The sequence below is a fragment of the Tauraco erythrolophus genome, chromosome 2 (genome assembly GCF_009769465.1).
Source record: "Tauraco erythrolophus isolate bTauEry1 chromosome 2, bTauEry1.pri, whole genome shotgun sequence".
NCBI classification, from domain to species: domain Eukaryota; kingdom Metazoa; phylum Chordata; class Aves; order Musophagiformes; family Musophagidae; genus Tauraco; species Tauraco erythrolophus.
In genome coordinates, this window is record NC_141466.1 from 5074110 (window position 1) to 5317906 (window position 243797).

At 43.6% G+C, this 243797-nt stretch overlaps 2 protein-coding genes across 2 annotated transcripts; one reads left to right on the forward strand and one right to left on the reverse strand.

Annotated features, from left to right (window-relative positions):
• Window positions 1-3022: 3022 nt before the first annotated feature.
• On the forward strand, window positions 3023-193287 carry NHSL1 (NHS like 1). Its single transcript, XM_086632038.1, has 8 exons — window positions 3023-3380; window positions 143295-143447; window positions 160587-160714; window positions 169798-169990; window positions 174917-175048; window positions 184885-188304; window positions 188840-188969; window positions 192564-193287. The coding sequence occupies exons 1-8, from the start codon at window positions 3023-3025 to the stop codon at window positions 193285-193287; spliced, it is 5238 nt and encodes a 1745-aa protein (XP_086488164.1).
• A 24471-nt stretch (window positions 193288-217758) lies between these two features.
• SMIM28 (small integral membrane protein 28) lies at window positions 217759-225612 on the reverse strand. Its single transcript, XM_086632039.1, has 2 exons — window positions 225502-225612; window positions 217759-218157 (listed from the first exon to the last, which is right to left on the reverse strand). The coding sequence occupies exons 1-2, from the start codon at window positions 225610-225612 to the stop codon at window positions 217759-217761; spliced, it is 510 nt and encodes a 169-aa protein (XP_086488165.1).
• Window positions 225613-243797: the final 18185 nt, after the last annotated feature.

The window sequence follows — 243797 nt, forward strand, 5'->3', positions numbered from 1 at the left end:
ACAGCCCATCCCAGAAAAATAGACTCAAGTAAATTAACGAGACAAAAGTATTGTTCTGGAATAAATATACAGGCTTTGATTGTTTCAAGAACATCAGTGCATTTAAAATTCAGATTTATTTCTTAACTTGGTTTAACTGTCAGTCCTAAAAAGACCTTATTTTTTATGAGATATTATTTCCACTAGAAATATTCAGGCTGTCACAGTAGTTCATTTTACAGTCTGAAAATACAGGAACCAGTGAAATAGGTAAAGTAGGTTTAACTGGCAGGGAAATTCCACTCACTAACAGTGGCTGAGGCTCTTCACTGTGTTTAGGAGTTGCCTGAAGTTTTGATTTCTTTTTATTATAATCCCTGCACTCAAATCTGTTTTAAATACTTTTTCCTGCTTAGGGATAAGAATATGTAAAAATATTTGCAGTATCAGGATTCGATTTCATTTTCCTCTTGCAAGAAAGGGTAGTAGACTGGTACATTTATAGTTTCAAACTACCTATTATTTAAACTTCAACATAAAAATCAGTAATTCCCAATCAAAGCTTATGGTAAGCCCTGGCAGATAGGTTGCTGTGGGGTGTTTTTGGCTGACATGACACCTGAACTGAGCTCTTTGCTGCTTTTCTTCCTACTGTGTTTTATATTTGAGCCCACCTCATAGTTGGTTTCCCCATGATACTCCTATAGTTTAAACAAAACATATAAAGGTACACTCCCCAGTTCAAACACGCCAGTGAGCAGGCTACAGTTTTTACCAAACGACTATCCCAAACAAACACGTCGAAGAACTAATGAAGACATTATGTCCCAAAATCAAACCAGAAGAATTCAATATTCCAGCACGACTGCTTTCCGTCCTCTGTTAATCAATCCTGACAGCTTCCCCGTCGCAAGACTATTGCTTAGGATTCCCTATGTGCTTAGAACTCTGATCAAACACCATTTGGCCTGTTTGCACCATGTTCTTCTCAGTTTCTACAAATACCGCACACACGCACTCAGAGGTACTGTCTGTAACAGAGTATCAGAGGAAGCATCCCAAGCGGCAAAATTATCCATCGGTAACCTGTTTGGACTGAGGTCTGAAGAAAGGTGGGGTTTGTTGGGTTTTTTTTAACATCAGATTGTCTCTCTTCCCCCTCCTCCAAGGAAAAACCTAAAGATGAAAGCCTTTTTTTAGGTTAATGCTTGAGGAGAATTAGCGACTTGCAATTTTTGTACATGAGTATCATCACCCTAAATGTGTTTCCTGTAGATTTTAACTCTTGTGTGCACCACTGATTCTCTAGTTTGTATTTCACTATCTGTGGCCTTGCCCCCAAACTCCTCCATGCGCCAAGGAGCTTCTGATACACTACAGGTGGAATCGTTTTCTTCAGGTTGCCCTTAAGCAACCAAGGCTAAACCTACACATGACAATTACTACGATGCAGAATATTTTGTTATAAATTATGTGGCCCCAAGATGCTAATGGAAGGGCACAGTGGGTCTGTCCTTGGATCCTTCCTAATCCAGCTGGTTCCCTTTCTTTCATCACATGGATTCATCAGCTGCAGCTGGTTGTGGGGCAGGAAGGGACCATACAACCACTTTTCCCCAAGGCCCTTTTCCACAAGAAGAGGGGGATTGAGTTCCCCTCTTTATTGTACAGCAGGAGCCCAGAGCCAGTAGGCCACTGTCCAATTAAAATTAAATAGCAGCTGTTGACAGTTGCTAGTAGACTAAATTGGTTCTGCGGGGAATAGCCCATCAGAGCCATCATCTTGGTGCAAAGCTGATTGTGTCTTACAGGGGCAAAGCTCCAGGGGCTTCTGAGGCTTGAGCCTGCCTTCCTTCTGCACCAGCATCCTGCGCTGGGGCAACGTTTGTTGCTGCGATGCCTGATGTCATGCTGCCTGGTTCAGATTTTGCTTTTCCCACCTTGGTGTCGATCTAACTAAAAATTAACCACAAACTGCAATCACAGCTCCACTCGCTCCGCGACTCGCGCTTCCCAGGCGGGCTGTTCTTCTTCCCCTGCCTTCGAGCAGCATCTCCGGCCCGACCTGCGGCAAGGCAGGGGAAGAGACGCCAACAGTGACCTTCCCCGTCTCTTTCGTGGCCCCTTTCGCTGGGCCGGAGGAGGCTGTTGCGGCGGGGCTGGAGGGGGCTGGTGTCCCCCCGGGGGTAGCGGCTACCTCGGCTGTGGGCTGGCCGGGAAGGGCGAGGCTTTGGCAGAGGCTCCAGTTCAGGGAGCCACAGGTAGGCGGCGGTCTCTTTTTCTTCTCCCAGGTTGTGGAGGTGGTTTGTTTGGTTTTTTTTTTTTTTTCCTTCTACCCTCCCCTCCCTCCTCCTCTCTTTCCAGCTCTCGCTTTCCGGGTTGGGAGTTTGGTGCGTTCAGAAAAGTGCCTGCAACGGCGCGGGGCTCCCCAGGTGGGGCTGCTCCGGGCTTTTCTCCCCCTCCTCTTCCTCCCTCTCTCTCTCTCCGGCTGTCTTTCCTCCTTTGTGGCCCCATCCAGGGCGCCTCAGCCCCCCCCTTCCACGCTTCCTCCCCCCGCCATCTCCACTTCGGGGAGAGAAAGCCGGGCTTTTTCCTGTCTCCCGGCCGCAGGGAAGCGCCGTGCCGCTGCGGGCTCTCCCCGCGCCCGCCGTGCGGCGGTGCTGCGGCGGCGGCCGCCCCGCTCCGCTCCCCTCCCGTCCCCTCCTCTCCCTTCCCCTCCCCTCCCCTCCCTCCTCCCGGGGCCGCTCCCGCCTCCGGGGGCCGCTCCTGCACATGGGCGCCGCGCGGGGCTCCCCCTCCGCCGAAGCGGCGGTAGCGGCGGCTTCTGCTCCGCGGCCCCGGAGCGCGTAGCCCGAGCGCCCTCCCGCCCCGGTTCATTTGTTGTTGTTGTTGTTCTCCCTCCCTCCTTCCTTCCCTCTCTCTCCTGTTTCTGAACTTTTGTCACCGCGGCCGCTGCGCGGATGAAGACTTTTTGCGCCGGGGACGCCTAGTTTCTTGCCCCGCCGCCACCGTGCCCTGCGCTGCCCTCCTTCCCCCGGCCGCGATGCCGTTCCCGCTGCGGACCCTGGAGCCGCTGAAGCTGTGCAGGTTGGAGGAGGCCGGCGGGGACGGCGCGGAACGGGGCGGCCCGGCGCCGGGCGACCACGCCGGGGCGGCGGAGGGGGGCGGCGGGCGCCGCCGCGGCGCGGTGCCGCTCTTCGGGGCGCTGGAGCAGGTCAGCTCGTACGCGCTGGTGTCGCTGCTGATGCAGCTCTCCGACCTCTCCCGCTGCGCCGGCGACATCTTCGGCGGGATCCTCAGCGAGGCGGATTCCCTCTGCCACCGCAACGCCCGGCTCCAGCGCCGCCTCGGCGCCCTGGAAGCGCTCCTCGCCCGCCTCGACCACCGCAAAGTCAAGATCCGTGAGTGCGACCTTTTCCCCGCCGCTGCGAGCCCGGGACGGTGGCGGGGCGGTTCGGCTCGGTGCGGGGGGGACCGGCCGGCGGGCGTCCGCCCGGTGGCGGGGCGGTTTGCGCGGCAGGGTTCGCGTTATTTATTTATTTGTTTAAAAAAGAAAAGAAAGAGGGAAACTTAAGCATCCCCCCCGCCCCCCCGCCCCCGCTTTTCCCGAGTTCAGGTGGCGGGGGCGCTCCCGGTGTCCCGCCGGTGCCCGCCGGCTGCTGCTCGTCCCTCTCCCGGTGACTCCCGGCGGCTCCGGCGCTGGCTGCCGCCCGGGCAGGGAGGTGGCAGCGTGCGGGGCCGGTGGCTGCTGGTGTTTTCTGTCCGACAGAAACCTAATTCGGGGGGCAGAGGGTGTCTGCGGTGGGGCGGAGGGGAGCGGGCTGGCTGTCAGCGCTGCCGGCGCGGGGAGGTTTTTAGCTGGGAGATGGCGCGGTGATCCCGAGGGAGGGCTGGGTAGGTTGGTTTGTGTGTTTATACTGGGTTTGCGCTAGACTTGGGATCAGCCGGGCTTCTGACAGTTCAGCCCACACGCCTGATTAATTCTTTTGTATGTGCCTGGGAAGACCTCAGTAAATAGAAACCTGGAGGTGCTTTGCAGCTGGTTTTGTATCTCTCGGTTCTCTTGAGCTTCTGTTCTGTGTTCCCAAGTTTGTATTTCCAGCTTCATAAGCGGCAAGATCGAGATTCGGCCTCGGGTTCCTAAGTAGTGGCAGTAGAGGGAGGTTCTTGTTAAGTTTTTTTCTGAGCCCGTGAAGTGGCCCTGGGAAGCGACTAACTGTACAGATACACAGGGCTATAGAAAAAGTTTTTTTCTGAGCTTGGTCCAACTTTGAAGAAAGGATCCCGTAAAAATTCTGCCTCCTACATGAAGTTTCATTTGTGGGTGTCCTAGCTCCCCACAGAGTAAGCGAAAAAACGGCTTGCAACATCAGCTTAGTTTTGTCAGTGCATCGGGAACGTTCAGGAATCCAAAGAACTGCGTTGCAACTTCGGTGGCTATGGAAGGTGTAAGCCCAGCCTAAACGAGATTGCTGCTCCGAGACCACTGATAGTTTTCTTTTAAATGGCATGTTTATGATCAAAAGTGGTGAGAAAGGCCTTTTGCAGATAAGATTCAAAGAGTATGAACCGGGTGTGGGGAACTTGCCTATTTCTTTGCAGAGTTAGTCCTTACGGTGTACCTCAGTGTATGGTTCCTCCAAAGGAGGAAGCCATCATCACCCTTACCAAAGGGCTATTTCTGTGGTTTGTAAGTGTTAGGCTAAAGTGTTGTGTTAACCAGTTGGACTTTTTTGGTGCTTTGTAACTGCCTGACAGACTTAAGGAGATTTTTCTTCCTCACCAAGACAGGTATATCCTTTTCTGCCAGTATAGTTACGTTAGTTTGGCATGGCGTGGTGCAGTCAGGCTTGAAATGAGAATGGTTTATTACTGAGGATACCTGCAGCACAGTGGTATATTAATTGATGCCTTGACAGGAAGCAGTATTTATTTATCTCTGTTTTAATTAGGGACCAGGTTATTACCGTGCACTGATGCAACACATCTAAAGGGAAGGGTGAAATGAGGCTAGTGCTGCACTGTGCAAACCCTGAAATTTTACATGTGTCAGACGTTTAGTTATTTTATTCTCTCTTGGTCATTGCTTTGTATATTTACTGCTTTATTTTTTTAATTTTATTATTACAACTCAGTTCTTTGAGCTAAGCCTGTTATTGTTTTTAATTTGATGACCTTTGCCCTTGTCACTGCAATTCCCCAAACTGGACACAGTTCTTATGTTTGACTTTCTCCATTTGGTTTTAAATTCTTTTGTAAGTGGCGTCTCTGCTGTCAAATTTAATTTTGCTACTTAACTGCATTGCTGCTGCTAATACTTGCTTTTCAAAGATCTTATTTATTATAAGTCAGTGAGACTGAATGATGTTTTCTTTCTAATGCATTTTTTTTTTCATTGTATTAAATACAGCCTTCTTGTAGAGAAAGATTATTTGCCTGTTGGTCGCAAGGAATTGATGTGTAGGCTAAGCATGTTGATGTGAAGTTGCACATAAAAGAATTGACATGTCTTTATGTGCTTTCTACGTGTTGTCATCTGGCTGAGGAGGTCGGGTGGGATGATCAGTTGTAGTTAACATCATGACCATCTCTATAATGCAAGCTGTCAAGGCTTGTCTAAAGTTTAACCCTGTTGCTGGCGTTAAAGGGAAATATCTGCAAAACAAAGAGAATGGTTTAATAATGCTGGCTTTGTTTGGGAACAATGTCAAGGGGGATTTTTCCTTCCCATTTTTGAAGATACAGAAGCTTCATGGAGAAAACTGTTTGCTGGTGTGGGAGTGTAAAAACAACAAGAATTGTAAACAAATTTAATTGCTTTCCCATTTGCTAGATTCTTATTGCTTGTAAACCTTTTCTTGTGGGGAAGAATTTTGTAAAGTACTGTATCTCTTGCGGCGCACAGGCAGATGCAGTATGATGTTGTATCAGCTGACTTAAGTATTCTGCTCTGGCTTTCGGGATGAGGGGACTGGACATTGTACACCTGCTTTTCAAATCATGGGTAATTTCTGCTTGAATAAATGGCTGTTGTTCTCTTTGTGGGCCCCAGACAATAATTTCCTCTTGGGACTGAAGGTCCCAGGGTGACTTTTGTGATGCCAGCATGATCTTATATGGGAAGGATCAGAAGAGGACTAGCAAACTTCAAATCTGGGTCACAACCACTTCTTGGGAAGTAGCTACAGACTGGCAGCTGGTATCAGATACTCTAGATATGTGCCTGGTGCTTGGGAAAGCACGTACTTTGACATTGTGAGAGGTTTTTCTTCTGTGTGCTATCATCGTTTTGTTTCAAAGTAAAGTTTCCATGTAGTATCCTTCAGAGAACAGGGATCCATTAGTCTTTGTTCCTCACTGAGCATGGGTGGGGGTGTGAGGGAGGGAAAGCAGGCAGAACAAAGCTCTTTGTCTTCAGTTAGTCATTCTTTACAGCCATGGACTGTGCTTACTTGTCTGGCTGTACGGTGTGTCCATGTGTCTGTAGGTTCCGTATGCTCCTAGATGTACGTATTGGAGTATTAGTAGGTAAATGTGTCTGGAATGATCTTTGCTGTTTCTCTTCTGTCATACACTCTGGTATTCCGTAGCGAACGTGTCAGCTCAGGTACATCCATTCATTGCACCACAAGTGAAAGCACTTTCTGATGTGGCAAACCGGTCAGTGATGTGCTGCGTTGCAGTAGGTGCTACATCTTTGCAACCCTTACAAGGGGGACACTTCCTCATAGAATCATAGAATGGTTAGGGTTGGAAGGGACCTCAAAGATCATCTAGTTCCAACCCCCCTGCCATGGGCAGGGACACCCTCCACTACACCAGGTTGCCCAAAGCCTCATCCAACCTGGCCTTGAACACTTTCAGGGATGGGGCAGCCACAACTTCTCTGGGCAACCTGTTCCAGTGCCTGGTCATCTACCAAGAGTAGCTTGACTTCTGCCGTGCTCTTCAACTGGGAGGCCTGCTTTCCAAGGATTTTGTATTGGTGTGCCACACGCTCGGGGAGTTTAGTTTCACGTACTTCAGGGATACTGAAGGTACCTTTCAGTTGTACGCGATCTCAGTGATGGTTGCTTTTTCCAGGGTTCACCACTGACAGTGGGGTTCAGTGGAATGTTTCTGCTCTCTCTGGTTTGGTTTGGCTAGCCTAAGCTTTCCATTTAGGGTGGTAGAGAGGCTTCAGGTTGCCCAGAGAAGTTGTGGCTGCCCCATCCCTGGAAGTGTTCAAGGCCAGGTTGGATGAGGCTTTGGGCAACCTGGTGTAGTGGAGGGCGTGCCTGCCCATGGCAGGGGGGTTGGAACTAGATGATCTTTGAGGTCCCTTCCAACCCAAACCATTCTATGATTCTTTTAGTGTCTCGCAACTGAGAAACTTGTGCCTGACTGTATTTCAATACAAGGATATTGTTAAGGCAGTTTAGTAAAATGCTTTCCTGACACATATTTGAGCTTTGCATGATGAGCAGAGTGTTTAGCCATAAGAAGGGACATCAAAATACGATGAGACATGTACCTCTGGGGCCAATGACTGGTTTATAACTCGTGGTGGTGGGAGGTGGTTTATGGCTCAAGGTGGTTTATAAAATTCAAGTGCCATATGCAATACCCGTGACCTTAGTTTAACTGCACTAGCTAGGTCTAGAGAATTAATTAGATTCAGTACTTTTTTTTTTACAGTCTTTCATCAGGTTTTCATTAAGCTGATGCGCATTGCTGTTCTGCGTGGTGTTTCGTTGCATGTTTCCAGCATCCAGCTGCCATAATGTGGTTTACACCATCGAACTTGCCTAACAGCTTTTCATCTTCCAGGAGTGTGCATCTGTAGCTATGACCTGGCATTAGGTGATGTACTTTTCATCACTTTCGGTTCTTAACCATCAGGGTGGGTGAGGACAAGTGCCTCTTTGAAGTGATCAGAGCTCATCAAAAGGCATATGATGGCAGCAGAGAAATCTTGTGTGAATTACAAGGCCAGCTCTTGGGAAACGCTGCGAGGCCTTCGACAGTCATTGTTTTTACAGGGCGTGAAGAAGGACATTTTCTCCATTAATGTTTGTCTTCTACTCTCTGCAGATACTTCTGCAAAAAATCATACTGCTGTTCTTTCTGTGAATCCTGATGATTCAACAAAGGCTGTCCCTTCCATCTTCTGTGCTATTTATTTTTAGTCTTTCTGAAGTGAGAGAAAGGCTGGGGAGGTTAACCTAATGACAACTTCTGGTTCGGTTTCTCCAGTAGTAGAATGGGGTTTGGCCAGTCATACCTCCTATTCTAACAAGAAGAAGCTGATCCTGTGGGAGGGAGGAAATGCTACCTCCTAATTAGCCTTGTTGTTGTTGTTTAAAATCCTTCAGTGTTTGGTTTTAAAGGCACGGCATCATCATTTGATGTTTATGCAGAACGCGTATACATATGTATGTGTTTTTTTTTTTTTCCAGTTTAAGCGCTTTAATGAAAGAGAGCTGGGGGGGTGGGGAGTATGGCTTTCTGTTCGCCTGCATGATGTAAGGACAATCCAGTTTACACTTCATCTCCTGCTATTTTGTTTAGTAAGTATTTTCCACTCTTTGTGTGTAAGGCAGTACTGGAGCACGTTTCCTGCTTTAGCCGAACAGGAAGCTTTATTCAGCTTATTCCTAGGGAAACCCCTCCTCCATCCCTAGCCACCAAAAGTGAGCATTATTTGAGACGGTGTCAGCAGCAGGCAGGAGATGAACGGGCTGGCTGACTTTCTGGGCTTTCTCTAGCTTCTGGTGTAAGGAAAGAGGGTACAAGGTATCCGTCATCTTGTAATAACAAGAAGAAACCTTCATTAGAAAAAGGTTTAGAAAAAAACCCCAAACCAATGAAAACACAACCCCCGACAAAAAAAATAACCCAACCAACCACCAAACCCATGGTATGCTGTTGAGGAAGCTTTGGTGAGAAAGGACTGACTTTCAGGGGAAAAATTCTGTTCTAACAGTATTTGGGAGCTATGGTGCTCTACAGATGCCTCAATGGTACTTGTCTTCTCTCTGTTGATGTATAATGTGAAGATTCAGCAGCAAAGTTCAAACCATGTTAAGCAGTTAATTGCTAAGCTCCCCTAGGTAAAAAAAAAAAAAAACAAACTGTTTTCTTTTTTACCCTGTTGTAATTATTCAGGTTGCTGCTCAGAAGCAATATAACTCTTGTTTTATTTAGCTAGTGCAAGACTAATTATCTGTGGAGATTCAACCTGATCCAAAGGAGATTTCGTTTGAAATAAGCAGGAAGAAAGTCTTGAGTTAGAAAAAGATTTCCCATGGGGATGGTGGGCCAAGTCGCTGTCCTGCTGAGTGGCAAAGCTCCAGCTGAATTCAGTTTGATGAAGGTTTGGCTTGCTGTTTTGAAAACAGTTGACGTTCTTTGGCTGAAATTTAGAGCTGCTTTGTACATTGCTCAGAACCTATTATACACCACCTATGAACATTTATTTCCGTAGATCTTATGATTGGCTTGATCATTCAGGAAAACAGTGTTTAGGAGGGGTGGTTAATGAATTAAACATACTTGTATTTGGTTGTTTTTAATTAGGATCTATTTTGAAGGTTCTAGATATTTTAGGATACAATAAAACATCCTCAGAAGTTCTCTTCCTATTAGTATTGGCATGGTCTCAGCTTGGTTGAGCGCAAGCTAGTAATCTTGGTCTTGTGGGCTTCTCTCCTAAGCTGCTAATGTGAAGTTCCTGCAGAAGAGGCATTTTTGGGGTGAACCTATTAACAAACATAAAACAACACCGTGGAAAGCCACTGAAATTCCTCAAAAACCTCTGTCCGGGAATTTAAACCAGCCTTTAACGAGTGGGGAGTCAGATGAGGCTTTCAAGGGGGGTGGGGAGCAGGTTAGCCCACGTGTGCTTAGTGATCCCTGCACCTTCCTCCGAAGCGTTTGGTGCCGGCTGCCATCAGCCACGGGATACTGTGCTTAACGTTGCCGAGGCCAGATTCACTATGGAAATTCCTGGCGTTTTTCCATGTTTCTGGGTGAAGGAGGTGCAATTTCCCTTTCCTCATCTTTCTTTTTTTTTCCCCCCCTGCATGTTCAAATAAATGATGTGATAAATGAGGGCATGTGCTTTGGTTCCTGTTATCGGCTTCCTGTTGTCACCACAAACAGGAAAGGAGATTGCCAAGCCTTCAATGTGCATTTTTTAATTCCTTCTATTTCTCAATTATGTAAAGTCCTGGTTTCTTTCGTAGCCATAAACTAGCTATCAGCAGGCGAGATCAAAGCTGTCCACCCTAACAGTTAACAAGATCAATTAAACATGGTAATTACATGTTGTTCTCAGCTGTAGGTTTGCTAGGAAGCCTGCTGGTTGGATGGCAGTCTCCGGAGAGCCTGGATGACATGCCACTTCAGAGACTAGAAAAAATGTCTTTCTACCTGTGGGTTAAGCACAGATGAACGTGGGTGGACTTTGGAAGTTGTTTGGAGTTATATCCTACCGTGTTTTAGTTGGGCAGGGCTTCTTCTGGCTTCAGGCTGTCGTGTTTGGTTTTTTTTTTTTTTCCCTTGTCATTTGTGAATTATGGTGTTTTCTTTTAGGTCGGTTTTATTTATTTGCTTATTGGCCTCTTGTCCTTTAATCAGCATTGTACCTATGAGATTTTGTTGCCGTTTGAGAATTATGATTAGCTGGAATATGAATGTTGAAGGTCTTACTGAATGCGGTTGAGCTGACGTCACGGTGCAGTCTGGAGGCAGGCAGAGCGCGCCAGTGCTGAGTAATTACTTTGCCATAACTCCTCTTGGTAATTTCCCTGTCGGAGCCACTAGTCTACATGCTTGTTAGGTTAAGGCCTGATTATTTTTTTTTTCCTTCCTCTACTTTTCCTTTCTTCCTTTTCTTTAGTAGTCTTGGCTCCCCACCCCAGGTGTGCGACAGTTTCGGTGTCTGCTCCGCACCTGACTACCCATGTTGTGTCTGATAAAACTGGCCTTGTGCATCTTCCCTTCCTCAAATACAGCACTCTCTCCATGCCTGGTAGTTGGTAGGATTTGGGAGGAAGGAGGTGAGGGCATGGGAGGCAGAGACAGGAAAGGGGAAATTTGATGGAGCTTCTGGCTTTCTCATGACAACCCCTTCTCACCCCTCAATTTCATACCCCTCTGTGTTAGCCTCAGCGTAAGGTCTTCCCGGCTGGGGTTGTGGCACAGGATAGCACCGTAGCAATAGTCTTAATCTTGCCCAAGTATGTCCCTTTGTTCATTTTTAACACTTCCCTTCCAAACGCAGAGGTGTCTGTTGCTCTGCTATGGGAGCGTAAATCAAGAGCAAACCCATTTACACCATTACGGTGGTGGAATTGAGAGCATCCAGGCATTGCTTGAAATAAAAAACCCTCAAAGGAATTCACTTTAATGTATATCTGTGGCTGAGTTCTTACAACTTTTGAACTTAAAGAACATTTTAATGTTCCAGTAGGTTTAAATTCCATAATCTACATGTAAGAAGCAGCTCTGTTTTAATCTGAAATTTAACATCTTGACAATCAGTAGATCTGTTAAGTTAGTTGATTGGATATTCCTTTTACTGTGTTCAGGCTGTAGTCTAAGTAAGCAAATTTTGATTAATCTAAGATTGTAATTTTTTAATTAACTTAGCTCCTGCTTTTCAGAGATTAGGACTATAACAGATGCCTCTGAAGTGGATTGGAACTATGGATGCTAGCTGAAGAATCGAGCCACTTAATTTTTCTACTAGCAATAAATATTCATGTAAAATGATAAAGTGGAGATTTCAAGCATATTGAGGAGTAGTGACAGTGGCTTTTTTTATTTTTTCTGATTGAATGGCCAAGTAGAAAATGAAAACAGGAGACTTCCTCAGAATATTCTAAATGCTAACGTATTGTACTTCAACGCTCTTCTTTCTCCTTGCTCCTCCTGTTTTGTTTTTTGCCTTTTAAGTCTTGAAATGCTGACTACAGAAGAGCTCTCATCAGCTTCTAAGTGGTAGGATAAATATTGCCACTCACTGGTTTACGTACATTCTGCTGTGTCTGGTTGTTGCGTTGATAAGCCTTCTCAACAGCATGGGTTTGAGTAAGACAGCAAGTTTGAGTCTTTCTCCTGGCAAACGGACATCTGTCTTCTGTTTTCTCTGTTGGTGAGTTTTGGTTTTGGAGACAGATGGAGTTTGCTTACGGGAAGCTCCGCAGGACCTGAGAGGGGTGCTTTGTGGGTTATCTCTAGTGGCACCTTTTGTTCCTGTTGTATGGGAGGGAAGAGCTCCCGAGTGAGCGGTGTTGGCTTTCCCTTCCTGTCTGATATCTAGTGGATGCAAAGTAACTGAATCCACTTGAGTGGCTTGGAAAAACAAATGATGTTTGGCTAATGCAGTATCTTCAGGTTTTAAGAAGAAACCCTCAAAATGTTGTTAGCTGCATTGTCTTTACAGGTACTTAAACCATTTTGAGTTAGAAAAAAGAAGCCAAATACCAGGAAATGGGAACGAGCTCTTACAAAACTGATCTAAAACGTTCCCTTTTTTGTTAGCTGTGGTACTTGATTTTCCATTTAGAAGAAAGATAGCACAAGCAAAGCTTAATTGATTACACAGCAAGATTCACCTTCCACCCCACTTACTGTGGGCATGATGCAAATAAAATCCAAGAAATTCTGGAAATAATCACTCTGTAAGATTAAGATACGTGTTAATGTATACATAAATAGTAATTCAGTGAAATATGTGGTTCTAGTCTCCTTTACACTGTTTTGATTTGTAGTGTTGGGAAGACAGAGGCCCCGTATTGTGAACTTTAACATTTTAAATAGGCGAAAGAGCTTAATAAGTTTGTTCTACATGGTAGTAGGAAGGAGAAAGAGAAGGAAAACAACATAATGTTCATAATAGGCCTTGGTGTGTTAGTTTAGATGCAGTTTTCTGAAACTTGTTCATGAAATTGTTTCGTTGTTCTATTAAGATAAAGACAGGTAGTTACTGTGTGGTTCCTCCTGCTAGATGTTTTTTTTTTCTTTTTTTTTTGTTATTGGTTTGTTGGTTTTTTTTTTAATAGCATGCATATGCGATAGAAGATCAAGAGTATTATAAGGCAGAAGCATATTTATCACAAAAAGTCGATTTGCACGGCTGAATGCATGCCGTAGGGAATGGGCATGGTAGGAAATAGAAGGGCGATAATGGGGGAACAGCTGGGTTTTGTACCAGTTGTGTTCGGGAGCTTGATGGAAGCCCAGATACGGGAAACTGGTGTAGCAACTGATCTCTGTGGGGCCAACACCCTTCCCTGTATCTCTGGCTGCTCCCCTGGCAGTGGGGAGTGTGTGCAGTCCTGTTGGGCAGGCTGGGGCAGCCCGAGCCCTGCGGGGAGCCGTCCGGCAGAGGCTGGGGGGAGGCCCTGGGCCCCCCCACCCCAGGCTGCAGCTGGGCTCGGCCCCGGTTGCGCAGTGTGTGCCGAAGTGGCTCTGCCTCCGTGCTTGCCAAAATCCTGGGTAGCATCGTGTAGGGTTTACCTCGTCCTGGGGAGGCAAGCGTGATCTTAACAAGGGTGGTTTAAATGTAAGTAGATTATTATAATTGATTTTGAAATTACAGTCGCAGTTATAATTAGGTGATAGCTATATTATAAAATATACAGAATTGTAATCTCTAATTGTGATCTTTACATTCAGGAAAAATAGGAAAGCTGGAGAAAATGAGGTGAGGGCGAGCCAGAGCCAGTTCTCTTGCCCTGCCTTGTCTTGGTGGCCGGCAGTAGGACAGGGCTGCCTTTCAGCAAGAAGTCCACTGCATGGAGAGGAGGGAGCCTGTGCTTGCTTATCCTGGAGGAAGGTGGAACTGTGGTGTTGGCCTTCTTGTGATCACAAATTTCCTTAAAACATTAGGAAGCACTTATTTAGCACAGCCACAATACAGATGTGAGTGTGGGGCTCTTTGCTCCAAGAGAGTCTAGTCCTAACAAGTCAAGCTAGAAGATGGCAATTTAGTTGTGTGGTTTGAAAAGATCTCTGTTGAAGAACCCAAAGTTTCACAATAGTTATGGGCCTTCTTGAGGTCTAGAGGAAGAGCAGGTAATTAGAAATCCACAAGATGTTTGCCTGAGGTGAAGAATACCACAAAAACAGAGCTCTTGGTGTTTTTTAGTTTGTCATGTTACAAAAGCCTCTGTTTGTTCTGTATCTGTTACAGAGACATTGTGTCTACTTGATGGTAACACAGACCAAAACCATCTGCAGTGCTTATTATCTTGCCTGCTCCCACTCATTGCTGAATTTGGCTTGAATTCTGCAATTTGTGATGACCCCTCTGCAGAGCGTGGTATCTAACATGGGAGGCAGTGCTCTTCGAGGCGTGTTGGTTTGACCCTGTGGCTCTAGCAGAGCGTGTTTTCCTCTCCCACCCCTTTTCCCAACGTGCAAAATACAGTAGCTTTTTCCTTGCAAACCATTTTGTTACTGTTAGTAACCTTGCTGACAAACTTTGAAACTTGCTGCAGTCTGGAAATAGCTACAGCTTGTAAACCAGTAGGATGAGGAGTAGCTCACGTAGCCCTGTACGTAGAGATAATGTGCTGCAGGTGAGCACATCAAATATTTAAATGATTTAAATGCATTGTGTAGTACAGCTGGTAGAAGAATGAATTAGGTCATGATAGACAAAAGCTTGTCTTCATCAGAACTCCTGTAGCTTGGCATGTTTGTGCTCCGTCGGTTTTATCCCTCGTCACCGTCTATACACATATGGTGTTTTTAATTTAGATTATTATTAGTGGCTTGCAAAAATAAACTACGAATAAACTTAATCCTGAAGACAGGAGAAAGCGTGGGTATATTTCTGATAAAAGTTTGAATTTACCAGGGAGAATCCCAGAATATCTGAGCATGGAACAGAAATACCGAATTGGAAAAGTAACGGACAGACAAAAGGCAGATCCCACCAAATAGCAGGTTTCAGTATGAACGCTGTAGCTGCACCCTGAAGTGACCAGACTGAAGGTCCTGCATGATCTCTGTTAGCACTAGAGCACAGTCTCCACTTCGGGTGTTATAAAAGATGCTCGAACTGTGTGCCGTTTGCTGTAGTACCTTCGTTTTTTATTTCTCCCCCACCTCAGTGGCCGTTGTTGAGGCTATAACTGTGTGATTTTGAATGGAATGAAACTTTTCAAGGAAAAGTTCTCGAGGCTGCTTGAGCAGTCACCAAGGATCATGTATTGAAACCTTGGCAGTTGAAAGGGTAAACGCTCTTTTTGTGGTCATTGAAATCACAGAATCCCAGAAATGCAATGGCACCTCCAGAGATCACCTAATCCAACTTCCAACTCGGAGTATACTCAGCTTGAGCTGGGGTGCTGTGAGCTGTGTCCAGTTGGGTTCTGAATGTCTCCAAGAATGGAGCATCCACAACCTACCTGGGCAACCTGTGCCAGTGTTTGACCACCCCTCACAGTAAAAAAGTTTTTCCTTACGTTTAAATGGAGTTTCTTGTGTTTCAGTTTGTGCTCATTGCCTCTTGTCAAAGCGTTATAAGCAGGAACACTAATGCACTCTTCTTACTGGAAGGTTGTCCAAGAGGGATGCTAATTTGTACCCAAGATGGACAACCCGATCAAGAAAGCTAGGGTACTCTGTGGCCTTAGGTAAATGACTTAGCACGTTTATCTGAAAAAAGGATGGATAAAGGGAGGTGTTAGTTAAGTAACAAAGCCAGCAGCCAAAAATCACATATTTATTTATTTGAGGACTTCTGACCTTGCAGTGATTCTTTGGAAGAGTTTTAGTACTCTTAACAAAAATACCTACTGCTTCTATTGAAAGGCGAGGTAAAAAACTTGATATCAGAGAGATGGAAACTATCTCTAGTGGAGATAGTGGAGGCTGTTCCCAGTGTCTCACCTTACAGATACTGTCAGCAGTGTCTGTTAGAGTGAAAAGCGTTCAGTGTTTGTGGGAAGAGTCCTGAGCAACCCTTCTACATGCTTAAGAATTTCAGCAGTGGCTTCTTTTTGAAATTCTGACAAAGATTCTTGGCTAGTTTTTTGGAAACTGTCTAGGATCTAGCTTACATTAATGCAATACTCTTTTTTTTTTTTTTTTTTTTTTCTCCTTATCGACAGGAGCTTTATTAAGCAGCTTAGAAAAGGCACCTTCTAGTTGTATTCTTCACCTTGCTTGGGACAAGCAAGTGAACTCCAAGGAGAATTACGGGAAACGCCTTTTTCAGCGTCCACAGCAGCAGTTCATCAAATAAAGTAGTCCCTCAGTATCCTGAGTTGCTGCTAATTAAGAGATTTTCCTGTCCTCCCCCTAAGTAAGCAGCCTTTTAGGCTGAGTTAATTGGCAGGACTTTATACACGTGATGGTGCTTTAAATGAAACTTGTGATTTAAAGGCTAAATAAAAGCTGTTGGAGAAAAATCACTTATTTTAAAATGGTTTTGTTAGACTCCAGCATTATCTGGTATTTTACATAAGCTATTACTTACACACAGGGATGGCAAGCTATTATTATACATTCTTTTTTTTTTTTTCTCCAATGAAAGTTCATAAACTCTCGTTAAAGTGTCCAAATTCACATGGAGGATGCCAAACTAGCATTCAATAAAGCTATATTTAAAGCTCTTGGCAGGACTTTTCCCATATGAAAGATGTTACATGTAAGCTCTCGGAATAAAACTTTTTAAAGTTTTGGGATGACAATTCTAAAGACTACCAGATCATCCTAAAATTAAGAGATTTAAATACTAGGTCACAGTTTTGTGTCAGAGTTCTCTTGCCTTACACCATCTTTGTATTGTACATGTAAATTGATTTTTTTTGTTACAGCACCTCTGGGAAATATCCATTGGATAAACTTGTAATCTCAGGTATTTGGCACCTCTATTGCTTTCTGCTGTGGAACCTCACAAATATGGGGTTCACTGAGACGTCTAGCCTTAAGTATTTCAGCATAATGAATGATTTATTTTTTTTCCCTGTTATGTTTCTAAGGAGAATAGTTACAGGCGGCGGAATACATCCTGTTTTCTCTGCTGCAGTGAAACCCTTGCTTTTTATTCTTAATGCCTACTATTTTTCTTCTTTGTTAAGGCTGCTCACGTCTGACCCAGGACTTCTTAAAGCCAAAGGCTAAGAGATGTGTTCCTTTGTTTTTTACCAGAGAGGAAAAGGTTGGGTTTTTTTAAACCAATTAGTTTTTCCCTGTGGTGTTTTCAATAAAACCTTGTGTGTATCTGTCTCAAAAAACCAAACCAAAACCCAAAAAAAACCCAACCACCAACCAACCAGCTCCCAAAACCCCCAACAAAAAAAACAAACCAAACCAAACAAAAAAACCCCAAAAGCCCCCACCAGATGAAAACAATTGATTGTCTTTGTCCAAACGGTAGATCGTGTGGCTATAGTCTCTTTTTGCCTGTTTCTTGTTTGTGTTTAAGGTCAAGAAGACATGGAAGGGTGAAAGTCTGCGTTGACTTACGAGTTACGTTTTCCACCATCAGTTTTGACCTTGAGTTGCTAAGTGTGAACTTGGAACAAAAGAGCTTTATAGAAGTGGTTGATGGATGGGTTGTAATATTGAAGTCTCCCTCCCCCATGCTCACATCCTCGGAGCTCCATCCCTAGTTAGACTGAAGCACTGTCTTTGTAGGGAAGAGCTTTTGCTTCAGGAGTTAAAAATGCTGAGGTTGGCACTTTCGGAGTGTGTTTATAATAGTGAACATGTCAGAGAGAGAGAAAAAGTGAAGAGTGTGTAGGTAAGTTTTGGCTGGTTTTTTTTTTTCTTCTTTTTTGGGGAGAGAGGGGGTTGTCCCCCAATGTTTCCTGATTAGGCAGTTGTTTTAGATCAATGTTTTGCCTGTCTTTTGCCTAGGAAATGCTATTATATTCCTTTTACCTTCTCTCTGCGAACAGCTTGCTTTGTGTGTGGATTGTCATATGTTTTTTAAATTATTCTTTTATAAAATCTCTTTTCGAACCCTATCCCCTTCCAGCTTTTCCTCATTGATTTCAGTAGCTCTAGCTATCACAGGTTTGTGTTTCTGCAAAATTGCTGAGATTAGCCCTTGTTCTTCACTGAAATGCTATAAAAACAGAAAGGGGGTTGTTTTGGGAGAAGAAAGATTTACCAGCAGTGGAAGAAGCAGCTGAAATGGTGGTAGAGCCAGGAATGCTCTGGAAGATGGATTTTGCAATATTGAAATCTGAAAACAGATTTCCTCCTAGAAAGGATCGCCCTTGAGTTTTTAATCAAGCTTTATTAATTTTTGGTAATGAACATGGTGTAAGAGCAGTAGTGGGGCGAGTGGTGCTATGTCAGCTGGCACTGTGGCTCCCAGCTGGGCTTCTGCCAGTGGTCTGGGGTGTCCCGAGATCAAAAAGTGGGAAAACATGGTTACCTGTGCTGTCATATCCAGTTGATGTCTCCTTTGCATTTAATTAATTAATTAATCTGTTTTGCTGTAAATGAAAGAGGTGTAAAGTGGTTACAAGAACAGATGGCACAAATGGAAAGGGATGGATTGAAAAGAAACAAAATTAGCATGAGGCAGGTGTCAGTCCCATTGAACTAATGAAGTTTTGCCCTCTGCAGCCATCTCACAGTCAAGGTAGATTCTCGTGTGTGTTATCTTACTGTTGCCAGTAGGGGTTTTATTTGTATATGAAAAAAACCCAAAAACCAACGCAGATGAAAGGGAAGGGTAAAAGTGTCACTTGTTTTGCTGTAGTGAATTTTAGGAAAAAAAAAAAAAGTAAAAAATCAAAAAGGTTAAAATGCTGTGGATGAGATCCTATGGTTTCCCTGCCCACGGAAGGGGGGTTGGAACTGGATGATCTTTGAGGTCCCTTCCAACCCAAACCATTCTGTGATTCTGTGATAATTTGTGGATGCAGAAGAATGTACTGATGCACAAAGAACTGGGAAACCTCTGTGTGAAAATACCACCACCATCAAAAAAAAAGATAAAATCCTTAAATGGAAGAGCAAAATCCCTTCTTTGAAGGCTGATGTTTCCAAGTGAGCCACAGTGTAGATTTGGCCATAGCTATAACTAAGAGATGTTCTCACTCATAGATGTCAAAAAAGCTTTGAGTATGACAGAATTCCCATTTTACAGTTAAGACAAAGTTCGGAAAGATGAAGTGGCACATCCAAGTAAGCTAGTGTCAGAGCCTGCATCTTGCTCCTGGTGAAAGAGGATATCCCAATGGATTAAGCTACTACTCTCCAATTCGTAGGCTGCACAAGCTCGATCTGGCTGGAATTGGCGTGCCTTCTGTTGAGCTTTGCTTTGATCACTTTGGCTTTGATGAATAGAGCATCTGTGGCCAAACCTATCCACCAGATATGAGAGGACAGAAGTAGGAGTGCCTGGTATTTTGCAGACTTGTGCTGATTGTGACGATTAAGACTAAGGTAATGATAAAGGAAAACGATTACATTATTCCCTGTAACATTCCGTAGACGTTTAAATACAAGGCATTGCTTTTCACCCCAGCATTATATGAAATCAGTATTTTTATTATCATTATAACATTTCATTTTGGTGCACGAGGAAAATTCACCACAAAAAGTGCCTTCTCTAATGATCAGTCTTGCAATGGTCCAAAGGTGTCTTGCATTTCTTGTTCACTTGCTTGGCTATATGCGTGCCCAGAGACACTCTCTGCAACACCGTGGTTCATGCTTGCTCCTTCAAATCCGGCTTGTGTGGGCAGCCTTCTCACTGCTCTGCTGGTTAATTCCTGGGCTGAAATCTTTCCTTTTGCTTCAACAATTCTGAAAAGCCTTCCTCAAAACCCCTACTTTGATTAATTCTAACTACCCTGTGCAAAGAAATCGAAAAATGCTTTTGCCACATAAATTGGCAAAGGATTGTAATGTACATATACATACCAAAATTATTTCATGAGGTATGTCTGTGGAAAGAGTCAAATGATTTTTGACTTTGGTTAAGTAAACTTCACAAAAGATGTGCATGTGACAACCCCAATGATTAATTGCTCTCAAATACTTATCCCACCTGAGTTATGTAATATGAATCTCTGAAGGATTCCCAGTAAAAAGTTTGTGAATGATAGATGCAAATGTCTGCAGTGGCTTTTGAAATGTTGGACGTGGAAAGTGCTAATGGGGAAAAAATATTTTACATTGCTCCCAAGATAAAGATAGGGTCTAGAATTTTTTAGGGCCTTGAGTTTAACTCCCACTGATTTAAAAATTTGAGGCGTTGCTATAAATTGTTCCTTATGCTTCTGGCAGAACGAAAGTTGAGTGTATTCAAAGAAATTAGATTAAGACTGAAAAGTGAAAAATATTAAACTGGAAGGTGTTTGCCTAATTCCAAGGGCTACATGTGAAAATCTGCTATAATACACTTCAGATTGTATGATAGGGTGCTATTTCTGAGTACCCCAATAAGGATATTTTTTTTGGCAGCAGGATGATTAAAGCTTTTTCTTGGTTACTTGGAGTCCAAAGGTTTTGGAGTGCTTTTGTTGGCAATCCGGAAATTGGAAATGGAGAAATGCTGAGCTGAATGTGTGGAAGTTTTCAGCGTGTATAGAAAATTAAAATTAAATTTCAAGGTTCATGATACCTGTAGTATTACCTGAAGATCATAGAAGAATCATAGAATCATAGAATGGCATAGGCTGGAAGGGACCTTAGAGATCATCTAATCCAACCTCCCTGTTATAGGCAGGGACGCCTCTCAACTAGACCAGGCTGCTCAAGGCTCCATCCAACCTGGCCTTGAACACCTCCAGGGAGGGGGCATCCACAACTTCTCTGGACAATTTATTCCAAAGTCTCACCACCCTCGTACTGAAGAGTTTCTTCCTAAGATCTAATCTAAATCTGTTTGCCTTCAACTTAAACCCATTTCCTCTTGTCCTGTCAGTGGTCACTCTTGTAAAAAGTCCCTCCCCAGCCTTCCTGTAGGTTCCCTTCAGGTATTGGAAGGCAGCTATTAGGTCCCCCTGAAGTCTTCTCTTTTCAAGGCTGAGAAGAAGTTAGGAGTTTTCTTTGGTTCTGGTTGAAAATGGAGGTTGCAAGGGTGTAGCGTTTCTGAGGTGGTTGGGGGCAGGAGGGGGTTACCTCTCGTACCGGAGCGCTGAGATCAGTGTTGACTTGGGAGCCCTGTGCCTGCTCTATGCCGGGGACGGGCAAAATGAACAGTTTCTTTACTCGGGGGTAAAGGAAATAGAGTAAAACATTTGTTGTGGTGAAGGAAAGCATGCCTGAACACACGCAAGTGTGAGATCTCCAATCCAGATAGGCAGACAGCCTGTGCTTATCTTGCCTGTGCTCTTCTCACTCACTACTAGCTCCGAAAAAGCTTTTAATGATGAGGCTGCTCACCTTACTCCATATACTCGCGTTACTCCGTATGGCATGCTCTGCCACGGTTGTGTTCCCTTGAGTTGGGCTCTCTCCCTCACTTGGCCAACTTCTTGAATGGTATCACGCCAACTGTGTTTTCGGTCTGGTGTACATGGCAGTGGTGGCTCTCAGGTCTTAATTACCTGTGCCCAGCTGTGGCAGGAGAAGCTTGGCCCTTGCATTCCATGTTGGTGGCAGCTCTGTGCTAGCTCACAGCAGTCCCCCTTGCTCTCCCTGCTCAAGAAGTGGCCCTCCAGACAGACTGGTCTAGTAAGCTACTGGTGGGACCACACCTGCTTCAGTTACAGACTGGTTTCTTCTGGGATGCTAGGAAGATCTTAGTGTTGGTGGAAATAAAGACAAAATCAGACCTAATCTCTTTGTGCTCAGCTGACTAACGTGGCCGGTATTAAGCGCAGCTGGTTGATTTGCTGGTATTCTGTTTTCTTTAGAAACAGAATACCAGCAAACTTTACTGGAGTAGGAATTTTTATTGGGGTAGGTATTCTGTTTGCAGTGAGGGCCACAGCACAGACCTTGAGATACTGGAATGCTATAGTAATGGGGCTTGAATAATTATTAAAAACTAAGAGAATTTTTGCCAGTGTAAGATTGTAATGCAGCATTTTTGTGTGTTTTGGTGTTTTTAAGGATGCCCACATCTGCAGTCCATCATGCTAGGCAGTGCTGCCCTTTCTGTTGCAGGGGAAGATGGAGCTTTTGAAATCCTTCAGCTGGTGACCAGTAGCTTCTTGCTGTAGTGTTTTACTTGGTCCATATCAGAACCTGGGTAGTTGAAGATGTCCCTGCCCGTGGCAGGAGAGAGTTGGACTAGGTGATCTTTGGAGATCCCTTCCAACCCAAACTATTGTATGATTCTGTGGTTAGATATGCAGCAGAGTACCAAGAAGTGAGGAGGGAAATGCACCATCATTGAAGCCGTGAAGCAGTAGTGGTTCCACTGGCTTTGAGCTCTAAGTCCCAATGTTATAACAGATTTAGATTTCAGGGAGGCAAATGTCGTACAGAACTGGAGTTTATAAAGCTCTGAAAAATCACGTGTGTGGTGGTTTTTTTTTTATGCTGAGGAAAGACACATTAGTCCACACTTGAATTCATTTAAAAAGTCATCTACTTTTTGCTCTTCTGTCTTGGTGTGCATGTTCACAGAAAAAAAAGAAGCAACGACCTGAAGAAAGTGCTCCCGTGACTCCACAGAAGGATAGGCAAAATCCCTGCCTGGCATGGAGGTGGCATGGGACAGGCGTGGGGCACCTTGCAGCTCCTGGTGAGCAAATGTGGGGAATGAGTTGAGCAAGCGTGGCCAAACGCTGCCATTTGGGGCTGCTGCCAGTTGGCGTGAGTTAGAGCAGCCCCTGGTTTTGGTGGCACTGGAGAGAAAAACATCAGCTGGGAGCCAGCTCTGGTACTTTGTTGGCCGGCCCTCCGTCGCTTTATGACCACTCGGTGTTGGCAGAACCTCTTCCCACCTCTTCAGTGCCAGCGGCAACATTTTAAAGAAAGTATCTGATTCCAAAATAAATGCGCACGTGCAGATTTGCTGAGAATTAACACAAAGTGTGAAATGAAAACAGATTTAGTTATTTTGGTGTAAGTTGGCATGTAGTTCAACTCTCTGTAACCACTCCCAAGGGATACAATAAATACTGAAGTCTTTAAATATAAGGCTTCATATTTTCTTTAATAAATGATTTCGAGTAAAGTGAACTGGACTATTGTTAACTCTGTTGGCGGTTAATAGTATGTGTATATTTTCAGGATTTTTGTTCAGCTTATGGGTTGATCGTCTACTGTTGAGAGGAAAAAATAAATCAGTGTCTGTTTATAAATGCATTAATCTAAACCAGATTTTTTATTTATTAAATACCATTAGATAGTTGTTTATTGTCTTAACTTCACCACTGTAGATCTGATCTTATTAGGGTGGTTTTTTTTAAAAATAAAACCCACAAACACACACCACCAAAACTTTTCCTACTCTCCTCAGTCTTTAAAATAAAGCACACTGTACTCTCTCCAACGCCTGCCTCCCTCAAAAGGAAATAGTTAAACCATTATTTTTAGCTCAAAAGTAATTCAGAAATTACAGGTTGAGTTTTATTAACCTCTTTCTCAGCCTCTTACTATCTATAAGCATGTGTGGCCTGTTCTCCTAGACAGAGTCATTCGTGTTATTGCCAGCTGATATATCTTCTGGGTAATATAATTCCCCAAAGTAATACTTTTTTATTTCTGAAACCGTGAATATCTCAGCACCATGTGTTTATGATGATAGTTATATCTTCAGCCATGACGGTGTGACTCTAATTTACTCCCATGGAACGACACTCTTCATCTGTCATCTTTTGAGGCACTCGGTCTTATTCTTGCAATAATTAAAGTTCAGCTGAACAATTATGAAGACTAGCCAAGCTTGTCCTTGCTTTATATATTTTTTTCCTTGTTCTTATGATTGCAACTCATGTTTTTGACACCAAACCCTGAAGCAGAACTGGCAAACAAGCCCCAGTTGGCATATTTCTAAGGTTAGCTAAGCAGCACCGAAAACTGTGACAGCTATCAAGTAGTGGGAGTAGCAACTAAAGTGGGTTAGGGTTATGTGAAGCCATACATTGTGCTCCTTCATACGTGGCAGTTCCTCCATGTCCTGCATGTAGTTCTGTTCGTTTGTTTACGCTGTAGGAAATAAATTACGTTTTGAAGATCAGCAGAGCTTCAGAAGTTTGCTCACAAGCTTTATTTACAATAGAAAAGGCACAAGGTTTTACAAAAAACCTGTAATGAATCTGTATAATATGTACTTCTCACTGGTCAATATTAGATGTCTAGTACTGATTTTTTTTTTAATCAACTTTACTAATTGTAGTGAATATACTTAAGTTTTTGGCAAAGTTAAGTATTGTAAATATTTGCAATTCTTAAATCCTGGAGACAACACCTTTTTTTATCTCAGCATCTCCAAGTCCCGCTCAGTATGTACCACTGTGTCCCATTTTATGGTGGGGAACGGGGGTGGAGGTTGGCTTGCTCATCCCCTTCCCTCACTTACGGGATGAGGCGTGTACAGCTCATCTGACTGTAACTGGAAACAACTGCTAAACTTTCATCTGTTAATTACCCACTTATTGAGGACTGCACTGCTGTAACATCTGTTAGTCATTATATCTTGTTTAAAAAAAAGCCAGTAGGAAAAATATAGGAGGGAGAAAAACAGTGAGGTATTGGTTTAAAGCACAGAATTGATAACAAATGTTCTATTTCTGGTTTCGTTGCTGCCGACGAAGCCTTGTACCTTCATACAAATAATATAAATGTCTTTCATCACCTGTTAAATGAAGCATGTGCCTGCTGCTTGCAGGTGCCTCGATTATTTTTAGTTTATGCATCTATCAGTAGAAAGCTTTGAAAATTCTTGAGTTTGCTTTTTCTTTCCTCTGCCTGTGATGTCACGTTTCTTTGTTGTTGTTTGTTTTTCTTTTCCCAGCCGTGGCTGTTATCAAGCTTTTCTCTAGGTGGCTTTTCACTTTACTCGATGAAGCGCAGCGGCACAGGGAGCGCAGAGAGGCTCCGGCGGTGCCGACGTTGGAGCCCGCGTCGCGGGGCTGCGGGAGGTAGCACCAGCTGCTCCCAGTCACAAGCTGGAGAGTTGTCACTACACCGGTGTCAGCAGCTTCTCTTGGAGCTGCCTGCAAGGATCTAACGAATTCATAAGACTGAGTTGGGATTTTTGGAACAGTAACAAAGAGAGTTGGTGCAGTGGTTGTGAGGGGGTTTTATGTTTTAACTCTTATTGTTTTGACCTAAAGTATAAGAGATGATATTGCTGCTTGTTCCCAAACAGAATAATTATTTCACATATAATAATAATATTTTAACAAATAAAATAAATATTATTTCTATAAATAATAATATTTTAACAAATCTTCCCTGTCTGATGCGATGTGACAGAGCGATGTACCATGTGTGTGCTTAGCTATTGACGTGGTGCTCTGTATAAAACTACAGTGCACTTCAGTTTGTGCTGATTTTTGGTTCAAACTGGCTTTTTTGTCTTTTCAGTAAGTTTTGTCTATTGGAGTGTCTAAGCCATGCCCTGGCATAACCTGTCCAGCCATGCCTAATACACCGGAAGAGCCTGGTGTGGTGTATGGGGAGGCATTAGCAGGAAGAAGGCATCGCTGAAATGTTCCAGACCTCTTCCAGATGCATTTTGAGCCTTGAGAGAGGGAAGGACATGAATTCTACCTTTGATGGTGGCAGCAAGCTGGTGGATGGGCTCAGCCCACCACGCCGGGTGACACCTAATCTGCATGACTGCAGGTTGCTGCCATCCCTTGTCCTCTCCTCCTGCTGTTGCTGCAGGCTCCTTGGGCCAGGTCTAGCGAAGGTGCAGTGCTAGTTCAGCCTGCTGGTCCAAGGGGAGGCTTTCTGGCAGAAGATTAGGAGTAATGTCCGTGCTGGAGGATGATGGTGCGTTCACTTTGGCAGCACCCACCTTAGCAGCTTCTGTCCTCTCTGCAATGTGCTAGCTCAGCACCAAAGTGATCACAGAAATGAGCCAAGTTGAGATAACTGTGAAGAAGTAAAAGATCCTGGTAGGAGCTCTTTATGGCATTTGCTTACTCTAAAATCATACATGTGTAACTATGTCCTTGGGAGGTTCTGGGCTGGGAGTCTGGACTTGCTGTCCAGTAACCTACCTTGCAACGTAACCCTGAATGCCTAAACTCAGCTGGCGGGTTTTTTGTTGGATTTTGGTTTCGTTTTTTTAATTCTTTAAGGACAACGATGGGCACTTTTCATTAAGTGGTCTCTTCAGACTGAAGGCAGGCAGAGTGCACGAGCCTTCAGTCACTGGGCTGGTGCGAAATAGCAGCACTTTCCATCCCTCCTGCTGAAGTGAAGGTCATGGGACCAGAAAGGAAGAAATTGGGAAAGAAGCCTCCTGGGCTTTGTAGCCTGGGAGTTAGGGCACTTGGCTGGTTTAGATTAATGTGGGTTTTGGCCTGCAGTCTGGGATTTTTTTCTGCTTTAGTCCGGTGACTTTCTCCATGTCATAGATTCATTCATAGATTTGTAGATTTCTAGGTTGGAAAAGACCTTAGAGATCATCGAGTCCAACCATCCCTAATCCCCATTAAACCATATCGCTAAGTAGATCATCCACCCTATTCTTAAACACATCCAGGGATGGGGACTCAACCACCTCCCTGGGCAGCCTGAAAAAAAAAAAAAAAAGTCTTTTTATTAATAATAGTTGTATTATTATTAATAAAAGTTCTGTGTATCCAATTCTGCGCTCTTGATTCCACATAATTTATGAATCTAATTCCTTTACCTAGATCGCCAAGTAGTTTTGCCATGTCAAAATGGAAAACTTTGCTTCCTATGTTTCTTTGGAGTATACCTGCCTGCTCTCTCACCATCTCTTGTCTTTGTCTGTAGGGACTGAAATTTTCACTTAGCTGAAATTCCTGTTTCTCTCGCACGCCTTGAGTATTCATTAGTTTCACCTATTGAAATTGATGCCAGACCTGTGTGGCTTGATCTACTGCTGTAATTAAATGCAAATTAAACCAGTTTTGCTCAACGTTAGTCTGCATTACAACTCACTAATTAAAAATGCCTAATGTCTTGAAAAACCTGAGTCACTGAACTTCTCGGCCTGGTACAACAGTCTGTGACTTGTGTTGCAGTGGCAGAAAGCAGCTGGTTTGGAGTTCAGAGCACAGCAGATGCCTCTCAGATACTAAATAAGTAGAAGACAGGATATTATCCCTTCCTGTTTGCAGCTGCTTTCATTGGAATTGAAAAAGTTTTTTTAGACAGTTACTCACAAATAGTGGATTTAATTCAACCAGAAACTAGTGCTAATGTCCAAACAGGCAGGTCTGTTCTTGTCATTTGTTTGATCTGTTCTGTTTTGCTGGAAACTCAGGGCTTTTAGGCTGCCCGGTATTCCTGCTTCCCCGGGAGCCGGGGTGGGAAGACTGCTGCTGTTCTGTGTTCTGCCCTGCCTGGCTCTTCCTACGTTCATTGATGTCTCATCTCCTTTTGCCTTAAGATCAAGTTTCCTCTTCCTGCTTGATTCCTCCCCCCCCTTTGCATATCTCTACCCTGTTTTCATTTGTTCTGTACATTTGCCTTTAGTATTGATGCTTCCCAAAAAGCTCTCCTGTTCAGGACACGTTAGGGTTATAAGAAGCACGCCCCTGAATGTTAGTTCTCTTCTGTGTAAGGTGCACATGGAGCTTGATTTTGAAATTCCCCTGGGGGTGGGGAGATGGTTATTGCTCAGCACAGCTCATTTCCCTTCACTGTGTTCGTCAGCATGGCTATATATACAGTTTAGCTTGGGACACTGTATATGATAACTAATAGACATGCTGGTAGGAGTAGGCGTATTGGTGAGTAGCTGTTTACTGCCCGGTGTACAATTATTGCTTCATTGCTTTCCATTAGAATTGTTTTTTTAAACTGGTTCCACCTTTATGTGTGTGCGTTCATTTTTCAGGCTGGTCTTAAACAGCTTGGGAAACTGTCTTCAGATTGTGGAGCCGGTGCCGCTCCACGGGCTCTGTGTCTGGGCTGTTTTGGGTTGTGATCACTTTTTGGAACTTTGTGTCTCTGCAGGAAGACGACCGTTCTCAAAATCGGCCCCAAACCACAGTTCAAACACTGTACAAAGCTTTTACTTCGTTTTCCGTGTCACTAATAGAAAACTTTATTGAAAAGAAATGTTTAAAATTAATGGTGGTTCTTTTCCTTCTCCCTAATGCTTGGTCATTCCTAATATTGATCCTAAGTGCTCAGATTGTAGTTTCTCAGTGATGTAGTTTGACTCAGGACGTCTTGGATTTTAGCATGGCATGGACTTCTTTTGTTGTCCTTTGATGAAGATTGGAGATATCCCTGTTCCTTGCAGGGGGGTTGGACTAGATGACCTTTGAAGGTCCCTTCCAGCCCTAACCATTCTATGATTCTATGATGAAGCTGGTACCAAAAATCTTTTTACATCTATTGAGCAAGTGTGAATTTTACTGTGCCTATCCCAATCTGTTGTCATAGTCACAATACCAGTGAGCGAACTGGTCAAATATTGCCTCCACAAAAGCTGGGGTGACTGCCTCGCCGGCATGGTAGTGCTTTTGACCATTAGTGATCTGTATTGGATGTGAACCAGTGCTCTCATACGTACATGTTGGTCAGATTGCTCATGCCCTCGGCTTTCGTGAAATGCATTTGTTGGTTGCCCGTGAGCACTGCCATAAAAGGGAGGCTCTTAGAGGTTTCACAGTGATGGCGATATTTTGTCTTTTAATGCGTTAAGTAGAGTCTTGTGTATGCAACTGCAGAACCAAAAATGCAAAGAGCTTTGGCTTTCGGGCTCAGGCTTTCCTTTTAACCTTGCCCTCTGTTGTTGGGCTTTCAGCCCTCTCTGTAGCTTTTTCTGACCACAAGAGAAGTAAGAATGGTGGGTGTTTGGTAAGCAGCAGAGAAGCATGCCATTGACAGCCATTTTAAGCTTGCATATACAGTGTTGTCCAGTTGGTTGAGCACTGGAGAAGACTTAAAAGGCTTGGACTCTTAATTCCAGCTCTACCATTAATCCCCCACAAAACCAGCGATAAACTCTTCCCATGTCCTTATATTTACTAGGAGGTCTAATTCAAGCGTGCTAATAGGAAGCATTGAACAATCCAGTGAAGAGGACATTTCTTCAGTTCTTCCTGTTGAAATCAAGGCCTCTCTCCAGTTCCTGCTTTAGTCTTGTTACCATTAATAATCCCTCCTAAGCTGGGTTTCTGATTTCTCTGCTCCGTCTGAAGATGAAGCTGGGAGGAAGAGGAGGAAGTTGGTGCATCCTCCACCGGGGCAGTTTCCTGCCCTGCACTTCCCTTTGCCTGCCCGAGAGTAAGAGTTAAATCCTGGCAAGTGGGGCAGTGGGGGAGGATGGGGGCCACCCTTGTAATCAGGAGTGCTGAATTCAGCTGAACTTGAGGCATCAGCTGCTTCTCTTGCTGCTACATACCTTGTCATGCCCCAAATCAGAGCTCTAAGTGTGGTGCTGCAGAAGAAATAGTAAAGCAGGAGCCCACGTCTTTCTTAAGCGCATGCTGGCAGCACTCCCCTGTGACCTTAAACCATGCAGACGGGGAGTCTTGGCAGAGGGGTCTGGTGGAGCAGCGGGAAATATGAAGGGAAAGAGGCGTTGGGTGGCGAGAAGAGGTGATGGTCAACGGAGAGGCCAGGCCAGCGCCTGGGGCACGTGGGAGCGCTGGAAGGTTGCTAGAGGGGCGATGATAAAAGAAGAGGTCAGATATAAGTAGCAAAAGGGAGAGAAGGAAGGGGAGAGTATTCTTGTTTGTTTGTTTTTAAACAAACAAGTGGAAAACCTGTTATGAGATGGCCTTTGTGGAGAGAGAAAAACCAAAGCTTGGAGCCTGGTTAAGACTGTGTGGGTGCATCAGCTACTGTGCTTGTGAGCACGGGAATTAGTGCCTGTGTTCCTCTGTACAAAACCTGATACTTACAGAAAATACTTCGGAGATTTCTGGTTTAGGCTTTGGAATGTGGCATTTCAGAAAAAGGAAAAGTTCTGCTGAATGAGGGTATGTCTCTCCTGTTAACAGAGGGTTTCTCTGCTGCCCTCTCAGTTCCTTGTCATGCCTGACGTTGCATAAAATCTTGCAGAAGAAAGTAAAACCAGAGTATAATCTGTTCGTGATGAAACGTTTGCTTCCTGACCCTTCTGAAGGACTGTTTAAGTTCCAAAGATTGAAATACAATTATGATTATTTTAGCATGCCCAGCCTTGCTCATTGCCCTTTCCCAGTAAAGGTTGCTGTATGTTTTGAGAGGAATAGCCATGTGTTTTGTTTTTTTTTTTTTCAAGATTTGCATATCCATACCGAAATATAGGTTCAATCTCTTCTACAAAATAATGAATGTGATTAGGGAGGAAAAAAAAGAAGAGGACAAAAAAAAAGACACAATCCTTGCCGTCTCCAGTACAGTGTCTGTAGAAGTATCATCCAACTTGTCTTTGCTTCTGGGTGTTTTCTCCACTTTCAGCTGCTCTATGAAATGCACAAAGTCCATAAAAACATAATGGGCAATCTCAGGGGAGGTCAAATATAGAAATTATACTTAACCGTATAACATGATTCCGCTTAAAAGCTAACAGAAATAGAACTCAGCCACAAATAATATAATGCTGCAGGAGTAATAATACACTATATTCTGGGGTTTTTTCTTTTTTCTTCTTCCCTGTGTACAGTCCCTGGTAGTTTGGTTTTGGGCATCAACCCTGTATAGCTCAAGATGAAGCATGAAGCATGTTCAGAGGGGGAACAGTGGTTTTTACCACGAAATTTCAATGGAGCACGCTTGAAAAAACACAAGGATTCCTCTTCTGTCAGGTCAGAAGTTCTGGTTGGGCAAAACTGATTTGAGATCAGTCCTCATCAAGGAAATCTGAAACGAGTCAGTTTTGATGTCTAGACTCCAGTTTCATTGACTACAACCGATGGAAACTTTTCCAATAAAAAGGAAAGTAGTTACTGGATATTTTTGCAATCATTGGGCTAATACTAGATATATTAAAAAATAAAGCAAACTCATGGATAAAGATCTAACTATTAAAGCTAAGTACTGTCATAATGTCTGCACGTATGCGATCATGGGAGCAGTGTTTGTATGGTACGGATAAGCGTGTCTGACCACAGTGTTATTAAGAGTAATAGATTCAGGTTTGGATAACACAGAAAGTGAATGGCTGAGGAAAACGGAGGGTCCAGTGCCATGAGACCTGTTTTTATATTTTATTCATAGGTCTACTGACTTTCTGGATCTGTAGTCTTGGTGTCTATTGTGCAAAGGAGCTTTGCATAAAGTAGGATTGCTTTTGAAATGGGCTTGAAGCACGTCTTAAGGGCGCTGTGCTCTGTCTTGGTGGATGGATTTGTGAAGAATTACAAGCACCAGTTGGATTGCTGCGGAATATCTGGTTTCAGAGTCTTTCCCCCTATACCAAAAATAATGTTTCTGTGTAGTAACTGTGTAAGCAGAGAGCGGAGGAGGAGATTCATTGTGTCTACAGCGGTGAGGCAGGTTGAAAGCTGAGAAGCTGCTGTGTGACAGCCAGGGCTTCCCTGGTTACTGTCAAAATTGTCTGTATTTAGCTAAGTTACCTTTTTGCTCGCAGCCTGACAGTCATGAGTTTTGGTAATTCACAGTGACTGCCAAAGGAATTAGGTTTTGTGCATGATGGGATTTGAACCCTGCGTAAGACATTACATTTAACAAGAGTTTGCTCGTTGCAAATGTGCTTGTGTGTTCGTTCTGTCGGGAGCAGAAAGTGCACTTGCAGCTCTGCCAGGGAGGGGAGAAGGAAGGAGAGGCAGAAGTCCAGAAAACGGTAAGTTCTTGCCTGAATGTAGACACTGTTTTCTGCTGTGAACTTTTGTACCTGCAGCTCTCTTGGATTCAGATTTACCAGTGGGAGCAATTAGCTGCTGGTCAACAAGCGTGTTCATGAGAGCCAGGAGGAGATTTCTGGGGAAAAGCTACAAAAGCAAGGGAAACAAATGCACATTACAGATGAGATTTTTCAATTTACTAAGATTCAAGAATCGCAGGATAACTTTACCTTCAAAAAGCCTTCTGGAGACGAGCTAGTATTTTTCGCAGACTGGAATGACCTTAGCATTTCTTAAATTGCTGCTCAGTGTGAGATCAGAGTTAAAACAGGAGATTAAAAATGAGCGGAGTTCATATTCCTGCCTGCAAATCAGCTAACAACTGACACTTGCCATGGCTGGTGGGAAAACAGTACAAGAGTAGTGTTGAGAAGACCCCAAAACAAATCAAGTGCGTATGAGACAAAAGAATGAGCAAAATAATCTTGAATTTAGAATTGTGGCGGTAAGCAGCATGGGCACGGCATGTGAAGGGCTTGGGGTTTTTTTTCCAAGTTCAATCGAAGCTTTAATTTGTGGTGAGACGGTTTTTGAAACGCCGACATTATCGAGGATTGGCACTACAAGCCAGTCAGATACATAATGTGGATTGGAAAATGTTGAACAACGTGGACAATAACTGTATTTTTTTGAAAAGTGTCTCTAAATTCATCCCCTTGGTGAAATTCCGTGTCTCTTTCAATTGGCATTTCAGGTTTACCGACTGAAAATCTCTGTGGCTTGACTGGTTACGAATGTTTTCATGCAAGCACATTAGCTTTTAAGTTGGTACATAAGCTGCTTTTTTTTAAAGAAAGTGAATAAGCTTGTAAAATAGCGTGTTGGAAACAAAAAAAGTCTTTTTTTTTCTTATAGACAGATCTGATTCATCAGAGAGCATCAAGATAATTGTCACGATTTTCATTTTAAAAGGGAACCAAGAAATCTTGGCACAAGTGTAAAACTTTCTGTTGCTATACTGGCCTGTTGCCTGGAGCTAAATATTTGCCTCATGAATTTTCCTTTCCCTATCAGGAACAGGAAGCAATGCTACAAATGAAATGCATTAAGGTTTGTAAGTGTTGCCTGTTACTCAAAAGAGGAAAGATGCTGTACATGTTACGTGATTATAAATGAGATAAACCAGTTTTTATTCTGACTGAAATTTGGATGGTCAGTGTCCAATTTTTTGTGATGTGACTGCTTCCTAATGCAGAGATTTGTATCTACTTATTGCAAGTCTCCTTCACGGAGGTAACTAAAACACTTGTTAAAGTCATGTTTAGTGACACGATTTCAAACGCCGTTAAGACGACTAGACACATTTTCCTTTTCCTATATTTTTCTCTTCATTTTTCTTTTAATGAGCTCAGCCATCAGTGAATTGGGCTCTTGCTGTTGCTTCTCAGCCTTCAGTGCTTCATGGGCTTCTTGTAACTCTTCACCTTCCCTTTCGTCCCTGTCCCTGGAGCGGAGCAGCTGACAACGAGCAGGTGCATCTTCTCTCCTGCACCACTCCCAAGGGATGCTGCCTGTGACAGGCCGTTACCTGGAGTAAAAGGAAAGAGAAACCAATCCTGTCATAGAATCATGGACTGGTTTGGGTTAGAAGGGACCTCAAAGGTCATCTAGTTCCAACCCTCTGCCATGGGCAGGGACACCCTCCACTACACCAGGTTGCCCAAAGCCTCATCCAACGTGGCCTTGAACACTTCCAGGGATGGGGCATCGAGAGAGCAGAAAACCACAGTGGCCCTGGAAACATGGCATTTTAAGATTTTGTTCCTTTCAGGGGCTTTTGGAAACGCTGCTTCTTGTTGGGAAGACCTCACTCTGCTGCGACAGACCCGGCATCCCAGGCAGTGTGCCTGCCTACATCCCAGGCAATGTACCGCAGGCATGGTCTTAGGTACAAAGTGTGTTTTGTCAAACATGATAAACATGACAAGTGGCTCACCTTTTCCTATAGCTTAGGACGAGGCAGAGGATGAGCAATTGATTCCTTCCTTTCTTTTAGTCATAAGGGAATTCAAAGCCACCACACTAGGTGCATACAGTTAATAATATGGGGAATGGTTCTCTAAGGCTATAATATCATGGGTTTTCTCCAAATTGTTTTTTTTTTGAGACAATAAAGTTAATTGCACTAACTTTGATTGTCACTGAGACACATGAAGAGCTTTTTGCCTTAACTATGTATCCTACAAAATCTATTCCATGTGTGGAAGATATTAGTGATATTTAACAATAATAAGCCATTCAACTTGTATCTTTGTTGAATCTGCAAGAGCCTCACTTTTTGCTCTATTTTTCTGCTTTGCAAGCAACAGTTGCCATGTTTATGGTGTTAAAGGATAAAATTTAATGGTGAAATAAATTAGCTAAAATGCAGCGCTTTAATTTTTTTGCAACTTTCTGATTCTGGGTGTCAGAAGTTAGGCAATTTGATTTTTCCCCAGTCTTTTTCCAGGCATGTCATATGGTCTGATGTTTAATCATTTCCCTTTTGTTACATATTGTAAAGTAAGATTTCTGATCTCCAGTACAGACTTACATATTTTATTCTCTTTATAGGTAATTCTCAAAAGTTTTCCTTTCATTTTGCCTATTTTCTGCTTAGCTAGGAAGGAAACCCTTTCACAGCTGCATACCTGGCATTAACCATTCACTGCGTATGTCATTACTACGTATTTATAGTTCTTGAGTTAAGCTAGTTTGAATGAGATCTGGGGACACAATGGAGTGTTTTCCATCTATTCTGGAAAAGCTTTGCATGGTAATAAGCGCTGCAGTTAGCTGAAGTACTCTTATTTCCTAATGAAATCTGCTTTCTCTGGCTCTTGAGGAATCATGGGAGGGTACTGTGGGAGCCAGGGTTTGTGTCTATCTGTGCATTACCATATACCTTTGCAGGAATCAGCCAGAAGAATTTTTAAAAATCGCTGTACTGTCTTTTGTGTTTACATTTTTAATCTGTATAGACTTCCAAGAACCTCAGGCAGTAATAAAAACTGCAGTCCTGCAAGGGACCTATCCTTTGGCTTTGCAATCTATTGACTTCACTGGGCAGGAGTTTTTCGTAGAATGTATTGAGATATATGCTTCCAGTTCCTGGTTCGTAACAGAAACAATTTCTTATGTTGAGTGTTTTCTGTTTAACTTCTTGAATTTTGTATTGCATAAAAGCATCAAAGTATAAAGTAATTTTTTCATAGAATCATCATAGAATGCCAGATTGGCACTCAAGCATCATGTGGTCCAACCTTCTTGGCAAAAGCACGGTCTAGACAAGATGGCCCAGCACCCTGTCGAGCTGAATCTTAAAAATGTCCAATGTTGGGGAATCCACCACCTCCCTGGAGAGATTATGCCAATGGCTGGTTGTTCTTATTGTGAAAAATTTTCCTCTTGTGTCCAGTTGGAATCTCTCCAGGAGTAACTTGCACTCATTACCACTCATCTTTTCCATGTGGCTCCTTGTGAAAAGGGAGTCTCCATATTCTTTGGTTTTGTCATTCATCTGTAGTGTTTGTATATTAAAAACGATGTATGTGTGCGGAGTCATTGATCCGCACAAATCTTCAGAGTGTAAGAACTGCCCTTCATTTAGATGGCTTCTAAAAAACCAATACAGAGAGAGAAATTAGAACCAAACTGACACAGCTCAACCTCAAGAAATACCTGTGCAAGAATTTGAATGACCTGAATTAGAGGCTTGGAATGGGGAGCTGGAGGAGAGCGAGGAGAGAAGGCGGTTTGTTTAAGCAAGAGAAAGAAGATGAGTAAGTAGAACACCCAAGGAAAGCTGAGGAAGTTTGGGGCTCAGCCTGGCCAAAGCTCAAGGTGTGTGGCATTGGGATTGTGCCCTGCGTGACAGTGGTTTTGGGCAGCGAGCAAAAGCAGCGTCTCCTTTTTAATCCCTCGTGCCCACAGGGATGCTGTGGGTTGCTATGAAAACTTTCAAGCTCTCATTGCAAATTCTCTCCAGCTACAGCAAATTGTCACACACAGAGATGGTGTCTGGCTGTTCTAATGCAAATGGGCAACATTGATTCTTCTGTCACAGAAAAAGTGATGTTGAGCAAACCATCTGCACGGGTGTTTTGCCGGGTACAAATGCTGGGAATATAGAATCATAGAATCATAGAATTATAGAATATAGCTGTTTCATGCTACTACGCTTTGTTTTATAGTTGATTCAAAACTATTTTTTTTTTTATTTGTGCCTTTTAAACTGTGAAACCTTTGACTCCTGTTTTGTTTCTAAAGATATTTAGTAATGAGGAGCTGATGTGATTTGTTTTGGACGCCAGACTCTTTTATACACAGTGGTGTCCTATGAATTGAGATAAAATCTCTGATAAATGTGGAGTAAGTTAGTGATTTTTAACGAGCCCCCAGAACGATATTTGTTGTTTGCAAGTTGTTTTAACTTGTTAACGATCCCTCGACAAACCAGTGGAATGGCCTGTTGTGATTTGCAACAGCGTGTGTCACAGAATGCGCTTACTAGTGCTTTCCACTCGCTATTCAGCTTGCTGTTGCCTGCTTGTTTTCTGTTTTAAAAAGTATTTTCATTGTCAAACCGCATCCAAACTATTCAGTTGGAGCAGCTGTTTGCTGGTGCTCTGAGATGCTTCGTTTTGTCCTGGCTGACACCTGATGATGGACGCAGAATATTCTGAACCGAATGGTAAATATGAGTCTTCTACTTACGTCACTATTTTTAGATATATTGATTTTATTTAGGTCCAGCACATGTTTTATGACTGTTATTGAGTGTGGAAGAGGTCATGGTATTGTTCGGGGCTCTGAATAGCAGCAAAAATCCTATGGATGTAAATATGTAGAAAATAGACTATGCAGAAAAAAATCCTGTTTGCAGAACGTTGCTGTGATAACAAAGGAAGATTTTTGTTTTCTGTTATTTCTGAAATAATAAAAATCCTACATATTCATGTAGGATCATCGCTATATTTGATAGTGAATAAGAGTGTTCTATGAAATCTGACTTTACAGGCCTTTCAAAGCTAAACAGCAAGAACTGAGAAGGAACTATCCAGAAAAAGGCGTTTGGAATCTCTGCCTTAGTGAAACAGGAAAAAAATGTAGAAAAGCCTGAAACTGTGGGTGCACACTGAGTGCTAAGTTTTAGGAGAAGATTGCACAAAAAACCTACAGACAGAGATGAAATAGATAGTCTGTGCGCTGCATCTTGCATTCTTTGCACTTTTTAATAAATTAAAGGTTTTTCTGCTCAGTTAGTGTCGTATCAGATACCGAAAATTGGGATGGATAAGAGTGCTCCAAAGAACCCTTTCTGATGTTTCTCGAAGTCTTGTTTGTATTTTAGGAATTAATGAATGTTTGTATTTTAGGAATTATTAGAGCATGATTCTACAAATATGTAGAATTTATCTTTTCTTGCACCACAGAAAAGTAACTGCTCACATGGTCAATAAAATGCATAAGCCTTTGCAGGATTAAATCATAAGTGATCTAAAAAAATAAGATCTCTAAAATATTTTTATGCTTTTAAATGTTTTTAAGGCATCTATGTAGCTGGTATTTTATCTCAGGTATGTGTGTCTGCGTAATTTCTGCAGTGGAAAACTCCCACTTGTTTCTTTCTTTTTTCTCTCTTTTGCATGCTCGAGCTCTCTTTTTATTTTTTAACTCAGCAAACCGAAAGATACTTATAAAAATTACTCACTTCTAAAACTTTAAAGAAGTCCCAATGATATTGTATTTAAATAAAAAAAAAAAAAGAAAAAGATAGTTTTTTTCATTTTGATGTTGGAGAGCTTTTGTTCCTCTTCCTAATGTGCAAGTGTTTATATTTTACGTTTTTAAGGAAATTAATTTTGAATGGTTTCTGATTAGTGGCTTGGCCCTGCTTCATTGCCATGCTGATTTTCATATGGTTCTCTTAAAAATAAAATATCAGCGAGGCAGACGTGGTAACAGGGGAAGAGCCAGCAGCCTTAGATGTTTCTGGCCACCTTAACGTGGGGAAAGCCTTTGAGGTAAGAGCAGGAACTGGGGAGCCAGGTCCTGAGCTGGGTGTCCCAGGCCAGAAACGAGGGATGATGATGAGGCTGGGAGGGAGGCAGCAGTCAGAGCAGCATGGGAAGGGATAGCTGGAGAGGGTGCAATAAGAATATGCTCTCTTTTTCTCCCAGATGAGGGAAATCAAGCATCTGATTGATAGCATTGCATAGTGAGCTGGAATGAAGGGAACCTACCTGGGAGCAAAGGTGCAAAATACAGGAAAAACAAGTGGTGAAGGGGGAAATGCTGCGTTACAGCTTCAGAGGCAGCCCAGCAGTTTCTCTGCAGTGTCCCTGATTCAGGTTATTCCCTGTCAATGCTGGAATCTCCCCGTTTGCAGGACTGAGATGTGTTACTGCTGCAGTTCCAGCATTCATCGCTTTCGTTCCTTCAGCTTGGAATATGAGAGCACCAGGCACACAGAGTGCTCTGTAATGTGGCTGGAGACGTGTAAAGGATTGGAGGGGAAAGCACAAATAAAACCTAATTTCCCCAGCACATTTAATTTTGTGTTTGCCTACAATTGAATTCAAAAACCATCTTCATTTACTGAAGTTTCTTCATGACTCCGTAGTCAGTAGCTCTGAATTTATTCTGCCGCTGTCAGGGGAATTTCAGACTTGTTTAAGCAGGTGAAGTCGGGCTGCGTGTGTCACAACGCAACAAGCAGAACCCCCGTACGTTTCCTTAACCCTCCTAGGAAACTGCAGCCGGCGGGCTGTCCCAGGGTGCCAGTTTGCAGGTGTTCCCCTCCATCTTCTGCTCCTGAACCCCTATGCCGCTGCTGGGTGCTCAGCTCACACGCCTGCCGCCCCGGCACGCTGCTTAAGCCAGTCACCCTGTGTCAGTTCTTCTTCTCTTCCTAGGTTTTATATAAACTGGTATCTTACTGTTATCCAGTAAAGAATTGCATGTGCTATGTCCCATCTTGTGCATGTGCAAAAATGGTTCTATTTCACTGTTAGTTTTTTAATCTTGTCAGAATAAATGGGGCTTTGGAACACCACAGTGAAGAGTTTAGAATCATGAAATGGTTTGGGTTGGAAGGGACCTCAAAGATCATCTAGTTCCAACCCCCCTGCCATGGGCAGAGACACCCTCCACTGCACCAGGTTGCCCAAAGCCTCATCCAACCTGGCCTTGAACACTTCCAGGGATGGGGCAGCCACAACTTCTCTGGGCAACCTGTTCCAGTGCCTCACCACCCTCAGAGGGAAAAATTTCTTTCTTATATCCAATCTAAATCTGCCCTCTTTCAGTTTAAAGTCATTGCCCCTTGTCCTATCACTACACGCCCTTGTAAAAAGTCCCTCTCCAAGGGACCTCTCTCAAGTCCCTCTCCCTCCTCTTAGTTTAAGGAAGGCTTAAATCTAAAGTTGCTTTTCTTATGACCTGTGACATATCCTGTAAAATCCCCTCTGCTTTTCTTTGTCATATTTTACGTAATGGGCACTGCTGCGATTGCAGTGTAGTCTCTAATATTAAGCTAATGAGGTGAGGAGCAGGATTGAATTCCTATGAGGACAGGCTGAAAGAGTTGGGGCTGTTCAGCCTGGAGAAGAGGAGGCTCCGGGGTGACCTTATAGCGGTCTTCCAGTACCTCAGGGGGGCCTACAAGAAAGATGGGGAGAGGCTGTTCAGGAGGGCCTGTTGTGATAGGACAAGGGGCAATGGTTTTAAAATAGAGGGAGGTAGATTCAGATTGGATATTAGGAAAAAATTTTTTACCATGAGAGTTGTAGAACACTGGAACAGGTTGCCCAGAGAGGTGGTGGATGCTCCACCCCTGGAGACGTTCAAGGCCAGGTTGGACGAGGCCCTGAGCAACCTGATCGAGTTGGAGATATCCCTGTTCCTTGCAGGGGGGTTGGACTAGATGGCCTTTGAAGGTCCCTTACAGCCCTAACCATTCTATGATTGCAGCTCTCCCTGCTCTCAGCTGCTCCGGTGGCTCCGTGGTCCTGGGTGGCAGCCCACGCACCCATGCTCAGCTCCGGGACAGCCTCTATGCCAGGGCTCGAGCTGGTCGCTTGAAGATGCGCTTGGGCACGTGTAGCAGTCGCTGGGGTTGGGACCTGCTCTCAGGCTTAGCTCCGAGGAGATGACCAGTGCAGAAATGGAGTTTACTCTTAGTTTTCACATTAGTCCTCCACCTAATTTTTTTCTTTTTTTTTCTTTTCTGACAAAGTGACTGTACTTGCTTTTTAGCTGGCAGAAGTCTGTCAGCCTGGTACTTTGATCCTGACCTTAGAAATAAATTGCAGTTGAATCGTGGTGCTGGTCTTTTCGCTTGCTGAAGCTTGCAGTAGCTGCTCAAGAGGAATACAATGCCCTGCTAACTCCACTGTGTCAGTGTTGGCTTCATCACGACACCAGAAACATCTCTTGTTCACTGGTAGTTTATAAAGCTTTTCCTGATTGTTTTTAAATTGGTGTTACCCACTGGGAGAAGTTCTAGGTGGTTATTTTTTTTGGAAGAGCATGAATGCATGAATGTGCCTCTACTTACTGCGTGTAGGCTTAAGTGGAGCCTGAAAAATTTTGAGAGAGAGAACAATATTTGATGTTAATAGATTTGAGAGTAGGCCTTTTTTTTTTTTACTGAAGATTAGAAATTTTTTATATTACCTGAAGATGCTAAATTCCCAGGCAGTAGACCATAGAGGAGCTGAAATCACTGAAAAATTTAATGTAGAGACACTGCTCATATGGTTCTAGAGCTCAAATAAACAGCAGTCATATTGCTTATGTATTTGTCTATAGACTTTTTAATTAAATATGTAAGAGTCTTGTATTTGGGAATAAAGTAATACAGACTTTTATGTAGAATCTGAATTCTTTTTCCATGTTTTTGCCCCTTACCTCCAAAAAGGACAGGCAAATGGAAAGCATCATCAAGCTAAGGTAGTACAAAGGTAAGCTGAACTACAGAGCTGTAACAGCAGCTCTTATAAATTCTGTTCTTTCCACCTATTTATATTTGGGTTAGGGCAGGCCAGAGCTGAAATGTAAAGCTTTTCTGACTATTTCAGGTCCTGCTAATTTGCCTCTGGGTAATTCAGAAACAGTATCCCTTGAAGGCCTCTTGCCTTCTATGTGCCATACAGAGATGTCCCTGACTCTATGATTTATGTGAAACAACCTTACTTACCTGTTGACCAAAAAGAACGAAGTTCTGTTTTCTGTTAACCAGCAAATTATTTCTGCTGCTTTGTTTCTTAAAAATTATTTAAAAACTTGTGGGAGGCTCAAATGAAATTACCTTTTTTTTTTTTTTTTTTTAAGATGTAATTCTCTTCAAGTGTAAATTATTTGGAACTGAAGGTTATTGCAGTTTGATGTTTCTGGTAGCACATGAAATCTTTGATCTCTGTTGTATTCCAGATGACCACGTCATTCGTATTGCCAAGGCATCACTGTGGTTAGCATAAATTTACAAGACTTTTGACAATCCTACAGGAGAAACAAAAATCAAAACTCTTAAAAAGAAGTATAAAGCTTGGGTTTTAAACTTGCATTTACCTGTTGACAGAAGTAGCTTGATGGTTTTCCCTCCTTCTCTCCCCAGAAGTGAGGTAAGAAGCATGATATAACAACTGGTGTAACCACTCTAGACTCTTCGCTATATTACAGCGTTGTACCGTATGGACAGTGGCATCACCTATACCCAGTCCAGTGCCATATAGATACAACCGATGTGTCTGCTCTGTTAACTGTGAAAGAATGGTAATTGTTAATTTACTTACAGTTTATTTTTTAATAATCTTATGCTGTGGGATGAAAAAGTAGGATTTAAAAGACATCATTGTTTTCCTTCTCCTACTCACCACCACTCAAACCCAAAAAATGTCAGTTCTGATCTTTTTCCTTTTTGTGAAGGCTATGTGGTAAAACTTTAGGATTTTAATGGTGAAAGCATAGAATCATAGAATGGTTTGGGTTGGAAGGGACCTCAAAGATCATCTAGTTCTAACCCCCCTGCCATGGGCAGGGACACCCTCCACTACACCAGGTTGCCCAAAGCCTCATCCAACCTGGCAGCTCAGTGTTTTCTCACCCGTTGTATTAGTTCAGTTTTTGTGAAACTCAGAAGTTTTTATTAGAACATTTTGGCATCTGTTTTGTTGATTTCTGCACTCTTGATTTTGCTACTCTTGCAGTGTCACCATTTTGCAAACTCTTGATCTTCCAGGCTAGACAGGATCTGCATTTCTAATACAAAAAGTCAGATGTTTTTACAGTTCAAAATGGAACAAAAGTAGACAAGTTTCTCCAGAGCTATTAACCAGGTGCCTTCTCATGAACACTAATTAATTTACTCAAAACTACCAATGACACTTCAGTTGCAGCGATTTTCCTTGAAATGTGAAATACTGCAGTATCCACAAATTTTCAGTTGTGTGTCTTTGTTTTTTTTTTTTCAGAAGTACCTCCAGCAATGCCTGAGGATTAAATTTTGTTAACTTTTATATTAAATTTGCCTTTTGTTAAGTAGATATTAGCCAAATGGAAAATATATGTCCAAACTACAAAGGTTGTGCAGGAGCTTGCACAGGGTCATAAGGTTAGAGAGTGAAGCATGAAGAGTAATGAAATAGGATATTTTATTAGAATAAGGTGCATTAAAAATATTTTAAGAGTTATTTGCTGGAATATTTTTTTCTGATACTTCACTATATGAAAAAAATCCAAGCATGCTAATATGTTGTCAGTATTTTCTTTACCATTGTCTCCCACTAAATTGAAGTCCAGCTCCATCATGATTTTCTTTTCCCAACTTATCCTTTTTATTCCTAGTCTGTAAGAGTATTATTTGAAAAACACACCTATCCCCTGGGCAAGAACGAACGCAGTTTGACTTGTTCTACTAAGTGAGCTCTTCGACCAAAATAAAATGCTCCCAAATTAAAGCTGGGATTGGGTTGATGAAAACAATAAATTGAAGATTGAGAGCTTGCTGATACTCACATTTCCCATATCAAACTTAGTATTTGTCAGGTATGTCATCATCTGTCTTGCCATCCTTCATCAACCTAAATGCTGTTGGCATCAGTGCAAGTTTGGCATAATTATTCATAACAAAGAGCACGATAGAGAGAGATATCCCTTCGTGCTCGTAGTCTATATGAACAGGTTGGCCTTGGAAGAATGCTGGAAGTTGCTTTGGGGATAATAAATATTTTGGAAGTTGGTTTTGGCTATAGAGTTGGGTTTATAACTGACTGTTACATTTAATTGTGGTGTTCACAGTTGTTGTCTAGTTAGAGGTTTCCTTCTTGTTTCTTCTACGCTTGGGTAAATTTCACTGTGTGTGGTTAAAGCTGAAATAAAACTTTAGTGCTAATGTATAACATGATTTGAATATTGCACAAACAGATATTGAATAAGTATTTGAGTGGATTCGAAGCGAGTATTACTGAAATAGAAGCAATTTTAGCAGGAGGTGTCATGCTGAAAGCAGTGCAACAAAAAGTTGGTGCTCCAACAGAATATCCTTTCAAATTCAAGGTTAAAATTTTAGTATGTTGCTCTTCAAGTCTAAAGATGGTTCTTTATTTGGAGACTTCCTTACGCTGAGTTGCGGGATATAGGGACAAGGAGCATTTGTCCTTCACTTGTGCTGCCAAAACCTGGTTTGACAAGTTATGTTCTTGCACAGCTCAGTCTCAGGTCTTTTGGAGTGGCTTCCTAGTGCTGTTGGCCAGCTCTGTGATGGGAAACCTTATGGAAGTTGAAAACAGTGTTTCAAGGAGAGGCTACAACTGGCAAGCTCTTCCACTTGCTCACATGCAGAAATCTACACATTTTAACTGGGCATATACCAAGGTAAACAGACTCTAGTTTCTGGGATGAAAACTGTGTTTGTTCCCGAGCTGCTTCATGTGCAAACTGGGTACCTTTGCCTTGGGACAGGGTGTGTGATCAGAGATAGGAGCAACTTGTCTGACTTTTACCAACTGCTACTAATCCGTCAGAAACCCGATGTGAGTTTTGGTGTCTGAGGAGGAAACTACCGCAGAGTTTAAGGCGTTCCTGCCTCCAGCCCTCTGCGGCTCGTTAGTGCCCTGACAGCAAGATTTTCCAAAGCTTATCTATCAAGGGCTTCATCATGAAGCTGCATTAGAAACATTTACCCTCAATCTACTTTGAGGTTTCAATATAATAGAGATCTAAATAAAGCAGAATATTTTCATGCTCATTTTATAAATTCAGAAATAGTTCACTTCTCTGTAACCTGCTCCAATTTTTACACAAATTCTTCTTAACCACAATTTATTATACTAAACTGCAAGACAGTAAAAATTCAAACCAGATATCGTTGTGACTCTTGGATACTTGCCCTCTCCAGAAGGTATCTGACTTCCTTAAAAGCATTAAATCTGTCCATGTTTGCTATTTTCAAGTAGCAATAGTCTTTCCCAATATTTGCTATTATCCTGTGCATCCAAGCTTTGCTCCGATGCTCAAGTAGTTTGGCCCACGTTGTCAGTTTGGTGTATTAACTTCACCTGTCGGTGAAGTGATGGCTTCATTGTTGTTTGTCGTTCTAATCTTCCAGTTCTAATCTTCAGTCATTGAATGTCTTTCCCTGACTTGCTTGTTGTTTTATTTTTCTTTCATGTCATATAGCATGCATGAGCTTTTGCTGAGTGATATACGCAGAATTTTTCATCATTTTAATATATAAAGGCTTAATACATACCTGAGTCTAATGAGAAAGGAAATAGTTGTTTAAGCTGCAGAATTTTATTTATATCTTGTAACTCAAAATAAACAGTACAAATCCATAGGCTCCATTCCAATTAACCATGCTTATAGTAGTACTATGAAGCTGCATGTGTTCTTTTCTCTATTTCCATTCCTTCTGTCTGTCAACACCACCATTTGTTACCTCCATTTGTTTTATTTTCTCCTAAGGCTGTAAATGACTTGGAGAAAATATTTTATATCGTGCGTTTGTACGGTTCAGGTTGGAGTCTCTTGCCTTAGGCAATGGGAGTTTTCCCTGGGAGTGACACAGGTGAAAGACAGCAGTTCTGGCACCAGCATTAAAGTAAAGAGGTGGGGCCAGTTTTAGGATGAGCATAAGCTCTAAATTATGATCTGGATGCAAAATTGGGGTAGCCTGTTTTTCTTTTCTGCTCAAGTCTGTAGTTTCATACTCAGCTTTTACAGAGCAAAGTGTCCATGAACACTTGGTTAGACTTACACAGCTCATGGAGTTTCATCCAATAATCTCTACACCAGGCTCAGTAGCACACATCTGAGCTGATCATGTCATGTTTGACAACTGAAAGTTATAAAAGATAAAAATATTTTTCATATTAAAAGAGAAACATTCTGAAAGTATACTTCAAAGCCTGCTCTTCCCTAAGAGTTCGTACTCAGCAACGTACATAAGATACAAATTTTAATTCTTTTCAGAAGAGAATAAATAACTACAAAATATTTGAGCTTGAGTAATATTTTTTCTAGTAAGTCTGGGTTCCCCTGGCATTACTTGTGCAATTCCGTGTCTATAGAAATGCCAAGTTTATTTGCAGCATTTCAAGATATGACCCTAAAAGGACTTAGAGACCACATAAAACTTAGGGCAGAAAGAAATGCAAACACTAGCAGCTCTGAAGCTGGAAATAGTGGCTTTATTGACATGTGTCTGTCATACAACTTTTGATCAAGCCTATGAAGTTTGCATCTTCACATTAGGGAATTTTCTAATGCTAACACTTTTTACCAAATAGGCAGGGATTCCGGAGAGCATGGCACTGTGTCAGCCCAGGATGTCTTTCTAAGAAGCAGGCAAAAAAAAAAAAATCTCACTGTTCTATTCCTTTTGTTTTTCAGCTGCTACAATCAGGTAGTTCTGTTGGATTTGCACCAAATGCATCTTTTTGCTGAAGCAGGTTAACTGTACCAAACACAATTGTGCTGTGCGTTCTGAGAATGTTTCATGAGCAGCCTAAGTTTTTTTTGCAGCACCTGTGGTGCGATGCCAGGGAGCCAAAGCTCCTCTCACTGTTGCCAGAGTCCAAGGAAACACAGTCTTAGAACCATATAATCTTCTTGGTTTGGGGCTCTTTGTGAAATACTGAAATGGGAGGAAAACAGCTGTTAAACAGAAATAAATGTAAACCTGGGGAAGGTAGCCGGAAGAGTTGATAAAATACATTTTGTGCAAGTTTGACTATTTGCACCAGTCTTCACATAAATAAACACGATTAGGGTGTGCTTCCAGATCTTGATGACTTTTTTTTTCATCTGTGTACCATGGTGTAGTGCCAGGAGCTGGCTTTGAGAGACTCGAAGAGCTAAAGATCAAGCTTTGCCACTTAACTTCTCAGAGAGCTGAAAGCTTCTGTGTTAGTACAAGGTTTGGTGAAGACACTGGCTGGTGTTGCTGTTTGGTTAAACTTTCAGGTGTCTATATACTAATTTTCTAAATTGCTAACTTACAAAAAAGAAGTGGAACATGGATTACAAAGATGCACGGGTGCATCTGGGAATCATACCTTTTGTTCCTCTGCTAATAAAAGACATAAATTACCTTTCCTTGCCTAAATAATTGCGAGGTTTGCTGGGATGGGGGACCCAAAACAAGCCCCACTACCTATTTCAAACTTTTCAGTGCATATAAGTGTTATATAGGGCTATCTTAGTCTCCAAAATTTCTTTTTGTGAGAATTACTCAAACCAATGACTCTTGCTGCTTTTCTCCACTGAGTTGTTGCACACGTGGTACTTACTGCACGTGAGTGAGGCTGCTTTTACATTTTGCAGAAGCCTGTCAGTTTTTTTTTTTTTCTGTTTCACATCTGAATGTTTTTTCACTCTAATGGTGGAAAAGATCTGTTTGAGTGTGCTATAATAACTCTGCAGAAGGGTTAAAACCCAGGGGAACAGGAATCAAGTGTTTGAAAAGATGGAAAGGTATTTGTATTCTAATAAAAGTGATGTTTCTTTTTTTTTTTTTCCTTTGGGCATGGAGATTGTTTGCCTTGCAAATGAGAATTCAATAAATACTTTTCTCTAATCCCTGCTCATTTAAGCAGTTGCAAATGCATGAATGAAACAAAATGCGAAAATAACGCAAATAAAATGAGAAATTTAATCTTTTTTACAGTTGAAGTAAATTGAGTTCAGGGTATTTGATACGGAATAAAAGAAACGTGCGTTTAGCTGCCCTCAGAACCCTGTTTGTAACACAAGTATTTCAGCGTCTAAATTTTTTGATGAATTCAGAGCTTTGTTTGAGTGCAGGTTTTACAGGCACTAGAACACGAGAGCATTGGCTTTTCCAAGAGAAGCTTTCCGACGTGTGTTTTTTGGCATGTGGCTGGTCAGTGAGCACACGGGACAGGCCTTGGACAGTCGCCTCTCTCGAGATGCAGTATCAGGATTTGTCCTTTCGTGACGTAAAATCTGGAATGCAGCCTGGGTGTGCCAGCCACAGGCAGTTCCTTCAGCAGGTAGCTCATGTCGTAGGCTCTGCAGGGGGCTCTTCTGCAGTCCAGTGACAGCAGATGTCAGTGACAGAGTTGGCATCTTTGGAACACAGAATCATAGAATGGCATAGGCTGGAAGGGACCTTAGAGATCATCTAATCCAACCTCCCTGTCATGGGCAGGGACGTCTCTCAACTAGACCAGGCTACTCAAGGCTCTGTCCAACCTGGCCTTGAACACCTCCAGGGAGGGGGCATCCACAACTTCCCTGGGCAATTTATTCCAAAGTCTTACCACCCTTGTACTGAAGAATTTCTTCAAAGATCTAATCTAAATCTGTTCTCCTTCCACTTAAACCCATTTCCCCTTGTCCTATCAGTGGACACTCTTGTAAAAAGTCCCTCCCCAGCCTTCCTGTAGGTTCCCTTCAGGTATTGGAAGGCAGCTATTAGGTCCCTCCGAAGTCTTCTCTTTTCAAGGCTGAACAATCCCAGCTCCCGCAACCTGTCCTCGTAGCAGAGGTGCTCCAGCCCCTGGATCATCTTTGTGGCCCTCCTCTGAACACGCTCCAACAGATCTATGGTGTTATTTATTCATCCCTTGAAAATGCCGGTCAGACACACGATACTCTATTGCATGAAATGTAGTTTTGTCTCCAAAAAGGCTTATGTGGGTAGGTTTTACTTGGTCATTTATAAATTCCTCTAAGCCTAGATAAATCTGTCTCTGGCAGGGAGAACTGGCTGAAACTGTGTTTTTACAAGATGAATTCATATCCCGTTTCCACCCCGCGCTCGCATGCACACCCCTCTCAGTTGTTCCAGTGCAGCCACGCAGCTCCCTGTGACCCAGAGCTGGGACTGGGTCTGACTTAAAAGTGCAAAGGGAAAGGGAGGGGGGAAAACCAGCATGTTTTGTGGTTTTTGTTTTGCTCGGGGAAGCCAGATCTGATTCTCAGCGTGGCTGTGTAAACAGGTGTGCTGGCATGGCTGTAGGGCGGGCAGCAGCATTTCAAACGGGCGCTACCGTGGGAGGCTCCGGCGGATGAAATCATGCCACGAGCTTATGGCACGTCTCTGTAGGGCTTGGCCAGTCCTCCTGTCACTGGCACAGTCATGCTGATTTTTTTTTTTTTTTTTCCCTGCTTCATTCAGACCTCTTCCCTTTCCTTGAGGTATGAAATAGCCTTTGATTCGTTTGTAAGCTTTGGGAAAATTAACACATTCAAATATGGATGGATTTATGCAGGCAGTCTCTCCAGTTAATGGTGTTGGCACTGTCAGTTCCTTTTGAAGCTGTGTCTCTGAGACACTTACCTGCTTGATTATTTTCCTTTTTTTCTGCTTAGAAGCTTAGCAAACCCTTTCATAGCTTTCTTTCCTCTTCACAAGGGAAGCAGCGGTCCAAGTTGGAGAGCATCTGACAAGGCTGATGAAAAACATTTTTCTACCTCTTTGCAACCTCTACCATTTATCCCTTTCATCAAGTTAGTCCTGGTGCAATAGCTGACCAAAATAGTTGAACACTTTGGAAGAAGCCCCTATACCCCCTTTTCTTGACTTCCATTTTTCGGTGTGCTGATTATACTGTTTTGTTCTTTATCTCTTTGCTGCTGGGGCAGGTTGCTGATACATCTCTAATGTGAGAAGGTGGCAGAAGCTGCCACTGTTATTACTGGGTTTTGAATATGTTGTAGTCTGGTATTTTCCTGCTTCTAGAGCTCTTTGAAGAGCCTGAGAACCAGTTGTGTGCGCTTTTTGAAGTCCTTCCTCTTCAGCGAGGCAGGAATCCCAGCTGGCTGTCTCTGCTGATGCATGAACCCGAGAGCTCTTCCTTAGGACTGCATCCTGAAAAATGGATACAGTGACATAATGGCCACCTTGTGTTTTTTTTTTCCCCCCTTTTCCTTTATTCCCACTGCTCCTCCCAACTCACTGAGGAGCAGCACATCAATCTGTGCTTGAAACCATGTAGAGATACCTGCAGCATTGCTAGGGTTGGCACGGAAAAGAAATTGCAGGTATCTGCGTGTGTTGAGGTGGCCTTAGCTGTAAAAATTGGTGGTGGTCTGATTCTTACTGCATTCAGATGTCAATGCTTGAAACAGCTAAATTGTGTAAAGTCATGCATAGTAATTTGAATGAAGCGAGATAAAATCAAGAGGAAAGGAAACAAGACCCAAGGGCCCTTAGCATGCCCTTATTAAGACTGTAACCAAAATACCTGTAGAAATTATAATTAAAGAGCAACCTGAGTCTGCTTTTATACCTCTGATCTGAATATTACAGTTTCAAAAGGAAGGGATTAGTCTGATTTTTCAGTTAACAGAGGAAAGAGGAGAGGTGGAAAAATGTCTGATTGGCTGGTTAGTACATGTCCAAAGTTGTCACATTAGGCTTCGGCTCATTTTGAATATGTATGATTGCAATTTCCCTTTCGCTTAACACAGGGAACAAAACAGCATTTCAGGAGAATTGGCAAAAAGGATGGGTGGGCACTGCCTGGTGCCTGCGCTGGCTGCTCCTCCTCCTCCTCCTGGCTCTCGTAGCGGGGAGGTGGGCGGTGGGGTAAGCTGCAGCACGGGAGGACCACGCGTGTACACGGTCTGCTGACTTCTCTGCTTTGATGAAATGTCTTGAAAAGCGTTTCAAAAGCCAGGGTGTTTTTGTGATAGATCAAATGGGTATTCTTGAATTTTTGACCAGAAAAATTATGCTGTAAGGCGTAATCTGCCAGTGGAGGTATGTGCCATGCTTCACTCTCACTTTCCCCCTGCCCCAAAGGTTTTTTTGGTTATTTTTCAAAACCACAGATATTTGACCCACTGGGTATTAGAAGACCTTGCTAGTGCTGCAGTACATCAGGAATCATAGAATCATAGAATCATAGAATCATTAGGGCTGGAAGGGACCTTCAAAGGTCATCTAGTCCAACCCCCCTGCAAGGAACAGGGATATCTCCAACTAGATCAGGTTGCTCAGGGCCTCATCCAACCGGGCCTTGAACGTCTCCAGGGATGGAGCATCCACCACCTCTCTGGGCAACCTGTTCCAGTGTTCTACAACTCTCATGGTAAAAAATTTTTTCCTAATATCCAACCTGAATCTACCTCCCTCTATTTTAAAACCATTACCCCTTGTCCTATCACAACTGGCCCTCCTGAACAGCCTCTCCCCATCTTTCTTGTAGGCCCCCTTGAGGTACTGGAAGACCGCTATAAGGTCACCCCGGAGCCTCCTCTTCTCCAGGCTGAACAGCCCCAACTCTTTCAGCCTGTCCTCATAGGAAAGGTGCTCCAGCCCTCTTATCATCTTCGTGGCCCTCCTCTGGACCCTCTCCAACTGGTCCATGTCCTTCTTATGTTGGGGACTCCAGAACTGGACGCAATACTCCAAGTGAGGTCTCACGAGGGCAGAGTAGAGGGGGAGAATCACCTCCCTTGACCTGCTGGCCACGCTCCTCTTGATGCAGCCCAGGATGCGGTTGGCCTTCTGGGCCGCAAGAGCACATTGCCGGCTCATATTGAGCTTCTCGTCCACCAGCACTCCCAAGTCCTTCTCCTCAGGGCTGCTCACGATCCATTCTCCGCCCAGTCTGTATTTGTGCCTGGGATTGCCATGACCCAGATGTAGGACCTTGCACTTGGCCTGGTTAAACTTCATGAGGTTGGTACGGGCCCACCTCTCCAGCCTGTCGAGGTCCCTCTGGATGGCATCCCTCCCTTCCAGCGTGTCGACGGCACCACACAGCTTGGTGTCATCGGCGAACTTGCTGAGGGTGCACTCCATGCCACTGTCCACGTCACCGACAAAGATGTTGAAGAGGGCCGGGCCCAACACGGACCCCTGAGGGACGCCACTCGTGACCGGTGGAACGAGGTCACACAAGGAACACAATTGCTGTGGATATTCTCTTTATCCAGGCCATCGTTCAACTGTTACATCGAATTATACATAGCTTGTTATGATCATGACACGGATTTTCCCCTGTAGATCGCCAGCCCTCAAGCACAATCGGGTTCAGCTCCACACCTGAGCCTGTGCAGCTTAAGAAAGCCTGGCTTTGGCTGACGGGCCACGGAGATGTTGCACGTGGACTACCTGGGCGCCGAACCCTTGTGCCTGTGTAACTGAGATAGTATTAATGGTGCTCTCTGCTGAACAGAGTCGGCCTGCCACAAAGCGGGGTGATGTTGGCCAGCTCCCATCCCTTCCTGTCGGAGGGGAAAGCATTCCCAGCTGAGAAGCACAATTTGGAAGCGGAGGGAGAGAGGTCGTGTTTCAGAGCTGCGCCCAGAGCTGATGGGAGCTTGGGTGGTTGTAACTCAGGGGGAAGTGGGGGGAAGCGAAAGGAGGAGCAATGCAAACGGTGTGTGAGATGTGAGTACACCAGCTCAACCATAATATTACAAATCCAAATATAAATATTTAAAATCTTTCATTTAACGCCATTGTGTAACCAAATCCATGTGCAGTCAGAACAAGCATGCAACTTTGTATAAATAAAGAACACAGAAGCTGTTTAGGAAACAATCCACATTTAGTCAGCTTGGCACAGTTTCCCCATGATGTGACACTGTCTTCCAGTCCCTGCATTACTAGTAGCGTTGCTTTTCAGTATAGTCTCCATAGGAGAGTTCTGTAACGTTCAGTGGTCCCAGCTGTGACACCCTGTAACAGAGGCACCTCACAGCCACTTAGTTGTCTGGCCTGATTGAATTCATTCATAGATTCATAGATTTCTAGGTTGGAAAAGACCTTAGAGATCATCGAGTCCAACCATCCCTAATCCCCATTAAACCATATCGCTAAGTAGATCATCCACCCTATTCTTAAACACATCCAGGGATGGGGACTCAACCACCTCCCTGGGCAGCCTATTCCAGTGGCTGACAACCCTTTCAGAGAAGAAATACTTCCTAACATCCAGCCTGAATCTCCCCTGACTAAGCTTATATCCATTTCCTCTTGTTCTATCACCCAACACTAATGTAAAGAGCCCTTCCCCCACCTCCCCACCATCTTTTCTCAAGTATTTGTAGGCTGTAATCAGGTCTCCCCTCAGCCTCCTCCAGGCTAAACAGCCCCAACTCCCTCAGCCACTCCTCATAAGTTTTATTTTCCAGCCCCTTGACCAGTTTAGTCGCCCTTCTTTGGACTCGCTCCAGGAGCTCAATATCTCTCTTAAAGCGAGGGGCCCAAAACTGGACACAATATTCCAGGTGCGGCCTCACCAGTGCCGAGTACAGGGGCAGGGTCACTTTCCTATTCCTGCTGGTTACACTATTCTTCATACACGCCAGTATCCCATTGGCCTTTTTGGCCACCTGGGCACACTGCTGGCTCATATCAAGCCAGTAGTCAACCAACACCCCCAGGTCCTTCTCCGCCAGGCAGCTCTCCAGCCACTCCTCCCCGAGCCTATAGCGATGCTTGGGGTTTTTATACCCCAAGTGAAGGACTCTGCACTTGGCCTTATTAAAGCTTATGCCATTGGCCTCAGCCCAACGATCCAGTCTGTTCAGATCCCTCTGAAGGGCCTCCCTACCCTCAAGCAGATCGACACAGCCTCCCAGCTTGGTGTCGTCCGCAAATTTACTGAGGGTACATTCAATCCCCTCATCCAGGTCATTGATAAAGATGTTAAACAGAACTGGACCCAGCACTGAGCCCTGGGGAACCCCACTGGTGACCGGCCTCTCACCCCACTGGTGACTTAAGATGGTTTGAGCAGGGACTATGATCAGGAGTGCTCTACAGGCAATGTGGAGTGTGTTTTGAAGAGTGGAGCAGAGCACCCTACTCAAAACCAAGAGATAGCTCTTGGATTGAAATTGCAATCTAGGTCCATGTTGCTGGCATTGAATACTCGGTGTTCTGAAGGAGAGGTATCAGTTGGATGGGTATGTTTTCTGTGTCATAATATGCCGAGCAGATGTGCAGAACTGATTTACCACTTGATATTGGCTCATGATGAGATGTGGAGCTTGAAAACCAGAGCCAATTAGGCCTAAGTTTCATCCCCAGTTACTTTTCCCTTATGGTCTTTCTGCATTTTGGTACAGCTGCAAAAGTCTATGTTCCTCCAGTAGAAGACAGTGACCTATATATAACTCAAGTCTCTGCGCAATTACCAGCATAATAAAACCAGGTGATTCAGAAGCTTTTTATCAAAGCTGTAAACAAGCAACGAAATTAAAGATCTACCAAAGGTGGTAATTTTCTGTGCAGTGATCCAATGGTCTTGTGCACATCCATGGAAGCTGCTAAGTCCTGAAGTCCTGCTTCTGGCATTGACGGTGACTGCTGCAGTGGTGAGCAAGTGGCATCACTTCTCCTCTGGCTTCTGTGTTAAAATAGTTTCCTCTATTAACTGGCCAAATAGTTTTGTTTCCTCTGGAGTGCTTCTTCAGGAAGCTGCCAAACCTGACGTACGGTGGAGTCTCTGACTTATTCTTTGACTACTCTCATTGAAGCTAGTGGGTGTGCTTGTTAGGCTGTAATTAGACTTTGTTATGAGTAAGCAGCATCAGGCTATAAACATAATATCCTTCTGAGATGAGCACTGCTTAAGTAATAAGTAACCTTCTGTTTTGTCTATCCAGTCTAGTTTAAGTCCAGTGGGCTTTCAAAATGAAACACTCTATTGTATGGCTCTAATAATTTCCTATAAATAGCAGCTATTTCATGCTGCATTTAGACCTGCTTTATACTTGATCAAAATGCATGTCCATTTTGCACTGCCATTTCCTTTACTTACTAATACACGCTTTTTAATTCAAATTTTTAATTCTAGTATCTCTTTTGCAAATTAGTTTTTCGTATTTGCTCTTGGCCTCCAGTACTTATTCTCATCTTGCATATGACTGTTTCTTCCAAAGCAATTATTACTTACATTCTGTGCAGTACTTGCTGTAGAATTTTCATATGTGATATAAAATAATTAGAGCTGGATATTTCAAACTTTGCATCAGCTAGACCTGCTTAGGGAATCCTGCTTTGTTTCTTCCTCAGTTCTGTCTTCCTTTTGCTTCCCAGGTTTTATCTATAAAAGCTGCTGTGTCTGAATACCCTTTGCTATCCTTGTGCCTTTTCCTAGTGCTTGGGAGAGAAGGTGAAGAAGGTTGAGGGAAGGGCTCTGAATGTGTGAACGTGCTTATGTTGCCAAAAAGATGTGTATTTACGGTAATTGTTTTGAATGTGTTGGCTGTCCTTCCCTTGCCACCTCGTGTCCCCTCACTTGCCGAGTCCTTTCGTGCCGTGGCCATGCGGTGTTGCACTACGGACTGGTTGTGCTGGCACCGTGAGCTGTGCAGCTCTGCTGTGAGACAGTGCCGGGAACTGAGCCGGTGTGGAAAAGGAAAAAAAGGGAAGGGGGCTGGCTTTTTTCACCAGTGTCAGACCTGTGCTGGGTATGACAGTTGGGGAAAGGGAGGAAAGGAGAGGGGTGAGGTGATGAGCAATAGAAACTGCTCAAGCCAATGTTTTACCACTTTGAGTGGTAAAACCAGTGGTCTGAGAGTACATCACCCAGTTATGAATGGTTGACTTGCTGCCGACTTGGATGTTTCTGCGCATAGCTTCAGACCCTTCTGCTGTTTATAGATCATAGAATCATCTGGTTGGAAGAGACCCTCAAGATCATCGAGTCCAACCATTCACCCTGCACTGTCAGGGTCCCTAAACCATGTTCCTCAACACCAAATCCACACGGTTTTTAAACACCTTCAGGGATGGGGACTCCACCACCTCCCTGGGTAGCCTGTTCCAATGCTTCACAACCCTCTCTGTCAAGAAATCTTTCCTGATATCTAACCTAAATTTCCCCTGGTGTAACTTGATGCTTTTAATGAAGTAAATATGGTTAATTTAATGTATTTTTATGATGTAGCTGGGACTGCTCAGGGCAACGTGAGATCAGTTACCAGCTCTCTGCTAATAGGTTGTAACTTTGGAAGAGCCACAAACCAGAAACCGCTTTTGTTCCTGTGCGTGTTCCCCGAGGAGCTGCTGCAGCATCTCCTGCTGGGATGAGCTCTTCCCAGCCCAGGTGGGTTTCTTTAGGGCTGGAAATGGGAAGAAGTGTGTGAGGACAGGTCTTGGTGCAATGGTTTCCAAGAAGGGAGAACAAGGCATGTGGAAGGTAGCGGCTTCCCCCGCAGCGTTCAGGCTGTGCTCGTGGATCAGATCCATTGCTCTTCTCGTGTGCACTGGAGGAGGCTTACCGCATGCCCTGGGAGGCTCCGGGAGAAGGGAGGGACAGGGGAGGTGTGTTCTGGGTGGATTTGGACGTTTCCCTCAAGCCCTTTCTGAACAGAACAAGAGGAACAAAACCTCCCCCCAAAATGTTTTTTCATAAAAGGTGTAAAAACAACCACAAAACCTTCAGTATTGTGCAGATAGTTTAGAGGGCACCTTAAACCCAAAATTCAGTTGTTTGAAGTTAGTTTTTGTTGAAGTTGTGTGTGTGCCTCTAAAATTTCCAGGTGCTTAGATATTTACTTAACAAAAAAGCGTGTTCTCTTTGAGCTAAATTAAATACTCAAGATCTGAAAAGAATTCGTAGGCAAAAGAGCCACCTTCTCAATCTGAAGTCTAATTACTGAGGCTTTCTGTTTTCTCAGAAGTCTCATCCTCTTAGAATAAATATTGCATTTTCAGAGCACATTTCCTCGCTTAGAATTTTGCTTGTTGGGATTAACTCTTGTGCTGTCACCTACCCTGTGGGGTTGCTCCTGCTTGGCTGCACAGGGGAGAAAAGGGAGAAATTACTGCAGCTTGCAGAGATGCTTTGCCCTAATTATTATTCTTCCTTGAGGAGCAATGGTCCACCTCAGTGCTGACTGCTGGAAAGCATGCGCTTGGCAAGTGTTCGCTCCTGGAGATCCAGGATGAGAAACGGTCCGTATCCAGGTACAAGCAAAATTTCTCATGTAGCTTCTCCAGGTTTAAGTTTTATCCGTTTGTTTCTGGTTTTCGCTCTTGTGAGTCTTCATGGTTTTCGAAGGGAGGGAGGAAAGAATTGAAGTTTCTTTTTGTTAGGTTAAGTGAAAATAGGATGTCAGTCTACTTTTGGGGCAGTCAGTGTGGCACCCACTACGTGGCCTTGATTAGGCAGTTGAAGGAACAGAAGCATTCTGGTTTTTATTTTCCGCAATTTGAGCACAGCAAAATGCTGTCAGATAAGGTCTATCAGGATCTCGTAAGTTTGATGAGGCCCTTTTCTTGAGTTTTTCTTCCCTGCTAAGCTGCTCGGTATTCCAGTGCCCTCCAAACTTTTGCATGCTGTGAAGTAACGAAGCAGAACATGAAATCTTTTAAATCCTAAGAGTGCCGGCAATCTACTGGGCATTTCACAGCGCTGTTGTCAGCGAAGAATGCGTGTGTGTATTCTCTACATTGTAATCCTCCAAGTGTGAAATTAGATCTGCTGCCAGTTTTTATTTTTTTTTTCTTCTTTAACTCTTTTTCATATCAAATATAATATGTAGTTTAATCACCCTGTCTGCTTCGGGGTGTATAAAGCAAGAGATTACCCTTTTGGTAAGTAGATTTCCACTCTCTTTTTTTTTTCAGTAGTACAGCATAATAGTACAATTTAAATAGAATGCATAGTAGTGTGAAGAATTATAGGCTTTTTCCCTCTTGATTTTTACAATGAGAAATATTGAAAAGGAGCCCCCATATATATGTCAGACGTATACATACCTATTTATATTTCAGAATTCTACTTTCAAGGAATATCGCCTTTTTATGATGAAAGTTGGGCTTAATAAGTGCTTTCAAAACATCACTAAACATAGTTTTATATTAACTTCAAATATCAGTGGCACAGTAATATCAGTGTGTCTTAAATAGTTCTTTTCTTTTACTGTTTTTGTTGATGACAAGTGTTAACTCGCAAGTCTTTTTTTTTTCCCCTCAGTTTAAACAAGTCAGTAAACTTTTTTATGTCTGTGTCTTCAGCTGTGAAACGAGACTAATGCTTACCTGGCACATCATGGAGTAATGTGAAACTGGTTAGTGCTTGAGACTTAGAAAGGGGCCGAGGGAGCATGGAAAGGGAGTGAGTGACTGGCATTAGTAGCTGGCACAGATGTACAGTTACCTGCAAGGATGAAAATACACAGACAACTAAAGAGGCATGAATGAGGCTGAATTGGATTAGTTTGAATAAAGGGATCCAGTGGTGCAGATGGCTTCAACAGTTGAAATTGTCTGCTCTCTGCTCACCAGCATGATGAAATCCTGCCAGGGATATGGGAAGCCCCTGTGTTATGAAGGATGGAGGAGGTTCAGGGTCCTTTACGGAAAGTTGAGCTACTTGCAGATGTTCATCCGAGGAAGCAGCAGGTAGTGCTTGTTGTAAACGTGTTTTGAGTTAGCAAATCTGTTGTGAGTTTGTCTGGGAAGGGAGTTAGTGGATGGGTGAGGGGAGGCAAGTGGTTGTGTAGTGCCGAGGGGGAATGATCAATCATGGGCAGCTTTGGAATTCCCGTTTGCTAGAGTTGAGATGAACACGGGGACAAGGTGCCAGTTTGTCTCTTAGCACAGGTCTGAGTAGGGCTGGTTCTGGATGCCGTCATTTGTTGGGGAAAGAACGAGTCTCTGCTTATTGCAGGTGAATTTAAATATGGGGCTACATTTTTGACGTTTGGCTGGCTAAACAGAACAAGGAGTGTGCTTTCATGCCTGTAAAAGAATAAGATGTTCTTGCTGTTCTAAGAATCTAGCTTTTTCATCTGAAAATTAAGTTAGTTTAAAAAAATTGTCAAAGGGATTGCACAAAGGGGCTTCTGCTGTAGAGAAACATGAGTATTCTTTGCTTTAAATGAGAGTATTTATTTACTGGTTTATCTTCAGTAAAAATGTAGAGATTATAATGCGATGAAGCTGTGAGGGACTTTGGTGTAACGCATCCTGGAAGCTCAGGTGTGATTATGGAAAACTTTGACTTCCTTATACTGATAAGCTCACAAGGGCTAAAGACTAAGACTGGCAAAGAACAATGATTTTTTTTTTTTTTCCTTAAAGCTGATTTGCAAACATATTTTCATGTCTTTAAAAATACTTATTAAAAGCTTTGAGTATTCACAGATATCCTTGTTTAAGAGCAATCTAGGATTCTCTTATACTCAAAGTCTTCTGTGATCTTGTAATATGATTTCTGTGATTAGGAGTAGGATAGAAGCAGCATTTGTTGAAGTTGTATACTTTACCTTGCTGTGGCTTTCCATGTTTTACTGAAAAGTGTGAACACGTGAAGAGCTGGAATTTCTTTTAAGCAGCAACACTCTGGGATTTCGCTTCCACTCTCTTTAATCTGGGTGAATATGTCTAAACAACTACGCTGACATGGCAGTCATCATCCAAATGTTTACATTGTGCTGCAAAATAGAGGAAAGCTCATGAAAAAAATTCCGTTATTTGAGATTTACTTGACATACAGGTGTGTGTGGTTGCATCCCTTGTTTCTTGGAGAGTTCTCTGTTTGATATAATAACTGTGGCGTTTTTCTCCTGTGTGAAACTTGTTGCTGTTAGCTGTGTGTTTTTGGCTTCCAGAGGCCAAAAGAAGCCTTCTTTTAAAAAAATCTCGTGAGGGATATAGCAAGATCAGAGTAGAGCAGAGCCGCCTGTTTATCACTTTCCTTGCAGGGAGAGCCATGGATGCCACACTGACTTTCTTGCTGCCTGGTGGGGCTCATAGCGGTGATTTGCCGGTGACCTTTCCTGTGAAAGCCACTGTACCCATGTTTGTTAGTGTAGTTCTTGCTCACACTTAATAAAGGTAGGTCCGTTGATGCTGTTGGCATGATTCTGTACTTGAGGGCCCTCAGCTGCATTGATTTGTTCATAGTTAAAGCACAACGAAGTCCTACTTTTTTGCTCACTTGCTGCCCAAAAGGCTTGGTGAGAACTTGGGTATGCCTTTGTGTTAGGTATTGTCTCACACTCGGGATATAACTTTTGTTTTAAAATTGAGCAAGGAAATGTGGTGGAACCCATCATTCATGATCTTTAGGATATATTTGTTTCAGTATGGGACACTTAATCTATGTAGAGGAAAGTTCATAATTCAAAAAGAAACAGCTAGGTGCAAGAAACTCTGTCTTCTGTGCGTTATAATCTAAACAATTTCATGTTAAGAACTTCATCTAAAAGACTTTGAAAAGCTTTCTTTCCTCCATTTTGAGGTATTTCATGACTTTGCCAGTGAATGCAGCAATAAACTTGTTGATTGGATGAATCTTCCAAATCTCATTACATTACCATTTTGATTGGAAAATGAATGAAAAGCTTTTATAACCAGGGGCAAGAGCAGATACGAAAGAAGTGAGAATCCTCGGAGGGACTGCATCCCTCGCTGGAGTGGCCTTTGGTATGCGCTTTAGCTACACATTTGAATTATTCACATAAAAATTTTCAATATGAGTAATAACCATTCAGTGGTCCTTCAGTGATGATCTTTTGAAAAACAAGAACTTTTAAAAACCTGGTAGGTTTTGACACTGGGTTTCGAATGCTTTAAAACAGAAGTGGCTCTTAGATAGATGTAGTCTCATAGCTAATAATATTGAGAGCCCGGGGGTGCCTTCCAGTGATCACAACTGCTTTATAAACACGTAGTCTAGTCTTGCTTCTGTTAAAATTAATGAGAGTTTTGCCACCGGCTTCGGTGGAAGCAGGTTACATCTCTTTAATTATTTGAGCTGTGCTTCACTGAAGTTTGGTGGTGATTGTAAAGTTAAAGCCCAGGCGCAGAGTCAGGAAAACTTGGCCCCATGGAAATGAGTTGACTTCTATTGTGGGTTTCCTCATAGAGCTTTTTAATAACCTACTCAGCTGAGATAACTGCTGTTCTGTAGTTTTCTCTGTTTGTCAAGTGGAGGAAATGATAGCATAAATCACAAGGCGGTCATGGGGCTTCGTGTGTTAATAATCTCTAATGGATTGTTTTGGTTGAAGCATGATGTGGATATATAGGGAGATTATTGAGTCTCTTGTAAATAATAAAGTTGTCTCTTCCCTACGTACTAATTCACTCGTGGAAACACAGCAGAAAGAAATCTCCTTTATTAGGAGAAGGCATATTTAAGCAGGTACCAATTAATTCTTTTAAGGTATCTGTAGCTGGATGGCTGTTGCAGACAAGGTTGTCTCCTCCTTGATGATCTTCACGGTGGTTTTCTTCGTATTTTTTTCCACTTGCTGCAGGAAATTAAAGAATCATGGCCCTGCCTTCATAGCATGTGCCCATCTACGCACCGTGTTTCTTTGTAGAAAATACCACGCTGTCGCACGCTCACGACGGCAGGTTGAGCTGGCTGCGTTGCATCAGACCTCTCCCATCAGAGAAGATGGACAGAGATGCAGCAGGCGTGGCATGGCGGTGGTTATCCCACCAGTGGTGCACTGCTGGGAACTGGAGGCTGAGAGGCGGGTGTATAACCTGCCCCTTGCTCAGCGCCTGGCCCGGGAGCTCCGCTGAGCTGAAGAGATCAGTCATGGAGCAGCGCTGCGGTGCGGCCGGTGCGATGGGCAATCCTGAAAGACACGAGAAGGGTTTTCAACATCTCTTTACTTAGCTTTAAAGTACAGCCTACGAGCAAAGGCATAACCAAATTGGAAGTATGGGTGTCGTGAAGGTTTGCGGCAACGCTGGGATACATCTAAACGGAGACAGTAGGAATTGATGCAAAATGGTTATTTAACGTAGGCTGTGGGTCGGCAGCAGCCCAAGAAAGCCTATATGAGAACGTGGTGATGTCATAGAATCATAGAATGGTTAGGGTTGGAAGGGACCTCAAAGATCATCTAGTTCCAACTCCCCTGCCATGGGCAGGGACACCCTCCACTACACCAGGTTGCCCAAAGCCTCATCCAACCTGCCCTTGAACGCTTCCAGGGATGGGGCATCTACAACTTCTCTGGGCAACCTGTTCCAGTACCTCACCACCCTCAATGTAAAGAATTTCTTTCTTATATCTAACCTAAATCTGCCCTCTTTCAGTTTAAAGCCATTGCCCCTTGTCCTATCACTACACGCCCTTGTAAAAAGTCCCTCTCCAGCTTTCCTGTAGGCCCCCTTTAAGTACTGGAAAGCTGCTATAAGATCACCATGTCTCCTCTACTGCTGTGGTCCCACCCTCTCCTCTCTGCTGAGCCATTTCGATAAGCTGGCAGAAACAAACCCATGGGATAACACAACAGGGAAAAAAGATGATTTTCTGTTGGGTAAGTGGCTGAGGAGCAGAGGGCAGGCAGCAATTAGATCAGTTTAAGCTGCACAAAACTGGGGCCTTGGGGCTTCCCTCTGCTTCCTAACGAGCTGGTCTCTGCTCCGACTCGAGCCCTTCAGCTGGTCGGTCTTCCTCTTAGTTGGAAAGCAAAGAAAATTCAGGTCGTATTTTGAGCAAAACCTTGGCACCAGCGCCTGTTGCTGGCACATGTACACGTGTGTGTGTGTGATTGCACAAGGAACCAGACGGGGATGAAGGGGATGAAAAATGGCCCACAAAGGTTCGATTTGATTTACTTGGCTTTGCGAGGTTATTTTTCAGCCGGATCGGTTCCTCGGGTGGCACCGGTCCCTGTCCCACGCAGCCGCCGCCAGACGTCGGATCGCGGCACAAGTACGGCTCGCGCTGCTCTAATGCTTAGTTTAATTTGGTTTGTCTTCCCTGGAGAAAGTCGTTTGTTATGAAAACTTAAATGTGGTAACATTGCTTGGCTAATTCCTCCCTCATTAACCAGGTGATGTGCCATAAGGAACTGGGTGATTCCATTTTTCCCTAAGAATGCTGGATTTCAGTAACTTGTGAGGCCATGCTAGTGCTGCGTCTCTATTTTGGTAGACTGCACTGAAGTGTTTATTAATTCTCCAGTTAGATTTTCACATTTGTATTTAAGAGGAATACTTAAATATTTTGAAGGGCTTTGAACAGATCTTTTTGGAACGCAGCTTTATTATTTTGCTAGAGCTCAGTGCCACCGTCTCTCACAATGTAAGTTGCTTTAGAAAGTGATCATCTCCAACTTTTTTAAAGCAAATGCCTTCATTTAGTTGTACATCCATGGTCATTTATTTTTTTTAAATATATTTATGAAGCAGAAAACAGGGAAGAAATATATAAATAGAATCATAGAATGGTTTGGGTTGGAAGGGACCTCAAAGATCATCTAGTTCCAACCCCCCTGCCATGGGCAGGGACACCCTTCACTACACCAGGTTGCCCAAAGCCTCATCCAACCTGGCCTTGAACACTTCCAGGGATGGGGCATCTACAACTTCTCTGGGCAACCTGTGCCAGTGCCTCACCACCCTCTGAGTGAAAAATTTCTTCCTTATATCCAATCTAAGTCTGCCCTCTTTCAGTTTAAAGCCATTGCCCCTTGTCCTATCCCTACATGCCCTTGTAAAGAAAAAGCTTACTGCAAATGCATTTATGCCTTGGACATCAGTAACTGAAATTCTGTCCCTTTATGAATGTACTTGTTGTTATCTGTTCAGTTTGACACAGATGAGCCAAATTAGAGTTCAGTGGTAACTATATTAGTTGGAAGATTGAACGTTATTGGTCTTAATGTTTCCCCATATAATTATGGGAAATACATAATCTTATTTGTGGTAGCGGTTGGCTACCCACATATCTCGTAATTATAATTGTTACAGAGAAGTAGAACAGAAACATGTATTTTCTGATGCTACATGAATTTCATTGGGAAGCGGTAACCGTCGCAATGAACATGCGTTTTTGAAGAAGATTAAGTAAACAAACAAAAGATAAAAAGGTTGGTTGGCAGGCTGACAACTTGCAAGAGTTTCTGCTGACTCCTCTGAGTTTCCACTGTCATCTCCTTCCTTTGAAAACAGGACGAACGGGTTCAAAATTATCCGGCTGTGCTGTCTAAATCGGCCGCTTTTCACTGTCACAGTACATGAATTTTGATTTAAGAGATGCTTTGAGCAAAGGTGGTGACAGATTTATGCTCTGCAAAGCTTTACCTGGAGACCTGAGTCTCTAGGCCTGGAATTATCTGTATTTAGAAGGGAACAATTAAATATAGCAGGAGCAACTCAGGTTTTTTATTACAACTGTGTTGCATTTATGGTTATGCAGATAGAGGCTGCACGTTGGTTTATGGCTGAAGAAAGCTTTATGTTTTTTGTGGGTTTTTTTTGGTGTGTCTGAAAGTCAGGTCAGAGTCTGAGTGCACAGGCTCAAACCTAAGTATGTGTCCCTTTGATTTTGTAATATGTTTTAAATCAAGCGTAAATAACAACAGAGAATGCTGCTGAGTAAACTTAATTCACTGAATGGTCAGCAGAACCGCTTCAACAAAGTGAATAGTAAAACAAGGCAAAGATTATAGAATCATAGAATCATAGAATGGTTTGGGTTGGAAGGGACCTCAAAGATCATCTAGTTCCAACCCCCCTGCCATGGGCAGGGACACCCTCCACTACACCAGGTTGCCCAAAGCCTCATCCAACCTGGTCTTGAACACTTCCAGGGATGGGGCAGACACAACTTCTCTGGGCAACCTGTTCCAGTGCCTCACCACTCTCAGAGTGAAAAATTTCTTTCTTATATCTAACCTAAATCTGCCCTCTTTCAGTTTGAATCCATTGCCCCTTGTCCTATCACTACACGCCCTTGTAAAAAGTCCCTCTCCAGCTTTCCTGTAGGCCCCCTTTAGGTACTGGAAGGCTGCAATAAGATCACCCCGGAGCCTTCTCTTCTCCAGGCTGAACAGCCCCAGCTCTCTCAGCCTGTCTTCATAGCAGAGGTGCTCCAGCCCTCTGATCATCTTCGTGGCCCTCCTCTGGACTCGTTCCAGCAGCTCCATGTCCTTCTTGTGCTGGGGACTGCAGAGCTGAACACAGTATTCCAGGTGGGGTCTCGCGAGAGCAGAGTAGAGGGGCAGAATCCCCTCCCTCGACCTGCTGGCCACGCTCCTTTTGATACAGCCCAGGATACGACTGGCTTTCTAACTTTTTTGGATTCTCAACTCCTTGGTTTTTAAGCAATACTAGTGAAGGGAACCTTTACAGGAAAGTCTTCAAAATTCAGATTTACAGATTCAGATTTACAGTACAATCAAATTAGTGTCAGTGTTCTCACACTCGCTCGCTCCAGATAGAGGAGATGTATCAACTGAAGTATAGGTAAGACTATTTTTAAAAATGGGATTGAATATTTTATGCATTCCAGGGGCAGCATCTCCTTTTGGGTGACCTTTTTGTTAGCTGCTTTGTACATAGGACTTAATCTACTGGGTAGATTTAAATAGTGTGCAATATGTAAAAGGAATGGAAAGCATATCCGTGTGTATATATAAATAGGTATAAGCAGATACCTGATGGGAGTAATTTCTTGCAGAGAGAAGATGCTGACTGAATACACTCTGATCTTGCACATTGATGATTTTTTTTCCCCTTCTTGTGTTTTATAGAACAGCAAAGGCCTTTGATGAAGTCAGCTGGCCATTGATTCCTTTCGTATCAGTTTAAAGCATATTAAAGAACTTACTATCAATGATAAGAATAGTGAGCTGTCAATAGTATTTTCTTTCTTAGTGGCAATTAAAACAATTTCATTAATATTAGTGAAAAACTGCAATTGCAATATGCATTGCAAGTAACTCTTGATATTTTGGTTTGGAATAAACACAAATTTTGGACTTTAATTTAGCGTCTCAAAAGGAAATACTTCTCCCCCCCTCCCCTCAATTCTTCAGCAAGGGGATTTTCAGGTATTTACTTGTGGATTTTAGCTGGCTTAGATGACCTTATATGCAAAGGCTCTTTTAAAGCAGGAAATTGCTACATTTGGGTATTCTTAAAATTTGTGTTAATTTCAGAACTAGTGCAGCACTCGTGAAAGTTTTGATGGATGTGTGGGTTAACATGCTGCATGCATATGGGTAAGGATGATGTTGTGTTGCTGTGCAGTTTGTCAAGACACTGTACCTGTTTGCCTCCTTGGTTGTGCCCGTATCAGACCAGATACGGGCGAGAAGAGGTGAAAGAGATTGAAAGAAAGCAGCGTGACTGCAATGACGCTGGCAGGGAACGTGACTTTCCCTGCGCTGCCCGGAGCTCTGCTCTGGCTGGTCTGGACAGGTTGGCCATCATGCGGGGAGGTTGGCCTCTGCAGTGCTAGGAGAAGGTACTTGCTTCCCACATGGAGTCCATCAGCAGATCATAGAATCACAGAATGGTTTGGGTTGGAAGGGACCTCAAAGATCATCTAGTTCCAACCCCCCTGCCATGGGCAGGGACACCCTCCACTACACCAGGTTGCCCAAAGCCTCATCCAACCTGGCCTTGAACACTTCCAGGGATGGGGCAGCCACAACTTCCCTGGGCAACCTGTTCCAGTGCCTCACCACCCTCAGAGGGAAAAATTTCTTCCTTATATCCAATCTAAATCTGCCCTCTTTCAGTTTAAAGCCATTGCCCCTTGTCCTATCACTACACACCCTTGTAAAAAGTCCCTCTCCAGCTTTCCTGTAGGCCCCCTTTAAGTACTGGAAGGCTGCAATAAGATCACCCTGGAGCCTTCTCTTCTCCAGGCTGAACAGCCCCAACTCTCTCAGCCTGTCTCCATAGCTGAGGTGCTCCAGCCCTCGGATCATCTTCGTGGCCTCCTCTGGACTGGCTCCAGCAGCTCCATGTCCTTCTTGTGTTGGGGACTCCAGAGCTGAACGCAGTATTCCAGGTGGGGTCTCACGAGAGCAGAGCAGAGGGGCAGAATCACCTCCCTCAACCTGCTGGCCATGCTCCTTTTGATGCAGCCCAGGACACGGTTGTCTTTCTGGGCTGCCAGCGCACATTGCCGGCTCATGTTGAGCTTCTCATCCACCAGCACTCCCAAGTCCTTTTCCTCAGGGCTGCTCTCAATCATGTGTTTCTACTGCAGTCTGTCTAATTTTAAAACCCTGGAGTTCCTCGAGCCCATCGTTTGGTAAGAGCACAGACTATTTTTACATGCAGTGTGTAAGGCCAATGTTACACAGTCCAAATGTATTACGAGGAAGTGTTGGTATGCATAAAATATATATGTATGACCAAGCTTTTATTAATGCCTTTATGTGAAAAGTTGTTTTTAAAAAAGAGTTCATGTTGCATCAAATCCAGGTTTAAATAACGAAGTCCAAGATTCTCCAGTTACTGATGAGTTTCGTACATGGTGCTATTGTAATTTTTGGAAGAGAAGCAGGAGTGACTTCATTCAAATCAAGGGGTATGGCTTTTTTCCATGGAACTGGTCTGAGAGAGAAACACATGTACTCCATATCCCTCCACAAAATTACCGAGGGTCCACATTTACAAAGCCCTCATTGAAATGTGCTAGTCCTTCTCAAATAATTAAAAATGAGAGATGAATTGCCAAGTTTCTAAAACTGTGTGCTCTGCTCGACAACACTTTCTTTCTCTTTAGCGTGGTAAATTTAAAAAAAAAAGAAGAAAAAAAGAGAAGCCAGTCTAGCTGACAGCTTCTAGGAATATTCTAGGCCTTAGTACCAGAAATCTGTTCATTTCATTTACATTAAATTCCCCCAAAAGGGAAGAAATCAGCAGCGCGGTGCTGTGTTAGCATAGCCTCGCTTTCTAGCACTTCTGCAGGTCACGACAGTAATTCTCCTGCTTTCTCTCTCTGCAGAAAGAAAACGTGTTGATAACAGGAGTGATCACCTCTGGGAGAAGTAATGGGTGAGGGGGAATGGTGAGGGGAGGATGGAGGAAATGGTAAGGATGATGCTGGTTTGAAGGAAGCACCAGCAGGTGCCAAGGAGTGTTCGTGCCACGGGGCATTGCAAGTGGCTTCCCCTGTAAATTTGCCCCAAATGACAGCGAAGCAACGTCTGGCTGTTTCTGAGAGGCAGAGGCAGGGCTGAGAATTTAGAGAATGGAATATAATAAAAAGCAGGCTGGAATGACATCATTCTTTTCTGGTTCATAAGCTGCATGTGTGGACAGTGCGCAGATGGTTTTGCTTTGATAACTTGCTCTGTAGGTTTATGGCAACGGAATGTCGATAATTGAAGAGGTTGGCCCTATTCTGAACTGCACGAAGTTCTGTGGAAGGATGTGTCAAACTTTAAGTTACATCTCTGCCATGTTTAGGGTGTTCTAGTAAAAAAACCTCACTACTTAAATAGTTAAGTAATATTTTTTATTACTCTTCCTCCTCCTTTTCTTAGTTGCTAATTGTTTCCAGACTTTTTTTTCACTATGATGAAGACCTCTGTTGACATTTTCTTTGATTTTTTTTCTTTTTTCTTTTTAAAAATATGTAGGGAGGTGTTTTGATTTCATCCTCCTGCTAGAAAGTCAGAGCTTTGAACACATGGTGTTTCTTGCCATCAGGATTTCCTGCCAATGGTGTCTGATACCACTAAAAAAAAATGAAAAATATGAAATCTCTGGAGAGCTTTTTAATGGTTTGTCGTAGTTTACTGTTATATTCCAGACTAAACTCTATTGTGTCTAAGAGCAAGATTGATATACGCTGCCTGAATCTGCTGATTGCTAGAGAACAGCTTTGCTCGATGATCATAACACATTCCATAGGTTTCTCCCTTTTATGGTCTCAGTTACAAATAGTTTTCTAGCTCCAGTATGGTTTAGTGAATGTATTCTGCTTTTGAATAGACATCCAACATATGTGTGTCTGCTTTAACAGAGGGCCAACAAGCCATAGATCAGATCAAAAAATCATTTCTCAGCTTGACTATATAATCCTACTAAATCAGGTTTATTTTTTTGTCTTTTCTCTTGTTTGCCAAAGTTCCTGTTCTTTAATATTAGGCCCAAGTTTCCTGAGAACCTCCCAGTTGAATGACCACAACTCTGTTTTCTGTTTTGGTCTTTTATGTTGATGATTCAGAAGTGCAATAAAAGAAGGGGGAATTAAGCAGCAGCATAAATATAGTGGAGGTCGTAGCTGTAGCAGACTGCATCAGCTATGGACCAACTGATTTACAGTAGCACGTAGCTCGTGTTTCTTTACACAAGATTTATGTTTCAGAGCAGTGAAAGTGATCAATATAATGGAAGAAATTTTTCATTTTAGATCATATGAAGAAGGCTGTGCTGAGTTCTCAAAACCAAACCAAAAGACAAACACAACCGAAAACTGCAACAACAACAGAAAAACCCCAAACCAAAACCAACCCATGTCCCAGTGCCCCACCACTGTAAAATCTTTGAAGGCAAAGAAGCTTTAGATTGGAGGCCTTCTGTGGGCGAGGGAAATACTCCCCTCTTCCATCCCCAAATAGTGGCATCTCTCCTGTGGGCAGAGGGTCATCTTCATCCTCGTGATGGTAATGTCAGCTCTCATTCTGCTGGCTGATTATCTTTTTTTTATTATTTTTCTTCTTTCAAATCCCCAGTTGTAAGCTCCTGTGTTGTCCAGCACTCTTATCGTTGTCTTCCTTTGCGTGCCAGAAGCATGTGACATTTGTTATAAATGTTCCAGACTATTATTTAGTTCTGGTTCTAAAATATTCTTTAGTTCCAGGGTATTAAGATTAGTTTTGAGTAACTGACTCTTCTGCATTACATATCCCCTGCCAGCTGTCTGTTTGATCATAAAAAGAGAAAAATTAATTGGGATTGGCTGCTTTTATTAAGGCAAATCTATCGGTTCATGGCTTAGTTTATTAAATTTCAATTAAAATATTTCCAATGTACTCTGATTTATCTAGTCAGTCATTAATGCTTCTTCTTTCTCACTCCTCTTAATATATTGGCTTTGTTTTCTTTAAGAAAGGACAAAAGAAGAAAATGTCAGTCTATAGCATATATAGGTCACTAGGCTAAATTGGTGGGCATGCTTTAGATACCAAGTGTTAAATGTTGATTTGGTCCCTTGCTTTTTCTGAGAATAAAAGTAGCTTTTTTTTGGAAGCTGATCTGCAAACTCAGTAGTAAGCTGTCTCTTTGAGGAAAATCAGGAAACAAAACCAAGAAATTTTTCAATAAGAACTTGCAGTTTAATCTTTCACACCATGCATTATAAATATTGGTTAGTTTATTTATTGGTTAGTTCATTTATTGGTGAACTGGCTTCAGTAGGTGGCAGTGATTGAATTTTTAGTCTCGTGTTTTTGTCCTAAATTCATTACTGATGAAGGAAAAATGACACAGGAAAGGTAGAAAATAGATGAAGTGTAAATCTTCTGGCAGTAATTGATACCTAGGTGGAGGCATCCAGCTGGAGCTGCCTGCTTGCCTTTATTCACACCCAGCTTCAAGAGATTCAGAGAGAGACATCTTTTTTGGAGAACAAGTGAAGGGTAGGGAGGTGGGCACGCTAGTGGTGATTCCATCCTGGTCCTCTCAAATGTCGTTTACTTTGTGCTTAAAAAAAACCCTGTGAAGTTACCCTTTTCAGAATTAGAGCTTTTAGAGATAAAGTTGGTTGTTGGTTTTTTTTAAAAAAACTTTGATGAATATCTGAGCAAATCAATGAGAGTTCTTAAGAATCAAGATGAGATTGTCGATAAATGTTTTAAATAAAATAAGCATTATAGGACATAAATTTTAAGTTTCATTAATTAGCTTTTGAGCAAAAGAATTTAAATCACTTGTGCTGATGTTTCTGTTCTATGTGTGTTCTCTGGGAGGAGGGTGTATGTTACTGGTTTGTACTGGCTCTAAGGTCTTTACCGTGTAGAAAGCTTTCTTACTTGTTTTCATACAGTTGCTGCATCAGTTCTTGCTTCTCTTCTGACACTTGGGATCTTACATTGGTTTTGTTAGTATTCTTGTTCTAGCTACCCAGTGGTGAGCAATTACTTAGTAAACTGCTTTCACTACTAAGGGCGTGCACCCAATTATCCAATAATGAAAAGCCTGTGTTTTTCTTGCTTCCACCCTGATGGGGCATTAGCTTGACAAGAGTGACATTAAAATTACCTTACACAAGCACTGGGCACCCTCCCCAGAAAAGCATCCCTTATCTTACTTCGACTGCATTCCTGCAGTGTGGCTGCTTCCTTTACAGAGCATTTGGCTAAGATCTTCCCACCTGCAGAAGTGTGTTTAACCAAAGCACCGCCCAAAAATAATGAAATATGAAAATAAAAAGGAGTTTTTTTAATAACTCCTGAGGTTTGGACTTTTATGATATTTAGGTTGTGTGAATTTCCCCCATCCCTCAAATTAACTTCAGAAATTTTCTCCTTTCTTTGAAGATAAAAAAATGAGACTCTTGCCCAGATACATGACTCCCAAGAGCCGGGATGTGGGAAGAAGCAGCACAAACATGATTCACCCTGAATTTTGCAGAAATTGGCAGCTCTGTGAAAGGTGGAGGCAATGGGTGCACATGCATGGTCTTCCACACCCCCACATTTCCCCCCACCATGCAGAGCGGCAGCGGTTGCTCTGTGCTACCTTGCCTTCCTTGGCTTAAGTTTTCCACTGGCGCTATCCTGGGAAGCTGCGTATGGAGATGGAATGATACCAGAGAAAATGTTTGATGAGGTTAAAGATACTTTCTCATGTGTCAGTGTGTGGCTCTGACTAACAGTGTCCATCACTGGAGAAGAAAGCAGTCATTATGGAGAGGCTGTGGGGTGAGAAGAGAAGGTAGGAAGGAAGCCAGCTGCCCTGCAAGGAGAGGGCAGACCCAGTTTTACAGGCAGAACCTGTAGGACAACTGCAGATGAACCTCTGCTGAAGGCACGCAAAGACAACAGCCCTCTCTAAGCTTGAAGCTAGCTGGTAGTGCCTAAAGGATGAGTACCTGCCCAGTGGACCTGCTGCTGAAGGCCAGGAGGATATTTCAGGCTGTGTCTTGAGCCATTTTTCCAAAAAGGGGTGTACGTGTGTATGTGTTTTGATCAAGAAGTGCACTTGTGTCCTCACCTCAGCTGCAAGGCAGTGACATCTCTTTCAGCCTGGAGAAGAGAAGGCTCCGGGGTGATCTTGTTGCAGCCTTCCAGTACCTAAAGGGGGCTACAGGAAAGCTGGAGAGGGACTTTTTACAAGGGCATGTAGTGATAGGACAAGGGGCAATGGATTTAAACTGAAAGAGGGCAGATTTAGGTTAGATATAAAAAGAAATTCTTTACATTGAGGGTGGTGAGGTACTGGAACAGGTTGCCCAGAGAAGTTGTGGATGCCCCATCCCTGGAGGTGTTCAAGGCCAGGTTGGATGAGGCTTTGGGCAACCTGGTGTAGTGGAGGGTGTCCCTGCCCATGGCAGGGGGGTTGGAACTAGATGATCTTTGAGGTCCCTTCCAACCCTAACCATTCTATGATTCTATGATTCTTTTCCATCCAGGCTGGAGGGCCAAGGATGCCTGTCCTTCCCTCTGCTCACATCAATGACTTGTCCTTTCTTGTCCTTTTTTTCTTTTCCCCCCCTCTCTGTGCTTGCCACTCTAGCACAGAAATGTATTTTCTGCCCTATCTTGTAGTGGCTTTCTGCTGTAAGGTCTGAAGGTGAAGCTTTCCATTAAAAAAAAAAAAAACAACGCAGTGTTGAAAGCCAAGCAGCAGGCAACAACTTTGCCAAGGGGGCCAGGAGTTAAAAATTTGTAAAGGAAGTAAGGTTCCTTAAGGTGGAAATACATTTCCACTTCATTTCAACAGGCTGCCCTAACAAATGGTAATGTCTATAGTTGGCTGACAATGGAGAAATAACCCATGAACTAAAAGAAAAGTTTACTTCGGAAGGCGGCTCTCTTAAATTATTTACCTTGGCTTCATGTTCTCCTGAATTGGGGAAAACATAATAGTGTTTCCCTCTCTTGATCCCTGTCTTGGCTGGTTGCTGAGATGCTTTTGGATATAATGAAACCTTCTTAGCACAGTAGAGAGCTTCTAACATAGCAAAACTGATTGCCAAACCTAAAAAAAGTCTGCATCCAGTAACGAACTTCCTGTGATCTTGGATGCTCCTATCCCTTTTGTGCTGTGGCAATGACTTTTCCACACTTTTTTTTTAAAGTGTTTTGAATTTTTTTTTTGTGACAAAATTCACATATATTTTCCGAGTGCTCTCTTTGTCCAACCCTGACCTCACCCCACTATGAAGCTTCTTTAGTTCCTGTGTTGAAAACTACCAAGGACTTCAGGCATCGTTTTCCCACATGCAGTGAAAATAAAGCACTGTTTAAACAAACAAACAAAAAAACCCCAACCAAATAAAAAAGCCCTCTCCAAACCACCCCACCCCTACAAACAGATTTTCCCACAGGGAAAATTTCTTCCATCTGAAAAGCAAAGGGTTTTTTTTTTTTGAAGTACAAGTTTAATAGGGATCCAGGAAAATACTCCGCTCTAACCTTCTTCTCCTTATCAATACCCTGAACTGTCCAGAAGAGAATTGGAGAGTTTGTAGAAACCCCTGGACAGATGTCATCTCGGGGTACGGCTGGTTAACCTGGTGTACTCTGCTTCTGCACAAGTTCCTGTTCTTTCCATGCTGACGTCCACCCTTCTCCTTCGGTGTGCCGTCCCTTCGGATGTGCTGACGCAGCAGTTTCGGGACGGTCAGTTGGGTCACTGCAGTGATCGAGGTGATAAAATAAATAATAAATAATAAATCCCAGCATTTCTGAATGGCTCCAAAAGGGCTGTGCTCGCCCAAGAGGAGCCCTGCCGTGCTCCAGCGCAGGAAGAAGCGTGCAGAGGGCAAGGAAAGACAGGAATTTTATTTTCTGGATTTCTATGAAACAACCCCAGCTGAGGGGAGATCCCATTGACTCCCTGGGAGGGTGGGCTGCAAGCACTCTCCTGGGGGCTATTGTGAGGTTTTTTTCTTAGATACTCACAGTGACCCCCTAGAGCAGCCCAGAATCTGGGAGCCATAAAGGAGCTGCCTTGTCTGTTTGTTTAGCTATTTTATAAGTTTCTATAAAGTCGCACTTTTTATCTCTGTTTTTTTTTTGGGGGGGGGAGAAACCATGTAGGATACTACCTTGACAACTAACCTGTGTCTTTTAAGGTGGCCTATTCATTGCTGAAGGATACTGGCAAGGTACCATATATTTTAGCCAAGATGTGATTTTTAATTTTTACTTTTTTCTTTTTTCTCCAATGATCTTTAGAGCTGTCAGTCTGTTGCCTTTTGCTGGCCCTAAACTAAACAGAGTAACTCGGGATCCTGTAACCAGAGCAGCCCTTCATAAATGAAGGTCAGCTGGGTGCAGTGCTGTAACAACAGCCTGTAGAAACAGCCTTAGACCAAGGCATCTTTTGTTAAGCAGAGCAATATTAACTACACTGGGAGTTCCTGAAAGTGGGTGGTTTCCACCACCAAGCTCAGTGATGCTTTGTCGTAATGAAAAAACAATACTGTCTGCAAGTAAAGATGGAAAGCGTCTCCTCACATCTGTTTGTCTAAGCTTGGGAAAAGGTGCCATTGGATGAGAGGAGCAAATCCTGCTGTGGCTGCGTTCGTACTTGAAGGAGAAGCTTTAAATGCCAGCAAATTCCAAGGCGTCTTTCATGAAGTTAGTTTTAATTTATTTTTAGACTTGATTAATAGTTACTGCAATATTTGCCTTGCACATTTTTTAATGGAATGCTTTAAAATACTTGTTTAATATGTGATTCCTTCTGTGTAATTGTGCTCTCACACAATGTCTCTGGTGAGAATGAACTAGCACAGTTTTACCCAGAATTGTTTGGAAGACACTAGTGTGGAAAGCAGAGATGACTCATAGTGCCTTGAGGAAGAAGAGCTAGCAATTAACCACAGAGTATGGCATTATCTTTATGCCAAAGCTGGCTGAGAAAGCCAGCACGTTATCCACTTTGCTATTTCAGGAAGAAAAGTACCGTGGAGAAATATTGGCTCTTTAAGCGATCTTGATAATCTTGTCAACTTGACGAGTTTAGAACAGGTAGCATGGGAGGCATGTGAATCAAAAGAAGGTGGTAGTTCCCATCTAGAAACCATTGTTATTTTTATTTGATGAATAAATACATATGAAACATTCTCCTTATTTGTCAGTGGACTCCTCCAGGTGAATAAACTTGGTTGCATAACAAGAATGTGGTATGCGATAGAGCACAGGGTTAGATAATAAGTATTTCTGCATAAATTTATTTTCTGTGTAATCCCATGTGTCTGTACTTGTGTTTCTTGAGGAAAAGCTATATGGCATCTGTTTCTACTGCTGGCAGTTTGCCAGGTGCCTGTAAATAAGGAATGTTTATTGCAAATTAAATAATAAGTATCTCATACTTCTCAATGTCATTTGTTTTCCACCGTTTAGTGCCATAGGGTTCATGTTGATGAAGGTGGCTTGGCTTTACAGGCAGAACTAGGTGAAAAACACAGCAATTAAATCTTGATTTTGATTTCTTTACAATAAAAATCTATCTTTTTTAAAGCATATGCTGAATAGTTTCTTTTGGGGATGTTTTGCTTACATTAGTTTCACCTCCTGACAGATGTAAGGACATACTGCTGTTGTGCACTGCCCTGGGACCTGGGCCTGTTCTCGTGGAGATCTCCTGCTGCTCCACTTCTTCCTACCTAAGCGTGCAAGCTCAGTTACCGAGCTCCAGCCGTGTTCCTTACCTCTGCCAAGGAGAAGGTGAAAGACCTGATGAAATAAATGCTGTATTTGGCACATGGGCTGCCAGTTGTGCTGATAGCTTTACTTCATTTAGGAAAAAGAAGAAAAAAGCAATATAGATAGGAGCAGTATTTTGGCATTGGCCATAGGAGAAGTCGTGCTGATGGAGGTGTTTGAGAGTTAATGATCCTTCAGAATTGATACTCTGTTTCCAAGCATTTGAAGAGGAAGGCTTTGGAGAACCTGTGCGATGAGGAGCTTAGAGTTGCTTTCAGGCTGGCAGGGTATTTCAATCAGATTGTCTTGTGGGCAGGAAAAAGCCCTAGGTGAAGACTAAACCTGTAATTTAATCCACTGGTTAATAGTGAAACATCAGGATGACTTCATTTAAAAATGACTTATCAAGGTGTGAATCTTCTTTGCCGTGATGAATCCACCTGAAATAGTGATTGGTGGTTGTCATTGGCTGTGAGAAGTCAGTAAGTCTGCTTTTTAAACTCTTGCCTCCTTGGAAGAAGTTGATTTGGGGTGTTAGTGTTGTGGGAGACATCCACTGGGCTCTCAACAGATTAGTATCTGATGAGCAAACGTTTTTTACACCTGTAATTTCAATAATACGTGATTTCTCACTTTCCAGCCCTCTCACCCTGTATTTCACCAAGTAAATAGTATGCCAGAAGATGAGCTTTCTTTAGATATGTAAACAAGAAGCTGTGGGACAAATTACAGAAGATTGCAAAGCCTTGATTGGGTTTTCTCTGTGCTGTGAGCAACGAGCAACGATTTAAGAGTTGACACTTTCAGGTTTTTAACTGCGACTAAACAGCTGTTCTGTTGAGGCGGCATGTTTCACATGCCAGTGGTTGAGAGGCAGAGTCAGATTATTCCTGCTGCTAGCGTGAATGTCCTTATTTATCCTGTCTTCTCTTCTACTGAGGATAATTTGGACTTTCATTTTCCCTCCTGTCCTCACCTTGTTTTGGCAGCTGATGAATAGGAACCCATCCTGTGTGTCAAATGTTTTGTATAGGATCTGCTGGGGGGACCACAGGCTCTATGAGAATGACCCTGTGCATTATTCTTTTGGGTTCTTGGGTCTTTTTCCACCTAGAAACTGCTACTGGTAGCTGAAAATGTTGAAATGTTCCAGGGCTGCAAAAAAAAGAATCAAGGTTGATTTCAGGTCTGTATGCGACAGAAGGGGAATTTGCAGGGGGGGGAGAAAAATTGTGTCATTGGTTGCAGTTGGTGCTCCTGCTGAATACGTGGATGTGCACATATGGAGTGAACACGTGCACAGGCACTCACATAGAGAGAACACATACACATACTTAGGCCATATGTTCATTATTTTAGAAGTTTAGTTTTCTCTTGCATTTTTATCAAGCTTTTAACAGGGCTGTTTTAATTGGGATTAAATATAACTATGTAGGACAGTAACTAAGACACAGTTTTCCTCCTTGCTGTCTGTGTGTCAGCAACATTCCTTGTGCTCATCCTCCGCCGAGAAATGAGTTTCTTTTAACCTAGAGCCTGTTGTGAGAGAGGAGATTGCAGCATTCCTCCAGGCGTGGCGGGGCTGAGTTTCATTTACAAATTTTGTCCAGAGTTGCAACACACTCTTCTGTACTTAACCATGTTTCAGACTAAGCAGGCATGCAAACTTCCAAATGAACAGGAAAAGCACGACAGCAATCCTATACCTGTGTGCACACATGGAGCCGTGAGCCTTCTGTCCTTCTGCGGAAGTTCAACATTTCTGCATGATTTACGGAAACAGTACTTTCTGAGCTTGGTTCCTAGAAGAGGCATACATGAAGAGACATATGTACAATGTCAGTAAGGTCAAATAATTTTGCCGTTTTGGCTGTGAAGTCACTCTGAGATATGTGTTAAAGATACAGGGCTCCAGACCAAAAGATGTGAGCAAACAGCATTCCTAACTATCGAAAGAAAAATACTTTCCTGTGCTCTGCATGTCAAACTGAGAGCTGGTTGTAACACACACGAACTACTTTTTCAGTGTTGGAATGGTCAGGTCTGCCCAAGTGTCTCACTGGGTTCTAAAGTTCCTTTTTAGCATTTGACTATTGCAAATACCTAGTAAGATTTACTAAATTGCACATTTTTTAAGTTGAAGAGTGTGTAATTACAAACAGGAAAAGCGAAAACAAAACAAACACCTTTTGCATTTATGGGCCTAGTAAGTAAGATGAAGAATGAGCATTTCTGAGACTACTGACAGTTCTCTGCTGCTTCTGTAGCCACTCTCTCCTTTCTTGTTCTTTGTGGTTCTGTTATCTACAAAAACATTCAGATTAGTGCGTTAATTAGTTTATGTTAACCAGCAGAGGGCTTCCACCTCAAAGCAAACAGCCATATCCCCTCTGCAGTTTCCCTGGTATCCTCTTAATCAGAGAAGTGGGAAATAGAAAGACATTTATTTAGTTGTCTAAGGTACTAGCCTGCTGGCAGAATGGTCCTCAACTACATGTTAATAAATGTCTTTTTTTTTTTATATACAGTTTGCTTTTATCTGGCTTCCAGTTGTTTTTAGTACAGCTGTCAGCATTTCCACAGGAAGCTTGGAGGATCCAGTAGAAGTTTCTTGTGCTTCACTAAAATCTCGTATTTCTAAATTTCTCATCTAACTGGTGTGTTGCGACGTTTCATGTGCATATTCAGATATTAAAAGTGATTTGAGCCCCTTCTTAGTATGAACATAGCATATGCTGAGTAAAGCAGGAGAGAGTAAACTCCTCTTACAGTTTACATCAAAGCAATGCAAGTTGCGTTTATAAAATCAGAATTTGTTTAAACCCACGTGTTCATTGCAGAGTGTTCAAGGACAGAGAGGAATATGTGTGAAGCAGAGACGGGGTCTTACAAAAGCACACAGCTTTCCTAGGAGGTAGGGGCCGCCCGGCCAGACATGGAGGGTGGTTTGATTCGGAGCATCTTTCACGTCAGCTGGGACAGCAGTTGGGAGTGGGTGGGTGGCTGGTGGAGGAAGAGCCAGCACCGTGCAGGAGTAACGAGGGGCTGAATGGTGCCTTGCTTCCATGGCACCTCTCCAGTTTCTCTCCCAGACCCTGTAGGTGACTTCTTGTGTTGGTCAGAAATGTTATTCGTAACTTTTGGTGATTCAACAAGCAGATGAGTGACTGGGCAAAAAAAAAAAAATTATTCTTCACACAGAAAACTTAATCCCTCTGCAAATATTTGATAGTAGGATAGTTAATCTTCACAGACTATCAATGCTTGGGATGTGATGGCTAACAGTTGCGAGCGGAGTTACTTCCCTGGCCAAGCCTCAGCTTTGGAGGGGAGGTGACCCTATGGTTAAGAGAATTTAAAAAAAGATTTTGTGTTCCGAGCTCAGAGCCCCACAACTCCGGAGGGCTTGTGTCGGGACCGCGGCAGTGGCCACAGTAAGCGGGAGCTTTTAGCAGAGCTGTCCTAATTAGTGAGTTGTCGTGTCCGGCTCAAAAAAAACCCACTAAAATTGTTAATTACATTTTAAGCAGAGATAATAAGAGCTTTCTGACAGCGGATCGCTAAAGAAGTGAAATCACACGTGTGGGGTCACCGTGACGCTGTCGCCGGTCCCGGTGGGAGCGGGCTGCGCGCGCGGCGGCTGGATCCCTGCTGCCACCTGCTGGCCCGGCCCATCCCGGCCCGGCCCATCCCGCATCCCATCCTCGTCCCATCCCGCCGCCCGTCCCGTCCCGTCCCGTCCCATCCCGCCCCATCCCGCCGCCCGTCTCGTCCATCCCGTCCCGTCCCGCGTCCCGTCTCATCCCGTCCCGCCCCGCCGCCTCCTTGGGGCAGCAGTTCCCTCTGGTCCTGGCGAGGCACCTGGCAGCTCCTGCTGCAGCGCATCACACTCCCTTTTGCTGCAGTGCTGGTGAGGAGGGCTTCCTGTGAAGTATCCAAATATTTGTTTGCACGTTGTCTGAAGTCATCGAAGTCCTGCTACTCATCCCCTTGGATTGTACGACGATGTAAAACCTCACGTCAACACCTGCATGTTGGGAGAGCAGAAGTTATTTTACCAATAAATGTAAGCTGCTTTGTTTCATAGAATCACAGAATGGCATAGGCTGGAAGGGACCTCAGAGATCATCTAATCCAACCTCCCTGTCATGGGCAGGGACGCCTCTCAACTAGACCAGGCTACTCAAGGCTCCGTCCAACCTGGCCTTGAACACCTCCAGGGAGGGGGCATCCACAACTTCCCTGGACAATTTATTCCAAAGTCTTACCACCCTCGTACTGAAGAATTTCTTCCTAAGATCTGATCTAAATCTGTTCTCCTTCAACTTAAACCCAGAAAAACCCTTAAACTATTTAGAAAATAGTTATTGGCTGCCACAAGGTAAAACTTGGCCGTGTGTAGATGAGGCTGAAACTTAAGGTGGTTTGAGCCCCTTCCTCCTGTATTCCTTGGAATATCCATAATACTCTTACCCAGTTCAGTACTTGAAACTGCTCTTGCAGTCACTGACTGCCTAACCTCTTGTGTACATGGAAGCAGATATTCTCTGAAATTTGGGGTTCACATCAGTTTTGGAATTACGCTGATTAAGAAAACCAAAAGCTTGTGAATGTATTTGTGCCTGGTTGAAGCAGGTACATGTCTTATGCTCACTTAACTTGCCTGCTCTTTTGCCATCAAACTATTTTGGAGAAAAACAGCATTTTTTTCTGGGTGGTTCTGATGTTCATTCTGCCCCTCTTTCAAATATCTTGCTTTTTTGCTAACGACCAAATTGTGCGAGGGCCTTGTTTGTGTTTCTTGCTCAGTTCCTCTCACCGTGAGAGCGGTTTGGTTGGCAGGGCAGGAGTTACCCCTACGTGTTCCTACCCTTTCCTGGTTTTAGGAAATTTCCTTACTGAGGTACATACAACTATTAAATCGGAGAGAATGTTGCCTGCCCTGATGTGGTGAATCCTTCTGGGATACAGAAGTTGAAGGGATGGAGGCTGGTGGACAGGTCTGTATGATGCACCTGCCAAAACCGTTATATCCTCTATAGTTGTCTGCAGTCAGATTTTTTTTTGTCTTTTTTTCCCCATGACCTAATAAAGTTGGAAGTGTGGATGGGATGCTTGAAGCAGTCCTACAGTGCAGAACTCCCTTCTCTTTTAAATGCTCATTTAGGGCATGGTACATTTTTGAGTTTGATAAAACCCCAAAAGGATGAGTAACAAAAATTGTTCAGCCTGGAGAAGAGAAGGCTCCGGGGAGATCTTATTGCAAACTTCCAGTACTTAAAGGAGGCCTACAGGAAAGCTGGAGAGGGACTTTTTACAAGGGCGTGTAGTGATAGGAAAAGGGGCAATGGATTTAAACTGAAAGAGGGCAAATTTCGATTGGATATAAGGAAGAAGTTTTTCACTCTGAGGGTGGTGAGGCACTGGAACAGGTTGCCCAGAGAAGTTGTAGATGCCCCATCCCTGGAAGTGTTCAAGGCCAGGTTGGATGAGGCTTTGGGCAACCTTTAGTGGTGTAGTGGAGGGTTTCCCTGCCCATGGCAGGGGGGTTGGAACTAAGTGATCTTTGAGGTCCCTTCCAACCCAAACCATTCTGTGATTCTATGATAAAACAGAAAGGAAACTTTCATTTGTAATTGGGGCATTCAAAGCCTCTGTAATGGTTGTGATAGAAGCAATTAATAGGCATTGCTTTTTGTGCGAGACTGGGCCTACTTAAGTAGGTCATGAGGCTGGTAGCCAGCAGACCTACTTTCTTTTCTTAGCTTTTCTGCTTATCCTTTCTGTGATCTTGGACAAGTAACTTCGTTTTTGATCCTTTTCCATTTGTACTTTTTTTCCTCCCCTCTCAGGTCAATTCACATTGGAAGGGAAAGTGTTTCTCACTATGTGCTCTGCACAAAAAGGGACACAATCTTAACTGAAGTTTCAGGCTGTTTTAATACCAAAATGCTCTCTGTGGCTGCTTTGCTGTAAGTAATCATGCAGGAATATGGATTACTTTATGGGTTTGTGAGCATCATATAGGATACCTGTAAGAACAAAGACCTCTGATGGAGGTCAGGTTCACGAGCTACTGAATTTCCCACACATCTCTGCCCAGAGATGATGAGCGGCCCTGGGGAGGTGACCACAGTAGGGGATCCAGTGGTGTTGAGGCAGTTTCTGGGATGGAGGGTCTCTGGGGGCTGCCGGGTACCTCGTGGCCTTTGCTGGCTGCACCAAGAGCTGCGTAGGGAAGGGTTGACTCTTCGGGCAAGGTGTTTTCAATGGGCTTTTGACTGTGCTTAGTCCAAATGGCTTTATGAGCAGCTGGTGATGAGTTGTTACCACCTGAAGGAAAACACCCAGAAGCCTGAGAGAGAGGTGCCCCCTCAGTTGGTGGAGCGGTGGCCGCCCCAGGAAGCTGTAGTTGTGAATCACCCTTGTTACTGTCTGGTTGAGTCATCAGAAATGATAGACTAGGAAATGTAGGAATTAAATTAACACGTGAATTGTGCCAAAAACCACAGCCCAACCAAAACCAGAGCACGTCTGCGGGGTTTTGGGGTTGGTTTCTGTTTTGTTGAGTTTTTACACTGAACCGAAACCTTTTCCGCGCAACATTTTTTTTGGTTGGTGGCCTTAGGGGAATGCAGTGGCTGTGAGCTATGTATGTGTGTTTGCTTAACAACTTTTAGAGAACTCTTTGATGATCAGGTTGTGATAGATGGTAAAAATCCTGATGGCATGTGAGGATACACATATTTGCTCTTGTTCACCTCTAAAAATAAAAAAAAAGGGGGATGTGGAGGGGGAGGAACCAGTTTAGCTTTCTACTTCAAACCGTGGCTTTCTTCTTCTGTGATTCCTTCATGTTTTTTACTGAGACGAACCAAAAATAATGCCTTAATCTTTACCTGCGTAACCTGGAAAATGTGGAGCCTTATTGCATGATGATTTCATAAGGGAGAAAATAGTCAGGTTGGAAAATGATCTGAGCTTATTAGGAGCGTACCTTGTTTTTCTTAAAAGGCTTTGTAGAGTGTTTCACAAAATTAAATTTAATCCTGTAAAGTGTGTCAGATGCTAAAATTTCCAACTCCTTGGCTTTGCATTTGGCTACTGATTAAAGTGTGGATTAACCTGCAATTCCATTAGCATTAATGATTCAATATGTCTTGTTTTTCCAACAGTAATCACTATTTTCTCTTGATCTAGGGAAATTTACTTTTGATCCACATGTGCAACAATGTACGCTGATGTTCAGCTTCCTGTCGCCTACAAATAAAAGCATTCCATGGTAATGACAGTATTGTGATGGATCTTTCCTTGCAGTGAAATATAATAACAGCAAACTCTGAGCAAAGCATTGCACCACTTTGTATTTACAGTAACAGTCGAAATGTTCTGGACACTCACCCACGGCAGCGTTTTCGCCCTTGCGTCATCAAGTTGTGATCAGCACCACGATGCAAAGGCAGAGCTCCAGACAGGTCAGGAAAATTCCTAAAATCAAATTGCTGCCAAGACTCTGGGCAGGCCTGTGGGATTTTACCAGGGCGTTTTGGGTTAACCCAAAAGGGTTTCCTGCTTGTTGCTTTCTCTGATCTCCTGTTTCTAAGAAGTACAGTGTAGAGAAGATGACTGTGATCCTGTAGTTCCTACCAGGGTTTTTATGCATCTGGTTCTGTATAATTTAGCCAGTAATAGCTGTGGTAGTTTACAGTTCTCTGTATTCTGCGGTACTGGCGCAATTCCAAATGTTTGCTCTTTCTCAAAAGAAACATTAAGTTGACTCCAAGCATGGTCTTCAGTTTTTATGTTAAATCCTGCCTATTTGAACATGGCATGTCTCAAAGTGGATATTCCAGTGTTTGGATCACTATGGGTATGTCACCCCACATTCTCAAAATCATCTCTTAAGCAAAAGATCTATAGAATGAAAACGAAACAACCCCCACCAAAGCTCTACCCAAATGTCTTATCTCATCAGGGATAGCGTGTCTTTTTAAGATGAAAAAGTCCAAAATAGAAGGACTTGATGACATAACAAGAAGAGCAAATGAATGTTAGCAGTGTGTGCTCCCATCCGTGCACCCCGTCAGCCTCTCCCCCGCCAACCCCACCGCACCACCGCTGACTTTGGGAAGTGGTGGAAGACCTGTGTATGTACATATGCATTACCTCGCCGGGGCGAGCTCAATTTAAATGCAGCCTATTAAATTATTTACAGAAGACAGTTGGCCAACCCATTGTGCTGCGTTAGTAGGAGCCAAAGGTCACTTTGGTGTGCCTGGTTGATTCATAGGGTAATCTGATACAGTACTTAGCTTTTTGCCTCCCAGTCAGTGGGTTGAACCTTATCCTCTTATTATGAGTCAGAGAACCATAAGTTTCAGAAAAAGCCGGAGCCTTTGTTTTTAATGGTTTTGAAGAGGCTGTGCAGCAGAATCCAGAGGGCTGCGAGAGCATCTGCCAGGAGGTCAGGGCGTGTTCTGCAATAGTGTAAATCTGACTGACAGCTTGAGAGCTGAAACACTGTACCCTTGTTTCCTTAAGCTGCTTGTCCTTTTGCTACCATCATCTGTAGCCGTTAGGTCGTTAAGGCATTGCTGCTGCTTATTCTTCAGATAGGTGGCAGTTTCTTGGTTTGTTTGGTTTTGGGTTTTTTTTTGTTGTTTTTTGTTTGTTTGTTTGTTTTGTTTTGTTTTTCCTGGGTTCCTTGCTACCAGCATCTTCTCAAGGATGCTTCTCCAGCAGCCTTCCAGTACTTAAAGGGAGCCTACAGGAAAGCTGGAGAGGGGCTTTTTACAAGGGTGTGTAGTGACAGGACAAGGGGCAATGGCTTTAAACTGAAAGAGGGCAGATTTAGATTGGATATAAGAAAGAAATTTTTCATTCAGAGGGTGGTGAGGCACTGGAACAAGTTGCCCAGAGAAGTTGTGGCTGCCCCATCCCTGGAAGTGTTCAAGGCCAGGTTGGATGAGGCTTTGGGCAACCTGGTGTAGTGGAGGGTGTCCCTGCCCATGGCAGGGGGGTTGGAACGAGATGATCTTTGAGGTCCCTTCCAACTCTAACCATTCTATGATTCTATGATTTACTGAACTGATTTTATCGGGTATCTCATACATTCAAGTCTATTCTCTTGCTGCAAGGTACAAACGTTGTGGTTTTTGTCAGGTTGCATCTTGGTGACAAGTCCTGTCAAAACCCATGGGTATTGGGATGCCTTGGTATTGCCAACTTCTGTCTGCTTTATTTAGAGTGCTGCCTTTGCCTCCTCTTCCAGGTGTGGTCCCTCCTGGAAGCAGCACTGGTGTTGGCACGCAAGGTGAGCCGTTGGCATTGCAGCAGCCTGACTTTTGTGCCTGACTTTTTAAAACCTTCGCTCCGTGGAGTGCTTTTTCCAGTTGCTAGTTTAAAGAGAAGGTGGCAGAACATAGCACAGCTGGGAGTAAAACCTGTTTTGTGAGGTGCAATCACACCAGTGGGAGTCCTGGTCACTGAAAACGTCTGCTCATGCACAGGTTTTGTTTGTGTCTATGCACTTGTATTTGTTGTTTTTTTTAAAAATTACCACTAGGTATAGGGGCACTAATGTTTTCAGCGTGCTCTTTTCAGGATGCTTGTGGCATTCACAAGCTCCAGAACTTTATTTTTTCCTCTCTCCGAGTCCGCAGAGGTGCACAAGTGCTTTTTCTATTTCTGCACACAGGGTTCAGAAGTTTGTGCTGCCACTGAGCTGGCTGAGGAAAGGAGGAGTTTTGCTTCTGCGGTCGTGCTTTTAGGAGAGCGAGCCTATCGTGTTTCACTCTAATCCTAAGTGATAGCCACGCAGTCTGTTTTATTGTTAGAAGAGCCCTCCTGGAGCTCCTTCACCAGGCTTCGCACTGGGGGAGAGGAGGGCAGCCAGAATGAGGAAGCAGAAGTGTGGTCAGTCCGTCGTCCCTCCCGAGCTGTGCCACCCTGGGCTGTGATCTCTGCCTGCTCGCCCTCCGTTACGGGGTGATTTTGATGAGCTGGAAGAGAGGAACCGAATCGCATGCATGCTCCTGGGGAGCGATGCCAGACAGAAGAGCGGAGCTACAGTTTTTGCTGTTCCGTGGAGAATGGGGAAAACACGTGCCTTAGTGCTGTGTTCTGCTCAGCCGTTAAATGCTTGTCTGAGCTGCTGCAAGGTGCTACTTTCTGCTGCTTTTCTCCCCTTTTGTTTTCTTTGGCAGCTCCCTAAGCGCCGTATCAAAACAGCTTCAGGGGAGCTGCGCTGGCACGGTGACCTACCTCCATACTGGTGCTGGTTTAAATGCAGCGAGAAGAAACCTGGACGGAAGTCGTATTGAAATTGTTTAGCCTCCCACGAAAACCACTGAGAGAAAGGGGACAGGAACAATTTCAGAAGGGTCCGTTTGGAACCGAGGCCAGTAGCTGGCTTGAAAGAAAATGAAAAAGGAGTGTGTTTCGAGATCTTTCAAACTCAAACAAAACCCAGGCTCCCTCTCGCGCGCTGTAAGCTGGATAAATTTCTCCTCCTTGTCAAGGCAGACAAAGAGATTGTTTCGCAGCGATGGTGAACTCTCCTCCATGTGCGTGCAGCAGGTAGACGAGGATGATGAGAACTGGACCTACAGGAGCCAGCAGAGAAAAGGTGACTCGCTTTCTCTTTAACCCTTGTGATCGCGGCTGCCGTGTCAGCCCCTGGTCCGTGCTGTTGTCCAGCTGCTCTGGTCCCGCTGGGAGCTGGGAGCCGCAGGTGGGGTGGGAGGAGGAGGGCAGCACAAAAGCCTAGGCGCAGCACTGCCTTACCAAGTTTTTCTCGGGTTAAAACTGGGAAAGCTCATAGTAATCAACGGGGAAAACATTTAATTTCCTGTCTGGGCAACATAAAGGTACTGACTGTGTGGTGTGTCGGTAAGTCTTGATTATGCTTCTTGTAGGCAGTGGTCACTTGCAGCAGATCCTTCGGGCAGGTGCTGCAGGAATCATTCCTGTCTCTGTGGTATCAAAAACCATTTAAGACTCCACTTGTAGCAGGCTGGGTGGCTTTTGGCTAATTGTCTCATGGTCCTGCTGGAAAATTTTAAGTGTATTTTGGTTTATGAGAGCAGATTGGGAAGAGGTCCCAGGTGCCAAATAAAAGAGATGATGGGATGATTATGGGAATTGCTCCACAGAGAAGAGGAGGGAGATCTAGGATGTGAGATAGGCAACCCTGAAGGAACCCTTGAAATACTCAAGCCTGGAATATATTTTATATGGAACTTTAAAAAAGTACTATTATTTTTTGTGTTGATTTTTTTTGAGTGCAGTTTGTCAGGTACTTATTCAAGCATACCTCCTATTTACCATAAATCAAAAGAAATTTCAGAACTTTACTTCTCTAAGATGGTGAGCTACCATTACCAGTGCATTTCCTGGCTGGTAGGCAGTAGTGTGTGTGGTTAAAAATACCTGATGAAGTGATTTGCCTGTAATTTCTCCAGTGCTGCCAGAGCACTGGTTTGTTAATGGAAAGTGTAAGGTCGACTCAGTTCTGCTGTAAGGTTGCTTTTGTAAGAGCAGGCAGGCTTTCCAAGGGCATTTGAACTTCAAAGGGGTTTTTATTCCTTTTCATTTCTGGGAGCAGTTAAATAGCTATTTGAGCAGAATTTCAGTTCCGAGTCAGAATAAACTGTGGCTTCACTAAATGGTTTGGATGCAGGAACACTAACACAGGATGTATACACTTGTGCATTGCTCCCAGCATGCTAGGAGACGATTTTAATCTGTGCTTTGAAGATTGTTTTTTAACCCCTTTCGCTGCTGAAGAACTTCTACAAAGGGAGTTTGCATTTGCAACCGGTGGCTAATTTTTACTTTGGATTGTTGGCATGTTGATATGGCACAGCAATGCCAGAGGCACTTCTGGTGCCAGTGGGATCTTACGTGCTGTGGATCAGAAGAACCACGCAGCCCTGCTGCTGGTCCATAACATTTCTGTTATAACATGGTCCATACACAGCTTCCATAACATTTCTCATGCTGCTTTCCTTAGCCCGCGCTCCCGCCACAAGGCAGAGATGGGAAAGGAAGCTTTACTGATGGATTAATGGTGTATTAATTTTTCGGAGTGATTTACATAAAGAGCCCATTGTACAGGCTGGAGGGGGAGGGCAGAATTCTTCCCGTAATTGGGCAGCAAGTTATGAAAGCCTCCCTGCCTGCCTATAGCACAGATGATAATACATCATTTTGAAAGGAAGGTGGAGGGAGGTATGGATTATGCAGGGCTTATTTCCCTTTTGCAGGGTACAGTTTGACTCAACTTGTAAAATCTGCCTGGATCATAAATCTTAACTGTGCACTTCTATCTGACCAGGATGATCCTCTGCTTGGAGGGAGCTGACAAACCAGCAGGGGATGCCAGGGCTGGAGGGAGTTTGGGTTATACACTCGGGCAGGAGAAACTTGGCATGGCTGTGAGTGTTTCAGCCAGGGCTGCCAGTCAGGCTGGCACGGTGTCGGAGCGGTTTTGAGTGTCGGTACCTGGCGGAGTCATCGTCTTGGGTTTGTGTTTAAAGGCAAAATATGTGTGATAAATGAATACTTGTGTTCTCTAATTAGCTCGCTCCATTGGACCGTTGCATTACTGCTTGCCAGCCTTTGTAAAACTGAGGGCTGAAAACAATACTGTCTTTTGGTGCTCAAGTTAACCACACCGCTTAAAATTAGCGCAGACTAGAAAGAAATGGGATGCACAGCGGGCTGGGAGGATGGCTAGTTTTATGTAGAAAACCAGACTGTTTATTTTAAATTAGCTGAAAAACTATTAAAACTTAATCTATCAAATAATTTTGCCTCCAGTTCTTTCTCGGGTAAATTGGTAAAAAGCCTGACAAATCACATGCTCTCCTTTTTTTTCCACCTTGACCGAACGTGTAAAGGCGGGAGCGTTAACAGCAGTTGGAGACGAAGGAAGTGGTGTTTTTCTTTCTGAGCTGTTTCTCTTCCTGTCTTTTTAAACCTCTTATTCTTTTGCCGCTTCGTTGCCCTTCCCGTCTCATATTGCATTCCCACCGGGCTGCTAGGTGACAGGCACAAGGCAGCATGTGTTGCGTGGTATTTCGCCAGCAAAGTGGCTAATCCGCACGGGCTGCAAACTGGAACTCGCAAACGGTAGCGAGTGGCGAGACTGGTTGGGTTTGTCCGTTCAAAATGAGCAAGGAAAACGAAAAGTAAATGCCAACTAGGAACCTGGGGCACACCCTGATGTCCTGCGCAGCTGCATGAGCCCTGTTTGTGCAGAAGTCAGGGCAGGGGCTGCTGCTTTGCAGGTACGCGGTAGCGCAGAGCGTTTTGGAACTGGGGGCACCAATTAGACTTCACATCTGATGAAGCAGTTACTAAAAGAGACGGTAAAAGTTGATTGTAAAATAAAGGTTGGTTGTTTGAAACGTTTCTTGCTCAGCCCTCTTTCTCCCTGTGGTCAGCTGAAGGACCTTTGAAATGAGAGCACACTAACTCCTGCGTTTCTCTTCTTTAATCTGAATTTTTAGTTCAGACTTCTTACTTTTTGGGGTAGCAGAAGTTTCCTTTATTCTGCAGTGTGAGTGTGGATGAAAAGATATTTTTTTATTCCCTACGCATGGTCCAAGTGTCCTTTTCCTCCTGCATAGGCACTCTTTATCTCTTTTTGCTACTAGTGTTCCCGGAGGTTGCTCCAAGGGGAGACAGCAGGCTGGAGTTGATCTGAACAAGAAAGATGGGGAGAGGCTGTTCAGGAGGGCCAGTTGTGATAGGACAAGGGGTAATGGTTTTAAAATAGAGGGAGGTAGATTCAGGTTGGATATTAGGAAAAAATTTTTTACCATGAGAGTTGTAGAACACTGGAACAGGTTGCCCAGAGAGGTGGTGGATGCTCCATCCCTGGAGACGTTCAAGGCCAGGTTGGATGAGGCCCTGAGCAACCTGATCTAGTTGGAGATATCCCTGTTCCTTGCAGGGGGGTTGGACTAGATGACCTTTGAAGGTCCCTTCCGCCCTAACCATTCTATGATTCTATGATTCTATGAATTCATCCACCCCGTTACAGATTGAGCCCGTGGAGCTGACCGTGCTTCTTGCGGCTGCTCGTGGGATGTCCGGGCAGCGGTACCGAGGGGTGCTGCTGACTGGGGTTGTCCATCTCGTGAAAGCCACAGGAGTGGCAGACGCCAGCCTTCTGGGTCATGTAGCTGCTCTGCCACCACCTTGGTCACCAGGACTGACGTGCTGAGCAGGGTCCCGTGGGCGCACGAGGCAGCTCTGCGAGCGCTCCGTAACTTCTGTGCATGAGGAATAGCAGCCTGGTTTCCTTCACAGAAGATACCTGTGCAATGACACCTGCTGCTGGTACAGCTGCTTTGACGAGGCAGATGTAGGACCAGTCAGACTTTGATTTTTGTCCAAGCTTTTTTGTTGGTAGACATGCAAGTTTTCATCTACGTTGCTCTTCTAATGGCATGCCTTGCTCCTGGTATGCTCAGTGGGAACCCAGGGAACTGCTTGATTTTTTGCAGTGGCTGAGCCTAAAATTCCCACCAGAAGCAGGGCTGGTTTGCTGTCCCATGGTTCCTGGAAAACCAGGCAGGTCCTGGTTTGGGGCAGTTCCCCATGTCTTGGTGCGTTTCTGTGCATGCTGGAGGTGCAGCAGTAGGCTGTTATTTCCTGCCAACGGTGATCTTCTGGCCAGGTGTTGGAGAAGCACAATAAGCAGCCAGGTCTGACCACACGTGGCAATGCATCAAAAGAAGCTGTTACCCAACGGGGAGGTTTTCCCCTTCTTCCCCCAGCTCCTGTCCTTGCTTATTGCTCTATTAGTTTTTTTTTTACCCACTGCTTCCATTTCACTTGGTCGCTTTCCAACCTTTCTGTATCACGAGAAAGTCAAAAGCCTTGGCTGCTTTTTAACTACCTGGAAAACTTATTTGGAGTCATTAGTCAGAGAAACCTTGTTCTCAGATAACTGCGGTCTTTTGAAGACTGATCAAACCTGATTCAAAAGGTGGCACCCACTGGCGTTCTGCTGTCTGCTGGCCAAGTCTTAGTCCTTAATATGAAACCGTGTGGAATGCCCGTTTTTTCCTTGCAAAAACGGTCTAAATGTGAAACTTTCTTTTAGTGCTAGAAGTCCTTTAAATTCACAAGTAACTACTTGTGGGCTTAGCCTTTCGTGTCCTTGTGGCGTGTCAGATGGAGGTAATTCTGATGTCCTGATGACAACTCTTGCCAAAGCTGACAGTTAACTTCCTAACCACCCACTGCATATCACGGTCTGAAAATGTCACACCATGGAGTTAAATTTCCACAAACTGAACAATTAATTTCTTCTGTCACAGTAGCAATATTGGCACTGCCTTATTATGTCCGTAAAAATTATGTTCTTTAGCTATGCCTGTACTACCTGTGGTTGATTTAAAAATGTATCTTGTAAGTTAGATACTGTCAGATGAGTTTTTCTTCACATTCCAGAGGCAGAGTCCGGGACTCAAGACCTTTGGTTTTTGTAATACTGAGAAGTTTGTATTTTCAGTGTTTCCTGTAGAAACTCACTGTAGGGATTTGCAACTTTGACGTTGTCTAACTGCAGCATCAAAGCATCAGCTTGGTCTTTTTCTAAAGCCCAAATTAATTTTTAAATCTTGTTTTTTTTCAAGTCATGAAGCCAGTTCACAAGGGGGTTGCAGGAACAGGGCAGTAATCACATCTTTTTAGTAATGAGATGTAAGAGTACCAAGAACTAGTAAATCCCCATAAGCAAGATTACTGAATCTAGACTTGCTGTTGCTATTCTAATGTAAAATCACTTAATGGGGCTTTTTTGCTGGGTGTTTTTGCACAAGATCTTGTGTTCAAGGGGCGGAGAGGAAGTCATGTCAGTTGCTCCATAGATAAGGGTCCCGAAACCCGAAGGGAGCTGTTAGTGTTTGTAGAAGCAATAATATGTGATGGATTGTAGTGTTGGGGGGGGGGGGTGTCTGTGAAAAGGATTCTTGAAACTTTGCACGAGTCCATAAATAATCATTTATGGAAACCTCAAAAAGCATTTGAGTAAGAGACTGGAATAACTCCAAAACAAATATTACAGGTTTTATATACCTTTTTGTGGAAGACTTCTTTCATTTTTTAAGAAATGAGTATTTTATAGACATGCAGTTTTGTATATGTGAGCACACATATACAAACCTAAATATTTAAGTGGAAAAAATAATGAGCAATTTGACACAAAGGCCAATTTTCTGTCTTGTCATACTTTTTCGTTTTACATGTTGTAGGTTCCACATGCAAAGATAAAATTGGATATAGTCATATGCATTTGTAACAATTTGCCTATATGGTCAAATTTGCATCTTAATATTTGTAGTTGAAATTATTGGATGTTGTGCTTTTATGGAAGCAGTCCTCAGCTGGGAGCAGAGGTATCACTTAAATTACTGAGGCAGGTACCATTTGTCTTACCATGTTTGTATTGTGGCACAGCAGAGGGTTCTGTAAAACTTTCATGATATACAGTGGCAATCGAAACTTTTCATGCTGGTAAAACAGCTGGAAACAGTCCAAAGTCCTGTGTTTAATTACAACTTGAAGTAGCAACTTTTGTATGCTTGTACATAAATGCAAATTTAAACTGAACTTGGCCTTTTTTCCCATGTCTTCTGGTAAATATTGCCATAGATGGGGATCTGGAAGTGGGCTTGCTAAGCAAAAAATTGTAAGCTACAGAAACAAACTAAGTAAGAAATGTTGATATGTATCACACAATAATTTGTTAAAACCCACATCTCTACTTTTGCTTTATCAAAAAAACATGGGTCCAGCCATCACTGCTATTCGTTGTATAAAATCTTTGCCAAATTTGAATCCTTTGCTATTTTTATAGTAGAAATAACTTTTATTAAAAAAAAATAAATTGTTCTTTGTCATTTGATCGGAACCTCCCCAGTGAAAATAGAAAGAAGAAAAAATAACTTGCTATGACCTTAAACATTTGCAGCAGTCCTTCCCTCTTTCCAGGCTGCTCTCCCGGTGTGTCCGTTCCTCTCCAGGAAGCAGTGGCTGGAGAGCTGTCGTCTGTGCTAAAGGACATTTCCGAGTAGATTTTTTTTTTACAAGCACTTGTGGCTGGTTTCACTGTCTATACGCAGTCTGCTCCAAGAGCCATAACCTCTTACTAATATGTTTACTGTGTTGAAGGGTCTTAATCTCTCAGGGGATTGTGGAATTTTTTTGTGATGATGGAGCTGAAGGCAAGAACACCCTTGTGCGGTGTTACTGGGAGAACCAACATGTTAGAGGTGCTGTCTCAGAAGCGTGCTTGTGTTAGATAAAGACCAAGTTAACCACTGGTGTTTGGGAACTGTGAAGCTCCCTGGGTTGCCGCTCCCGGGGCCGATGTCGGTTCCTTCTGGGCAGCTCTGCGAAGCGAGACCCTGACTACTTTTACCTTCTGTAGCACACCTTGAATTTTACTCACACAGTAGCTCCAGTAAGAGTTTTCTTGGCTGGTCATAGAATCATAGAATCATAGAATGGTTTTGGTTGGAAGGGACCTTAAAGATCATCCAGTTCCAACCCCCCTGCCATGGGCAGAGAAATCCTCCACTACACCAGGTTGCCCAAAGCCTCATCCAGCCTGGCCTTGAACACTTCCAGGGATGGGGCATCCACAACTTCTCTGGGCAACCTGTTCCAGTGCCTCACCACCTTCAATGTAAAAAATTTCTTCCTTATATGCAATCGAAATCTCCCCTTTTTCAGTTTGAATCCATTGCCCCTTGTCCTGTCGCTGTAGAAGACCACGGTCTTGGGAAATGCAAACAGATCGAGTAGCACCCGACTTCACCGTGTGTTTCCAAAGTTACAAGGACATCGCAACCCAATTTATCTCGCAATTTAGTTTTGCTTGATGTTTGGATTAGGAATGTAGCCAGAGCAGCTCTTCACAGAATAGCGTGTCCTTCGCTTGCTTCTGTGCAGCGACGAAGAAACGCACAGAGTGCTGAGATTTTCCTTCTGAGAGTGTATCATTTGGACCTTTAGGGATGTTTTCCAGTTACGTTTCATGATGTATATGCTTCTATATACATTTATACACTTGATAGACTTTTTCTTGTTCCCAGGATACTTTTAATTCCCTCCAAAGCACAGCTAATCTTTAGGCTGAAAACGTGGCACGAATGTTTCCCTCTCAGTAGAGGGTCAAAACCAAAGTCTCCTGGTCTTCCCGTTTTACTCTTAGCTCGCTGTATTTTATAAAGCAGACTGGATGTCTTCCAGCAAGACGTTGTATTTGCACTGTTTCAGCTGAAACAACGCACTGTATGTGCTTTCCTACGCACTGCTCATCAAGTAACAGAATCCATGAAGATTTCTGTTTCCATGCATTTGTTAGCCAACTGCTTGTGAATTGTCCTCTAAAACTGAAGGGACTTTTGTGTCTGGAGTGGTCATAGCTCACCATTCTGGCAGGACATGGCAAACATTACAGCTATTTGTTTTTCTCCAATCTCCATTACAAATGAAAAGAAAGTGAAGTTAAAGGTTAAGAATGTGGTTTAATGACTGAAGTTAATGTATTTTTGCAAGAGCCTATTTAGCTTCTATTTAATTGTTCTATTTGGAACAATTAAAAATGGTGGAGTTGACAGTTTGTAATTTGAACTGTGAAATACATTTTCTTCTCTTCTTTTAGCTGCAGAATCTCAATAAAAATAAAGACATTAAACTCTAGGAATTTCATCCACCTGTTTTTTTTTTTGCTGACATTTATCTATTAATTTAACTACAACCTCTCTTTCCCACTTGTAGGTATAAAACCCTTTATCTTTTTTTTTTTTCCGTGAGGAATTGCTATGGAAATTTCACTATAACCTCATGTGTAGCGTGTTTTTCCGTAACCTGAGCTGAAGTGGTCTGTTAAAATAGAATGGTTAGGTGCTTACAGTGTCTATGCAAGGTATATTTTCAGTATGTGAGCATGTACTTTGGACACAGAAGAGTTTGGCCTATTTTCCATGCCAAAGCAAGGTGGTTAGTACGTACACCCTCTGCTCCTTCTAGAGCTTCCCTTACGTATGGCGTGGCAGCTTCTGCTTGGTGCTTGATCTCCCTGAAGCAGATGGACTTCTTGGACACTGAGCCTCAATGCACTTGCAGCGTACCGAAGGGAGTTACGAGCTGTGAATTAAATGCGTTGCAACTCGTGCATCATTTAACTGTTCACTCAAAATGAAAAGATGTGAGAACTGCGTGGAAGGCTTTTGGTGAAGTTGCTCAGAAGCTGTCAAATCAAACACCAAAGAAGAGGGATTGGGAGAACTGTGTATTTTGCTTGAGAGTAGCTCATGAAGGTGTTACATAGAAGTTACCCCTGGCTGAAGTTTCTCTAAGGTAACGCAGGTCCATAATAAAAGTGCACGTGCACTTGTGCATGTGCATATCAGAAGGAGGGGTGGGATGAGGCAGAGGCACGACCCCTCCTTCCACTTCTCACACAAACCATGAGCCATGTCCCTTAGCCGTGGTGCAAGAAGCCGTGCTTGCCAGTTGGCAGGTCGGGTTTGATGGGAATGGCTGCTGGAGGGCAGCGCAGCACGGCCGCCTCGCTGCTTCACCCGGGAACGGCAGCTGCCCACTGGGTGCACGCAGCATGTCCCCATCCATCAGGTCCCATCAGACCCGCTCCTGTCGCCTGCTGCCTCTCTGCTGCTTGCTTGCTCAGGTGAATTTTCTTACTTGCCCGTGGCTTTGTTTTATTTTGCACCTGCAGGTGTCTGCTCCCTAATGCAGCGGGGATGCTCACAGTTTACGTATTTGGCGTACTACTCCGAATCACATCCTTGTAGGCACCTCGTTAGAGACTAAATTAAAGAGGGACCTAGGGGAAAAAAGAGGCTCTTCATTTTGCTTCTGTCATTCTTGCCTAATTTCAATGCCTGTAATAGGTATAGAAACTAATGAATAGTGGAGACTGTTGCCTTTTAGAAACCGAAATTTGTTTGTACTTGCTTGTAATTTCCATGGAGTCTTCTATATCTGTTTTTCTCCCTTGTAGTCAAGACTGCTGAAGAGCCGATGAGTAAGGGTGCTGATGACAGCATACTGTACGCTTACATGGAAACTGCCATCCAGGAGTTATTAACTCAATTTTATTAACCTTGAGTAATGCATGTATTGCCATTTATGATAAATATGGCATTTTCTGGATGAAAATGAGGTCATTGTGACACGCAGTGGCAGAGCCAGGTATGAAATGAGGCGTTTGACCTGTAGCTAATTTGACTTGCTTTTGCAAAGGGAGAAAACCCCCTGGGCTCAGCAGTACTCCTTCCACCGAGGTGCTGGCTGGCTACGACAGAGAGCTGGACCTACCACCCAGGTGGCTGCAGCTCCTCCATGATCCCCAGCAGATTGTGATTCAGCTGGCACTGTGGGGAAGGCAGCAAATCTATTAAATTAATCAGGTCTAATAAGAAAGAATTCATTTTGTTCCCCCTGCTCTGTGCTAATGCTTTGCACTCACGTGCTGGAGCCTCAGTGAAGAAGCAGTTGTGTTTCTTCGGCGGAGGCGACAAAATGCCTTGGGGCTGGCTCAGGTTTGTAGCCAGGAAAGAGCGGGAACAGGTGGGGATTCAGGAATATTTCCCATTGCAATGCACAGGTGAAGCTGTAATAACCCATGAACTGCTGTGTTTCACCCTGCGCTGCGCACGGCTGCTGATGGACGTGCTGGTTCCATTCGCTACCCAGGAGCACATGCCGAAGTGCCAGTGCCTGTATGTTTGTTTTTAAGGACTTGGGCGTGTTTTGGCCCATAGCTGGAAATCAGAAGAGAACATTTCAGTGGACTATTTCTGGTCCATTAGGTAAGCGTTTTGACGATGTGAATGAAGACTGCTCCCAGCATGCCTGCGCCGTTGTGCCCCTGAGGTCAGAGGAGAAACTGATTTTTCTGTTTGTTTTTTTGTGTTTGTCTGGTGTATGTCAGCCTTGGGGAGTTTTTTGATAGAAAACCATTGCTCTGTTTTGTGAAACAACCGTTCTTTTCTTCTCCTCCATGTGGGGCAGTGTGTAACGGTGCAGTTGTCTTTGTCCCTCCGACCCCTTGAAGTCTAACCTAAAACGTCTAACCTAAAACCAGGATGATAACGGGGTAATTCAAGTGTCCCTCCTGCCACACGTGATTTTGATATTCCCAGTTACCCAAAGGTAGCCTCAGAGCATTCCTCAGTGGCTTCTTGTTCCCAGGGCTAGTGAAACACAGATGGCATCAGGCTGAAGGAGCAAGCCCATGTCAACCTGTGATACATCTGCAGTGGCTTTCTGGAGCGGTGCACAGGTGACGAGGCAGATGAAAGTGCCTGCGAGGGGCTTTCTTGTTTTATTTTAATAGTAAACATTACTGATAAAGCCCTGTCACATCCCTTAATCAAAGATAATTGGCACACAACCCTTGAAAAATGATTATTTTTTTTGTTTAGGAGCAGGTCTTTTAGCAGTAGATCAAAATTACTGTATTGCCTGTTGTTTTTCCAGGCTTGTTCTTCAGAATTTCTACTCTAGCCTCTCTTTAAATATAGGATCGTCAGTCATTGTTTTGGTATAATTAGTTTTCTCCTTGTCATGTGGTAAACCTCTATACACTTTGGTCCTCCCTGCACTACCAGGAATGCCCTCTTTGTTCCACTTCTGTGGCAAAGAAATTCCTGAATGAATTTGGAGAAGTTGGTTACAGATTCCTTCCTTGACCTAGAGCAGCTCTTAAAAAGATTTTGCCCTTTCTGTGCCCTTCGTCTGAAGAGTAAGGCAAACAAAAGATAAGGCGAACTAATTCATGATTTCATTGTATTTGCTTTCTTCCTCACTTAAGGCAGAAGACAGCCCATTCCTAAGACCATTTATTTTATTAATTTTAATGCCAAGCACTTTGCACCTGCAGACATTGCTGGGTTTAGTACAGAAGAACTTTTGTTCGTAATAATCAGAAACCGTAACACAATTTCACAAATGCTGTGTGTAGTATCTGACTGAAAACTCCACCAGTACAGCTATAGCTAGGGTAGAAACAGAAATAAAGTTGTTTCATTGAAAAACAGGTGAAAAAAACAAACACATGGATAAAGGATTTTATTTTGGCTCCTGAATTTACATATGACTAAAATGAGGCTATGTCCCTCTTTCAACTAAGAGGTCAGTGTTTTAGGTTTCATTCTCTAGGAAAACAATTTCAAATGGCTTCAGAGGTTTTATTGGAAGAAGATTGTTTTAGAAATCAGTTTTAATTATGGGAAAATGCGCTTTTCAAATATTTATTTTGGTTCCGTTCACCTCTGTTGCTTAAAAGTGCTTAAAATTAATTTTTCTTCTACATGGACTTGATGATCATAGAGGTCCTTTCCAACCTGAATGAGTCTATGATTTGAATAGTTGGAAAATTCTGTCTCTCATGCCAGTCTTGAAAGGGATGACAAGGCCCTGTGGCTGCCAATCTGTAGTGCATAAGTAGCTCTATGCTGGTTGTTCCACTGATAATTTGAGAAAGTCCGTTCACCACCAGACATCTGCCTGCATTACTTTTTGCAGGTCAGGACAGGATACATCCTTTTACCTCCTCCTACGGTGAATATTTATCAATTTGAGTTATTTGAATCAATCACGGGGTGATTCTAATTACTCACTGTGAATTCTGCTTTAAAGGACATATATCCAGCCTGACAATTAGGGTTAAGTTGCTTATTTCATTATGTTTCCTGTGACTTTCCCCAAACAAATTTCATCTTCTGTAATAATTTCTAAAATATTTCTTTCCTTCTGCACTGTATGAGGAAACTCCACCCTAATCAGCCCTCGAGTGGAATGGGTAATACAATGCTTGCTGTCAACTGCAAGAGATAATAGCAAAATCTTTTCTCTCGTTTCGGAGTTACAGGAATATTAGGTTTTACTTATCAAAATAATGGTTACTATCTTTTCAGCCAGAGCTTGGTTTCGGAGTTCATGCTGCCCCTTTAAAGACACACTGGGGGCTGACCTGACCTCTCTTTATCTCCCCACTCTTATCACCAGTGGGACCACAGCGCCTGGTAGGCTCTGGGTCTGGCTTTCCTTAGTGCTTGAGCTGCCTGCAGACTAAAGGGTGTTGGGCCCTGACAACCTGCAAGTTGAAAATTTTATTTTACTCCAGCTGTTTTTCAAGGTGGGGTTTTTTGGTTGTTGTTTGTGTGTTTTATGCGCACAGTTTGAAAGGGAAACATGTCAGAATAATTCAGGCTTTAGGAAAAAAAAAAAAAACCCCACAAAAAAATCCGTTTCATGAGTTGGCACCCATCCAAGGTATCAGAAACGTACGTCCCTGCAGATCGCTTTGGCTCTAAAAGGAAGAAGGATTTAATTAGACATCCGGACAGCCCTGCTTGCTGGCAGTCAAACTGGGTTGCTGTGGACCAGCACGTGAAGCAAGCCGGAAACAGCCTAAACCCTCATCCTTTTTCTTTGCGTTGGGCAGGTCTGAGCTTCATTTTCTTCCATGCTCATTTTAATGGGGCAATCTTTAGTATCAAAAAATGGTGCAGGTATATACATATTTTTCCTAAACTTATTTTCCTCCATCCTGTTGTGTTTTCAGGTTAGAGCAGCTAACAGAAATGGTGATAGTGATGTTATGTTTTCAACAAGGAAAAAAATGGCCTTGTTTTTCTAACCATTCTCAGAGAGCTGATAGAAATTTCAGTGACTTGAGAGTAAGGGAGAGAATGAAAAAAATGATTCGGAGTGTCAAAATTCCTGACTTCATGCAGTTAAAACATTTCTATTTAAAAGACCCATGGCCAGTCCTTATTAAACATGGATACACATGTGCAATTCTCTGTGTCTGTCATGGTCTCCTCTATGGAGCCAGTCTATTTAGCATCCAATCAGTAGGAGCAGCGTCTCCGTGAGAGGTGGTGATGGCAGTTGGCATTATCTACTCTGCTTCTGCCTTGATGGGATAGATGTGGATGGGATACGTTCCTGGAGGCAGCGCTTCACACTTGTAGCTGTGTCTTCATATGTAGCTCAACATGTAATGCTTTACACAGCCACTGTACTTGGTAGTTTGACTGTTGGAAGATATTTCCATGTTATTTCCATAGAGTTCACCCCAGTACAATGAGGGAAATCTGGCTTCCTGCTGTCCCAGGCAGCAAAATGAGATGTAGGGAGTCAGAGAACCTGTTCCTGATGGGACTCAGAGTTGGGACTCAAGAGTCGGGACCAGGTGTGACATCCTGCAAGTGTCACAGGTGGCAGAGAGGGTCCAGGCACCTGTCCAGTTGCTGCAAATGCCCAGGCAAGAGAAGAGCGTCACTTGGACCTCCTGCCTTCCTAGACAATGAGGTGCACCGCCTTTGCGGCACTCAGTGGGATACCAGACCTCCTTAGTTTTGCTGCTGGTAAAGCTGCACGCGTGTCTTTGGGGCACTCATAGAGTCCTGACACACTAAAAAAAGGGATGGAAATAGATGCTGGACTGCTTTATGGCTGTCCAGGGTTTGGTAATTCCACTCCCCTTCGTGAATTTTTATTTAATTTGAGTTTGTTTGTTTTGGTTTGGTTTGGTTTGTGTTGGGTTTTTTAGCGTTGCCTCTTTTCCAGTGGGCATCAGGAAGGTGGGGATCCCATTCAGGCTCCTCTGCTCTCCTTCTGGTGAAGGTGGGAGAGGGAGCCCGTGAACAAGACAGAGGCTATCTCCAAGGAAGAGATGCTGGCCCAAACCTTTCCAGAGCATATGTGCCGCCAGTGTTACAGCCCAGAGCGATTTCTGACTTTGCAGCACTTTAATACCGCGTTGTCTCTAAGCTGTTTCTAATTTCTCAGAAAATATTATTGTTCCATAGTTGGCTTCCTCTTCTTTGTTTTATCAACAGTTTTCCCCACTGCTTATGTGCAGAATCAACGGCTGGTTTTGTCTGCTTTTTGTATGGTTTTTGTATTTTTCTACTTGTGTTTGTGATTCCCCTAGAATCTGTCTTGCTGTTTCTCAGTCCCCAGTGGTGTGTTCGCAGCTGCTCTGAGTCCCCAGTGACTGTCACTGATGTGCTGCTTACTTCTCCTTCCAGGTAATTAATGGGTAGATTTAGCAAGATTGGACCTTAAAATCCCTCTGGTATCCAAGTAACCTTCCTCCAGCTACAATATGTTTTTGTTTATTTTGTCTCCATGAAGTGTTTATTCCTGGAGCCCTCTGAAGAGTTATGGTGGGAAATAAGTGCATGGATGCCTGGTGCATGGAGCACCAGAAAATGGAATTAAGGAGAACAGGCCCTTTGCTTCCCAGAGCATAAGGAAATCTTGACATTAGTCTGTACCCTTTTTAGTAGGATTTAAAAGAGAAAGGGCAGGCTAAGCTATATAAACGCTGTTTCTGGATTTTGAGCTACTCCAGTGTAAGGTCTCCACTTTTCTGCCACAGCGGGCTACTCTTAGCCCCCTCTAAAATGAAGTAACTTTTCTTAACATGATGACAGATACTTGAAATGTGATACTTCAAGATCTAAGCACGGCTAATGGTACTCGGGATCTCATTAGTGCTGCTTCATCTGGGGTCTAAACTGCTGTTTTCAAGGTGTCTGGACCTGTTTTTTTTTTTCTGGAGCTTCTCCCGAAGATAACGTGTTTGCACATGTTCTTTATTTTCATTTGGCTTTACATGGAGGATTTTAGGACTTATGCATTTGGAGACGGTTGCAAATCTTGGTTGTTCAGGGAGGTAGGTTACCCTGACCCTTACCTTGCTGCCTGGTTCTTGTATTTCTTTGCTGTGCAAGGCCAGGCCCTATAAAAGTGAGTCAACACAACACAGCTGTGTTTAGACCCAAATATCACCAGTCAGCACAGAGCTGGTGGCAGCTCTTTGTGACCCTTATAAAAGTAAAATGCTTACGAGGTTGTGTGCTTCTATTCCTGAAGGTCTTCTCTGCAGAAACAGGGTGTATGTAAGAAATCTTTTCAGTCGTAACTTCTCTGGTGTTGGGCTGAGGTAGCAGTCTTAAGGCACACAGAAATAAACGCATGGCATTCAAAAAAATAAGCATTTCCCTTCTGGACTGTGGAGAGTAACTGGTGTGTTGTGGAAATTTGGTACTCCCAGAACTGAGATGTTAGTGAGAGGGAATACGCCTTCGTGAGGTTCCTACTAGCCCTGACTCGAGAAACTGTAGTATTTTGTCTTAAAATGAGAAGTCAAGTAAGATGCAGCATGGTTTGACGTCTTGTTTAGCTTTTCCCAACTATTAATCTTCTTTGCACAGAAAACTGGGCGGAGGGCTGCTCCGTCTCTAGCCAGTAGTCAGGTAAAAACGAGCCATCTCTTAACTCGACCGTTCAGATACACTGGCAAGATTTTTATATATTAATTAAGCCTCGATGCGTAGATGAAAGATAAAACCGCACAAAGAAAGCACTTGCTGGAGAGAGACCAGACATATATTCAGGAATAAAAAACGAAAATCGCGAAGAGCAGAGTTAGTAATTGATGACGAGCTGCTGAGTGTGATGAAAGCGATGCATTTCCCGAACGCTGCCCGACGGATGCCGGTGAGCTGAATCCACCGCATCCACGGTGAGGGATGCGGACAGCCGAGCTCAAACCATCGCCATGGGGCCGGGGACTGCTGGGACGGACCGAAGGTGGCGGGCGGCCCCTTTCCGAGGTGGCGTTTCGGTCGCACGCCTTTGACTCCGGGCCGAGGGGGGGGTGAGCGGTGGCGGGGGGGCGTGAGCGCTGCGGCGGAGACCCCCGCGGATTGGGCGGCCGCGGCCCGGGGCCGTGAGAGCTGCGCCCGGCCCCGCGCCCGGCCCCGCTCCCGGCCCCGCTCCGCCGCCTGCGCCGCGGGATGGGGCGGGCCGGGCCGGAGGGCGCTGGGCCGGGCACTGCGGGGTGCCGCGGCCGGGGGGCGGGCACGGCCCCGCCTGGGCTCTGCGTGGGACGGCTGCAGGATGTTCTGCCTGAAAGGTGAGGGTGCCGCGCTGGGAAAAAGGTGGTGTGCGGTCGCTTCCAGCTGGACCTTTCCGTCTGATGGAGGAGGGATTTTAGAATTGAAATGTAAATCTTTATAAAAAAAAAAAAAAAGTCTGTTCGGTACATTGATGAAAGAGCGTCTGAATTTGTTGTTCCTTTTGTTCCTGCGAGGGGGGAGCGGGACATCGCTGCCCGGCGGGAGTCCTGCGGGAAGGTGCACGGCAGGTCGCCAGACAAAGGGCCGGGCTGGCTCGGTGCGGGGCGCGGGGAGGGGGGGGCTCCGAGGGGGTGTTCGGCATCGCAGGAACTTTCGTGGTGGCTTATTGTGTGGAGCATCTTCAGTGGTGATGCTGCACCAGAAGCTCGTTTATGTTTATTCGGTTTTGCCCCCGTTTGGATGGAGCGTCATGGAGCACCCGGAGCAGAGCGGAGGATTGGCCATGCTGCCGTATTGCAGATCATAGAACCATGAAATGGGTTGGGTTGGAAGGGACCTCAAAGATCATCTAGTTCCAACCCCCCTGCCATGGGCAGGGACACCCTCCACTACACCAGGTTGCCCAAAGCCTCATCCAACCTGGCCAATGCCTGGTAGAAACTCCGTGTGCTCTGCCAGGTACTGTCATTTAGAGGCAGCACAGGGCCGTCGGGACAATGAGAGTTTTTATGTCCAAAGAGATTTTTATTTCATCTTTTTAGCTGGACTTCCTAAGAACGTGGTTCTGAAAACCACGGTTAGGAAAAGCTTATTATCTTTGTTAAATGTCCATATTTCTGTTTTCATTACAAATCGATATTGCTGCTGCTCTTCTGTTCTTGCTGAAGTACAGTTGTTGAAAGCTGACACCAGAGACCTGTTGTAAGGAAAGGTTTAGGAGTTGTAGGAAAGATCCTTTGCCTGGAAAAGGATAACAAGTTAAGTACTTGAGTGCTGATCACTGCTTACTCTGAATATTTTGCTCTTGCTTCAAAACTTTGACTACTTTAACTCTTCTACTGACTTTGATTTGTGCAAAGTCCCCACTGAGGGTCTTGGTACAGTTGTCAACCATAAATTAAAAAAGGCAGGAAAAAAGTTCCTTTCTGGCTAATTTCAGAGTAGTGAACCAGTGTTTCTAGAGAAAACCTTAATGAATTACGCAACACAATTTGCTATGTAGTCATTTATCTTAGGTGAAATTGTTGCAGTGTACAAAGTCAAAAAAAACTTGCACTATTTACATTTTTTTAACTGGACAAAAAGAGGTTTTCAATTCACGACAGTTCTACAGGTCACTGGGATTTAGAAACAACAAAAGGTGAAACTTTTTTTAAAGCATTAGCTTAGAGACCCAGGATGGAAGTTGTTGCTTAAGTAAAGAGTAAAATAGGTAACACATTTTCAAGCAAGTTGGGTAACCAGGCAGCTAAGAAGACCGAGGCTTCTGTAATCTAGAGCACCTGACTGAAAATGATGCTAGGAGAAGTTTTCAGAGATGTCATATGTGCAGCAAATGAGTTTCTACAGAAAGAAAATATTTTTGCCTTGCATAATAAAGTTGAATTACACTTGGTTTTTAATGAATCTTGAATGTATGGAAACATGTTTTCAAAATTTTCAGGTTTTATTTCTGAAAAAGAAAAATTGCTAGTTACAGTACATAAAAACTCATCTGAGGGCTATGCTTCAAAGCAGTGGATAGATTTGTTGTGTGGCCATATATTTTGATTGTCATATTTTTGTTTGTTTGTTTGTTTGCATGCACTTACCTGTTTTCTCTAAGTCACTGTTCTTTGCACTGTTTTATTAGTTTGTAGTAGACTTCTCCCTACCTTGTGGAGCAAAACAGTTATTGTGTATGACATGATGCACTGAAAATCGTGATCCTGAAATAATCAACTGGGGCATTATCATTGATTTATTTTTTTTTTAACACGTGAAAGAGAGAAGTTGTTACGCACCAGTCCTTTTGTCGACTTGATGGTAGCCTGGAGAGGGAGGAGGATTTGTCTGTCTTTGAAACAGCACAGCAGATGTGCCTTTCAGATGCTGGTTTGTTTGGGGGGCTCAGGAAGAAGCGGTGTGGCTGTTCAGGCACTGCCCTGGCTGCCAGCACCCACAGGGTTTTCGTGGTCTGATCTGGCGAGCAGTCTTGATCAGATGAGTTAGTCCCAGGTTTGCGTGGAGACTTGAGTCAGTCTGTTTGGTGGGCGTGGATGTGCGTTGGGCCGGTGATGAGATCCCTGCTCTTTAAAACTTGGTCCCCATGAGCTCTAGGAACCTACTGCCTCTAATTTTTTCTGTCTTCAGGTTTCTGTTTGCTGTGTGATAGTCTGTACCATCAGCGTGAACCTCTTGTCACCATGCCCTTCCCAGCTGCCACTTAAAACACTTGGGGGAAGATGGGCGGTGGGTGCTGGGCACCTCTGCCCATGCGTGGTGGGCAACCCAGCGTCCCCTCCTAGCAGGCTGACCCGAGCTCTCCAGCATCAGGGTGCTGGGCGACCCTCACACCACACTGGCCCGCGGGCTGCAGTTGGTTCTTCAGCTTGAGGTGACCCCCATCATGTGAAACACGAGTCGTATCGGTGTTTGATTGAAATTGCGCATCTGCAGCAGGGGCGATGCTGCGTGCTCATTATTGATCTTTTGGGCTGAAGAGGTACAAATGGAAAATCTTAAATAAATTTCCTTGCAGAAGAATTAATTCCTAGAAGGGTCACGAGCCAGTTCATTGGCTTGTGCTGAAAAATGAGCTCATGTTTCTGTAGTATTTGCCTGGAGTTTCTCTTTCCTTCGTAGCTTTTGTAGAAGGAGAATAGTGCCAAGAAACGCTGTAAAGCAAGCGTGTGCGCTTACTGCTTGCCTGCACTTGGGAAGTATTTTCCATCCTTGCTTGTCTTACAGCTGTGGATTCAAGAGGGAAGTCTTTTATACTAATAATAGCAAGAAGTTATGATAGAAGCTATCCATGAAAAATCTCAGGCATGTGCTGCTTGCTCCCTGGAGAAGGGTTCCATGCTAGAAATGCAGATTTTTTTTATTTATTTTTTGTGAAAGATCACAGGGCTGCTCACCAGTTGTCTCGTGTGTTCTGTGCATGTAGGGACATTCCTTGGATTCCTTTCTTGGCAATGTTCTCATAAAATATCCAATGTTTGAAATCAGAAACAGATTTTCTCTGATGTCTTTAAACAAATGCATTTTCCAAGTTGAACTAGGCAAGTTAAAATTTGTACAAGTTGCTTTTTTCTTTTTTTTTCTGTTTAAAATTTCCTTTTTTTGTGTGTGTATAACAGCAGGCCAAAATGAGGAGGGGACGTGTAGTAATATAAATGAAGGAATCTGTCGAAGTGAAGATTCCTGGCAGAATTTAATGAGTTTAGTTTAAACCTAAGATTGATCTTGTGGCATTTGTTCCTCTGACTTAATTTCATTTTTTTTTATTTCTGTCTCAGAGTTGTTGTAATCACAATGGGACTCATGAGTCAGATTCAATTCTTTCTGTAGTTATTTGTATATCATATGCATTATTTTAACAGGGTGGGTAACTTCGAGGACATTTCTTATCTGCAGTTCTTCAAAATATAAAAGCAGTTTGAACAAATGCAGAGTTAGTACAAACGAATGAGAATTAAGCATGAAACATAGGACTTTGAGTTTAAAAGAACTTACTTCTGAAAGAAGAGCTCTGCTATTTTTCTTCATGTCTCCTGTATCTCCTGACATGCCAGGAGAGCCACAGAGCACTCTGTCAAACACCGTGTATTCGCTTGCTATGGAAAAAAATCAGTTTTTACTTAATTACTAAAGAGCTTTTAATGTTCAAGACTGCTTAAAGTTTGAAGGTTTTGTTGGTTAAATGACAACTTTATTATCTCATGCTGAAGGAAGGAGAGGTCCAGAGGTGGAGAAGGGTATGTCCGTGGCTGAGTAGGGCTGACAGCATCTGGCACGGGACCGGCCTCTCAGTCAGCTGGCAGTGAACGGGAATCACTTCTAACCGAACCTGGGAGTATGGAATGAAATTGAACATGATGAAAGGAAGATTATAGGTCTGGATAATAACGTTCTCGCTGAAGTTAGCCAGATGCTCAGAAATATGGAGGATCTCCATGTACTTAGACTTTTTTCCTCTTGAGTATCATTCAACAACTCCACCTACGGCTCCCATCCTGTTGTGTAATGTTGAACTTGAGCACCAAGGAAACCCCTGTTTCTTCTTGGATGAATTTACAATCTAGATGCGTTGGAAGGGGGCAGCATACGTAAAAAGCAGAGTGAATTTCCAAAGGCAGCAGAGTGCCTGGGTGGCGGAGCTGTGGCCGTGCCCACGCTGCCTACCCTGCTTATTCCTTGGCTCTGTTTGCAGCAGAGGGATCTGATGGAAACCCCAGAGAGTGCTTCTGCCATGCTGGCCCGTCGGGGGAGAGTGGTGCACCCCAGCTCTTGTTTCTGCGATGCCGAGATTGCCCGTAAATACGTTTGTTCGCCGCATCGTGTCAGCACGTTGTTCCACTCGCTCCTTGGAGCTGTTTCGTTTCACTGCCTCTGAGGAGACCCCCAAATGGCACGGGTACAGAGCCTGCAGGATGAATGCCTATTGTTTGCCGTGGTTTTGCTTTGCTTTTTTTGGTCATAGAACAGGGTGTGGGCACCTATTTTTTCCGTTAAATTTAAGAAGGCCAATGGCAGTGGATGAAGCAGGGTGAACATAATCGGGCGTTAGATAAAAATCTCTTCTGGCAGGTACACCAGCCTTTCCCAGGGCACACAGGGCTTTTGCCCCAAAATGGTACGGTGACAAGGCAAGTCATATAGATTCAGCTGTGAAATCGATTGGTATTAAACTTCTCCTTCAGTAAATCTTTAGCTGATGATTGGAAATGTGGGGGTCAGGACAGACTATGTGCCTAGCTTTCAGTACTTGTGCTTTTCAAACACAGTCCTGTATAAATACACACAGACAAAAATACTTGGTGCTTGTAGTCCATTAGTTTACTCAGGTGGCGTTCAGCCTTTAAGACTCTGAAAATTGACTTGTCTGCTGTCACAACTGTTTAATTAACACACAGCTTTGCCTTGCACTCTAATTTTACTTTCACGTGAGCATTTAATACGCACTCTGCCTTTCTGCTCCTCACCTAGTTCTTCACTGCAGGCTGCAACAGGAGCAGTTTGCAGAGTTCACGCAGCACCGCGATCCCGAAGAGGGCCTGTTGGTAGATGAATCATAGGTAGAAAGATCATCTGCTGTTTTCCTTGAGCTGCTAGTGTTTGGTTTTCAAACAATATCCGTTAACTCCTCCATTGTCTGGAGGGCTGTGAGTACAATGCTGATGGCGATGGCTGTGCAAAGCGGTAGTAGAGGGCAGTGGATTTCTGTCAAATTGCAGCAAGAAGCCAACACTTACTTTCAAACAGCAAAAGTGTGCATGCAGGCTGGAGAATATTAAAACAGATGAAGAAAGTAGCATGCACAGCTGATTGGATTCATTGAAGGAATTTCATGTTGAAGTGGTCTTTGAAACAGCGTGCACATGCTTGGAACCTATAAATATCTTCATACATTTTTCAGTGGTTCAAGCGTAGTAACGATTTCACATTGTTTAAGTATAGCGTTACCAGATTTGTAGTGCCGGTGCTTGTCAGTCTCCTACGTTGGCTTTTTCCCCCGCCAGCAGCATTTGTGCAGTACACCACTGTTACGTCTGGGGAAATGCCATAAACCTTTGTTAAGTGGGAGACCCATTCCCTGTGGGAGCATGTTGCCTGGTATTAAGAGATGGAAATTTTATTAATTCTTTTATTCGGAGTCCTGTCACAGCTGTGATCTTGCCTGTGGTTAATGGCTGGCAAAACAGTCTATAATTACCCCAGGCATCTTTTTTTAATATTACTCCAGTGTTGTCTGGCTCCCTGTCCTCTACAGCATCCCACTTTTTTTTCTAGCTATATTTAAAAAAAAAATTCAGAAAATTTTTCTGGCATTTGAAGCTCTTGTGTAACTTCTCTGGACCTTCAGACTTTAAAATACTTTAAACTTAATTGCTGGTTGTATGCAGAGGGATTACAAAAGCATGGCTTGTTTAGTCTAGCTTGTAGCTTGGGAGGTAAATACCACAATGAGGGAGGAAACCTGTTGAAGTCCAAGGAGAGTATTGGCGCAAGATGAATGGTTATGAGTGTGTTCTGAATTAATTGAAGTCAGACATTAAAAGATCCCAAACCATCTGAGGAGGGAAGTTGTGGAACAGACTTCCAAACAGGATAATGTGGACAAAGAAGTGTTTTTAAGATGGTTTTTGATAAGTTTGGGGAGAGTTTTGAGTCAGAATATCTGGAGCTGGTAAGGGAAGTTTGTGACAGAGGGCCTTGGGGCTACGTGGAGGCTTGGGGATGGAACTGCATTCCTACTGTGCATATGTCGTAGTCATCCCATGTTTCAGTGCTTCTGCAGGTCCACCTGTGACAACCAGGAAGAATTATCCCTTTAGATGTGTAATTGTGGCTTCTGAAGTTTCTCTTTATTCTGCTCTGCTGCAACGGAGGCTGCCCGCAGGGAAAGGCAGGATGAGGAGCAGGGTGTGCTGCAGGTCCCGGGCTGGCATGGAGGTGTGCCCTGCTCACCCCGTCCTTCCCTTCCCTTCGGACTGGTGCAGCTGCTGAGGCAAAGATCTCCCTGTAAGCTCAGCCTGGTCGGGACCTCTGGACTTTTCCTGTCTTCTTCCAGCGCTGACTGTGCTTCATTCCTCTTAAAAGTTTCATTGTACAGCTTTCCTGCTCTCACAGGGGCTTTGGACCTCGCTGACACCCTTCAGTTTTCTCTTGTTTCTTGCCTGTGATGCGCTGTAGGTGCCTACATAGCGAGATGCTGCCGTGTCTCGCTGTAGGCTGCTTGTTTGTTATACGGTCTTTCTTGGCCGGCAAGTCCTCGTGATCCAGAGACCTGTTGGAAATCTGCTCTTTGCAGCACGACATCTTGGCCCCTTTCTGTTTCTGATTTTTAATCCATCCCTGTTTTAATTTAAACCTATCAATAGTTGCTGAAACTGAAAGACAAAACGGGAATTTTAGCCACATCCCATAGCAGAGAAAAGGACTAATGCTTGTGCTGAAGCAAAGGCATCTTCAGCAATGGCAGAGCCTGCTTTTCAGGAGGGGAATGTGCTTTCTGTCTGCACCTCGGTCACAAAGTCTTGGATTATTTTGTGTGTCTCTTAGCCTTAAAAGAATTGCTGCATCTTTAACGTGTTTATATGGGATAAAGAAGCATGACACTTAAGTAATGAGGAAAACCCAGCTTTTTCCTCTCTTCATTATTAAGATCAACCAGTTGGATACTCTTGCCTGAAGGCTTAATTTGCAGGGAGGTTTGTATTAAATAAATTGGAGAAAAGCTTTCCACTGTCTGAATGCACAAATGCACCCTTCTTTAGTCGGTCACGTTTGCTTTTTGTTGTCCCAGTTTCATACCTCAGATGAATGCAAGATCACAGTGAGGTTTTTGTAGTTGCTGGCAACCAGGAGCCATCATTTGTGCGGCGCCCTGTAGATAGGTGCCCTTCCCCATGGAAACCAGGTGCCTGCTGGAAAACAGGCAGATAGTGGGAACATCGAGTCCTTCTTGAGCAAGAAGGGTGGTGTTAAACGTCTCTCTTTACAGGTAGAGTGCTGGGCAGGAGGCACAGGGAGGAACTGGGAGCATGTATGGAGTAAAGATGGCTGTCAAGTTAGGAGGAGTATGTGCCTGGTACCTTAATTGGAGTTTATAAAATGAAATACTGCCTGTTACACAGCTATGTTTCGAGAAGCTTGGGAGGAGCAAGGTTGGTTTTGTTCACCTTTCCTTTTTGGAAAAGTGAATTAAAAAAGGTAAGTCATAGAATCATAGAATGTTTAGGGTTGGAAGGGACCTCAAAGATCATCTAGTTCCAACCCCCCCGCCATGGGCAGGGACACCCTCCACTACAACAGGTTGCCCAAAGCCTCATCCAACCTGGCCTTGAACACTTCCAGGGATGGGGCATCTACAACTTCTCTGGGCAACCTGTTCCAGTGCCTCACCACCCTCACAGTGAAAAATTTCTTCCTTATATCTAATCTAAATCTCCCCTCTTTCAGTTTGAATCCATTGCCCCTTGTCCTATCACTACATGCCCTTATAAAAAGTCCCTCTCCAGCTTTCCTGTAGCCCCCTTTAAGTACTGGAAGGCTGCAGTAAGATCACGGAGCCTTCTCTTCTGCAGGCTGAACAGCCCCAACTCTCTCAGCCTGTCTCCATAGCAGAGGTGCTCCAGCCCTCGGATCATCTTCGTGGCCTCCTCTGGACCTGCTCCAGCAGCTCCATGTCCTTCTCGTGCTGGGGACTCCAGAGCTGAACACAATATTCCAGGTGGGGTCTCACGAGAGCAGAGCAGAGGAGCAGAATCACCTCCCTCGACCTGCTGGCCGCACTCCTATTGATGCAGCCCAGGACACAGTTGGCTTTCTGGGATGCCAGTGCACATTGCTGGCTCATGTTGAGCTTCTCAGACTCATGTTGAGCTTCTCGAATGACAGTAAATGAAAGCTGTCAAGCTGTCTCAGTTTCTGTGTTGCCTTCTGAAGGTTTCAGAAGAACTCTTTCCCATGACACAGAGTTAAGCTTTATTCAGTTCTCTTTCTCATGGCCGCTGTGGTGAGACTTGAGATGGCAGCAGCACTCCTTGGCAGGACTGAGGCCAAGAATAGAAAAAAGAAAAAGCTGTTTTCCTGCCTAATGGATATTTGGAAGACAGCTTTTAATTTTTTCAAAGCCTTATATTTCTTCATCTCCAGCATGACCGTGTGTATTGTTATGACTCAGTGCATGCCCTGGAGCACGGTGGCTGGAGACGGCAGTGCCCCTGCCTGGTGGCTGTCCAGGGGCTTGCTGTGGTGACAGATGTCCCACCCTGTTGGGTCAAACAGCTTGTATCTCCACCCTGAAGATCTTCAAGTGTTTCTCGTGTTGTTTGCCTGTGCAGAGGTTGCTCTAATTACTTACTGCTTCTCTTTTTAAGGGGTTGTTTTCAAATCAGTTAAAAATAGTTTTACTTTTCTGCTAAAATGTTGAAACCTGTTCTTGAATTATCATCCTAATTTGTGTGGCTTTACTGTCATGTTTCTTTTTAAAAAAAAAAATGTAGTGCAAAATACATGTAAAGGTTGAGTGACTCTTAAACAACAAAAGAGTTTATAGTGATCTGTTCTGTTCAGCTTCAAATTTATCTTGATCCAGTAGCCTGAGGGAGGATGTATTCTCTCAAAAGACGGAATTTCAGAATGTGTAACTCTGAAATTAACAGAAGCTTAGATTTGAAGAATTATATAAATTTTCCATGTCCTGGTTTATGGCTTTGATATAGGCTTTGTCATAACCAAGGCATTTTGCATTGCTCAGTCAGGGCTGTTGCAGAGGACATCCTTCGCTGGCACGATGTCAGCATGTAGGGAGGGCAACCCGGAGGGGGACTTATTTTCCAGAATAAGTTTCCTTGGAAACTCAGGATTAGTTTAATTTCTTTTCTTGCTCGTGAACAGACTGAAAGTGGAGCCCATGGACAATTGTATATATTAATTTGCACGCTCCCTGTGGCACGTATGCAGATGGCTGCTCTTTCCAGATGATTTCGCGAAGCTCACCCGTTGGACTTGTATTCTTTTTGGAGCTGTAGCTGCAGATACCGAGAAAGGTGGGCACTATAGCACCTGCGTTTAATATTTTGTTGGAAACTCAGATACTGTAACTGTAAGAACAGTTGACTTCAACCAGTAACTTCATATTCTGCAGTCAGATACAGCCAGTAACTTCAGATGCTGCAGTCAGGACTGAAACAGCAGTCCTGAAAGTTTGTTGTTAAACATACAGAAGTGACAAGTCAATATGAATTTTCTGGAAAAATTAAGGCTATATAATGAATAGTAAAAAGCTTACACAGCATATGGATATATTATTGATCCATAACTCAAGAAGAACGTTCTAACTAGGGTGTGACTTTGTTGTTTTGGATTGAGACACTGCTACTTTGTACTGCTCCTCATTAGCTTAATCTTTTCTGTGGCAATGGGTGCATATTTTTGTCATTACTCTTTCTAATGGAATTTGATGCATTCCTCTGCCGTGATCCGTAAATCCAAGAGTTTACTTAATTTTTTCTAAAAGCCTTTATGTGGCCTGTTGTAAAGTAGGTGGGCTGTATTTAGTCATAATTCCTAAGAAGCTAGTGCTAACTGGCTTATCTTGCGTAAATATGATTTTCAAGCAAATGTGACACTTCAGATTAAGAATTTTCTGCTGAACCCATTCCACATTAATATGGTGATATTTGATATAAAGTACTGTTTTAGTTCTTTCCACTTACTTCTCTTTGCTGAGGTATAGCCTTTCCTTAGGCTGCTGACAGAAGCGTGTGACAAGGTTACTTTTTTCATTGGTTGTGTGTTTAAAAATAATAAACCTATCTTATCTTAAGCACACAGCAATGATTATGAAAAGCTACATCTACACTGGCACGGAGCATGACAGAAGAGAGAGGGATCCGTAGCATGGAGTAGTTGTTAGGATCTTGTGCCTGCGATGCAAACCAGTGGCACGGGACATGGAGGTGGACAGGGATGTGGAGGTGGCCAGGATTGTGCCAAAAGGAGCATCCCTGAGCTGAACTAACGTGCGACCGCAGTGCGTGCCGATATGCAGGAAGACCCTTTCGGTCTGCAAAGTGAAAAGCACAACCGTTGAGTTTCTTCTAGGCCACGAAGATGATCCGAGGGCTGGAGCACCTCTGCAATGAAGACAGGCTGAGAGAGTTGGGGCTGTTGAGCCTGGGGAAGAGAAGGCTCTGGGGTGATCTTATTGCAGCCTTCCAGTACTTAAAGGGGGCCTACAGGAAAGCTGGAGAGGGACTTTTTACAAGGGCGTGTAGTGATAGGACAAGGGGTAATGGCTTTAAACTGAAAGAGGAGAGATTTAGATTGGATATAAGGAAGAAATTTTTTACATTGAGGGTGGTGAGGCACTGGCACAGGTTGCCCAGAGAAGCTGGGGCTGCCCCATCCCTGGAAGCGTTCAAGGCCAGGTTGGATGGGGCTTTGGGCAACCTGTTGTAGTGGAGGGTGTCCCTGCCCATGGCAGGGGGGTTGGAACTAGATGATCTTTGAGGTCCCTTCCAACCCAAACCATTCTATGATTCTGTGATTCTTACGACAATTAGGTTTGCCATTCTTGCTCTTTGATCGGCATTTTAATATTGTTGCGTTATATTATAATGCATTTGTATCTAGTGTATTAGCTGCTGCTCTGTGGTCTGGAAAAAAGTGAGTGAATGTGGCAGCCTGGTGGCAACTGACTGATGCTTTTCAGTGTTGAATGTTACGGCTTACGGAGCAGAAAATCTTGACCCTGCGGAGATGGGTGGTACTCAGCGGTTTCTGTCTGAAGTGGGTGAGCAACAGATCAGCTGGTCTTTTAACTTCTCAGATTTACTGTACTATACGCTGAAGCAGCATTCTGTTAGTGAAACTGAGCTTCACTTTTTTCTTTCCTACATGGAACTTAAAAGCAATTCTTTATGGGGCAATCATAGAAGCACTCTGACCATGTAAAATGAAACTTTTTTTAGAATTACCCTGTAAAAATCACAAGCTCTCTTGATACGGGTTAGAATTCTTGTAGTAATTTTTGTCCTTTTTATCTTGAAAGCCCTCTTGGCTGTCCATTCCGCACGTGGCCAAAGCAGGCCTTCCCAGGAACATGCGTGTCCAGGAGGTGGCACTGCGTTTTTGACAGCAGTGGTGATGTGCGTGAAGGACAGGCAGCCTCAGCAGAGCATCTCCTCCCGAGGGAGGAGGACTGGGATGCTGAAGTCTTCTGACTGAAGGCTGCTTTTTGGCGGTGGCTTTTGTCAAGTGACACTGAGTTGCTTTGGTTTTGTGTTGAAAATCCCACCGCGTGTGGGCTCTTCCAGTGAGCTCCTTGGGTGACAGCGAGGTCGCTGCTGCTCTGTGTTGGAAAAGTACTTCCCTCTTCAGGTTTTAAATCCATAAAGGAATTGCGAGAGAAAATAGGAGTGAGGAGACGGCTTCTTTCTTTTCCTGTTACCATGGTAATGATTTTAATGAGCAGACCTGAAATGGGTTATCCCACCACAACTCTGTCTGAATTGCTATTTAATACGAGTTGTAAAATAAGCTGGCAGAGATGTGACTCCTTTACTCGTGGAGTGTGTGGGTGTACCAGCGTTACCGGTGCTGCCATCCATTGTGGCTCCAGACTGGAAGCTGCCTTCTCCTCCGGCTTTTGGCTGCATCATCATCTGCTCCGTGTTTTCGGAAGGAGCAGTAGCTGCGTGGGACCCAGCCCCTGGAGTATGGCAGCGAGAATAGCTTCTGTTTCAACCACCAGCAGTAATATCTAATTGCTTCCGTCTCGCTAACGGCTCTGTCTTCTGTCCCAAATGTGCATCGCCCCCTTCCCAAAGGTGGTCTGGTTCACAGCATGCACCAACTGGAATGCTTTATCTTTCTTTTTGTATGGCAACAGAGCTAAGCTGGAAAGACATAGAAAGGCTTTTCTGAGTAACCTGCACTTATACAGCTGGCTTTATTTGCTTTTTTGTTTAAATATTACGAAGCAGTGATCAAAGAGTTACTACCAAACATAGGACATTGCTTGTTGCTTTTCAGAAGGCTTCCTAATTGAAAGTAAAGATGAATAATTGGGACACAGAAGTATATTTTTAAGTGTCCAGAGACTGCCAATAATGTAATGCAAAGTGTGTTTTTCTCCTCTAGTGTCTTACATATGTGCTGTATATCAAAATACTTACCTGATTAAAAATAATTACAGAGGGCTATTATATAACAGCAAAGGAAAAATAAAATTACGATATAAAAGAGAGGATAACGAGTATGTTTAAGGAAGAAATTTTTCACTCAGAGGGTGGTGAGGCACTGGAACAGGTTGCCCAGAGAAGTTGTAGATGCCCCATCCCTGGAAGTGTTGAAGACCAGGTTGGATGAGGCTTTGGGCAACCTGGTGTAGTGGAGGGTGTCCCTGCCCATGGCAGGGGGGTTGGAACTAGATGATCTTTGAGGTCCCTTCCAACCCAAACCATTCTGTGATTCTATGATTCTATGATGCATCAGGGAGATACGGGGAGGCTGTTCCAGATAGTAATAAGAGACTCCAGTGTCAGCACGAGAGGTTTGTGTATGAAGAAGCAGAAAAAGGCCGTTGATGGAAACAGATACCAGAAGTGTGTGCAGCAATCTCTGCGTGGTTTCAATGGGAAAGGTGTTAATTCTGGGTTTACTATGAATCTGAAACCAGAGGAGCTGTTTTGCTAGCAGGGATGTAGTTGCTGGAGAGTGCCAGAAAGCAAGAAACTTATATTAGGAGAGTTTGTAGAGGTTTTTTTGCTTTCCACCAAGGTGTTGATTCCTCACAATTGTTTTAGTTTGGTTTTATTATTTTTGTTGTTGTTGTTGTTGTTGCTGTTTTCTGTTGTGTTTTATGGATGCCTGCTGTTACCAACCGGTTTGCAGATGCCGTGTCCCTGCAGAGGTTTGCCTAAGGATGATGCTTTGAATCTAAAACTGGCTATTCGGGTACCAGGAATTAAATTAGCCAAATGCCCCAGCATTCAGGGGTTTGCATCCAGTTTGTTAGGCCCACAATTGCCAGCAGCATTTGCAAAGCATATTTGATTGCTAGGACTGCTTTTAGCTGTCATGCCAGTTGAGCTCTTTAAGCTATATGTGCCATGTTACTTACATCCTTTAAAAAACAACGTTAAAAGCTTGATAGCTGCTATGTGATTGCAAGCGTTTGATAAAATACATCCATGAAAGTCGTAGGGGATAGAGCTAATGCTGGAGAATGTGAAGATAGCCATGTGGAGAGAGCTTTTTGGAGCATGGTGAGGCTTTGTGTGCGTCCTGGCAGCAGTGCCTGCCACCCACTCAGGTCCTTTTCATCTCCTTGCACCCTGATGTCTGCCAGGATTGTGCAAGCTCATCAAATGTTGGGCTCGCTTTAAACGTTGTGAAGCTGATACCTCCTGCTCCCTTCCAGTTTGAGAGATTCATATTCAAAAAAGCAAATTACACTAGCTTGAGGGTTTTTTTTTCCTCTTCATTTTGAAATTCTGTAGATTTGTCTGCTCTATGTGTGTTTGAGGAGCATGAGTTAAGACTTCAGACACGCTGAATTAAAGCCCAGGAAAGAGAGAAGGTGCACGCATGGGCCAGGAGGGCAGGACATCCTGTATCCAATCCCGCATTGCCAGCTCCCAAGGATGCTGGGGTGCTCCGCTGTGATGAGCATGTCCTTATTCTTGCCGTGTTGCAAGTTGTCCGTCTGTAAAGGGAGGCTGCTTTCTCTCCGAGAGTATTATTTTAAGGCTTAGTTAATGCTATATGGCTCCAATGAAGAACATTTAATGTATACATTTTTTTTCATTGTTTATTTTGAAGATAACTGTTTAAGTACAATTTAAAACCTCCAGCTGATCAGCCAAAAAGCCCAGAATATATCAAATCGTCACTGCTAAAAATAGAACCGCTGTCTAATTAGGGCAAAGTTTATCCCTGTGGATTTCTACAAGCTGTCTTTAATTTCCAATGTGGCTGTTGGGCTTGCATCAAAAATTGCTTCATTTGAGGGTTTTGTTGTGCTTGGTACTCATAAAAGTGCCATTATTTCACTACATGGTGCATATTACCATTTTCCTTCTATCTGGAGGATCTACAAATTGTACACAAAGACTGATGATACAATTTGTTATGTAGCATATTTATGAAGATTATCTCAATACCCGAGTAGGACTGACGTGACCATACTTTGTGATTTCAAATCCCCTGGGTTCCCATTAGGTATATCCTGTATGCTTTTTAAAATCCTACGTGTAATAAGTTATCAGTATTGTTGCTATTCTCAGAGCTGAGGAGCAAATATGCTTGTCTAATAAAAGGGCTATTTTTTCTTTGATTTCTTTGATTTTCTTTGTTTGTTTTTTTATTTTTTTGAATTTGTTTCTTTTAATCCCTGAGTTTAGTTACAGGTTTGAGAATCTGTCAAACTCTTAACAATCTCTTTTCTTTAGACCAAATGTTGTTTCCAGTATAATGTAAGCAATTTTCTCCCTAATTATTCAAGCTCTCCGTAGTAGAGCCTGACTGTAAAGCGTTGGTTTGGCAAAAATGAAATATGCTGATAAAGATGAATATGCAGGTTTAACAGTCTGCTCAGAACATTCATGCTTACATTACTAATAATTCAATTTTTAGAAGATGCGAAAAAGAATAATAAAGGAAATAAAATGCTGTTTTGGGGAAATAGTTGTATAAATGATAGTCCAAGGCTGAGGAAAACGAACAGCCTCGCTTTTGTGTATTTGAAAGAATAGAACAGCACTATAGCTGTGGTGGAACAAGTGAAGTTTAATCAGAAGTTTTGTGGTAAAATTTCAGGTGAAATTTTGTCTTTATCAAACTTAGAGAGATTATTACTCTGTACAGACACAATATAAAATAATAGTTTCTTTTTATAGGATGTTGAAGGGAGACTAGAAGAGGAAGAGGCAATGTATACAATGTCTTTCTCACATGAGGTGGTTACCTCCTCTTCCTTACTCTTTATGGTTTTGCATTCGCTCGTAGCTGAGGCCATAACCATCACCAAATCCTTTATCATATGTTATCAAGGTCTTCCAGGCTTCAGGGAAGAACAGATTTATTCTTCAAGTAAAAAATTTGTGGGGACATTAATGCCAACCATCTGGTAAATATACTTGTTAAACTGGATTTCAGCCTTGATCCCATTATTGTGCCTCAGCCTTACTTCGTGAGCACGCATTGGAAACATGGCTAATTGAGTATGTCTGCAGTCTGGAGAAGCTCATGGTAAATGTCATGGGGACTCTAGGCCAATGTGTTATCCGGTGTCATCTTGTTAAGTGTTTGGGAACATATGAGTCTGCTGAACACTGAATTTTCTCTGTGTCCCCTGTCGTCCTGCTCCTGTGTTTGCACTGCATGTTACCTAATAATGCTGGTTTGATGTGTAGGTTTACACTTCATTTGTATGTCAAGTCACGTGATTGCAGAGATACCAAGGCTGCATCCAAACATCAGCCGATATCCTTTTAGAATATAATTTGATGATAACATGATTTTAGTCGTTAAGCTGAAAAGCGTAACAGAAATCCAACTGTTTTCTTGTCTAATAGAAGATACCGTTCATGTCCGTGGGAGAAATAAGCACAAGCCCCGATGTGCTCTTTTATCAGCCTGATGATGCTCACAAGTTTTGTGCATCGCATCTGCGAGAGTTACTTCTCCTGAGACGCTGGTAATCGCGGGGAGTCAGAAGGGTGAGACAGCAGGCACAGTGGCCAGACAAGTGGGTTACAGAGATACTGTCCCATTAGGGAGGCGTTAACGGGGCCTCTTAATAAACTGGTTCACTAACAGCACTGTCAGAGCTTCATCCCACCCAGGAGGACTGTCTAGACACTCATTTATTCTGGCGGAGGCAGGAACATCGGCGTGGTTGATGAGCGAGATGAACTCGGCGAGTCTTAATCACGGTTTGTCTTTCTCATAGTCTGATGGGTAAATAAATGTACTTGGCTTTGTTAACTTTTATTTGCCTCAAACGCCCGGTTGCCAGTGCTCAGTTTATGCTGGTGGGTTTCTGCTGTGTGTACAGGCGAGCCAGTGGTGCCAACACCCATCGCCTGTGCTGTTGGCACGTTTTCCCTATTCCATCCATGTTTTTGCAGATGCTTGAAATTGTTGTCCAAAAATGTAAAGTTGTGGGCAGGGTTTAGTTCATCCCTATTTATTAGAGTTACCTGATGCTTTTCGTTCTAGGACCTGTTTTCGTCTCATTGCAAGTTTGCTGAGATTCGACCGTGCGAGGTGTGTGTAAAACACTATATAGTGAAAATTGCTTGCTCTGGTTGCTGTGCAAAGTAACAGGATGTTAAACAGAAAAAAAAAAAAAAAAAAACCAAGCCAATTTCTTGCTAACTTTCTACACTTCGCCAGCGCTGTTGAGTCAGCGTGGCAGACGGTTTGTGCTGGGTGGTGCTCTGTGTTTTGCATGTTTGAATGGTGATGACACACCAGTGCAGTGCCTGCGGGCAACTGGTGTGTACAGCCAGCTCCCGGGCTCGGCGGCCAATGCAGGCAGCAGGAGATGTGTCTGTGTGCAGAGGGGAGGAAGGGGAGATGTGCACCTGATCTGTTCTTTGGGGTTTTTGTTTTGTTTTTTGTTGAACAGTGATTCTTTTTCAGTCCAAAACTTTATTGTAGGTATCAGCCAAAGAGCAGATGAAGCCTTTTCTAAAATGCATGAATAGTTACCTGACACTCTTGTGCTCCTGTGTTTTATAGAGCAGCCACTTTCATGAATGGTATGGGCTGCGACCATTTATAAAGAAGAGCTAAGGAAGCAGGCTGAGAATTTTTCTTTGTTGTACTTTACTTAAGGTTTTGGTATCTTCCCATTTTTAAAGACAAATATTATCCCGTGTAATCTTTCGAACAATATAAAATAAAAAGCAAACTTGAAGTTGCTGAAGACAGCTGTTTATGCAGGGTGCATGTCTCTTTATATGCTGTTTTTCTTGCTGTCCCAATCTGACTGTGCTGTTGCAGCCAGTTCAAAAGCCCAGGAAGGGCACGCTTCCTGGCTCCCAGAGAAAAACAGTATAGGGAATGCAAGATTAGGATTGACGCAGTTACCAGCACGGAAACTTGCTTAGTAGAGTGGTATTTGGGAGAGGTGCCATGGACTCATGGCTTGCGGATGAGGCTAAAGAACTGAGAATACCTCAACTCTAATCCTGGCTTTTCCACTCTGTGGGCAGGTTACTAAATCCCTTTGAGACTCTGTCTTCCTCTTTAAATAGGAATAATACCTACCCTCTAGGGGCATCTTGAGGATTTCTGTATTTATGCAGTACTAACTGAGAGCAAACTGCTGACTGCTTGTGCGTTGTATTCAGCATCAAGCCAGGTGTAGTCTAACCTGGAAGATACCTCCTTCTTTTGGTGGCAATCATGATGATTCTGACTTTGAGAGGGAGTTTCCTTCCTAAAATCCAGGTACTGCAATAGTGACACTTTACTCTTTTTTTTTAACATATTTTTTTAAAAAAATTATACACTAAATAGTGTATATTTTTCCTGCTTTTGCGTTCTAGAAGGTGAATGTTCTTGTTCTTGGCAGATTCCTGCCAAGTTTCAGTTCTCCAGCCATCAGTGTCGCAGCGATTACAGTAAGTTAGCTTTAAATAAGCTTCTCGGATGTGGCCATCTGTGTGTGGCCGCAGTACCTGTTGTTCAGAGGGTGGTGAATAATCGGGGATAAGGCTTAGAGAAGCAGCAGACCGGAGTGGAAGCAGGAAGGGAGAAGTCTGAAATCTGTGGCAGGTGACTGGGTTTCCCAGCTCTCTGCAGCCTGTGTTTTCCTGCTGGGGGCTGGCGGTAGGGCAGGGGCAGGACATCCCGCAGCTGGAGAGAGCTGCTTAACCAGGTGGATGAATTTTTTTTTTTTTTTTTTCTCCTTCTTTTTTAAGGGCTGTCAGAACCCTATTCAAAACAGTTCCCAGCATAACCGAATAGCTTAGCTTGCCTAGGTGCAGAGGAGGAGAAAATCTTTTCCTTCTGAATGCATCCGTTCAAGGGTTATGAGCAGGCCACTCCCTTCTGCTCCAGACCAGCCATTGGGGACAGCAGGGACATCCTTGAGAGCAGCATCTCACAATGATCGCCTATGTGCACTGCCTGCCCGCGGACCCGATGGTTGGGTGCCTCGGCAGGAGCAAGTGGCAGCCCAGCTGCAACGATGAGGAGGAGGAACTTATCCCGCTGTATTCCAGCAAAATGGGAAACACTCACACCAAGCTGCCCGGGCGCCTCAAGAAAAAGTTCCTGAGCAAAGAAGACAACTCCTTCTGGCCAAGTAAGAAAGATCAGCTCCTTTTCGTTAGTTGTTTTGGTCGTTTAGCATTGTGTTGTCGTTATCGAGGAAATAAATAAGTAAAACAGATTCATAAGAGAGGAAAATACTCATATTTCTCCTACTCTTTGGGAGGATGAAGGCATTGGGAACAGTTTTCTTATGAAAAGAATGTATTTCCACTTCAGGAGAGCGTACCTAAATACTATGTCCAGTGGGACGGCTAAATTGATACAGGATGACACTGTCTTTGTGCATGTGATACTTCTATGTTCGAGAGGTCTTGAGCACTGGCTTTCAGTTCAATAATGCTCCTTTTCAGCAAAATGATTGTTTTAGATGAGTGGAGCTGTTGATGTGGCACTCTAATTGAAAACCATAGAAACAGTCAATGGATGAAAAGGCCAAGAAAAATAAGAAAAAGGTCTAACAGACTCAAAGATGCTTAATGCAGTTGATGAGTACTTATTTTTTAAAAAAATCTGCTTTTGAATAACCTTAGGTCTAAGGTTATTTTCCCTCTGAACATGAGAAGAAAGAATTCCTGAATTGTGATGACTCTCTCCTTTTTTAATCTGTATAGTTTCAAGTTTCACTGGCAAATACAGATGGGAAATAGGGAGAGAATAGGACAGACAATGGTCATGTTCAGCTGTTTTGTTTTTAACCTTATTGCTTGCCTGCCCTTTTTTTCTGACCACCTAAGCAAAGGCACCCAGCTGTTTGTGGAATGGTTGCTCAGAAAAGTGTATTTAAGGGTGATGGGGGAGAAATTTCACCAGACAAAGCAAGCTTTTCCTGCAAAAGCCAGCTGGCTGGTTATCTTGCACCAGGCCTTTAAAAAAAAAAAAAAAAAGTATATGAATATATTTGTAACTGTATTGATTTTTCTTTTCCTCGTTAATCTCATGCTGATCATCTGACAATGGCTAGTTATTACCAACAATTGGAAAATCAGCATCTAGCCACATGATGCAAGCTTTGTCTGGTGTCCCCTCCTGCAGGAGGAGTGGGATTTACTGCGTGGGTGTTTCAGGCCTTTCTCAAGAGGAAACAATTTCTTAAAATGCGGAGAAAGAAAAATCCAGCTCATCTGCTGAACTTTTTGTATTTTAGAGCACAGGGTCAAGTCTGCTTCATTCAGAAAGGAAAATGAAAATACTTCCTCTGCATAAAATTATACAGCTTCTGTACCATAGAACCTGGGGAAACTCTGAAGAGGCTGTGGCTGCCCAGAGGTGTTAGGGAGCTGCTCCAGGGATGCTCTCGGGGAGGAGGACATGGGCCTTCTGTGCCCCAGCCACCCTGGGGGGAGCAATTTTGTTGCTCTTGCTGGGTGACAGGTTGGTTCGTTCCTGTGCAGCCATGGCGTTGACTTTCAGAGCTGGTTCTTGTAGTGCCCTCAGAGCTGTTGCTCTGGCAGCCGAGCTCGGGGCATCTGGAGCAGCTGCTCCATTTCAACCTGCTTGTCCGGGGTGTGGAAATGGGATTGAGGAGCATAGGTAGGGCTCTCGGAAATCCCTGCTCGTTTTCTGCAGCCTGCTGCCTTTTTCTCTTTGTGCTGTCTGTAGGGAAAGGTATCTATCCTCCCCTTTCTAAAATGCACTTGAATTGAAATGATAAAACTTTTCCGAAGAGGAGTAGAGACAGAGGAATGGGGAACGGAGCAGTACTTTAAAGAATATTGTTGTTACTATGGTATTAGAAAGAGATAGTAAACACGTGCTGATAATCTTAAAACTTTGCATTTAAAAAGTTTGGAAACTGGAACACAGGGATTTTTTGTTGGTTATTTTTGCACTTAAATAGCCGAGTCACTTCTTCTTCACTCGAAGACTTCTTCTTGGGTGAGAATTTAATGACCTCTGAATTGAAATTACGTAAATAGGTGTGCAAAGAACCTGGGAAACTTTCGCATATCTCAATGGTGTGAAGTAGTTCCTGTATGTGCAGTGGGAGTGGCTACTCTCCCTGTACAGGTGCATTAATTTTTTTATTGTTGCTTCAACATACTCCTAATGAAGACAGAAGAATTCTGTTTAATTCTATTTAATATTTTAAAAATTGTGTATATGTATGTAATTTTGTTGATTTCTAATATAGCATTTACATAAGCAATTGAATTGTTTGACTTGTGATCTCCTAAAGCTTTTTAATGCAATTTCTGGTCCCTCACAATAAACTTTTGTATGTTTCACGCCAAGTTTATTTTTGGTTCCTTTAGGTTGAGTTTCATGGATGTCTGGTATGACCCCATGCATTTTATGTGTTGTTTTTGGATTACAAACCATTGAAGTTTCAATATTTAACGTCGATTCCTTGAAACGCTGAACGGCAAAATCAGCTAACCTGCTTTCTGCCCTGACTTTTCCCAGGAAAACCTCTTGTGTTTCAGCAGTGGTGTCCCACGGTACAGGCGTGTACACGTGGGACACCAGCTCTGTCTCGCTGGCTCCCTTTCCTGCTTGCTCGTTCCCTGTCCACAGAAACAAAAGAACAGCAACATAATTAAGCCATCAGTTAAAAGCGTAATTTGCAGAACAGGTACCATTTCTCTTTGAGGCGGGGAGGCTGTGTTGCTTTTAAACTCTGTTAATGTTTATTTTAAGGAACAAAAGTGTTTAAGAGTGGATGTGCTTGCTGGGACCAAGTCAAGTGATAACTGCAGAGCACAGCGGGGGATTATTGGCTGAGCTTTATCTCTGTTGATAAAGGCCTCCCTTTGGGGTCCTTATCGAGCGTCATGAGAACTGCACTTCCAGAGGTTTCACAGCGCTGATGTACTCCGTAGAAAACGCCCCCGGTAGTGTTAGGGTTGTTTGAAAACATAATACAGTCAAATTATTGAAGGTTCTCGTGGCCTGGGGGAGCATCCTCGCTGAGGGGATCTCTGTGGTCTGCAGCAGTAGTCCCCGGCGCTCCTGCTCACCTTACAGCATCTCTGATACAAGATACTCATTAGGCAAAATATTTGTGGTGTAATGTAGCAGCTGTGACATCAAGTGACCATGTTAGGGTTTGGGGTTTTTTAAACTGTAGCAGTTGCTCTGATAAAACTGTTAAATTGGGGCTACTGTGAAGTGGAGGTTCTGCATTACCAGCTCAGTCGCATTTCAGCATCTGTGATGCCGTTCCTCTGCTGTTCTTCACTGCCAGGTTGGCTGTAAATAGACAACGTAGGACTTAAATCATCCGGAGTGCAGCAACGCATCCTTTAACAGCCTGCCTGCCTGCGGGAGAAATGGCGTTGCAGTGGTGGAGGGACTGTCACCATCACGTGTTTGTTCACGATTCCAGACCGACCCCAGTGGTGTTGAGTATTTCGTGGTTGGTTTTTCTGCAGCAAAGTTAAGCTGAGGTCCTCCACTGACCAGGTTTGACAGATTGGTTGGGTTTAAATGCCTGCCGAATCGGAGTCTGAGGCTGTTGGCAGTGACCGCTGCCATGGAAGGCTGTCACCTCCCCTAGGTTAGAGCATCACCTGCCTCTTGTGTTTCCCATTGCTGCTCCATATTTTATCAAATTTGCAAAGTTTAGAGATGTGGTATTCTGTTGCTAACCTAGGTAAACCGCGACATCTGTTGGCTTTTTATGACGATAAAGTTTTGGTAAGGATTTTGGAGGTTTTTTCCCATTCTTTTACAGATGTGGGAGGGAGCCAATGACAGTATCAGATTACTTTTAATTTCTCTTAAACAGTAGTTTCAGTTATTGGGATTCTTTCTCAGTGTTTTGTTGCCTGCTAGCTCATGAAAGAATGCTTTCTTTTTTTTCATCCATCACTCTTTCTAAGGGCAACAGCTCTGCCTTATCTGTAACGCCAAGACCTTTCTGTGATGCTTGTTTTGTGAAAAACATAAAATTTGAAAGAATAATAACTAAATCTACTTGTAAATGAACAGGATGTTCTGAACCAAGTTGGATGTTTTATTATTCACTATTTGCTATGGCTTTTTTCCCCAGGTTTCTCTTCCGATAGCGATGAGATTTAAATTTCCCGATTAAAGGACGTTATATTAAAAAAAAAAAACAGAATCCTCGTGGCTTGGGAGGATTCATCCTTTGCCTTCTCGTTTCGCAGAGTGAAACAAAGACTGAATCACTTTCCATCTCTGCAAACCCCGGGCCGTACGGAGCACTGAGCAAGCCTTTGTGGCCCTTCGTGCCCTAAGCCACAGAAGAGCTCAGTGTGTGGCAGTGAATGGCTGGGATGGCAACGTACAGAGCCTTGTACAAGTGACTGCCCATCCTCATTCCCAGCTTTATCTGCTGCATCCAGCTCGGACCATAACAGCTGACGTATCGGATTGCATCAGATAAAGCCAGGAACCAGTTTGTTTTGAAAAGAAAAAGTAACTTGAATATAGTTCTTATTGCGTGCCTAGAGAAAAGAATTTTTTTCTCCCTTTCTCTCAGTGTTCTTAATGAAGGCTTGTCTCATGGCTGAGTTTTCTTGGAAGTTTTGTTCGTTTGGCCAAAACTAGCCACCAAAATCTTGCAAAGCAGAGGGACTTACCCATTTGTACAAAATTCCTTCAGATCTTGGGTAAATAACAACTCTAGCGGTGTGCATTTCTGTATGTCTTGCATTTTTGGCTCATTTTGCTGCATGTTCCCTGCACGTGCTGTAGAGAGCAAGCCTCTCTGCCCATGAAGGTCTGGCTCCTGGTCTCCTGTGCTGCTGCCATGAGGCTCATAAGCCCTTTTGAGAGTCAGATGCAGGAGCACTGTGGATGAAATGGGGGGAATAAAGGAGAACTTGGAATACGCTGGGTAAAAAGAGATTGATGTTGGGATGTTGTAAAGCACTTAATAAAAAGTGAATCAGTAACATGCATATGAAGGCCTTGGTGTGTTGCAAGGAGGTGCTGGTGGTGAATGTTTCATTCATTCCTCTCTACATGCCAGCAGACGAGAAGCTGTGTATGGCACTGAGGAGCACAAGGAAGAGGTGCAGAGGTTTTGGTACGGAGCTCGTTAGCATCGCTCAAGTGCATCTGGAGGAGCCTGAAAAAATAAGAGAGTTTAGAGACATCCTTTATGTAGTGTTTTCAGCAACTGGAGCAGGGAGCATCTGCTGTAATTAAGGAGGCAGAACAATGTAAGTGCAAAAACATGTGTGAAACAGGTGAGATTGAAAAGCCTGTGGTTGAGGATGGTGGTTAATGGTAGAACAAATAGGCTCTTCAGTGCTTAATTTGATTAAAACTCCTGGGGTTTATGGATGGTGGGTACAGTGTGCTTGCAGATCTTACTGGGAGTTGCTTTATCTAGTGCAGTGAAGTCAAGAAATGGTTTGGAGTACTACAAGAAAATTAGTCTTGGATCAGATTAAAGCTGAAACGCGGTGAGGAGAATGTGAAACTGCACAGAAAAGGCACAAGTGTTTTTAAGGAATGCATTAATCAGCCTGGCTAATGGAGTCACACTAGCAATTGGAAACGGATTATGGCAGTGTTATCAAAATCCATTTTACTATGGTGTGTTTCTTACCGCATCCCGCGCTCCCCCAGGCCAACACTTTGAGATGAAGTGATAAAAGGTAACTAGGTTTTATTGGCGCAGTGCATTTTCTTGTGCCGTGGAGGAGTTGAGAATCAAATTCTCCAATTAACAAGGCAGGTATTCATATTGTCCCTTCTGGAGCCCATTTTTCAGTACTCTGCAGATCAGCGACTTCCACCCATCTCTTGAGTGAGGTTGCGTGCGTGCACGTGCAGGGTTGGTGGCAGAGGGCTTCTGCAGCGCTTGGCACGTTTGCAGTGCTCCTGCAGCAGAAATCCTCCTGGTGGCTTGTCTTGTCTTGTTGACTGTTACTAAATGCAAAAATCTTCAAAGACTTCCTTGCCACTCCCTTATTTTTCCTGTGCCAACTCCTCCTCGCACAGTGTCCTTTCTCTTGTTTTTTCTCACGTTATTGGGAAGCCAGAAGTTTCAATAATGACACCTTGGAAAGGTGTGATAGTGTGTTGCCTTACACATACTTTGATTTATCATAGAATCACAGAATCATAGAATGACATAGGCTGGAAGAGACCTTAGAGGTCATCTAATCCAACCTCCCTGTCATGGGCAGGGACGCCTCTCAACTAGACCAGGCTACTCAAGGCTCCGTCCAACCTGGCCTTGAACACCTCCAGGGAGGGGGCATCCACAACCTCTCTGGGCAATCTATTCCAAAGTCTCACCACCCTCGTACTGAAGAATTTCTTCCTAAAGTCTAATCTAAATCTGTTCTCCTTCCACTTAAACCCATTTCCCCTTGTCCTGTCAGTGGACACTCTTGTAAAAAGTCCCTCCCCAGCCTTCCTGTAGGTTCCCTTCAGGTATTGGAAGGCAGCTATTAGGTCCCTCCGAAGTCTTCTCTTTTCAAGGCTGAACAATCCCAGCTCCCGCAACCTGTCCTCGTAGCAGAGGTGCTCCAGCCCCTGGATCATCTTTGTGGCCCTCCTCTGAACACACTCCAACAGATCTATGTCTCTCTTATGGTGGGGACACCAGAACTGGATGCAGTATTCGAGATGGGGTCTCACAAGAGCAGAGTAGAGGGGGAGAATCGCCTCTCTTGACCTGCTGACCATGCTTGTCTTGATACATCCCAGGATGTGGTTGGCCTTCTGGGCCGCATGAGCGCACTGCTGGCTCATGTTGAGCTTCTCATCTATAAACATCCCCAAATCCTTCTCTTCAGGGCTACTCTCAACCCACTCTGTGCCCATTTTGTATTTGTGCCTAGGATTGGTCCGACCCAGGTGAAGGACCTTATCAAGTATGATGTTCAATCCTTTGTATATGGCATGTGCTGCCTCAAGTTGAATACAGGTAACCTGCTGTGCTGCTTTTGCAGAGCCCGTGGTAGATAGTACTGTGATGATTAAAATGATGTATTGCCATTTCTGTGGTGAGTATGATGACCTCTGTGCTGTGCTCAGAAGGAGCAATATGGGCTGTGCAGTGTACTGCCGGTGAGGAACAACCAGAAAGGGGCTTACAGCCTCTGTAGGGGGACACGGGCTCCTGCTGGGAAACCCTGCACTGGTGAAAGGGGTCTGGCTCCCAGGTGGCAGCTCCCACGGCAAGACCTGGTGGGGACTAGGCTGATGAGGCATCACTGCCACCAGCTTTGGGGCCTCCATCTGCGGAGGGAAGGGTGACCAGGTTGTGTGGGGTTGCTGGTGCCCGGAGCTGCACTGTGGTCCCTGGCCTCCTGCCCTGCCAGAGTGCGGGGATTTTGTTTCTGCTCTCAGCTCCCAAAGAGCTCAGGACTGTCCCTGAAACCACTCTTCCTCCGTACAGCTCCTGCATAAGCCAATCTAACGCCTTTTAAAGGAAATGGTATTAAAAGTCTAATAGATTACAACAGATTTTTAGCCCTCTGTTGTTTCCCTGCCCTAATCCAATGACAAATCATTGAAAAATATGCACACTGCTTGATCCTCCAGATTTTCAGACCTCTTCGTGGTCACGGTCGCAGATCAGATCTGCTTTTGTCTCCAGTCCAGAGCCACTCGGTAATACCGACTCTGATACGTCAAGTAAAAGCTCCAGTAAAATCGACCTCGTTATCTGAAATCCATCACTTCTCTCTGTAACTCCCGCTTGGCTTGTGCAAACGTTTTGGAGGTTAAGCAAACTTGCACTTCACTGGCATTGCAGCTGGCAACGTCTAAATCTGGCTTATTGATACCTTGTAATGTTAGCAAAAAAAAAAGACATGTTTAAAATAATCCCAAATGCCGGTGGGCTTAGTGACATGTAAGCATTGAGTGATGCTGTCAGTTCATCCGCAAACAAAAGCGGTACGTCTTAATTTGTCTAATTACGCTCTAACACGCAGACCAGCTGCTGCTGCGAACAAAAGCAGTTGATCGCACCACTTTATTAATTGCATATTAATTGCCACATTCATGTTAACCATATGGGAGACAGTGGAGGGGAGTGAAGGCTGCTTAGTGGTGGAGAAGAGAAAATGAAGTGGCAGAGTGGTATCTTCAGAGAATAAATCTCAGAATGAAACAGGAGCTTGCTGAGGCGGTCTGATTTTTAGAAGGAATTTGCCTTTCTTTTCCCCCATGCTCAACTATTATGTTTAAAAGTGAAAGGGATTTGAGTAGAAAGGACTGTGCCTTGCATGATGACTGTGTATTTGTGAAAGTACTACTGTTACCAGCAAGTTGGTACTGAATTTGGTGATTTGCTGAAGGCAGCCGTGCTGGCATGTGCCCATCTGCCTTTGTCTGCCTGCTGTGCCAATGGATGCGCCCACGCTGCCTGGAATCGTTTGCCCCGGGAGCGAGGCTAGAAGAGCCAGGAGGAGTACAAAACTTGCTGATTTTTATACTTTATGCCATTTTGCTGCAAGTTGGTAGTCTTTTTAGTTAACAGTGGTAAATCTTGAGCAGAACTGGGCTGCTTAGAGTGAAAACCAAAAATTTTGGCGCAGGTGGGTTAGCTGGTGTAAAATACCTACAGTAAAAAGCAAACAGCAGTGGACTGGCTGCTGCGTGATGCATCTGGCATCAAATGGCCTTGTAGGATGTCGAATGATGCTCTTCCTGAAAGGAAGACTTTAGGAAAGCTGCCCTCAACTTCTTTGTTTTTCTTGTTTATTTCCGTGCTGTGTGAAGGCAGCAGCCCCTTTCAGCGGATGGGCAGCGGTTGTGTCGGGCAGCAGGTGTAGGTTAGGAGTGCACACGCAGTGACTTCTCTCCCATCACCCCAGACTGGCATTATCACGGTCTATAGAGCAGCTCCTACTGCAGGGTGGCCGTCCCCTGCCACCAGCGGCCGCTGGCTCGCAGGCTGGCACCCACAGCAGGGACAAATGAGATGCTACATGCAAAGGAAGCTTGCTCAAACAAGACAAAAATATGACCCAAGGTCTGCTTCAAGTATATTTCCTCTCTCCTCCTCTTCACACCCCTTCAGGAAGGTGAGCAAAGCCAGGTGCTGTAATTTTTAAGCTGATGAAGGGGCAGCAGGTTTGGTAGGAGGAAGACCCAAGGGCAGCTCATTGCTTTCTTGGAAAGGAAGCAATGGGTTAATGGCAGGTGAAATAGAAATATGTCTAATTATGTGAAAGGAAGCACAGGACTGGACCTGGAATATGCAATGATTTAGAGAACTCAGTCTTGTCAGTCGATTAAATCTGCCTGCTTGTGTTTCCTAAAGTGAGTATTTCGACATTAAAGGCTTAGTCCCGCCTTATTGCCAACAGATGGCATTTTGCTTGCGTTTCCTAAGTGCCTCGGAAGAGCTGGGATTAGGAGAGATGGGTTATTTTAAAAAAAGGGCAGGGGGCATGGTCTTTGTTTTAATCAATATATTGCGTAAAAAAAACCCAAACCTCAAAATATCTGTTTCAAAACGTATTGAAAAGCACAAAAAGAGGCAGAAGGACTGTGCAACTAAGAAATTACTAATTAGCTGTTGGAAAGAAGATTGGATCTGATCTGTTCTAAGAATATGTGGTGCAAACCAAACAATAGCAGTGACATTCTTATGCCGAAGCAGAAATTGGGGCAGAGGGGTTGTTTTCATGTGGGTTTGGGTTTTTTTTCCCAACAAAAAAAATGCTTTAAGTGGCTCATCACAATTACACCTCAATTGGTACTGTAATACCCTGCGGTGGGATCTGGATTGTGGGGATGATGCACGATCGGAAAGACACAGCTGGAATTTTGGACTGCAAGCGGCGCCTGCCGTTACAGAAAAGCGCCTGACTTGTCAACTGACCAGTTTCAACCTGGAGTCATTGGGAGAGAATAAATAGGAAACCCCACGATGCCACGACTCCAGTCACGGCAGAAGGGTCGTTAATCAGCCTCGCCATGTCTCTGTGGCAGGCAGGCAGGCTCTGGCCTGGCTTTTACTAATTTAAAGGCCGAATTCCCCAAAGCACTGCTCGTGGCTCTTAGGCTGCAGCCCCTCTACTTCTGTTTGGAAACGGTTTTTCAGTAATGCTGGCAACCGTGTAGGTTGTAGGCCTGTCCCCATCAGCTGAGCATGAACTGGTGTCACTGGAGACTAGGCTTCTGGAGGAGAAAAGCTTGTAAATATTGGGGTTGAAAGGCAAATTGTCCAAGTGTGATGCCTCTTCCATGGCAGCACTCAGCTACCCGCTCTGCCAGGGGTCAGTGGCCACGTGCTGCTCATCCCGAAGGTCTCATCCCCCATCCGTCTGATTTCTGATCTGAGTCATGATGGCTATGGGACAACTTTTCTTCCTCTGCTTCAGTGCTTTCAATTGTTTGTCCCCTGTCCTTTGGACGCTTTGACAAGGAGTTTAAGAACGGAGAAGTTTTGCACGCAAGGGCTGCGGAGCATGTTTGTCATTGCCCAAAAACATCAACAGAGATTTATAAACCAGTTTCTCTGCAGTTTCATGATCTGTTCCAGGGAGGGCTAAGGAAACGTGTAGCTGAGTAGTATCTTCAAAGCAGGTTTGGATCCTCTCCAAACTGAATCATAGAATCATAGAATGGTTTGAGTTGGAAGGGACCTCAAAGATCATCTAGTTCCAAACCCCCTGCCATGGGCAGGGACACCCTCCACTACACCAGCTTGCCCAAACCCTCATCCAACCTGGCCTTGAACACTTCCAGGGATGGGGCATCGACAGCTTCTCTGGGCAACCTGTTCCAGTGCCTCACCACCCTCAGAGTGAAAAATTTCTTCCTTATATCCAATCGAAATCTGCCCTCTTTCAGTTTAAATCCATTGCCCCTTGTCCTATCACTACACACCCTTGTAAAAAGTCCCTCTCCAGCTTTCCTGTAGGCCCCCTTTAAGTACTGGGAGGCTGCAATAAGATCACCCCGGAGCCTTCTCTTCTCCAGGCTGAACAGCCCCAACTCTCTCAGCCTGTATGAATGATCCCTCATGGTTGTTCTCAGCATGAACTTTTAATCGGTGTCGCCATCCTTCTGTTTGTCAGACGTTTTTCCACAGACGTGATGGCACGGCTAGACTGGGGAAAGTGGGCTGCTCTTCGGCAGGCGCGAGCAGGTCCCCAAGCAGATGGTGGTAGCAGCATTGGGTTAAATAATTAATAGCATCAGAGACAAAGACACTCTTTTATGTCCAGTAGCTGAAGGTGAGCACAAGGTTTTTTTCCTGTGTGTGATGCGAACCTTGTTGTGTTAGGTTTAATTAATCCGAAGAAGAGCAGGATGCAAATTGCCCTGACATAAAAAGAAATATTTTCAAAGCCTATATGAACAGGTTGTTTTAATTTCTTCATTCCTGGAGCAGAGAGTGTGCTCTGTACAGAATATTTGACGTTGTGGGATGTGTCAGATACTTTTAACAGCTGTAGTTTCACCTATGTTCTTCAAACCAGCCACAGTTTAAAAGCAAAAATGTAAATTGAGTTTTGGTGTGCGTCAGCTTAGACAATTCCTGGCGTGGTGGCAAGGCAGGGATCCTGTTAGGCGACGCTTCTGTCTAACTCAAGTGAACTGGGATGGAAATTTGGTTTAGTGCTGCATTGCAGCGTCCTTCAAGGGTGCCCAAGTCTAGAACTGCTTGAATTGTTATCCATAAAGGTGGGAAAAAGGAAGAGCCTTTTCATGTGTATACATACGGCAGGATAATTTTGGGAAAATATAGCTATAGTATTATTGATTTGTTTTCCTGAGGGTGTGTTATTCACATTGACTGAGTTATTGATCTCCCACCTCCTTCTTTACATTCGAATTGGATCTTCTGCTCCAGGGGTCAGCCCTGTCCTGGAGCCAGTGGCAAGTTTCCCATCTGACAGTCCCAGACTATTTTTAAATCGAGCTCCTGCTCTCTTTTCAATAACTTCTGATGTAAAACCATGTCCTGTTTCGATTCTGTTGCAGCACAAGCTATCATTGTGTATAGTTTAAAAATGCAGCCACTGGGATACATGGTAGTTTTATCAATTATCTTGAGATGGCAGGGTCGTGTGCTTAGTAGTGGTTAACTACTGATATTTCTTTGCCTTGTTCTTACTGTCATCTTAACAGCATCTGGGCAGTAGGTTTTAGAACGTCTTCCAAAAATATATTGGTAGTTTTAGTGTAAGTGGTGAAGTGGGGGTGATGGTGCCATAGCCTCATGCTTTCAGAGGTTTTCACGTACAAATAGTGAAAGTACTGGAAGAAATATTTTCAAAACTAGCATCAGCTGTCTCAAGTTTTAAACTTAAACTCCTCCAACTTTTCCAACTCTTCCTCTGCAGTTTGTTATGCTATGTGGGGAAGCCAAGCATACCAAAAGAAACATTTTTGCTATTAAAAATGGTATCCTTCATTTTAAATGGTGTATATTAAGCCCCTTGTCATATTACAACTTTACTGTTTGATTTTCTGAAGCTCTCCAGCCACAGAAGGGAATAACTACTTTTTCTACAGCAAGAAGAACTGTAGGTATCCACAGTAGGGATCCTGTAGAAAAAAAGTAGGGATCTTCTCCTTTCCCTTTCTGGCAGGAAACAGAGGCAGAAATGGCAGACTGAATGTGGGAGGGGAGAGGAAAAAAAAATCTCTATTTCTTAAATCTTTTTGTGGATTACCTTTTGGCAAAGTAGATGGTGATGCCTGTTGTTTTCTTAACGCCCCACGTACTTATTTATTGAAACTGCTACCACGATATTAAAAATCATGATCGTCGGTGTGCTCATTAGTGCTTTCTGAGGATGTTTGGTGGCAAGGCACTTTTTTCAAAGTGTTAGATGCATTTCACTAGCGATCCAAAGAAACACAACTAATTGAGCTGTTGACTGACCGCCGTGCATTGGGAAGTTTGGGCTGCTTGTTTGCGCATGATTAATAACAAGGATGATTGCACCTCTGACACTTTTAATCTAACAGGTAGTAATAAAATGTTAAGTTGGCATTCACGTTATAAATTTTGAAAGTTCAGCCAATTAGCAGTATGAATTTAAGAGGCTGTCCTTTCATTTTAAAGACTATTGAGAGCCTTCTGAAGAAGCTGCTGATCACACAAAGGTCTTCTTAAAATCTCTTTTCAAAATCTATTGGTATTTGATCATGTCAGAGATCCATATGGCCGTGACCAGCCAAAGAACGTTCTCTGGAAATGCTGTGGTACAGATGTTGGTTCAATTGTTTCCTTAGGAGCTTAAAACAGGTCACTGAATTCTGCAGCAGTATAATTATTAGGTGACTGTTACATGGACTGAATGCCTTACTTTAGTTGGAGAATATTGTTTTTCAGGGCAGCTTGTGCCATTATTTAGTTGGAACTTATCCAGGTTTTCAGATTTTGTCGAAAATCTTAGGGCTTTAGGGTCAATGCCCATGTCACAACTGCTGAAATGGGTTTATTATTTGTGAACCTTAGCAATTTACTTACCATTTTACTATTGCATCGTGCAGATAATCTTTTCAGGGAAAGTTTTTTTGAGAGTTTCTAACTAAGAAACAAAAGGTTTTTTCCAACTTGCTGTGTGAAGCAGTGAGTGAGCACTTGGTGCTTGATTTTGGCATGAGAAGTTACATGATGGTATGAAGGTTGGTATTTGCCAAGGAGCTTAATTTTTGTTATTTATAGATTGCAGAGTGCTTGGGAAACTAGAGGACATACTGGCCTAACTTTGAGAGACGATGTTCCGAGCTTAAATGCGACTCACCTTGAGTTTATTAAGGCAGTCAGCGGAAAGAAGGAAAAAGAGAACTGCCGACTCCTTGTACTAGGATAATCCATATATGAATAACAATATCTCGAAGAGCAATGTTGGGTGGGGAGACTGAAATACGTTGCAAGAATTCTTTCTGTGACCTTTACATAATAGGAATAAATGAATAAAATAAGTGAAATAAGTGAAATGAGTGGGGAGTGCATCCCCTTTAGGACACCCGTAAGGAGAATACAGACGGAGATTAGTTGAAGATGTCTGTTGGGTGTTAGTGTGGATCTGCAAGTGCACAGCTGCCAAAGATGGAATTACAGGCTGAACGGGGAAACAGTTCAGGGCAGAAGTTCAGCAATGGCATTTTCGCAGTCTGGTTTTGTTGGTTTCGCTCCATGTCTTACAGGATGAATCAATGAGATTTACACAAACTTGTCTACCTGGTATTTTTTCCATCACTAATTCAGAAGAGAAGCATCTTCTATATGGTGCATTGTTAGGGCAAATAAGAGTCAAGGTTTTGCAAAGACTAACTTATTTGCTGCAGCCATTTTTGATCGGTTCTTCAGGATAAGCTGTAGCACAGGAGCATTGAGGTGGATTTGGAATTTAAATTGAGAATATTTCCTGGTGGAATTTTAAAAGGGTCTTCCTAGGGAGAGAGAATAGTACTGTCCTGGGAGCTGACGCTGCCTTAGCTGGGGTTCAGGAAGGGCCAAAGGAAAAAAGGATTGTGCCCTGCAATTTAAAACGAAACCCTGAAACAAAATTGCACATTCGCTAAATGTTCTGGGCTCTCCTGCCTGCAGTGGGGAGATGCTCTGACCAAAAGAAACTGCTGCTTTGTCTGCAGGCAGCCCTGCCCAGGCCTCCCTTTTCCCTCTGCTGCTGTGTTTGCATGACAGAGGATCCTGTGCAAAGATGTTTTGAATCGTCAAAGGAATGAATTAGCTTTATTGTGCTGTGACCTAAATAGGATCATCAGATCAATCAGTCTGCTGCTTTTCTGTCCTCCCTGGCTTAGGTCGTGCTGCTTCTCCTTCTCATCTTCCTCCCTCTTCCCCCTGCCCCCGCCGGGCTGCCCCTTTCCCAGAGCCCGCAGCCATAATCCCTCGTGAGCACGAATAAAGGAGGGTGATGCTGGGGAACCCTCTTTAAAGCCGTCCTTGCTCCCTAATTCCCCTCCCAGTTGGCTGGGGCACGGGCCCTTCCTGCCTTTTTGTTGCGTTGGCTCCGAGATGAAATACTTTTCCTCCTTTGTTCCTTCTCCCTCGTGCATTCTCCTCCTCCTCATCCTCCTGATGCCAGGTTCAATGAATTGTGATTTCGCAGTAGCCGGGGAAGTATCGCGCTCCACCGAGGCCGAGGTTGCCCTGAAAGAGGCCATTGTGAGGGAGCGGAGCTGGAGGCAGGAGGGCAGCTGAATGCCATCCCGCCTGCCACTGCCGTTGTGGAGGCAGCACTTTTGTTCTCCGGAAGGATGCCGGGAGAGGGCCGGCCGGGATTGGCTCTGGAGGGAGGGAGAAACCCCTTCTGACCATAAATTACTGACTCCTGTGGTCTGCGGGGTGACTTTGGCCCCGTTTAAACACCAGCAAGCAGCTGGTGGCATGGGTGAAGGTGGCCAGAACAGGCATAAAGGTCGGGCATGAGTTTTGGAAACTCTTGAGACGTTCGGCGTTTCTTATCTCAGGTGCTTCATGTTTCTTAATGACAGAAGTCTCACCTAGAAGTAAAGGTGCAGCTTTCAAGGCTGGGTGGAGTTGGTCTGAGCTGGGTGGGAGCCCTGTGACCTGCAGGAAGGGGTCTACAACCCTCCTCGGGTTCAGGCTCGGTCGTGCAGCCTGGGGAGGGGTGCTGGGGATCAGTCTCATAGCCGCTCCCTGGCGGACACCACAGCTGCTCCAAGGGGGCAGACGGGGGTGGCAGGGAACGATCCCGAGCACGTCCCACACGGACCCATCTCTGTAGACGTGCCGTGAACAGCTGCCCTCCAACAGCTTCTTCCCCGCGCATCCCCACGTGAGCTGCTGGAGGGCAGCACGGTGGAAACTTATTTCGAGCGAGCGACTGGCGTGTCCCTAAAAAGCAAAGGCATCGATTCAGTTGTTTTGGGTACATCTGCTTGCCAACGTTCTAATTTCCCTTTTGCTTATTGAACAGAGACTCACTGGAAGAGCTCTCGCGATGCAGTTCCCAGCTCAGTTGTATGGTTTTACTTTTTCTTTCCTCTTAAAATGTCATCAGTGCTATACAGTTGTTTAATGGAGGATTTTTCCATTGTCTGAACAAAGTCGCTGAGGCTTACAACTTAAAGTTTAGGTTTTGAGATGATGATACATGTTAGTAGTTTGACGCATCCTTCCTTTCATGAGCTTGATGTGTGTGTTGAGTTTACCTCTCCTTCATGAAAGTAAGTGGTAACATTTGTCTTGATTTGTAGGAGGGAGCAGGAATGGGTTGCTTTAAATATTCTTGTGTTTGTTTTTTTTTTTTTTTAATTTAGTACTTCCTAAATTTCATGCTGCAGGTGTGCACAGGCTGATGAGCAGCAGTAGGAAGGAGAACAGTTGGTTCTCACCAACTTGTTAGTGTCCCTGACAGACAGCTGCCACCGGGGCTGCTGCTGGACACCTGCTCCAGCTGTGGTTACGAACAACCCAAGTACGTCCCTTTTCAACATTAGCCTTTTTATAAAGCCTCAACTTCCTCAATGGATCTTGTGCACTAGTGCAAGGTTCCAAGGCGTTGGGTTGTGAATGGGGGCTGGACAGGAGAGCTCCCCTCCCCCAAGGTCTGGCTTGAAATATTTCCGTGGAGGCTGAATATTGTTTCACAGGCGCCGATGCTTTATGTTGCCGTGAATGTGGAGGGATGGCTGTCCCAGATGGCTGTCGCAGAGCAGGTCAGCTGGAAAGCCCCTCTGAAGAGGGGAGAGGGCAGGGAGCGGAGTGAAGGAATGGCTGCAGCCTTTCAGGCACACATACAGACACTCGTGTTCACTTCTCTTCTGGATGTACATGGCCATTACATCAAAATTAAAATCGATTTAACCACTCAGGGGTTAAAAACTATTATAACGTGAACTAAAAAGAGACAGTTTTGCTAAACAGTGTCTTTGTAAAGACATGTAAACATGTCTTTAAACATGCTAAACATGATTTTGAGCGTGCTGTTCGGCCCTGCGTCGTGTGCCTCTCATTTTCTTTGCTTCAATCTCTGACTCTTTAGTCACGAAGGAGTTTCTCCTGGGCCAAACTTTGTAACCAAAGTTAATAATCCCATCCAATATCGAGTGAGAATTGGCGTTTGCCAAAAATCATCTCCATATTTTCTGTGCTCCTTGTGATAGCATCCTTGTGTGGTGGCAAGTGAGTGTGATCCCTGCTTTGTAAGGATGCGGGAACCGAGGCAGTAGGTTAATATTAACTTGTCCAAGGTGAAGTAGGAAGTGTGCCACAGAGCAAGGTCTCCCCAGTCTGCTGCCTGTCTCCGAGTCATTTCTTTTTAAAGAACATACCACATAGTGTGTGCACACCTACTGTTCATGCTGGGTTTATCACGCTTTAACAAACTTCTAAATTTTTTCTAACAAGGTAATTTTAGGTGGGGTTGTTGTTGTTGTTGGAGGGGTTTGTGGTTGTGTCTGCTGGGTTGGCAACGTTGGAGGCCAAAGTCCTTTTATCTGTTTGTATAGTGACTACGATATAAATTTTCTCCAACTGCCCCATCGTTTCCTTCTCTTCTCAATGTAGAGAGGCAGGCTGCGGAGAAGCACAGTTATTTCATGCTCTCAGCTCTAAGGGAACCACCGTTAGAAGCCAGTTGTGGTGACAGCTTCTTGTGGCAGGAGAAGAGTTTTAAAAAAGCTGGATGGAGACAACAGGCTGAATTTCACGGAAGGCAATGGATTTGTCTCAAGTGGGGAAGAGTTTTTGGCTGTTGTTGTACCTAATGCGGACTATGTAGCCAACCGGTGTTTCCTTTGGGGTATCCCTCCTGATAGCTATTTTTGATGTTCGACCTCTTTATCAGCATGACCTGAGGGAAGGTGGAAGCAAAGGGAGGTGAGGATGAAAAGGGAGACATCATCTTATGCATAGTTTGTTGCTGAGTTTGAATAGCTGCCTCCACACTGGAGATCAGGGCTTCAGGACAGTGATCAAGCCCTTGTTCTCAGGCAGGAGAAATGCTTCAGGGTGGGTTGAGGATCCAATAACAAAGAGGGACACTGGGCTTGGCACACATTGCAGCCCACATTGCAACGGGGAAGGGTTCCCTGAGCCATCCAAAGTCCTTAGGATCATGTTGACTCACAGGGGCTTGACCATGAAAATGGAACAAAGTCTTGCTTCCCAGGGCTTGCAAGCCTCTGTGAGGTGCAATAAAGACCTCGGGGAGTATCAGTCTGACTTCCAGTAGCCCAGGCTCCCTCACATGCTAGCTTCAAACTGTTACCTTGCCCTGTGCCAAGGCACAGTAGCTCCCTTTCCCACTTGTAGAGGCACTCCCTACATCCTCAAAAAGATCACCACCACACTAAAAAAGGAATTATCACCTCCTGGATTTTCTCTCGGATAGCAACGCTGCTGGAGTTAGAAATGGAGTCATTCTGCACTCGCCTCCGGAGTGTGTCCAGCAGGCATGCATTTACAGTGGTTTTACTGATGTATGGGTGGTGGTAACCCCTAACCAGGTTATTATGGTGTATGTGATTTTTTTAAAAAAAAACGTTATCAGAGTTTGATGCCCCAGGGTGTTTTTTTGTGTAAGGTGCTTAATGGAAATCAAGGCAAAAGCACCCTTCCCTGCCATTGCTGCCGTGGCACCTGTGGTCTTCTGTCCCTTTGGGAGAGGTGAGCCAGTCAAAATGTCTCTTGGACCAGCCGCTGCTGCTCATGGCAGTTTTGGTGTCAAACTCAGGGTTGCAATTGTAAAATCTCTGAGTTTGGAAAATACTGATAAAATGGCTGATAATAGCCTGTTCAGACAATGCTGGAGGCACTTTGTTTATGGTCTGTTCTGCGCGGTGCTGAGTCTCAGCCGTTTGGTGGAACTCGGAGTGAAGCTCCTGTGGAGCATCTGCTTTTTAGGCGCTGCGCTCCAGAGGCCGGATCCTGCTGCAGCTTTGGGGTCAGTCTGAGCCCCCTGCTGCTGGCATTTTTCTTTTTCCTGAGGAAAGAATCCTTTTCATTGTTAACCCGGGGGGGGTTTCCTAAGCTTGCTTTGTGAGGGAGGGCTGGCTTCTTGAGCCTGAACATTGTGCGAAGGGCATGCCCTGCTGAGCACATTGATTTGGTGCTTAGCGTTTTCTCTTCTTCTGCAAAATCGCGGTTCATTCCTAGGAAGGATGGCTGTAGACCTCTGTACGGAGAGATTATTATTTATTTTTTAAACCACGAGATTATAGTGCGCATCTCAAAAAGCTGGGCTTTCATCTCTGTGCACAAGTTTCGTTTGACGAATAACAGGTTCCCTATTAGCCAGAAGTAACTCGATTTTGTTTTCCATGTATCTGGGCTGAGATGACGCTAATAAGAATAAATTAGGAGCGTTGCTGAATGAAATCCAATATGTACAATTAGTGGGCTGATGTCCCAGGCAATGGCAACGGCTCCGGGGGGAGCGGTGGGTCTGGAAGGGTATCTGGAAGGGTGGGCGACGCGGAGCGGGGCCGCAGCTCTCGGGGTCCTTAATAAAGTGAGAGCGAGGGGGTGGGGGAAAAAAAGGGGGGGGGGGGAGGGATGAGGAGAAGGGGGGACGGGTGGGAGCGGTGGGAAAGCGGGGCATCCTGATTTGCACGAAAATGCAACTCTCATTTGCAACTGGAAGGAGGCTGCTGGGCAGGGGGCGGTGGCGGGGGCTGCCAGCCCGCCGCCCGCCCGCCCCCCCCCAGCCGCGGGCACCGGGGAGGTGCAAAGGGCGGGGGGGTGGGAAGGTGCCGGCATCTCCCTGCGCTCCGGCGGCAGAGCCGGCTGGCGCGATGGGAAGGAGAGAAATCACCTGCGAACTCCGTCTTTCTGGAGTAGCCAAACTTGGGAGAGCGGAGAAAAGGATGAGAAGAACTGGACTGTAAATGAAACGAGCAAGAAAACCTGATTTTTTTTTTTTTTTTGTCCTGGGCAAACGTGAATAACAATTAACTTTTTTTTTTTTTTTCCCTTCCTCCTCCTGTTTTGCTTGTGAAACTGGCTGTGTTCAGCCCGCAAGGTTGTATGTGAGAAGGAGAAATTCAGGCTAAAGAATTGTAAATGGTTACGTGCCTGAGGAAGATGTAGATAGATTTCAGGTTGTGATTTCAGGAAAGAAAGGCGGAGGGGAGAAGCCTGGAGAAGAGAAATTCCGTGTGCGGAGTTTGAACAGGCTCAGTCTGGGAAACAGTCACCTTTCTGCAGTTCCTCCTTTTTATGGGATTTAAACTCCAGGATCGCAGTTCAACACCTTGAAAATGGTGGTTTTCATCAACACAAAGCTTAAATCTCTCATGAAACTTTTCAAGAGAAAGAGTAAGTAGCTGTGCGTTGCTCGCTGTCCTTTCGGGAGGAGCAGAGCCCTGCAGGACGGTGCCATTCCCTTCGGCTTGGCTGCTGCTTTCCTGACACTTCTTTTTAAAGTTTCCCTCCCTTCTTCGTTGAATATTTTATGATGTGCGGAGGCAGCCTTACGAGGTGCCTTAGGACCTCTGCTTTGGGATCCTGTGTTGCTTTCAAAGTCCTTTGTGGCGGTGGTTTTGGAGGAGCCAAACTTCTCCATGTGACAGGAGCAGCTGGGTGTCAAGGCTGGGCGTCCCGGTGCCCATCGGGCACCTGGCTCTGCTGCTGTGGGGCACCTGTCCAGTCGTGGGCTTGTGTGGTTAGGGCTTGTGCTGAGCCGAGCTGTGGTTTTTAAAGATGCTCTAGTTTCAGAGCGGCTTTTAAGACCGCACTTCTTCGTTTAATTCATGAAGATAGGTAAGTTGCGCTGGAGAGAGTACTTGGCAAACGTGCAGCACTTCTGTCAACTAATTTTGGTGACCATTGCTCTGATGAGCAGTAAATTTTAATTTTGGTACGGTGGGACTGCAGCCAGACAGTGGGCTTGGAGGCTGGTGTTTTCCTCCTCCTCCTCCTCCTCCTCCTCCTCCTCCTCTTCCTCCCCCAGCCTTACTCCCCTCCCCACCCACCTGCTCAGCCAGGGGATGGTGAGGGGCTCACTTTAAGCAGGTCATTGACTGTACCTGTCACTTTTTCTGTAACATCGGGATGATAGATGCGGTAACCAGGTAGGTGGTGACTTGTCGGCTTGTCGTGATTTAGGTTTGACCTCTGGTTAGCAAGGACGGGAAAAGCAGGCACAGACTGAGCGTGTATCTGCCTTATAGCAGCCAATATGTCTGCAAGAGCAGAGGGGGTGCAGGACCGAGCCACCTCTGAGATGAAGAGGCCAATCGAAAGCCTCCAAAAACCTTTTTCGAGGTGTGATGCTAATCTAAAATAAAAGTGAAGAAAGGCATTAAGAGTCTTCCCCTCTCGCCCAAATTCTTTTCAGGACAAAACAAGCATTGAGCATTAGGCTGTAGATAGGTTTTGAAGGGGAAGACATAGCTTGTTTTCTTTAACAAGTACCGATTATTTCCATCCGAAATGATCCCGACAGATGCACAAGAATCGTTTTTTTCAGATGACAAGAGGCTGTTGCCTTTGTTTTGCTTCCCGGTTTCCACACCTCCTCTGCTACCATGGAGGCATCAGCCAAACTTGAAGAAACGATGCTGCGGAGGCAGCGCAGGAGCCAGCCGAGTGTCCGGGCAGCGAGGAGAGAGCAAGGGAAGAACATGGTGCCAGTAGTTGAGACCAGGGCACCAGGGCTGCCCTAGCAGGGCAGGTGCTTGGGAGGCAGCGCGGCCGTAGTGGCTTTTTCTGCTTTGGAGAGCTAAAAGCAAGGATGTGCAGCCTGCTGGCCGAAGGCCAAAGGGTGCCTAGAGGATCATAAAATCTGACCCCCAACTGCCCTTTTCCTGTTATTACAGGGTGGAGGGATAAGGCCATTCAACTGTAGGAGTTTTTATTGATGATAAACTTTAAACAAAAGGTAATGGCTGTCTCTCGGGAAGCGTAAACTGTAAACAAATCTTAGCAATATGTGCTCTGGCTGATTCATTACTAGACAGTCTGTAGGGAACTTTGAACTTGAGCAGTGTCATATTTTATTTTCACATGTGTATTGGCTGAGAAGAGGTGGCCAGAGCAATCCCTCTTCAGTGCTCTGAGCGGTATTTGCCCAGGGAGTTGCCGTTGTCCAAATCTGCTTTCCACTCACGGCAATAGAAAGTAGCTGATTTGTTGGCTTCGCTGGAGTTTTGATTCACCTGATTTGAGCAAGCCTGAGGTCAGAGAAGGTTATTTCCTGATACAAATGAACCTGTCGTAATCTCTCATGGCGACTGTCATGTTCCCAAGGTCACCCTTGAGCAGCAGGAAGCTATCCTGCAACACATCGCGCCTGGCAGCATCAGGAGACTGGGAAACTGGTCTCTTTTGTGAAGACTGGGAGCTAGAGAGATGAAAACAGAGTGGCAAGTTGGGAGTAAATAAATAGCAAGTATCAACATGGGAAGAGGGGAAAGGTGTTTCCTACAGAACACAGGAGAATAAATTTAGACTAGAAATGGGAGGAAGGTTTTTAACTGTCATGGAAGTGAGGTTCTAGAGAGCATTTTGATGAGACTATGGTGGCAAGCAATCTTTTTTGTTTTAAGGTAACGTGCGACAAACTTACGTGTGGGGTTTCATGATACAGCTACCTACAATAGCATTTAATTTTCTTACTATTATCTGTCTCTGCAGCTGTTTCCAACCTAGATGAAGAGAGTAGATGGACCGTGCACTACACTGCTCCGTGGCACCAGCAGGAAAATGTGTTCCTGCCCTCCTCAAGACCACCTTGTGTGGAGGACCTGCACCGACAAGCCAAGCTGAACCTCAAGTCGGTGCTGAGAGGTGAGATGATGATGCTGACACTGATGTGTCCTAAAGGGACAGTTGTTTTTGCCACAGTCTTTTCAAACATATCCAAATTGCAGGCTTTGGAAGACTCTTACTTGTTTTTCTGCCTGTAACACATCAGGAACATCAGTGGGATTTACCCACTTGAATGTAGGGGTAAGGCAAAATGGTTTTGCTGTCAAGAGACGAGGAAGTCTGTGACCTGGCAGAGCACTCTAGAATGGAGAAGGGGAAAGCCTGGTGTCTTTTGGCCATTTCCATTTAGTCTTTGGGGTGTTTCCAAACCGGTACTTTCTCTTTCAGTAAGTTCTGAGTTACTCCTTTTAGTGCAAGAGCCACATCAGAGGTGTTGCATTTGGTGATTTCTTTTGTTGTTGTACCGTGTCGTTTCCAGGGATGTGGCTACTTGTGAGAAGTGGGAAAAGGCGCTGAGGGTAAAGAAGGGAAATCGGGAACAGGGCCCTCAAAAGGACTCTTCCAGTAGTGAAAGTGCTTTCTTGCAGAAGGGTGCAGAGTATTTTTAAGGACCAGTTTTACCCTTAGTACCTTCACTGGGGGTGTACTTGTATGGTCTGGCGTTGTGTTGTGTTAGTGCCGGCACGAGGGCAGAAGCAGGCAGCCAGCGCAGAGGACTGCGGAACATCTGACCCTGGGCCAGAAGCAAACTTGAAAATTACAGCTTAATGTCTGTGTTCTGGAAATGGTTAGCCTAGATTTTTCTTTACATTGGCTATTTAACAAAGAGGATTACCCTGCAAATAGCCGACTCATTTCAAGTCCTTTTTTGTTTCAGCAGGAACTGCAGGTGCTTGATGCCTTGCAGAGTTAACCTGTTTTAAAAGAACATTGTAATTTTTGTTTGTTTAACATGACATTTCTGCTTTTCAAATGTGCAGAAAACTTCATTTTGTATGTCTTGAATAGAGAAGTGTTTGGCTGCTGTATTTTATTTCTCTTGGCTTTCCTCCAGTTGATTGATTTTTACCATCTCTTACTAGGTGCCTTTTGTTACCATTTAATAGGGTAGTCTTCACAGTCAGTGTTACCAGCTCAGCAGATAGCCTGGGTGTCCTCTGTACTTATTATTGGATAGATGCTTTTGTGGAGCACTTTAGCCTTGAAATGTTTACTGTTCCCTTGCAGACACACTTACCAGTTCTTTACAAAAGAAAAAAATATTTGCCTGCTTTAGATTAAAAAGAATACTGCTTGTGGTTAGCTTTTTGTAAACTTTAACTACTCATTCTTTATTTTTTCCATTCTCTATTGGGGACTATTATCAAAGAAAACTGCACAGGCTAAAATGCTGCTCTGATTTTCTTGTGTTTTGTCAGTTTCAGCAGTTTCATCTTCTATTTCAATACGTTTATATTAATACATTTGTATGAAACTAAGTGATATAGGCTGCTTCCCTCAGCTTACACATCTGAAGTTATTTCAGTCTGCTGGGATTTTTCTCTAGAGATGCTGCTCTTTATAAAACAAAAGCTATTCAGTAGTTGTAGTAACAACTTCCCAGTTAGCCGTTCGTGTTAAATAAACTGGCTTGTGCACATGATGTAGGACTCCTTGGTAATGAAGGGAATTTCAGTTTCATGCTTTCAGGGTGGTAACAGAGAGAGAGAAGAAACAGTGATACCTTCGCCAGACCTCAACCTGTTGACATAGTCAACAAAGCTCTACTATTTATTTATTTTACCTCAAGCATTCCCTGGGCCATGCGTATTCCCTAAGAACAGTTTTAAAATAACTCCTTGCTGTGGCCTGTAGCTGTCCTGAGTTGCTACAGCCTGAATTTGACACTGTTTTCAGTAATTTTGTTCTTGCCTGTAGAGCCTCTGAGTAGTAGGAAAGGCACTTACTAACATTTTACAGTTTTGCTCTGCTGCTGCTTCAGCCAGCACGGTGAAATTGGGAAGATGCTGGGGCTTCCGATCACATTTGGAGGACTGAGTTAAAAATTGTATAGCCAGAGCTGAGTTTCATTCGGTGTAAAAGTGCTGTTGAAATTGTGACATAATTGTGACAACTGCCGAACTGCTTTTCCACCCGTTGCTTTAGAAAAGACCGAGTTTTCCAAAGCTTCTAAATGGGTAGGAAGTAAATTCAGTGCTATGTGACTACAGCATAGAAGACCTTAAAGAAAAGTAGTCTCGTGAGAAGCACCATTGGGCTGTCCTGGGAACTTCAATTCTGCATTTCTTGGCCTCATGACGAAGCTTGCATTTTGACATCTTTTTCGTGTTTCAGACGCATTGGTTGAGGTGAAGTGTGGGGCAGTAGAACAGCTGTAGGTGACCCAGTGTGCTGCCTGGGTGTTGGGAATGAACAATGTTGGATGACAACGTGCGCTGTACTCTGTGCAGAAAACAGTGGGATGAATCCTCTGTTCTCCAGAAAGTGTTTGCACAAACTCGAAAGGAGTAGAACAAAAACAAAATTATTTTTTTCTTTGTGGTAAATCAGAAATGAAGTGGTGGGTGTGCACAGCAGTAAATAAATGCTCGGTGTGATAATAGGGGAAACTTCCTTGCAGTAAGGATACTGAAGCGCTGAAATAGATATTTTAGGGAGGGTGTCTATGAAATCATTGCATGTTTTTAAGAACAGGTGAGAGAAACACTACCCAGAAGTTGTTTGTATATATTTGATCCTACCTTTGGAGGAGGTTGGGAAGGAAGAGATAACCTCTGGTGGTCCCCTCTAACCTGATAATGTGGTCCTCAGGGCTAAACTAATAGCTACAGTTCAGACCATTAAAACACACTTGTTTGAAAGTTTCCCAGTTCTGTTCTTGTTGGGACTATGAGATCTGACATTGCTGGTAGGTAGCAACTTGATGGCAGACTATTAATTTGTTACTGCATTCATTGCTCCCTCAGTGAATGGACGAGTAAGTATAAAACTTAGGTAATGAACAGCAATTCACATGTAGAGCTGTGGTTAAATAGTCATTTAAACCACCTGTAAAGATCTTGAATGTATAAAATCTTTCAAAATAATTCAAGCAAGGTATTCTTTTCTATCAAGGTGTTTTCACCCATCTAACCACAGGAAATCCTGGCTAGCTTTTCAGACAATGCAAGGTCAAACCTATTTATTCTGGTACAATTTTAACAGCAAGTTTTTGACAGCATGGGTCTAGGTAAAAAAAAAAAAATCTAGTGAAATAGATAGGAAGCTGTCTGTTGTCTAGAATAAACTTTTAAGCACCACTTAGGGAGCAGAAAAGCTGTTATCACTGCTTATTCTTAAATTGATCTAAGAATAAAAAGCCAGGCGTAGAGATATTAAAATGTATGGTGTCTCACCCGTCTGGAGAGAAATCAAGTCCTCTGCCTGGTGATCTCTGCATGCTCTGCATACATTTACAGGGAGCAGTGTTGTGTTTGGAGGAGGGGGATTTTTTTCATTAATTTTTTGTGTGGTTTATTATTTTACTGTGTGTATTATATATCAAAATGCCCTCTGCTCATCACACTGTGGAAGTGGACGCAGCATGTGATAGTAGGTACTGCATGGAGAGATATTTTTTACATTTTTGTACCTACAAACTAGCCTTTTACCCTTTTGAAATCAAGGCGAAATACTGTGCTTTTCCTTTATGAAGCTACTTTCAGGTATAAATGATGAGGTTTTGCATTTAAATTTATTCGTAACTGAGGTAAAGCTATTTATCCTTCTTTAGACATGCAGAGGCCACCTGAACTTTTTAAAAGCAATATTGTCCAGTAACCTGAATTAGAAAATGAAGCACCTGGAAGCTGGAAAGTTTGTGTGATGTACAATATACCTGTTCTTCAGAACTGAAGTGACTTTATGTAACTTATATTAAAATTTTAAGTTGTCATTGACTAAAATCGGTGGCTTGATGTGTTTAATCCAGGCTGCATTACTACATTTAAAATGAAAGCTCTTGGTGACTTGTTCTGATGGTGAGAGCAGAAAAGCAAATTCAGCTGCACTTCGCAATCCTGGTACTGTTGCAGTATGATTTAGATGTTTAGAAAATGATGCATTTCTTGGTTTGTTGTGATAGATCTCTTTTTTAATCTTTTGTTTGCATTGGATAAGACAGGCTCTCCTTTTCCTTGGGGAAGGAGCCAGGACCTTGCAGTGTCTGGTGGAGCAGATGGGGTGGTGGGTGCCTTCCAAGGTGCCTCAGGGCCAAGCTGCTCTAACTGGCCTTTCCTGAGAGCCTGTCTTAAGTAGCCTCTTCCGCATGTTTTCATGGTCACCTTATGGAAGCTGTTTCCCAGCATATAGCCATACAGATAGAAACAAAACAGTATTGACCCTGGAGGAGTCTTGCGTGCCTCTGTGCTCCATGTCACACGTTTCCTCCTAGGGAGTTGTGAAAATAGGAGATGAAGAAGACGGATGGGAAGGAAGAGCTGAGGCTCTGCATGGCGTCAGGATCCTCAAATCAATCCTTTCCCCTTGTACTGTGTGCTCTGCTCCAAGGCTGAAGGACTCCTTGTCTTGTTGAGTCTCACATTGCCGGTGTCTACTGAGTGGCTGGACCAGCTCTGAGAGTCTGGTCTGGACAGTAGCAGAGCTATGAGTTTAATATATTGTTCATTTTTTTTAAGGCTATCTGTGCTAGAGGGGCAAGTGCCACATACTGCAGTGTTTCTTATGGCTTTTTTGGTCAGTGAGGCCAAGAGGTTGAGTTGAGTGTTCAACCAGAGTCAAGAGGGTAGCACCATGAAACAGCCCCATCCCTGACACTGTGCTTGACAGATCTGGCTTGTTGCTCTCCAGCATGGTTGTGTTTAAAGGACCATTTTCTGAAGAAGTCCCTAAAGCACAGTGGTCTTCAACTGGGAGCACAGATGCGACAGCAGTAGTATATATAGCGATGATGCAAATATTTGGTAAGAAAAGTAAATTGAGACTAATCCTCATTTTGCTCACTGTACTATAATCCAAAATGACAAGCAATAAGGCATGAAGCATGAAGATGTGGAGGAGACAGAGCACTGTTGTAGTCTTGCTTTGCTTAACTGCTTGGAACATGTCATAAGTGTGCCTGTCTACGTTCTGGACAGGTTTGCAGCGTTAGCAGTGTGTTCACAGGTGTAGGTGCAGTGTCCTAAAAGGAAAGTCTAAAGTAATCCGGAATGCACTGGCCTCAGATAATCTTGCAAACTATGGTGAAGTGAAGGAATAGAAAAAAAAAATTTCTACCACACGTCTGAACTCTCTTTGCTGCTGCATTTTTCAGGCTATCTGATATTCCCCTCAGACATGGATATAAGTCAGTTGGAATGATGGCAGGAAAAGCAAGGTATATGTAGGTGGATTTGCTGGAGCGAGTCCAGAGGAGGGCCATGAAGATGATCCGAGGGCTGGAGCACCTCTGCTATGAAGACAGGCTGAGAGAGTTGGGGCTGTTCAGCCTGGAGAAGAGAAGGCTCCGGGGTGATCTTATTGCAGCCTTCCAGTACTTAAAGGGGGCTACAGGAAAGCTGGAGAGGGACTTTTTACAAGGGTGTGTAGTGATAGGACAAGGGGCAATGGCTTTAAACTGAAAGAGGGGAGATTTAGATTGGATATAAGGAAGAAATATTTCACGCTGAGGATGGTGAGGCACTGGAACAGGTTGCCCAGAGAAGTTGTGGCTGCCCCATCCCTGGCAGTGTTCAAGGCCAGGTTGGATGAGGCTTTGGGCAACCTGGTGTAGTGGAGGGTGTCCCTGCCCATGGCAGGGGGGTTGGAACTAGATGATCTTTGAGGTCCCTTCCAACCCAAACCATTCTATGATTCCTAAGGGACGGTTATCATCCTGCTCCCGCAGTTAGCAGCATAGAGCACTTGATTTAAAAAAAAAGAAACAAACAAAAAACCCCAACCAAGCAAAACAAAAAACAAAACCACAGCGAAGAAAGTGGGGGAGGACAAGCTCCACTGTGGTGTGTTGTCACTTGTCCAGGAGTTGGGAGACGACAGGCATAAAGGGAAGGGACGAAATTACTCTGTTAATATTAAAGCGCAAGCACAGCCAGACTGAAATGATAGCAGGCTTTCAGGAACCAGCCAGCTCCTGAAGGAAGAAGGGCGTTGTGGACGTTCTCTCTGCCCAGTTCCAGTTGCAGCTGTGGGGCAGCATCTTGTCGCACGCTGCTGGTTACTGCCCAGGCTGGCCGTCCGTTCCAGCGGATAACAAGGTGTCAGCACGTGTACTGAGGAAGGTGTACCTGTAAATAGTGGGAACAGTCCATATGCTGACTTTCATACTCCTTTTCAGACTGTAGCTGTGGGGACTTCCTGCACAACTGCCTGCACTTTGTGCTTTTTTCTCCCCAGGGTAATTGTGTTGATTCAAGCTATGTACATAATATAGGGCTCGTTGTTCCAGTGTGTGTGATGATTCATTTATTATCTCATCTCATCTTCAGAAGAGCTGGGTTTGGCTGACTGTAGCTTCTGTTTAGCTTTGTTGGCCAAATTCAAGGAATGTATTTAAGCAGCAGTGATTGAAACACTTGATTTGTTTTCCAGAAGACATCTGGTTAGCATTGTCAAATAAAACCGGATTTAAGTAGTTACTCATAAAGCCTCTATTATGTCTTGCTGCAAGACCCTCCAGACAGGTATGTGTTTAGCCTTTGTTTTCTCAGTGCATCTGGCAGATCACTGTTCAGATGAGCAATATTAGGGTCAGCCCTACTAGTCGATAATCCTGCTGAGAAGATTATGGACTTAAAATAATCTTACGTTTCATTAAAGAGCTGCAAAATAGGGAGGAACCACTTCATAGGAACAATAGGTCTGGTTCAGGTTCAGAGACATGTCAAGATGTGAGCTCCCAACCAACTGGAAACTTTCTAAGTAAGAGACCATTAAAGGCTAGGGGTAGACCTTATGTTCCAGAAAGGTCTTGGAGCTGTAAAATAAAAAAAATAGAAATCAACTTGGTTCTCATTATTTTAGTTTCAGTAGTCAAGTTAGTACGAGAGGTTCTGCCCATGTATCCTGCCCTTCTTACTGTTCCTGAATTAATTCACAGTGCATATGTTGATGGTTTTGACCAAGTTCCGTACTCTGACTGCCCTTTCTAGTAGGGAATTTTAAAAAGTGAGTATTTAAATAAAACTAAGCAGAGTTTGACCAGGAGTCTACACTGCATGTGTTTGAAAGCTGCCTTTGTGCTGAAAAATTGAGCAATTCAGAAGAATTTAGGTTCCCTATTTTTGGGTCTAGTTATATAGTACAGTGCTGAGTGTAAAAACATACAGGGTGGGTATATGTAGAGTGATTGCATGATATACATAAGTGAAAGCAATTCCAGTTAAAGGGTTAAAAGAACACAAAAACTTGTTTCAAAATATGCTAATGATGCTTTTTTTTCCCCCCTTAAACCAGATTAATGTGTTTTCTTAATGTTTTATGAGACAAGTCAGAATCAGTAGGAAGATTTAGCTGAAAGATGATTGATCCTCACCCCGTATCAGATCTGTACCTTCAGTGGAGAGAAGAAATTCCAACTGTTATTGCCTGTGGTGTAGTTATTTCAGAGCTAGTTAATGCAACTTCCATCACAAGGAGTATCAGACTTTGGTTGTTTCCCTTTTTGCTTTTCTTCCTCATTCCTCTCTTGGATTGGGGTTTTACACATGCTTGTTTGCAGCTTTTTAGATAGCTTTAAGTTTAGCATTAAATGTCCTAGGAGAAAAAAAAAGAAAAAACTCTCTTTATACTTTTACATTAGCTGTGTTCAGTTGGCTAAGAAACAACAAATATCCATAAAAATGCTAGAGAAAAAGCAAGGAAAATGATTTTAATGCCAGCATCAAGCATGCAAAAGGAAGCAAATAAACTGTTAAATTTAAGACATCTTGTCACCACTAAATGTAGTCGAGTAATGCACTTGCAGAAATTTAAATTAACTCAAGACGAACGGTGATAATTATTTTGAGCACTCCCCAGTGACAACTTGTTAACAGATATAATTTGTAATGGCTGCTACATTTTGGTGCCCTTAGAAAGGTTTTCTGTGTGGCTAAATCATGCAGATTACCTGGGGAGTTAAGGGTGGGATTAAACATATTTGTTTTTTAAAAGCTTCAAGAAAAGAAGGGAGTGATCAGTGTGTTTGCATTGACTTAACTCTGTTAAAGGTATTTTCACATTGCAGAGTTCCTTTTTGTTTGAATCCTTCTTAAAGATTTGCATCTGATTTGGACCTTGGAAAATAAGTCTAACTACATACTTGCTTTACGTTAATGCTACACTTTTGTGCCCCATCCTTGCGCTACTGCAAGCGTCGGTATGACTGAGCCCTGGAGCAGCTTGGAGAAGCCCATCTGGAAGGGAGGGCTTCCCAACCTGGCTGGGCGGCCAGTTGCCATGTTCGGACACCCTTCCCTGCGAGAGTGGGCACTTGTATGTTGGATGGAATAGACCTTACTAAATACATCTGGCTGCTTTCACTAAGATTTCTCTGAAGTATCCGTTCAACAGACTTCTCCATCACCAGGTCTACAGCCCTTTCTTAGGGTTACCCTCATCCTATAGAGCCCAAGTTGTCTTTGTTTCTGGGAAACTTTGCACAGCATCTGTCGTTAAGAGCTACCTATGTGGCTGGGCTTGGCCGCTTGTTCAAGAAAGGGAATTATAGAATCATAGAATCACAGAATGGAACCAAACTGGGTTGGAAGGGACCTCAAAGATCATTTAGTTCCAACACCCGTGTCATGGACAGGGAAACCCTCCACTGCACCAGGTTGCCCAAAGTCTCATCCAACCTGGCCTTGAACTCTTCCAGGGATGGGGCATCTACAACTTCTCTGGGCAACAACAGTTAAAAAAGTCTCATGGACCTTTCTTGTTACTCGTTGGATAAGTAGGCCTTGCTGTAAACGATTAAGTTTTGCCAGTGGATTAAAAACTTGTCGCTTCATCTTATGGGATAAGTGTGTTGGGTACCAGTGTGGACCATCTCCAGGCTTGTCTTGTGCTTTTCTATAATACTGGTAAAAATAAAGATCTAGAAATAGTAATATAAAACTGCATTTTGGGGCAAGAGAGGGGAATAATAGTGAAGGTCGCTGGACTGGCAAAGGCCAGTATTAGCCAAAGCATCTTGATTGAGCTGTTGAGCAGAAGTTTTTTTTTTCAGCTGGGCTGCCATGGTACTACATCTGTTGGAATTCCTGAGCCATTAAAACGGGAGTCTGAACAAAACAGCGCACTGGATATATCACAGCTGAAGTTCCTGAACTTGCTTTGCAGTCAGCGTTGGTTACAGTTCAGTTGTTACACAAGTGCATCATTGCTGTGGCTTTGCAACATATTTTAAAGCTTTGATAGAGAAGCACGCCCTGTGATCCTGACGTTCTGCAGATGATATGGGGATTTATACATTTAAGGGAAATGGGATTTGATCCAAGCTGAATGAGTTTTTGGGAGGAATATAAAGTGGCAGAGGCAAGCTGTCTGCCTCATATTTAAATCCAGGGACAAAAATAGATGCTGCATTGGAATTAAATTGAGCTGCTTTTTTTAAGGTCGTATTTAGGATGAGATATTTGTTGAAAAACGAGATTGCCTTTGTGCAGCTCTGCTTTTAGTACAGCCTCCTTTGTCCACACAAAGAGAGCTGTGCATTCCTATCCCCAGTTTACAAATAGGGACTCATAAAGAGTCACGGAGCAAAAGGCAGTGATTTTAGTTGGCTTTACTGACCAAAGAGACCTTTGAACTAGGGCGTCTGTTTTAATTATGGTCCCAGGCATAATCATTCTCAACAAGCTCTTTATCTTGAAAAGTTACCTCCCTGAAATTCCTCGGTTAACTGCATAGTCCAGAGTTACCCTGGTCTTATCCACGTCTTACTACAGTGCTGCAAGCAGGCAGAGAGGCAGCTGCTCCCTTGAAGAGATCCCAGTTTGGCAGGTGTGCTCAGAGCATGTCTCGGTACACACCGGTGAGACGAGACCCACACAAAACCAAACTGTGGCTGTTACCTTTCAGGTGACAACCTTTCTGCCTAGTGTTTAGAGCACACTGTTAGAAAGTTGGAGATTTAGCCTGTGCTCACCCCATCCTTAGAGAATTTAAAGATCTACATGAAGATATCTACATGAAAAGAATTTTAAATATCTACATGAAGAATAGTTTAACTCACAGCACTTTATTTTAAGCGACTATTGCATGAAAAGCACCTAACCCTCAGAAGCAAGAGATGTTGAAATCCCAGTTACGTTCTGCCCCTCACGAGAGGGATGCCAGCAGCATTGGATCCGGCGCTGGTCGTTACTCGCATGGTGGGGACGAGGGTTAAGGCACTTCAGGTTCTTTCTTAGTTGGCTTTACCCTGAGCTGCCTCCCTGTATACCCACATGCTGCAGGCAGAGTGTAGATACCCACCTGGACTCTGAATTTAGGAGGCACATACATGAAATTTAGATTGTGTTGTGTCTGTCTGTAGATGTAAAGTTCTCGGCTGGATCTAACCCAGAGTGATTTGCTGAGATGCAGCAATGCTGGGTCGGGAATCCAGGTCTTCTGACACCCACGCCTGTCTGTCACCAACCCATGAGGTCGTAGTTGTCTCAGCTCAACTGGAAAAACAGTTTCAAAATATGCATGAAGTAAATGAAAATGATACACAGTTATTTTTCAGCTTTGTAACGGAATGTTCTTCTACAACAAAAAGCAGTGATATAGTACATATTGTGATTGTTGAAGTGCAGCGTGACCTATAAAGTAATGCATCATTTTTAAAAGTTTGCTTTCACAGGACGAATGTATATTGTACTACAGTCTGTCTGGCTTTAGGTGAAAATTTGAAAACCTGCTCGTAAGAGAGTGTTTGTAGTTGTGACTTAGGGAGGAAAGTGGTTTGTGGGTATTTACAGAAAAAAGGATTGACTACAATGTTTAAAGATTTAAAAAAAAAAAATATTTCTGACCTCAGGGAGTAGAACAGTTTTCCAGTGATATGTGCAGTGAATGGATAAATGTGTTTTAATATACTAGTCAGCAGATTTATTTCTGCGGTTGACAGTTTAGCTGACTCTTGCAGTTAATAGCCTTTCTCTCTCGTACCAAAAAGAAAAAAAGAAATCCCACTCTACAAAATACGAGTTACAACATGAAAGACTCTGCCAAGAAGTCACCCTGAGTTTAGCAGAGATAATTTTTCAAGCGTGCAGATGCAGCTGTCAGCTTGTCGCTTGTCCCTCCTTGCTGACAAGGAGACAATGGGATGGTGCAAAGGGCAAGCAAAGCATGTGCTGGTCTTTCCCCTTTCTCCCTTTGCACTGGGGAATTTCTGTTTTGGTGGCTTTGGGCAGTGCATCTGCTCCTCTGGGAAGCTGCTCCTGGTCCAACTGGCATTTTTGCTTTGGGTTTTAGCGATTGGTCTCAAGTTCCAGGTGCCGTTCTTGGATACGAGGCAAATTCTGATGTTCTGGGCGATTGCCTTTCTGTCTTTCATTGCTTGACCCATCCCATGGGATGGCTACTTACACCAAACAAGTTGGAGCTATTTAGATATCTGAATAACCTTAATGCAAAGTTTCTAAGTTTGTACTTACGAATATCGTGGTAGTTTAATTCTTTAACCAGTGTCTTTACTGGTTACTGATAAATACTTAAAACCACAGAAAAGTGGATTTTTTTTTTTATATTAAACTCTTTTAATACATGCTTGCGACACTGTGTCTGAGTGTGCGTGTGCATGTAGACAGCTACAGAGCTTAAGACCTGATCCTGCAACAGTCACGTGAGCAGTGTTTACTTACACAAGTGATCTCGTTAGGGCTAATTTAGTGAGTGATGGCTGCAGGTTCAGGCCTGAGGTGTGGAGGACCGGTCCAGAGTGGTGGCAGAAAGCTGTGGCTCTGTGTTGCTGCTGGGGCCGCACCATGGGGAGACATCTCAGGCTCAGGTGGGGTCCAGCCCTGAAAATCAGCACCTGGAGCCTTTCTCCCTCCAGCCAGGTCAATACAGGATGCCTTGAACACCAGCAGGCAAAAGAACAGGCTTATGAAGAAGCCTGTGAAAAATGACACCTAGTCTTGCATAGTTCATTTCCAGATTAAATAATTTATTTTTTTTTTTTACGGATTGCTTCCGAAAATGACTGTGAATCCACCTCCCTCTGACCAGTTCTGCTGCTGGCAGGGTGATGCATTTTTCTCCATATAAATGTTCCAGATACTGTGACTAGTTTTGGTGGTAGGAAGCTCTGCAGGTACAAAATGTTACCCGGGTTGGTTAAAGGAGAGGGGAAGAGCCAACACATCCAGTCCCCTCCCAGCAAACCCCAGCCTTCCTTCCGTCACGGAGGGTGCGGCGTGTAGGTCTGACTAAGCAGACAAGGTAAACGTTAATCCTGGTTTTCCATGGTAATACCATGTCAGACGATTTACTGAGGTATCAGTGCTGTGCCTTCTGTTCACTCCGGTGATTTGTGGCTCAAATTACCACGTAAGAATACGGTTTCACGTTGTTGGAAAAGCAGTAAATCGCCTCTGCGTGCGAGACTTGCTGCTGCGTGTTGCCAGCTCAGGGTCAAATGCAATTACGTGCAAGTTCCTCGTGTAAAACGGAGAGGAGATACGGGCTGAGAGGCCTTGAAGGTGTTTTCGTGCACCTGCCCTGACTGCCTGTCACAGCGGCCATGAGGTTTTACATGGAGAGGCTGAGTTATTCCCAACAGTGCTGAATTCAGCGCCTGCGTCTCAGCGCTTTGGTGCAGAATCGCTGTCAGATGGGTTGAGCCCTGGCTCTCAGTGTGATGCTGCTGGTACCCGTGTGTTCCCGTGCTTATTTAGCAGGAGGGAGGAGAGCAGAGAAGGGTGGTGAGCTCGCCTGCTGTTGGTGAGAATCATAGAATCATAGAATGGTTTGGGTTGGAAGGGACCTCAAACATCATCTAGTTCCAACCCCCCTGCCATGGGCAGGGGCACCCTCCACTACACCAGGTTGCCCAAAGCCTCATCCAACCTGGCCTTGAACACTTCCAGGGATGGGGCATCTACAACTTCTCTGGGCAACCTGTTCCAGTGCCTCACCACCCTCAGAGTGAAAAATTTCTTCTTTATATCTAACCTAAATCTGCCCTCTTTCAGTTTAAAGCCATTTCCCCTTGTCCTATCACTACATGCCCTTGTAAAAAGTCCCTCCCCAGCTTTCCTGTAAGCCCCCTTTAAATACCAGCAGGCTGCAATAAGATCATGTGCCCAGCACGCTTCTGTCTGATGCCAGGATTTAGCAATCCCGAGCTGGCGTACGAGTGGCTGGGTATATGGCAGCGGCTCGGATGTAATGGGATCGGGCACTGACAGCTTTAGTGCATTTTCTTCTGTTATGCATCTCCTGAGCATCATCTCTACCCTGTTCTAGTAACTGTGGATTTGATGAGGGGATCTTTAAAAGGTTTTTGACCACAGTTCTCACCCGCTTTCTTCATGCTTAACTAAAACCACCCTGTGAACAGCAGAACTCAATCTTAGGCAAAATTTCCTTCTCTAGGAAGGTTTTAACTTGTACCACGTAAGTGGGGATAAATTATATTATAATCTGACTGCTGTCATTTTGAAGTAACGTTTATAATACAGAGGAAGTTTTCAAATGAATGTATCACTAGTGTAGAAGGAGAAGGACAAGAGCTAATCTATGGTTTTACCTAGCCAGAAAAGCACTTGCAGGGCAGCAGAAGATGATGGGCACCACCTTTGCGCGCTCAGCCCCACAAGCAGTCGGGGGATGAAGGGAAGGTGGTTCCAGCCTTCGTGCCGTGGTTCCAGCCTTCGTGCCGTGGCTCCATCCAGTGCAGCCACCGATGGCAGTTTCCAAGGCACTGGTTCTTTCCTGGTCCTCCTGGGCGAATGGTCAGTGTTTGTGTAAACAAAACCGGTTCATCTGGGGCACAATGATGTTATGGCACAGTTCAGATCAAATACGTGCAAGATTATGACTCCTGAGCTTGCTCTGCATGTGCTGCAGAGTTGAACTGGCAGGTGCATCCTCAAGAACGGGTGTTTGTGTCCTGCCTGATGCAGTCTCCTGAGGTTTGCCCTGGCAGTTCTTTGGCAGAAATATGGAAAGGCTGTGCACAGTTTTGTATATTGGATAATGTGGGTAATGACAGCCCTGCCACTGGATCTGAGAGCGTGTGTGTCCCTGGCTCAGCCAGCACTGACATATTGTCACATTCCTAAAAAGGGAAGATTATTAATAACTGGAACTGGCTGTATCCTTCTGTCACCTACTCAGCTTTCCATCTCTGAAATAACTTGCATAACTGTAAGAACTCTTTCACTAACTCCGTGTATAGTGCTCTTCTGTGTTTGGGATTGTGAGAATAGGACAAGGTATTGATCCTCTGGGAAGAAGGAAGCATGTCTGAAGTCTTTCCTAGAGTAAATATTTCTAGCTTCTTCCTGGGTACATTTTACATAAATAAATAAATATAATAATAATAATAATAATAATAATAATAATAATAATAATAATAATAATAATATCTGAAAAATACAAACCTGATTACTTACAGAAGACCATGCTCACCTTTAATAACAATGATAAGATGGAGGGGGGTGCTCTCCCTAGCAAGAACAGTTTTTAAACAGAAGCTGCCACCCTTGGTCTGGCAGATGCGATGATTGACCTTGTGTTGCACTTGTGGGCTGTTGCAACGTGAACAACAAGCTCTGCTGAGTTTTTTTGGCCTCAGCTGCCATCCACGATGTGTGTTTCCTGCTGTGCTGTGAAATGTACTTTGAGAGTACGTAAATAGAAAAGCTGTTCTTGGGGACAAACCACCTTTTTGTTGGTTCACCTGGCGGTTTGTAGCAATTCTCTTGGCTTCTTCAGCGGTGTTGCTGCAGGAGCTGCTGGTGTTACATGGATGTTGTTTTGTGGACAAATGGAGGTTGTGAGTTTGATAAACTGCCAGGTTTTTATTGTCAGTCTACTTGTTGAACTTGCAGTGGGCTTTAGACTTTCAGTGTTGACTTCCTTAAGTTTTTGGAGCTCTTCTGCACTTCATAAAGTGCACTATTCATCATCTTTATCTCCTCAGTTACGAGAATAAATACGGTCAAGCAATTAATACCAGAGGGTGCATCTATCACACTCCATTAAGAGCCTGTTACACTCGGGGCATGCCATGATGCCTCAAGTTGGAGAGTCACAGAAGTGGCCAGCCAGGACCTTGGATCTTATCCCAAGAACAGGAGGAAAAATAACAGCATTCTTAACGTACCCCTTAGGCTGTCTTCATGGTTTTTTTTTGTGGTGATTAGCGACTGACTGAAGGTAAAACTTGCAGTGCCTGGCTTGACAGCTGACCTGCAAGTTGACGCGACGCTTCGGGTGTCTTGTTCTGCCACAGCCTGCTTATCCCTCTTGATTTGTAGCTCAAAACGACAAACAGCCCATCAGGTGCGCACGTTTGTCAGCGTTATGCCCTGGATCTGGCTGGATCCAGTGCCAGATTGGAGGGGCGGTGGAGGGATTTGTTTTCCTGCGGTTGCTGGCAGTCGTTTTTCACACGCACGCTCCCCCCCCACCTCCTGAAGTGCAGCAGCTGTTTGCCAGATGTGCGCAGCATCGGCATGCTCACACATGTGAAACAGGTAAACAGGGTTACCGACCCTCTGGTCCTGAGACATAGCTATTGATCTGGATCTCCAAACCCACCGCACCACCCTCGGTCCTTGAATTGAGAGAGAAGCGACAGGTTCGTGCCATACTGCTCTTCGTGACCCCATATGGAAACAGGTGATAGGCCAGGATGTACATCTGGCTCTGATGGAGTTGGCTAGTTGTCACACTGTAAGCTTGCCTTCTCAGTGTGCATGTGCAGATACAGGGGAGTCTGCACTGATTAAATCCTCATATTGCTGTGGTTGCCCTAGGTCAGGTAACCCGTCAGCACGGAGTCCTCCAGACCTCAGCCTCAGAAGCATCCGAGTGTAACAGAGGAAACGTGTGCTGGAGTTGCAAGTTGTAACTCCACTTCATCGTTTGCCAGGCAAAAGCCTCTCTAAAACCTTGCCCTCGATGTAAGCATAGCATGTTTGCCATTTTAAGGGGTATTAAAAAGATGAAGATAGGGAGACAAATGATACAATCACAGAAAGTCTTTCTCCAGCAAGTGATGATAAAAGCGCCTTGTACCATGATAATGCCTGTGTATTGTGCAGAAATTTCAATTCCTGAGTCAGAAATGTACCAAATACTTCATTTTCTTTTTGCTTTCCTCATCTTTCGACAGATTCAGATCTCTCTCTCTGGAAATGTAAAGCTAACAGTTTGACTGGGCTGATGAGTTTTGTTGCTGCATCTTGAACATTTGATTTTTCCTTATGCTCTGGCGTCTGCTATTCTTTAGCACAATCACACTGAATATCAATTAGGAGGCGGGAAGATGATTGTGGAAAACTTGGGTGAGGGGATGAGATGCTGACTGGGATTTCAGCCGTTCTGAATGGGGATGCATGTTTGCTCTGAATTCTTTCTGAACTTTGAAAAGTCTTCACTATTCAACTACACGTGCTCCGCAGCGGCATGAGATTTTGAGATCCCTGTGATTTGCGTTCCTCTCTTCAAAGAAATGGCAATAAATGGTCTCTTCCGCGGGCAGGAAGACAAGACAAGTGGTCAGTGCCAAAGTTATTTAGCAGATGGTGCTTGAGTAGTGAGCAACATCATCATTTCAAGTGTAAGGCACATAATGGATGGCTACCGGCCTGGCGAATGAGACCCCCGGTGTTACTCACATGCTTCCGTCTCCCATCCTGCAAGATGCTGCCATCTGTCAAGACACCGAGCCAGGCCTCTCTTCAATAAATAAATAAATCCATTTCCTCCTTCTTTCCAAAGCTCATGCCATCTCCTGGTTAAATAAAGGCCATATGTATATATGCCATGTGTGGGCGTATGTATATAATAACTGTGAGGAAGTGGAAAATGCAGATACAAGTATAAGACATACAGATACAAGTATAAGAAACGCAATTTTGGGTGCTGTGAATTGGGATAGACGATGCTAATGCGTGGTGAACAGTTTCAGGAGAACACTGTGTACTTTTCTAAGTGCACTGTACACCAAGCGTGAACGGTCATGGCTCTTGTCATGAGTTAATCTCCTCTTTCTCTGTCTTTTGGCAGAGTGTGACAAGCTGCGACGGGATGGCTACCGGAGCTCCCAGTATTACTCTCAGGGCCCCACCTTCTCCTCATCCTCCAGCGCTATCTGTGGAAGTTACCAGGATGATTATGAAGAAATTGAACAAAAGGTAATGGTGGGGGGCAAAGTGCTGGAAACAATACATGCTTGGTGCAGTTTAATTGCCTGCCATAACATTGTTCAAATAATGTAGGATTTTTAGAAGATTGGAAAGATGCCTATTACTTTGAATAAGGACTAGGTCATCTGACTTCTGTAGTTTCTTAAAAATCCCAGTTCTTCTCATGCATTTATATAAAGTTCCCACTGGCAAAATAAAGCTGTGAAAGCCAGGAGTTTGGTAATGTTCTAGAGAGAAGACCCCCAGCAAGGGTAGCTGGTTTGAATCTGTTAAGTGTTTACATTCAAGTAGCAGGAAGAGCTATTAGCCAGCCATCCCTGTACTCCCATTGTAACAGAAATGTGCACACTTTGAATTGCTAATACAGTTATGCAGTTTCACTAGGTAGAGGCTTTGTCCTAATGCATCACAACTGTTTGCATAAAGGCATCCAGAAAAGTGAAAGATAGCCCACTAAGTTGGGTTTGTCAGCTTTCTTTCAGTTCGCTTCATGGTTTTGGTGTTTATATGCCCACATCTCAACTCTATCTATGCTCAGCTTAGAAACTAGAAAGGAATTAAACAAATAAAGAGAGAAAAAGAAAGTACAGTTGAGGAAAAAATCCTAAGAAAGTTTTCAAGATGTATTGTTATATATACATCAATTTATATACACTTCAATTACAGAACTAGTAAGTTGCATTAGTGTTCTAAAGACGAAAAGGAATTTTGCTCCCGTCATTACCTTGCCCTGTTTTTCCTGTGGGCTCTGAAAGAGAAGCTAAGTTTGGTGCTAGGGAAAAGGACGTTACTACTGGGGTAGACAGCAAGGTGCACTGGAGCCTGGCTATCCAAACCTGAAATGCTGGAACTCCTGGGATTTTCAAGATAGATGATTCTAGAATTCTTTGCCACAAACTGTTGCTCAGAGAATGGGAGGATGTCGTTGGCTGTAACACAGTTGAATTTCTTTGAATGGTCACTAAACTGTATGTGCCTCTGTAGCATGGACCAAATAACTGTCTATACAAAGTGCACAAATCCTGAGAACTCACTTCAAAGGGTGGTGTTGTCAGTTCTCTCCTCCATGGTTTTTAATCACATAAAAAAAGGTGTCGTGGAATACGTAGTCTCCCATCCAGGTGGTGATGGCATCGTATCTGTGTATTGGCAGGGAATGTGAGAGCATCTTGTGTAGCTGTGTGTGGTATGTACTGGCGGGGAGCAGAGAATGTAAAGCACATTCATACTGCGGAATGCATTATAATGGTAATTTGCAAAACCTTACGGAAATCAGTGGAATGATGATTTCCACTGGGTAAAGTATTAACACCTTGCTTGTTGCTGTTAATATGCTGCATATAGATGCATACATACGTGTTATCAACTGGTCTTAGCCAATGGTGTGCAGCACATGACCATCTGCACATGTAAAACTAATGTAACATTTAAAAAAAGTACAAATACATGTTTTTTAACAATTTGAATGAGAACATATAAGCATGGGTGAGGCCTCTTAGAGACTTAAGAGCTGTCACCCTTGGTTAAGGATTTTCTGGAGTGTTAACATAACGTGTTACTAACGATTTCTGTGCATTCTGAAAAAAGTGAATGCAACTAATTATGCTTCAAGGATAGGACAGCACTTCCACTTCAAATTCGAATAGATTCCTGTAAATATTTTTAGCTGAAAGGATGATTCAGAGCTATGGAGAAAGATACTTGCCAAATTGACAGTCTTGGGTGTTACTGATTATCACAGAACCTTAACTCTGCCGTTCTTATTTGCGGCTCAGAAAGGCATTAATCCCTTGTAAAAGGTAGCATAATTCTCGCTTCATATTGTGCAACTCAGTGTTTAGTGGTGTCCTTTCACCAGTATCTTTTGTTAATTGGCTTTTTTTTTTGTAATGGCTTAATTTTTTTTCTCTTTTTTAAAATGAACGCTTATCACAACACATCTCTGAACTTGAATTATAATCCCGCTGGTAAAGTGCCAAGTAGTTCTAATAAGCCTTATGCCTTGAGCAAGTCATATTTCAGCTGTCAGAAGAGTTCTTCACTAGCAGTGTGGAACCGAGGTCACCAAAATCCCGTGAATCCAAATGTGAACTCCTCCCCGCTAGATGAAAGCTTTGTGGCTTTGTTGTCTGTTCAAAGCAAAAAAGCCGACGTTTACATTCTCTACATCCAGTACTTAAGAGTGGAAATTCGAGAACAGCAGAATAATGATGGATGGATGAATACCTATTTACTGTTCGGAAATTTGCTTCTAAGTTGACATAATTGCCAACTTGCAGAAAAACTGTGTTTTGCTACATGGTGATTTCACAGAAGAAGCCATCTTTCCCTGCTCTTTTTAATCTGCTTAAAAAAAAAAAAAAAGTATCCAGATACTCTTTTTGTCTTCACTGGAGACATAGTCTGAAACCACGGCTAGGTGATGTGAGAGATCTCGATCCACATTTTCATGTTTTGTGGAGGTGGGTGCTTGTCACCAGAGGGTAATATTTGTACTACAAAGCACATGGTTCAGTGCGAGTCTTAGAAAATGTCTAAGATAAGCAGAACATTTGCTGTTTCAAAGGAAAACCACGAGGGATAAGCAGGCAAGTTAGCCCAGCTCAAAAACAAGCAAACAAAAATAGAAAACACAGAAACCTGAAGTCTCAGAGTGATATAAAATGAAGTTCTTGGAACTGCCCTTTTACTCTTAAGTCGATTATTACAAATTATGTTAGTGGAGCACAGACCAAACTCCACTGCAGTGTATTTCTGCTCATCCTAATTGAGTTTGTTGGAGATTAAACTGGTTTATCTGGATGTTACATCTCAGCACTGTGACCAATGTCCTTCTTTCTCGTCTCTTACATACCACTGTTGGTGACACGACTTGGGAGCTATTCCTGTCCTTCAATATTGCTCTGTTTTCCGAGTGTCAAAGATGTATGGAGACACCACTTTCAAGCTCTGGTTTCCCCTTATTTGTTCTGAAATGTATACGTTGTGTATATTGAATGTATTTGTCTTTTTTGTGTTTTTTTCTCATTCTTTTTTCCTTCCCTTTTCATCACTCATTCTTTTTCTTTCTTTTTGTCTCGCTCAACAGTCTAGTCTGTTAGACTGCATCTCTCAGTCTTGCATTAGCGCCTGCTGTAACTTGGTTCCCTGGAGCAACAAGGTACCTTGCCCACGAGTGGGACCATCCAGCTGCCTTATCTGCAGCTTGATGTTACTTGTAGCATTTAGCATATATGCAATCTTACTCTGCTCTTAGCCTTCAGTCATTACCTGCTTCTGTTTTCTATTTAAAAAAAAATAGTTAAAAATCAACTGCTCAACAGAAGAGTGCCCTGCCAGGTTTGTCTCCTTCATTTTTCCTCGTTACTCCTCCCGGTCTGCAGTTCAATGTCCTGTGTTTACTTGGTTCACTGAAATTTTTTAATTCCTTTTTGTCTATTAACATTTGTCTCCTTTGAAACCCCTCCCCCACTGAACACTGTGTTTTATTTAAATGGCTTCTTCATTGGTTTTTAATTGGCCAAGGAAAACCTTTACTGATTTGGAGTAATGTATTTTTCTTAAATGATGAACGTGAGCTGCAGCGAGTACTTGCTCCCAGGCACGCAGTATATCATGGCTTTATTACATCTATGAAGATGTTTGTATGCCAAAAACTCACGGTATTTTTCCCCAGGTCCTGCCATTTGGCTTATGAACTTTGCCTTGATACAGTCTGTTAGGCTTCAGGTACAAAAACATTAATTTTTCTTATACCTGGGGAAAAAAAAGTGTATTTTTTGCCACTGTACTCAGCCCAACTGTTAGTTGTCTCTTCAATATCTGCCAGAGACTGTTTAGTATCTTAAGTGAAAGCAAATGCATTAACTGTATTGGCTTGAGGGACTTGAGGAGGTCTAACTCAAAATTTTGCTTGGTGTTAAGAGGGGCTAAAGCAGTTGGGCACTCCAGTTTGGAGGTGGGAACGCCTGAGAGCCTTGAGGCATGGGCTCTGGCAGAACTGGAGATGCTTCTCAGTGGTGTTGCCCTCAACTCGCCTCCCTGCCCCTCTGCTGCCATCTTATGAGGGTGCTCTTGTAATCAGCATGTCTGTTTTATGCTGCTTCCTGTTTTTTTGAAAAACTGCAGTTGCTGCAAGAATTGTGGATGCTGAAAGTTTACATGGGTTCCAAAAACAACTGTGTGAATTCAGAGGGAGGGGGGCAAGGACTCCATCCGGTGCTGAGACAGTATTCAGGGAAAAGTATCTGCTGTATGTATTTTCTGATTTAATTTCACCTGTGTATCACCGATAGGCCATTATCATAAGGCAGATACTAGGTAGGCTTTTAGAGCTCTGAACCGATGCAATACAGCTCTTCTTATGTTTTTAATTCCATTGCAAGAGAGGAAGAAGAAAGGAACGTTTCTGCAGTACTGGTTAAGGTGATAACTTGCTTGATGGTCAGTAATTTCTGCTGACAAAAAAAAAAAAATCCCTTCCTTACTGAAGCAGTGATGGCTATGAAGTGAAGGATTTAGTAGAAAGCAAAATTGGCTAGTGCCACTGAAGATGCGTGTTTAGAAGTAATAAAAAGGAATATTCTATGGAAACTGGGGGGACTAGACTGCAGACCTTGGTCTGGAGGACACCAAATAGAGCAAGACATGACTAATTCAACTTAAATGTAAATTCATGTAAATTTATAACATGGCAGTGTTCCATAACAGTGTGAAACCCCACGGGTGACATTCTCTATTGACCAAGAAAGAGGAATTTAAAGGTTTGGAGGTTGGTTTTTTTTCCCCGTTATTGTTTGCCTTGATCCCCCTGCAAGGGCACTTGAGGCCATCAAACTTAGTAAGGCTGGAGAACAAATAGGATGTTGACAAATAGTAGTAGACAGCTGGATTGGTATGGCTCCTGTCCACAATGCTGATGTTTTTTCCTCAATTTTGTTTTTCTGAGAAATTATAATTTTAGAGTGATTGCAGTAGAGGTAAAAGAAATGACTGGAAGTTTGAAGTTTCTTTGCTGAAAGGTAAAATTTGTATGGATTGAATTTTCCTCCTTGAGGTCCCATCTCTCTTCAAACAGTGTGATATAAACCCCTGGAATATAAAAAGATTAAGAATAAACAGGGTACGTAGGCAGAGCGTGCTGCAAGGTACACAGCGTATACTCACCTGTCATCTGGGTCCTCTCAAATACTGTGAGTGTGCTGAGGTAGTGAGACCCTTTTGTTGTATCTCAGCGGCTGAGTGGGCTGGAAGACAATATGTCAACAAGGCAATGGCAAGGTCTTGGCTTACTGAGCCATATAGCTTGTCTATAGGGTATTTATGGGCCATTTCTCTCCTGGATTCTCATTTCAACTTCAGTTTGAAAGTTCATGTTTTTCCCCTCTAATGCATGTTCGTGGAAACACTGCAAGGTCCAAGGTTGTTGCTTTCACATCCCATCCCACCTTTTCTTCTTCCCTGGTCCGTTAAAAAGGATCAATGCCAATAAATTTTCCTGAGGAGATCAGTCTAACATCTCGTTGCACAGAAATTTGGCCATTTAAGTCTAGAACTAAAGTTTTATCATGTATCAGAGATGCTTTAAAAATGGGACAGGTGCTTTCTCTTTGATTATGAACATAGTGTTATGGTCACCTTTGCTAAGCAGATACATCATCTGGAAGTACTGCCTAGTCCAGTTCTATTTCTGATATAACAGACCTGACTTGAGAAGACTTTCCTGTTACACAGCAGCAATTCACTGCATCTTCCAGCAAGCTTCTGTGATGTAAATCTGGGAATGTTTGCTAAAAATGTGTTAAATCCCTGTTTTCATCCTTATTATAGCGGTAGATAATTCTGATGTGAAGAAAGCTGGAAGATGAGCTGCTGTTTTTCTCTGTGCACAGTAAAGCTGTGTACAGCTTTGTCGTGCCCATTAAAAGTATCTTCACATCAAAAAATCCCTATACTACTACAATTGTGAGTACTTTGGAAGAAGGAATGTCAGCAGAGACAGTCATTGCTTCTCCAGGAACCATGGAAGGTGTACCTGCAGATGAAACGTGAACATTTCTTGCTATGCACAAGACAGCCTGCAACTCTTTTACTGAATTGTTTGGTAGTACACCCCCTGATCCCATGGCAAAAAACGATTCTCACTGACATTCTCAACTGCCCATGGCAGGGGGGTTGGAACTAGATGATCTTTGAGGTCCCTTCCAACCCAAACCATTCTATGATTCTATGACATGATGCTTTGACCTCAGCTGCACAATTGGCTTTACGATTGCTGTTCATTCGTTATATGCCCACTGGGCTGATTCATTTCTGTCCATCTTCCTCCATCTGTCCCAAATTTTCTCAGTTTTTAATTCTGCAAAATTTGTGATTGTTGCTCCATGCTTTTTTGGATAATTAGGAATCCCTTGTAGTAGATGCTTCAGTTTTTCTATCTATTTATATACTGTAACAGAAAAAGTGTTCTGCTTGGTTTCGGCAATTTCCTTGAAAAGGAAGGGTGGCTTTGTAACCAGTATCTCTCCCACTTGACCTATTGGAGTAGCCCCTGCTGACTTCTGCATGACAGCTGAGACCTGGCACTGCAGTATAGTCTGAATGTGACAGATACTGATGCTGACAGTATCAACCAAGCAGACTTATCTGAAGGTCACTGGAGCTCATCCTCACCCCACACAAACTGCAAAACCAGGCTCAAAGCACTTCCCTTGGTGCCTTGATTCAAGCAGGAGAAAAGTACTTTGTAGAAGAGGGAAAGTGATATTTCTCTGCCCCCCCGCCAACCCGTGCCATGTTCCTTACAAACCCTTTCTCTCTTTGCTGTTTTTAAACCAAACTAGGGAGAAGCATGGCCTGGAGGCAGCTTTCCCTGCTGCAATGGCATTTTTCTCCCAAATTGCTTAAGTTAATCAAAGTTTTATAAATTTGAGTGATTTGAGGCGGGAGAGTGCTTGCATTTATGCGTAGGCGCATAGACGTGTGCGCGCCCACACTGTGTATGTGTATAAACAGTGCATGTACACACACTCATAAAAAGATAAGCATTCACATTATTTTATAGCAATGGGTTTAGAGCCTTTTCAGAACAATGTGGGCCTGAAAAAATATTGGTGTCCTCCAAGAAGCTTGTATTGAAAGAATAGCTGGAGCTTTCACAGGGCTGAGCCCTTTCCTACAGAGCAGCATCTAGCCTGTCCTCAGCCACCCTGGTAAAGACATGCAAGACTGACAGAAATGGATTATTTCCTCCAAGAAAAGCTCCCACATTTCAAAGTGTGGTTCCAAATCGCAGGATGACATTAGTAATAATTTCATTGCCTGATTTTTTTTTATTATTATTATTACCTGAAGGAATTTTGCATTTTATTCTTTCACTTTTTGACTGGAAGTTGCTTTTTTGTTATTTTTTATTAAACAAAATGTTGGGCCCTGTCCTAAAGGATGTAGAGTCCAAGCACAATAGAATAAATAAATGGGTTTTTTATTTATAAACAGCGAGAACTCCTCATGGTAACAGGAAGTAAATTAAAATCAGAAATGATAAACAGTGGTTGCGGCAGTGTCTGGGCATGTCTTTTGTATGGCACTGAGCCTCAAGGGAAAACAGATCACTTAGACTGAAAACCCATAATAATCATAATAATTTTAAAAAAAATTCCATCTGCTATAAATAGCTGTGATATTTCTTTCCCTGCCCGTGTACAGCAGTGAGGGAGTAACTATGGGGAGAGGCGGTGAGCCAGTACTAGCAGCCCTGTTTTGGGTGGTATTCTGCTCTCCAAAGAGAGGGAGGAATAAAGGAAAAGGGGGAAGGACTGTAACTCTGGTCTGGAGGTGGAGAGGGAGGTCCCAAAGCAAACACCCGTCAAGCAGAGGAGTCGGGAGGTTGCAGAGAGATCTCTGCTCGTGCTGCAGCCTCCACACAACTCCTCTTCCATGGTTTTTGGTGGCGGAGTTGATTTTACTCCAGGTCATCCTTCCTCTCCTGCTTCTGGAATTCTGCTCCTTGCTGGCAGGAGCAGGGAGGAGAGAAGGCTGCTTCTCCCAGGTTTGCCTGGAGCTTGTGACTGCCTGCTGGAAGCCCCAGCGATGTCTTCCGCGTGCCCTGAACCTGCCTGTCCTCAGGGTTTGCCATGGACTAGTAAGTCCTATCAGTAAAAGTCCTATCAGTAAAAAGCTATATTACGGCTTTCTCTGCCGCTACTGTCACACCAGCGAGGACCTCCTAGGGAAAACGGATTTGGTCCCCGAAAGCAAATGGCTTTTTTGGGTTATAACTTTGTCTGGCGGAAGGATTTGCACAAGCTCTTGCAACCTCTTTTGCTGGTGCCGAAAATTTTTGTTTCGTTGCTTGGTTTTATTTTTTTCAGTGGAACACCTATCACGGAGGTGAAATCTGTGGCTCTGATGAAGAATGACTTTTAAAACGACCGTTCTGTGGCCACTAATACTGTTAACTGCTTCACCCTTGGAAAACAGACAAAATTAACCCCTTGACTGTGGCATGAGTTTCTCCAAGGCCAAAGCAAAGTTATTCTTGCCACCTCACTGATCCGTGGCTGATGGTTTTGTTGAGTGCGTTGTCTGATTCTTTTACTGAGCTCCCAAAATCCGTGTCTTCATAACAGGCTTCTCGCTGAGACCTTACGCATCCCTACAACCTAGTACAGCTGGAGCAAAGCGCTGCTCAAATCTCATCTTGCTAATAGGGCACTGGGAGGGGTTAATCACTCCAGGGACAAGGTCAATACGTAAGAGAATTGGTTGCTGTGCTTTGCTCTGCTCAAGACCACTCTTTTCTCTCTCATTGGTGTAAGTTCTTCAGACTGATCAGATGTCTTGGATAAATACAATCCAGGTGTTCTGTTGTGGGTTGTTCGATTGGTTTTATTTTTGAAATCATTCTTTATGTAGGTCAAAGTTTGATATTGGTGAGGGTGTATTTTGCTCCACAGGCAATCGTGCTGACTGCAGCGGGCAATACCTTAGTAATGCCATAGTCCTATCTTTTTTTTTTCTTTTTTTTTTTTATAGTAAACTTACATTGTTGCTTGAATTTCTGTTTGTAGTGTCCGGTCTCTTCCCCAGAAGAAGAAAAGCTTATTACCATCAAAAGGTCTAAAACTCCAGTTTCGAATGAGTTATCAGATATCAACACCCAAACCAACTGGACTAAATCACTCCCACTGCCAACGCCAGAAGAGAAAATGCGACAACAAGCGCAGGCAGTCCAAACAGATGTGGTTCCTATTAATGTGACTGGTAGGCTTTTGATTTCAGTAATTACATTACACTGATGAGGGAGGGAAGGGGCAAAAGGGGATCCATACAGTTGGACAGTATTTTGATGCTCATATATTTGATGCATGAATTTGAACTTCCTGCACCTTTCTGTGAAAAGAGTGTTTTGTGTTTAGTAGTCTATCTCTGACTTTACTGAGAAAAACCTCAAAATCCCTGAAAATGATAAGTAATGAAGATAATCCACACAACGTGGACTTGAAATGGCATTAGATACTCATGAAATACCAGAGTAGGATTGATAAATAGAAGTGTTTTGCTGTGGACTGCACTGAAGATATGTAATGGAAAATTACGCTTTATGAAATGCTGATGATATGCCAGGGTTTTCTTCTAGGAATTTTATGTAAGGAAGGTTATTAGGAACTTCTGTATTCCAAAGACTAAATGTTAAAAAATTCAAGAAAAAAAAAGTTCTAGGGTTTTATTTTTATCAGCAACAAGAGGTCTAGGTGTCAAGGAGTAGGGCAAGAACAGCAAAAGTTAATGGGGCTACATCTTTGAGCAAGTCTCTTGGTAAGACACTCCACTTGTGTGACCATAGTCCATATTTTCTTGTTATGAACTGTGTATTAACTCTTCATTTAGAAAATGCTCTTTGATTTTACAGTTGCAGAACTCCCTCTCTGTGGAAGTTAAATTATATTTAAGCCTAATGCTGAATGAGTATTTTGTTGTGTGTAAATAGAATTTCTGTGAAAGATTTAATGATCACTTCGATTTAATAATCCCTCTTTTTCTGCACAGTATCAAGATTGTCTATTATTAGTTAATTCAAATAACTGACCGTTTGCCTGCCAAAACAAGGATGATATTCAATATCCAGTTTATTTCAAATGCCATATGGCACGCTCTGACTCCATGCTCACTCTTACAATTAATAGCTTGCAATGTTTGGTTTGGTTTTGAAAGTAAATTAGTTGTTCTCTTTCCCTGCATGACTACCAATAATTTTTTTTCCTATATTTTTATAAACTAGTATTTTAAATAGTATTATTTAATAGTATTTAAATATTTTAAGTAGTATAGGAGCAGTACTTCTGTGACAAGCATCAGAGAGCTCTTGAGAAATCAACAAGAAATGTTTCCTTAAATAAACAGCAGAAAAGATTTGAAATAAATAGCATGAAGGCAACAGAAAATTGTGAACACCCCACCTCTGGAAAACTAATAGAAGGAAAAATAAATACAATGCCGAAACGTGACTGGGCCAGTTGGCATTATGTAGGGAACGTAGGATACAGGTGCAGAAGGCTGAGTTACGGGAACAACGGGTAATCCGACATAATCGATAAACTTGAGCAGGGCTTAGGTACTGTGACAGCAGGAGCAGAGTATACTTACAGAAAAAGTAATCTGCTGTTCGATTTAATGACTCTGTGTACTGAAAATATATGGGGGGAGTAAGCAGACAGAGAGAAAAATGAGGCAAAAAATCTCAAATGATCCCCATAGATGTAATTCGATGTCAGTGGGAACGTTACTGTGTTTGGATAAATTACACTTGTGACTTTAACCAGCTTAATTCAACCGGTGGAGCAAACCTTGTGTCCCCTGGATGGTTTGGTTTGCACTGGGCAGACTCAGCAGTTCTTGACTCTTCTGATAAAAATAGTGCACGTGCATATTTCAGCTCACCTTGCTGGAGTGTGGTGTTGAGCCTTTATTCCCTTATAAACATGGTAATTGGAAGCGATAGAAAGGGAGAGCGGTGAAGGCAGACCGCTGCACTATGTGGACTGGTCTCTGGGATCCACGCTTTCCTTTTCCTTGGAATAATTCTGTTGCTACTGCACAACAAGGCAAGCGACAGTAACAGACTATGAGCCGCACACAACACACACACAAAAAAAGCTGCTGTCCTTGTTCCTCTTTAAAAAGTCACAATCTGCACTCCTCCTCTGCCCTCCCACACGCCGAGTAACTTTATTTTGTGAAGTTCCTTGTGTTACTGCATGAGGCAGGAAAAAAAGGACCAAAAACTCTGTGCCATTTGTTCAACGTGCCATGGAACAAACCATCGCCGGTTTTTGTTTTGATTTGGCTTTTTCCTTCGCTTGCTCTTTTTCTCACTCTCCCAGAAGAGAGGTCAAAAAACTTCCATTTTGTTACTCCTGGCGTGAAATAAAAGGTTAAGCTCCGAAGAGGCTGCTGGCAATTGACAGCATTTTCAGCAGTGCACGAGTAATGATTCTGCTACAACGGCCTCTCGTGTGGCCGTGCAATAAACGTTCCACGAGTTCAGCTTTCGGGGCTCTTCGGTGAACGGATTCCAACTAATACAGTAGTAGCAAAAATCTGTTGGATATCCCAAAGGTGCAGGGGCATTAGGCTGACGTGCTGCTGACTAGACTTCCAGATTTGGAAGGAGTTGCAGTCTTTGGGAGTGCCTGAACTGATCTTACTCTGGTCTGGAAGGGGTTGGGCTGAATTTTCAGTGGTGGCCAGTCTTTTCTTTTACATATCCTGGGGGTTAAAAGATGTATAATGGTGTCTGCTCTCGTGGGTTTTCCGGAACTAACTTTCTTTCCAGATGGAGGAGTCTGGTGATGGTGGAGGTGATCGGCGCCAGGCTGAATCCTGCAAAACATTTAAGCATTTGCTTGAGTCCAGCTTGATTGACTTCAGTGAGATTTAAGCACATACTTAAATATTTTCGGTGAATCCAAGGAAACTGAGCAAACCGCATGAGGGAAAAAACTGAGTAAACTGTATAAGGAATGCCTAGATGATTTGTTACAAACCTGTAACAGAAAGAGAAAAGTATCCTTAAATCTGCAAAATATATTTAATGTTAAGATTGACGTTTTCCAACAAAAAAAAAGATGACAACGAAGAACGGATAAAAGACTTGAGATGTTCTGATTTTGCTCGTTGGAATTTATTGGAGCTGCTACTTTGAAATTCTACAAATTTGCCCAGTGGCTTTGAAAAAGCTTCTGTATTGAAAGCCATTGCAGATGGATTGGTTGAGTTAGCTCTTGGGTAGCTCAGGGGCAGAAGTTACTGTGGATCAGCTGACAAAGGAACATTTCCCCCTGGTCATCCCATTTGTGCTGTCTGAGGCTTCACATAAAAGACTCTCTCCTGGTTTGCACACTCTACTTAATTTTATTCCAGGGCATTCAAAGCTGTATTTTAATTTCCTTACAACTCACTGTCTCAGGCGTAATTGTTGGCCTTTGAATGGATAAAGATATGTTCAGAGATGCAAAACTTTCTCCTTCAGATTCTTTGGATTTGTTATAATGTGGCTAGAATTATTATTATCCTGCATGGCAGGTTTACCTAATGGTCCTAACCCTGACCCCATAAGGGTCCTAACATCCTAATAGTAGTAACGCCCCAGACAGTGCATAGCCTACCTCAATATTTCAGGGCTTCTACTAAGCCGGTGGGATCCATCACTCTAAATTTGATAAATCCCATGGGCTTCCTCCTCCCTTAATCTGCCCTGACTTCAATCAGTCCAAAACTTGGATGAAACTGATGCTTCTTTATAGCTGCAAGGATTCTGCTTAGCACAAGTGTGGCTCATGGGAGCACAAGGCTCCGGTCAAACAGAGTTAGTCTTTACATTATCAGTATGGTGAATGAAACGATGTTTTTTCCTGGCATTTTCACAAGTCCACATGCTGTACTTTAATATATGACTGTATCTTTTAACTGTTGTAGAGGTAATGAGGTTTTCTATGCTATCTGCACGACACACATCATACTGATGTGCAGTCAGCCAGGGGTAATATTTAAGACATATTAGTTACTGTGCATTAATCACTTTTTAGAGGTAAATAATTTGGCCATCCATTTTCAGAAAAAGCGTAGAGGCAAAAACATATACACATATATCAAGCTTTTTCTGCGTTTAAGTTTTAAATGGGTCATCTAAAGGACATTTAGCAGTGCTTTAAAATGCTTTAACTTCTAAAAACGGAATTTACGTGTGAAATACGGGGAATGGTCATTAGATATGTAGAAGTGACAGTGAATTAACTCAGCTCACAATCTATAGGGCAAGTTTTATCTTGCTATTAGTAAAGTGGCCAAATTATAAACCTCTTACCAAAAGTGAATTCCTAAAGAAAAACTGCTTAATGATAGTGGTGCTTCTGGGTCCCATTATGATACAGCACATGGTCATCATAAGGCTTTGTCTGGCAACGTGCACTTAGGCATTTTTTCAGGTCTTGCCATTGTATATTTTTGTAATCATGTATAAAGTTCCAACTGTAAGCAGCTTCCATTCTGACTGAAATATTTATGAGACCACAAGACCAGTTTGATCTCGGCATGCTCCACAGTACTTATTTGTATTCATGTCAAAAGATCACCACCAGAAGTGTACACTTGACAGGTTCAGAGCAACTTGGGATGAAAAAGAAGCATCTCGTGTGCTTTAATGATGGAGCTGTGCAAAGGCGTTGTAACAGCCGTTGCCAATAGCAATGTCTGTTCCTGTATAAACCATTGTGAGGTTTCGTTTTCATGAGCTGATTTGCTTTTTCTGCAGCTCGCTACTTTAAAATAAAACAACAAAACCACACACACACACAAAAAAAAAAAAAAAACAAAACACAAAGGGCCAAATTAAAGCAAGGCTTCTGTTCACTTGTGGAATCAGAGCTGCTCCCACCAGATGTGAACTGGGCTCAGGAAGTCAAAATTCCTTTTAAAACCTGCAGTACAGTGTAACAGGTATATGTATCTAAAGCCTTACTATGACGATATGCTGTATCCTCCTTCAGTGTAAACCTTCATTGTAGGACAAAGCTAACATCATTTATTAATGCCTTTTTTTCCATTTCTACAACAAAACTAGTGGAAGAAAGTGCATGATGTCAGCGTGCTTGGAAGTAATGTTGCTTTGCTTGTTCTACCATGTATTAGGGGAGAATTTCGACCGCCAAGCCAGCATTCGGCGGTCTCTAATTTACACTGACACGGTGGTAAGACGGCCGAAGAAAGTCAAAAGGAGAAAGACTATTACAGGAATCCCTGACAACATACAAAAGGAGCTAGGTATGGCTCATCAGAACTGTATTCCATCCACTGTTCATTGTCACTGCTTATCCTTACTCGACTAATAACATTACCAGTGCTCATGAAACCAATACAGTCTGATAGCCGGTTACAGTTCCAAATACGTGTGTGCCTCCTTGCCACCTTGTGCATCTGGAAATTAGGGCCTTTTATCTGGTGACTTCTATCCGTTGGTGGGAACAAGGTGTTTGGGAAATGGTGGAGTGGTACAACGGAAATCTGCAGCCATGTAAGGTTTCTTCTGGTCTTTAATGCTTTCCCGGAGGTTTGGCCCACTCCCCCAGGATGTTCACTGAAGCAAAACTGAAGTGGGCAGGTATTTTGGCTTGCAAAATAATTACTCAGTGGAGTAAAACAATTCATGGATGCCTTCCTGAATCTGCCAAGAGTTGCATCAACAGGGAAAAACCTGTGCATATTCCAGTTCAGTTTAGATCTAATTGGCAACCCCTTAAGTATCAGTGTTACTTGATTTTTATTGGAAGTAATTTACATGGGTTCATTAGCTATTGCATGTATTTCAAAGGAAAAATGCCTCTGCAGTCACATTTACGCTACCTCAGGCTGTCCTCTCTCACAGTTAGTAGCTTATGTGATATTCAGAGCTGATGAAGTAGTCTGAATTTTCGTGGACCTTTCAGACACTTTTTGAAGAACTCTTTGGTTTAAATCTGGTCATTCTCATTTATTTTTTTAAAAAAGTTTCAATTTTTCCCAAATATAACTTCACAGATAAAATTATGCTTCCCTTCCATTTTTTTTTTTTTTGCAGTAGAGCAAGAACGTGCTTTAAAATAGCCTGGCAGAACATAATTTTAGGTGCTTTACATGTGGAATCATCTCGTATATTGACGATTTCAGTACTACTTTGCATTCTGCATCTCGTTATTATGTTTTCAATTCTTGGTTCTTTGTCTAGATTTTTCAGAAACAGAAGCAAAAATACGTAACTTGTCTGGATGGGGTTGAAATGAGCTAGAGGGCCAGGTGTAGAGAAAGCCAAGTAACAAGCAAGTACACAAGAGCAGTTTGTGAGTGGAACTGTGCTCCTTCAGCATCTACAGTGAGACGGTGCCCTGCCATTCACATCCTCTGCCTCAAGAAAGAAAGTTCACTTGCCCTAGCCCTAATAGGACAGCTAAAGTTAGGCAGCTTTAAATTTCGTTGCCTTTGGATCTCACATAATGATTTTATTTCTAACTGCTGTTCTGAGATTTGTTCAAATTAGTCAGGTGTCTTTGTCCATCTCTTCTTGCGGGATGAATGCTGTTTTGTGCCTGCCATAGGGAACTCCTCCTTATAGTGTGGGTTCCCTCCACAGTCCACAGGGGGCCTTGCCACCTGACAGGAGACACTTTCCAGACCTGGAGTCCTCCTGGAGGTCGAAATTTGAATTTGTTATTTCCTGAGAGAGAATGATGCATTTATCAGCTTTGCAATCAGCTATAAGCAAGCTTGAGAGTTAAATAAAATAAAGTAGCTTTGTTCTAACTAAACAAAGATCAAAACTGGAAACAAAGCTACATAATACTGAATTATTCTTAACAAAAGATTCCCTTCTACTGTTTTCAGTCTTTCTGAGGCTAATCCCTCAGATACCATGTTTACAGATGGTTTGAAGAATAGCAGAAACAACCTTCATCCTCTCTCATCTGTTCAGGATGGATACTTTTTACATTCCCTTCTTCCATTTTAAGCTCTTTGTCTAGAGCTGAGATGAAATGACTTGTGCTCTTTACAAACACTTGTGCCGCTGAAGTGCAAAACTGATACAGGACATCACTGAAATTGTTCGTTTTCAGGGTTGTCACAGTGGTTTTGAGTCTAGTGTGGTATTCTGAAAATGACACGCATACTAAGGTCCTAGTTTTCAACGGAGATCATCTTTGACATATATGGGACCTACCTCAAGGACAGATAGCAGAGCACAGCAGAATGTTTTGTTCCAAACTACTGTTTGTCACTTGTTGGGGTTCCTGATGCTCTTTCAGGCATGTGGATTTTGAAACGAGTGACAAACGTACTTGGGTGGAGGTGTGGAGAATGCTTCCTGCCAGCAGCATTTCCAAAACTTGAAGGTTGTGTTTGTGACTGCTTCAGACAGATATTTAATGCTTGGAAACATCAACTATAGTTTACCTGATGGAATAAACTAAGAATGGAGTTGGCATCAATCTTAAAAAGAAGTCTTCAATGAATATCTTAAAAGAAGTTTGCAGCTCTTCCCAATCTGTTTGCTAAGGGTGACAGGTTTTAAGGTCTTGATTTTGGTCTTTCATCTCTATGCTGAGCGTGTTTCATGTTGCACTGCTTGAAGGTCTTCCTTGGCTCCTATTTTAAGTTGCAGAAATCTCAGGGCTGGCCATATCTCACTGTAGGAGCTCTCTCTGGCCAGTTCCCTGGCCCACAACCGGCAGGCACGTAGGGCTTCAGCCATCTGCCCTACAGTGGAAGTTGTCTGAGGAGCTTCATGTTGCTTCTGTGGCGGTTGTATGTCGTCCAGACAGCAAAACGTGTGCCAGGAAAACTCTCTGATGGCAGTATCCATCCTGTTAACGTACTGCATTCCACGACTGGAAACAAAAGTGTGCTTGAAAAGAGAAGAGTTATCAGTGTCTTCATCTTACAGACGGGGAAACCAGGCATGCTGCAGTGAGGTGCCTTCGCCAGAGTCACCCACCAGGCCGCTGGCAAGGCTGGGAATAAATTAAGTCTCCCCCGTCCATGTTCAGTGCTCTTTCTGCCTTTTCTCCCCTGTCACTCCCCAAATGTTTCTGTAGCCGTCCGTTCCCTATTTTCTTACGCTGTCCCAAAACAAACAATGAGTTGTTTTAAAACATTCCACAGTTCATTTGATCGGAACAAGGATCCGGACTAAACTCCAAATCAAGCAATTGCATTGTGCCTATTGACATTCTCCCTGTGGTTTCAGCTGAATAAATCTCTTTGTTTCTCCCCTGAAGCATTGCTGCGAATGGCTATAATATTTACACAAAGATTAAAATCCCTTGGTACACCAAAGTTGCTGTGCACAGGCTAAATAACCAACACGTACAGCAGATTCTTCTTACCTCTTGTTTATCCTTCAGAAGGAAGCAGAAACTTGAGAGAACCTCAAAGCTTCCACCAAGCTTGAACTATTTTCATTTCTTGCGAGAGAGCCTGGAAGAGCTTCTGCCGGGCCAAGCTGCTGGGGTTCTCCCCTGGCTGCTTTGGAACAAAAAAGTCCAAACAGAAGAGAGAGCCTGTGCTGGTTACTGGCCTGAGTTCAGCGGCCGTGGCACCCTTGTCGAATTTAGCCAAACGTACTGAAAGGAGTCATTAACTGCACCCATGAGGCATGTGCTGAAAGTATCTTTAAACATTGCTGCTTTTGAGCATTGTGGTGCTGCCATGTTTTCACAGGTGTCTTCCCGCGATGAACCGGTCTCTCTGCATAGCCTGAAAACTTCCACGTTAAAAACGCTGTGTAAATAGCTGTGATGTGATGTGATGTGATGTGACGTGACGTGACGTGACGTGACGTGATAGGTGGCATTCTGAGATGGAATAAGAGTATGAGATGCCTACCAGTTCAGAGATGCTAGTTATTTTCCGAACAGTGATTTTTTAACAGCAGGACCTCAGTACTGTTTAGCAGAGCGATACCAAAATAAGAGGAGAAGGCAAAGCATTCCTCTCTCTGCCAAACACAGCAAGGAAAAAATTGGTTTTGCACACCTCTGAATTGTCTCACAGAACATAAATATTATGTATGTATTTAATGGAGTCAGTGTTGCATCAAAACAGCAGAAAGGGCAAGAAACTTTGAGTTGATGTTTTACTTAAAGTTTTTGTGCTCTCAGTTTCTCTGCTCTCTTTTGCCACTATCCATTGCCGGTAGCTGTCTTCTTCAGATGGTACCTTACATGCAAACCGGTATTCTCCCCTCAGGCAAGAAGATGATTCCCAAACAGAAGTTTAGCAGAGATGAGCAGCTCTCTGGGAGAACCTGTCTCAGGCCTTGCTCATTTCTTGGCTCTTGGTTATCTTCAGCTTCCTTCACTCATTCAACTCTCCAGTTTAAATAAAGGCAGCAAAATGCCTTCACATTTCCATGGTTCCTTCTCTGTGTCAGTGCTCTAGGTCTGGCTCGGACTTACTTTCTTTTTCTGAAGGTACCAGGTACCTGGTTCTGTGTTTCTCCAGAGCTCTGCACTGGTGCAGTCCCAGGCTGATGGACAACATCTGGTGTCCCGGACCCTCTCCCTGTCTTGCAGGAGGAGTAGGTCACAGACCTGGGTATCGGTTCCACCACAGTTCATCTTCAAGTAAACATACCTCACCTCACCGAAACCATCTTCAAGTTTTCCATCTCTTGATTTCTTCTTCTTCAACTAAGCATTTTGCCTTTCTTTAATCAAACAAAGTTTCTGTCCTCTTTTGGTTTGTCAAAAAATGCCTTCTAAATTATGCTTTGTATGTACTTTCCTTGAATTATTTCAGTACTTTTTTTTTTCCCACTTCAAGGTGCAATTTGGGGTCTTTACAGTTCTCTGATTTATTTTTTTTCCTCCTCATCTACCTTTTTTTTTTTTCTTCCTAATGAAAGGGGTCAGAGGGTCAGAATGACCTCATGCTTTTCTTCAGCTTGTTTCCCTGCCTCCCATTTTCAATAGCTGACAATGAGTTGTCACCTACAGGACCTCCTGTCAGTCATCAGGATGGATATGACTGACTTCTTCTTGTGGCACAGCTCAGATCCCCTGTTGATACTAACTAGATGGTATCATTTGGGACTGTTGAAGCTTCTCCTTTGACATGCCTTAGAGGAAATAATTCCATCTCAGCAACATGGGGGCACATAAGTCCTTCTGATCCTTGGGAACTCAGCTGTTCTGTTGAAGACTCCTCTTAATTGATATTCTTTTCCAATTAGTCCCTTCAGCACCAGCAGTTACAGGTCCCACAGGTAAGAAGAGTCCCAGATATCCAGTGGTCCTGCTGGAATACCACACAAATACTCAGCTGTTCAAGCCAAGTAATTCTGTATCCTGCTTCAAGTTGCAACTTTAACAGTCTTTGGAGAGAATATCTCTCTATCAGAGTTACTGTGTACCTTTTAACTAATACTGGTTTTATAGCTGTAGTTTCTCAACGTTGTACGTTTCCAGCATTATTCATCCAGAGATCAGGGTGTTACCAAGTACGTATCATCTACTTTTTGACAATAGGGGATGAAAGACAGAGATGCCAGGAATATAATCTTTACCAGAGGCTGTTCAGTTAGTGAAATGAAGACAATCACAAAAACTTAAATTCCCAATATTTTCATCAAAATTCTCCCTTTCAGGGTGGCAGTGATACATGCAAGGATTCCTGAAAAGTGTTGCAGGATTCTCTGCAATGTGTTTCTCCCCTCTGAGAGATTGCAGATGCTTCATGGAGCACAGTGAAAATTCCTTAAAATTGCCATGAGCCTGATGTACTTGTTTGTTTCTTGTTGAGCATCTATTAAAAAATCATTTGATGTGTCAGTACTAGGGTAAAATAGATGAAGAATCTGGGGGGTTTTTTGTAACACTGGAAGTTGTGGTGCCTGCACAGTGGCTTGGCTAGGTCACCAGGTTTGGAGGAGGATAGCTAGGTGGGGCATGGAGAGAAGATGAAAGCAACAAATCTTAGGAATGTGCCTGTGGCACAAGAGACAAGTGCTTATAGGAGAAATGATTAGTCAGAAGTTTGGAAAGAGAGATTGCTTCTATATACTAGTTGAAACAAGCATATTCTTTATGATACCAGCACACTTACATTTTATCCTCTGAAATCCTCAGGCTTTTATGCTCATTTCAATGCAGAGGACCTTTTTGCTGATTCTCGGCAGCAAGTTGCTGGTGCCACCAGATCAGCCAGAGTCACAGGGAGACAGGGAGTCTTCTAGTAGCTAGTACCTGGCCCTAGGGATTACGTGCAGACACTTTCTTTTTTCCATCAAATTTGCATTCAGTCTCAGTCCCTGTCATCTCTCATAAGCAATACCGGTAGCAACCAGAGTCAGGAAAAACTGGTGTAACCTGTCTATGCCTATCTTGGATCAAGCTCTTGGAGCTAAGGTATGCATTTGAACCTCTTCTCTGTGCTTCCATGCAAGAGGTGTTAAATATGTTGCATGTTTTGGTTGTTCCAGATAGTAGATGTTCTTTACTTGCTGCTGGAGTCTACGCTGAACATGTGCATTAGGAAAGAGCAGTTGCCCTGAGAGATATTTTCAGCATAGTAAGTAGTAGGGTAATAAAGAAGAAAGGAGTGTAGATACAGGTCTCCTGTGGTGGATGTAGCACTGGCTGCAGGGCTGCTGGACACAGGATAATATAAAATGCAGACAAGGTGATTATTGATTACTTTCAGCCCCATTTATCGTACCACCAAATTGCAGCCACTTCTGACTTTATAATATTCAGCATCTGTAACCTGATGTCCAGTTCTGCAGTGTTTTCTCATGCTCTCTGCTCAGACATCACCCCTGCAACTAAAGGGACTTATGGGTGGTGTTCTCTAAAAGCTCTGATTCATGATTCCAGAATTTTGGTCTTGCAGAAACATCTTGTAACTTCTGTTGTAGCGTTTTTTTGTGAGAGACATAGCATTTTCAATGTGATAGCCAATGAAAGGTTTGAGCTGTCCCTTAGAATTGGATTGTTCATCTTCTGGCTGCAGTACCAACAAAGGCAGTTTGGGTTTAAAAAATTTTGAAAACCCTTGCTTTTCAGTGTTACTCTGGAAGCGAGTGAGAGTTTTACAGTGCATTTGGAAATTGCAAGCAGAATAGTCCTCACTACCCTCCTCTCGGTTCCACCAAAATCTTAAAACCCTCAACATTTAAAGAGCTTACCTGAGTCCTAAATGTTCCTGTGGTTGTTTTTTTGAACCATTTTCCCTGCAGATTTCTGTTGTCCCTCTTCAGGAAACAGAACTGTAAAAAGAGCAGTTGCTGTATTATAAAGGGCAAGTAAATCCTCACAGCTTTGCATGAGACTGCGCATACATGTAAAGCTGAAAACAAAGCTGAAGTAATTTCAGAATATGCTACACTTCTACCAAAAATATTTAAAACCTCAGAGTTGTGTTCTTGTAATAGCAACAGCCATGGAAAGGCCTTCACTGATTGTATCCCGTATAATGATTGAAGGATGTAGCCCTGTAGTTTATACTCCTGAGACTGGGCTGTCTCACCCCCTCTGAACCCTGTATTTATTTGGGCTCTGAGCTATTCCACCTACAAGAGGCCTCACACTGGTGCAAAGACCTGCCCTGATGGGCTTCCCTGCAGTATCGAGGTTGAAAGGTCTGCTGCCGTTGAGTCAATTTATGCAGTTTCCATGAGTGTATTAGCCTGGACCTCAAGTTACATCTATTCTAGTAACCAGTGATGCTGAACAGCGTCCTGCACTCGTTTGTCCTGCCCTCTCCTTGGCGTGCTCCTCCGGCGCTGCTCTGGCCCGGGCCAGCCAGCAGTCTCCCAGGATCTGTCCGGGCATGGGTGCCAGGGGACGGGGCAGGAGCTGCTCCCCAGCCGTCCTCGCCAGAAAAGAGCTTAGCTTGGATTGACACAAGAAGGGCCCTTGGCCTCTTTCACTTAGTAGCTTAGATGTAGCGCCGAGGTTTCATTCTGTATTTCAGACATTTTGCATTTGCAATAAACAGTACGTCCCGATAATGCATTCCGACACTCCTGGTTTTGGAAGGAGAAGAGGGGACGTTAGCAAGGCCAGTGTTCTCCTGCTTTGCCATCTGCCTTCCCCAGCAGTAACGTTTTAAACAAGCATAAACTGTCCGTGCGCGTTACGCCACGTGTGAAGTGGACTGCATTTAGCTCCCTGCGTGGGTGCAGGCGTGCTGCATACTGAGATGAGGGGCTCTCCACCACAGGTCAGTATGGGATGGTGTTAGATACTTGCTGTAGCGCTGGCAGCTTCCTTCTCCACAAGCCCCATCCTCTGTCTCGTGTGTGTGTATGTACATTTCGTAGTGGTAGAAAGAAGAAAAATACCCCATCTCTTTGGTTATTTGGGTAACTCGGTACACAGATTTTTATTACTATTTTTAATTGGCTAACTATTACTATTTTTAATTGGTGATGTCATGGTTCCAGAAACATTATTCATGTCTACTTTGATATTTTTCTCTCTCTTAACCTGATTCTGTAGAAAAAATACACGTGGAAAACAAAATTATTTTTCTTACTGTACAGTTCTTAATAACTGTATACAGAATATGCAAATACCTCTCTTGGTTGGCTGCAGTAGTCCATCTGTTCTGACAGTATCTCATATTAGATTATCCAAGGTGTTTGCCAGCATCCAAGAACCTAGCTTTGCTGCAAACCCCTACCAGAAGCAGAAAGAGGCTACGTTTTCGTGAGAGCAGGAGGATCTACACAACGCAACCTAAATAGGCTTCAGGCTGCTAGAAGACTACTTATGTGCCTGGGGAAAAGAAGTAAACAATCTTTTTGTGTGCGCTGCTTTCACTGTAGCCTTTTCAGAGCCCCCTTTTCCTTATCCTAAATGCCCCTTTTGCCTACCAAGAATAAGAGTAATGAAATGTCCTTTAAATGATATTAAAGCTGCATGATAAGAATACCTATCCTCCTGGTCCAGGTCCATATAGTGGATATGAAAGGAGAACAGTCGTATCAGGCATGCCACTTCATCACTCCTGAGACTCGCTTTGAGGCGGAGACTTGAAATAACCAATTTTCCCCCGCAGTGACATATGCAGCATCCTTACAAGCATCTCCAGCAGCACGCCTGCCTCTCGTGTCTGCTATTTATACAGTAACGCAACTGAATTGAAAAGCAACAGCCTTACACAGGCTAATTTTAAAGCAGTGCTCTGGTTTGTGACTTTAGAAGGCAGCTGCCAATAAAAATGTAAGTTTAAAAGAACCCTAGTGTCCTTTCTACTGACCCAGTGATAACTATATTTTAAACTAAAACTGTTTTTCCATTGTCTTCAAAGTTTTTTTTTTATGCCAGTATATGATTATTACTTCATTTAAAAAAAATACAGTTTTTATTCCTGATGGTGCTGAGGATGAGATGACCATCAGTACTAGCCGTTTCTTTTCCCCGCTTCTTGGAGTTTTTCCTTTATGATAAATAGAAAGTAATTGTATGGAGAAATGTTATTTAATGGTTTTCTTTGCAGTGGTGGATAATGTCTTTGTATAAATGCTGTTCTAGCATATGTATTATTTGTGGTAAAACAATGCATGTTTCAATGTGTTAACTTCCTTTCAGACGAACTGCAAGACTTGGAGGGTTATCTGTGTCTCCTGAAATTTTTTTGCTGAAGTGTAATGCTTTTAGAAAGCAGCTCTGATTATTCACATTAGTCTCCACATTTCCTTCCCCTTTTCTTTATTGCGTGAGGCATTAGCATGGAAACACACTTCACGTTTCTCAGGCTTTTGTCTGTTCCTGCTGCTTTGCCTACTGGAAGTCAAACAGTGCTACTTGGTTTCTGACACAACTGATTACTATGGAAATTATTACCATGTTATAAACAGAGGATTTTATGTGTCGAATGTGCAGCAGGAACGCAGATGATTCTGTAAGCAGAAGGTTCCTGGTAGTAAGGAAAAAGGGAAGAGAAATGCAGAAAACACACGTTGCCTGTGCAAAATCCATTGTTGCAGATTCTTTTTCAGAAGGCATAACCTTCAAGAGCATGGGGATCAAGCAGTTGACTGGGTTTTTTTTTTGTTTTTAAACAAGTAAGAAGATAAATGTGAATTTGTGCTTCAAGGAATAATTATTTTATTTTGACTCCAGCAGTTGGCGCTGGCCAAAGTGATTTCCGAGGGCATTCGATGTATGTCCCCGATCACTGCTCCACGCTAGGGAGACTGGACAGCTATCGCTCTGCTGGGCAGCGCTCTGAAACCAAGGACACCAGCTGCCAGACGGAGGACGTTAAAGTGGTGCCTCCTTCGATGAGAAGAATACGAGCGCAGAAAGGACAAGGCATCGCAGCCCAGATGTCTCAGTTCTCCAGCTCGTCTGGAAACATGTCGGTGATGAGTGATTCTGCTGCAGTTACCTTTGCTTCTCGCCAAAATAGCGACTTAGGTTTTCACAGCTTGCCTCGGGCTGGTGCGAGAGTGTCTCTGCAGTCCCTGGAGCAGACACAGAGCATCTCTAGGCAGACGGAAGACGTCGCTGGCACTTTACCCCACCAGATAAGTAAACTGCAAGTGGACGATAGTGTTGTGCATCTGAGGAACAATCCCACAACAGGGACCCTGTCGAGGCCAAAGTCTCAAGAGGTGAGAAGCTATGATGGCGAAAAGTCCGCAAGCCCAGCGTGTGTGGTCTCTCCTCATGCCACCTACTCAACGAGCATCATACCCAACGCAACACTGTCATCCTCCTCAGAAGTTATCGTTATTCACACTGCCCAGAGTGTCGGATCGTTGGATAGTAAAATCAGCAGCTCCACTGTCTACCCGAAGCCAAGAGACAATCCTGTTGCCAGCAGTGCAGTAAGTGGGAAAGAAGATCACCATTCATCAAGCGGTAACTGGAGCGAGAGCAGCTCCACGCGCCACTCACAGACTTCGGATACCATCCCCTCTAATACTGTCATGATGCTTTCCCTTGGTGACTCTGCTGTCTCTCTTAGCACTCCTGGAAACGCAGAGGCCGGGTCTCAGAGCGTGAGCTACAGTTGTAGGAACAATCTTGCTTTGCCAAACCCTTCCCAGGACAGCGATGGTAGGAGTGAATCGAGCTATTCAGGGGAGCGAGCGCAAGCGGCAGTGAACAGCACAGAGCATTGGCTGTACAAGTCTGCAGAAAACAGCGAGACTCCTTCACACAAGGTGGTTTCTACCTCACCAGGCTGCGCCACTCCCGGTAGCAACCTCAGCAGCAGCAGCCTGGAGAGGACTTCGGTCAGGGACGATTCTACTTCTCTGTATTCTGTGGACCACGACAGTTATTACGGTTCTATGCATATGGACTCCGGACTGAAGTCAGACATGCCATGCAATAGTAGTAATGGTTTTGGGAACCCCAGAGACAGCGTGATAAACGTCTTTGAAGGAAAGGAGAAGAAACATCCGAACAACCAGTCAGGCCAAGGTGACAAGTCCCTTGCAAGAAACATCTCTCTGAAAAAGGCAAAGAAGCCACCTTTGCCACCATCCAGAACGGACTCACTCAGAAGGGTGCCCAAGAAAAAAGCCCAGTCCAATGGGCAGGTACTTGATGAAACCCTCATTGCCACTCTCCAGCATTCTCTGCAGTTGAATCTCAAGTGCAAGAACAGCAGCTCCCCTTCCCAGAGCCCCTGCAGTGATTATGAGGATCCCTGGGTGTTGCGCTCCCGCAGCCAAAGCTCAATCAGCGCAAGCAGCAGCATGATGTCCACCACTGCTCCCAACCTGTACTCCATCTGCACAGTCACTCCCTCTCAGAGCGAAACAAGCAGCATCAAGTCGGAGTACGCTGACCAGTGGGGTTACTACAGCGACTATGCCGCAGTGGCAGATGACCAGGTAAAATCCCCAGTGACCCCTTCTGCCAGTGCGTCATCTGCTCTCAGTGATTACAGCATCAGCCACTTCAGTGATGGCTCAAGGGCTTCTGTGCCACAAGTGCCCAGTGGACTGGCCAAACCAAAGAGCGCTTCACCGGAGAAATCCCACCGTGTCACATCGCCATCGAGTGGGTACTCCAGCCAGTCCAATACACCCACTGCGCTTACTCCAGTGCCTGTCTTTTTAAAACCTGCAGCATCAGGAAACGGGAAATCCAAGATGAAGCCTAAAGTGCCTGAAAGGAAATCCTCTCTTCTGTCTTCAGTCTCCATGTCTTCATCCTCCACTTCTCTTTCTTCAAATACATCTACTGAAGGGAGTGTGAGTGTGAAGAAACTGGACCCCGCCCTGAGCTCTCCTCCAGATTCTGGTGCACCTCCTCTTGCAACACCTCCTCCACGTTGCCCTGAACTTTCTCCTCCTCCTCCCCCCCCTCCTCCTCCTCCAGCAGAAGTCATGGATCTGTCACCATTGCCAGCCTCTCCCACATTCCCCCCTCCTCCGCCAGAAGCTGATGTAACTTCTTCCTGTGCCCAGACTGTCCCATGGTTTCCGCAAGAAGCCGCCATCAGTTCGTTCTCTTCCCCTGTTCCTTCTCCATCTACTTTCCCCTTAGGTGTCCCGCCACCAGCACCACCTCTTGATCCCAAACTAACGCAAGGTGCAACAATATACCCACAGTATTCTTTTAAGAAACGTAACCAGGAGGATTCTTGCTACAGTCCAGTGAAACAGCCACTCAACAAGCAAGACGCGTCGAGACCCGTGATGCCCTTAGTAACTACCAAAGCGTTGCAAATGGTGCAGCTGAGGTCTGTGAAAAAAGCAACAGAAGGTGAACCATCACCCGAGTCTGCTTCTGAAACCATCTCTCAGGAAAAGGGTACTGTAAATTCATCGTCGCAGTCTTCCCTAAAGCCATCTCTCTCACTAAGACTCAGTACCAGCTTAGGTGAAGAGGACACGAAAACACAAGGCACTTCGTTTACAAACTCCGCTCAGACACTGGCGCGGGGTTCTCCTCTCGTCCTCTCCGATAACATACCTGCACATGGCAGCGATCAAAAGCCTGCAAGTGCAGTAGGTCTGAACAAGTCTTTCGAAGCTGATTCCGTGCGGAGAGCTACTGAAGATGCAACTGAGTCTTCAGTGCAGAGCGAAGACCTCCCTTCTGGCATGTCACTTCAGGGGTCACCAGCGTCTCCCGACAAGACTCAGGTTGTATTGCCAAGCAAGAAACCACCTCCTATTTCAAAGAAACCCAAACTGTTCCTCGTTGTACCACCTCCACAGTTAGATCTTACAGTGGAGAAAGCAGCTGAAGCGAGTGAGACTGTCAGAGGCACTTCGAGCCCAACTAAGAGAGACGCTGTGCTTGCACACTGCGAGGAGGCGACAAATTGTCTTACAGATGGACTCAGTTCTAGCGAGATGGACTCTGGCAGCCTGGTTCCTGAGGGAGGAGCTGCTGGATTCACCTTCTCTGAGACAGTGGGAACTAGTGCCTTTGTGGTACAGCCTGCTGCATCACCAGCTCGAGAAGAACCCAGGCAGGAGGAGCAGTCCGCTTTTGACGAAGGAAGCAGTTCAGGCAGCAGCCAAGACGGCGGCAGTAACGCTGACGGGCACCTCTCTCAAGAGAACGAAAGTGGTGAGTCTCTTTCCTCTGACTCTTCTTCAGACGCAGCAGTAGCTGTTTTAAAGAAGCTGGGGAGCGAGAGTAGCCCTCCTTGCGTTCGGGTGGGCTTCTGCAGAGAAAAGAGCCTCTTGAGATGGTTTGAAAGCCTAAAGAAAGTTGCAGAGATCAGATTAATACTTTCTGTGAGAGTTCTTGCAATTCCTTTCTCGCTTCTCATTATTGCAGACATGGAAAGAAAATGATGCTTTGTTTACCTGTGCTAGGAAAAGATGGTTAGCTTTGTTCGTGTCGATTTTGCGTTTTAGTGGAAACGGGACAGATTTCCTTTCGGTATCGTTCTCCGCCTGCGTGTGCAAGCAGGCAGTAGGCGTTCTGTGCTCTGCAGTTTCCTAAGCAAGCGTTGGTCTGAAATCCCAGTAATGACAACGGGGCACTCACCCAGTGTCTCGGATGCCTTGCCTTAGAGGCAGCAAGGACTGGGTTCGGGATCGTATTCCTGTTGGGTTCCCACAACGGACTGACGGTGTTGTTTGTTCTCTCTGCGTAGTGGAGGTGTTTGAATCGGATACAGCAAATAGTTCGTTCCTGCCGAGCAATAGTTATGGGGAGGAGACGGACGGGGTGGCAACACCAGCGAGACCAAGGACTACTGAGGATCTTTTTGCAGCCATTCACAGGTACTGTGGAAATTGCCCTTCTCATGCTGTCAGGTCTGGTAGTTCTCTGAAAAATCAATTTAACGTTGTTTTACTAAAATACCCAATTACAGCAGTCATTGCTTTAACAGAAAGCACACGTTTATCAACTTTCTAGTAAGGCTATATATGAAAAAGATAAGGAAAAGAACTTGTGTTTTGCTGTTTTACAAATATATTAAATCCATTCCGAACTAAAAGCTACCAGATTAAATCAATGTAGATGATATTATAAATAGCCTGCTCCTTAAAATATCGAGTTATGTCTAGTATTTATTGTACTGTTCTCAATCTGCCATATTAACTCTACTGTTGCTTTTTCTGTGTATCTTTTTGTTTTCATTCTCGTTCTTCTCCATCTCTTTTTACTCTCTCCGCTGCTTATATGGTGCAGTTTGGGACAGAGGCTCAACGCTAATGCTTCATGGCAAGCGTGGCTGAAACTGGCAAGTAACACGACATGTCAGTCATATGGCAAAACATATGGCAAACGCTGGATTATAGTTTGCCATAATCCAGCCTGAGGTCGGGTGTTTTGTGTCAAACTGGTTCATGAATGAAATGTGCAATACTGGCTCTATTATTAACGACATTATTCATTTCCCTTAAAACCAAAATCATCCTGAATAGGCAACTAGATTTTTATGCTGTCCATGTTAGGTTGTCAAAAAAAAAATAATCTTAAAACCACTCAACAAAATGTGTGCACCATTTAAACAGTACACACAGAAGACCATAACCACTCTCTGAACTCCTGAGCTTGCTTTTAGACTAGAATTGGCGTAGTGGTAGTGCCATCTTGTGGCTTTGTCTTTTACTTCAGAATTTGGAGGGCCCATCACTTTTTAACTGGTCACAGAAAGTGCTTGGCAGCATCCATATAGGTGTATCCAGGTGTTTGGTCAGTTTGAGCATCCGTGTGAGAGTTCTGCATCAGGAGCACTGTGGGGCTGGGATGGGAGAAGCCTTTTGTGAGAACGTGGCTGGGAGTTGAGAGACTGCAGCACTTGGGATGCCAATGCTATTTTTGATTTTTGAAACAATTCTGTTTCAGGTGTTAGAAAAATTACATATATGATACTGACTTTTTACAACTTATAGTTACCCCTGAGGACTTGGCCTGTAGGAGCTGTTCTAAAAATGATCTGTGGCATTGGTGTTGCATGGCTCTCACTAGGACTGTGACAAATCTGGTTTTAGAATGAAATATTCTGGCCAGTAGCCTTTCTCCATTATGTATGCAGATAGAGAGTGGATCTCTGTGTATGCACATACATGGAATTCGTGAGTTTATGGGGAAATGGACAATGGAACTGGATGTGACATAGTTAAAACTGCTTGACACATTTGTTATTAAGACCTTGCTTTTGCTGGCTTTAGACTTGAACCACAATCCTCCTTGGTTGTTAGTTAATAAACCACGTTTTGTTCCCCCCCTATTTCTAAAAGGTGTCATTTCAGTGATTGGCACTCTTGAATTTGTGCTTTGGAGTAAGGCAAGAAATTCAGTGCTATGTGTGTTAAGGGCAGTAAGAACAGTCTGAGTTTGAGTCAGAGTTTTGTTTGAATATATACCCAATCTTTGTCTGAAAAGCCACCAAAACCAAATCTGGCTCTTGATTTTAAGTTTCTGCCATAATTCATACATGCTGAGAAAAGCTGGTTAGATGCTGACAGCAAACTGACCGCTCTGCACTGCATTCACCGTCCTGCTGAATCAAGTCAGGATAACTAAACCTTTCCCTGCAGATCTTTGTAATCGAATTTTGCTTTCCGTTCATTTTGGAATTTCATTTGGTTTTTGGCAGCAGTACAACCCCAGCATTGCAGGGTTTAAAGATACCCATAGGCAGCCAACACCCTAACGAAGGGAAATCTTTTCCCTGTAACCAATGCACACGAATGTTCACACAGAGACTCGCAGAGGGTCCAAGCACCAAATTCACGTGCTGCCTACGGTACTGACACACCGTGGCAGGGGGGGCTGGAACTAGATGATCTTTGAGGTCCTTTCCAACCCAAACCATTCTGTGATTCTAAGGTTCTTAGGTTTGCCACTACTGAAGTCGTCGTTTTATCCCTGTGCTCTCTCCTGGTGCCCGTTCATCCTCAAGCTGAATAGATGTCCCTGTTGCATTCTTCTGCCAGAAGGGCAGGTGGAGGCAGCAGCAGCTGAAAATAACAGCTGTTACAGCTGCCTCTGGGGGGGTATTGTAAGTGATACATGCATAAACTTCACCACTTGAGAGAGTCAGGATTGCTCCAAAGTCTTGGCAGAGTTTATGGCAATGCCTGTTGCTGCCACCTACTCAGCTGATGGATCCAGCTACTTTGTTTTCTTCTCAGTGGGCTGCAATGCATAAAGACATTTGAGCTTGCCTTGGCAAAATCTCAAGGCTTTTAAGAAAGTACAGCTAAAAATCACATTAAGTAGAAACCTGCTTTACAAGGGAAGCGGTCTGTATTGAACACAAGCTTGATGAAAATCAATACAGAATTACAGCAGGATAATCTTGCGTTTGCAACAAGTCTGCTGACTTGTTTTAAACTTTTGCAAATAGCATATTTAAAATTAGGCTTTATACAATCTTTTTGAATTAATTCTTGCTTAGCCTGCAAAGAAGCAAAGCAGCTTTCCTACAGATACCAGGCATGTAATATGTTTCTTTAAGATTTCTAGTAGTGTGAAAATGGGGCAATAGAAGTCCAGTTTCCACTTATTCCCACTTCCATGATCGTTTCTTCTTCTTTTTTTTCTTTTTTTTTGTTATCCCTGCACTTTACATTTAAATTAAAAATCTCTCCACCCTTTCATTTGGAAAGATGATTTTCATGTCAGACAGTCGGTCCCTCCTTCATTTAGTCAAAGAGTTGCAGTGACAGAGCACCAACAGAACTGTGAATTTTGTCCGTGCATCTTAATAGAAGCTGGAAAACTCGGTTTTCACTATTCATTTAATGTTTTGGTTGGGGAGGGGATATTTTTTTAAAATAATTTAATCCAGAATGGTTACATGTGGCTCACTTTACTTCGTCTTAACTTCAGCCGCAGTGCTTTGCAAATCCTTTTCTAAAGGCAAGTGCACTGAACTACACTTCTAATTCTCCAGAGAGCATCAAATGAAGTAGTAAAACAAAATAAACCAAACCAAAACCCCCTGACTTACTCTGGATGACATACTTTTAATCAAATCCCCAAACTAACAGATAAATGGCATTGAATATAATCTTTATAATGCATTAGTCTTAGCAGTTCAATACTGACTCCAGAAAACCTGATTTGCTAAATTCTCTAAAGTGTTTTAGACATCAGTATTGCTGGTTTTAGTAGTTTCATTGTTCCAGATTTGCAGACAATGAGCAACAAACTTAGCTTATACTCCAATACCTGCATTAATGCCTATACAGTTTTGGTGGTGTTCTTAATTCATGCTTTAGATTTACATTACTCCACCCTTATCCCTCTCTCTGCTTTAGCTTAATTCATTGTCATGTCTCTAAGCTGAGTTTAATTAGGGGAAGTAAAAAGTTTCATTTTTAATTTGGTCCTTTTTTTTGTTTGTTTTTCAAACTCAGATCCAAAAGGAAAGTCCTTGGCCGTAAAGATTCTGAAGACGACCGTACCCGCAACCATTCTCCATCGCCCCCCGTAACTCCCACTGGTGCTTCCCCGACCTTAGCTACCCTCAAACAAGCCGGATCCATTCAGAGAAGCGTTCGCAAGAGCAGCACCAGCAACGACAACTTCAAAGCCCTGCTGCTGAAGAAAGGGAGCCGCGGCGACACCAGTTCCCGCATGTCCGCGGCAGAGATGTTGAAGAACACGGACCCGCGATTCCACCGGACAAAGACGGATGCCTCCCCTGACCTTTCCGACAGCCCTGCCAGCTGCTCACCCAGCAAAAGCAAACGGGCCCAGGAAGAGTGGGCCAAGAGCGAGGGCCTGATGCCAAGGAGCATGTCTTTCTCTGGCACCAGGTACGGCCGGTCACGAACGCCCCCCTCTGCTGCCAGCAGCAAGTACAATGTCCGCAACCGCATCCAGAGCAGCCCCATGACCGTCATTAGTGAAGGAGATGGGGAAGCGGTGGAACAGTCGGAGGGCAGGGTCCGAAGGACTTTGGAAGAGCAGCAAGAGAGGCAGCTTGATGTGTTCAACAGCGATGAAATGGACATGAATGACTTTCCATATGCTGAGGAGGCAGGCTGCAAGGAGGCCCTGGATCCAACCCATCTAGACTTAATGACTCAACCAGGTACTTCAAGGAAGTGTCTAAGCCCTTCAGCTGAAGAAAGTTAAAAGGCAGTGACAAAAGTCATTGGATATTAGTCTAGAAAACGCCAGAGGACTCGATTCCAGAAGAAAGCCCAGACCAGGACAAGTTTACTTTGCTGAGCATTTATTCCATGAACTGCATGTGTGTGTTTAAATGCTGAAGCAATGATAGTTCTGCATGGCCGGGCTGGGGTGGGGAGGACTTGCTTCCAATGAGTGGTCTGTGGCTTAAAGAATGTTAACAGTTGAATTTTTTGTGTAAAGCCTTAGAAGTCCTCTTGGGGCGGGGGGGAGGGGAGTTTTCTCAGAGCCTGTAGGGGTGTGAAGTTTTTCTTTTTCTTGAGACTGCAATTGTGCAAGCAAAATTTAGGAATGAGCCTGAAAAAGAGGAATGGGAAGGCTCCCGTGGTACAAGCTGGACATTTGCTTCAAAAAGCATCGCGGTGGTGCAGCGTAGTGCGTTCGTTAAGCAGAGGGAGAGGCAGGATGAGGCACATTCACCTGTGAGAAGGTAGTAGGGTCGGTGCTGAGGTTGCATGGCTTGTTACTGGGGTATGCCCCAGTGTTCGATGAAGCATGTCCGGCTAAAGCAATCAGGTCACCAGGTTATGAATTGGTCCAGGGTACTTTTTTTTTTTTTTTTCTTTTTTTCCCCCTGAGGGAAAATGAAAGACGTAGTCAACGTGGAAAAGGGAGCCGAGTTTTGTAACACACTACTGGCTGCTGTGCAGCCACGCACGTACGCTTGGTGAAACACTCGTTTCCAAGTGAATTGCTTCCTTGAGTATTCCCTCAGAGAACTGGAACAACTGGATGTGTGCGGAGGATGCGAGCAGACAGCAGAAAAGTGGGAGAGGAATGAAGCAGCGTACTGCCAGAGTTTGGAAGGGTTACATTTCTGAATTAGAAAGCAAAATTTGACTTGGAGAACTTGCACTACAGAGCTGTAGGTGGAGCCTCTCTTTTGAAATTGAAACTCGGGAGTTGTGTTTTGCCAGAAGGCTTTCTTCCATTTGTCAAAATGGGAAGATTATTACTTTTCATCACTTGAAATACAGATACTTGCTAACTTTCGGTTACCAAAGATTACAGTTACTTTCCTTTTTGATTTGCCTGCAGTATTTCTCTTCTTTTTTAACCTTAATAATTTAGCGAGGTTCGTTTTTATTGTATATTTTACAGACAATAAAAACATTTAACGGTTTTCCAGTTGTAAAGAAGACCATTAATTAAAACTGAAATATTGGCTGGAGTTTTTGGTTCTTGTTAGGAATGAAGCTTTTAATTTTTAAGAAAAATTTTGCATCGTTTGATGGCGTGCGCAGTTTTTGTATTGTTTGTAAATATTGAAAGTTGTTAAAATATCTTTTGATCTCCCTACCGTAGAATTTATACATTTTTAGATTGCTTTTAAGAAGAAAAAGCACTCTTTGTAGATTATTTATTTTAGAGAAATATGCTTGTAATCTCTTTCTTCAATCCTTTTCTTGTTAGTAATGTAAATTTCAGGGGCCTTCGTTTAACTCTTCCCTTCACAAGAGGGGAATAGTGATGAAAATGCTGTGACTTTGCTTCAATAAAGAAAAAGGCTGCCAGTTGCCATATTGTCTTTTGAGTTGATTAAAATCCACTTCAAAAGATGTGTCCTGCAGCGTATGGCAACCCACTGAATGCCATAAACCATGCATCCAGCTACTAACCTCCATTTTTCATTGCAAGTTTTACTAATTCGCTTTAGAGACGACTGAAGCCTGCTGACATACCCATCCCATTTTGGCATCTCCATGCTGAGACTAAAAAAAATGGAAATAATCCTAAGCTTTTTCCAATATCATTTGCGAGTGTTTCTACTACTCCTCTCTTTCGTGCAGTCTGTCCCAGAAAACTAAAATTCTTGGAGAACCAGATTATAAGCAGAGGGAGCGAGAAGTGAAACGAAGTGAAGAAGGTGAATCCAGCTGCACTCCCTGGAACACGGGTGGGGTTAACTGGTGCACAGCGAGCTTTCTACCATTTTTGCATGCTAAATATATTTAAAGAACGATTGACTTTTTTATTCCAACAAAAACCTAATTGGATGAAGTAGGTCATTTCAGACATTACTAATATTGATCTGAACTACGTACTGTTGCAAAGAGATGGTGCAAAACATTCTGCAACTGCTGAACCTCTCATGAGTGTTGCTTTGGTGTTTGTCCCGGAGCTCATCACATGAAACAGAGAGCGCTGTGTCCTTTTCACAGCCGGTACTGTCCCTTTCAAAGCTGTGTGTAAATGTTAACTAGTCCTCGTACCACCATCCTGGCAGGAAAATACTCAGGCTTTGTTTTCTTGTTTACAAATGGGGGAAATAGTCTAAGTGAAACATTGCAGCGTTGGAGAAAATTACAGCTCTGGTGTCTGCGACTTCTGCAGTACTTTGCAGAGTTTTGCATATAAAGTGCCTGTAGGAGGGCGCCTGGTCACCTTGTTTCCCTGATGCTGGCCAGTTGTTTTCATAGGCTATATGGGCAACTCTTTGGAAAGTCCCATCGTATACACACACCATCTTGTCAATGCAGGTAGGTGAGACTAAAATTAAAGGTAGCATGGGCTGAACCTCTTCTCTGGCCACAGGTAGCCTTGGTGCTCGTCTAAAACCCACATCTGGCCAAAGATGAGTTTGGGTTGAGACTCAGGTTGTGGCTAGCGTGCAGAAGGCAGTGTTAACGTAGCCCTTCTGATGTTGCTCCGTGACTACGTTTTACACAGTATAAGATGGAGTGAAATATTCTATGAATCTATGATTCTATGGAGTGAAATACATTAAATGTGCTGAAATATGTTTACCAGTGCTTATAACAATACTTAGCCATTTGCTGTAACTTTCTGATGGAGATATCACCAGATGATCTCTCCTCTGCCATCGTCCTCTGTAGCAGCACACAGAATTGCTTAAAAGCTCCGTTTTCTCAGCAATACGGTCCTGGGCCCAAGTTTCCACTACAAAACCTTAAGAGCACGACAGCTTTAGGCTGCATTTTCTGTACTGGCAACAACTTTGGGGTGTGTGTGCCTTTATGCTAAGGAAAACATGCTTGATTTTCTGTCAGGCACCCAACTTCAAAGTTACTTTCTTCCATTATAAACTTCCTCCATAGGAAGGTTTTGCAATTGTGGCTTTATTGGTCAACAAGTAGAGGTGAAGTTTAGCAAGTCTCTGCTAAAGACATCCCGAGCAGAAGGAGAGGAGGAAAAATATTGGCCATGCTAAAGAGAAAAAGGAGACCATCGTCATCCTGATGCTTAATGTATCATACTGCTACAGGGCTTGTTCAGAGTTTACAGTTGGTTTACCGTTTGTCTCTAAAACAAGTATCATTATCGAAGCTAGATGTGAAATTAATTTCTGGTTTTCCTTTCATGGGGAATGGCTTTCAATGTAAATCTTTTCCTAAATTTTGTTCTGCATCAACTTACTCTGTGCTTCCTTTGTTTGTGTTCAAAGTTTGTTCTTACTGCTGTCAGATGTAGGCAGCCCCAATCCGTCTTAGAGTTACTCAGTTATTACATTAATAGTTTACAAGCCTTAAGGCTCTGTGGCATTTACAAGTCTTCACTGTTTATGTACTGGAGAGAGGAGAATTTATTATCTTAATTTAAATGAAGCATGGTTATGTAAGGAGCAATTGCTTGGTGAGAGGAGGTTTGGAAGGTTACTGGAAATCAGTTAAAAGAATTGGGAAAGAAGTGGATTTGAGTAAGACGGGGTTTCGAGGAACCAGGACTGGAGGCTGGTTCATGCATAAGGCACAGAATAATGGCAGAAAAAGTGAAGCAGGGAGGTTACTGGAAAGAAGAGAAGTACAGTGAATGCACAGAACAACAGTAAGGTGTGAGGTGGGCAGGCTAATGCATATTCTTGAAGATACAGAAGCTTCAGCAAGAGAGAAAAAGGCAAAGGAACAATGGGACAGTCACTGCAAGGGGAAAGAAGAATTGTAGCCTATGTGTTTCTTCACAATTCAAAGGGTATAGAAGGCCAAAGTCAGTGAAACATGGGGGGAAAAAAGAGTTTTAGAAGAGGAAAAAGAGCAAAATTGTGTAATCTTAGAGAAGCAATAATAGGCCAAAGCAAGGCATGCTCTAGGAGACGTCGGGCAACGCTGGACAGGTGGCTGCAGGATTGAGCACAGCTCTTGGAAGAGTTCTGTACGGAAAAGCTGTGCCTGAAATCTGGAAAGAATATGGGATCAGGAAGATTAAAGCTTAGATTCATTTTGCCTAATTTCTACCATCAGCCCTGTGTCCAGCGATGCCTACTGACTGGCTACAGTTCTGGTAACTTGCTAAACCTTCAGTTGTTTTGTGGAGCGGAGAGAGGCCACTTGTGGATGCAGCACAGGGATAAATGCCTTCATGATGTTGCAAGCAAATATATCTTGTCAGGTATTGTTTGGGTCCCACAAAGTTCTGGAAAAGCCATTTATAGCAGCAGTCACTGCTCCAACAAAGCTGTCGCTATAGTACATTTAAGTGGTTCAAAACGATGCATTGTTTGCTTCTATAAGAGAAGATTAAAAGGATGGACTTCAACAATAAAAGTGTTAAAAAAAATTACATGGCGATGAGAAATTGTTTATTTTATTTAAAATAACTTCAGTACTCACAAACGAGCACAAAGCTATGAATTACGTTAGCTATGTAATGTACAAAGTACATTATATTAGTTTTCTGAGTTCCTTTATTTTCTGAATAGCTTTCAGAAGTTATTTCTTTTATGGTAAAGACTAGAGAAGTCTTCTGACATAGAATTGATCATTTTCTTGGTTCTAAAGTTCTAAAGAGGTGTTACCAACTTTAAATCACCGTGCACCATGAAAATCTTGCAGGCATTCAGTACCAGACCATGACTGTGGCCATGCTGGTGTGAATTAATAAACAGAGTAAAATATAGAGATGTTTCCTAAAGTAGTGCCATGCCATATATTGTTCTGGAAGACTGGAGAAAAGCCTTGATAACTCTTCCCCAGCAGAATGAGTACATTTTATGTTGCAAATTTAGCTCTTTGCAGTTAGGTTCTTTCACATAGAATCATAAAATCATAGAATGGTTTGAGTTGGAAGGGACCTCAAAGATCATCTAGTTCCAACCCCCCTGCCATGGGCAGGGAAACCCTCCACTACACCCGGTTGCCCAAAGCCTCATCCAACCTGGCCTTGAACACCTCCAGGGATGGGGCATCTACAACTTCTCTGGGCAACCTGTTCCAGTACCTCACTACCCTCAATGTAAAGAATTTCTTTCTTATATCTATCCTAAATCTGCCCTCTTTCAGTTTAAATCCATTGCCCCTTGTCCTATCACTACACGCCCTTGTAAAAAGTCCCTCTCCAGCTTTCCTGTAGCCCCCTTTAGGTACTGGAAAGCTGCAATAAGATCACCCCAGAGCCTTCTCTTCTCCAGGCTGAACAGCCCCAACTATCTCAGCCTGTCTCCATAGCAGAGGTGCTCCAGCCCTCAGATCATCTTCTTGGCCTCCTCTGGACTTGCTCCAGTAGCTCCATGTCCTTCTTGGGCTGGGGACCCCAGCACTGAACACAGTATTCCAGGTGGGGTCTCAACCAACCTTTTAAGGGCCAGTCAGTTCTTCTCCCAGCAATGCTAATGCAAAATGTCATTGATTTTCAGTAGGAAATTGTCTGTTAATGGTGAATCCGAATGTGTGTGTATATGCATGTGTGTATATATAGAAGAGAGAAAGACCAATCCCAATATACATGAATTGCTTCTATCTGTAGTATGCTGCTCTATTTGTGCACCAGCCTTCAGTATAAAACCAGAAATTCTAGCTACTGAAGGAACAAAAAAAGTAAAAATCTGCCAAGACATGTAGGTTGCAGAAGTTTCTATGTATTCACTACCTCTTCAAAAAAATATTCTAAAGTTCTGTGTTTAGGTGGTAAAAACGAATTTGTGGGGCAAAACCAGATATATAAATTACAAAAAAAAAAAAAAAAAGGATAAAATCTGGCAACAAATTGGGAACAAATCTCAAGATTTACTTTCTGTGCCACAAACATGCTCCATCTCAAATGATCACCAGTGTTTGGGAAATTGTAGTGTCCTCTTAGAAGAGAAACTGTTAGTCCATGTTAGAAGTTATCTAAAATACGTGCTGAGAAAAGAGGGAAGGAAGTTTCTTGACAATAAACTGAAACTGTCTTTCTCAAAAGCCATTCTGGTTGTTACTTTTGTTTGTCAGACTTTTCCGTCTTTGGATAAGCCTCATCTTGTGTCATCTATTAATTTATGTAGACTGCCTCAGCAATATTGTTTTAATGGGTATTTCCTCATCCTGCTTCATCTTGCTAGCATCAAGACTTTGTGATTGATACTGGGATATCTTCCGGAAGGCCTGACAAGAATAATAAATATGAAGGTGGTCTGAGCTTGATTGTCTTTTATGGCTTAATCTGTAGACCCAAAGTTCATCTGTCTGGGAAAATTCCATCAGCAGCAATGGAAGCAACTCCTGTTTCTGTGCCAGTCCACGTGCATTCACGACAGCACTGGGGCTTCTGGCCTCATTGGCTCTGAAGTTACTATAGACAGCTGAAAACTTTTAGTTTGCTAGACTGTGGATTCAAAGGAAAGTGTCCTACAGCTACGTTTCTCTCACCTCTTCTAACACGATCTGCTGACCCTTTGACTCCACTACCTTTCCCCTCTCTTAGCATGTCTGCTTTCCTTAATCCCAATCCCAGATGCTGCCTTTTCATTCTCCTCCAGCAGCACTCCAGAGATTGGCCCTGACCTCCAAGCTCTCACTCTCCATCCCATTTCACACCCAGCTTCCACAAAGTAGAAGCTCAGCTCTGTGTCCTCAGCCACCTCACTTTGTCCTGGCACCCGTGAAAGGACCGCAGACAGCTATGGATTGCAGTGACGCTACTTCGGCTCGCAGTGTGCCCTTCCACACATGGTGGGATGTGTCTCTGCCATCAGCACCTGGCATCAAGTTGTGGTTTGTGCCCACCATGTGAAACCCTCTCCTATAGCCTGTTAGCCTACACCTTGCAAGCCTGTTGCCTACATTCTATTTTACTGTGTGCTCTTCATCTCCAAATGGTTGGGTTTCCTAAATATCTGTGAAGAGAGGTGGCCCTGGGACAAAAGGGCATCATTTACTAAGCATCTTTTCAATGAACAGAAGGGTAAGATAAATGGCTGCACATCTTGATTTGCATTTCTCAAGAACTTTATGTCCTTAGAGATGCTACCTGGAAAAGTAGATTTCCATCAAATAGGGCCTAATTGAGAAAACTGAAAACAACAGAAAAGATCTACATTTTTCCTGGTGGTCTTCAGTTGCACTTTCCAGCAGCCTATTAACTCTGAGAAGATACTAGAATCTGGAGTTCAGTTTGTTTCCTTCATGTCTGCAAAGTACTCAAGTGTTTTCCTCTCCTCCCTGGCTCCTGTTGGCACAATGTTTTTATTGTGATACGTAAACAACCAGTGTGGGATAATAAGGGAAGGCTGGCGAGGGGGACATGGACCAGTTGGAGAGGGTCCAGAGGAGGGCCACGAAGATGATAAGAGGGCTGGAGCACCTTTCCTATGAGGACAGGCTGAAAGAGTTGGGGCTGTTCAGCCTGGAGAAGAGGAGGCTCCGGGGTGACCTAATAGCGGTCTTCCAGTACCTCAAGGGGGCCTACAGGAAAGATGGGGAGAGGCTATTCAGGAGGACCAGTTGTGATAGGACAAGGGGTAATGGTTTTAAAATAGAGGGAGGTAGATTCAGATTGGATATTAGGAAAAAATTTTTTACCATGAGAGTTGTAGAACACTGGAACAGGTTGCCCAGAGAGGTGGTGGATGCTCCATCCCTGGAGACGTTCAAGGCCTGGTTGGACGAGGCCCTGAGCGACCTGATCTAGTTGGAGATATCCCTGTTCCTTGCAGGGGGGTTGGACTAGATGACCTTTGAAGGTCCCTTCCAGCCCTAACCATTCTATGATTCTATGATTCTATGATTATAAACATGCACAAGTGACCGGCAGCTGGGGCGTAGAAAAATACATGCATCATACTGGTCGTTGCTTATCCCCGTGTGCTCGACAAGTAGAACATCTGTGTTTGGATAACACAGGCCTATGATAAACTGAAGAGGTTCCCTATCAGACATGCTTGAGATTCCTGCCCTGCTACGGAGAAGATCAAAGCACAGGAGTAAACTGTCCCTGTGCAAATCCCGGACAAACAGGCAAAACCAGCAGGTTTGGCGATCCTCGAGCGTGGACCGAGCTCCGCGGTGCTTGTGTGCCTCTGCCCGGATGCCGCTACGGGGATCCTCAGGTTGGCAAGGTAACGAAAATAAATTTACTCTTTGCGTTTCAGCCGTGGTTTTGTGGTTGTTCCTGTGTCCTGCCTGTGCCAACTCATGCATTTTGGTGTAGTTGGCAGCATTCAGGAATAGCCATGTCCTGGCTGGCAAAAAAGTCGGGGACTGGGGAAGCCACAACAGTGACTCTGTATTCTGGGATGGCCCAATACTGAGCACTGGACCACCGTGGCCGCTTTCCTGGCTGCATGGGCTCTGCCAGAAGCCTGGTCTGAAATAGATGACGGGGCAGTGGCTGCCCTCCAGACAAGTGAAACAGCTGTGTGCTGGTTGCCACTGGAAAGCAGCATTGGAGTCTTCTCGCAAATTAGCGGGGAGATTGGGATGGTTATTCATAGATTTCATAGATTTCATAGATTTCTAGGTTGGAAAAGACCTTAGAGATCATCGAGTCCAACCATCCCTAATCCCCATTAAACCATATCCTCAAGTAGATCATCCACCCTGTTCTTAAACACATCCAGGGATGGGGACTCAACCACCTCCCTGGGCAGCCTATTCCAGTGGCTGACAACCCTTTCAGAGAAGAAATACTTCCCAACATCCAACCTGAATCTCCCCTGACTAAGCTTATGTCCATTTCCTCTTGTTCTATCACCCATCACTAATGTAAAGTAATTCGTTACCAGTCTCAGAGCTCTTGATGGTAAAGTTGTAGCATTATGGAGTAAAATGAGAGAATTGGGAAAGAAAGTTGGAACTTTACAAGATGCAAAGGAGATGGCCCAAGAAGTGACTGCTGCTCAAGCAGAGCGGTGCCATGGGTTGCAAGGTACTGTGGAGCGGTTGGTAGAGTGTATTGCTAATAAACGAAGGGACAGATACAGAAAAAGTAAGGTTTCAATTTCCCAGGTTCGTGCTCTCATCACAAACCCTCTGTGGGATCCTGAAGAATGGGATCGAAATACTTGGAATGAAACGAAGGTTTGGCCAGTCCCCCCACATTGCCACCACTGTAGGTTCTCACCTACACCTCTATGTTCCTTTAACTGTAAAGTGGTAGTCTGGGGAGATTGTACACGTTAGTTCCAGTGGATACTGGAGCTGAGGTTTCTGTACTACATAGGAATATTAACAATGAAGAAGCCACATCACAGATCTGTGGATAAGTGGGAAATCTGACCCCTGCCCTCCAAGCTAAGGTTATATTAACAATAGGAAATGCCACTCAGTTTACCACGATGGTGTTAATTGCCACAATTAAAGAATGTGTTTTGGGTATTGAGGTATTGGCATGTTTGGGTACTGATGTTGAAACTTTAAATGGTCACTTCTGTTTTGGGACTTCACAAGTGGAATTCACTATTCGATCCATACCCATCTTGCGTGGATTTCTAAAGGGGGATCCTGTTGTGCTGCCCATGCCTGCCAAGGTGGTAACTGTAAAACAGTATCATATTCTGGGGAGAAAGAGAAGGAAATCATTCAAACCAGTCAGACACTTCGACAAGCGGGAATTGTTAAGGAAACTATGACTGCTTTTAATCATCTTATTTGGGCTGTTCGAAAACCAGATGGCACTTGGAGAATGACTGTAGATTACAGAGAATTAAATAAAGTCATCCTCCCACTTGCAGTTACAGTATCAGACATGGTTACTCTTGTAGGAAAAATTAGCAAAAGCTTACAACTCTGGAAAGTGGTGATAGATCTCTCTAACGCTTTCTTTTTGGTAGCCATTTCTTCAGAAAACCAAAACCAGTTTGCCTTTTCCTGGCAGCAGAAGCAATATACTTTCCAAGTATTGCCTTAGGGATACAAACACGGTCCCTCCATTTGCCACCAAATGACAGCAGCTGATGTAACACTATGGCCAGGTACCCTTACACTTTACCATTATCCTGATGATCTATTAATTATGGCAGACTTGCACAAGAAATTGAAGCAGCTGCCAAATCACTGAAAGCACATTTACAGGACTGAGGCTGGGCAATGAATCCAAAGAAAATACAGGGCCCTCGTACTACTGTACAAATTTGGGGAATAATTTGGCATGGACAGATTAGAGAAATACCAGATAAGGTGCGGCAAACAGTCCAGTGATTTCCTGTACCAACCACAGAGAAACAGCTACAGACGTTCTTGGGACTTCTGGGGTGTTGGAGAACTTCTAATCCCACATCTGGTGGTATTAACGCGCCCTCTGCAGACATGAACTAGGAAGAAGGTTGGTTGGCAGTGGACCAAGCAACAAGAAGCCTTTGATGCCTGCAAAAACACTTTGATTGAGCAAGCACACTTATACACTTCTTCTATGTGTGGATATCTTTTTGAGTTAGAAGTAACAATTCTAGATGATACAGTCTCGTGGAGAATGTGGCAGACGACTGGGCCGAAAAATCATGAAAAACCTGCAGGATTTTGGTCCAAGGCGTTACAAGGCTCCGCTGTATGTTATACCCCAATGGAAAAACAAATTTTAGCTGTAGTTTGGGCACCACAAGAAGCAGAAAGAATCACAGGCCAAGATAGCATGACTGGGCACACACCTGTACCTATTCATGGGTGGGTCACTGATGAAGTTGTCAGGGCTCATGCAGGGGTAGCTCAGGCAGCCACACATGGGAAACAGAAACATTACAGCAATTTCCATCGGGAAGACCACATGTGAGCAATCCACACACCACTCTTCTAGGAACTGTATCATTTAATCATATGCCCACACTCGGGGAATGTGGGTCCAGGAGAATTGTGGATCCAGCTGCTATCAATTAAAAATGAGTAAACAAAAAGGGAGAATTGTGGATATCCAGCTGCTATAAATTATCAATTAAGGTGAAGGGCCTTAATTTTTTGGAGTTGTAGCCTTCCTCTGGTGAGTGACATTTAGTGACCCTGATGTGATGTAATATAATAAAGACACCCTGCCAGAGCTGGAGTGAGAATTCCTTCATCAAAGAAGGTAAAGCTACCCTGGAAGAGGGAAGTGAGAATTCTATTTAATTGGGTCTCTGCTCACCATGAAGTTCTAAGAACCAGTAAACAAAAAGGGGGAATTGTGGATATCCAGGTGCTATCATGAAGTTGAGAATTGTGGATATCCAGCTGCTATAAATTATCAATTAAGGTGAAGGCCCTTCCTACAAAAGTTGGACCATTTGCTCCTGGCTGTGGGAGATGCAACAACCTGCTCTGGAGCCAAAGCCTGAAGCCTTCTTCTAGTGAGTGACATCTGGTGACCCTGATGTGATATAATAAAGAGACTGTGCTGGAGCCAGTGCCAGAAGAGCCAGAGTGAGAATTCCTTTGTCAAAGAAGGTAAAGCTACCCTGAAAGAGGGAAGTGAGAATTCTAGATAACCCCAAAAGAGGGAAGTGAGAATTCTATTTAGTTGAGTCTCTGCTCACCATGAAGTTCTAAAAACTAGTAAACAAAAAGGGGGAATTGTAGATCCAGGAGAATTGTGGATCCAGCTGCTATCAATTAAACATGAGTAAACAAAAAGGGAGAGTTGTGGATATCCAGCTGCTATCAATTAAGGTGAAAGCCCTTCCTACAAAAGGTGGGCCATTTCCTCCTGGCTGTGTGGGATGCAGTAACTTGCTTTGGAGCTGCAGTCTGAAGCCTTCTGCTGAGTGACAGGGGAAACTTCCCTATTTCCACATCTCCTGTGGAAGAAGCTTCCCATTAGGACAAATTAATCGAAGAGCACAAAAAGGATGCCTGGTTTACCAATGGAAGTGCAACATACACGGCAACTGGACAAAGGTGATGGAGAGCAGTTGCACATGCTCCGGTTCCAGGAATTATATTATGGCAAACAGGTGTACAGGCATCTAGTTCAGTGGACTGAATTGATTGCAGCATCTCTTGTCACCCTGGAAGGGAAGGTGCGTTACTTATGCACTGACGGGTGGTATACAAAAGCCTCATGATGTGATTACCTTGCTGGGCCCAAGGAGATTGGCAGGTAGAAAACCACCCTATTTGGGGAGCAGATATATGGCAACAAATTTGGCAGTATGTGCAAAAGTATCCTTTAAAAGTAAGGCATGTCTCAGCTCATCAAAAAGATGATTCACTTGAGTCACAAAATAACAGGGAAGTAGATGATATGACCTCACCTGAGGTACAGGCTCAAGCTATAAATGCTGTCACGTTAGCACAAGGTCAGGTTAACAGGTGGGCCTGTGAGACCCTCATGAAGTTCATCAAGGCCAAGTGCAAGGTCCTGCACGTGGGTCGGGGCAATTCCAAGCACAAGTACAGGCTGGGCAGAGAATGGATTGAGAGCAGCCCTGAGGAAAAGCACTTGGGAGTGCTGGTGGATGAGAAGCTCAACATGAGCTGGCAATGTGCACTGGCAGCCCAGAAAGCCAACCGTGTCCTGGGCTGCATCCAAAGCAGCGTGGCCAGCAGGTCAAGGGAAATGATTCTGCCCCTCTACTCAGCTCTCGTGAGACCCCACCTGAAATATGGCGTTCAGCTCTGGAGTCGCCAACACAAGAAGGACATGGAGCTGCAGGTCCAGAGGAGGGTCATGAAGATGATCCGAGGGCTGGAGCACCTCTGCTATGAAGACAGGCTGAGAGAGTTGGGGCTGTTCAGCCTGGAGAAGAGAAGGCTCCGGGGTGATCTTATAGCGGTCTTCCAGTACTTAAAGGGGGTCTACAGGAAAGCTGGAGAGGGACTTTTTACAAGGGTGTGTAGTGATAGGACAAGGGGCAATGGATTTAAACTCAAGGAGGGCATATTTAGATTGGATATAAGGAAGAAATTTTTCCCTCTGAGGGTGCTGAGGCACTGGAACAGGTTGCCCAGAGAAGTTGTAGATGCCCCATCCCTGGAAGTGTTGAAAGCCAAGTTGGATGAGGTTTTGGGCAACCTGGTGTAGTGGAGGGTTTCCCTGCCCATGGCAGGGGGGTTGGAACTAGATGATCTTTGAGGTCCCTACCAACCCAAACCGTTCTATGATTCTATAACAGAGGTCAGGGAAAAATTTGACCAGTCTACTGGCTTCCCAAGAAAGATGAGACCCTTGTACCTGACCCGCCTGCCAGATTATGAAGTTATTATGAAGTTTCTGGAAACTTCATAATAACTTCATAAAAGGCCAGCCATTTGGCAACTTGTTGAATATCGACATGCCCAAATGGCCTGGGTGGATGCCTCTAGCCATCACCACTGTTGAGGCCAGGGTTGCATACGTCTTTCTTGACAACTGTGCAGTTTCCTTTGCCAGCCATTCTTCTGTCCTGGAGAACAGGGACGAGCCATGATACCTTCGTACCACTCTGCTCCCCAGTTCAAGGACATATACATTGGCCTCATTCATGACAACCGCATTGTGTTCCTGGGAGCATCTGCCACGCCGTGCCTCAGAGCTACTGTTAATAGTACAGTGTTTGAGCTGAACCTTGTGAAGCAGTGTTTCTCCATTTCCCCAATTTTGTTTTTTTTTCCCACAAGTTCGCATGCAACTTGTGGACATCAATCAGCTCATACTGCGCGGGCATGGGACATTGCTCACAATCAAACCCTTCTGCCATTACGTATTTATAAATCATCTGCTCGTGATTGTACTATTTGTATGCAGCTACATTTAAGGGCATTATATAGGCCATGGGGGAAGAAAAATTAGGCCAGCAGGCCTTGAATACCTGTTGGATTGATTCCATGGGTCCCCTGCCTGAATCAAGGGGGTGGAGATATGTATTCACTGCTGTGGATACAGCGTCAGGACTGTTTTTTGCTAAAGACACCAAATACACTAATCAACATAGCACAGTTGAAGCATTAGAATAACTCATTAATCAATACAGACCTCCACACCAAATACAGAGAGACCAAGAACAGGTTTCCCAGAGAAGTTGTAGATGCCCCATCCCTGGAAGTGTTCAAGGCCAGGTTGGATGAGGCTTTGGGCAACCTGGTGTAGTGGAGGGTGTCCCTGCCCATGGCAGGGGGTTGGAACTAGATGATCTTTGAGGTCCCTTCCAACCCTAACCATTCTATGATTCTATAAGAAACACACTTTAGTGGACATAATGTCCAAGACTGGACTCAAGGGCTAGGGATAGATTGGATATTCCACACTGCCTACCATCCCCAAGCTAACGGCTTGACTGAGAGAGCAAATGAGATGTTGAAGGAACAAATAAAAAAGCTAACCAATACTAAAACTTTACACCATTGGAGTTCACATCTTACTAAAGCAGGTTTTTTTATTAAACAGCTGGAATATTCATAAGCAAACACCCTAGGATCATATTACAACACCTTCCGAACAAAACATGGTGAGGACTGAAATTCTTCCAGATGATACCTCTCCCAAAATATTAACCACAGGCGAAACAGAATTGTTTCCACCAACGGATTGCATGGTAGGACTGCGACCTATTACTCCAGACATGAAAATTCGCATAATAACCCCTGAGAATGCTGTATGGTTCTGTACCCCAGCTTCTCCTCTTGTTTTACACCTTCTGTTGATACCAGATTCTCGAGTTCTTGTATTTCAGGTATCTTCAACAAATGCCTGTGCCTTATCTAGAGGAGATGGCATGGAAATGGTGTTAGGTGTCACGAACCGAACATCAAATCGAAGTTCAATCTGAAAAAGCACAGGCCATAGCTCTTCAATCTGTGTGGGCAATTGCCCCACATCAGGTTATCAAACTCGGAGTAATATTAGCTAGAGCAACGGCATATGTATTACTGGAAGGAGATGACAGTTGTGTTTTCCTCCCTCATCACAGGTTGGCTCGTCCTGCTTTGTAGTCTTGTACTACAAGCACATGCCCTGGATGCATTTCCGTGAGATCCATATGTAAATACTTGGATTTAGTTGGCCTCTACTGTAACTAACTCCTCTGCCTTTTATATGGAGGGAGGATTAACAGCTGCAGATCTTTTGACAACATGTTTCATTGGCGTGTCAGCCCCAGTAGCTGTGTTACAGGATGATGTTATGCTAAGTGCTTTTGTTATTAACGTTCCTCATTGCTATTTTTTCCGAGTAGGTAATGGTTGTACGCCAAGGAACATTAAAAAATCAATTGGCGGTGGACTATTTCCCCCTTCGACGCTGTATATGCTGCTTTGATTTTAAAAGAATATGTTTCTTTGACATAACAGATGAACCAGCCAGTGCAAAGGATGACATTCAACATCCTCAGGACTTAATGCATCGAATGAGACAATCTGCTGGTGGTGCCCGTCTACCTGAGTGGTTTATTCCCAGACGGGATGATAGGACACCTGATTCAAGGCATTATTGTAGGGATATGTTTATTCCTTTTTCTATATGTGTTTGTGACGTGTCTCTGTAAATTACCCTGCCCTACACCCCTCAAGGCCAAATGGACACCTCCAGCTTTGCCAGCCCCAGGAGAAGTGGTCCCTTGAGGGAGGAGGTGAAACGTGGGATAATAACGGAAGATTGGCAAGGAGGATTATAAACACGCCCAAGTGGCCTGCAGCTGGGGTGTTGAAAAATACATACATCATACTAATTGTATGGTGAAAACGGCAGGTTCGGAGATCCTGTATCATGGACCGAGCTCCGTGGTGCCTGCATCCCTGACTGTGTGACTCTGCCCGGGTGCTGCTTCGGGAATCCCGTGGTTAGCGAGGTGATGGAAATAAGTTTATTCCTTGCACTTCATCTGTGGTTCTTGTGGTTGTTCCTGCGTCCTGCCTGGGCTGACTCACACAACCAATTAGGGAAAATGTGTCATTATATAAAGTAATATGTAATCTGATATGATAGACTCTACATATATTGTGGCCTTTGTTAGGAAAAAAAAAAAAAAAAGGTGGCAGTTTTGCTTAAGAAAGACCCCAGTGAAGGCCTATGGTAAGAGGGTAATGACTTTTGCCGTATTCCAGGCTAATTCAGATCAGGTTTTGGCTCCAGGCAGTGCATGGTTTAGTTGGTGAAAATGAAAACTCAGTTCCCTAATGCAGGAAAGTAGGTACTTGTTTACTAACTTTATTATTCTGGAGATTCCTTTTGAATTACAGGTACACAAACCATTTGGCAGCACCACAGAAATTAATCCACATCTGGCAGACACAATCATTTCTGCTCGTTCTTCAGTGAAGATATCCAATTCCAACAGATTAGTTCCATCACCTTGGTGTTTGAGTGGCGTTCTTGGGACACTGCAAAGGTGGACGCTGAGTGGATGTGCATCAGGCTCATTGGGGCGCCATCTATATTTTCACTCCTTTGGAAGACCAGATAAGTAAAATCTGCTCAATGGCACATAGAAAGTCCAGCAGATCAGCTAAAGAGCGTGGAGCTCAAGAAAGCATCTATCTTGGTGGCTTGTTCAAAGACTGCATTTGCTCCTTTACAGAGGACTGTACAGAGGGCAGTAACACTGCAAATAAATCTAATATAACTTCATTGCTCTGCCCTAGTTCTGTGGGCAACAAAGTATGAATGCCTGCTTTTCTGTACCTTCACGTCTTGTTGGATTCTCTGCTGCATCGTACAGTGCACGCTGCAATAACACGCTCACTGTACTTATGGAATCTTTCTTCTACATGGATTTTCTTAGTGTCCTACAAGAGATGACTTAATACCACGGTCTTTCCCTTAGTGAGGTCACTAGTATGGTCACTTTCCTTGAAACTTGAGTTTCCGTGAAACTGAAAGAAACTTTCTAGTTTTGAAATTATCTAATTTCATAGAGATTTCACAGAAAGGCCATAACAGGGTGGAAAAGCCTGCAACATAAGTAGTTTCCTGAGGAAACCTCGGTACCCAGCACACCCTTTCTCCTCAGCTATGTAGTAGGCTCCTAGCACTGTGACCAGAGGGAGTGTGTCTAAAGGATCACTACTGGTCCTGAACGTTGTTTTGTAGCAAGCCTGTTAGGAATGGGGGCACTCTCTGTGGGCCAAGCACTTTACAGACCTGACAAAAAGAATGTTCTGTTCCTAGAAGGTGTTTATTTATCTCAGTTGTTATCTTCTCTCTGAGGACTGGAAAGAGTTAAATTTACTCACAGAAGGGCACAAGAAAAGAGCACAATGCCTATGGGATTGGAAAGGCTAGGCCAGGTGGCAGCAGCTAAGTAATTCTCAAGGAAGTCAAGAGCAGCACTCGCATCTAATTGCAACCAGCCAGATTAGCCAAGAAAATTAAATTTTGGCGGCATAGTGATTGCTTAAGGGTTGCTTTAAATCCTGGGAATGCCTTGATTGCTCTGCAAAAACCAGCCCACAGGTGAAATCTTATTAAGAGTTGAAGCTAGTTGTGATACCAGCTTTGAAAAGCTCAGTGAATGTGGCAGTTGCATCTGAAGACATCTGTGATGCTGGACCAGAGCTGAACTTTGCTTTCCCACGGCTTGTCAGGCACTGTTTGCTACAGGTATTTTGGTAAGTGCAGCGTGTTTAGTTACATTAAAATATTTGTTGTGGTTTTATTGACTGTGACTCACAACAGAAGTCATTCCTTCTGTTGGAAGGATCCTTGCCTTCATAATGCTGTGTCAGGGAAAATTTGGTTTTCAGGGAGCTATATCAAAGCTGAAGAAAGACCTTGTACAGTATGGAAAATAGCCGTGGCAATCCTCTCAAAATGCTTGTGATCAAGTAGGTTCAGGTCAAAAGTTCAGCTTGCTTTACATACTATAGGAATTGTCCTACCAGTGTTTATTCTTCAGTACAACCTGTGTTTAATCTGAAGTCACAACTTTGAGTGGTACAAGCAGGGGAACCAGAGGATACAACTTTAAGAGGGAAAAATCGTAAAGTGGATTTAGGTGGAGCTGCATGTTAAATGCTTCCTTTGGAGAACAGCCTGTGGCTTTAGAGAAACTCCTTCTCTTTCAGTTCTTGTCCTTAAGCTGACTGCTAAAAGGACTACTACTACCACCTAGTAGCTTCCATGCCCTTGATTTGACCAACAGCTATAATAAGGGTGTCAGATGTATGGAGGCTGTGGGTTAAATCATAGAATCATAGAATGGTTTGGGCTGGAAGGGACCTCAAAGATCATCTAGTTCCAACCCCCCTGCCATGGGCAGGCAAACCCTACACTACACTAGGTTGCCCAAAGTCCCATCCAATCTGGCTTGAACACTTCCAGGGATGGGGCAGCCATAACTTCTCTGGGCAACCTGTTCCAGTGCCTCACCACCCTCAGAGTGAAAAATTTCTTCCTTATATCCAATCTAAATCTGCCCTCTTTCAGTTTAAAGCCATTGCCACTTGTCCTATCACTACATGCCCTTGTAAAAAGTCCCTCTCCAGCTTTCCTGTAGGCCCCCTTTAAGTACTGGAAAGCTGCTATAAGATCACTCCGGAGCCTTCTCTTCTCCATGCTGAACAGCCGCAACTCTCTCAGCCTGTCTTCATAGCAGGTGCTCCAGCCCTTGGATCATCTTCGTGGCCTCCTCTGGACCCGCTCCAGAGTTAACACAGGAACGGATAACTGCAGGTGTTACCCTTCCTAATCATTGCCCCTCTACTCAGCTCTCGTGAGACCCCACCTGGAATACTGTGTTCAGCTCTGGAGTCCCCAACATAAGAAGGACGTGGAGCTACTAGAGCGGGTCCAGAGGAGGCCACAGAGAAGTGAAGAATGGGAAGTAAGGGAGGCGAAAGTGAGTTTGTAAGAGGTTGATTTCTGAATTGGCACGTTCTCTCTCACTATTTTTTCGTTGTGATTTGCTGTCTTTCGAATATTTCTTTCCCTTTAGGGTACTTGATAGGGTAGGACAGGAAGAGTACAGCTCTGCTTCCCGTGCTCTCTGTGTAGAAGGCTGCTAAAGAATTTCTATTCATTTTCACTCCAAGAACTAAAAACCATACATTTAATTCTCTCAGTTTGAATGTAGACAAAACAAACAAACAAACAAAATCCCAGACCTTGAATCCTGTGAATGGGGTTGAGAGAATTGGAAAGGATTTCCTCTACTTACTCTTCTGCTTCCAGGTATTTATTTTGTCATGGATGGAAACGTGCGAAAGGTTGTAAGATAAACATTCAAGAACAAAAATAACATCCTGACTTTGTAGGAACAACGAATATAGAAGGGGCTGGAGAAGAGAACATGGTGTTAATGGCATGACTTGCTCGAATATTAAAGTCTTGATTGCTGCTTCTGCCTTATACTAATTTTCTGACAATAAACGGTCCTGTTACATTTGTGTGAATAGTCGGAAGTAAAAGTATTGATGGAGTCAAAGCCATAAACAAGCTTGATTCTTTCTCACTCTCAACAAACACGAAAGACATTGGGATTTTTCAACTTAACTTTTTAATGGAAAGCTTGCAGAAGTGCAAATGTACATTTACACTGTTTTCAGGCTAGTCTAAATATCCAAGAATTTTTAGTAACATAATTTTTTCAAGGATTTTTTGCTGTCTTCAGTAACATCTATGCTTCTGCGATACTGATTTATTAGCATTCAACTCATTCTTTTTTGATGTTTTTTGAGCAGTTTTCCTCCTTAACAGTTTATAAAAAATAAAATAAAATAAAATTGCACTCCTAGCCAACTCAACTTTCCATATAGATAAAACTTACATTCGTAAGAGTTCTTTTACTACTAGAGCATCTATAGTTCATGCTAGTGGAGTTTGTACTGGCAAAGGTAGTTGTGTGTCTGTATTTGGAGGCTTTGCTGGCATAGAGACACAAGTAATATCCTTGTAAGCGTAGATTAAGCCAAGTATTTTACTTTTGGGATAATACTTTCTTGGCCATGATAGTATTGTCAAACTACTATAAAGACATTCTGACTCTATGTTGGTTTTTTTTTGATGGTGTGGGTTTTGTTTGGGTTTTGTTTGTTTGTTTCTCATTTTATTCCACTTCAGTGAAGCCAGGATTCTAAATTTCTAGTCAAAATAATTGTTACAAATGAGCATCCCTCTTCAGTGAAATGTGTGCACTGAAACGCTTGTTCTTCCTTTGCACACCAGTGAAAATGATCCTGTTCTAGACCATGAGGGAAGCAGGTTATGTCATAAGACTTAGCAGAGACTGTCTTGTGAAATGCATTTTATCATTGGCAAATACAAGCCAGTGAGTCATGAGTTTTAGCTTTCAGCACAGCAAAGAGGATGTGCCAGATGCTCAATCTGTGTACAAGCACAAATCAATTCTGCCCAAGGTTTTTAGTTTATGAGCTCCTACTGTGGTTGCAAAGAGCTGTGTCATCTTTTCTTACTTCAGTTAAGAGGAGAGAGATGAGATATTCTATTAATATTAGACCACAGTATTATTACTGGGGATATGTGCTGCATACTTTCAGTGGGTATTTAGTAGAACCATTTTTTATAAGCTTCTTGTATTTTTTTCCTTTAAATGTCTTTTGAGCAAGAGGCTTGCATGTGTGTGGAATGTATGTGCATCTTAGTCCACAGAGTAACGGACCAGTGTCAGTAAAGGTCTCTGGCAGCTCTTACAGAGAAGACAAGCACAGAGATTGCCCTCTAAGCTTTTGAAAACCTCTTTAATAAGAGGAGGCATGTATCATCCCATAGTTTCTTACTAAGTTTAAACAAGGGATTGTGTGTACATCATTAATCTTATCATGGTTATCAGAATTTTCTTAGTGGAAAACTGAAATACAATTACCCTTGACATTGTGGAGAGTTTGCAACTTGTAAGACTTTACATGTGTGCTAGCAGACATCAATATTTAATAAGTCCTACTCTTCATCAGTTTTAACAAAAAGAAAAGTGTATATAAGGACCTCGTGGTTGTAAAGTACAAAGCCAGGGTTACAGTGATCTCTGGATGGACATGAAATTTCATATTATCAGATTTTTGAAGAAACAGACATCTGATTTCATACAAAACTTAGAAATGAACAGAATTTACTTGTACGTAGCTTTAGGGCGTAGGAACAGGAAAGGATCCAGAGAAGATATCTGATCCATTCCTTTCTCTAACTGGGATCCTTTATCACTCCTGACAGACGTTTGTCTAACGTCTTAATGTGCCCAGACATGGTGATGCTTCAGCACACTTTCAGACTGCACTTAATTTTTAGAATTTTTTTTTTTCTGACTTAATCTTGCTGCACTTCAAGCTTACTAGCACCAGTCCAGATTGCTGCAGGCATGGAGGATGTTTATTTTACTTTGTTTGTAGTTACGTTTTATGTATTTGAAAACTTAACGTCTCTCCTCAGTCTCCTTGTCTACGGCCTAAACCCCAATGTCTTTCTTTTAGGTGGTGTGCTCTAAACCTTCACCTTTCAGATTGGTGGAGCTGAGAAAATCAAAGGTTTTTTCCCTACACCTGTGATTGCTGTCTTGCCGGACGTGAGTTCCTCTCAAATCATGAGCTCTCTGAGGGGATTAAGGAGGCATTTGCCCCAGGGACCTGATAACTGGTCTGCAACCAGTAGCATTAATACCAGTAATGCTGTGTTTATTTACGTGTGTGTCACCACAGGCTGATATGATCAGAGGTAGCTTCTAGGCAATGGAGATTAATTTCAGTATGTTCGCCTAAGAAACATTATCTTTTTTGTTTTATTGGACCTTCTCTTTGGAGTGGAGATTTAAGAGTGAGACACTGGTTAATTTAAAACCCACTAGGGGCAATTAACATGCAAGACTAGACAAATCTGTGCTGGAAGGAGGTAAGGGATATCAATTCCGGATGAAATAAAAAGCTCTTAGTCTATTAGAAGAATTTAAGGGATGGGGATGTTCCTGTTCATATGAATTCGAGCAACTATCTGGTTTTAATAGTCTGCAGTAATGCAAATAAACAGAAAATGTCTAAGGCAGGATTTGAAAGTTATCCAATCAATACTGTCACAGACAATAATTCTCTATATTCTTGGAGAGAACAGCAATTCTTGACTAGTTCTAGAAGTGTATCAGTCTTGGTCACAAGAAATATCACTCAAGAAGTTATCTTAATTTTAACTAAGGTAACCGGAGAGGAGTTTAGAAAGACAAGCCCTGGGGCTGGGTTTCAGGTGCAACCTGGTATGGGTAAAGCAGAAATTGTGATGAAAAACACATGTAACTCATTTAGAACACAGCAGATCTTTTAAGGCAAAATGCACTCAATTCGATACAATGAAGGCTGAATTTTCAAGCATACCTGTAAAATTCTACTGAAGTTAGTGTAATATACAGGCACAAGAGGCAAAAGTGATTTATCTTTGAACCTCAAACCTTTGTACCTTGTCGATTAGGTAGCATATGCTTGTTTGTGGCTCTTGTTTTTTTCCAGTTTTCCTTGTAACTGGCAAGAACTGCATGTGCCAAATATTAAGGAGGTAAACAAAATGCAAGGAGACGGTCGAATACATTACCTTCAAATGCATCAGCGAATACCAGGAACTCATCCTAGACATGGTCTGAAAAGAAAAATGGTTGTTGCATTTGGATATGTCTAAAACATCTGCTGCTGCTGTTCTTACAGTTTGGTGACCAAAAGGAAATATTAGAAAAGGTAACATTCTCAGGAGTGAAGTTCAAGAAAATAATCCAGTTTCCAAATGACAAAGGGCAAACTTAGAATCATAGAATCATAGAATGGTTAGGGCTGGAAGGGACCTTCAAAGGTCATCTAGTCCAACCCCCCTGCAAGGAACAGGGATATCTCCAACTAGATCAGGTTGCTCAGGGCCTCGTCCAACCTGGCCTTGAGCGTCTCCAGGGATGGAGCATCCACCACCTCTCTGGGCAACCTGTTCCAGTGTTCTACAACTCTCATGTTAAAATTTTTTTTCCTAATATCCAATCTGAATCTACCTCCCTCTATTTTAAAACCATTACCCCTTGTCCTATCACAACTGGCCCTCCTGAACAGCCTCTCCCCATCTTTCTTGTAGGCCCCCTTGAGGTACTGGAAGACCACTGTAAGGTCACCCCGGAGCCTCCTCTTCTCCAGGTTGAAACTGGAGTTCAGTTCAACTGAAACACAGTTCCCTTAAACTTTTTCTTAGTTTAAGGGAACTGCGTGAGTGGGATCATCAGTTTTGACCCGAACTACTTGGTTACTGTGGTGATGTGATTTGTGCTGCTGTTGGCAGAACAGCGCGAAATTTAATTTTAATGTCATGGAATAGTCACACCTGCAGGGAAGAAGCTGTCATAATTTTTGAGGTTGTCAGGATCCATAATAGCCACCTTCCATAACAGAAGCATCTGTCAACATAGTGAAATGATATCCTGTAAGAAAGAATCGACGTAAGCGTGTGCAAGCCCTCCTAAGAAACTGAGCCACTGCCACCACGATTGAGATTTACTTTGCCTTAGTGAGGAAGGCGGAGTATAATGCTGTTTTGAAATACAGACCAGATTTTTTTGTGTGTGTGCATTTGATTTTATTAATTTTTCCCCAACTGTTTTACACGCTGCACCAAATAGGTCTCAGGGTTTATTGTAAATTGGAAAACAAGTCAAGCCAGTAGTCTGGAACATCAGGACCTTGCAGACCTTGGCAAGCAGCTTGCAGCAACGGTGTGAGCGTGCTCTTGGGTGGTGCTGCTGGAGTCTTCCTCACCCAGAACAGTCAGGTCTTCTCTGGTTGTCCTCATTGTTCAGCCAGCCTTCATCCACAGTGCACATTTGTACCTTTGGAAACAGTAATTGGAAATTTTGTTGTTTGTTTGGTCGAGGTTGTATGTTTATTTGCTTTCCTGAGAGCTGGTGCGATTGTTCCAGAGCACTGCAGAACGACGTGACGTTAACACACGCAGGCTGAGTATATCAGCTTGTCAGAAACTCAATTAAAAAATAAACACTAAAAAAAAAAAGAAAAAGCCGAACTGGAATAAGTATGTGCTAAAAGCCCTTTTTGTGACTGGTGAATCAGTAGCATAACTCGTATTTCTTTGTAGCTGAGGGATTGCAGAGGGACAGGTTCCCACCTGTCCTTAAGTTTAATCCTTGCACAACACTCTTTGTTAACTGGAATATCTGTGTCACCAGTCTGGAAACGATTTGGTGCTATGCTCTGTGTGTGCACGCTTGCCACAAGTGGAAGATGGAGAATCCTAGGATGAGGCGAAGAGACTCATTCCCTGTTACTCCAAGTTTCTTCCTTGATTAACTCATTGGTTTGAAGCCTCATTTGGAATATTTTTGCTGATTTTAAAGGCCATAGCAGTTCCACGTTTGTGCCTTGAGGGGCTGCATGCTTCAGCTAAAGTGCTTCCGTAGGAAGTTTATTTGGTGCTGCCAGACTGCAGCGTGCTCTCTTCGTAAGGAGGCACTGGGTCTGGAGAACGCTCAATGTGAGCCTTGTCCATGGGAGTCTTCATGGTGGCCTCCTCGTAGGAGGGAGGCAAACACACGGTGAGGAACGTGGCGTCAGGGAGCAGAGTGGAGTAGTGGAAACTCTGTTCGCTGTTCCAGGGCAGCACGGAAAGGAAACTGGACACGTCGTGCTCAGGCAGGGCCTCGGGGAGGTCGATGCTGAAGATCTGCCCCTGTGGAGCGGGGCGCTGGCAACGGCGGTACAGGAAGAGCAGCAGGAATGCCAGGAAAAGCATCATGGTGGCAGGCAATATGATGCACAGAAATGGTTCTATGTCGTCTTTGGTTGAACTTGTCTGTTGTCTGCTCTGTAATTAAAGCAAATAGGTAGTGTCTTAATCAGAGAACAAAAAAATGCATTCTCCACTTCCTCCTGCTACAACCTAGTAATTTTTCCAAGTTGCTTTCTGTCTGCATTAGTGACGCTCAAGCAATATGTTTTGCAGGCTTGTGAATTGTCAAATTTTATTTGCTGGTCTGTAAAAACAAAATACTTTGACAACTAGAGGCAAAAGAAATGGAGGAGTTGCAAAGAGTCGTGGGTGTCTAGAAAACCCTGTCTCGTGAGTAGGAAAAAACAATCACCTGGAACTGTATGTATTTTGGTATGAGATTTTATTACTCTTAGTTTATGCTGGGACCAGTCCTCTTTGCAAGAGATTCGTAAAGCTTTTAAAACCTGGCAGAACACTGAATTGCAGAGGAGGAGGACGGGTGATCCACCATCTAGTGTTGTATCTTTCTGTTTGGAAGATTTACTTTAAAGTTTCCTTTAAAGAACAAATATTAGCATAACTATCCCTTTCATCAGGACCCACTGCCTACAGTACCTGTTCTTTGGGCTGTTCTAACCTTTCTGGCCAGCCCCAGATAAAACAAGGTGTGTCAGGACAGCGTGAACTGGGGCTCTTTCTTGAGCTTGTTCTGTCAGCTATCCAAGAATCTTTTTCCCTGTTTAAAATCGTGGAAAAAGAACTTCTGGTGTAAGAGTAATAGCAGCTGTGACTGTTCAGTCAGCTTCACCTCCTGCAAAACACGGCACAAAAAGCCTCTGTCCCGCAGCTTTTGAGTTGTGGTGTGTTGTTAACCGGAGTTATAAGCTATTTTTTTAAAATAACATTTGTGCCCTTCTGTTGTATTAGCTTCACTTTTAAAATTTAGTATCTCTTATTTCCAGTCTGATTCTGTCTAGCTCTAGCTTTTAATAACTGGCTCTCATTCAGAGTGTTTTATAGAGAGGCGGAAAATCCCAAACCCTAAAATGCTGTTTATTATCAAATCATTCCCTTTGTAAGTACTTGAAGACTGTAATCAGGTGGCTTTTTTTGTGTTTTTATGGTGAGGCTAAACAGATCAATGGATCAAATTTCCTTTATTTTGAAGGAAGGCAGCTTTTCAAGCTAGGAGAACTCGAGTGGTTCTTTCCTCAGAGCCTTTGGAAACAAGGATGCAAATGGGCTGTTTGCAGTAATGGCTTTGTGAAAAGGGCCAGTAACTCCAGACTAACCCCCTTCTTAGTCTATGAAATCTTTCTCTGCCTATTCTTCCAAGAATCACAGTCATTCTTTTAGCTAGAAAAATCACATTGTAACCTATGGTCAACTGATTATTTACCAGGCATTTGTTACCTCACCAATTCTTTGTTGTATTGTGGAGTTCTTAGTATGTGGTCATGTTTGAGAAAAATAAAGTAAATAGGTTTTGACTTATAACAAATAGTGTAGGAGAAACTTTTGCTTTCTTTCCTGAGGTAATGTGAGTCTGAGGCCAAAGCCATTAAAGTAATTTTAAAAATACATTGAGACTATTGTGGATTAGCTATTCAGCTCTTCTTCTCCATCTGTCTTTTACCACAAAAATGCATACTAAAGAACCATCTCATATTTACTGATCATTTCTTATTAAAGAGTTTCTGGCAGTACAAGCTGTTGGCTTACCTGACCATTAAATGAGCTACAGGAAACGGCAGAGTCGGAAGAAACTGTTCAGCTATTATTCTAATGCAGGAGTGAAATAATCTTTTAAAAATGAGGAGATTTTCTTCAAAATGTTTGTTAACGCTTTATTATTGTGTCTTATGACATGCATAAAACACTTCACAGGAAAAATGAGAAAAAGAATTCTGTGTTGTGTTATATTTGTGCTCTATGCGTATTGAGACTCACTGATACTATAATGTCGCCAATACTTTTAGAATAAACATTTAGAAGAGCTGAGCTTGTATTAGACAGAATTATTCATGATCGGTGAAGAGCATATTTTTGAGTTCCAAGTGTGAGTTTTGGGTTTCATTTGTAGGGAGCAGGCTTGCAGTTGGGTTGCAGGAGCGTTCTTCAGGTCTGGGAGTAGTGCACTGCTGGGGCTGGTTGTGAGGACAGAAGGTGAGATTGCCAGAGTTTCCTACATGAGACTAATAAAAGGTACATAAAGCCCTGATGCTCTTACTTCTAAGCTCAGTGCAACTTCCCCTTGAATTTCACTGAAAGGAAGCTTGTGTTGTAAGTACTGGCCAAGGACGGCGTAGCCTTCGTATGCTGGTGGAAGCACAGACTAGTGTCATGGTTGCCTGACCCGTCCTGTTATAAGACATGGCCTCATACAAAGACTGGATTTCTGAGAATCCACAGGATGGCGAGGAGATGGAGGAGGAACCGGTGGGTTGGATGCAGATTTGAGGCACAAAATAAGAACTGATGTTCCTGAAGCGAAGAGCTGTAGACTCAGCAGGGGAGAGAAGAGTGGAGGAGGGTACAGATCAGAATTGTGCACCAGCATGGATGGAGAGCCTCAGCTTGTGAGGAGGATGCACAAGATGCAAAGCTGTGGGGAGGAAAGCCAGAAGGGAACTGAGAATGAGGGCAGTGGGGTTGGATAGGACTGAGAAGAGAAGTCTGAGGAGCAAATCATAGAATGGTTAGGGCTGGAAGGGACCTTCAAAGGCCATCTAGTCCAACCCCCCTGCAAGGAACAGGGATATCTCCAACTAGATCAGGTTGCTCAGGGCCTCATCCAACCGGGCCTTGAACGTCTCCAGGGATGGAGCATCCACCACCTCTCTGGGCAACCTGTTCCAGTGTTCTACAACTCTCATGGTAAAAAATTTTTAAATGAGCACCTCCCTCACTGCACCAGTCCTATTCTCTTTGCAGAAGAAAAAGGAAAGGGCTAGTGAGGAACTGGAAGGCAGGGGAAGGAAAGGTTAAGCTTGACGGAAGGAATTAACAAATGGTCTTGGGTCTTACAGTCTGGTGCTCCAAAGTCTCAACTGGAACACAGCAGTCTTGGGTCTTGCAAAGAAATATCTGTCATCAGAAATATGTAAAATATGTTATTGTTGGAGGGGCCAATTTGCATATACTGGTAAGAAAATGGAAGAAGAGAAACTATTTGTAGTATGAGCTAGCTCAGTTGGCCATAGTCTGTGAAGTAGGTATAAAAGGACAACTTGGATTCGTTTGGTGTCAGCGTGGTTACTGGGCTGAAAACTCTTTTTTTTTTTTAAAGCCCTCCAAGAGTAACTTATAGCATTGCTTCTAAAGCTGCAAATTCAAGCCCTCAAGACTGAATGAATGCCAGCATTTTGGAAATCTGTGAATCCTTGATTTGACCCACAACGCACATCATTTTTAATTAAGTTTAATTTAAATTGTGCATAAAGTACCTACTCTAGGGTTGTGATAGATTGCTTAGGGAAGAAGATAGATTGCTTAGGGAAGAAGACCACAGTAGCTCAGGGTAATGTGTTGCAAGACAGGTAGAGTATGTAGTGACTGAGTCAGGAGAGTGGGGGAAGAGAGGACTGTCTGCTAATTAGGGACAGTGAATGCTCTTCTGGAGAATGTTATTTCTGTCGCTGTTAGTAAATACTCTAGATGGGACAAGACAGTTCAGCTGAGGTGTTCCTTGTGGGTTAGTCATTAGTTCTACCTCACTTTGAGTGCCCGAGTTGAGATCCCTGGCTCTGTGTTGCTGTCTCTGAAGGTGAAAGAGCAGCGCCCTGAGCCTGCGAGTACATTATTATGCTGAGGGATCTGGGCAAAAATGACACAGGTAATTATGAAACCGTTCATATGCTCTTGTACTCCCTGAAGTGGTCAGGTAGCTGGATGAGATGATCATTGTGAGCCCCTTTGAACTATTCTGTTCTATCCTGCTCTGTGTAACTACACCAGTGCCCCGTGACTATCAGTTCAGTAATGTGTCTAAAACAAGACATAAGAAATTTGATGTTTGAAGAAGATGCAGTAAATAAGATGCAGGGATGGTGAGGAGAGTAGCACATTGAATGGCTAGTAATGAAGTTAAGACCGTTTTCCATGCAGTTGTGAAAGAACAGTGAGCTCTGGAGTCCCCAACACAAGAAGGACATGGAGCTACTGGAATGAGTCCAGAGGAGGGCCACGAAGATGATCAGAGGGCTGTAGCACCTCTGCTATGAAGACAGACTGAGAGAGTTGGGGCTGTTCAGCCTGGAGAAGAGAAGGCTCCGGGGTGATCTTATTGCAGCCTTCTAGTACTTAAAGGGGGCCTACAGGAAAGCTGGGGAGGGACTTTTTACAAGGGTGTGTAGTGATAGGACAAGGGGCAATGGCTTTAAACTGAAAGAGGGCAGATTTAGGTTAGATATAAGAAAGAAATTCTTTACATTGAGGGTGGTGAGGTACTGGAACAGGTTGCCCAGAGAAGTTGTGGATGCCCCATCCCTGGAGGTGTTCAAGGCCAGGCTGGATGAGGCTTTGGGCAAGCTGGTGTAGTGGAGGGTGTCCCTGCCCATGGCAGGGGGGTTGGAACTAGATGATCTTTGAGGTCCCTTCCAACCCAAACCATTCCATGGTTCTATGTGTTACTACGATCTGCAAAATAGTAGCATGTGAAGCAGGTAGGATGAAGGATTGAGTAATATGTTTTTCTGTATGCTAACAAGTGGCATTAAGGACCGTTTTCCTCAGTCTGTATTTCAAAATGCCCATAGTTTTTTAAACATAGCTAACGTCAAGCCTTAGCTTTCCTATTTGGATGAAATAATCTATAGGTTACTCAGTGTATTATTTCAGTTGAAATTGTTTTTTTAACAAGTCAGTACTGCCTCGCAGATGCCCAGAACCTAAAACATAAATCACAGAGAGTTACATGTCCATTTTGATATTGCCTCCTGCCAAACGTTTTACATGGATTGATTTTACGTTGAGATGTAGTTCAAAAAGCTGATTAACTTCTCATAGGTATATCCGGATATATGTATCAAATGTATTGGGAAACAACTGGGCAGTATTAGTCTGTTTTTCTGTTGTGGTTTTGTGCCCACTTCTGGGATGAGTGGCTAAAGGGCAACTGAAGAATACTGCAAAGATCTTGGCATAAAGACTTGGGAAATCTTATCGCTATTAAACAAAAGAACATATTAAATATAGAAATAATTTTAATAAAAAGAAACCATGGTCACTAAGGAAAAAAATCAATATTTGCTCTGAAGTTCTAAACTGACCTAAAGCTAACGTCTAAAACTGAAGGTCTAAAATGAGAAAAGGAACCAGTGTGTATAGGTATCAGAAATAACTGCCAGAACTGGAAAATAACATTAACTAGAAATGAAACTGAACCTTCAGTAATCAAAGTTAAATTATAAGCAAAAAAAACAACTGCAGAACACACATAAAGTAAAATCCTCTACTGTTTAATATCTGGAAATTTCCAAACCAAGCATATGAAGTGGCTGAGGGAATTATTTGATAGTGTTTTCTTGACTGATTTGGTTTTGATGCTGCTGCTTCACTGGAGGTCAGTGTGCTCTGCCTGGGCCTTCACAAGCAGCTTTTGTCGGGTTTGTAATTGACAAAAAAGAGGCTCTGGCTTCCAGCATGAAATACATTAGAGACACACAAATATGAGGAAAAAATCCTTTTTTACAAAGAGAAAAGCAGAAAAGGTCATGGGGGTAAAAGGGATTATGTTTCTAGAAAGTCCTCTGTTTTCCCAAAACTGATTTTTAGTAGGGTGGTTTGGCCATTGTAGGCTCGTGTTTATCCTCTTCCTCTCGTTTATGTCTTTGTAGGGACTGAAGCAGAGGGTCAGTTTTCCAAAACGCTGAGCACGGGCTAGAAGTAGTAAAGCCCTTCATTAGTAATCTGTCTGCTTACATTTTTTTTTTTTTAATGTGCTGAGCATGGACAGTTGCCAGCTGATGGATTACGTGACCCATATCAGTTTAGATGAGCTTTCACTCCTGCCTGTTGGTAGAGGAATGGAACACGGAGTGCAGCCCAGTTGTGTGCCATTTCCATCATGAGTAATGGAATGGCTTCAGAAGTGAACTCTTTGTCTGGGAAGAAGGAGCCTACTACCTGGCTTTGAAGGGAATGACCTAACAAGGCCAAACATGAGTTTAAAGACAGCTTTTGTCTAAGAATAGAAAAATGAAAATTTATTTCACTTCGTGAAATTCCCATTGAAGTGATTGATTGGTGCTAGGATTTATTACGTTGTTAATGATTTGCTAGGGTACTTACAACTTTATTAAAATTCTTTTTATTATTATAGCCCGTATTTATACTCATATCTTTTGAAGTTGAATCAGGAAAGTGATACTTTTGAAATGTTTTAAGTGGATTTGGAACAAAGTCTGCTTTGAAGTCATTAGGCTGTGGTCCATGCATAGGCGCTTTTCCAAGCTCCATCCTGCTTCTTAAAGCTGATTCATTATTTCTTGTAAAAAGCAAAAACATATAACTCTGGCAAACAGAAAAACACTTTGATGTGTTTTAGTATACGTGAATAATGACACGCAATTTTAAAGTGAGCCTAGATATACTATGATTTTTCAAATACTTGTTAGAATGTGACTCTAGTGATGCTGTTTGTTTCTCAGTCAGACAAAACCAGTCTCAAGGTGTGAAGACGTGTCCATTCTAGCTCTGGCAATGTTACTGATGAGGTAGACTTTGTTAAAATTTTAGAGGCATTTAAAAACTACTTTTTCTCCTATCTTGACACCCCCTCCCCGCAACTACCTCCTTTTATTTTACAACAAATGCCTGACAGGTAAGTAGCGTGGCCAGTTCATTTGCTAATGCTACTTGACACAGATGTTTACTGGCATTACAGGTGCACCTTAAATTAGAATTTCTTCTGATCAGAGAAACCCTTTCACTATATCCCAGACAAAGCCAGAAAGGCAGGCTGTGTTTTCATCTCCGAGGACTACCTCCCTTCCCCCACTTGCCTGCATGTGATTCTCTCTCGGAGAAGTAATCAGCGCACGGCTTAGGGAACAAGAGTTCATTGCTGACTGCTACTGACTCCTAACATCTGCAGAAAGGCTTCATGGGACCAGATCCAAAGCGTAAACATGCATTTAAACGAAAGGAAATCAAGGAATAGCGGAATGCATTATGCTTGAAAGAAATAATTAAACTTCTTTACCTGCTGCTCCAGCAAGATTCTTCCATCTAGTGTTTTTCTTTCCCCACAAATGCGTTTAAAACAACTTAATAGCGATAAATGAGTGCTCTGACTCTGTGTATTGATCAGCATTGCCTTGATAAGTCTCAATACCCAGGTATTTACTCTGCGCTGCACGCAGAGGCGTTACGCAGACGTACACACACATGCAAAGTCAAAGGACACGCCGCGGAGACGAGCGGGGGGGTACAGACCTGAAGCTCTGTTTCCAGAAGCGGCCCACCCGGTTCAGTGTTTAGCCAGTCGTAGTTTCCCCTGTTAGCGTGTCCGAATTTTCCCCAGCTGCTGCCCAGGAGCCACCTCATGCTTTCATTAACCTGGTCTTCTGTCTTCGTGCCTCCACCTTGCTTCGCTGCTTGCAACCGCGTCGCCGCCTCCCAGCCCTGACCCAGCTGGGCTGCTCTCGGCTAATGATCCCTTATAAATGATATCCCCTTTATAGTGGAAAAGAAAAAAAGAAGTTACACACACACACACACACACCCACACACACCCCCAGCCGTCGTCAGGGAGCCAAGCAAATAGATCTCAGAGCCTCTCTCCACTTCCAACTCAATCTCTCTGGATTTGCTTCGGTGGCCTACATTACCAGCAAAGCTGGCATCAGGTATCAGGGAGCCGGGGCTGATAGCACTCTGATTGGAGCACTCCCTGCATTAGGATTATTAAAAGGGGAATTTGCATGTGAATCTGAGCCCACATGGTCATGACTCCGCGTGGATAAATAACGCTCTATATTTAGGCATCTAATAAACACTTTTTCCAACCAAATGAAATAAATAAAACCCACGCTTCTGTGTCAGGAGTGAAGGGTCCCCCTCCGTTACACAGCGTGAGGAGGTACCACAATCCAGGCAGGTTTTTCTGCCCTGTTGCTGGATCATGGAGTAAATAGGGCGGTTTCTGGGTAGAGAGGCAAGGACACAAGGCTAAATGCTGTGCTGAATTATTTAGCAGCGTTAGGATGTAGATGTTAATGATAAATCCAGAGAGAGAGCTCTGCCAGGAAAGCTGTGGTCACGGAGAGTATAGGATTGTTTTCAGTAATAACGAGTTGTCAGTTCAGTTAGGTGGGGACTCGTTCACAGCTTTCCAGGATACAAGTTGTTAAACGGCAGTTGTTGCCAGCAAGAAGCCTCTCTGCTGTTTATCCAGCAAAAAAATATGCCAGTGCTGTACGTTAACCTCTGAAGGGAGGGATATTTAAAGTGGAAAGTTGAATCAAGGTTTAACTCTTACTGGAAAGTTGAAGGTGTCTTTTTCTTGCTCTGAGCAGAGGGAGAGGCTGTGGGCAACATCCCATTCAGCTGCGGTGCGTTTGCCGTGGCTTCTCAAGGCTCACCCACTGGAGCAAAAGTTGTCTTCGGGACTGATGATACACAATTGGGATCAGAATTGTGACCTCTTCGTTCCTGCTTGGACTCCCTTTCTCCAACTCTTCTTTTGAACTCATGGCTCCCAGAAAGCCGTAGGCCTGATTGGCAGCAGACTGAACTTTTGCAGCTCTAACAGCAGTGGTTGGAAGTGCCAGCACTTGATGTTTCTAATGAGAGGACTCTGGAAAAGCCTGTTCCAAGGCTGGCTGTGATCCCTGCAACTGCAGTGTGCAGGAGGGAGTTACCCTACAGGTGAACCTGGGCTGTGGGGAAAAGGAGGAGATTGTTTGATAAATCCATCCCGTTTTCTTACCGAAGTTGCCAGTTGAGCAGTGGTTGAGGAGCAATAATATTGAATGAAGGGTTGGTCATGGTGCTGAAGCGGATGCATCGTTCATCAGAAACCAGATCCTGCTCTTGCTTCTGCTGAGGAGGTCCTGTGTGACGCTTGGAAGGGCACCTCAGCGAAGCTTTTGCACTCTTATGAGAAGACTCCTCCTTTCCTCAGTGCCTCACTTGTCATCTTGGAAAGCACTTTTGGAGGTGGTGAGTGCTCGTAGCTGCAGCCAGAGTCCAGGGGAGCTACGCGGTGAATTACAATGTCCCCTGAGAAACTGAGTCCTAAATGTGGCTTAGCAGGTCACACTAAGACAGTGAAATACTTGTGACTCGATGCCTTGACACTTTGTATGGAAGCAAAACTGACAACTATCTTTCCCAAACTGATGTTAAGAAAAATCAGTTCCTTAAGGAGTCTTGTGCTTGCGCAGCTTAAATCTGTCATCTCACGTGCAAGCAGGAAACGTTCATATACTGTCTTAATTAGGGCCTTAATACAGCCCCTAAGATTATTAACGCTATTTTTAAAAGCTTGCTGTAAATTTGCTTTGGGACTGTGTCATGAATAATGAGAAGAAGTAAAAAAATTATGCCTACTTACAGTATAAACACCCTTGTTTGGCATCCTTGGATTCTAGTTAGATGAAATTTTGCTAAAAATTAGGTGTGCACTTTTAAGACTCACTGACCTGATTTACCAAGTGCTACTTTGAATTCTTGACCTCTGGAAAATGTTTAAGAACGATTTAATTCTGTCGAGCTGGGGCCAAATGGGAATTTGGGGAAATGCGGTGGCCTTTGTCGCGCAGGTAATTAGAATATAGAACAGTGATTGTCTCTCTGGCTTTTCATATCATCAGTGGACCCAGCAGGAAAATTGATGAGAGCAAAGGAGATACAGTCTTTCTGCTGCCAGTGGTCGGATGCCTGTTTGACATACTGCCTTGGTAGAGAAGATATCATAGAATCACAGAATGGTTTGAGTTGGAAGGGACCTCAAAGATCATCTAGTTCCAACCCCCCTGCCATGGACAGGGACACCCTCCACTACACCAGCTTGCCCAAAGCCTCATCCAACCTGGCCTTGAACACTTCCAGGGATGGGGCAGCCACAGCTTCTCTGGGCAACCTGTTCCAGTGCCTCACCACCCTCTGAGTGAAAAATTTCTTTCTTAGATCTAATCTAAATCTGCCTCCTTTCAGTTTAAATCCATTGCCCCTTGGCCTATCACTACACGCCCTTGTAAAAAGTCCCTGTCCAGCTTTCCTGTAGGCCCCCTTTAGCTTCTGGAAGGCTGCTATAAGATCACCCCGGAGCCTTCTCTTCTCCAGGCTGAACAGCCCCAACTCTCTCAGCCTGTCTCCATAGCAGAGGTGCTCCACCCCTCGGATCATCTTCGTGGCCTCCTCTGGACCCACTCCAGCAGCTCCATGTCCTTCTTGTGTTGGGGACTCCAGAGCTGAACACAGTATTCCAGGTGGGGTCTCAGGAGAGCAGAGCAGAGGGGCAGAATCACCTCCCTCGACCTGCTGACCACGCTCCTTTTGATACAGCCCAGGATACGATTTGCTTTCTGGGCTGCCAGTGCACATTGCTGGCTCATGTTGAGCTTCTCATCCCAAGTTCTTCTCCTCAGGGCTGCTCTCAATCCATTCTCCGCCCAGCCTGTACTTGTGCTCTTATGCAGAACTGAAACAGCAGTGCTCAAGACTGGATTTGTGATGACAAATGCGTTGCAGATTTCTAGCAACCCTGTGTATCGCACATGACACTTATTTCTGCTTCTCACAAAGAGTTCCTAAATACCTCCATAGCTTGGGCGTGCTGTAGTGTGGAAGTCTGGAGGAGGAACATCCTTGAATCCAAGCCCTGTGGCCAGATGTCAGGCTTGCTGCTTTGAAGCACGGGGGAAGTTGACCTTTGGAGGTCTACAGACCTCGAGGTGGACACAACTTCTACCCCTCTCCCTCCACTGGCTTTGTTCTTTGAAATAGTTGAATGTAACAGTTGCCCTGATGAATAATCTGGAGCAAATAGCTGGCGTAGAACGTTACCACCAAATTGATTCACGTTTGGTAAAGTTTTGTAAAACCATGACAACATGATGGTTTTAATTATGAGACAGCATTGCTAGTATCATTTCTAGTGTGCTAGCAGGGGAGCACGGGGACACTTTCTGAGGAAGCCACTGCAGGAAATAGGCACCTCCAGTGTGCTCAGTACGCAAGAAGCTCAAACTGTCTGTTATAAATAATTAATCTTTCTGATTTGATGAGAAGTTCGGGGCCAGCAGCATAATTCTAGGCTGTGTTGCCACCAATATTGGTAGAGAACAGAACATCCGCGCTGCCCAAGGTGCTTTTCAACTTTCTTGCTACTTTCCTCCCCGTTTCTTTTGCTGCTTTCCACAGGTGATGGTGATCCTTTCCTGCTGGAGTGACTGTGCTGGGGGCAGGGGATGGATGAATAACGCAAAACTAGGAATTATAGTGGGTGAGGTGTTACCACTGTAAACAGTACTGTGTTCTCAGGATGAGATTTCATTGAATGAAGTGATGGGAGATGCTGACTCTTGCCCAGAACCAACTGGTAGGTGCTTCTGTGTCATTCAGACAGGAGTGGTGTCGGCTCCCGTCTGTTCCCTTTCACTTGGGTAATTCAGCAATTCATAGTGATTTATTCTTTTTTTTAGGTAATTTTTTCATGATATTGAGATGTCAGCTTTGCCTTTTTGTTAAACATCAATGCGTTTGTTTTTCAAAAACCAAGCACCATCTGAAGAGCATTCTCCTCCCCCCATCAAACTAAAACCACCATCACTTCAAAGGGTAGACACAGGTTGGCATAGCCCCAGTGAAAACGGGGACGGGGAGGGCTGGTCACAAGACTGCGCACGCTGACGTCGCGGACCTCGGCGTAGGAGCAGCAGCCGTGGGAGTGGGAGGAGGTGGAGGTACCGCTGAGGGATCGACCTGATGCTGCAGACAGGTTGCTCAGTGCACAACACGTAGAGACGAGTGCCTGTGGCGGACCTGGGGTCACTGGTGGAGCAGGATTGCCTCCTGCACAATATCCCTTAAAGTTTTGTGAGCGTAGTGGTGATCGAAAAGCTCTGTGGCCACAGCAGAGTGCTGGTGGCTGACCAGCATCCATCTGACAATACTGTCTAGAGCGTTGGAGGTTTTATTATTTGCTGTTTTTCATAGAATCGTAGAATGGTTAGAGTTGGAAGGGACCTCGAAGATCATCTAGTTCCAACCCCCCTGCCATGGGCAGGGACACCCTCCACTACACCAGGTTGCCCAAAGCCTCATCCAACCTGGCCTTGAACAGTTCCAGAGATGGGGCATCCACAACTTCTCTTTTTTATAGTATGATATTGATTGTTGTATTAGATGTTGCTTACCCTGATTGTTGACCTTGGGTAAGGCTGGGCAGGCCTCAGATATGGACCTCGTAAGCAATCTGCAGGGTCTTGTCTTGAGTTTATTCAGTAGGTTGGGAATTGCTGAAATAATGTATAATAGCGGAAAAACCTAGAAAACTTAGGTTGCCCAGATTTCAGCCTCTCTTGCAGCATGTTTGAAAAGTTAAAAAAATCGCCAAACAAACATACAAACCCTCCCCACAGCAATGCATAGTCTCTATTAGTATCATTGTTGCAGAAAAAAAAATTAGAAAAGGGAGATTTCAGTGATGGATTCACTTCCCTCCCAAACATTCTTGTTTGGAGCATGGATTAAAAGTTAATCATCCTGTTTTGCATTGGTTTGGGTTTTGGGGTTGGTTGGTTGGTTTGTTTTTTCCATGGTCCAGGAGCTCCAAATGCTTTTCATGAATATTAAGTTCTTGGTTTTTGCTCTGCAGCTGCCCTTTGTGTTTTTTTGTTGTGGGTGGGTTTTTTAGTGCTGTGTTTTTTGGGGTTTTGGGTTTTTTTAGATGTATAATTCACACAGGTTGAATCTCACTTTTTTAAAAAATCACTGCTGTTACATTAACCTTTTAGTACGTTTGGAATTTTCTGTTTTCCCTGTGTGTTTTCAGGGAGTTGCATCTTACTTTAGTACTGTATGGAGATTTAGTTAGTGCTTTAAACTTCTTTGGAAAAATTGCTTTAGTCAATTTTGTCAATTTTTTTTTGTCAAACAGGGTTTGACAAAATAGTATCTAATTCTGACCGTTGTGTGATCCTACAAAAACAATTCAGCCCAACTAAGTGCAGTCAATGATGATGCAATTTTTGCTTTGCCTATAACGTCTGAATTTCAATCCATTTAGTGATTCTTTGTTCAAAACTCTACAATTTTCTCGTGGAATATTGTGAACCCTGTGTCAAATCCCTTGAGGCTGTACCTACATACAGCAGTCTCAGTGTCACCACTTGTTGCTAGCACAGTAAGTTTTATACCAAAGCATGATCATATCTTCATAGCCTGATTTGGATAATGTAATTTGCTCCCAAAAAACTATTGATTCTCAATGCCAAAGGAATTAGTCTTTCTGATATAGTTGTTTAGAACCAGTATGGCCAAGAGAGCAGAAGGAATAGCTCTTCTAGCTTCTAAAACTAGCTCAGTCCTTCTCAGTTCTCAACTAGATTGAAAAAAATTCAAATTACTTATTAGATTAGTCCTTTGACATTACTTTAAGGCTGAGTGCAGCTCCAGGGCAGAAGAACTGCAGGTGTTAACATGCTCTCTTAGAGGTTAAAGTCTCTAATTAGAGATTTAGAGAAGCTCAGAGATTTAGAGAAGCTCTGGTGTTTTTCCTGTCATTAACAACGTATCTACAAGTCTTCATTTGTCGTTGTTAAACTGCTTTAGACATCAGTGAGGAGGAGTGAGTTGAAAATTATCTGTACAAACTAACCCAGCTGATGCTGTAGGTAAGCTCGTAGTGGATTTCAGTTGCCTGTATGCATGTGAGGACAAGTGGTGAGACAAACTGGACCAAAGTCATGGCAGCAGGGGCTCTTCAGGCTCTGTAAAAGGAGAGTTAGAGGTTAGGCACTGCTGGATCCTCGAAAGCCATGGGAGAAGCCACAAGGAGAAGGCTGCAGTACACTGAGGATAAACTCGAGTAGCAGAGATGACCCAGCTCTCGCTGACTGGCCTCTAGCACAGCTCAGGCAGGTTTTTTGCTTCTCCTTAATCCCAGTTCATCACTGGTTTAGTGGCTTCTCTGGAGCTGCAGGCTGAGTCTGTGTGAGGACTGGGGCTGTCCATCGGGAGCCCCTTGCTCAGCGTTGTGCTCAGTTGTCAAGGAAGGGCCAAGGGAGACCCTCAGCCGTTGTTCCTTCAGGTCAAGGGAGAAAATTATTCCTGTCCGTGGACTTCTGAATCCATATGAAACTCCCCAAATTGAAATGTGCATTATTTAACAGAGCATCAGCTGAGAAGCTTTGGGCAATTTTGTGCTATTTTAATTTAGATGAACTGGAACATCCCTTTGCTTGAAATAACACCCGTTTTGTGTTCTGTTGCAGTTCAGAGTTCACATCTTGAAGCTCAATCTCCTGTTGCGAATCTAAAGATTTTTACTTCTGACTTACGGGGAAGATGCACAGCCTCCTGTAAAATAAAGTTTCCTATAGAAAAATGAAATACGTGAAGAAAATCTTGTATATGAAAGGCCCAAAATCTGCAGACGTGGCAAGGGCTTTATTTTCTCAAGTGCACTTGTTAATGGTTCAGCTTGTCAGCAAAACTGCAGTCAAGGCTGGGTTTGAGGATATGCCCCTCGTTGCACAAAGACAGGTCAGTTGGCCCGAAACGCACAAAGCTTTATCAGCAGAGCTGACGGGATAGGTTGACTACAAAACTACCTGAAGGGACAGAGAAAAGGGAAAACTTCTCCCCACCAGTCTGGTGGGAAGAGAAGTGAGGGAGTCCCAGGCAGGTGTTCCCCTTCCTTGGGGTGTCCTCTCAGTGCTGGTGCCCCGTGACACTTGGCTGAGCGCGATGGCATTGTTTTCACTGAGAGCTGCCCAAACTCCCTGTTTGCTTTTGCTTATGATGCTGTTAGTGTTAATTGCATCACGCTCAACGCGGTGCTTGTGCTGCATGTTGCCAGGCTTTGTACGTATATGTGATGGGGTGATGTCTATTGGATAAATAAAGAGCCACCACCCTAGTAGGTGCTGAACTTACCAACCAAAAACTCGTGGGAAAGGCTGAAGAGCTCTCGCTGTGTAGCTATAGACTGGAACACATCAGGAGGCAGAGGGGGGAAAAAAAAGAGATGAGTGAAACACGAAGGCAGACGTTTTCCAATGTAAGGAATATAAAAATGTTTCCGAATTGATCAGCAAGGCCATAAGGATAAGAGTACTTGGGACAGTGGGGTGGAGGCACTGCTGCGGTGTCCTCAGGCTGGGGAGTCGAGAGTGATGGAGGTGTGAGTGGAAAGCGTGTTATGGGATTGGAAATGAAAGGCCCTTGGTATTAAAAAAGGTAAGGCACCAGGCAACACTCTCAAGAGCAAACCATGGATAGAAAGGCGAAAGCTTTAAGCATGGCTGCTTAAAATGAGAGGTTTATCCAGGCAGCTGGGTGTGGCATTGAAAACAGGAGATTGTGAAAGAAACGCGTTATCTGAGGGATGTGTGAATGATTGGAGGGGAATAATTCATAGAATCACAGAATGGTTTGGGTTGGAAGGGACCTCAAAGATCATCTAGTTCCAACCCCTCTGCCATGGGCAGGAACACCTTCCACTACACCAGGTTGCCCAAAGCCTCATCCAACCTGGCCTTGAACACTTCCAGGGATGGGGAAAACACGTTAGAAATTACACGTTAGAAATACCTGGACAGTGGATCTGCTGAGAACCATTATTCAGCACGGACAGCTTTATAACTAGCAGACTAGGTTTTCAACTAGCCAATTTCAGCTGCAGCCCAAGAACGATGCTCTGACATTGAGACGTATGGAGTTACACGACAGCATCATGAGGATGAAATTTTTCATTCTGAGGGTGGTGAGGCACCAGAACAGGTTGCCCAGAGAAGTTGTAGATGCCCCATCCCTGGAAGTGTTCAAGGCCAGGTTGGATGAGGCTTTGGGCAAGCTGGTGTAGTGGAGGGTTTCCCTGCCCATGGCAGGGGGGTTGGAACTAGATGATCTTTGAGGTCCCGTCCAACCCAAACCATTCTATGATTCTATCTCCTGTGGGAAGCTGACATCAAGGTGAGGGCTTGTGCAACTAGAAGGGACAAAACTGTAGCAAAGCATAAAGAAAATTCTGCTCTGGGGCTTGGGGAGGTTGAACAGATGCTCTGAACAGCTCTTTCATGCACGCAGTGTGTCATGTCCTAAATCTAGGAGACTCGATTGTCATATGAGTCCTTCTCCTCAGGGCTGCTCTCAATCCATTCTCTGCCCAGCCTGTGCTTATGCTTGTGCTTGCACCGACCCATGTGCAGGACCTTGCACTTGGCCGTGTTGGACTTCATGAGGTTTGCACAGGCCCACCTCTCCAGCCTGTCAAGGTCCCTCATCCCGTTTCCACATGTAGCCTCACACTCTCAAGGTCAAGGGACCGGGTGTGCTATGGCAGGAGAAACCGGGTGGCTGCTGTGGGGCAATGGGACCTGCATGGCTGAGCAGTTACAATGGCCCTGGGCTGTAGGGGCAGCACTAGACCTGACTGGTTAGGGGCATTTTTGTTTTGATGCTGCTCTTCAGGTGTTTTGTTTTCTAACTTTATTTGGCTCCAAACATTGTTTTTTGCCACGTGCAGGATAATGCCTCCTTGGAAGGGATGCTTGTCCAGGCAGCCTGGCTTGGTTTGATGGCTCGGGCTCTAAAAGAGACACTAAAAGTGACGTAGTTTGGCGCTTGTGCCCTGCCCTGGGCTCTTCTTTCTCACCTTGTTTTTCTTCAGCAATCACGGAAGATCTATACTATTGTCTAGGATGGCACACTTTACCATGTACCCCCCACTGCCCCTGAGGGACACTTGATGCCAGTCATCCTTCTTGTCCTACTCTCAGTGCAGCTCTGCCTAAAGAATTCCATGGCAGACTGTTACACTGCATCTCCATTCCATCCCCCTTACTGCTTTTGTTCTCCTGAAATGCTAAAGGAGATTTGACTGAAAACTTGCAAGAAAAATTATTAGCAAACCAGATTGAAACTTGCACTTTTTCTTTTTTTTTTTTTTTTTTTTTAAATTCCCCACGGTTGGCTTTGCAAACTAATAACCTCTATTTATTCTCTTGGGCTTGGGGCTAGTCACAAGAGCCTGCACCGAGGTGTTCAATTATTTACCACCCTCTTAAAAGAAAAGGTACTATATGCAAGAGAGATGTAAGATCTGCTCTGATGACCATCCCTGCAGCTGGGACTTTAAAAGAACATTTTTATCAGGGTGCTTGTTCTTGCTGTGCAACCATTGCATTTCTACCCAGGAGACAATTCCCAAGTTTTCTCAAGGGAAGATTAATTGCTTTTGCAGGGAAGTGTTTCAAACCAACCTCGAGCCTTGCCACCTTCCTCTCCTTACATGAGTAACTACAAAACCATTTTTCACTTTCTCATTATGTTTGACATTCTTGTTTCCCAAGCTTGAAGATTTGTCTGTTTCTTACCTCCTGGACATACTTACTTATAGGGATAGATTTCAGTGTAGCATCTTACCCAGTTTTTATTTTGATCTGTTTCTCTTCCCGTAATCTCTGGCAAAAAGGAGCTGTTGTGACCAAAGTGAGTTTCCCTTGTCCTTAGTCTTGTACCCGATGTACCTGCTAGTATCCCTAATTTGGGTTTCTATTATTCCACCCATAAACTGTCTTTGCTGCTGCTTTTTTCTCTCCCTCTTGCCAGATGTGCCTGTATCCCACAGGTCTATAGTCCCGGGATAAAGAAGAGGCCAGAGCCTGTGCTGTAGATACTTTGGGCCTTTTTGAGGTCAAGGACAAATTTTTGACTTTCTCAGTTTGTTTTCATCTCATCTGCAAAATGGTACTGGTGACACTGGGCACTCTCTTGGCACTCTGTCAAAAAAAAAAAAAAAAAGGAAAAAAGTTGGGCTTGGTATGAGGGGAGCTTTTGGACTTTTAGTTGACCACAGGTGAATACAGTGTAGCCACATTGTGACAAATCACCACTTTTGAAATCCTATTTGTTATAAATAAATGTATATCACGAAGGAAGATTAGGGTAACTTGATGTCCATGCATCAATCTTTGTGACAAATCATCACTTTCTAAATCCTATTTGCTATAAATAAATGTATATCACGAAGGAAGATCAGGGTAACTTGATGTCCACGCATCCATCTTTGGCGCTTCCTGTAATGGCAGAGGAAGGAAGAGCTTTCCCAAAGCTCTTGAGAGAATGTGTGGCTTCACGTGGTTTGGTGGGTGTTGTTCGTCCTCTGAGCCTCCCAGCAGTGGGAATATCTTTTGGTAGGCTCTAGAAGGACTTGAGGGAGCTGACCTGCCTGGATCTGAAAGTCAGCCTTTTAAAATTGAACCATGATCACTTTCTTCTGATAAATGTGTTTGGTAACAATTTTTGTGGGAAGATTTCATCACTGGTCAATAAACAAAACCAAAAGCCATCTGTTAAATTTTGTCTACAAAGCAATGTGTTCAATAGCTGCTGCCTCTCCTGCACCCTGTTGTGGAATGTGGTCTACGAATTCAGTGGCTCCACTAAAGCGGAGACAATGCTTGAGATTTAATGGTGTGGCTGTTTCTTCCTTTTTTTGTTGTTGGGGTTTGTTTGTTTGTTTAAATATTTGTTGACAGCTGTGTTCTTAACACTTTGTTCTTCAACAAAGAAAGAAGCCCGAGTATCTTCTATGTAACTAAAAAGAAAGTTCCCCACTTCCACCAAGCATGGACCTCTTCCTCTCATACCGGTGGCAGCAGAAGCTGTGCTAGTCTGACCCCACCATTAATTGAGAAGGCAGCTGGGAATTTTTACATGTAAAGAGTGAGTGAAATAGTGGAATAGTACTTCACCCAGTTGCTGTTTTACATTAATGAATACCGTTAAGGAGGAAATGAAAATCCTTCTAATGGGATCTAAATGAGACGAGCAGCAGAAGGCAGTTTCCTGGAATGGAATGAGATCCGACTGTTGGGATTTAACACGCTCTGTTTTGCCAGAAGTGCCTTAACATTATTAAAGCATCACAACCTCATTCAGTTGCTTTGTAATCTGCTCTGATACATTTCTCTTAACCTTCATGCTGATGAGGCGGTTGCGTAACAGACGTTGAAGGTCAGACCTTGTGTTGTTGCTTCAGCGCCTGGGAGCCCATGCCCGGAGATCCCAGTGAGGCCAGGTGGGAATGCTGGCTGCAGCGTTTTCACTCGTGAGATGATGTGGAAAGCTTGCCTTTGGGTGGTGGATAGCACCCCCGAGCGCACGGCGATGTACCCTACGGGTTACTGTCTGCTGCTACGTCTTGTCGCTGAAACGCTCCTGCTTTCAGGGAGCCTCATGACAATTCTCTTGATGGGGGTACAGGTCGACTCTTATTCTCTACCCAAATTTTGGTTGCATGTGTAAGTATGTGTGGCTGCTGTGAAGGTGTTTACTGTTTTCAATAAATGTTTCCGTTAAGCTAAAGGGTTTTTCCCCTCCAACAGGAGCGATCGTTGATGCACCTTAAATCAAAAGAGGGATTTAGGCAGCAGGGGAGAGCCCTTGCCTCGCTTTTGAGGGATGAAACTTTGCACCATCCATGCTGCTTGTGTGCACCTGTAGACTGGGAACACTTTTTGGGCACTAGCTAAACTGAGCGTGGCAGGGCAACATGGCTGGGGAATGCCTAGCTTAAAAACGCCACAAAAATTTGGCTGTGACCTAGCGCTCCGAGGAACCCTGTGGTGGCCAGGGGGAGAGGCTGTGCCTGGATTTCAGTGACAGGGAAGTGGTGTACTTCAGTGTGTGACTCGAATTTATAGAGTACAATCCTTAAGGTTACCTTTTAGGACAGTTTTCAAAGTTACCTATGTGATTGAAAGCAGGTGCCTTTTCTGCCACGTTTGTGTGGGGTTTTGTTTTGTTTGCCTTTAGGTTGTGTTCGTTTCTTTTCTTTAAATTCCATTTCCAATGAAATGAAAGCCAAAAGTATTTTCTTTGTTTTAATGGGGGGAGAAATGCCTCACGTGTTTAGATGCTTCAATATTCTGCATAGTGTCTACTTGTACCTCTAGTTGTCTCAGTAGCTTCACCCTCTTCTCCTTGCCCCCACAAGCCCAAACTCTGCTCAGATGTTGTGTAGGGCTCATTTGTTAAAGCATTTAGATCTCAGCTCCCAGTGAAAACCAGTGGCGAAATTCCCCAGGTGATCTGTGAAAACTGCAGTCCTTGCTGGTACACATCAAGTATTTCAGGTCCCTTCTTAGTTCTGCTCCTTGGCTTCATCAGTTAGTGTAAAATAACTATCTTCAGACAAAACCAAAGCATCATTTATTTTGCATTTGCTTCTTTATTCTACAACACAAGCAACATAAATAGTTTATAATTTTTGTTTTAAAATAGTTCCATTTCAGAATTCAGTCAGAATAAAATATACACAAAATACAATGTGCAAGCCAGCTGACAGTGACTGCCTGACCACTGGACACCCAAGGACCAAACAAAGCTAGCAGCACAACAGGACGCGGTGGACACAGGGAGGTGTTTTCCTAAAGAAGAGCAGAAAGGTAGAGGGAGGACACATGGATGAGCCTGGGGAATTGCAGCTAGGTATGACCTCAGGAGAAGGTAAACCCAATGTAAGCACTTCCTTGACAAGGCGATTTACAGACTCTCTTAAAAAGAATTAGTGGCCCCTCCTGAATATACAGCTAGAGAGATGAAGTCCTGGGAATCGCGTTTTGTGGTAAAATGTTTCCTATGGCAGCCATCATCATGGAAATAAAATTTGATTTTTTTTCATTTTCGATCGGGAAAAGATTAGATCTTTGGCAAAATGGAGCGTCCACTCCCTTTGGCTTGCTTTCAGTTTTCACTTCTGGTCGAAGGGCTCATGGAAATATGTCTGCAGTCTCACAAATAATGACAAAGAAGGGATGGGGGAGAGAAAGCGAGAGGAACTGGAAGAAGGTGCTCACTGCTGTCATTGCATGCTTTTCAATCTCTTGCTCCCATCTGCTCCGGCAAACAGCGTGCAGTACAGGGCTTTGTCACCACGGTGCTCTGCCCTTCCTGGCTGTGCTCCCTTTGGTACCGAATCCTGCTTTCCTCTGCAGAGCAGGGGGCTCAGGAGCCACAGCCTGCTTGTGGAGGTGATATTTGTCCCTTGCTTCAACCTGTGTACCTCTGCCTCTCTGCTAGCTCAGCGCTCTCGTTCCAGCACGGCACTTCACTGCAGCCCTGACCAACCAAACGCATGGAGAGGAAATAGGGCCCTGGCTCTCCGTGGTGTTTCGATGAAATTTATGGCAGTACCTACCTACCTTTTGAAAAGTGGGATGTTGGGGTAAAAGGATTGAAATAGATCCTGTTGCCATGTTTCTTAACAAAAAAACGCCCTCCATAAGCTCAGTTCCCTGGTTCAATGTGGCAGTGGAGACTATGCAAACCTCAACTTGTGAATTTGCCAAAAATAAAGAGGATTTGAGGGATCTGGTCCCACAGGCGAGCTCGTTATTGCATTAATCCAGGATCATACAGCGTGGCTCCACCAATATCCACAGAATTAGGGCATTTCTTCTTCCCTCTGCTTTTAGCTCTTAGCTTGGAGACCTCTGAGCACTAAGTGAAAAGACTGATGTGTACTTATGCCACACGCTTTTATTTTTTTTTCTTTTTAAATAGCCAGCCCCCCATGTTTGGCCAAAGCCGTTTGTTTAGTATGATATGATAGGGTCAGCATCACACGTAAAGTGTATGTTCTGAGGGATATTAGTGGAAACAACAGAAAGAGGAGCTATGACTTCTTCCTTGCAGCTGTACACCTTCCTGGCGTCTCAGATGTGTTGCTGGTGAGGGTGCTAAGAGACCCTTACGTTGCACCCCTATAGAAACTCTACTCAAAAAGGGAGGTTCAGAGAAGAAGGATATCTAACCACTGGATGCTGCTAGCTACATTGCATAAAATCCAACGTTTGTGCTTCTGTGCTATGGTAACTTGGTCCTTTTATGCTAAAAAAGGAGAATAATTTTTTTTTTTTTAATTGATGGTATTGCATCATTTCTTCAGACAATTGTGGAATGATGAGAAATGGAAAAAACTTTAATTCTATTTCGTGTCGTATCTCATAATTAGCACTATACACAGATGGTCCCAGAAATGACTGTAACCAGAGCAATGAGTAAATAGCTTGCCTAAACATGAACTCATACAGCCACAAAGGCAAGGACAAGGGAAGAAAGGACTTAACTTTTTTTTTTTTGTGAATTAAAAACTATTTATCACTGAGTAATGGCATTTCTAGAACAGATTGCTAAAGGTGAAAATAGCCAAACCACAAGCTCAATTTCTGAATAAGCTTATACACAGAAGAGCTAGGTAGAAATAAATGACTTTGGCTTGCTATGGTCAGCCTCCTACGCATTAAAACTGGATCTGTGCAAAAGTGAAGGTTCTAGTCTTGGGGCACTGGGATCTGTGGGAATATGTGCTGGTTCTTATAGATTTTTTTTTTTTTCAAGTGGGAGGTATATAGAGAACAGCAGCAGAGAGGGTGACTTCAGGAACTGTACAGGACTTCCTCCTTCCTGAGAACGTGTGAACCTGCATGTAGTGACTGAAGGATTCAAGGACTGAGTCCTGAGTGTTACAGATCTTCAGGTACATAAATCACATTGATTTCCACAGCTTAAGTACTTGCTAGTTCCCTATGATATTATGAATGACTAGAAGAATCTTGCATATTACATGTACTGTATCAAGTGCAGATGGAGATTACACATGGTAACACAAGGTACTTAGAGGTGGGAGTTGTATCTTAGGCTGGTGAGGATCTACCAGTGAATTTTACAGTGAGTTTTAGGTTTTAAACAAAATTTGAAGCACAAACTGAAAGGCAAAGTACCTTACAAGTCATGGGTGTAAACTCTGCTTGGCCTTGACATGAGCCTGCTGTAGTCCAGAGGACATGAGGTTTTTTTATTGGTGACGAGGCAAAAGCTGTGTTGCCTGTGCTTGGAGTTGTACAAGGAAAGTTTTGCTCAGGTCTATGTAAATCTTTCCTCGATAATTCTTTCTAGACGCTAAGTTAAGTCAGTTATTCTCAAGTGAGTGTTTATCCCTAGGAGAGTACTAAATGTGTTTCTTAACCTCTTAAAGACCTGAAAGCGTGTTAACCAAGAGATAGTGGTGGTAATTCTATGGCTGCTGAACGCTCGGAAAAGAATTCTGTGGGGAAGTTACCAGAACCAGTATGTTAACCGTTGCTGATGTGACACAAATATTCAGCAAGCATGATAAACACACTACTAATGTGGACATCACTCTGTAAATATGCAGAATGCTGAGAGTGTGACCGTGACTGGAGCTACAGGAACCTACACATAAGTATGTCAATCGTCTCATATAGCTGCATATATTCATGCTACAGAATAAAGTGCAAACATACGCAATGTCCTGAAACCGTATCAATTGGGGTCGGACCCTGCTCCTGTTATACAAGAAAAGTGGCACTTGCCTGATGAGTATGTGGCTTTTTTTTCAGCTTTAGGTATTTGCACGGTGATGAGCTGTTCCATATGCGTAAAAGTAGTTGATGGTGGCCAACAGCAACTTTCTCTGTTAGTGGCTGCGTACAGGACTTGACAATGTGCTGTCGTTGCCTCTGATGGCTGTGGTGGCCCTGAGGAAGGCAGTGTGAACTAGGCAAAGGCAGTAGGGGTGCAGCTCTGGTACCCTAGAAGGCTGTCAAACCACCATACTTTTTTTTTTAAGCAGTTCAGTTAAATAGAAATAACTGGCCAGTTCATTAAAAATCAAACCCAACTCCCACATCTGATTCATATTACCAAAAAAAGTAAGTGCAAGAAAAGAAGAATGTGGTTGTTTACCAGAGCAAAGAGGAAGAGCAAGCTCAGGCTAGAATACACGGTCTCTGGTTTTTCAAGGCTCAAATGTTCTGCTTCAACAGTGAAGCTGGTAGTATGCTGCTTCATGCTATGGGGTTATACGTGAGGATTTGAATGAGTTACACGAGTGGATCCAAGAGCTACTTTGTGGTACTGATGGAGTTGCTTCCCCACTGACAAGTGGAAAGCAGAAAAGCTGCTGTAGTGTGGTACAGCTGGACATGACTGGGGTGTTTGGAGTTGGGGAGTCCCCTTCTGAAGCTTAGGATACAGGCTGGTGCCAGTACCCTTCTCGTGGGACTGTTCAGGCAGACTCTGCCTTTGAGGTAAAAGCTCGCTTTGTGAGGTCTGAAGGTAGCACGCTGGCAGCCTTAAGCCCAAAGTAGGCATGAAACCAACTGCACAGGTCTATGAAATGGTGACTTCACATGTTTAACGTTGTACTTCTTTGGGGCTTGCTAATGTCTATGGCTAAACTAGCGAAAAAAAAAAAAAAGAATGCTGAGAATCTGATGAACCAATTCAATTTTTCATTTATTTGTATTTTGGAGGTGCATCAGAAAGCTTCTGCATCTCATATTGATGGTTCCTGAAGTGGCCATGGCCTGCTCTCCTCACCCACTTACCGTTTTACATACAGGGAATAGGAAGAGCAGTACTGCCTGAACTTTGCCATGTAAAGGCTGCTGCTTCAAAGATTCCTTCAACCCCACTTACATCCTTTTAAATTACATTCCTGGAATTACTCAAAGTTACTCATGATCTCTTATGGAGGGGCATTCATGCGCAGAGGCACTGAGGGTGACAATGGGCACTTAGTGCATAATTTGGAGGGCAAACCTTAAAACAGGGCGACAGCAATGCAGCAAATTTAATCCTATTCATTTCCAGAATGGTAGTTGTAGTGTAAAAAGTTGAAATGAAATGATGATTTGGGTCAAGATGGTGGCTAACCAAATAACACTAGGCTATGCTGTGCTCATGGGCTTGAGGGGGGTGGTAGGGGTGGTGGTATCGTCCCTCCTAGAGCTTTTCTTTCTGTTTTTCAGAAGGATTTTTGCATTTCAGCCACAACATATAACCACAGTCCCTCTCTGGAGTCTTGAGTGATTCTGTTGGTACTGCTATCAATTTTACTTTTCCAACATAATTTAGGGATTTGCTTTAGTTTTAGATCAGTACAGCAGGGATCTGCATCCATTCAGTGCCTGTACAATGAAAAAACGGCGGAGCTGGGTGTTTTGCATAGTTTTATTTTTCTGACTTCTGTTGTTGCCTAATTAATGTACTGCTTTAAAAGCAGTTCTGTATAGATGCCCAATAAAAACTTTAACAAAAAATATAACCACTCTTTTACTCTACCTAAAGATGTGTAAGAAAGACATGGCAACAGAAATCAAACCATGCCCCTCGTCTCCCACATACCAAGGGCTAACGAAGTATTAAAAAACTACTGGGGAAAACTGACAACTGATAAAATTGTTAAACTATGCATTTATAAAGTCAATGTAGGTGGTAAGAAAGAGTTGGTTTTAAGGAATGTTTATGCTCTTGGAACAATTTAGCAAAGGTAATTTTTGAAAGAAAGGGGAACAGTGTGACTGACACTACAGAAAGTTACGGGACAAATATTGCCTGCACAAGTCTAGCAGGTGGAAGTGGGAAATGGAGGAGGGAAGTGGGCAAGGGAGGGAAAAGGCAGGAGGAGAGTGGCAGACTCTTTGTAAACACATCATCTTGGGTGATGGCTGTTCAGTGGAACCTCCTGG

Bases quoted from the DNA above. Each gene is read 5' to 3' on its own strand.
- NHSL1 (XM_086632038.1), top strand. From the start codon at position 3,023: ATGCCGTTCCCGCTGCGGACCCTGGAGCCGCTGAAGCTGTGCAGGTTG. The intron at 169,991-174,916 runs GTAGGCTTTTGA...ACCATGTATTAG, and splicing joins GGTTCCTATTAATGTGACTG to GGGAGAATTTCGACCGCCAA. The intron at 188,305-188,839 runs GTGAGTCTCTTT...CTCTCTGCGTAG, and splicing joins CTCTCAAGAGAACGAAAGTG to TGGAGGTGTTTGAATCGGAT.
- SMIM28 (XM_086632039.1), bottom strand. From the start codon at position 225,612: ATGAGGTGGCTCCTGGGCAGCAGCTGGGGAAAATTCGGACACGCTAAC. The intron at 218,158-225,501 runs GTCTGTACCCCC...CTTTAATTACAG, and splicing joins TTCTGGAAACAGAGCTTCAG to AGCAGACAACAGACAAGTTC.